The 279,934-nt window shown below is 42.2% G+C and overlaps 20 protein-coding genes and 1 long non-coding RNA gene across 46 annotated transcripts; 9 read left to right on the top strand and 12 right to left on the bottom strand.

Moving 5' to 3' along the window:
- Positions 1-21,993: 21,993 nt before the first annotated feature.
- On the bottom strand, positions 21,994-28,896 carry rps15a (ribosomal protein S15a). The gene is made up of 5 exons (XM_052085193.1): positions 28,850-28,896; positions 27,959-28,096; positions 27,768-27,847; positions 27,507-27,592; positions 21,994-22,120 (listed from the first exon to the last, which is right to left on the bottom strand). The coding sequence occupies exons 2-5, from the start codon at positions 28,089-28,091 to the stop codon at positions 22,027-22,029; spliced, it is 393 nt and encodes a 130-aa protein (XP_051941153.1). The 5' UTR covers positions 28,092-28,096; positions 28,850-28,896; the 3' UTR covers positions 21,994-22,026.
- Positions 28,897-29,466: 570 nt separating this feature from the next.
- LOC127613905 (uncharacterized) lies at positions 29,467-31,172 on the top strand. Its single transcript, XR_007966362.1, has 4 exons — positions 29,467-29,554; positions 30,399-30,454; positions 30,535-30,671; positions 31,060-31,172. It is a non-coding gene; the product is annotated as an uncharacterized LOC127613905 (long non-coding RNA).
- Positions 29,620-35,302, bottom strand: notum2 (notum pectinacetylesterase 2). Of its 2 annotated transcripts, none has more exons than XM_052085190.1 (12): positions 34,972-35,302; positions 34,591-34,900; positions 34,335-34,387; positions 33,837-33,932; positions 33,672-33,732; positions 33,471-33,583; positions 33,285-33,387; positions 32,617-32,805; positions 32,389-32,489; positions 30,953-31,100; positions 30,812-30,859; positions 29,620-30,652 (listed from the first exon to the last, which is right to left on the bottom strand). In XM_052085190.1, exons 2-12 carry the CDS (start codon positions 34,896-34,898, stop codon positions 30,349-30,351), a joined length of 1,524 nt encoding a protein of 507 aa, XP_051941150.1. In that variant the 5' UTR covers positions 34,899-34,900; positions 34,972-35,302; the 3' UTR covers positions 29,620-30,348. The 2 variants fall into 2 exon arrangements, with proteins under 2 accessions (XP_051941150.1, XP_051941149.1); XM_052085189.1 differs by having other exon boundaries at positions 29,621-30,652; positions 34,591-34,903.
- A 6,031-nt stretch (positions 35,303-41,333) lies between these two features.
- Positions 41,334-47,255, bottom strand: coq7 (coenzyme Q7 homolog, ubiquinone (yeast)). 2 transcript variants are annotated; one of them, XM_052085191.1, is made up of 6 exons: positions 47,042-47,255; positions 46,551-46,831; positions 46,019-46,133; positions 45,597-45,736; positions 42,761-42,829; positions 41,334-41,472 (listed from the first exon to the last, which is right to left on the bottom strand). In XM_052085191.1, the coding sequence occupies exons 1-6, from the start codon at positions 47,124-47,126 to the stop codon at positions 41,395-41,397; spliced, it is 768 nt and encodes a 255-aa protein (XP_051941151.1). In that variant the 5' UTR covers positions 47,127-47,255; the 3' UTR covers positions 41,334-41,394. The 2 variants fall into 2 exon arrangements, with proteins under 2 accessions (XP_051941151.1, XP_051941152.1); XM_052085192.1 differs by having other exon boundaries at positions 46,551-46,726.
- Positions 47,256-64,674: 17,419 nt separating this feature from the next.
- On the top strand, positions 64,675-92,314 carry abcc6a (ATP-binding cassette, sub-family C (CFTR/MRP), member 6a). The gene is made up of 31 exons (XM_052084836.1): positions 64,675-65,902; positions 69,167-69,343; positions 69,452-69,577; positions 73,275-73,412; positions 74,913-75,035; positions 76,046-76,107; positions 76,274-76,405; positions 77,816-78,022; positions 79,350-79,527; positions 79,869-80,030; positions 80,117-80,209; positions 80,667-80,870; positions 83,120-83,266; positions 84,094-84,181; positions 84,673-84,742; positions 84,839-84,965; positions 85,062-85,238; positions 85,302-85,469; positions 85,655-85,838; positions 86,203-86,287; positions 86,406-86,523; positions 86,601-86,808; positions 86,935-87,245; positions 87,428-87,627; positions 88,729-88,855; positions 89,117-89,218; positions 89,340-89,486; positions 89,573-89,731; positions 89,876-90,042; positions 90,121-90,315; positions 91,577-92,314. The coding sequence occupies exons 1-31, from the start codon at positions 65,861-65,863 to the stop codon at positions 91,683-91,685; spliced, it is 4,533 nt and encodes a 1,510-aa protein (XP_051940796.1). The 5' UTR covers positions 64,675-65,860; the 3' UTR covers positions 91,686-92,314.
- A 116-nt stretch (positions 92,315-92,430) lies between these two features.
- On the top strand, positions 92,431-94,826 carry cep20 (centrosomal protein 20). The gene is made up of 4 exons (XM_052085095.1): positions 92,431-92,553; positions 92,832-93,029; positions 94,126-94,210; positions 94,525-94,826. Exons 1-4 carry the CDS (start codon positions 92,526-92,528, stop codon positions 94,634-94,636), a joined length of 423 nt encoding a protein of 140 aa, XP_051941055.1. The 5' UTR covers positions 92,431-92,525; the 3' UTR covers positions 94,637-94,826.
- A 4,747-nt stretch (positions 94,827-99,573) lies between these two features.
- On the top strand, positions 99,574-130,880 carry LOC127613679 (myosin-11-like). 2 transcript variants are annotated; one of them, XM_052084817.1, is made up of 42 exons: positions 99,574-99,742; positions 102,778-103,146; positions 103,307-103,463; positions 105,499-105,526; positions 109,650-109,749; positions 109,877-109,903; positions 112,023-112,115; positions 112,269-112,332; positions 112,546-112,644; positions 112,839-112,982; positions 113,890-113,985; positions 114,211-114,329; positions 114,407-114,559; positions 114,653-114,826; positions 114,908-115,081; positions 115,212-115,326; positions 115,541-115,734; positions 116,782-116,903; positions 116,987-117,056; positions 117,137-117,297; positions 117,763-117,871; positions 117,974-118,105; positions 118,300-118,506; positions 118,605-118,742; positions 118,822-118,945; positions 119,034-119,205; positions 119,442-119,654; positions 119,806-119,950; positions 120,037-120,243; positions 120,328-120,432; positions 120,513-120,665; positions 120,762-121,010; positions 121,119-121,331; positions 121,487-121,699; positions 121,791-121,952; positions 122,648-122,776; positions 123,230-123,318; positions 123,390-123,513; positions 123,597-123,805; positions 125,010-125,118; positions 125,217-125,389; positions 129,318-130,880. In XM_052084817.1, the coding sequence occupies exons 2-42, from the start codon at positions 102,805-102,807 to the stop codon at positions 129,442-129,444; spliced, it is 5,934 nt and encodes a 1,977-aa protein (XP_051940777.1). In that variant the 5' UTR covers positions 99,574-99,742; positions 102,778-102,804; the 3' UTR covers positions 129,445-130,880. The 2 variants fall into 2 exon arrangements, with proteins under 2 accessions (XP_051940777.1, XP_051940778.1); XM_052084818.1 differs by lacking the exon at positions 109,877-109,903.
- LOC127613784 (nuclear distribution protein nudE homolog 1-like) lies at positions 130,878-135,544 on the bottom strand. Of its 3 annotated transcripts, none has more exons than XM_052085030.1 (9): positions 135,408-135,544; positions 134,894-135,017; positions 134,574-134,727; positions 133,688-133,836; positions 133,475-133,611; positions 132,669-132,845; positions 132,493-132,578; positions 132,249-132,403; positions 130,878-132,043 (listed from the first exon to the last, which is right to left on the bottom strand). In XM_052085030.1, the coding sequence occupies exons 2-9, from the start codon at positions 134,977-134,979 to the stop codon at positions 131,950-131,952; spliced, it is 1,038 nt and encodes a 345-aa protein (XP_051940990.1). In that variant the 5' UTR covers positions 134,980-135,017; positions 135,408-135,544; the 3' UTR covers positions 130,878-131,949. The 3 variants fall into 3 exon arrangements, with proteins under 3 accessions (XP_051940990.1, XP_051940992.1, XP_051940991.1); XM_052085032.1 differs by having other exon boundaries at positions 132,493-132,563; positions 135,408-135,543; XM_052085031.1 differs by lacking the exon at positions 135,408-135,544 and adding an exon at positions 135,301-135,317.
- Positions 135,545-136,544: 1,000 nt separating this feature from the next.
- On the bottom strand, positions 136,545-145,701 carry LOC127613771 (pannexin-1-like). 3 transcript variants are annotated; one of them, XM_052085012.1, is made up of 7 exons: positions 145,320-145,700; positions 139,807-139,928; positions 139,385-139,590; positions 138,043-138,346; positions 137,842-137,880; positions 137,626-137,776; positions 136,545-137,536 (listed from the first exon to the last, which is right to left on the bottom strand). In XM_052085012.1, the coding sequence occupies exons 1-6, from the start codon at positions 145,498-145,500 to the stop codon at positions 137,636-137,638; spliced, it is 993 nt and encodes a 330-aa protein (XP_051940972.1). In that variant the 5' UTR covers positions 145,501-145,700; the 3' UTR covers positions 136,545-137,536; positions 137,626-137,635. The 3 variants fall into 3 exon arrangements, with proteins under 3 accessions (XP_051940972.1, XP_051940971.1, XP_051940970.1); XM_052085011.1 differs by having other exon boundaries at positions 136,545-137,532; positions 137,842-138,346; positions 145,320-145,701; XM_052085010.1 differs by having other exon boundaries at positions 137,842-138,346.
- Positions 145,702-146,302: 601 nt separating this feature from the next.
- Positions 146,303-162,553, top strand: LOC127613685 (meiosis regulator and mRNA stability factor 1). 3 transcript variants are annotated; one of them, XM_052084830.1, is made up of 27 exons: positions 146,303-146,461; positions 146,904-147,076; positions 147,263-148,150; positions 148,271-148,421; positions 149,676-149,890; positions 149,967-150,084; positions 150,160-150,332; positions 150,593-151,114; positions 151,697-151,851; positions 152,023-152,181; positions 152,325-152,511; positions 153,086-153,264; positions 153,342-153,422; positions 153,535-153,774; positions 154,440-154,559; positions 154,684-154,862; positions 154,985-155,205; positions 155,723-155,865; positions 155,960-156,093; positions 156,464-156,666; positions 156,765-156,992; positions 157,143-157,379; positions 157,458-157,709; positions 157,822-157,882; positions 157,973-158,077; positions 158,425-158,553; positions 160,172-162,553. In XM_052084830.1, the coding sequence occupies exons 2-27, from the start codon at positions 146,957-146,959 to the stop codon at positions 160,327-160,329; spliced, it is 5,358 nt and encodes a 1,785-aa protein (XP_051940790.1). In that variant the 5' UTR covers positions 146,303-146,461; positions 146,904-146,956; the 3' UTR covers positions 160,330-162,553. The 3 variants fall into 3 exon arrangements, with proteins under 3 accessions (XP_051940790.1, XP_051940792.1, XP_051940791.1); XM_052084831.1 differs by having other exon boundaries at positions 146,459-146,608; XM_052084832.1 differs by lacking the exon at positions 150,593-151,114.
- Positions 162,554-164,042: 1,489 nt separating this feature from the next.
- bmerb1 (bMERB domain containing 1) lies at positions 164,043-174,573 on the bottom strand. Its single transcript, XM_052085081.1, has 6 exons — positions 174,313-174,573; positions 170,077-170,197; positions 166,471-166,544; positions 165,333-165,447; positions 165,166-165,248; positions 164,043-165,058 (listed from the first exon to the last, which is right to left on the bottom strand). Exons 1-6 carry the CDS (start codon positions 174,398-174,400, stop codon positions 164,931-164,933), a joined length of 609 nt encoding a protein of 202 aa, XP_051941041.1. The 5' UTR covers positions 174,401-174,573; the 3' UTR covers positions 164,043-164,930.
- Positions 174,574-175,137: 564 nt separating this feature from the next.
- LOC127613819 (mpv17-like protein) lies at positions 175,138-182,177 on the bottom strand. Of its 2 annotated transcripts, none has more exons than XM_052085079.1 (4): positions 181,304-182,177; positions 180,298-180,368; positions 179,236-179,265; positions 175,138-178,290 (listed from the first exon to the last, which is right to left on the bottom strand). In XM_052085079.1, exons 1-4 carry the CDS (start codon positions 181,608-181,610, stop codon positions 178,150-178,152), a joined length of 549 nt encoding a protein of 182 aa, XP_051941039.1. In that variant the 5' UTR covers positions 181,611-182,177; the 3' UTR covers positions 175,138-178,149. The 2 variants fall into 2 exon arrangements, with proteins under 2 accessions (XP_051941039.1, XP_051941038.1); XM_052085078.1 differs by having other exon boundaries at positions 175,138-178,386; positions 181,304-182,155.
- A 710-nt stretch (positions 182,178-182,887) lies between these two features.
- Positions 182,888-186,033, bottom strand: ntan1 (N-terminal asparagine amidase). 4 transcript variants are annotated; one of them, XM_052085055.1, is made up of 10 exons: positions 185,818-186,033; positions 185,331-185,433; positions 184,899-184,964; positions 184,710-184,818; positions 184,571-184,647; positions 184,437-184,487; positions 184,299-184,352; positions 184,118-184,215; positions 183,447-183,560; positions 182,888-183,349 (listed from the first exon to the last, which is right to left on the bottom strand). In XM_052085055.1, exons 1-10 carry the CDS (start codon positions 185,896-185,898, stop codon positions 183,170-183,172), a joined length of 933 nt encoding a protein of 310 aa, XP_051941015.1. In that variant the 5' UTR covers positions 185,899-186,033; the 3' UTR covers positions 182,888-183,169. The 4 variants fall into 4 exon arrangements, with proteins under 4 accessions (XP_051941015.1, XP_051941013.1, XP_051941016.1 ...); XM_052085053.1 differs by having other exon boundaries at positions 184,437-184,490; positions 185,818-186,032; XM_052085056.1 differs by having other exon boundaries at positions 184,571-184,644; positions 185,818-186,031.
- Positions 186,034-186,168: 135 nt separating this feature from the next.
- LOC127613723 (probable ATP-dependent RNA helicase DDX17) lies at positions 186,169-197,055 on the top strand. 6 transcript variants are annotated; one of them, XR_007966297.1, is made up of 15 exons: positions 186,169-186,469; positions 187,228-187,390; positions 187,637-187,733; positions 187,846-187,979; positions 188,178-188,243; positions 189,387-189,528; positions 189,862-190,022; positions 190,110-190,282; positions 190,766-190,876; positions 191,340-191,401; positions 191,490-191,549; positions 193,955-194,188; positions 195,116-195,204; positions 195,285-195,421; positions 196,888-197,055. XR_007966297.1 is itself a non-coding variant. In XM_052084933.1 (14 exons), the coding sequence occupies exons 1-14, from the start codon at positions 186,417-186,419 to the stop codon at positions 196,959-196,961; spliced, it is 1,836 nt and encodes a 611-aa protein (XP_051940893.1). In that variant the 5' UTR covers positions 186,169-186,416; the 3' UTR covers positions 196,962-197,055. The 6 variants fall into 6 exon arrangements, 5 of the variants coding, with proteins under 5 accessions (XP_051940893.1, XP_051940895.1, XP_051940892.1 ...); XM_052084933.1 differs by having other exon boundaries at positions 195,116-195,421; XM_052084935.1 differs by lacking the exon at positions 196,888-197,055 and having other exon boundaries at positions 195,285-195,513.
- A 652-nt stretch (positions 197,056-197,707) lies between these two features.
- micall1a (MICAL-like 1a) lies at positions 197,708-214,182 on the top strand. 2 transcript variants are annotated; one of them, XM_052084842.1, is made up of 17 exons: positions 197,708-198,126; positions 198,302-198,538; positions 202,821-202,869; positions 204,484-204,625; positions 205,403-205,503; positions 206,598-206,740; positions 207,752-208,347; positions 208,424-208,484; positions 208,664-209,091; positions 209,438-209,817; positions 209,889-210,023; positions 210,106-210,232; positions 210,934-211,024; positions 211,175-211,248; positions 211,706-211,820; positions 212,255-212,301; positions 213,690-214,182. In XM_052084842.1, exons 2-17 carry the CDS (start codon positions 198,393-198,395, stop codon positions 213,815-213,817), a joined length of 2,763 nt encoding a protein of 920 aa, XP_051940802.1. In that variant the 5' UTR covers positions 197,708-198,126; positions 198,302-198,392; the 3' UTR covers positions 213,818-214,182. The 2 variants fall into 2 exon arrangements, with proteins under 2 accessions (XP_051940802.1, XP_051940803.1); XM_052084843.1 differs by having other exon boundaries at positions 197,709-198,538; positions 209,474-209,817.
- Positions 214,016-219,831, bottom strand: c13h22orf23 (chromosome 13 C22orf23 homolog). 4 transcript variants are annotated; one of them, XM_052085075.1, is made up of 8 exons: positions 219,715-219,831; positions 218,120-218,299; positions 217,898-218,041; positions 217,719-217,781; positions 216,041-216,214; positions 214,825-214,959; positions 214,451-214,551; positions 214,016-214,350 (listed from the first exon to the last, which is right to left on the bottom strand). In XM_052085075.1, exons 3-8 carry the CDS (start codon positions 217,989-217,991, stop codon positions 214,267-214,269), a joined length of 651 nt encoding a protein of 216 aa, XP_051941035.1. In that variant the 5' UTR covers positions 217,992-218,041; positions 218,120-218,299; positions 219,715-219,831; the 3' UTR covers positions 214,016-214,266. The 4 variants fall into 4 exon arrangements, with proteins under 4 accessions (XP_051941035.1, XP_051941037.1, XP_051941034.1 ...); XM_052085077.1 differs by lacking the exon at positions 219,715-219,831 and adding an exon at positions 218,501-219,653; XM_052085074.1 differs by lacking the exon at positions 218,120-218,299 and having other exon boundaries at positions 219,715-219,830.
- A 1,348-nt stretch (positions 219,832-221,179) lies between these two features.
- Positions 221,180-223,847, top strand: klf1 (Kruppel-like factor 1 (erythroid)). The gene is made up of 3 exons (XM_052085034.1): positions 221,180-221,511; positions 222,610-223,399; positions 223,477-223,847. Exons 1-3 carry the CDS (start codon positions 221,449-221,451, stop codon positions 223,650-223,652), a joined length of 1,029 nt encoding a protein of 342 aa, XP_051940994.1. The 5' UTR covers positions 221,180-221,448; the 3' UTR covers positions 223,653-223,847.
- A 3,731-nt stretch (positions 223,848-227,578) lies between these two features.
- Positions 227,579-234,333, bottom strand: LOC127613742 (deleted in malignant brain tumors 1 protein-like). 2 transcript variants are annotated; one of them, XM_052084965.1, is made up of 11 exons: positions 234,107-234,333; positions 233,909-233,970; positions 233,050-233,142; positions 232,612-232,941; positions 232,023-232,337; positions 231,718-231,926; positions 230,364-230,515; positions 229,219-229,461; positions 228,976-229,135; positions 228,050-228,125; positions 227,579-227,951 (listed from the first exon to the last, which is right to left on the bottom strand). In XM_052084965.1, the coding sequence occupies exons 2-11, from the start codon at positions 233,967-233,969 to the stop codon at positions 227,932-227,934; spliced, it is 1,659 nt and encodes a 552-aa protein (XP_051940925.1). In that variant the 5' UTR covers position 233,970; positions 234,107-234,333; the 3' UTR covers positions 227,579-227,931. The 2 variants fall into 2 exon arrangements, with proteins under 2 accessions (XP_051940925.1, XP_051940926.1); XM_052084966.1 differs by lacking the exon at positions 232,023-232,337 and having other exon boundaries at positions 234,107-234,325.
- A 2,763-nt stretch (positions 234,334-237,096) lies between these two features.
- nfil3-5 (nuclear factor, interleukin 3 regulated, member 5) lies at positions 237,097-245,549 on the top strand. The gene is made up of 2 exons (XM_052084962.1): positions 237,097-237,510; positions 241,611-245,549. The coding sequence occupies exon 2, from the start codon at positions 242,110-242,112 to the stop codon at positions 243,835-243,837; it is 1,728 nt and encodes a 575-aa protein (XP_051940922.1). The 5' UTR covers positions 237,097-237,510; positions 241,611-242,109; the 3' UTR covers positions 243,838-245,549.
- A 5,269-nt stretch (positions 245,550-250,818) lies between these two features.
- On the bottom strand, positions 250,819-267,861 carry rgl3a (ral guanine nucleotide dissociation stimulator-like 3a). Of its 3 annotated transcripts, none has more exons than XM_052084879.1 (18): positions 267,437-267,861; positions 266,054-266,315; positions 262,705-263,000; positions 260,838-260,867; positions 260,509-260,678; positions 259,186-259,301; positions 258,782-259,093; positions 258,576-258,679; positions 256,955-257,039; positions 256,218-256,280; positions 255,089-255,175; positions 254,960-254,992; positions 254,717-254,841; positions 254,549-254,629; positions 253,287-253,422; positions 252,812-253,087; positions 252,331-252,448; positions 250,819-251,964 (listed from the first exon to the last, which is right to left on the bottom strand). In XM_052084879.1, the coding sequence occupies exons 2-18, from the start codon at positions 266,252-266,254 to the stop codon at positions 251,813-251,815; spliced, it is 2,385 nt and encodes a 794-aa protein (XP_051940839.1). In that variant the 5' UTR covers positions 266,255-266,315; positions 267,437-267,861; the 3' UTR covers positions 250,819-251,812. The 3 variants fall into 3 exon arrangements, with proteins under 3 accessions (XP_051940839.1, XP_051940840.1, XP_051940842.1); XM_052084880.1 differs by having other exon boundaries at positions 255,089-255,172; XM_052084882.1 differs by lacking the exons at positions 266,054-266,315; positions 267,437-267,861 and adding an exon at positions 263,822-264,548.
- A 1,007-nt stretch (positions 267,862-268,868) lies between these two features.
- On the bottom strand, positions 268,869-277,644 carry odad3 (outer dynein arm docking complex subunit 3). Its single transcript, XM_052084977.1, has 13 exons — positions 277,439-277,644; positions 277,216-277,337; positions 277,050-277,127; positions 274,913-275,086; positions 274,218-274,319; positions 273,994-274,119; positions 273,652-273,768; positions 273,360-273,509; positions 271,895-272,055; positions 271,122-271,278; positions 270,313-270,459; positions 269,852-269,939; positions 268,869-269,789 (listed from the first exon to the last, which is right to left on the bottom strand). Exons 1-13 carry the CDS (start codon positions 277,515-277,517, stop codon positions 269,671-269,673), a joined length of 1,620 nt encoding a protein of 539 aa, XP_051940937.1. The 5' UTR covers positions 277,518-277,644; the 3' UTR covers positions 268,869-269,670.
- Between the last annotated feature and the right edge of the window lie 2,290 nt (positions 277,645-279,934).

The following is a 279,934-nucleotide window of genomic DNA, read 5'->3' as shown; positions in this document are numbered from 1 at the left end:
GCGTTCAACACCATCATCCCGGAACTCCTCACCCCCAAACTACTCCACCTCGGTGTGTCCCCTGCGATCTGCCAGTGGATCCTCAGCTTCCTGACGGGACGGACACAACAGGTGAGACTGGGAGCAACAACATCATCAATACGCACCACCAGCACTGGAGCCCCACAGGGATGTGTCCTCTCGCCACTGCTCTTCTCTCTCTACACAAACGATTGCACCTCAACAGACCCAGCTGTCAAACTCATAAAGTTCGCAGACGACACCACGGTCATCGGTCTCATCAAAGACGGCGACGAGTCTGCGTACCGCCAACAAGTGGAGCAGCTGGAGCTCTGGTGCGGCCGACACAACCTCGGGCTGAACACGCTCAAGACTGTAGAGATGATCGTGGACTTCAGGAAACATTCTTCTCCTCAGTTGCCCCTCACACTATCCAACTGCCCTGTGTCAACCGTCGAGACCTTCAAGTTCCTGGGAATCACAGTCTCCCAGGACATGAAGTGGGAAGTCAACACCATCTCCATCCTGAAAAGGGCCCGGCAGCGGATGTACTTCCTGAGGCTGCTGAGGAAGCATGGCTTGCCACAGGAGGTGCTACGACAGTTTTACACGGCAGTCATCGAATCAATCCTGTGTTCTTCCATCACGGTTTGGTTTGGGGCCGCCACAAAAAAGGACAAAATCCGACTTCAACGGACAGTTAGGACGGCAGAAAAAATCGTTGGCACCGCCCTACCCACTCTTGAGGACTTGCACACTGCAAGAATCAAGACAAGGGCACGGAAAATCCTCCTGGATCCCCCGCACCCTGCCCACCACCTTTTTCAGCCACTCCCCTCAGGCAGACGCTACAGATCTATGCGTACCAAATCCAGTAGACACTTAAACAGCTTCTTCCCTCTAGCCATTAACTCCTTAAACAGTCACTGACATAGTCACTCTTCTTGCACCACAAAATGGTATTACAAAACTACTGGTATACTCTAAGATGGTTCAATGATTTGTTGTTTACGATGATACTAGTGCAGCGTGTTATACCGGAGACAAATTCCTTGTGTGTTCTACATACTTGGCCAATAAAGATGATTCTGATTCTGATTCTGATTCACAATCGTCTGTTAGTCATTGTTGGGTATTTTTAGCTTCATGTTCTAGGGCGGTTGTTTGCAAACTGTGGCTTCAGAGCTGTATGTGGCGCCTTATAATATCAAGATATCAAGGTTTTGTTTTGTTTTGTTTTATTTCTGGTCACTCAAAATATGCAACACAATAGCTTATGAGTGTAATTTGGCTTGACTTCTCCATTCAATCCCAGTAGCAAAACCACGGATAAATCCAAGAAAAGAAAGGTTTCAAAAGAAAATAGAATGTTTAATGTCATGTGCTACTTCATAGGTGTCAAACTCAGGTCCTGGAGGGCCGCTGCCCAGCAGGGAGACTTGGAAAAGATGCAGGGCAGCGGGCCCTCCAGGACCTGAGTTTGACACCTATGTGCTACTTGAACTATTGTAAAAAACACTCTCGGGTAACCTCACCCATGATGCTTACAGTCGTGTGCCAAGATGAAGGTGACGTTTAACAGCGCTGATGTGCTGATGCTGTGTGCTGAGGCTCAAGAGCAAAAACTACCAAGTAAAAGTGTTAATTGGCTCGAGTTTTTTTTTTTTACATGCAGAAATTAACATTTGTATTGTCTGTCATAGTTTATTAAATTAATAATTGCAACCACAATATAACTTCAATACATAAATGGAAAAAATATAGACACTTATCCACACTTTTCAATCCTTTTGTTTTGGGTTTTTTTTTTCTGTGGTAGACGGTCAGAATGACTCTTTGAGTGTTTAATGTTGCTGACCCCTGTCCTGCAGAGCTTTAATCTATTAGAATAAAGAAATCATGGCCTGCACTTGGGACTGGGCCTCTCTCCAGAATACCTTGATGCTCTTCTGATTTCGGGCCCTGTGCAGAAGCAAGAAACTGCGCCGGATGCAAATTTGCATCCTTACAAAAAAAGAGTCCTACATTTCACAGTGTGTACCGTGTTCGTATTTGTGTATACTTAATTTTTCTTCCACAAGTGAGATTTTAGCTTCCACAAGATTGATGCCCAATCATCAAACTTGATCATTATCATAATCTAAACCAGAGCGATAGATGATGGTAGCACTTTTTTTAAATAATTCTTGGCCATTAACTATTAAACTTGATATATGTTTTAATGTTTATTATGATCCTGCCATCCATTTTTTTATATTGCTTATCCCCATCAGTCTCACAGCTGAGCTGGAGCTTATCCCAGCTGACTTTGGTGTGAGACTGTGTACACCCTGTACTGGTGCGGTTCAATTGCAGGTCACACAAAAACACCATTCACACTCGCATAGAGTCTTCATTGTACTAACACGCATGTTTTGGGAGTGTGAAAGGAACCCTGAACTACTCAGAGAAAACAAACTTAAGCATGCAAACTCAACATACGAAAGTGGCAGCCAAGATTTGACCGTGAACTACAGAAATGTGAGGTAAACGTGCATACCATGACTCCACCATTGTGAGGGCTCTTGTTGTTCATCCTTTCCTTCATTCATTCATTTTCCGAACCGCTTGATCCTCACTAGGGTCGCGGGGGGTGCTGGAGCCTATCCTAGCCGTCTTCGGGCAGTAGGCGGGGGACACCCTGAATCAGTTGCCAGCCAGCCAGCAGGGCACACAGAGACAAACAACCATCCACGCTCACACTCACACCTAGGGACAATTTAGAGCGTCCAATCAGCCTGTCATGCATGTTTTTGGAATGTGGGAGGAAACCGGAGCGCCCGTAGAAAACCCACGCAGGCCCGGGGAGAACATGCAAACTCCACACAGGGAGGCTTGAGCTGGAATCGAACCCGGTACCTCTGCACTGTGAAGCCGACGTGCTAACCACCGGACTACCGGGCCGCCACTTTTATATTCACTCTTATATTCGTAATATCACTGGGTGGGAACTGATTGTCAGGTGAATATACCACCACACTGTCACTGACTTTGCCCACGTAATATTTTAGAATAAATATGTACTGTTTGATTTGAAATTTTAAAATATATATATATATTTTACAGTGCTCCTTTATTGTTAAAAAGCAATGTGCCTGTCTCCTTCTCCAAGATAGCCAGTCGTAACAACGCTGTGAAGATGCTATCAGTATAAGTTTGCCACCATGTTCCTGTTAAGTTTTGTACTGAATCAAGTTTCATCTTAATTTAAAAAAAAGGAGAAAAAAGGGTCCATCTGGCCACTGGCAACAGTTGTCATGCCAATACAGTACACAGATGGACACTTTGTCCTTGTCTGAAAAATAATTTACCATGGCGACAACCTCTCTGATTTCAGACACCATTAAAGCCAGCAGACACTCTACGTCTGAAGCTGCAATCATGTTCTCTCTATAAACAAAATAAAACATGAGGTTGAATTCAAGTGGACGGCAGATGAAAGTGAACAACTTCTAGCTTTATGTTTTCCTCGGCACACAGTAAATGAGAGAAGCATTTTGATTCCCCCAATATTCTCAGATGCAATTGCTGCATGCAAGACGGGTTCAGTATTTGAACTTCTAATGAGCTGGAGGTGTGCAGACATAAACACATATTTCACAACTGGAACCATCTGTTATTGCGGGATGACAAAGGGTAAAGTGAAAAGGCTCTACAAAGCGATGGACACAAATAGACACGAGTGCAAACAAAAGAGTCATTTTCTTGCAGGCATTTAAAAAAGAAGTTGCACAATTTGCAGCTTGATAATTGTACTTTGTGCAATGCAATAGAATTCCAGGCTGGATGGGGATAATTAATAATTCATTGTAAAAAGAAAAAACAATAACAGTGTGTAAAGCTTGCCCGCGTAAGTAAGATAATTTTTAAAAAGTGATTATGGTTGTGCATGGCTGAAAACAACAAATAATAGAACCGTCTGCTTCTAAGCAGAATGTGAATAAGCACTTTGGCTTATGCTGCATCATAAAAACATACATGCATCCATTTTCGAATCCTCACAAGAGTCGCGGACGTGCTGCAGCACATCCCAACTATGTTCAGGCGGCAGGCGGGGGACACCCTGAACTGCTTGCCAGCCAATCGCAGGGCACACATAGACGGATAACCATTCACGCTCACAATGACACCTCTGGACATTTTCATAAACCTCCCATATATGTGTTTTTGGAATGCGGGAGGAAACCGGAGTACCCGGAGAAAACCCACACAGACACTGGGAGAACATGAAAACATCACACAGGAAGGTCAGAGCCAGCATTAAACATCACCGAAACATAAAATATTCCGTGTGTAAAAAGCTGTTGATTCTTCAGTGTTCATCACATCAAAAAAAACATTATTAATTTCAATTATATGGAAAAAAAAAACTGTTCTATCACTGCAAGGTTTTTTTATTTGTGTCTTTTTTTATGTAATTGTTGTTGAAGTAATCGCTAATTAGTCACCCCTCCCTCATTTTTCTGCTACAGATTCCAGGAGCAAACTTGAAGGAATCGTTTGGGATAACATGTTGCTCGCACCTATGCCGAAGATTTTAGTGGTTGACTTGCAAAGCATGGTCTCTCTGGGGCACCGTCGAGCTTCAAAATCCACACGATCCGAGCTTTGGTCCTTGCATTCTCTTAGTTCACCACTGGATGGCACTAAATTCTACATACTGTACCTTTGAATAAGTAAACATTTAAACAAGCATAACGCTCCTCCCCGGCTGATAGACTGACCACGTTCTCAGGGATTTTTTTTTTAATGGTCGATTCACTGCAGCTCTTCTTCTCCAACCAAACAGTGAGGTCCAAGTTCTAGGTTTGCCCATATATTTTCACACACTTCATTTATTAGATCAGCTGAGTGGAATGCCATCCAGGAGAAGAACTTGATTTGCATTTTCCCTTTGCAAAGGTAACTACAATAGCACAATTTGGTGAGTGGCAGACACTGCAATCAGCAACATGCGCTCTGACAAGATTTGAACAATAGATGACAATTGTCATGACAATTTGTATGCAGCGATGGCTGTTTGAAAGTGCTCTACAAATACTGTTGACTTGGCTTGACAATGATTTCACTTTATTGTGAAGCCACAGTAGAACAATGATAGGTCTTGATGCAACATAAATCACTTCATTCAAACACAATATCAGTCAATTTAAAGAGGAAGCCTATCACAATAACACAAATCATCATGAGTGTTACATATGGCATGACCAAATGTTGGGACAATTTTATTCTGCCGTTGGGGTAATGCTTCCACTATAACTCAAACAGAAAAAAAAACAGAGTGCTGAAAGATATATTATTATTATTAGTAGTAGTAGTAGTAGTAGTAGTAGTAGTAGTAGTATTGTTAATTACATGTTAATTACAGGTAAATTGGCAAGATAGGAAGGAAGGTGCTAAGCCAGATAATATTTTTTGTGTTATGCAACAATTCAATTCAATTCAATTGTATTTATAGAGCACTTTCGAACAGCCATCGCTGCATACAAAGTGCTGTACATGGAGCAATTTAACATATACAATAAACAGAACCTTAAAACAACAAAACTTTAAAATCCCATCTCAAGTGGACTGGGAGAAAAATTCAACTTGATCAGTATAGGAATAATATGATCAAGTTTGTCCACATCAAGAATCTTGCTGCAGCATTTTGTCAACAGTGATATTTTGGACACAGGACATTTTGGGCAAACTGTGAAAATAAACTCTGATGTACTTTTATCGAATAATGTATTCTATTAACTTCCAACACAAAAAAAGACACATGTTAAACTGAGGGCTTGTTCACTGGGTGCTGGAAGGTTGAAAAAAAACGGAAGATGGGCTGCACTATAAATTTAAATCTTGGGTTGCAGCAAAATACTTTGGGAATTCAAAGGGAATAGGGGAGAAATGAATTCCTGTATTCTCACTAGATTCATACCATTCTTCCTCGGTATGTTCACCAAGTGACACAGAATTTGATTTTTGTCCACTATTGATGAGAAACAAATCAACAGAGATGTGTTCCTCGAGCCGGTCCTTGGCCTCGAGGACCGAGGTATAAATGTATATCATATGCTTTTTTTGTTTTTCTCAGTTTAAATAACACGTACCCTGACTGTTCTACTCTTTGATTAAAAACACTTCATTCAAGCGTTAGGGAATTATGATGGAGGGATGTTGCAAATCATGAAGACCTGCCAAGTGGTATGATAGCATTGTTTTATACATGTCCTCGGCCAAGCCTCAACTTGGAAAAATTCTCAAGTCCTTGGCCTTGGCCTTGCCTCTGAAAATTTTCCAAATCCTTGGCCTTGGCCTTGGCCTCGGAGTCAAGTCCTTGGCCTTGACCTCGGGTTGCCGGTCCTTGGACACAACACTGCAAATCAGCCAACTTACCAATAAACAGTGATACAAATAAAAATCCTCTTTAGTGGAGGTTGTTCGCAGTTATTTGAGGGGTAATAATCCGACACAGTTTATTATTGTGGTTGTTTGTAGTGTGTGGAGATGTCCACACAGCACCACACTGAGGACTGCAGCTAATATTTTGATTACCTTATTTGGCTCCATGAAAAAGACAAAATATTTCCAACACCTCTCTGTGATGGAGATTGTGTGTACCTAATGAAGTGTCCACTGAGTGCATTTCCAGCCAGGCAGAAAAAAAGGACACTCGTGTGAGCCTGAGTGGTTGCTAAATATTTCAATAACAACTGACAGACAGGGAGAAAAGTGCAATGGAAGGAAGGAAGCGGGCTCAATGCAATTCACTGAGGGAGCTGCAGCGAGAGGTGACAGGTTGGTTGGTGTGGGTGTGATACCAGAAAACGTCCAAAACTATCAGCGGTCGGACAGCTAACAGCAGCAGAACATTAAGAGCTGGAAATGAGCCATCGGCCAGAGAGGCTGTTGAATGTTTCTTTGAATATGGTGTGTCTCTATTTATTTCTTTTTTTGGGAGGGGGGCTTTTATATCATCATTTTGACTCATAACTGCACGTATGTACATACTGCTGTACTTATTCAAAAAAAAAAAGCTCAAGAAAATAATTCTTGATTGCATAAAAATCGAAGAAAAGTATTTTCTCTCAAACTAGATATGTTTGATTGAAAAAAAATTGTGTTTGGAATTTGCTCCGTTTTATTTTGTCAAGTGGATCTATAGTCTATTTAAAAATGCAACTTTAGCTGATAAAGTTAACTCATTGAGGATCTTTAACGATGTAGTGTGGGGTGTAATGTTAGATGTTTCGACTCTATTGTGGGAGATTAATGCCTTTGATTAATATTTGTGTCAATGATAACAAGACTCGAAATAATCAGTTTTGCATCGCCGTTTGCAATGTAAAATGTGTATTTTGCCCCCCAAACGTACCCTTTGAAATGCAAAACTGAAATTGGGCTGGCATTTATGTGGGAAAACGCAGAGCTGCCAAATGCTACAGAATCTCTTGAGTTAACACTAACTTGTTACACCCGTCACACATCGAGATATAGTAGTTCCACACAGTTAAAAAAAAAAAAAAAAACAATCATCAGAGTGGCAGCCACTGGCAATTGCTTGTTTTGCCTTTGGCTCTCTCCCTCCGTCTCCGTCTCATGTGTCGTTGCACCAAAATGAAGACTATAACCGTGGGCAAAAGCCGCTAAACAAACTCAAGTTATGTTTAGTTGGCTTGGCTGGATTGGTCCGGTCTGAGGATGCTCTATCTTCACATGCAAGCATGTTTTACATAATTTAAACACTACTTTCACACTGAACAAACTATGGCATAAACAAGAGCGGAAAGAATTAGGTCACGAGCGTCGAGAGAATTATCACTTTGTATAAGTCGTGAGCAAGGTCAATAATCTCACAGCAAGATATTGACATGCGTGTCCTTAAATAGTGATTAGGATTCATGACAGGTGTGCTGCTGGAGGGAACACCCTCCACTCCAGCAAAAGGTGAAAATTAACAGAAACCAATCAAAATCATGATATAAAGTGATTGATTCCAGCTTTCCAATGTGAAGTTTGCTTGTTCTCTCTGTGAGTGCATGCCTGAGCTGCTGCTGCTGCTGTTACTCTTGTGACATCCAAGGCCACCCCAATGTGCCACCCCAATGTCCTGGAAAATTCTAGTAAATATGCCTTGTCATCTTTAGACCTACTGAAAAAGCAAACGGTGACATAAAGAACCTATTGTAGATGAAATAACAGCTTTTACAGTGTATCTGAAGACAAACAGATATTTCTTTCAAGACCGCTGTGCTGAATTAACATATTTGGATGAAATAATTACATGCTAAGAAGGGGCAAGGCATCAATTCTCTTGCAGCAAGAAATTAAGTTTGGTTTATAAAATGTCAATCAGCAGTGTTTTAGTTAAGATGTACAACTGAACAGAAGGATATTCTGTTGTGTGTGTGTGGGGGGGGGGGGGTGTACGTGCCAGGGCACTAGGCGCTGAGAAAAAGACAGAGACAAGGAGACAGCTCCCAGCAGAAGTCCAACACAACAACACGTCTTGTTGACGGATGATACGTTGAGGCCGGCTGGTCAGCCATGCGATCAGTCCATTCTCTCCTGAAGGACCCTGCTACCTAAGATCCACATCCGCACAAGGCAAAGAAAGGAATAGAGCCACATTTTCTCAAAAGACTTCAGCGTTTAATTAAGCACAAACAAATGAAGTTACTTTTGAATATGAGATTGTAACATTGGCCCTATTTCTATTAGACGGAAGGCTATGTTGAGAAAATGTTTTCAATTAGTTAAAACTACTATTTTAATAAAACATGAGGTACCTCCATTCGATTTCGGATCCTAACGGTCTCAATTCAGAATGCAAATTAAAAAATTAAAAAAGATTTAAATGAGTGAGCTCATCAGTTGTTTTGCTTTTGTTGGGAGGGAATTTCTCTTTTTTTTTCATGAACTCTTTATTGTTTATGAACTTTGTTATGAATTTCTCAAAAAACTATTTTTAACCAGGACACTCATTTCAAGCCGTGGACAACTGTGATGTCATTTTCAGTCGACAGCAAGTGGGAAAATGGCCGCTCTCTGAGCGGGATAAAAACAAGTGCATTTTTCTGCTTAATCAGTATTCAACAAAAACAATATTCATTATGTTTAAACAAGCAGCCCTGCATTAAACAGATTGTCGAGAAATTTTGTGAATTGACTTCGCCTTGAAGATGTCGACCACCTGTGTGTTGCAGCCATAGCCACATAGGAGCTCCCAAGTTTGTACCAAGGTCCTGTTTTTCTCCACAGATGTTTATGTCGTGGTGAGAGAGCGATTAACAACAACACAAACTTTTGACTGCTTCTGCCTTGCCAAACATCAGCATCAACTACAACTATCCTCAAAGGAACATAAATGCTGCACGCTGGAATGATGGTGTCTCGGAAGTGTTGACCTATTTTGATGCATGCGATTTGTTGGTCAAGTTAACCGTAAATCTAAAAAAATGTCACCAGTTTATGTGCAGTATTAAAGGAAAATAAGATGAGAGTCACATGCCCATCATGTTGTTTGAGTGTGCTTGCTCTACAAGCACGTTTTTAGGTTTACGGTTTTATCCAGAAAAATACTTTTTTTCTTACCAATAAAGATACAGCTAGATCACAAGGCTGAAAAGGAAACGAAAGGAAAGCAAATATATTGTAATAGAGAATGACAAAAAGGGAGTTCATCAAAGAAGTGGATGGGGAGGTGTGTAAAGGGCAGTTAACTAGACCTTACCAATGATTCATTCAGAAATCAATTCACTGCTCTGAAGAAGAGAGAGATGTGAGGGAAATAAGGAGGAGGGGAATGATAGAATTGAAGGGTCTTTTGGTTTTAATTCGTTTTAATTAAGTGTCGCTTTTTAAACCTTCCTGTGCTTTATTACCCTTTGCTCCATGAAATTGCAACGTACAAAAAATGATTGTGGAGGTCAAAGCTGTTTAGTAGTGGTAGACATTGTGTCCAAAACTTTCCTTTATTTCTGTGGAAAATCTGATAGTATTGGTGATGCTGTCGTTTTTTGTTTTTTTTTTTAAGTAGCTCAAACGACTGAAATCTGAGTCAGTCAGTTGTGTGTGCCTCATCAGTTGTGTCTAGAGTGATGGAGCGATAGATGATATCAAAACTGATGGAAGCTGTGTTTAAAGGCGATGGCATGACTGCCTCAATAATCCCTCTTTTTCTATCAACCTCTTCTGCCTTTCTCACTGACATTTTTCCACATGTAGGAGGCACTCCGCAGTCAAAATGTCGTTTTAAGTTTTAGAGCCTTGAACACTGACCGGTGCAGCGGAGAAGGCGGCGCGTACATCCGGGTAGGAGGGGAGCGTGGACATTGGGTAGTTGCCCATCTTTATGATGGCATTTTACTTTCACTTTCCAATCAATACTTCCATTTAGAATCTGATATGAAAACTGAGCAGTGTTCGGCTATGTCATTCTTATTTAGCCAAACATTGCTCAGTTTTCATATCTGGGCATCGGTATTAATTTGGCAGTATGTTGTCTAGATTCAGATCCAGGTTCAGAAAGAGAAAAAAAAAGCTCCCAAATTTTGGTTTCAGCCACTTGTAATTTTGCTCTAACGAACTCGTTTGCCTGCTGCTACTTTCCAGACCTGGATTTGACCCCTGTTTTTTGTTGTTGTAGTTTTCAAATAGAAGCAGAGCTCACAACAAAACTAATTATACAACATGGTCAGAACACAAGAATAGAACGAAACATGATTTGCTCAAATGAATATAAAACCAACTACAATAGAACAGTGATTCATAACAGATGAGTTGTAACCCAAAAGTGGGTTGTGCAAGCCATTTTGGGTGGGTTGCCAACAGGTCGTGGAAAAAAATGAGAGTGCACTCGGTGCCGACATGCAAAATTTCAAGGTGACAGACAACGTCAGAACATAATGAAGGAAACTCTGTCTAATTGTTTTGTTTTGGTCAGTGAGGTTGTGACAATGGCATCCAATAATCTCTTTCAGTCGTCTTTCATTCATTGAGCAACTAAACGGGCAGACGGGGGGGATGGGAAAAAAAACCAACAACTTTTCTTCTATGTGAACTGGCTTCCAAACATTCCGGGTTCGCTAAACGAGTTTTAAGGAGAAGTTCACCATCTCTGACAGGTTAATATCATTGCCGCTGTAGCCCATAACTCTACGTGGTCATTTCCTGTGAGACAAGACGTGATAATTCAAGGGTGCAGTTTTTCCTCCGCCTATGGATTGCATGAAGACTGTCCTTTCGCTTCCACCTCACCGTGCTCTACCCTGCCCGTGACCCGCATCAAACAGTCAAAAGGAACAACAGCCATCGCCTAATGTGCTTACCGTTTGTACACTTATCGTACGTCACGTCACACGGAGTGTCATCATTGCACTGAGGCAACATCGACTTCCTCAGTCGGGGCGGCGCTGCTGTTTAATGGCAGGGATGCATCATTGCTCAGCCACTGCAGCACCTTCCAACATGCACAATCTCTCAATGTGAAAAAGCGAGCTGTCACACAGGCGTGGCGGCACCTTGAGCTGCGCTAAACATGCACAGTAAATTGTTTTCTTTATGCAGTGAACTATATTTCTCAGCCAAATTTATCACACATCACTCTTTGCATATTTGGCTTTAACAGAGCCCCGGTGAAGTGTGTTAAAAGCAGAAATCTGAACACAGCTAAATGATCAGAATCATCATCATCATCTGTGTGATTTTGAACATATAGTAAGCCTCACCCATCCCTGCAGCTGCATTCCTTCTGTGCATTCATACATGAATGCACAAATAAAGGTAATTCAGGAAGAGCAAGTCCCATCCGGTCATTTTCTGGAGCACTCGCCCTCATTGGGGTCACAGGCATGCCGCAGCCTATCCCAGCCTATCCCAGATGACTTTAGGCGAGAAGCGGTGAACACCCTGGTCAGATCGCCAGCCAATCTCAGGGCGAATAATGTTTAAATGGCGATCCTCCCCAGTCTTTTACACCTTAAAACAATTTAGTTTATGAATGATGTTTTTGCAAGACCAGCATTCAGCCCGGGTGGCATGGTGTCAACTGTTTGGCATGTCCCCACACATTGCACAGGTCAGGGTTTCCAGCTCACTATGCTATGAAAAAAAATACAATGAATGGATGGATCAACTGCAAAATTAATATGTATAAAAATAATTGAAACTCAAAACTGGCGGCCCGGTAGTCCAGTGGTTAGCACGTCGGCTTCACAGTGCAGAGGTACTGAGTTCGATTCCAGCTCCGGCCTCCCTGTGTGGAGTTTCCATGTTCTCCCCGGGCCTGCGTGGGTTTTCTCCGGGTACTCCGGTTTCCTCCAACATTCCAAAAAATATGCATGGCAGGCTGATTGAACACTCTAAATTGTCCCTAGGTGTGAGTGTGAGCGTGGATGGTTGTTCGTCTCTGTGTGCCCTGCGATTGGTTGGCAACCGATTCAGGGTGTCCCCCGCCTACTGCCCGGAGACAGCTGGGATAGGCTCCAGCACCCCCCGCGACCCTAGTGAGGATCAAGCGGTTAGGAAGATGAATGAATGAATGAATGAATGAATGAATGAATGAATGAATGAAACTCAAAACTACTTAAAGTGCTGCTCTGGGAAATACTGTATTTTTATGGTTTGTGTCACTCTGATTTCATGTGCCTGTTGGCTCTCCAAAGGGGATAAATGCTCCTTGCCTGCCATGGCCAGCTAAGCAGACTTTTTTCGGTGGGGTCTCTGTCTGTCCTTTTGTATAGTATTTGGTTTTCCCTTTCAGACTGACTAAAATGATGGGTGCTTGTAAATGAAGAGTACAGTGCAGTGTCATAAACAAACCTAATGTGGCTAGTTAAACAAGCACACTCTGGCTTGTCGCTGAATATGAGAATCACTGTCCTCAGGTATAAAGACAAAATATTGGGTGTTACGGGCTGATGGATTAGAGGTACCTTACTCATTGTGTGCCTCAACGTATTTTATAAATATACTCTATAAACATCCCATGGGTTGCCGGGTATTCTCATTCTAAAGTCCTTTATAAAATACTAGCTGGTTCGCCGCCCTCCGGGCGGCTCATCAGCTAGTTCCTGCGGAAGGCTGGTAAGGTGGGCCTTCGGCCCACAAAAGTGTTGTTGCTTGGTTCAACTTTTTGTTCATCTTCATTGCTTATCGCAAAAATAAAGAGATGTTTAGCTCTACTAAATAACTAACAATTTTATTGCAATGCTTGTGGGTAGACAACATTTTTTCGCTAAGATGCCCGCGCGATCGTAGTGAGCCACTGCCTGAGCGGCGCAGTGGCGGCGCGCAGCGGCGCGGTGAAGTAGGTACGTTTTGAAAAGGGACAGACGGAAGGACAGACTGCGTGCGGGACGACGCGCAATATATATATAGATTGATGCTCTTAACTATTTCAATGAAACCATTTCCAATTTTAATTGGGTCATGTTGAAAAGTTGAGGGACTTAACAATAAAAAAATTCTTTCTTTTTCAATTTCTTGAAAAACAACGACCAAAATGCATGATCACACGCTTGTCTCTTTCGCTCTCCCCCCACCCCTTCTACACTCCTGCCAGGCTCTCCGAGCCTTTCAGACCTGTCTGCTCTCTGGCTCACAGGCGTCACCAGTCATGATGAATGTGGAACAGGGCCCAGTCCAGGCTCCTGCCATTACCCCGTGACAATTTATTACGCTTTATCTGTCGGCACAATTAACCCAAGCCCAGGAAATAAGGACTTATCAGTCCTTCATTACTAAGACCTGTCCATGTCCCCATTCTTCTTTGTCACTTGATGTACATGCACACACACACACACAAACACATTACACGCTTTAACACATACATCCTTCTCATCGCTGCCTGCGTGGATTTTCAGATTCTTGAAGATTAAAAAGGCCGAGATTTCACATGATAAACAATAAGTGAATAAACTGAGATGAGATCATTATTTCAGTGTTTATATCGTAACAGCTTTTTGTCACATTTTGACATTTGTTGATCGGTTGTCTGACATGGAGTTGCATTCAACCTCTAGGGATGGGTACCAAAGTACTTTTATTGGTACAGACCGATTTGGGTCAGCACTACATCGCACCAATTCATTTGAAATAAAACGGTACCATGTAACGGATTCAAAGAGCATCTTTCTAAGTTGTGACTGTAAAGGAGTGGGAGAGCTTTCCATGGCGCAGCAGTACACGTACATAAGTAGACTGACTGAACACAGTCACACGGGCTCACAAACATAAAAAATGTATTTCTGAATTGAATATGCAGCTGCCAGTGCCAAGCCACACAAATACAATCCATGAAGTATCCTGCAACAAAGCGAAAGCCACACTTTTCACCATGCTTTATGCTTTGATTGAGCCAGTGACAAGTGGTGATTACCAGTATCGAGGCGCTACTGTATCGATGCTCATCGCTGACGTCATTTTACCCACAATGCTAATGTAGTGGGATGGCATATTGCCTCTTTAGTGTTCCTGATGGCCCTGCCCCTTAGCTCTTCCTTCCTAATTTAGTAGCTTTATTTAAGCCACCTGTTTCACACATCGTCTCCTTTTTGCTGCTGCTGATGAGCTTCTGATGAGCCGGTGAGCTTATGCTTGCTGTGTGCGAGCAATTTGACAATGTCCACTTCCCACTCCCCCATGCTTTTTCTCAAGTAACTATTCCGTTTCTAAACCGAAAGGCAATCTCTTTTAGTGCCAGTTCCAACGTAGCCTAGTAGCCGTCAAGGATGGTAAGTTGGTGCCTGAAAGGCTCACATTGATACATGAGTCTTTTTGACCCTTCATTCATTATTTTTTACGGGCTAACCTGCTGCTAGTTTTTTCCCTTCTTAGGTTTGGGGTTATTTTTGTTGTTGGCTTATTTTTTATGTATCACTTGGACTGGCTATTTGTCTTTATTTTTTTCCTCTTTTTATTATTACATTGTGATCAACTGCGTTTGGTTTAATCGTTTTTTGTTTTTGTTTGAGGGCACACACGCAAAAAGAAAACACTAAGGGAAGCCTCGTACATTGTACGCGTTATCGGTCTACTTATGTCTAGTTTCTCAAAGGGTCCCTATTCGGACACCTCAATGTTATTTCGACACTTTGGAACCACTCCTTCAATGTTGAAAAACTGGGAGGAAAAGGTTGGTTGGTTGGAAGGTAAGACGGAAGGAAAACGCTGACTCCTTGGGTAAACTTTCAAAATCAGGCACATCAAATGAAGCCAGTTTGTTCCCGGAAGTGAGCTATCACAGTACTGTGAATTAGTTGATGAAGAAGATTGCCGACACGTAGACTTCGATGCTGTCAAAAGCTTGGAGTCTTATAATGACTCGTCTGTGTCCCGATAAACAACGTGGGAGCCTTTCAAGCAACATTAGCTTGCTAGCTGCGAACAAGGAGACGTGCTTGAGGGACAACAAAAATCAGTCGACTTCATTGGGTTTTCAGTATCTCAAAATAGTCCCTTGGCTTGTAGGAGTTTGGGAAACAATACGCTTTAATAATTAGACCCTCTTTGAATGATGAGTACATATGTGCACATGTTATCCATGCAAATCAGGGGAAAGTATTTCTCATGCACACACAAGGACCAACTAGTTGTATTCCTACTATGGTAGGGTTGGGGTTGTGATAGCCAGTCTTGACACTGAAGACATATGGTAGGAATACAACTAGTAGTAGTATAGTCTGTTTTGCAGGCTAATTTAAAGAGAATTGCCTCAAGCCCTCCATCAACTTCCACTGGCACCAACAGTTGGCAGGTTGCTGACATTTTAGACTAGCTGCGCGCCGACCAGATGGACTGCATAAAAGCTATGGTTGATAAGGTCTGAGCTTTGCCAGCTCCCCTGCCAAAATCTGGTCCATCTCTGCAGTCACATTAATTACTATTTGTAAATATTATACAACGTGTAGAGTTAACTAATGAATGCAGGGCCTGCCTGTCTGGTTTAGCAAAAGCAGGGTGTTATTGGGGTTGTGATAGCCAGTCTTGACACTGAAGACATTTTTGAGAGCTGTTATGTCCTGTATTTTGGTAAATGTAGGCATGAGTTTGGCAGTATTGTTCATGTTCAACATTATATTCATCTCACATAAACCAGATATGGTGGGCTATGAATCGTATCCATCTGAAAAGTCTTCTTAGAGAAGACATTGTTTCGCTCTAAGTGATTGTATATGTCAACTAAGATTAGAGTCGCATACAGCAGCTAATCCGTTTTGACAATGACTGTCCTGTTTAGATGGTGGGGAGTTGATTGGAAAGATGGGCTTTATGTGTGAAATGCAGTGCTGCAAAAAAAAAAAGAAAGAAAAAGGACATGATTCTATGTGTGAAATGCAGTGCTGCAAAAAAAAAGAAAAAAAAAGGATCCTCACTTGGTGGACCATGTTGCAGGCGACTATTAAAAAAAAAATGTTCAAATTCTTTCTTTTTTCAGTTTTCCAATGCAGTACTGAGACCTTTCAAGTTCCCACACGGAAACAATGAGGGAAGCAATTGGAAGTGTAACTGCCCACTCTTGCCAATAGTTTACTCCATTTAAAATATTGGGTAGCTCAGCCTGGGGCTAGTGGACATCTGGGGGAAGATACTTTTGGTGTGATGTGAAATTTACTTGAAACATCATTTAAAAATAGAATATACGGGACATGTGTTTTCAGAGACTGTTAAACTATTAGACAAAAAAAATTCTCTTGTTTGTTCATAACTTGAAACTTTAAACTAGAAAAATGCGGGTCTCGGGGTGGCAACAGTTGAGGACTGCTCTCCATCTCCTTTTGCAATTGAAACACAAATGATGAAACTGAAACGTACTTTTTGCTGGCCTGTTCAGTGGAAATGGAACCAAATTGTCTTCATAACCAACCACCATTACCCTCTTTTTTGAAAAGAAAACAACAATAAAAGTGATTTCTTGACAGAGACAAAGAGAGGATGTCTAAGCTCATAAGTGCTGCTGCCAGAGGCGCACCTCTAAAGCTGCAACAGCCCATGTGTTAGTCAGTTGTTATGCCAGACGAGGAGAATGGCGTAAGCATCAAGGCTTGCTGGAGGCAATGTGCCCAAACAAACGGCCGCTGGAAGCTGGTATTTTTCTTTACAACGTACAAACCACATCTTTAAGCAAAGATTAGTACAAGGATTACAGGGCTGGATGCTTTTAGCTCCTGGAGAATGCTCTGTGTCTTGGCTCTGAGTTACCCCCCCCCACCCCGGCCCCCACACCCTCCCTCTTCTTTCATCTTTTAAAATCATTAAACAGCATGGAGATGTGTGATAGAGCAGGGAGACAAAGAAAAGGGGGAGAAGATGGGGGGGGGGGGCGGAGATTAGATTCTCCGACACCCTGCTAATTGAGCGATCGTCTTTGCACCCAACCAAACCTGCCAAGTTTTAATTATCAACTAATCAAATCAATATGGAGCCTGCCTAAGTGAAGAGTGAGGCACTGACATCATGGAATAGCTGTCTGCATCACAGCTCCTTTGACCTTTGCACCTGCAAGCTATAAAGGATGAGGCCAAGTGATGCTGATGGTGGACAGATGACCGAATGGAGCAAAGTAACGATTGCCTCTACAGGGAGAGGTGAGAATTTGAATTTAATCATAGTCATTCACTTGAATGCATCATCACTCTCAACAGCGTTTGAAAGCCGTGGTAACATTTAATGTTCTCTGTTTTGATACATTTGCGGGGGGGGGGGGGGGGGGGGAGTTCAATATGCATGGATGCCACATGAACACACACACACACACACACACACTACCAAACACCTCTATCCTCCAACAAACCCCGAGGAAGTGTTATTTACCGACAAATAAAAGTGTTGTGTTGTGAGGCACAGCATCTTTTGCTCTCTCATCTGCCTCGGGAAGCTGTCAACACATTCTGACCTCAGACATCTCCAAGAACCGGCACCACCCATACATCCCCTCAATGCTGCTAGCCACATTCCTTCAGCTGTGATCTCTCTACAAATACACTCACATGCTTGAATGAAACTTAAAAGCATCGACGTAAGCTCCAGAACACTTTGATTTATATTGTATTGGTATTGCATTTGCCCATATCTGATCACACTGCCCCTCTGAAACGTAAACGTTGTGGTATAGTTGCACTGTCAACTATGTTTCAACTTCAACTATACGGTAACAAGATGATGTCGTTGGAAAATACATGCATATCTGAGAAGTGACTGAAAAAGTAAAACACTATAGCATGAGACAACATCCTCTGTTGAAATTGTCAAGACAGTGTTAACCCGAATACTTGCAGAGTCATCCTGTTTGCAAGATATTTTCTTTTGGAATGTGGCGGGGGGGTGGGAGTGGGCAGGGGGGTCTATCCTCCTTCATTTGCTCGAAAAACTCGGCGTTTCAATAATTTTATGTTCAGGCCAAAGCCGTGTCTAATATGCTTTTGGTGCCATCGTGCTGCAAAGGAACTATGTTGAAGTCGGTGAAGGAGCTTCATGGGAGTGCTTTACAGCTGTGGCATCATGTGCCAGCAACCTACAAAACTACAGTGAGTTGAAGAGCTTCATGCAGTGCTGTTGGAGGAGTTTGGGAGCTTCATGCCATTCTTTGCAGCATTCCTGTGGTACCTTTGTACCAACCAGTTGTTGAAGTGAGCAAGGCCAGTGTTTGTGGGCAATGTGAGCGACGGCCCAGGGTGGAATCCAATGTTGAGGGTGCTAATATGTACCAAACAGCAGTGTTTTTCACGTGCGAGGGTAGGAGGGAGCACGAGATCGACAGGTGTATCAGTGTAGCATCTGTCGTGATGTGGACTGAATTGTTCTGTCATGGTAAAGAAGATGTTGAGCTCAAAGGCGTATGTCATAGAGATTGTTTCGTGTCTATATTCTTCTGTCTGTTCTGGTGTCATGTAATTTTGAAGGGGGTCCAAAGACTGCAATACCACTCAACATAATGTTCTAAAAGACAAAATATGTGTACCGTCCGTGTGTACTTGACAGCAAACACAGAAATGGAGTTTCTGTGTGTGTGCTGTCAAGACAGCAGCGGCTGCGTGTGTCCCTCGCTCACTCCACGCGTCCCCCTCTGCAAGATGACTGTCATCGGCTGTCGCTCAATGCCAAAATTGGAAGGAGGAATGTGGTTGGGTGAACCGATATTTTTATGCAACATAAGTGTGGCAAGATCACTTTGACTGATGGCGTCCTCATTTCGCTGTTAATATCTTGATTGTTCATTTCTTGATTTAATATGATAGTTATATTGCCCAGCCCTAATCCATATGCCATACTGGAAGTAATGCTTCCATGTTTAGGCCAGCAGAGAACGCCTCGCTGGCCCTGACGTCTGTATGAAGTATTTTTTTATTCAATGTCAATGTACGTTCATCAATTCGCACCTCTAACCCTGCGCTTGACACCTCAGCAGCCGACGTTCTCCATGGAGATGGCCAGACTGTACTCTATGCTCGGGGTGATCTATGGCCAACACATAAGAAGCCTGATAAATAAACTGAGCCAGTTGCTGTCACCCATTATATATTATGTGTACAGCCTGTGCTCAATGGCTGCTAATTAACCGTTGCTTAACATGCATTGATGACAGCTGCAGCATTGGATTGCTTCCAGAGCGGCAGCAGAGGGATCACCAGGTTAGTCACCCAAAATGGGACTCTGGAGGAGCGTGACGCCCTTGAGGACAGCTGCGGGATGCACACAACAATGGATGGTTGCATTCGCAGCTATAAATTCACTGTGTCCTAACTATCCCATTCATCATATCGCACCCCGCGTGCGTCTACAGCCGAACCTTCCGCCACCCTGGATCAAGCTGTTAAATTAGGCAGATGGACAGAGAGAGCACATGAAAAAGTGAAATATGTACACTGAGTTTAGCAGCGTAATATCGTACAACAATGAATAGCCCGCTATTTCACCTTGAAACATCACCGTTTAATCACCGTTTACTGATATCTGGCAGTCAAACCTATCCCTTTACTTTATGAATGGACCATAATACAACTACCGGACACCCTTGCATCAGTTGTAGCAGTGGCAGGCAAGGAGAATGCAGTCGAGGTATAGTAGTAGTATAGTGTAAAGTGAGTGGACAACATAAAGTGGTCATTGTTTGCCACAACGCAATTGTCAGAAAGTTATTAAAAAATTATGAAATGTACTCCCAAAAGCTTGAAGGCACACTGCAAGAAGTAGCTATTGTAAAATGCTGCCACAGTAAGATTAATTGTATGCATTCTTGCACAGCATGTTAAGTATACTTCAAACTGCCTAAAAAAACTGCCTAAAATCACAGGGACCACAGGGAGGTTAACTACCACGTTTCACTTTTTCCACGATTCCGATTTTAATTCAGTCATCTCTAAAAAAAAAAAATCTCTGACCGTTAAATCCTAATCATGGTAGAGCAGTCCGATGCTTCAGTTGTACAAGGGGTCACTACTGCCATTGTGTGGCCACTTTGAGAAATCCAGTCAAAAGCTTGAACCTGAGTGGAAACACTTGAGGTTTTATGCCAAGATTAGGAGAACAATTTGGTCCCCTCTGTCTTGCTGTCAAAACAGTCCAAACAAACATCGATTCCCCGTTAATGTATTTAACTTTGTAAACCTTTCGCCTTTGCCAGAATTTGGACCCTTTCGGGGACATCGCTCGAGACCCGCGGTTTCGAGGCTGCCAGGTCGCGCACCTTGATCCGCACATGAATGAACAGTGACGAAGTAGTCGGAGGTGGGGAGCGATAGTCGTCAATATGTTTTCAGTTGCTTCTCGTTTATCCGCCGACGTGATAAAAATAAATAAAGAGGTACTCCAGTCGATGTTAATTTAGCGAAACTAAGGGAATTTTTGTTTCATCTCTCAAAGGAAATCAATTAATTCAAGACCTTATTAGCGATACACTTTTCTTCGGGAGTCAACCATTTCAAGCTGATTGCTTTCTGGGATTGTCTTTCAGAGAAAATGTCATTTTTAAAAAAGTGATGGCATTTACACTAGTTGCTTCCAGGGGTCCTGCAAGGGCTATAATCTGGTCAGTCTCAAGACCACTTAAGTCAAACTTAAATGTGAAAGCTCACGGTACATTATGAGAGCAATAAATTGCACATAGAGCAAAAAGGCTAGCACCGAAGCAGCATCCACAGAAGCATTATTAGTGTGTCGTGATGGGAAAGCCACGAGGGAGGTCCTCTATGTGCGTTAAAAAGTCCACAAGGGGCGCTTTGCACAGCGATGTTCTATTAGTGGCTCGCTGGTTCGCCTCTACTAAGGTCAGATCACTACAAGGCAGTTGGAGACAAGACAAAATACACAGAGGACAACTGGAAATGATCACAGGAACGTGGGGGTACACATTTGTGGCACTGTAAAACATGCACAACTTTTGCAATAATTCACACTTGAGAGCAACCTAATTGTACAGGTTATGTACACGTTGAACCAGTGGATGACCAATTGTAGTTTAACGGAAAAAAATCAAACCAGAACAGATGCCGAGTAGCGCAGTTACTTTCACTCATCAAACTTTGCCCCCCCCCCCCCCAAAAAAAGAAAGGTAGGGGTTTTGGGGAAAAAAACTCATTTGAACGCATTTTTCTAATGCTGCAAATGTACACAAAATAGAGTTGTGATTTTAACGTAGTTCATGCACACAACTAAGTGTGGTATGCATTTTTTGCATGCCTGATTGGAAATACCCACATCAAATGACTGGAGCTACTGCAGTTAAAACCATTTTTTAGCAGATACCAGCCGATCGGATTGTAAAATAGGACTACAAAGAAGAACCAGTGGTTGAGGTTGATTTTCGAGGTGAATGCAATATTCACGAAATTAGTTGGTCAGCTAACATGGTAGAATTCTTCAATTAAATCTCCACTCTGTAATCTAATGTAATTCAACCCAGTTCTTTTTACATAGTCAGTTCAGAAGAATGCTGCTAAGTGAAATGAAATAATCAAGAGGACCAAGAACTTTTCTTGGTTGATTTTATTTTCTGTTTACATTTTAGAAAAAGAATCCGAGGATTTTGCCTCCTGTATGTTTCCGTCTGGCCTCTTCGTGGTCCATGATGCCAGCTGAGGTGGTAAGTACAATGTATCTAGAAAGAAAGGAAAACATGCAGGATTCGTCAGTATAATCCTCCACACAGCAAATATAAATACACAAGCATTATAGGCTGTCGAGAAAGATTTGGTACAGCCTCATTTACATGCTTTGCTAAATTGTATGAACAGACACCAGTGGACATTTTTTGGAATAAAAGGTCAGAGTTCAGTAAAGTCATTCACATTTAACGGAAGTGAACAAAATAGTAAATGTGTTGACCTTTGTTCTGAAGATTCCTCTAACAATACAATATGCACCAAGGCTAGAGATAACGTCACTTATCACAAAAGTTGAACTTCAACCTGGTACATTCCACATTTGTTAGCTCCCCAAACTGTTAAATTACAAGGTTACAGCAGTCTGCAATAGATGCACAAGAAAATGACATTTCAAGCAAACAATTCAAAAACAAACGTGGCAAAAGACCCAGCAGGCCTGAACAGCACTAACCAACAGAACGTCAACATTAGCTGATCAGATTGACAACTCAAAACCAAACACTAGTAGGGCCTCTGGTTATGTGGAGCTTGACCTATGATGTAACACGCATATTTTAGTACTTTTTCCAAGAAGTGGGCATGGATGGAAGGTCCATTCGCGATGGATGACTGTTTTGCTAATTTATGGAAAATGTAAAAAGTTCTCACTTCGGTGATACATCATGAAGGTGGGACATTTAAGTAGAAGGGTGCACTGGTACTTTCCTCATCTTTTAGCAGTTTATTGGCACAATAGTTAATTAGTGGTGGGTATACTACTATGTTGTATTCATTTTGCAAATGATGCTTGTGTGAATGGCCGTTTTCTGAAATGCCCAAGACACACAAAAAGCAGTGTTCCCCGAATAATCGATGGAATAATAGATCGGATGAACAAAGCTATTTTGTATTTAATGATCAGACAAATTAAACAATTTTCAGTGGCACCACGGATGATGTACAGTAGTTGTGAAGTTAGTGTGTACCAACAGGGTACAAAATCGGGTTACTTGGCATCAAAGCAATGGATCCTCAGTACTATGCAGTTGAGCTGGGATGCTACAGTGGGTCACTGCTAACTTGACAACTATCACACCAAACCTAAGTACAGCAGACTCTCAGCTCATAAACTTCATGTTCTGCAACCGTAAGATCAAACCAAATGTTACAAAAAGGAATGTGAACACAATTGTCTAGCTTTCATCTGTTGCAGCCCGAGAAACCACGGCCAGCGCAAAACGCATGGCAACAAGCAGACAGCGGGACCCCGCCCAATGCATTAGGGGCAAGGTGTTACATGCTGCAGAAGAGCGGTAATAGCTCTGCAGAAGCAACAATTTAAACAATGCATGGCGGCAGGGCTTCCTTCACATGAGCCATATTGAAGGTAGTTATGAACAAAAACGTGCATCTGTGTGAGACGCGTTAGGCTGTTTTCAAATAAAAGTAGTTTGTCAACAAAAGCAATATTTGTCTTAAAAACGGCATTTGTCATCCGAGTCCCCGCTTTTACTCCCTGCATGATAAATAAGATGGATACTTGGACACCCAAGTTTCCAGAGCAAGGATGGAAGACGAGGATGGTGACGCCAAAACTACCATACTCGGACATCTTGAATTTTGCTCTGAGAAGTGAAGACCTCAGACCCGAATCACTTTGATGTCATTCATACAAAAAGAACTTCATGAAGATAATGATAATGCACTCAATCAAATGCATCAGAAAGAAAAAGCCTTTACCACACCAGTGGAATTGCCACAATGATATGTCACACAGTTTGGGGGCAGATGGGGCTCGAGTACATCAGATTCAAAAGTGTGCGGCGGGCACAAAGACAAGCTTGATAATTAAATGATGTGAAAAACAATTGTAAATCGCAATGCGATTTATCCATTTTGTATTTAAATTGCACTTAATTGAACGGTATTTATGTTTGTTTTTTTCTTCTTTCTACCCACATTCTTGCTGCTGGAGCCTGTAAATTTCGACAGTGTGGGACAAATAAAGTATATCTTGACAGTTGATGCAACTATTGGCACCCCACTACAAATTCCATGTACCAGGGCAAGCTGAACAGGACCGAGTGGCTTCAGAAACATGAAAAATGTTGGACCACTTTGTGGTGTGACACCACAAAAAGATGGAATGCACGCTAAAGACTAGTAGTAGGGATGCATAACATTCATCGGACCAATAATTTTATCAGCCAGATATTGAAAAGTATGATGTCACTTTTATCGGTTTTCAAAATTGAAGTACAACCAAATTCAGTTTCGCTCCCGCTGCCTTTTAAAAAACATACGCTAGCGTGCATGCATGGTATCGTATTTTTTTTAAGCTAGCATATGTTTCACCATACCTGTATCCTTAATACAATGTGTCATGTATATGTTAAATATAGAAATAGCAACCGTAACTGACATTCCTTTTAATATGGTGTGCTGTAAGGTCGTCAAAATACAGCCATTCATTGCTTTAGTTTTGACATTAAATATATATAAAACAGTAGTTGGGGTGTTAAAACTTTATGAACAGGTAACATACCCATCAGAGCTTTTGAGTTTGCTGATTGCCTCATCATCTGAAGCGGCAAGAGTTCAGATTGTAGCATAACATTATATAACACCCTTGAACACCACAACATTACAAAGTGGGACTGAAAGGTTTTATTCTTTTAAAAATAATAATCGGCTATCGTATCGGCCATACAGAGCAGGAAAGTAGCCGTTATCTGTATCGACTAATTTCTCATAGCGTGCGTGTGTCACTTATAAGTAGAAGACATGGGTCCCAAACCCCAGTGCTAAACTGGCCCCTGGACTAAATTATTAAAGACCGGAATATCCATAAACTCTTCCATTAACCGTTCTGTTAAGAATCTTGGAGCAATAACAAAAACTTCTTTGTAATTTATATCAGCTATACGGATGTTATTTGTGCACCTTTTACCACTCCAATCTCGTTTATAATTTGCACTAAAAATAACCGTCGGTGAATCATTTTCACAGTCTGAGGCGATGGCGCCATCCCACCCCAGCGCTGTGCACGAGAGGCACGGCTGGCTGGCTCCCATGCCGACGTAGTGTTGTGCGATCAAATGATGATTCACAGTATTAAAAGAAAATGTATATCCTGCCATATAACGCTATCATTTTTTATACTGTTTAATGTATTATCTTCCAAGTCTTTGTTTTTATTAGCCCCATTTACAGCTCAACACATTGAGCTAGCATGACATCCATAGATCTACGTGTAGCCAGTAGCCAAACAACCTTACCTACATTTCTTCTTCATCTATATATTCCTTTTACATAGAGCCCGAGACCACAGTCAGATAAGCCATGGGCTTCAGAACAGGCACAACTCAGCCTATTCAGCTCATCTCCCACCGAGCAGTGAGGGTTTGCAAATGTAGTGAAAGTTCGAGTTGGTACAAGGTTGCAAACAGTTGCTAAGACATTCGCCAACATTTGTAACGGTTGCAAATAGTTTTTGTCGCAAGCAAATTTTAAAGATGTTTTCTTGTTGCAAAGATAGCATTTAGCAGCAACACAACCACTGGGCGACAAGAAAACCTGCCTGCGACCATTAATACTGTCTGTGAACATCTGGCGAATGTCTTTGAAACCATGAACCAAATCTAACAAAACATGTGCAACTTTCACAACTGCTCGCAAACCTTTGCCACTGCACTGATTAAATGAGGGTTTTCTTGAATGTTACTTCGTTTGAAACCTTCACAACTTTATTATTTGAAAGCTGGTTGCCATTTCGGACACTTTGAATGGTATTTATTTGGCCACTGGATTTATTTGTGTTATTTTATTAATCTTATTAGATTCAAGTTCCTGGGAATCACAGTCTCCCAGGACATGAAGTGGGAAGTCAACACCATCTCCATCCTGAAAAGGGCCCGGCAGCGAATGTACTTCCTGAGGCTGCTGAGGAAGCATGGCTTGCCACAGGAGGTGCTACGACAGTTCTACACGGCAGTCATCGAATCAATCCTGTGTTCTTCCATCACGGTTTGGTTTGGGGCCGCCACAAAAAAGGACAAAATCCGACTTCAACGGACAGTTAGGACGGCAGAAAAAATCGTTGGCATCGCCCTACCCACTCTTGAGGACTTGCACACTGCAAGAATCAAGACAAGGGCACGGAAAATCCTCCTGGATCCCCCGCACCCTGCCCACCACCTTTTTCAGCCACTCCCCTCAGGCAGACGCTACAGATCTATGCGTACCAAATCCAGTAGACACTTAAACAGCTTCTTCCCTCTAGCCATTAACTCCTTAAACAGTCACTGACATAGTCACTCTTCTTGTACCACAAAATGGTATTACAAAACTACTGGTATACTCTAAAATGGTTCAATGATTTTGTTGTTTACGATGATACTAGTGCAGCGTGTTATACCGGAGACAAATTCCTTGTGTGTTCTACATACTTGGCCAATAAAGATGATTCTGATTCTGATTCTGATTAGCGTTTTTTAAATTTTAATTGATTTTAATTACCCATCAAGAGAAAATTTGTTTTTACATTTTTGTTTTAGTGTGACGTACATGTCATACATCAAATTATTTCACAATTTGTCAAGGAATAAGAGGCAGTTTACCATTTAAGAGTTGCATTTCCACAACAGTTGAGGCATAGAAAAAAAAGTATGTTTCCGGTAACATGAAATTTCAACATAGGGTCGGTAGGTCGGACAAAGTTTTTTTTAAAATATTCCCCCCCCCCATCAAAAATGTAAACAAAATAACCATAAAACAAGAAGACATTGAACCCGCCGCCCCGCGGCCGCCGCCACCTATTTAGTTTTCTCCCCGTTCTGGACTGGGGTGGGGGGGCTCCGCCAACGTCCTCCTCCGCCCTGTGTTTACTCGGCCCGTGGTGTTCATCAAATAGTTCGCTGATTTTTTTCGATACATCAATGGATGCTACTTTCTTAACATTACGGTGCGAGCATGCAACTGTAACACAGAAAACACCGTTTAAACTGTCGTCGCAGATCACGGCCGCCGCCATGTTTCAACGTTGTTGACAGACGCCAGGGCAAACGACGTACGCGCTCAACTTAAATATCATGAGTTTGCACCGATGTAAACCCTCTAAACAAAAATGAAGAGGGTTGTTTGAAAAAAAATTGCCGACGTAAAGTTTTTTTTCGACGTAGAAACACACTATTTTTTCTACGCCTAACCAGAAACACACTACAAAACACATTTTTTGCTGACAAGCCAATGAAAGATAAATTGGAATTTAAAAAAATATATTCTCTTCAAACAAAAAAATACCAATTCATGGCTCAAAAAACAAGGTCCATACCAAACTGAATTGTATCATCCCAAACCTAAGCAGTAGTGGAATGAATAGGCCAAGTGTGCAATTCTCACCCAAACTGTCTTGAAGGCAAAAGATTGTTCTGCCACTTCTCCAGATCCTTGAGCTGAAGATCAAAACGTGGACTGATCACGCCACACTGCGTGAAACAAAGGCAAAAATATCAAATCCAATTTATTTCCGGACAGCTACTCCAGATAAATATCTTTTAACTGGACCGTGAATTGACACCAAGCAAGCAAGTGTACAAACAAGTCATTAACCTACTAACATCAGAGTAATAATCTGCTGAGTGGAATGGACCAAAACTTTACCTTGTTCAACCTTCCCGTGAGATTGACGACTATTTTCCCGGCTCTATGGTCATCAATGATCTCAAACTCACCAATGTAACCTGGGAAAAGGTTGACATGAAATATCGTGTTAAAGAACATCTGACTGACAAGACTTTTGGGTCAATGAGTCAAATCAGAAATGCAAAACCATGAAGACAATGAACGCGTACCGTGCTTCATCATGACAGTCAGGAAGCGCACAATGACCTTGGAACATGGCCTGATGAGGACTTGTCGTTTCCCACGCTTCTCAGCATTGTTGATGCACTTCAGAGCATCTGCGAGAACGTTCATGCGCACCATGATGCCTACAGAAAACAAAATGCGAGGTAAAGAGACCAATTTTACAAATCCCTTTCAAAAATCAAGAAAGGGGACAGCTTCACTCGTTTTATCTTTTAATAATGCTCACATGAAGATTCTACACTCAACTCTTCTAACACCAATCAATTGAGTATTAACAGAAATGCGTTTTTTTTGCTTAAGGGTCTAAACCGACACAATAATAAAAATAACTTCACACACAAGCAAGCATTCTTGACATTTGGCATCAATGACCAACACGGAACCACTCTGAGATAGCCAGTGGCTTCGACAAAAGCACGAAAGTGTAAACGCAAGCTTTCTACACATTTGGCTGAAAAGCCCAGCAGTGCACGACACACCAGAGCCGTTGTCTTAAAGAGCTTGGTAAACGAGCTGGGCTTCGCTTTACGCGCCGTCCTAACGCGAACATTCGGAAGACGCTCTCTATGGCGTACAATGCTTGTAAATATTCGCCACACATCTTACGAAGCACAGTCTGCGTATGCTCAGTAAAATAGTTTGTTCACGATTTCTAAGGCGCCTACGAGGTAGGTACTGCTCGGCCGCAGGAGAACGGATGGCATGTAGAAAAAGTCGCTCATATGATGCCGTGAAGCGATAGGAAGGGACGATGAACACTTCAAAATGTTACCACATAAATACAATTCAAGACTATTATCAACATTAAAGTATTCACAATAAGATGAAGTAGATTTATAATGGATTGTATGTGACAATATCAAAAGACATCTCACCGGCTCTGCAATATGGCGGAAAGAGGAAGTGGAATGCAGTTGCAATGCATTATGGGAAACGTGCAACCGTCCATCATGTATCACTAAATCACCGTTTCTAATGATCTTGACATTTACTATGGCTTCTTTTGATTATATATTGTATTTTGTTTATTTTTATGTTTGTATTCTAATTTTAAAGCATTGTTGTAATTCCCGATTTCCAAATAAAACAAATGTCAAATTTAATTTAGCGCCTACGTGTGGTGAGGATGAATAACTACACGTTACATTTTTTTCTTGCGAGAACAATTCCACTTAACTTGAAGAACACTATTAATTAATTTATTAACATTTTCACTTTTGATATGTTATAATTGTTTCATGCGCCTTGGCGGGTAGTGGTTTGCATATTTGCCTTACAGTTCTGAGGTTGGGGGTTGAAATCTGGGCTCTGGCCTTCCTGTGTGTCGTTTGCAATTGTTCTCAGTATTCGGAAGACACTCTCTCAGTTCTTGCATGGGTTTTCTGTGGGTACCACCCACATACTAAAAAATGCACAATAGGTTTATTGATTTTTTTGTATGTGAGCATAAATGGTTCTCTGTCTGTACATGCACTCCAATTTGCTGGCAACAAGTCCGGGTCTACCTCTCACCTGAAGTCAACTAGAAGAGAGTCCAGCTCATCAATGACCCTAATGAGGATAACACCGTAATTTGATGGGTATGTTTGTTTAAATTATTGACTAGTTATTTATTTGTTCATGCAAAAGAAAAAGGAATTCCTTTTTTTTTTCAAAATAATGGAATCTTTATTGGGAATAAATTTGATTGAATCATAATACCCTTGTGATACACATCAGAGAGAACACATGTAGGACAGAGATTACTTTAACATGCAGTAAAATATAGGTGTATAAATATGCTAGTGTCGCCTTGTGGGCTATAGATGAGTAAGTCACAAAAAAATCATTTGTCAGTGTGTCGGGGCTGCTTGTGTACAGTTTACAGTTAGAACAGGGAGCAATTTTATGCCCATACATTTAATGATACGTCTAATTCGTGCTCATCAACATTTGTTAAATAATGGTAGATTGGTGAAATCCACAACTAAATTGACAAATGACTGGGTAGAAATGATATGAATAAATATATGTTCCACGCAGCTAGTTGGGGTGGGAAAAAAAGGACAAAAGCTGCTAACTATAAAGAAACAAACTGTTGTTTGAGTGAAGTAGACAGTTGTGCAATCCTCAAGTCTTTTATAAATGTGACCCTCATTTCCACCATGATCAGTTCAAGATTTAAAGTGTATTGTTTGTCCTCCCATTGTTTGAAATGGAAACACTGGCCCTGCGCAAGACTAAAGGAAAGAAAAACAAAGAGAGAGAGACAAAAGCTTGACAATTGGATCTCAGGCTTGATACACGGAAGATATGGGATAACCCGTGTTTCTTTACTATTTTGATGCTTACATACATCAATGCTTGACTTGGCCTATCTTCTACACTTATAACGTTAGCCACTGTTGCCGCCTATGCTTGCAAGGAAATCTTTGTCTTTTTTAGGATTCAAGCCAAGCTTCTGAAGATCAAGACCCATGGCTACCAGCATCTGGAGCAAGGTGAGTTCCCTTTGCGTTGCCTGGTCCACCAGGGTGGGGCAGGTGGGGTTACACTGAGGCCAGTGGCAATTGTCCACCAGGTGAAATGGACAGCCTTTGGCTGGAGTTCTGTTGTTGCGAGTGGCTTCCAAGCTCCTGTCCCAGCAGTGCAGGGCCCGTGGTAGAGAAGTGCCTCGAACTTGGAAAGTCATCCAGTTGCTGAGAGAACAACAAGCAGGTGGGTGCAAGTAAGGACAAAAATGAGTAGTGACAACTTGTAATGTCTCAATAACTATCTCTGGTGTTTAAAAATTAATATTCTTTCAGTTCAAGCCTATGGAACTGGAGCACATGAAATCATCACATATCCAATCATACCTTTTAGTAATCACTGTATGGGAAAGGCAGGAAGGCGCAAATGCTGCTCTGAAGAATCACAGAAACAAAAAAGGGCACGTTATTTGTCAGGTTGCTAGTAAATTATATTATGCTTCAGCAAATTCTTCATTGTGAACATACGTAACATCTCTCAGGGAGTTCTTCAACTCTCTGCCTAGGTTCTGTATGTATTGCCACTGTTCGTTGCTCATGTGCTGTCTTCCAATATAGATGTTCTCCACTTTCAGCTGTTCTTCATCAAATAGCCACTGCACAACAAATAGAGGGGCTGCAGAGAAAACAAAATGTTACTGTAACCGCAACTGGCATTTAACTCAGAAAAAGTAATGCTGAAGAATGCAATCACAGAGCTGAAATGAATTGAGAAATCTCGAGCAATCTGGATGGACATCAGTGCTTCGACAACTATCAACCTCTTTTGCTTTGCTTTCTTGGAATTTACTGTTAATATGCATTTCTGTAGAACATATTCCAAAGTCTTTGGACGGAGGAACCTAACACCTCAAATGAATGCTGAAAAAGTTGGTCATGCTGTTCTGGGCATGAGTTTGAATTTGTGGTGATAACTAACAGAAAGAAAGGTATCAAATTCAACACGATTCAGCAGTTTTTACCTCTACAGTCTATTTGCTTGGTTACTGATTGTTTTGGCCCAGTCTTTACATTCTGTATTTTATGAAATTTCACATTCTGCCAAACATTCTACATCCTGCTTCTCTTATTGTCAACACCAAGACACGACTGAAGAAAGCAGCAGGTATTGCGCAACCAACAAATGCAATCCAACCGTAAAAGGAGGGTAAACCATAGAAAATGATACCATAGAAAATGACAATATCAACAAATATTTGATTTAATTTCAATTAACTATAATAACGGCGGCCCGGTAGTCCAGTGGTTAGCACGTCGGCTTCACAGTGCAGAGGTACCGGGTTCGATTCCAGCTCCGACCTCCCTGTGTGGAGTTTGCATGTTCTCCCCGGGCCTGCGTGGGTTTTCTCCGGGTGCTCCGGTTTCCTCCCACGTTCCAAAAACATGCATGGTAGGCTGATTGGACGCTCTAAATTGTCCCTAGGTGTGAATGTGAGCGTGGATGGTTGTTCGTCTCTGTGTGCCCTGCGATTGGCTGGCAACTGATCCAGGGTGTCCCCCGCCTACTGCCCGAAGACGGCTGGGATAGGCTCCAGCACCCCCCGCGACCCTAGTGAGGATTAAGCGGTTCAGAAAATGGATGGATGGATGGATGGACTATAATAACTATTAATTAACAATGAATGCCTGTTACCATTTAAGGTGTATTATGCAACTAACAAACAAAAAAGAATAAAACTGAATGCAACAACAAGCACTTCCGGTGGCTATTGGTCTCAGAATTTGTGATTTTGGTCATAAAAATAATGAATCCTTATATTTGTACAAAACAAAGTATCTTTAGTTTGTCACACAGGGGCACAATGCATTGACAACCTTGCAAAGGATAAAATAATAAAAAGGACATATCCGCTTTTGAAACTGAGCCATATGAAATGGTGAATCTGATTTTGAAGGTCACTTACAGGTCAAGGTAGAATACAGCTTGTGGCCAAAGAAGCACTGCCACTCCTCCCCTTTTTTATAGAGCCGACGACACCTACCGGGTACCGCACCATTCCACAACCTGACAAACCATTCAACACAGACCGGGCTTAATTATTGATAGAATAAATATCGACAGATCTGTCAAGTTTGAATGACAAGCATTACCATTTTGTAGAGAACCCTAAATCAATTTTGGATTGCTTTACCTTAGGCCGACCTTGATCGCATCTTCAGGTGAACAGGTAACCGTTTCAGGGCAGTTTGATGATCTCTGGTGTTTACTTTCGAGAAACCAGCCAGAGTCCACCAGACCTCGGACCTGTGCCTCTGCACCAAGCTGCTCCAGGTAATTGGCCACTCTCTCGATATTCAGCAACACTCCTGTTCCGCCAGCACTGGAGAAAGATTACGATTATCACTTAGTCGCTTTTACAGAAAAACTCTCGTCCGCAATATTTGGGTGGGCTCAAAGCAAATGGATGGACATATAAAACCCATCCATTTCTGTACCATTTGTTCGATTCGTTGTCAAGGGTTAGTGGCCGGAACCTATCCTCACAAACTTGTGAAAGGCAAACCACACATGGACTGATCAACAGTCAGCCACAATGCAGTTGCGAACGTGAAGTGGCAACTGCACGCATTTAGCAATGTGAACCGCTACACTACATGTAGTCCAACATCTCAACTCTCAAACTAACATCGGATTCCATTTTAAGTGGCAGGAGTATTGTTGAAGCAGCATTGTTTTATTACTGTTCGTAGTTGGCTGTCAAGACCGTGATGTGCAAAAGTGGTCGGGAAAGACCCAGAAATTGATTTGTCTGCAAAGGATGCAGTCAGACGCTCATCTTGAGCAGTGAAATGAGCTTACCTTGTGCCAGACAACAGAACAACCTTGGCCTGCTTGATTCCTTTGGGAATGAGGTCTTTGATGACCTCTCGGATGATGAGCGATCCCATGAAAGCATACTCGGCTGGTAAGGAATACAGACAGGGAATGCAGGAGCGGTATAGGCATGCTAGTAGTAAATCTCATTTTCTGTCTGCAGAGACACACTTGCATTTGTATTTCGGTTCCTTTCTTTCTCTCTTCCTTGTCGTTGGCTTGGAGGAGGGGCCGGGGCAGGCCCAGTGCCACTCCAAATATCGCTGGAGCAGTATGGGATGAATCTACAGAAAAGGACACATTGACCGATGAACCTACGAGCCGTAAACCACCCCACGGTTACCCCAAACATGTGATGATAGAGGTTCTTACACAATGTTCGTGTTGTGCCAATAAGGATTCTCTGCGACTTGGGATGACAATATGCCACGCCCTGTAAATCAAGCAATGGGAAATTAAACACGCATCCTTATCCATGATTTAATAATTGATTATAGGAGTGCATATGACCAAGTACCGTACAATCAGTTGACTTACCAGTCTTTGTCAGGGGCCAACCCGATGAGCTCATCAGTCGAGGGATATGTTGGTACCTGGAATCACAGGTCTCTTTGCTGTAGCAGCACCAGCCGCCTAAAAAGAGGGAAGACTAATATTAAACATCCAGGCGCACGCGGAATAAGAAACAAACGCGACTCCGGCAGAGAGGCCTGTGTCACGTATGAGTCGGAGGGCAATGCACCTGCAGCCTTGAATCTCTAGCATGCATCCTTTAATTTGAAAGAGCTAGGAATGCTGTCATGAAGTTGCATATTTTTATTAAAGTCATTCTTAATGTATTCCATGATTACTAACATAAAGTACACATCAGATAGACGACATGAGAGATCTCGTTGAAGCGGCATCTATGCGTTTCTCCAATCCGAAATACACTGAAGAAGATGACATCTGCATCTAAATTCCAAGGGGGCGTCAACTGCAAACAAGCTGACCTCTTGGGAACCAAATTAACCAGAGTGTTTTTAATATACTCACCTTCCAGAAATAACAGCCATCTGCGGCTTCCTCTGATCTCTCTTAGGTAAAACCTGCACAACCACGAATCATTTTTTTTCAAGTAAAGAAATGTATCACAAGTGGTCATGTTGATCGCCACCAAGCATCTCACAGTTTTTAGGTTTGCTTTAGTGGTTATAATCGTTCAAAGAGAATTGAAAAATGTCACTCTGCTGTATATTCAAAGAATACGAATGAGATGAAGGTGGCCGTCAATTTCAAATGAGCAACTCACCCAGCTGCTGTCCCATCATTACACGTCACGTGTGGATTCTTGAGAAAGTGCAACCTCATTTCATCTGTCTGCTGTTTAGCTACTCGAGCTCCTGCAGCTACGTCTCTTGACGATTCACCTCTGCTGATACCTCCAGGAGCTCTATTGTTTGAAATGTTCCCAGCAGAAAGAACAGCCTCAGGTGAAGGCTGTATGCCGTCGCCTGCTTGGGTCCCATGTGGAGATTTCTTGGAGGACTGAACTTTTGTATTCCTACTCCAACTCTCCCCCAGCAAAAGCAAGAAAGCAATCTGGCCAAGTATCTTCATGACTGCTGATGATACAGTGCAATTCACTATTATTCATTCATTACAGGATGAATCAGATGAGAAGTAGACATACCTATTTCAAAAATAAGCAAAAACAGTGTCTGAAGTTGCCAAGAAGTTGGCCTGATGATGAAGTGAGCGGTAGCAGGTGTAAAAAATTGATGATGTCAGTCTTGAGTAGGAATTAAGATTTGACCATGTTTTTGATGAAGCCTCCAAATCATCCCTGAGCTTTATAGTGCCATCATATGGATCAGAGTTCCTCCCATTTTTCTCTTGAAGCTCCAACTGACGACACACATCAAGGGGAGGTACTGGATGACCAGCGGTGAGCTGAAAAGATCTCCTTAACATATTTCTTTGCACGCATTCAGAAGCAAAGCACTTTGCCATCTGGGCGCAGCTCAAGAACATGCTTGGCCCCCCACGTGCTTTCTCCCCCCCATACTTCTCAGATTGCTTGAATATCCAGCCGCAATCGAGATGGGAGATAACTTATTAGCAGATTACAATGAAAACATGTTTTATGCAAATCACAAAACTAGAGTAAGACATGATACAAAAACAAGCATTGAAATCTGTTTTTTTTTTCATAGTTGAAAATTCATTCAAAAAGGAATATTGTTATGCTAGCGTTGTGGATGTTAGCACGCCATTAGTTATAGAAGTTAATTTTGTTATAATAACGGAAAAGTAGAAAGGAGGCAAACATTTTTTTTTCTGTAGACGAACACACGGCCAGCCGTAACATTAGGTACAGTTGCAAAATCTGAGAATTATTACAAGTTTATCAAGTTCAACACCTTCTGTCTTGATTCGTTTTTTAACAATGGGTTTATGATTGTGGTTGTAGTTTATAATGTTGCAGTATATCTCGCTACTGGTTGTTTCTTTACATTTTTAGTACAGCTGTCAAACGATTAAATTATTTAATCTAATTAAAAATGCAACTGTAATAATTAACTCAAATGAACAAAAAAATTAATCGTGATTACTCACACATTATTTATCATTTCTGAATTTCCCTTTACATTTTTTGTCCTATTTTTCCCCATTTTAATGCTGTCATCAACATGGAATCATGAATCAGTTTTCTATGTGCCAAATGCAAATATTTATTGAAATAACAATTTCGATTTTCAATTTTACATGGACACTTTTCACTTGGTGCAGTTATTCACACATAATATTACTGTCCATCAATAACGGTGAAAAAAAATATTTTGTCACACAACAGCTTTTTTAATGAAATCAAAACAGAACAATATAACATTATAAAATGTACATCTAAGGTACACTAGTACTCAGCCTATAGTGGATTTAAACCATGGTTGCATACTTCGTTTTTCTCAAGTTTACTTTCAACACAGCAGTCTGTTTCTGTATGTTTGTTGAAGAATAACGAGACACCGGGCACCGGTGTTCATTATGTGCCGCTGTATTCGAAACTGCCGGCCGTACAAACAAGCACACGCCCCCGTGCTGCAGGGGCAAACCATTCTGAAAGGGGAACGGGGTTCACTCCCCCTAACACAGTCAGGCTATGTTGATTGTGTTGGTCCTTCTTGCGCGGAAGTCTCTCTACGGTTTTATGTAGACCTCATTTCGAATGACTACACTTGGTTCGATGACAACACTGGAGACGTTTGATTTTCGCTAGGTCGCTACCACTGTAGCGCACTGTCACCGTCAGACGAACACAGAGAAGCTCCACCCGCTCTATTTATATGGACACGGAACGCTGTAACCTTCCACACAAAATAGTTCCAAACAAGTAACAATCGCGTCAGTGGCATACATGTATACCTGTATCATACACAGAGAGAGAAGAACAGGTAACTTTGGTCTTGTCAGTGGAGCAATTTGGCAACTTTTAAAGTAAACTTTCCATTCATAAACTCTAAGTATCCGTTTTCGGTGTCTCCGCGCTGCCATGGCTGGCAAAACGGACATGGGCGTGGACTTCTGCAGCGCGCTTGTCGATTTGTTTCTGGTGTATTTATAGAGCAACGTATCATCCGCTTGTGACGTGTGTCGCGTTAATCTCGCGAGAAAAAATTAATCCCGTTAAAATTCATTTAAATTAATGCCAATAAAAACGCGCTAAACTGACAGCTCTAATTTTTAGTCACTTTGACAAATGAGAAGGGCATAAAAAAAAGCAAACTGTATTTTTAAATAATGGTATCACTCTGATAGTAAACTTACGAAGTGGGCATTTTTATAGACATCATTCGGACACTCTCTTGATTGGACCCTGTTTAAATGTGGCACGTGTGTGGCTGGTCTGTCAGTTCTCCGCATTTGACTGTTTTAGCTCCATTTCGAATTTGAAATAGAGACTCAAACTTTATCTGAGACTTGTGCACCCTAAAAATTTGAGTTAAAGATTTCTTTCATTCCTTTTGATTGAGACATTTGAAGCATAGTGTCATACGGGTTTTTTTTTACCTGTGGCTGCGTTTGGATCCAGGTCAGTCTGGAGCCAGCAGACTCTTGGAGAGTGTGTTTGATGAAGACAGACAAACTGTTTGAAACTGATCCTCTGCCGTACTCATGGGATGACTCAATGGTGACATAGCGCAGATCACGAGCCTTGGGGTTCTGAAATTCTCATCAATGAAATGCACACCATCCTAACATGCCAATCACTGCAAATGATGGATGCTTGAAAGGCCAAGCATACAAAGGCAGTGGGGGTCTATGCGGGATCTTTGGAGAGTGAAAGAGTGAGGCACTCATAAATGTATAACAATTAAAAAAAACTCAGACTTAAGCTCCCCTTAAAAGTCTAGAATCCTTACGCATTCAAAGCTCAAGGCATTTTCTCATATGAGTCAGGCCTGCAAAAATAAGGAGTATTGCTCATTGTTACCATTATTATTCAAACAGTGGCCATTCCGTTTTGAGATAACGAAGACAATTGCAATTAACCCCAAAAAATACAGCACAAACAAGACAGAACAGTTGACCAAGTATTTTACTTTGGAAGACAAAAACAGAATTCTTGACTTAGTTTCAAGCATTCATGCTATTTTAAACTATGGCCAGAAAGAAAACAGAGCTTGTAAAATGTGCGTGTGAGATCATATCACCTAAATGCAGTAAAAAATGGACCCTAAAGACATCAGTATACTGAATTTGATCCCCCAAGCTGAATAATTCTTCATTCCTTCAGTTGTCTAGACCATCTTCTAATAAATCAGTGCAAAAATCTGTTTAACAGATACCCCAAAACGCGTTTAAAAAAAAAATGAAAGAAGCTCCTGGAACTGTATCAGCAGATCAACAGAATATCACAAACCAAGAGATGGCGATGCTGCTATTTAGATTTTCTTTATTTGGTTGGATAGAGTGCCATTTTTCTTTTTAACCAGCACAGATTAGGATTGATGTTGTTGCCAAGTGTGAAGACAACACATTTTGACTGCTGATATAGCATATGAACTGAACGCCTATTCACATACATATGATCAGCGTATCACACCTGCAGTGTTGATCGACATAGCCTAAGACAACCTCGGATTCTTTTTTGCTCTGTTCTGAAAAATGCATTTAGTGGAGTTTTTTAAATGACAATGGCACAGTACATCACCCCCCCCCCCCAAAAAAAATACGGAAAAACAGCATGTTGTTCAACTCATTCCACAAATTCCTCAATTCACATGGTGTCTGGAGGGCTGTAATCCCAGTTTGCTTTCTGATGTGGCTGGAGCGAGTCACTATTCTGACATGGGGACACAATGTGCTCCAGTGCACTATATGACATGTGTTTTGGCTCTACGGCATCAAGCCCCAAAGTGGTCCTGTAGTCACATTCGATGACCAACAGCCCTGCATTGATACATAAATATATTCTGTACAACCATAAATATAACCAACAAGACATTACACCATACTGAAGACACGAACACACTCATCAGGAGGACTTTCATCCTTTTTCAAAACTGTATTGCAGACCGGACAAGCAATAGGAGTTTCATTCTACTAAATTGAATATGCAATATGCTATGTGTTCAAAAATGTAACAATAGTATTCAATATTTGTCACAAACTGTGGTCCTATGTCTTCGAGGCCACTCACATGTGCAGTAATGCAGTTACATCACCTTTAGAATCCCTCAACTAATGCATCCGGTGAAATCATGCAGCAGGTACGTATGCTCCAGACATGCCAAAGCGGACAGTAGAATGTGGACTGTTTACTATTTATAAAGTTTTCCGACTGAGTGTGGGTGGTTTCTAAGCCCACGCTGCTGCTCAAAGTGAATACTTGACCAAATGTTTCAGAAGCTTGAAGGAGTCTGTTCAAGCGAATGGCTTCTTACTTCTGGGAACCTCCATGATTGAATGTGCAGATGAAATTTATGATGGCTTGATAGGATACATGTTTATTGCCCTCCAGAGTCAAGGAAGCTCACCAAATTTATTTGTGTCGGTATGCGCCACTATTTTCAATGAAAAGATTACTTGGAGTGGGCCTTTATTGCTATCTACAATGCTAAATGGCCACAACATTGGGAATTACTGCACTTTTTAATGACATCCAATACAAGAGCTTCATAAGTTCAAAGATACTATTTTATCAGATAAGTATTACAATGTGTTTGTCATTGTCATTTGCACTGCATCAGACCTTAAGGTTTTTTATAACGGCAGAAGTGTCAACGGCAGAATTGTTGACACACCGCTAATTGTGTGTATAACGTGTACTGATGTTGATATTGGAACTTAAAACATATATCTGCTTTTACTTTGTGAGGAATTTGTCCTAGTGTTCAATACACATAAAACAAAAAGTCTACTGTACAATAAAAAAAATCCATCATTTTTAAAGGGCCACTATGAGATGGAGCTTGTAAAAAAAAAAGGAAAAAAAGTGAATTCACAAAGAATGAAAGTTGTCAGACATGTAAAACAATGTATAACATATAAATCAGGGCTTCAGGCAAAACTGATGTGGAGTATTAGTTACGATAAGCAGACAAGCCACTGAACAGTCTGCAGAGCTTAAAGCCAAAGGCCATTACAACCTGTATCTGAAACATTTTACTACTGCCGCGGCAGAAAACTCACAATGCCAAGTATTCATTTTGGTTTTATAGCACTTTTTTAAGAGCCTTTTGCCAAAAATCTGAAAGTTCTTTTCACTGCAATGTATCCATTTCCATTTTCTGAACCGCTTAATCCTCACGAGGGTCGCGGGGGGTGCTGGAGCCTATCCCAGCCGTCTTTGGGCAGTAGGCAGGGGACACCCTGGATCAGTTGCCAGCCAATCGCAGGGCACACAGAGACGAACAACCATCCACGCTCACATTCACACCTAGGGACAATTTAGAGCATCCAATCAGCCTGCCATGCATGTTTTTGGAATGTAGGAGGAAACCGGAGCACCCGGAGAAAACCCACGCAGGGCCGGGGAGAACATGCAAACTACACACAGGGAGGCCGGAGCTGGAATCGAACCCGGTACCTCTGCACTGTGAAGCCGACGTGCTAACAGCTGGACGACCGGGCCGCCCTTCACTGCAATGTAAGAAATGAAATATTGACAACTCACACAATGCATTCAACGCAGATTTCTATCATTCACTCACTGCCCTTCCATTGTCTCCCTCCCAAAGTTACCACAACAAGCATACCATTGTGTTTGCTTGAAAAGATAGACAGTGAAGAAATGATTTCTAGCAAAGGTGGGGCGGGGGAGTGGTGGCAGAAGACCCGTTGACCCTTAGGTCATATCTGACGTGCAATCCACCTCAGCTTCTGACCTCATGCACAAAAAAAAAATAGATCAAAGGCTGCAAACTTGGGCTATAGCTCAGTGGACTAATTCTGGGGGTGAAAAAGTTCATGTTTGATTGATCATCAAAAATACAAAAGTACAGTAAACTAAGAGTGGCTTTGGCAGTCAAAATAGTATTGCTTGATTGTCAAAATAAACTCATAGGCCATGTGTGCACTCAAAATGGAATCCCATACAAGAAGCTTTTTTACACAGTACACATAAACAGTACATACGGTATAGGTATGAATACTGAAACGATGTTTACCTGTTAAATGATCGATTGGAGGGCTAGATAGCAGCACAACTGAATGTGTCATGTGTGCCGTAAACTCACATAACTGTTGCCAATCTCCATAAACGACACCAATAGAATGTTGATGTTTCAGATGCACAATTTACAGTTGAAAAAAAAAAGTACGACATCATTAGTTAGCTTGAGTTCTCCATAAACTGATCACAAAGTGTGATCTGATATTCATCAAAGTCACACGAGACAAACTACGTTGATCTGTTTTTGTGAATTATGTGAATATTAGATCACATTTTAGGACCAATTCCGAAACCTGAAATGACAGAAATCCAGGAAATCCCAACAGTTGTCTTAATTTGTCTTGCTGAAAAACTGTATAAAATAATTGCAAAATCAGTCAGAATATTAAAACAAGCACTTTATTTATAAATGTTTTTTGATATATACTGTATACAAAGTTATACACGTTGAGAAGCATAAATTGCCGCTTTGCACCCTAGCTGGATGACATTTTTAAGTAGCCAGAATCCAGGTACCTAAATCAAAAGAACAGTAATCACACACACACACACACACACACACGCACTAAATTCAGTCCAATAAAAACAAATATACAGTTAGACACCCCGTCCATCGCATACTCCTCGTTCGACATCTACGAATCTACCTATTCACCGATTTTTTTTCATTTTTTTTTTAAATCATGCATTTTTTGGGGAGAGGTGGGGCAACTTTCATTTTACATGGAAAACACTTATACCCACATATTCATATGTTTTTGTTTGTTTGTTTTGTTCCTCAGTGTATTTATGTGGATTTGTTTTTTAACGAATGGCACAGTTCATATACAATAATCCCTTGTTATTTTGCGGTTCGTTTATCGCGGCTTCAGTGTATCGCGGATTTTTTCAAACATATTCATAGAAAAAAAAAGTTTTTTTAAATGAATATATACATGGAAAAAAACCTTTATTAGTCTCGCAATGGAGAAATTTCCGATTCACATCAGCAAAGTTATGAAAGGAAGAAGTACAACAACAAAATATAGGAGCTGCTGGAAAGGCACGCGGCGCGATTTTGAAGTATATATTGCTCTATGTGACTCACTGTTGTTTTGCAGCTTCTTGCGGACCGTTTGTTTATTGGTCGCTACGTCACGGATTTTCGTTTATCGCGGGTGGTTTTGGTCCCCATCAACCACGATAAACGAGGGATTACTGTATGGCATAAATAGCGGGGGGGGGGGGTGCGGCTGGGGCTGGGTGCACTATACTGTATTTGAAAGTCAAATACAGCCATACCTCGGTTTTCGACCATAATCCGTTCCAGAAGGCTGTTCGAAAAACCAAAACCATGCTCTTATAAAAAAAATCTTGATTGAACACATCTGTTCACCATGGAACGCTAAACGAGGAAGCGTCACTTCCTCGTGTAAGGAAGGCGAGAGGAGTCAAGTGAGGCATTCAAGTGCGCTCAGTTTGTTCGAGAACCAAAATTCAGTCGTCATCCGAGGCATAAAAAGTAAGTAGGAAAATGTAATTGTTTGAAAAATGTTTAGTTTTTCTTTAACTTTAATGTGATCTCTAACGTATCAAATTAATGTGAAAAACAAACAGATCTTTTAAGGAAAAAACAGCAAATATACAATAACCTATGTCTAGTCTAGCATATTTAGGGCCATGTTGCAGCTCTCATGGTGTTTCGTGCACAAAATTGCCTCACCCCCGACTCATCCACATATAAATTTATGTTGTGTAGAATTGTTTTAAAAATCCACTGTACATATCGACCTACATTACTATTCCAACATATACCCATACTTACTGATTCAGCATCATGTTCCAATCCTATATCGTGATGCTCCATCTCATCATCTCGGAACTCTTTTATAACCTAAACAGACAACACACAGAACCCAAGCCAGCTTAGTCTTGGGGTGTGGGGGAGGTTCCAAGTCGGTTGCATAAAGCCCATTAGGAAACAGCAAGACCAGTATTCAAAAACAAACTCCACACAGGAAGACTGGAGCTGGGATCGAACTCTGCACATCTGCACTGTGAGGCGGACATGCTAACCAGTTCAGCACCGTGCCGCCACTAGCAAATTAGTGCATTAGATTTTTGTGCACAACGAGATGATTGAAGTACACAAAAGTAAAGCCACTTCAGAAAAAATGGCATTATCTAATAAATTAAGATCAGTAACTGACTCACATTTGTTCCTGCTTGATTGAGTGTGATGGGCATAGTTACGTATGTGTGTGAATTTTATTTCGTGAAATCTTGACTGCAGGTGGTATGAAAAAGAAAGACAGACGCGCGTACGGCCAGTAGTCACTGAGGTGTTGCGTCAGCCTGGCCATCCCGCTGAAAAATATCTGGCACCATTAAAACCTCCAACATTTACACTCCACAGTTACACCATTGAATACAAAGACCAGGGGGCATTAGATTTAATGTTCATAGTGCAACAAGTTGCTGTGCTGCGCAAAACATTTTGAAATCCTGCATTGGCTGTCAACATGTAAACGATGTTTAGAATATTTTTTGTACTCAGAAAGTCACTGCCAGGCATGCATGCCTTTTAGATTCTGTTAGTAAAATGGCCCAATGAGGGCAGCCGATGCCAGTATTAACCACCGTTGTCAGTATCTTCTTACAGGGGTGTCCAAACTTTTTTGACCAAATAACGACTTTTGAAGCGGTCTCACTCCCGCAATCGATCCGATCGCGAGTATGCAAGCAGACAAACACGCGGGTGCGCAACCATGCATATGCACGCATGCCACGATGAGCAACAACAGAGCGAATGGCCCCGAAAAGGAAACTAACCGAAACCTACAGACACACAAATCTTTTTTCACCCAATTTTCCCCTCCTACCCCTCTCGATCAACTTGGGACCAGTCTTTGGGCTACCGGTTGTTGCGATCTGGTACCATAGATAAGAAAATAGGTCGATGCAACGTGCCTCTTTGAGCTTTTCAGTTAGTGGGGGCAAAATGTCAGCACATTTCATGCATATGGACATCACAAAAAAAACAAGGATACTTGCACATTGTTCGGAATATTCTTGCACCCAACGCTTGTACAAATCATCCAACCATTATCTGAACCGTCAATCTTGAGCCGCTATAATATAAACCTTAAATAGAGTGGGCCGTCAAATAAATCTGATTAGCCCTAATTTCAGTTGTTCTTTGAAGTTGGGCCATTGTCAGGCAGGCATTCTTCCTTTTTAAAATGCTGAAACATTTTTTGTTACAATCCCTCAATGCAGAAACTTGCAGGGCTGGCAGGGAAGACAGTGCTGCCACCTGCTGTTCAACAAGGCTAAAAATTTGACTTGTCGAGACAGTAGTAGAATTATATAAAATTTAAAGTCCCTGTAAAATGACAAGAAATATGTCTTAAATGTTAAATTAAATATAAAAGACCGCAGAGAAGAGTGTTGTAAACAACACTGCCAATTTTTTGAAGGATTAAAAAAACTTGCCAAGCACATAAATAAGGTCTGGGAATTGTGAAAAATCATACCATTGTCTCTGCTCTCAAACATCATAGGCGTGTATGCACCACACCACACTCAGCTGTTAACTGTCAATAAAATACTACAACCTGGGAAAATGGATGCTACTTCATTAGGCATCTTTCTTTTGCCTAAACAAAACTACAATGAAAAAAAAACCCTGGATGAACTTGAAAAACACTCCATAACACCTATATTTGAGCTTTGATTCATTTCAATAATTCATTTAGTAAGTGGAACCTGAAATCTATAACACTGTCTATACTCAATTCTTTTAATTTCTTAATTGTTTCAAGTTTACAAAATTGAAAAAATTAAATTGGCTTTAATACTTAACGTAAAGTACTTAATGCAGTCTGTTCCGCTTCAGCTGGAAGTTCTTGGCAAGCACATGCCAACTCCACACAGCAAGGACAGATCTTTCATATACCAAGAGCAATGGTATAGTTGAGGGTGGACTGAAGACTTCATCTTAATGATTCTAACAATGATCATTGAACCACAAACAAGAATGCGTTTAATCAAGGAATGTGCTTGTGCCAAAATATATTTCAAGTATTTTCATTCAATTGAATTTTGAAGTTAAATTTGCTGCACGGTGACTGGTAGCACATCTGCCTCATAGTTCAGAGGTCGTGGGTTCACACCTAAGCTCCTGCTCCTCTAGTTTCCTCCGGTGTTTGAAAAATGAGCATTTTAGTTTCATTGAAGATACCAAATTGTGAGTGTAGTAGTTGTTTGGGGGATAAGCAGTGTGGAAAAAGCATGTACTGTATTACAAGAGCCTCTAATAATATTTGAAATAACTTAAAAAAGATAGCCTTTACATCAGGTTAAACTGAAGTGCATAAAGCTAACTTAATTACAGTACCGTATTTCAATTTCGGACTGCTTGAAATAATTGGTTGGCATCACCTTAAGAAATTAATTCATACGTAGTAAAAATTTCAGATTGCACCTTAACCAACATTTTAGAGAACAAATTTTTGGTGACATCACCAGCACTGTTAATATCACATAAAACGTGAAAGGAATTCAAATAAACCGCCGGCCTGTGTTCTATGCACAAATGAATATCAGGCTTTTTTTTCCTTTTTCTTTCATAATCAACAATATCAAGAGACAGCACTCACTTTTAGTAGTTCAGTATATCTGTCGGGATCCTCCTCCATCAGAGTTCTCATCTGGCTGTTGTAGTGCTCAGAGATACTCTCCTCCACTGCCACAGTGCAGGCCATGGCCGCCTCCTTGCCCAACATTGCAGTAGATGCCCCTATGAAAAAGTTCAGATTTAAGGAGATTGCAAATTTACTGAAAGCATAATCACATAAACAAATACAATATTCTTTAGGATGAGCATAATAGGACACCTTGAACAGTAAGGTTAATATATAGTGAAACACATAAACATGAAATTGTTACAGCATGTACAACTTCAGTCTTATGCTTTTACCTGTATTTAATTTCTAAGTGAATACATGTGAACACTGAAACATCCCACTTTTGCTCAATGTTGTTATTAAATTCCTATTTTAATTTTCCATTCTGTACCAACCTAATAAATAGCCAGCAACATTCCAAAGTGGTAGTAGTGCTGTCGGCCGGACTCTGCTCTCAGCAAGTATTTCATTAAATTTCTCTAGGTGTTTTTTTTCTTGATCCCACATTTCCTGTAAGAAAGAAACAACATATCACAAAATCTAAGTGAATGTTTGGTCCCAGATGGAAAAAATTGTTTGACTCAGTGTTGTTGTATTTGTTTACATTTATGTTTATTAGTTGACCAAAATCCAATTGAATTGTGAAACATTGACTATTGGTTAATATTTTTATTTGTATTAAAATGAAAATAATTAGTAACAAAGCCTCCAATAATGGGCTGTGTGTGTTTATTTTTTAGCATTCAAAATATAAGGTAAAATGTTTTCAGAGCACGTGTCAGTGATTTTTGTTTGCACGATGACACTGATAACCTTGACAATTTTGGTCATGGTAGTCGTGAAGTAAACTATGAATATTGTTACATCGGTCCTCTCAAGTAAGAATTCTGACTGCATTATGAGATCGAGGGCAGATTCTTCTCTGACCTGGATGAGAGCTCCAGAAGTAGACCTGCCCAATACTGCCATCTGGCCGGCGTAGATTCGATTGGCACCATATTCACCTGCATGGTCAACACGTAGAATACGGTGAAGCATCTCCTTCTCGGTGCTGTCACGCGGTGTCGGGATCACACTGTAATCACGGGAGCTCCATAGGAACGCTGCAATCAAATTTATGAAGGCACAGAGCTTCACGTTAACCATGAGCATCGTTGCGTCTTCGGAAGGCCCAAGGTGCGCCCATGAATCAGCGAGTTCTCGCCGTTCTTACAAGACACAATTTCATAACGGTGAAAGCTTATCAAACAACTGTTGTTTTTTTCCCCCCACATGACATATCTCATTTGCTAAACTAGTGCCAAATATAACAAGAGTTATTCGAATGTGACAAGCAAGCTACGGTACTTTAGGACGTTTGTTTTTAGCCTGTTTAGCATTTTAGCAGTGCGTTCTACAACCATGCACTGTTGGCTTACCTCTGCTTTTTGAGCTACGCCTTGCAATCAATGGGACCGCCGTGTTTGCCCAGTCATTTAACAACGTGTATATAGTTCTTTGCATGCTACCCTGTTTTATGGCCCTACGCCCCTAGTTATCAAACGGAGTAAAAAGAAAATACAGGCAAATTGTCATTGAAATGTCAGCCGCTCGGCTTGTCGTAGTTTGATGACGTCACATTATCCACGGCAAGTCTTTTTTTCTTCAAATATTTATTGAACAAGTCAGAATACAATTCTCAGCAAATAGAAAACAAAACGAACGTGCTACCAATACATACACATTACGAACGTTTAAACAAAAAAGAAGAAAAAAAGGAAGCCAGGGGATTTTTAGACAAAATTTCAAATAAGGAGCATATAGCCAGTCTTAACAGGTTTTTTGTTTTTGGAATCCGTAATAGAGCTCAGGTACTGCTTTGTTTCTGCTTCAAAAATTAAGAAAATAGGTTTTGAATTATTCCATCTGCATTTGTGGATATGGAACTTAGCGAGAATGATTGTTAAATTTATAATGAAGTTTTGTTGAGTGGGTTTTTTTCCTTATTTTTGTAGAATGCACTTCCTCCTTCTGCTCCTCTTCCTCGTGCCCCTCTTCTTCTTCTTGTACCATCTGACGGCGGTTTGCAAACTCAAGCAGTTCATTACTGCCACCCACTGATGATGGCGTATTAATCAGAATGCCGTGTTTGGATAAGGATGGGCGCATAGAATTTATTATTGTAAAAGATATCTTCAACCACGGTCAATTTCACACATAATGCCAAGGTGGATATTTGGAGAACACGTTGCAAATGCAATAAAACACATGGACTGAAGAGTTCCAATTTTTGGGACCAAATTGTTATCAAATCAATCAAGATGTGTCCAACAAATAAAGCAATTCTATTATATGTTGTAGAAATGGGAGGCACTTAGAGTTGCAATTATTTTGGGTCACCAAAAGATCTTAACTACAAACGGTAAGTATGACGTGATGGGACAAGATGAACTGCAGACGAGGGACAAATCTAGAAATGTAGTGAAAATCAATTTCATGGCAACTTTCTTTCGCTTCTGCTGCCTCAATCACCAGCTGATCGCCATTGACATCATGTGAGATGCAAGAACCTCGGCCCACCACCATTCACCAAGGAGACAGTGGTAACACAAACTAAATGCCAGAACAAGCATGCGGAGAAACAGGAACATGTCATTTATAATACAAATAAATCAAAACCGTATGCATTTTAGAGTTCACATTGTTGGCCTAGTTTTTGCATTGGTCCGTGGGAGGAAACCACGCATCTAGCTAAATACAGTAAATACTATGATTACTACTTGGCAGTGAATCGTCTTCTTTTCTAGGTCAAACAAATGTAGAGTCAAACCTTTGGCAACGATTGTTATGTAAGACAAATTCTGACAATATGGCACTGGAATTGAAGTTGACTTGCAGACGTTTGTGGATCAAACTGAATAATTGTCAAATGGTCTGCAGATGGCACTGTTGCACAAAAGACTGATGTTAAAGAGGATTTAATTCGGAATGACCCGTTGTCTAATTAAAATTTGACTTTTTAAAATATTTTACAGTGGAAGTTGCCTATTTCCTTTAAGTTTTGTCAGTAATTTTGTCTGTCAGTCATGTTTATTATGGTTATTATGGAATATTTTTGAGGGACAATAATGTGCTGCGCGGCCTGGTGGGCGACTGGTGAGCGGTCGGCCTCACAGTACAGAGGTGCAGAGTTCGATTCCGGCTCCGGCCTTTCTCTGGCAGGTTAATGGAACACTCTAAATCAGGCTGTCCTGCCTGTTTTCCAGCTCGCCAAGGAGCAAAGCACCTGATTCAAATCATCAGGATCGTTCTAATGCTGCTTAAGAGCTGGCTGATGAGCTTATCATCTGAGTCAGGTGTGTTGCATCCAGGAGAACTGGAAAACAGGCAGCAAAGAGGCCCTCCAGGCCCACAGCTGGACATGCCTGCTCTAAATTGACCCTAGGTATGAGTAAGAGCGCGAATGTTTGCACGTGCTCTGTAATTGGCTGGCAACCTGTTCATGGCGTCCGTCGCCTACTGCCCGAAAACAGCTGGGATAGGCTCCAGCATGCCCCAGACCCTCGCGAGGATAATGATTCAGATAATGAATGGAATACTCAGTTGAGTGCTACCTTTGACGAGCAGAAATTGCATTTAACAAAACACATGAAATAGTGCAATTACACAGGAATTTATGGAATGACGGCTCGACTGCTCTGGAGCGGTGATGGTCACGAGTAAACATCATCAGTAAATGGTGGGGTATGCTGTGTTTGTATGTGTGTGTTTGTGGTGAGACACCGGTTATGTGTTTCCCAAACTGTCTGTCTGACTGGGGGTGGTTAAGCATTTGTGGCTCTGCATAGGTAATGTGTGTTGCCTGATGTGTCCGCAGTGCAGCGGTGTGTGTGTTTGGGTGAACTGTGCTGGTAAACACAGACTCAGGTATACAAAAATCCTTGAAATCCAAAATGTCTCATGGTTTTTGGAAGTGCACGTAACTGTTACTGTCACCAGTGGTGAATAGATCATTACTTTTAAATAATTGCATATAATAATAACACTATCAAAGGCCATTTGAGAAACTTTATTTCAGAAGTGTGTTTCAAACTGGTAGCTCTTCACATTACTCTTGAACTGGTAGCCAAGAAGTAGCTCTGATCTCCAAAAGGTTGGTGACCCCGGCCAGCAGAGAAAGGCTTGAAAGCTCTGACTTCAAGACGTCTGCGTTTTCTTTGATTTAAAAAAAAAATAGTATACATAGATTTGTGAATCTACAGCCAGCGGAAGTGATGTCGTTAATATAGTTGACCAAGTGCAGTATGCAGATGATGTGGTATAGATTATTTTTCATTGCCCTGCATTTGACTTTCTCTCTGCCATGATCCTGAACAAAAACTAAACTCAGTTCATTGGTCCAAAAATTAACTACAGTGATCCCTCGCTACTTCGCGGTTCGTTTATCGCGGGTTCAGTGCATCGCGGATTTTTTCAAACATATAAAATATTATTATTATTATTTATTTTATTTTTTTACATATGCATGGAGTACAGTACTGTATATGTTGCTCTATGTGACTCGCTGTTGTTTTGCAGCTTCTCGGGGACTGTTTGCGGACTTGAAAAATATATATATACAGGTATATATATATATATATATTTAACCTGTTTATGTTAATTGGACGCTACTTCGCGGATTTTTGTTTATCGCGGGTGGTTTTGGTCCCCATTAAGCGTGATAAATGAGGGGTTACTGTAGTTCATTCATGCCAATTATGTTTTTGATGTTGTTTGGGTTGAAAATGACCAGGGTTTTTTTTTCTTTTTCTTTTTTTTAGTCACCTGCACATACCTAAGATATGGCCTCAGAATGAGCTCTTTCACTGAAGCATTCACGAAGCAAAAATACACTACATCCAGTTGACATTTGACAAATATATGAACTAGTTCATTGAAGTCGTTCAGATCCAACACTGACTATTAGCCTATTACCAGTATAATACATAATAACTACAAATAACCATCAAGACCGAACAAACAAGGTGATTGCTACTTGGCTGGGCTGATATCACCATGTGTGTTGCTGGTTTTTTGTTGTTGTTTTTTTTTTAACAACATCCTAGTGAAAAAGTAAATTTGAGTCTTCAAGTCAGGCCTTGTCACGGTTCCAAAGCCTCGCTCAGTGGCACAGTGACAGTCCCCTGAAAGTGACGAAACTTATCATCAGAAACCATTCTCGATTTCCAAATTATTCCTGTGAACTTGCAACACCGCAGCTCCTAAACCGCCATATGCATATCCTTTCAAAATTGGGGCAGAAAAATGGTTTTTAGTCACGTATTTGGAGGATGTGTGGAGAGAGGCTGAAAGTATCAACATTCTCCAAATACAATGAAAGAAGCAGGTTAGAATTTTAACCTTGCAATAAAAGCCTCAAAGTACATGTTTTCCTGCTTTTTTAGATTGTTTTGACTGATGAGTGAATAAAAAAGCAGCCCAGAGACCTGGAGAAAGAGTGTCTGTGCTTCACCACATGTCTCTTTGTGTAATGGTTGCATGCTTTCTGTGGACAAATGTAGTTCTGCGCAGCCTTGCTCCGAGGCTCTGGTCAGACAAGTGCATAACTGTGGTGGGACGCAAGCAAAGAGCCCCTAGACTACAGTGAGTCAACAATGTCTGCTTTCACTGCAAGGAGACGTGACAGGTCTTGTCTCATTTGGTCTCTGACTAGGACACCTAAGTGTGTGTTGCACGTCAGTGTCTGTTCTCTTGTATGCAATATTGTTTCTAACTGCTCATTTAGCAACGCTGGTCTCTCTTTTGGGCTTTAACCGGTTCCTGAAATAAAACATATTAACTTTTTATCGTTGTTGGTAAAGTAGGCATTTTGTGTTCATGAGGGCATATCACACATTTCACGCATATTTGAAAATGGGTTCGCTTTGAATTTTCATTTTTGCATGTCATTCATTCATTCATTTTCCAAAATGCTTTATCCTCACTAAGGTCGAGGTTTTTGCATATCCTTTCCTATACTACCAAGAGAGATGACCTGGAAGTACTTGGAGGAGAGTACTTCTACAAGTGATATAGGAAAGGTGCTTGATGAAACCTTTAAGCACCCTTTAGCACAGGATACTGCTGACCAACCTTTAAAAAAAGATACTACTCCCAATTCTTTTACGGCAACGTTTGGCGAATCAGCTAGTTGCCCACATGCCAAAATAAAGGCAATATTCTCTCTCTCTCTCTCTCTTTCACACACACAAACACACACACAGATGCTACATTATCCACACCTTGGGTTTTGATGATTACCTGAATGCATTTTGAATTGAGGAGGATTTGACACTGTTATTGGTATGTCTGACGTGATTGGCATGATGGCACTCGGTAGTGTCATTATTACTCCACTGTCAACACTACATTTTGTTGCTCTAACACACTAGTGAGTGTGAAACATTTAACAATTTTGTAAACGTTACTTTAACACTGGGTAGCACGGATGCATATAGACAAGATTAACACCCTATGGCATAGGTGTCAAACTCAGGTAATCAGATCATCAGCAAGCTCTGCGGAAGTCTGACATTGAACCTGTTCATTTGAATCAGGTGTGTTGCAACAGGGAGACTTGGAAAACATGCAGGACAGCGGCCCTCAATTACCTGAGTTTGACACCTATGCCCTATGGTGTTGAATTAACGGCAGCAGATTTGCTGTGCATTGTTGGCTGACCAGTGTGTGTCCCATTGTTGGCTTATTGTTGATGATGGTTTATTTAGACATGTTGTTTTGTGCAGCAGTTATAAATCATATTTCTTCCATTAAATCATATTAATTTATTCTCCCATTTCTTGTCTGCACTACATACTTTTCTTGTCCAAAAATGGTGATTCTGCATTACACCAGGTTGGTTTCCATCCATCCATCCATCCATCCATCCATCCATCCTTATCTTTAGAGTTGCTAATAACTGCAGCACATATAGCTAGACCGGCATTCGCTCTCACAGTTACACCTAAGGGCAATAGAACTGATATCAGAGGATGCAATGGATATCTCCCCCCCCCCCCCCCCCCCCCCATCTTGGTAAATAAATGATGTTCTCCATTCCCTTTTCACCCATTTTCACGATGCACTCACAGCCTTGACCAATACAGTTCTTACTACTGGTTGCTGCAAGCACGTTGCTCTCAATAAGAGCAGTAGATAATGCTTGAAATGTAAATGAACCATTTAATGGACTTCATTGAATTCAAATTCTGCTCTGTTGTGGAACGGAAACTTGAATCAACTGAATGTTTCAGTGAGATTGGTGCGGTGTGGAAAATAATTGTAAATGAGTTGATGTCAAGATTATCCTTTGAAAGAACCTCCACCCTAATCTTGATTCAGGTGAAATCGAGTTAAGGGATGACCTCAAATGACCTCAAAGGTTTACAGGGAGAGTGTGTACCAACGACCTGCACTCAACAATGAGCTCAAAATCCCCAAAGCATGTGGCAAAAGTGAAGCCAGCCTGCGTAAGCCTCACGAGGTTCGGTTTCTCCTACATTAAAAGAAAAAAAAATATTCCTCTGCACCATGGCGGCTTACACAGATGGATTACTAAACCACACATTTACAGTCACACGTTTCTTCTCTTTCTATTGAACAAACCAACCTGTTTGCATGCTAATTTATCCTGCTGTGTGTGTGTGCGAGCGCAGCTGACTTCTGTGTGTGTGTGTGTGTGTGTGTGTGTGCAATCAGAATTTATAATACCCAGAGAAAACCCACACAGGCAAAGGAAGAATATGCAAACTCCACACAGGAGGACCGGAGCCGGAATCGAACCTTGCATCTCTCCACTGTGAGGAGCACCTGCTAACCAGTCATTCACCCTGCCGCCATTATGATGAATTATTATGATTAAGATTATTATTATTATGAAAACCTGATGTGCTAGGGGAAAATGAGTGAAGATACAGAATCAGTGCAAAAAAAATCATGTAATGTTTACTTGTATCTCTTATTAAAAAGAATAGTAAGCATTTGTTGAACGGTCTAATCAGCATCTGGTGAGCATGATCATTTTTTTTCTTATTCATGATGTTGTCATTTTATTAGAATGATGTTGATTCTGGACAGCTGCAGCTGATGTTCTTGGCACAGTTGCCTGTCTGTTATATTGCATTTTATACGGTATTGATACTTCCTACAATTGCAATGTGATATGGTGGTATTAGGAAGTGGATAAAGTCTACAAAGTCCTTGATTGAAAGTACCCACTGAAAGACTCGCCAATGATTTCGAGCAGTACCGTAATGATCCAGCTGCATTTTGTGTTTACCTTCATCAGAATGTTTTCACTATCCAGTTCTGCAGTCAACATCCTTAGGTTCTTCTTTGCCATCACTCTTACCCTTTTGTAGTGGCATCACAAAAAAAGGTCCTCAAAGTCCAGAACTCATCAGTCCAAAAAAATTCAGTATTAATACGAGACAATGTTTCAGCAAAATTATCTAAATTATTTTAGCATAAAATGATGGCCTGTAATTGCTCAATTATTCTTGATTTCTATTTTGAGATCTGTTGGTATGAAAATGATTCAGGAGATCAAAACAAAGGATCAGCTAAAGGTTTTAATGCTCACTTTGCATTTTAGAAACGTTGTCTTAAGTCATTGTTTTGAATAACAGAGAGAGAATGGGGCGGATGGTAGTTGGCGGGTGGTCAGAGAGGGAGAGAGAGGCTGACATTCAGAAATATCATTGGAGCGAAGACAATGAAATGGCACGCGTTCCTGAAAACAGAACTCTTCTACAATCACCATCCAAAATTGTGACAAAACTGGGTCAGGAAGAAATTGCGTAACTTTGTTTTCAAAAGCCTAACAGCATGAGATCTCATGAAAGGCATACAAAAAGATTTTATTTTCAGATTTGTGTTTAGCTAAACGCCATCCAATATTTTTCACACAGTGTACTCAAATAGATCCGGAGGAAAGTGATTTTTCTTGCATTATTGGATTGTTTGCACTCCACAATTTTATGCAGTGAAGAGAATACCACACAGTCAAAACTGGTGCTTTCATGGACACAGGGCAGTGCACTTTATACAGTATAGCGACGTCTGGTCCAAGTTAAATGGCCCATGTCTGTCTGGCATAGTTGTTTCTGTGTTTTGCTATATATTTTTTCCATACCAAAGGTGCACATTGTAGTGGTCTTTATTGAGACCCCTGTAATGACTTTTTTTTTTAAGTGAAACTTTTTTTTTTAAGTGACGGATAGGAATTCTGTAGAAATTCATTAAAAATGTAATCGGAGCACAATCAACCAAACCAGGAACAGGTTGGTGTTAAACTTTTTGTCAAGTCCAGTAAGTCAATGGAAAAACCCCTCAAACTGTTAGAGCGCCCAGCATTGCAAAGTACCGTATGACTCAAAAAATATTGATTCCAGACTGAAGCTGCTAGGGACAGGCATGTTTTTCAGAGTCAAGACTAATTTAGACCCAAACATGCAAACCGCATATTTATACACGTATTCACATATGTTGTAGCTTGACAGAACATTGCTGACATGAGGTGTTGAGATGTATACTTAAAATTCATTGTCATTAAAATAATCTTCATTCAACTTGCACCCAAAATCTGCACAAATGTATGGTCAACTCAAGGCATAAAATATTGCTATGCTAGTGGTTTGTGATCGACAGCACTATGCTATACAACCTGGATTGACTTGTTTTTGAAAGTCACATTGTTATTTTGCTTTTCATTTTCTATAGCGGGCGGCCCGGTAGTCCAGTGGTTAGCACGTCGGCTTCACAGTGTAGAGGTACCGGGTTCGATTCCAGCTCCGGCCTCCCTTTGTGGAGTTTGCATGTTCTCCCCGGGCCTGCGTGGGTTTTCTCTGGGTGCTCCGGTTTCCTCCCACATTCCAAAAAACATGCATGGCAGGCTGATTGGACGCTTTAAATTGTCCATAGGTGTGAATGTGAGCGTGGATGGTTGTTCGTCTCTGTATGCCCTGCGATTGGCTGGCAACTGATTCAGGGTGTCCCCCGCCTACTGCCCGAAGACGGCTGGGATAGGCTCCAGCACCCCCCGTGACCCTAGTGAGGATTAAGCGGTTCGGAAAATGAATGGATTTTCTATAGCTGCTTGTCAGGTCGCAAATAAAGAACTTTCATCTATTGTACCTGCTTTCAAGCACTTCAATTCAAAACGGGCATCGACTACTATAGGACATTTCACCCAGTGCTTGCGCAAGCCCAGAAATGCTCAACAATCCATTTAAAGAGTGATGGCAATCTCATTTATGAACCATGCCATTTAAACAGGATTTCCTGTTAGCTCAAGGATGTGGCTCACATTTCTCTGATTTATAGAGTGCAAACTGTGGGTTAGCTGTGTACCAGTACATACTGTATTGTAGGTGAAATGGCCTTGAATTGCCAAGTGACATGTCCTACTATTTATATGCCATGCGGGAAGACGTATAATTTAGTGTATAGTGGTATTCAATCTTTCTCTCATAAGTTTGCATGCACACTGTGGCAGTGTTTGGTAAATGTTGACAAACTTTGGGAAATGACTAATGATGTAACAGGGAGATATTCTTGATTGCTATGTTTCGTTTTTGTAGTCCTCTCAAATACCTTATAGTTTGAATCCCATTAAAAAAAAGTGTTTTGCCTGCTCGCCCCAAAGGATCACAAAAACTTAAAATAAATACTGTAATTAAAAAAAAAAACTCGGTGAACTGTGGCTTGTTCATGTGAATTTTGACCATTAACATCTGCATTTTATCATTTTAGGATTTTATCATGTTGGACATATGCTATTTGTACCCCACCCCGAAGACGACAATGTATTACAACTCCGTGGGAGAGGATAATTTCTTTATGAATGCTTTAACCGCAGTCCTGGTCCTGTCAGTTTTACTTGCTGATATTATTATAAATGCTCTATCAGTAATCATTTCAGAATCAGAATCAGAATCATCTTTATTGGCCAAGTATGTAGAACACACAAGGAATTTGTCTCCGGTATAACACGCTGCACTAGTATCATCGTAAACAACAAAATCATTGAACCATTTAACAGAAAATGCAGTTTTTTTTTGTTGTTTTTTTTTAATGCCATTCTTACCACTCCAATGTGGGGACTCGAAATGATTCAATATCATCGTGCGTCACTGGAAACCAGATTGAGTGGGAGTCTGGCTCCAAGTTCTGTTAGGGAGACAGCGATCCACATTAATGAGAAACTAGTGACAGAGCACTGTTCCATGGATTTCCACTCACTTCTATTTTCGGGCAGGAGAACTTTTATGTTTTGAGTTGAAGGAGAAGCCACAGTATCCTGACGAACATCGTAAAATAAAATTGTAGTGTTTACTCTGAAGACTTGAATTTTTCATTTAATGTAAAGTGTCTGCAGATACGCTATGAAAGTGGTATGGATACATAAAGAAAAGTTATTACCATTAGATTGTTAATACTTACAGTGCATGCCATAAATTGTTTACACAGTCCTTCCTCTAAAATATATTCTCAAATCTATTCAAAAGCCAGTCTCCTTAGTTGTCATTTTTAAGTGAGAGGTACATTCCTGTCAGTTCCACTCGCTCACTCACTTACTCACGCACTCATTCACTTAAAAGAAAAGCTGACATTAAGTAGTGAAAAAACGGTCTCATCCACCGGAATTGGGGGAAGTATAAAATAAGAAAACAATTAGAAGTGACAAAAATACAGGGGACAAATGTATCCATGACGCAAGTTGAAAACGTGGACAAAACAAGACCAAGTCAAAAGAAATGATGCTATTTTGAGGAACCGCCCCCAGGTCCAGACACATTCAGCCACTTTACTGTTACCTAACTTAAGACCTTTCCTGAATGATTCATTGAGGAAGACAAAAAAAAAGTTGTTTTAAAGATTATGTAACCTAAATTAATCACAGAATAGATAATAGTCTCATAAAATTAAAACATAGCGATAACTGGCACTGAGGAAGTTATTTAGCTAGTTACGGTAGTTACTTTCGTCAGTTTACATCATTTCAAGAGAAGAAAGAAGTGTAAACTAAACTACAAATTGCGTCGGATAACCACTACCAAGTTTTATCAGGTGATATCATGTTATTGGAGGAATAAAAAGTATCAACACAGTGTGTGAGATGTTTCGATATTCAAATCAGATTAGAGACAACGAACTAAAAGAAAGAGTAAGAAGACTGAGAAAAAGACATTTAATTTGTTATCCAACAGATGTCTCTGTTGCCAATTTTCACGCTTCTTGTTCCTGACCCTTTATCTCACACCTCACAGTAAATGTTTGTTAAAATGAAGAAAAAAAAAACAGGAGGCAGATGAAGACAGAAGATCCCTTCACACAAGTTGCGTGGAATTCTGCTAAATTATCCCTCGCGTCTAAGCAGATGTTTCCAATTTATTCCTCTCTTGACATCCTCTACCCACTCACATCCATGCCAACACAATCCATAACTGTGTGAAGCTTTGCTGACTTCAGGTTAAGCAGAGAAAAGTGTTTCTTAAACTTTCTGTGTATATTCTCAGTCATCCAGGTTAGGTAAAGGAGCTCCTGGGTAGCTTCTTTTTCTGCTGGTTGTGCAAAATTAAACTGTGGGAAGGTTTTTATTTTCTGGAGCTGGATTTGACACCACTGCCTGGTACACAGCAAAGACTGCAATTGTAAAGACAAGAAAAAAATGGCACACCAATGCCGAGAATCGGAATAATCAGAATCACCTTTTTTGGCCAAGTACTGTTATGTTGGATAAACGCTCTGTGTAGAAGTGTAAGATGGATGTGGAAGGGGGCGTCCTTTTGATCTATGCATGTGAAAAAATACTGAAATCCAGTGGTTAGCACGTCGGCTTCGCAGTGCAGAGGTACCGGGTTCGATTCCAGCTCCGGCCTCCCTGTGTGGAGTTTGCATGTTCTCCCCGGGCCTGCGTGGGTTTTCTCCGGGTGCTCGGGTTTTCTCCCACATTCCAAAAACATGCGTGGCAGGCTGATTGAACACTCTAAATTGTCCCTAGGTGTGAGTGTGAGTGTGAGCGTGGATGGTTGTTCGTCTCTGTGTGCCCTGCGATTGGCTGGCAACCGATTCAGGGTGTCCCCCACCTACTGCCCGGAGACAGCAGGGATAGGCTCCAGCACCCCCCGCGACCCTAGTGAGGATCAAGCGGTTAGGAAGATGAATGAATGATTTATGCTGGTCTCACTCTTTTTTCTTTTTTTTTTACATCACAAAAACCCGACATTTTATGAGTTCTGTATTGAAATTTTACATCCACCGTGCACACATTATTGTCTAACAGCTGTGACCTTAAATGAGATAAGTCGAATTATACTTAGAGAGCTTACCTTATTTGTAGTGTCGCTCTATGTAGGGGCCCTTTTCACCTGTTGTTGTTATTATTAAGATACGTGAGTGATATTAGCTTACAGTAAACATGAGCATGTAAGGTTGTTTCAAATATATTTCTTGGCACAGTACCTGAGAATGTTTTTGACTTGTGAGTGAGCATCTTAGCAGGTACCAAGCCAGGAAAGGTGGTAAATAACTTTGGCCTGATATCACTGACAGAGTAATGTGAGGTGAGGCCGCAGTCCAGATACAGGAATTAAACGGGTCTGGTCCACCCAAATAGTAAACAAATACTGTTGTGTAGATGTGCCCAACACACTAGAGCTCCTGTGTCAAAATCCAGTTTCAGTTTCCAAATTAAGGAGGCATTAAATTCAGCAACGGTGACCTTGCTCTCCGAATTTAAGACCCTTTTTAACAATTGAGACAGAGCAGAAACAGAACAAATATTTTGTTCACTTTTTTCATTGCTTTTTGGCGCCTTCCTTGTCTTTGCTGTTGCTAAATTTGTCTTCCCTTGCTAGAATGTATACGAAGCCAAAATGACACCATTATTTTGACTAGACTGTTTTTCCTCCCAGGAACAGAGGCCAGAGGAAGTGTAGATGACCTAGACTGGTTAACCACACCACACCACCACAGGCTGGCTCAAGCTTTGCCACCCCCGCAGCCAACCTCTGCATCTAGCGTCTGCCAACACCACGTTACTACTACTACTTGCCATGACCACAAAAAGCCCAGCTTTTACCAGCCTCCCACTAGCTCTGCACTGGGCTGTCTTTCGCTCACTGCTGCTGTAAACAGTCTGTCGCTGAGCCATCCGCTGACACCAACCTTATTTTGGGTAATATTTACAGACCAAACGTGCACCGAGTTGTTTACATTGTCCCCTCTTTGGCCTGTACCTGCAGTTTGCAAACTTCTTAATCTTGGTTGTGCACAACTCTATACCATTTTTTTTGTTTTTTTTTAACTTAACCTGACGTTCTCTGGGAATGATCAGATTGGATCTGCTGTGAGGTTTGTTCTGGATGCCGCAGTTGTGATAAAGTTTAGCTTGCCTTCAATTGGAAAGTCAAAAAACAAACAAAAAATAAATAAATAACTCAGACATCACCTGTACACATTCTAAGTATTCAAAGTCTTTGTCAATACTTTGTTCATCCACCTTTGGCAGTAATTACAGCCTCAAGTGTTTTTGAATATGATTCCATAAGCTTGACACACCAACTATAGCTTTGGTCAATTTTGCCCATTCCACTTTGCAGGACCTCTCAAACTGCATCAGGTTGGATGTGATGCACCAGTGCACAGCCATTTTCAGATCTCTATAGAGATGTTTAATCGGATTCAAGTCTGGCCTTAGGTTGAGCCACTTAAGGACATTCATAGATTTGCCATAAAGCCAATCCGTTGTTGTCTTGGCTCTGTGTTTAGGGTCATTGTCCTGTTGGAAGTTAAACCTTCGCCCAATTCTGAGGTCATGAACACTCTGGAACAGGTTTTTATCCGGGATGTCTCTGGACATTGCTGCATTCATCTTTCCCTAAATCCTGGCTTGTCTATCAATTCCTACCATTGAAAAACATCCCCACCATACCTGACCATAGGGATAGTACTGTATTGGTCAAGTGTTATGCAGTGCCTCGTTTCTGTCACATTTTGCGAGGTGGTAGTTGGAGGACCCCAAAAAGGTTCTCCTCTCCTCTGCTATGCATACCATTTTTGATTCATTATGAAACATCACAACTTATTATGAGCTTTTGCTCAGGCATGGCAATTAGATCAACAGATTTGCTCGAATATTTTTCCTTCAGGGGAACACTTGTGATCAGCATGTCTGCCTCACAGTAGAAAGCCTCTGATACTGAGTTCAAATCTTGATTCAAGCTTCCCTCGCCTGTGCTGATATCATGTACTCCATTTCTAAGGGTACTCTAGCTTCCTTCCACTTACCCAAAATGTGCATTTTAAGTGAATTCAAAGCACGATATTGCCCATTGACATCTATATTTCTTTTTTGTCTAAATCTCGCCGTCAACTGACTGCGGTTGAATTCAGGAGTACATCGCCTCTCACCCCAAAATCAGCTTGAGTGGTCTCCAGGTGACCGGCGACCATTATTCGTACAATGGGTATAGAAATGAGATAAATCCACATTTTAACTGATCACATTAAATATTCGACTTGTTGTTTGTCGGGACACATGGAGCACAATTCGTGAGTTCCCCCAAAAATTCAGGTAAGACATTCCCATGAAGCTTTTTGACAGAGAGTCATCAAGAACTTGAATTCGGATGTAAATTACTCAACAGAGAATCTCTCAATGGAGTCACCTTTCTGTTTTACAAATAAAATACTTATGAGGAAAAAAATGCCACTTGTCCTCTACGCATGAAATCTATTTCATTGCTGTGCACAGGGAGTCCTTTTGAGAAAATGTTATCACATGACCCTTGAATGTGCTCTTTTGCCAAGCACTGGCGAGACACTTTGCAGTTTTGTTTAGAGAAAAAAAACTCCTTGTGCATAAACATTCAACAATATGTCAATTATTAAAAAAAAGAAAGAAAGAAAAGAAAGAGACCAAATCAAGACACTGTCATGTTGTGCCCGAAGCGACAGAGTAATCGCTTCGTGCGCAACAAACTGGAGATAAGTGGATCACCGAAATAGCAGACACAGGAAGGAACTTTGTCACAAAAATGATATTTATTACAACACAAAGTCCCCGTCTAAACGGACAACAGAAAATGCTGGTCAAAAAGAGAACCCGGAAATAATTGTAACGAGGCAACAGAAAACTTGCTTGCGGAAAAAAACGGCAAGGAGAAAATTTAGGCAAAATACTATGATCACTCACGAGATGATATCTAAGAACGCAACAATTGTCAATAGTCTTTAAGGCAATGTGTTAACCGAGAAGTAATAGGCAATAGCAATGGCATGGCGTGGAATACTCCGGCAGTGAGTTGACTGCTGGAGCGCCTAAATATAGCAGGTGCAATCGCCTACAAATGGGTGGCAGGTGTGCAGGCGGCAAGCAAGAACGCCTGCCCCCTGCTGTCAAAATATGGAACGTGACAGACACAGTCAGTGTTCCCCTGTGTCATTTGACAAAAGTTGTATTGTAAACACTGCAGCATGTTTTACAGGCACACACATGCATGCCTGAGGTGTTTCGGACCATTTGCTGGTCGCAACAACGGTCGACATCCTGTTTCACAACCTGACGGACTGAGACATAACACAACATTTGTGTGAAGCATGGACATTATTTTTGTTTAGGTCCGTTTGACAGCTACATTAACCTGGAAGACAAAATAAACTTTAGGGACAGCTGATGTGATTTTAATGTTGCCATATTCTAGCCATCTTAAATGAGCACTTGGGCTAAACATTGGCACCCATACGTTTGTAAAAATGATGTCTGCCTTAAAATTCACACCCCTGAGAGTCTGTCGTAATTTAAGTTTTTAGTTGGGAGGAGACTACAGGTACCTGACTGACACATCAGACCGAAATCGTCAACGATGTAAGTGGACGGCCACCTTTCAGACACATTAATTTTAATGCCGATTGATCGCTGTTTTGGGAAATTATTTGCAATGTATTTACAATGAACGGGCGGCCCGGTAGGCCAGTGGTTGGCACGTCGGCTTCACAGTGCAGAGGTACCGGGTTCGATTCCAGCTCCGGCCTCCCTGTGTGGAGTTTGCATGTTCTCCCCGGGCCTGCGTGGGTTTTCTCCGGGTGCTCCGGTTTCCTCCCACATTCCAAAAATATGCATGGCAGGCTGATTGAACACTCTAAATTGTCCCTAGGTGGGAGTGTGAGCGTGGATGGTTGTTCGTCTATGTGTGCCCTGCGATTGGCTGGCAACCGATTCAGGGTGTCCCCCGCCTACTGCCCGGAGACGGCTGGGATGGGCTCCAGCACCCCCCGCGACCCTAGTGAGGATCAAGCGGTATGGAAGATGAATGAATGAATTTACAATGATTTTGAATGGATACATTTTGTCCAGCTCCTTCCCTGACTCCCACCAAGACATGGGAAGAGTGAGGGGCGTGGTTTTATTGCTAGCTAGGAAGGGTGTTTTGAAAGTACCGGTGTTGTTTAGTTCAGTGTTTTTCAAACCATGTTCCGCGGCACACCGGCAGTGTCAGGTGTGCCGCGGGAAAATATCCAATTTGTATGCCTGTGCGGTCTATCGCCCAGAAAATAATCATGTAGTACCCTCCCATACCACTAGTGTGCAGAAACAGTTAGCCAATTGCCCTCTGTTTCGACGAGACACAAGCAAATTTGTGACGTATGAATGCAGGATAACGGTGAAATAATAAATATGAAAGATGATAAAATACTTTTTTCTTTGTGTTCATTTGATTCCAATTCAAGCTGTTGTAACATCATTCTTCAATGTTAAAAACTGTTATAGTAACCATATAACGTGCTAATCGTTCAAATAAGCCGGCTTTTTCTTTCACATTTTCAGCTAGTGGTCTGCTGCAAGATTTTAACAGTGAAAGAAGTGTGCCTTGCCTCAAAAAAGTTTGAAAAACACTGGTTTAGTTACTGATTCCTCCAAAACAAATTGATAACATTTACATTAACCTGCATTTTCACTTTCCTGATTTAAGAGAAAAGGGGGGGGGGGGGGAATCAGCTTGTTAGTAAAAAAATTAACAACCCAGCCGGAAGAGCCCTTTAACTGTCAAAATATTTGACCATTTGATTTCATTCATTCATTCATTCATCTTCCTAACCGCTTGATCCTCACCAGGGTCGCGGGGGGTGCTGGAGCCTATCCCAGCCGTCTCCGGGCAGTAGGCGGGGGACACCCTGAATCGGTTGCCAGCCAATCGCAGGGCACACAGAAACGAACAACCATTCGCACTTACACTCACACCTAGGGACAATTTAGAGTGTTCAATCAGCCTGCCATGCATGTTTTTGGAATGTGGGAGGAAACCGGAGCACCCGGAGAAAACCCACGCAGGGCCGGGGAGAACATGCAAACTCCACACAGGGAGGCCGGAGCTGGAATCGAACCCGGTACCTCTGCACTGTGAAGCCGACGTGCTAACCACTGGACTACCGGGCATACCATTTGATTTCAATCAACCATTTTTTTTTTGGAAGTCATCAACAACATACTGTATATACAACATACAGTTTGGAATCCATCATCAGGCCTAATGAATAAAAACTCCAGAGTCTGGTGGAGATCATAACACGATGACTAATTTTCAGAATAATTATCTCATATGTGCACGCCCAGACATAGGACCAGGTAGTGGTCAGTCCCCGTGCCAAACTTTCCATGTTTCTCTCTGCGGCTATGATGCTGCTTGCTTTAGTCCCAGCAAAGACCGTCATACTTTCCTGCACAGCTGTTGTGCTGTACTTTTCCCTTGTGTCTCAACCAGAGTGACCAAAATTGTGCAATGGGAGGACGCGTTTCAGTCGACCACGAGGAGGACAACAGGTTTTTGCCCTTTTTCAATGTACGTGGGGGCTATTAATATGTCCTGTGACTGCATTAGTTTTCAAGGTCCACAAAGGAGACATGGCATTTATATTTGTTGAAGTGTTGACGTTTTATGATCAGACAAAACTGAGTGCATTGTTGTTTACACATTACATGTAAGACATGTGTTTTTATTCACAAAGTAATCACACTTTCGCAGTCCCTCACTAATTCCTATCCCTGCAGTCCTTGGCCAGAGGGGCAGAGTGAAGAACAAATGTCCTTCTTTGACCTTGCTGTTCACTAAGGATGACATGCAACTGCGATAAAGCTATGTACACTCAAAGGGCTCGCTGGACTACAAGACTGAAAGTGCACATGCTTAAAGGAAGAATTCCTTCACTGGTTATGTTTGTGCGGTTGCCTTTTCCATTTTTAACATTTGCGACAATGTATCATGATGATTTCACAGTTTCATTTCCCAAACTGGCTTAGATGACTTATTAATGAACTTTGTCCTCTATTTGCCTTATGTCAGCAGTTTTTAAACTAATACTTGGAAATTCATGTGTCATTAGAAAACCCACAGAAAAACACACACTCACAAATTTCTTTGGATTGAAAAATGATCAATACCATTATGCTGCAACTGTGCACTCATAGAGTGGTTCCCGGACAAATGTCAAAGTTTGTTCAGCTTTATATGAAGACACGTCACCCAACGGCGACTGAAGTCATCATATACGGACTTTGACAGTTTGTGAATGATGCTTTAGCCACACTTTAAATTGTATAAGTTGCACAAACGGTGTGGTCAGTCGTGGTGATGTGTGAGATGTGGGCAAAAGAGCTGGCTGGGAGAAGGACTCGGAGAGGAGGCAGTGAGTGAAAGTGGGAGGAGTTTTTCGGGGTGGGGGACCATCATCCCATTGAGGGGAGTAGCTTTGGTGTTTTGATTGAAATCTAGCAGATGTGGGACAGAGGAGAGGGGTGTGTACGCATGAGAAAAAGAAATATTTCCACCCACCTAACAAGGAGACACACACTCATAAACAGGCAGGCAGACAGAATGAGAGTCAGAAAGACACAAGCTCTCGGGGCAGCAGCAGTTCAAACCGATGCAAACTTTCACTGAGAGCTGATGTTTTATTAAAGAGGAGGACAAGTCACACAGACGCACTCCCAACTCTTACTCGCTAAAAAACACTGAGCCATTCAGACACATTAGCAAAGACAGGCTTCGGGAGAAGTATTGGCATCCAAGAGAGAGTAGAGGTCCATCAAGGACGCACAGTGAATTCTTTATCCTGGCTCGGGGACACACACGTGCTGAAGGTGTGCTACCTAAGTGTGAGGAGCAGGACTGTTCCAGCCCAACAAGTGGCGCATCAGAGACGAAGCAGCAAGCGAGTGGATGGATGCCTTCTGCCGACTTAGTGGCCTGGACCCTCTGTGGGTGAGTCTCAACAGGCCTTTTGTGTTTTCTCTCTCTCCACCATGCGCTCTCTCTCTCTCTCTCTCGCTCCCCCTCGCCCTCTCTCTGCTATTGGTCGTGTAGATTAATGTCCGACTTTGTGACTCTCATCTTGAATGTTGGGTGTTACGAGGCCTTTCTGCCCTCACAGAATCAAATATGTTGTCAATTAGTCTCGCTTCTTGTAGTCCGTGACAGGATTTCACAGACTGTTTTGCACATTACGTGTGGCAGGAGAATAGCTCAACATGTTGCAGCCTGCCGGAATTTAAATGCAAGAGGCGGAGATGTGGATTTCTATACATTGTAGAGATCTGGATTTTATATCTCAACTAAAAACAATGTCTGCTATTAAGCAGGAATATGTTCTCGGTCAGAACTTGCCTCTTTTTACTTCTCTTTCATCACGCCCCCTCGATGTTTCTGGTTCTCATTACAGCACTTTCTGTTTTTTTGCTCCTGCAAGCATTTAAACAACCATCACTCGTGAAAATGAAAGTAAAGTATGACTGGTTTCACATTAAAGTGAAGATGGAATGATTTTAGCTCTGTAAGAGCAAAGTGTATGTTTTGCAATGCTCTTATGTTTGCCTTTCTTTTCTGTTTGCTGCAAAGTATCTTCACTTTTTAACTGTAGTCATAATGAACATTACACATACCTCTGAAACAACGTCATTGCTGGCATTTTGCTCACAGACTTGAGGTAGTGATGGGAATTTCTCTAAAGCATACAAAGCCGAGCTGTCTCTAAGAAACAAGATGGAAATTTGGAAACGTCCATATCCAATATACATACACATTAGCGTCAATGCCACCTTTTAATTGACACATTTCTTGCACTGTAGCATTCTGGACACAGTCTATTAAATCCATATGGTGTAAGGAGAGTTTAGTAGCCTTGCCTTCACGTTTGCGTGTTTGTCATATGAAACAGACACCTTGTGACATCCAAGTTGCTGGGTTGCTGAAACCACTTCAGTCAGGGGTGAAAAAGTGGATAAGACGTGAAATGTACAAGAAAATGTTTGAAGTGTGACTTTATGAAAGCATTCTGTTCATCCCTTTGCCATTGACCGCAGGAGTCAGAAGAGTCTGTGAAAGTTGTCGCCCACTCACTGGCTCTCAAGAGTAATACTGTTTAAATGAACCTACATGCACTTACAGAGTCCACAGATGCACAGTGAGTGCAACTCCTTTCATTACGTAACACTGAGCTTTGATTTTCTTTTTGGTCGTTTTTCTATTTTTGAACATTTTGCTGGGATACTTATATGACTCTGTGGTGAGACAGACAAATATACGGCTGTAATTCAAAGTGAAACAGGTAGCTGCTAGTCAGACCGTCATTCACACCCTTTTGGCTCCTGAGGCAATGAACAGTGGTAACTTATGGTAAACGGTGATTAATCACCATTCAGGCTGGAACATTCATCCTTTTGATATGTTCACACACTCTTTAAACAACAAAAATATTCAGACAATTTAGCAATTTAGCAAAATCAAGTCAAGGTGGACATATTTGTTCTCCCAGGAATTTCATTTTAAAGTAACCAATTTTGGGAACCGTTTGGTGTGTAAGAAAATGCACAGAAACCTGACCTGACAGACCCATCGAACAGCTTTGGGATGAAATAGATGAAAGATTGTGAGCCAGGCCAACATAAGTGAGCCTTGACCTTATAAATGTTATTGTGGATGAATGCACCAAAGAGTTCCACAGACTTCAACATCTTCCACAAGTCTTACCATAGGGCTCTAATGTTAAAGGTTGCAAAGGTGGGACAAACTCCATGGGCTCCATTTTCATAGACACACACGGAAAAAGTGGTGCAGCTGCGGGCCTGGAGGGCCACTGTTCTGTCCGTTTTCCATCTCTCCTGGCTGCAACACACCTGATTCAGATGATAAGCTTACCAGCCAGCTCTGAAGCCGTGTTAGAACCATCCTGATGATTTGAATCAGGTGCGTTGCTCCTGGGAGAGCTGGAAAACAGTCAGGACAGCGTCCCTTGAAGACCGAGTTTGGACACCCCTGATCTAAAGGGAATGAGAGGAGCTGCTTCGATTGACAAGGAATCAAATCAGCTGTGTTCACTCTCACAATGGCGCAAATGTCCCTTTTGATATAAGAAAACACCCAAAAATAGATAACTCCACCCAAGCACACAGTTAGGCTGGGCTCGGTGCTAGAGTGGCGCTGGGCCTGAAGATTAGGCCCCATATGAGCCCCATAGGCCCCAGTCCACATTTGTTGAAATGGTGCACCGTCAAGGGGTTAATGACAGAGCTGTGCATGGTTGGCTGTTATATAACAACATTATGGCTTCAAGCCACTGTCCCTTGTTTAGCATTGCCAGTCTCTGCTGCCATATGAGGAACTTTTAAACCACTTCCTTTGGCCTCTTGTTAGCAGAGCCAGACACCCTGAAGCCTATTGAGGTGATGAACAATAAAAAGCAAAACGACAACAGCAAGCCACTTACTCTGTTATTTTCTTGCAAAACTCTTTGGTTCTGCCAATGTTATCCATACATCCATTTCGCGGGCGTGCTGGATCCTATCCTAGCTGTCTTCGTGCAAAAGGCGGGGTACACTCTGAACTAGTTGTCCACCAATAGCAGGGGACACGGGGACCAACAATCTTTCGCACTCACAATCACACCTAAGGACAATTGATAGCGTTCCATTAACCTGTCATGCATGTTTTTGAAATGTGGGAGAAACTTGGAGAGTACCCATAGAAAACCCACGCAGGCACGGGCAGAACATGCAAACTCCACACAGGAAGGCTGGAGCCGGAATCGAACCTTGCACCTCTGCACTGTGGGGTGGACATGCTAACCAGTTGACCACCATGCCGTCCCCAATGTTATGTAAACCATCAATAAACATACCAAGAAATAATGGTTTGTTGGGTTTGTGTTCATAAACTTGGTGTTTGGTATCATCTTTGATCTCTTTGACCTGCTCTGTCCTACTTTTAAAAAAAAGACAGTGGCAAGGTCAAAGACTGACTAAGGCTAACTCAGCTTTTCAAAGAAAGAAAGAAGACCTCCTCACACAGTCCAAACTGGACTCACTCACAATTTTGAAAACTGTTTGTGGTTTCACTCTGAGCTGCTAGGAATGCTGAAACGTTCTCTGCATTCTCTGGATTTGGGCCTAGTCTTCTGACTTTCTCAGAAGATTGTTATCTTGGTGTGTTATACTTGTAGTTTGTTGATCATTTGTTTAATCTGTCCTGCAGGACTGGAACCGCACATGGTACACAGCCAATCCAGACTTGACCCAGTGCTTTCAGAACACAGTTTTAGTATGGGTCCCATGCGTCTATCTGTGGTTCCTAGCCCCTCTCTACTGCCTTCACCTTTACTGCCATGACCATGGACGCATTCAGGTGTCCTCCCTTTGCATCGTAAAGATGGTGAGTCTTGCATTGAATACGTGGGGATCCTCTGTTGTTTGTGGAGAGGATATATTTGATTTTTTTTCTTCAAATAAAGCCTCAACCTGATCTCACTGTGCTATTTAGGTGCTCGGGTTTCTGTTGGCGTCCTTTGGCTTTGTGGAGTTTTTCTACATCTTACTGGAGAGGAGCGAGGAGATTGAGCAGCACATGATCTTCCTTCTCAGCCCCATCATACGCAGCATGACTGTGGTAAAAACTATGGATTTCCTTTTTTTTTCATTATTTGTTAGAGAGGGGCAAATGTACATTAATGAAGATTAAAAACACGTAAATACACCTAATTATATCCAAAAGACTACTCCCCATTCCTCTCCTAGCAAATGTCCTAGACCCTTACTGTAACCAGAGGAGTTTCATTGCGTACATATGTGAAAGGCCTCTGGAGGTAATACAAAAGACAGTTTCAGAAATGACCCGGAGTACAAGTTAGTGCGTACGTGCCTCGTGTTTTTTTTTCCTCCCACAAAGTGACGTTGCCAAATTCTCACCTGGCATACATATTACAGCATTTTAACAAGTCCTTGTGAACGGGAATTGTTGTCGTCTTGATGTGAAACTTTTGTTCTTAAAGCACCAACTTTTTCTTGATAATTTTATCCAGACCATGAAGGCATTTGCATCAATGCAATCACAACAATCAGCAATACAACAGGATGATTCTGTAAGTCAAGGCGGGTCCCTAGTCGGCGTGAGTGAGTAAAAACTATTGATTCGACCTCAAACCCCATGTCGGACATTCCTCCTGTTCTGTGTTGCCAAGGGCAACAAGAAATTTCTGGGAATGTGGCTGACACGTTAACGTGCATACACATGAAAGAATATAGAACGTATCATTCATTGGCAAGACATTGAAGTGAAAAGAAAAAAAATAAGGAAATATTTATAGTGTTGCAGTCAATGTAAATATTGCATTCCCCTGTAAACGTGCTGATATTTGACCATCAATCATCAGCGTGCAGAGTAGACTTATCCTTACAGCAATTCCTGTTTTATGTGGGAATAGTGGACGTGAAGGCATCGTTCATTTCAAGTCTGGTAGTGAGGTGTTAAATTGTCAGACATGGACATCGCATTCATTCACAAGCACACTACAGGATATGACCGGGGTCTCACTCATGAAAAACGCACATAGCTTTAAAGCTGCACAATCAGCATGACCGTTGTGTACAGACAACTTTGACAAGACAAAGGTTGATGGATACATCACAATGCAGTGAACTGTCAGATGGCCACCAAGCCACTGCTCCTGGTGTGTCACTTTTCTTACAAAGCTCCCACTCTCTGCAGGCATTTTTGGTTTCTTGCCTTCCAACCCAGACTGCCTTGCCCACGTGTGGTCTTTGCAGACTGCTGAATAAACACAAGCACATCTTTGGATGAAAACGCATCGCTTGTATTGAGGGTTCATTACAGAAATGGTTATTTTACGGTAGGTGAGATATAATTTATCACATCAACATTCCAAAAACATGAATGGTGGGTTAATGGAACAGTCTAAAATTTAGACTGAATTTAGACTCTAAATTGTCCCGAGGTTTTGATTGTGAGTGCGAATGGTTGTTCGTCTACATGTGCCCTGTGATTGGCTGGCAACCAGTTCAGAGTGGTTGGCTCCAGCACACCCGCGGTCCTCGCAAGGCTGAGCGGATTAGAAAATAGATGGATGGATAGATGTGTTCATAAAATAATGATCAGTTTTTATTTGAACATGCATGAGCACATCCATCCATCCATTTTGACCCGCTTATCCTCACAAGAAGGATGCTGAGCATGTTTGAGCCACAGCCATTCATACTCACAATCACTCTTTGGGTCAATCTCGACTTTTCAAGCATTCAATCAACTTACCATGCATGTCTTTGGAGTGTGGGAGGAAACCAGAGTGCCCAGAGAAAAGATGTAAACTTCACACCGGAAGGCCCAAGACTAGAATCGAACCCACGACCTCTGCACTGTGAGGCAGGCACAGACTAATAGGCAAGCGTATATAAACAGTTCCACTTCACAAGGACCAATAGGCAAGCGTATATAACAGTTCCACTTAACAAGGCAGATTTATCAAACACTGTTAAGCCAGCAACAATTAGGCTTCTGATATGGCACTTCCTTTTAGCCCTCTTATTTGAAACCATTTTACTCCACTTTCAATGCACAATTTAGTGGACTGTGGACTGATGTTAACTTGACTTTTCTGTATTTTGTCGCATTCCAAGCAACTCTTGTGACTGCAGTATGCCTCTTGAATTTATTATGTTTTACAGACAGGGTGTAATATAGTGACACTGATAGTGGTGTTGTTTCTTGCTGTGTGCCAAAATTGGGAAATCGCCCAAGTGTCTAGATTACCCACTCTGGGTTTGTCACTACTTCTTGCAATTTCATTAATACCAATTCTGCTGAAATTGTTTTGGGATTTTTTTTCATTTGAAATATAATTTCACATAAAGTCAAAATATAAGACAAATACTGGCCATTTACTGCAAATGTGTTCAATTGTAAATTATAATCCATCTAACAAAAAGTAAAATAAATATGACCAAAAATGTCATGCAACTATTGACCTCCCATTTTCTTATCTTTTTAAAAATGCTTTCATATTACATACTGTACATCTTAATGGTATTAAAAGCAAGAGGACTTAACTCCTCTCTGTTAAGCTTTTGCCTCTAAGCCACATAGACCTAAGAATTTCATACCTGTCTGAATGAAGACCTCTGAAAGTTAATGCATGTTCACATATAGATTTTGCACAATCCATAGAGAAAAATATTAGATTGTGATCATAATCATTAAAGATAAAGGAACCAACACAACACAGAGGGTTAGGGTTAACGTGCCGACTGTACCTAGATACACTTTAGCATTTATCCAATCTTCTCGTAGGTTTATGCAGGAGCTTATACTTTTGATGCAAAAGAAGGGCAAAACATGTTGTCTTCCCAGCGGCCGCCAAGCAACACTCACTACCACACAAACAACAATTTTGCAATGGAAAAGAACAGCCAAAGAGCAAACCATCAATGTTACACCACCGCATGAGAAGCCTGCAATGTTGTTTACATCAGTGAGGGCACACAGAAATCTCCCCCTATCAAGTTGTTGATGGGAAAGTCCTATTACCACTAGTCTTTAATAGGCAGTACTGTGGTTCATCCCAGACTAACCAATGTGGTGCTCTTTTGGATACCTAAATTTACATTTTCCCCACTCGGTGAGCTGGCCCAATGGTGTGACGTCTTATTTGGCCAACCACTTGGATTGTATAGAGGCTCAACGCCCAACACATGACTCCATTGAGGACATCTGTGACCGAACACTGACTCTTATTTTGTCTGAAACAACATGCAGCATGTGTTAAGGTTTATCTGTGTGTATAGTAGGTCTAACAGCTCATATTTATTTTATTTATTTATCTTTTTTTAAAGCAGGGATGAGCCAGTACTGGTCACACCAACTTTTCAGCAAATTTGTTCGTAACTTTGTCAGATAGCACCTTGTTTTCTTCCACTGAATCAGTGAAGCATACTGCCTACTCTCTGGTCTCGTAAAGCCAGGGGTGTCAAATCCAGGTCCAAAAAAGTAAAAACCCATTTGGGGAGCTTGTTTACTTGCCAGTCAATTAAAAGCACCTGGCAACTGCGGCAGGTTTTTCTACTTTCTGGACCTGGATTTGGCATTTCTGATCAATACATGTCATATTATAAAATACTACAGTAGGCCTATGGTAAAATGAAATGGGGGTTTCTGTTTGTTTTAAGCAGTCGAAACTACAATAGAATTCCAAGAATTAGAATCGCTTTGGCATTATTTTTGCTAGCTATGGCAGGAAGCCATCCTATAAATGTGTAAATCATTTTCTTCTCTCTCGCTCTCTCTTTCCGTTCAGATCCTGGCTTTATGTATCATCCAGTTGGAAAGAATACGAGGTTGTCGGTCTTCTGTATTCCTCTTCCTCTTCTGGGTCTTGGCTGTTGTTTGCTCCCTCGTGCCACTCAGAGCAAAGATCCAGCTGGCCATAGATGAGGTTTGTTGTTTTTGTTGCGTCTTTATTCCAATAATTGTTAATCATGTATGTTTTATAGTCCGTTAAATGTACAAATGTTGGTCAGGCTTGTCCCCAGTAATATCAACTACCATGCAGTCATATCTAGACAAATGAGCTGCTGCCCATCGTCGAGACGCACAGCTTGAGCCATATGCTATGTCAGCAAAGTGTTATTTCATCTTCCATTTGAAACCAAAGAAAGTGAACATTAACTATGGAGAGGAGGAAGAGAGGATGACACTGCCAATTCTGGTCGACCTTGCATGCGTTTACATTTTCTTTTTGTCCTATGCCTAATGTGCGCCACTGCAATCATTGTAGAATGGGGCTAAGTTTACATTTAGGTGTGCAAAGCCATTGGGCTGTTTCTTTTGCATTTCTAAAAAAAGAGAAAAGACACAAACACACACGTATGCATAATTTTGTTTTCTCCCCCTCAGTGTCAGATTCCTCCACTGCTTAGGGGGTTGTAATGAGGGGGCTGAGATAAATCCTGGTGAGCCATGACAGTGCAAGTTCAGACCAGATCATCAGTGCTGGGGTTAAAGGCACTCCCAGATGTAAATACATACATCCACACTTAAAGTTTTCACTCAACAGACATGTCAAGCGTTCCAGAGCGCGTAGTTACCTCTCCCTGACTCATCCGACTTGTCTGACAATGTTGAAGGCTGAAGACAGGTTTCACGTCTGTTGACCCTTGGCCATTCTGACTTGACCTACATTTTTCTCACTCACATTCCCAACCAGCTTGACCTTGTTTTTCTTTAAGTGGAAAAATCCATTTGGTCACATTTTATCCCCTTTCTGGGCATAGCTCCATAGAGTTCAGATAAAAATGTTTTGTGTTATAATTCTGGATTGCTTGCATACATACTGTTGCACAACAAACTAGCCGTGGCTGTGGCGCTGACCCAAGTGTTATAATGTGCCAGAATAAACAGTTTCTGTATGATAAGGATAGCGTTGCAAAACGTTCAATATTTTAGACAATTATGAGTGACTAGTTTATATCACATCTGGTCCCTTAATTTACAGCTACATGGTGGATTTTAAAATCACATTTGCCCTATTTACACTTGTGTGTCAGGGTGGCCGAAAGGCAGAATGACTGTAGATTTTGCTGCATTTATATGTCTACCATCATCATGAAAGATTTTGTGTTTTAAATCCTGACTATATGCAGCTGTGTTGTGCGTGACTGTACAAACCATATCCTGTGCTATAAAGTGTGTACATATGGGGAAAGCAAAAAAAAAAAAAAGGGAAACAACATATTGATGAGACTGAAACCTGTTGGTTATGCAATCCTAGTTTTGCTGCGGCATTTACAGCCACAAAACCATTAATTATCTTTGTGGCTTTGAAGAAAAATGTCAGACTTGGAAAACGTGCCTGTAATAGATTAATGCAAATAAACTCACTGACTCATGTGTTGCCATCACGGTCTCTAAAAGTTGGTGTTTATTTACTCCACAGGGCATTGGCTCTGATACTGTGAGATACGTAGCGTTTTTCTCCTACGTCACCATTCAACTGGTCCAACTCTTCTTGTGCTGCTTTGCCGACCTGCCTCCAGAGGGGAAAAATGCATTTGAAAAGGTATGGGGCAGAGTGAATCCCACTTCTGTTAAAATATTGCCGTGTTCTCCCACCTGAGCATCTTGTGGTTCAAACCTTTTGGAGGCACGATGTGCTTCACCTCTTTCCCCTCTCACCTTATTGCTTTAGCTTCCTGTGAGGAGAGTGTGAACAACCATGTTTTCCTTGTCCTCCCGCATACCATTAACATGACACATGTACTCTTTTCCATTGTCCGAAGGACCATGAAAATCTGCTATCAATTACCATTGATTTATCGTCGAACACAGCTCCCATATCAAAAGCTTTTTTTTTTTTTGCATTTGAGCTCTTTTTTATTGTAGTTTACAGTAGTGTAGGACTGTGCAGTATCATACTGAGAGCTGTTCCTGCTATTTTGCCCACAAAGCCACCTCCTCCAGGACACTGAAAGTGAGACCCTCATCAATCAAACGGAGTTGTGACGTAATACAAAGTATTTCCCTGGTGATAAACCATAAAAACAGTTGGAAAAGTCCCGAGCAGATCTCCGACCGGTGATGTGGTGTAGAAGCCACAGACTGGTGTGGTGAACACACCCATTGGTCGTTCCTTGATGTGTCCTCGTCTTCTTCCTCCGCTTCCTCCTCCTCTGGTTAGACTTACTCACAGTCAGAGAGGAAATGAAGGATGAAACGCTGGAGTGTTGGTATAAAGAGAGCAAACAGACTAGTGAGGGGGTGGCAGGATGGAGAGAAACATATGGTTGAGCAGGCAAACTTTCTATGTGTGTGTGTGCATACGTATAGGACATTTGCGATGACACATTTCCACTCCGTCTGCTGTTTTTGACCTCAAACATAATTTTTACTGTCTGCTAACACTGAGCTCTATTTACAGGATGCTGACTCATGGGAGCTCATAGCCTTTACCCTGAAACACCATTTATTTGCGTTTCATAAATACACCCTTTGCTATCATACTCAGTAAGGATGTCACCTTAGCATTTGTCGTTCAAAGAAAAGTCATTCTGGTTCTTGATTGTGTTGCAGAATCCTTGCCCTGTGAAAGACGCTTCTTTTTTGTCCAAGATTCTCTTCTGGTGGTTTACTGGGTAAGGTCCTCAAAGTCTCCCTTTTTTTAGCTCGCAAATGACTCAGCCCAGCAACATTTGTACTCGTTTACACACGTTCGTGTGCCTGTGTGTGTGTGTGTGTGTGTGTGTGCCTTCTCTTGATTATTATATGTGCGAATGAACCATCTTCTCATTTGTTCCTCAGACTTGCTGTGAAGGGATATCGCACTCCTCTGGAAGCGGAGGACCTGTGGACGTTGAGAGAGGAAGACACGTCCCATAAAATTATCTCTGTGCTGAAAGAGGACTGGACAGTGGAATGTGCCAAGATTCAAAAGTGAGATAACTTGCACTTAAGATATCCCAAAAGATATCCCAAATTGTATTCATGAGCATGATTCAAAAACACATTCATATTGCATGAAGACACCTTAACTCACATGTACAGTCATTTCCCTGCTTTGAAACACTTAAAGTCCCATTATGTTGAAAGAGCCATGTAGGACAAAAAAACCCCCAAAACAAATATGTCTGGAGCCGCAAAAAAATAAAAGCCTTCTATAAAACTTACAATGAAGGAAACACATGCTGTATGTAGGTAGGAGGCTGGACTGTCTCCGAATTGTTTGTTATCCATTCCTTTGTTGTGTGTTCACAACAGGTGTCTATATCTATTTGAGCTATATTAGCCTACTATCAAAATCTTTTTCCATTTTCAAACATTTTTATAAAGCTCCAGGGAGCCACTAGATGTCGCTAAAGAGCTGCTCTGGAGCCACATGTTGCCGACCCCCGCATTATGCCAATGATTAGATAAATCCAGTTTGCAGGCAAAAGCAAAAGACAATGCTCATCAATGTGAAAGGGACAGTGTAGCTATTCTTGTTTTGTCAATTTTCAGTCATTTTGTAAAACGCACTTCTCATTGTTTCACTGGCATCGTTCTGCTACGTATACCCAAAAGAGAGTTCCTCAAAGCATTTTCAAAGCCGTTTTGCTTATTGCGTGCAGCCAAGTTTTCTGATATTTCTATTCGGTGAGCCTTTTGCGCCTCTCCCCTCTCCTCATCTCCAAAAGGGAAAGGCGCTTGTCGCAATACACCCGAAAGTCCAAATGCGTTATAAAACACTAATACGACTCAGCATGTGTTCTCTGTATGCTTGGTTTGGTGGACGTAATTAGCCCCTGGCATTAGTGTAAGCAGTAGTTCCTTGTAATATCACAATAAATTTTTAATAAGCAAGTGAGAAAATAAATCACCCGATCACAAATTTGCTGGGTCAATGACTACAACATGTGTAGCAAATCCAATGCACTTACTTTGTCACTTAAGAGAACACTTGAAGTCGTTTACCTTGACATTTTGCTTGCACCTCTGCTGAAGAAAATGGTAGTAGGCTTGCAAAGTGTGGTCCCTTTGAGGCACCCTGGCGCGTGTGCTTCAAAATGCATACACTTTGAACTTTCATTCTGGTAATTCATCACTTGATGGCAGGTGCATTTTACACACCATAACTCAAAGAGCAATTTCTCAAATAAAGGAATCTTTCTCATTTTTAAAAGAGACAACTGTTAACTTGACTTATTTGGAATTAGTGGTCTGGCAAAGTATGGCTGTGCTAAGATTACATTCATCCTGTCCAATAAATAAAGATGGAGCCAATTTGCTCTATAACAGATAATAAATAATACTGGGCCACAGCAACAGAGGTCATGTGTGTAACTATGTTTTTCATCTCTATGACAGGCAGGAAAAGGCTTTGACATCAGGTGTGGCACTGGGGAGCAGGTTGCCGGACCAAGCTCAGCTCCTCAGGAAGCTTCACAAAGAGCAGAGCTCTGGCTTCTTTCTGCTAAGAACTCTGGCACGCAAATTTGGTCCATACTTCCTTACTGGAACCATGTGTATCATATTGCATGATGCCTTCATGTTCGCTATTCCCCAGGTGTTGAGGTAAGACAAAGCACAGCAGTTTCTCTTGCATGAGAACTTTGGAATAGACTATATGCATCAAAGTACAAGATTTGGACACCTGGATGTACACATGCGGGAACACTGAATTTGCACATGGTTTTACAGTTTGTCTGTGGCATTTTTCTGTCTATCCATTCATCTCGTAACATTTACAAGAGGTGGCCTGTTTCACAATCTCTCCTATTTCAGAGGTGTTTGATGAGGATGAGGTTCGAACTTGAACATTCTTTCACGACAAACGCATCCAAGCATACCTTTATGGACCTTTCTTTGTACACCGGGATGATGTTCTCAACAAAACTAGCAACATAGAATTACAGATGGGGGGTGGGGGGCGGGGTCTGTCCTCGATTGATTATTTAATTAATTTGTATTCAGATGTGTGTCCAAATACTTTTGTCCATATGTCAGTGTATCTTAACAAAGTTAATGCTCTTTGACATTGGGGGCTCCAGGATTACAAAATAACAATAATAATAATAATCTGTTGTGGAGATGTTGTTAACTCACTGTCCAACATAGAGGAGCAAGTCTCAGTTAAAAAAACAAAAATAAGGTTTGCGGAATGATGCAATTATGTAAGTCATTATATTTAGCAATAGAAACTGTTGACTTAGTGCTGTTGAGACACATTTCTAGTGCCTGCGTCCCACAAACCCAGTGACACCGAGTTCAATGTGCTGCGTAAAGCAGCTGCCAAAATCTCCAAACCGCAAGTTGGATTGAACCTACCTGGATGGGATTCAATTGGATAGAAAGAGATGTCCTTGTTATGATGATTTATCAACATACAGCGAGCAAAAAATATCACGTTCAAATTTAAACTCGGATATAAATAATTGCCGTATTTTATCCCGGACACCAATGTCATCGTTGTGTTTTATAGCTATTTGTGTCAAAGACAACTAAACAAAACTCCGCAATCTGGCAACAATGAAAACAAGTCAAGGCCCCCTCTGACCGTACTGTTCCAGTGGTGGGGCTGGAATGTTGTTTTTGAGGCACAAAGACGGAATTATTTGAAGTGTTAATTAGGGTCATGGATTTGTAAGCAAGAAGTAGACGAAACCACAGGCCTTTTGCCTCAGTAACTTACCGTACACAGCATGGGTCTCGGAGTGGCACAGACACAGACAGACCACAGTAAGACAGTTGCTGGCATGGTGTGAGGGCAGGCTGGCTGCAGGCTGAGCAACGTTGCGCAAACAAAGCCGTTTTGTTTTAATTGAATTGAAGTGAATTTGTGTGACAATCACACAAATTCTGCTTTTGAGTCATCCAGTTCCACTCTTCTCTTTGTTTTCAGTCTTCTCCTGGGCTTTATGAGAGATGAAGAAGCACCGTTGTGGAAGGGTTACTTCTACGCCACTCTCATGTTCCTGCTCTCATGCCTCCAATCCCTCTTCAACCATCAGTACATGTACACTTGCTTCACAGTGGGAATGAGGGTCAAGACAGCTGTTATGGGTCTGGTTTACAGGAAGGTGAGCATTGTATATCCTTATCCACAACTTTAAACCAGATTAAGACTGATTTCTAGGTACTGTAACGAAAAGGTTACACTGCACACTGTACACTATCTGGACAAGAAATATTTGCACTGTGCGTCATGTTGTCCAAATGAAGACTTAGCATTCAGTGTGATATGCGGTCAAGATGTCTAGCCGAACCCCGTTCATTGATTCATTTACAAGAGATTTTAACCAAGACACTTGTCCATGTAGGGTACAATTCACATCCTTAAATCTGCATAAATCTTTATTTAAAAAAAGGTACCTGTATAACAGTGTATTCAACAATAATGTCTCTTTTGTTATCAATGCAGTCTTTGGTGATCAACAGCGCTGCCAGGAGGACCTGCACTGTAGGAGAAATTGTCAATCTGGTTTCAGCAGATACTCAGAAGCTTATGGATTTTGTCGTCTACTTCAACGCTGTCTGGCTAGCCCCTATTGAAATTGCCCTTTGTCTTTTCTTCCTGTGGCAAGTATGTGAATGTAGAATGTTATGTGTCTGGTTTGTCGGACTGAAACTTTTACGACTACTAACCATTGTTTACCTTCCTTTTGGCAGCACCTTGGACCATCAGCTTTGGCAGGAATTGCCACGGTCATCCTCATTTTCCCACTGAATGGACTGATAGCAAAGAAAAGAAGCAAGCTGCAGGTAAAATTATCATTTGAATATTAATAAAATAGGAATCTTTCTTTTCTTTCAGAGCAGCTCTAGTGTTGCATTTTGGATCCAGATTGTCACAGCTGGTTTTGATAGCAGCTGAGGAGCCATGTGGGTTTGGGGCCACTTTGTCTTGTCTTTTGTCAGTTCACCCTTGAGACCGTGACGACAACAGTGACTGGAAAATGCAGTCACACACAACTTTGAATTTCTCATAGACATGTGTTTTTAAGAGCTAGAAGTCGTAATTTCGGAAAACCAGCATCAGATTGTGACCACATTTCTGGCACTTGATTGGAGACTTGTCATGAATTATTACAATATTCATAAATTTAATTATATTCAGAAAAACATGTGACACCCAACTGTGACAATAGATCTATTCTCACATAGATTCTTTGGATTTCCCTGACCTCTTTTTTTATTTTTATTTTTTTGTGGTTAACAGGAGATTCAAATGAAGTTCATGGATGGCCGAATCAAACTAATGAACGAGATCCTGAATGGGATAAAGATTCTGAAGTTCTACGCCTGGGAGAAGGCCTTCCTGGAGCAGGTCTTGGGTTATAGAGAAAAAGAGCTAAAGGCCCTGAAGAAGTCCCAGATCCTTTATTCTATCTCCATTGCATCTTTCAATTCCTCTTCTTTCATGGTAAGAGCACTGGACTCAACAGATGGTATTTTTTTGTCAACAAAGCACCGCAAAAACACAAAAGCCATCATTAACCCTTAGGTCCTTCGAAACAAAAAAACCCTAAGTTACGCGTTTTACAATTTTGGAAATGATGTCAGTCAGTCAGTCATCTTCCGTACCGCTTGATCCTCACTAGGGTCGCGGGGGGTGCTGGAGCCCATTCCAGCCGTCTCCGGGCAGTAGGCGGGGGACACCCTGAATCGGTTGCCAGCCAATCGCAGGGCACACAGAAACGAACAACCAATCGCACTCACACTCACACCTAGGGACAATTTAGAGTGTTCAATCAGCCTGCCACGCATGTTTTTGGAATGTGGGAGGAAACCGGAGCACCCGGAGAAAACCCACGCAGGCCCGGGGAGAACATGCAAACTCCACACAGGGAGGCCGGAGCTGGAATCGAACCCGGTACCTCTGCACTGTGAAGCCCACGTGCTAACCACTGGACTACCGGGCCGCCTGGAAATGATGTATGTTGTGTTATACAAACATTCTTTTTTTTTTTTTTCAAACACTCAAAATGTTCAGAGGCATCTGTGCTATCCAAACATATATCGTTTTTATTAGTTCTTTTTATTCTTTATTTTTTGCAAAAGGAACAAAAAAATTGTGTCTGGAGGTCCCTACCAAGCCCTACTAACAATCCCGACCGGACGTGTTGATGTAAAATGCATTGGTTTGATGCCTCCTGCAAACAGGCAAAAACTCATTTGCGATCCTCTGGCGCCACCTAAAAGTTGCACAATTGGAATGACCTCAACCCAACAATGTGGCATGCATACGTCTGTCCAAGCGAAAACAAAGCGATTGACGTAAAAATCGCATGAAATGCATGTTTACACATTAGGTTTACGATGCATTCAAAAATATGAATTACAATGGGTCTCTATGGTGCAAAATATGTAAATTGTGAAGATTACGGAATCAAAACCTTTTTTATTATTGCTGCAATGCCTGAGAATTATCAGCCGGTGACGTCATGAAATTTCGGCCATTTTAGAACCCCCCCCCCCATACGTTTCAGCTCTCTCGTGTTTTTCCGAATGCCTTTGCCTTTGATTCAAATACATAATTTTGCATTTATCGCAAACGGTGGACTACGAGGGTTTTAAATATCCATCCATCCATCCATTTTCCGATCCGCTTATCCTCATAATGGTCGCGGAGAGTGCTGGAGCCTATCCCAGCCATCTTCGGACAGTAGGTGGGGGACACCCTGAACCGGTTGCCAGCCAATCGCAGGACACATACAGACAAACAATACATGCTCACACGCACGCCTCGAGACAATTTAGAGTATGCAATCAGTCTGCCATGCATGTTTTTTTTTGGAATGTGGGAGGAAACTGGATGACCCAGAGAAAACCCATGCAGGCCTGGGGAGAACATGCAAACTCCACAAAAAGAGGCCGGAGCTGGAATTGAACCCAGTACCTCTGCACTGTGAGGTTGACACGCTAACCATTGGACCACCAGACTGCCCTATCATTACATATACACACCCTATATCTTTCTATAAGTCACTCTGGAGTATAAGTTACATATTTCTGCAGGAAATTTATTTGACAAAAGCCAAGACCAAGAATAGCAGAGTTCGGACTCACACCCCAAATCCCCATCCCCAAATTGTGGGTGCTTTCGGAAATACGCACTGAGCGCGTTGTTCAAATGTGCTGTTCCGTTTTTAGTGTGCCTGAAAAAAGGAGTGCCCGATCCCAGGGCATTCATAGAGTACAGATGGAAACAAGCACAAGCACAATTAACAGGGGGGGGGGGGGGGGCGTTTTTAGTTTAGGTGCCGTACTTGGGACAGGCAGCCAAATACAAAAAAAAAAAGAAGCGTACGTAAAAAAGAAGCGTAAAAAAGAAGTGTATACTTTTCAGTCTCACAGACCGCCATGAAATGACAATTGTCTGTCGCTAACAAGGGCTCTCGTGGGTCCGCCTGAAATACTGACGGAATGCCCATCTGTGTAAATGAATGAACTATTCGCAGCATAGAATTTTGACCAAGCCTACTCACACCATCTTGTTCCTTTTTATTTTCCACACATGCCTACAAATGTTTATTATTTGCGTATTTATGTTATTGGTCATTACCTTTGTATCTTCGATGGACTGTTGTTTAGTGGTTTGATTTGCTGCTCATGATGAAACAAAAATACTGCAACTACATTTTTTAAATCGAATGTGTTGCCCTCCTCCAGATTGCGTTTGCGATGTTTGGAGTCTACGTAATGCTTGATGACAAAAACATCCTGGATGCTCAGAAAGTGTTTGTTTCAATGGCACTTATCAACATTCTGAAGACCCCACTAAGCCAGCTTCCATTTGCAATAAGCACAACCATGCAGGTAGGCATAATATTATTGTCAAGATCATTGTTTTTAGGTTCCCATAATGATTCCATAAATAAACTACTGAGTTATCAATTTAACACTCTGCTTTTTTGAATTGTGGATGTATCCTCTACAATATGCCTACATTAACTAAAAATGTGGCTACATCTAAATCATCAACTGACTTTTTTTTGCATCACAGCATGTTGAATGATTTTATCAACAGATACATTGCCAGACAACAGTCCGACTACAATTATCTAATCTCTTCTCGGTCACTGTGTCAATAATTTCAATTGGTCTGTAATACAAATTTTGGATGATATAACTTAATTCATATAAAATTGAGACAGCCTCTGGTAAGGCAAAGGTACCCGGGAAAGATGCAGAAAAGAGCTTGACTCAAATCTGAAGGCAAGTGGCGTAAAATAAAATTGCTGAATAATTATGCTCCTACCTCATCAATCGATCATTTTCAGTTTGTATTGGTGACCACAAATCTGATCATGTAATCTTTCCACATAGTGTTCCATTGTTGGCCCTCTCTTTGTTCCGTATGCAGCAGCCGAGCATATCATGCTGGAGCTTAGTTGACTTTGGGCGAAAGGTGAAGTCACCCCAAACTGGTCTCCAGCCCATGAGTTTTGTTGTTTGTATATTTGTTTGCTTGCTGCAAAAGCACCCCTGAACTTTTTAAACATCTCTGGCTAAATTAAAACATCTCCGGCAGAGCCATTAAAAACTTTGAAACAGCTCTATTAGATCTCATAGATTTTACACGAGATCATAATGTTGTGGCCGGCCCGTGTATGTCAAAGGATAAACTATTTTCTCCGTTCCAGGCTGTGGTTTCACTAAAACGTCTGGGAAAATATCTGTGCTCAGAGGAACTCAAAGAGGACAATGTCTTGAAGGCTTCATTGGGTTCTGGTAAGAACCCCACCTACGTTTGAATGATGAAACTGGATGAATGAACTGCTATTTTCCTTAGAAAACCTGTCAAAATAAATGTGGGCATGCCGCAAGATTTAGTCGTTTGTGTTATGTTGAGCACAACAGTTTGACATAAATGATGTGCACTGTCACCTCCTGGGCCTCCAGGATGACAGACAGACAAAGTAATGACAGGATTCTCCCTTTTAGTGGTCGAACATAAATCAGCACAAGATTTCAAACTTTTGATTTATGGTGAGACAAATTAGACAAACATGCTCCACTTTTTCTGTCTCACATCTGTCAACACTCGCTCACGCAGTCTGGAATTCGTACGCTGAAGTAAATCTATTTATAAGTACAGCCTGAGAGACAGCTGATGAATCTCTTTTAGGGACATTTCTGTAAACATTTTATTTGGTATTTGGAATTAAAGATCATGACAGGTATTCAGCGTTTGATTGCACATTTTATTTGCTTCTGCTTAGACGGGGAAGATGTGCTGATTGAAAATGGAACTTTTAGCTGGTCTGCGGAGGGCCCTCCATGTCTGAAAAAGTAAGAGCTATCAACATGGCTAATTTAAAAAAAAAAGACAAAATCCATAAGAGGCTCGGGAGTGACAAACAAGACATTTGTTGTTGCTATTTACAGAATCTCCATCCAAGTGCCGCGGGGTTCGCTTGTGGCTGTGGTTGGACATGTGGGCAGCGGAAAGTCATCTTTATTGTCTGCCATGCTTGGAGAAACAGAGAAGAGAAGCGGCCGTGTCGCTGTGAAGGTATGACACAGTAGTCTCCACAGTCAAGCCCTGATTGTGTTTGTATCTGTAAATATGTTAACGCCTTGAGCCTCTCTCTGATATATCTCTTTGAAGGGTTCGACAGCATATGTGCCCCAGCAAGCCTGGATACAAAATGCCACAGTCGAAGACAATATAATTTTTGGCCGTGAAAAGCTGAAGACATGGTACCACCGTGTGTTGGAGGCCTGCGCCTTGCTGCCTGACCTTAACATCCTACCTGCTGGAGATGCAACAGAAATTGGAGAGAAGGTAAAGATGATTTATTGGACTCTTAATTTTCGATGAGCGTTGCCTCACAGTCCTCCCTTACAGGGGCTAAACCTCTCAGGTGGACAGAAACAGAGAGTGAGCTTGGCCAGAGCTGTCTATCGGAAGGCAGATGTGTACATGCTGGATGACCCACTTTCTGCTGTTGACGCACACGTCGGTCAGCACATCTTTGACAAAGTAATCGGACCCAAAGGAGTGCTTAGAGACAAGGTAGAGTGCAACTGAGTTCCCGTAGAGAGATTGTGGTTTCACGACACCTCAACCACGAACAAGAATGTGACCTCCATTGTTGTTCTAAGAAAACAAAAACCGCCACTTTGGCAGCATTTAGTCTTCACACAGCCACGGTGTACTGTCGGACGCATCCAATTTCTCTCACTTGTGTGGCTCTCCAGACCCGTATCCTGGTGACCCATGGGACGAGCTTCTTGCCGCAAGCTGACCTTATCCTTGTCCTCGTAAACGGAGAAATCACAGAGAGCGGATCTTACCAAGAACTCCTCAGCCGCTGCGGCGCCTTTGCAGATTTCATCCACACGTTTGCTAGCACCAACCGTAAAGAAAGCGCCATACAAAGAGGTGACATGTCTAGCCATCTTCTAAATATTTGAAATGTGTCTTTCTGTACAGCCTAAAAAAGCAATTTATGTCCTGTTTGACTTGAACAACATGCAGTTTAGCTTCATGAGGGAGTTAAGATATCAGCTCTCAGTATGATGAAGTGCAGTTCGACAGCTGTAAACTAACACCCACAATAACAAACCGTTTTATATTAATACAGTGGTTTCAATCCAAACTGAGCATTATCATCTTTGCAAAGGTGTTTTTGAAATTTTTTTGAATCCCATTCGAATGTTCAAGCGGTCTTCACATTGTGGCTGATCAGCATGTAATAGCACAAATACTGTAACCTATAATAATGCAAAACATGACTTTCTCATAGCTGGCTCAAGGAGGTCCAATGCTCGCCTGAGTATGGTTGATTTCATGCCATTCTCCAGAGATTTGTCTCAGGAGCAGCTTATTGGGTAGGAAAAGCTGAGCACCCTAAAACTACAGGACTGCGATCTTGCTTTGACACAATCGAAGCAAGGCTCTTATTCAATTCAATGAAACTGACTTCTGCTCTCTCCTTTTTCGGCCCAGGGGTGACACGACAAATACAAACTTGCAGAATATGGAGCCTGTGTCTGAAACAGAGCAGGAACAGGTTCCTGAGGAGCTTGGCAAGCTCACGGAGGTTGATAAGGCCCACACTGGACGAGTAAGGCTGGTTAATAATTCAAAGATTCCTTTAAAAAAAACCGTTGACTGATGATTTTTCCCCTCCCCCCATTACAGGTGAGGCTGGAGATGTACCAAAAGTATTTTAAGACAATAGGCTTGGCCATCATCATTCCAATTGTCTTCCTGTACGCATTTCAGCAGGGAGCCTCGCTGGCCTACAACTATTGGCTAAGCATGTGGGCTGATGACCCAATAGTTAACGGGACCCAGATTGATGCCGACCTGAAACTGTCTGTCTTTGGAGCACTGGGCTTTGTTCAAGGTAATGTGCCATTATTTGACTGAAAACTTTAAAAATCCTGTTATTTCCGTTTTTATTTTATTGTTTTGTACTGTGGGAGCAATGTTCTGTAGTAAACATAACCACGCATCTTTTTTGTCTCCTCAGGCATTGCGGTCTTTGGTACCACTGTAGCTATCTCCATATGCGGCATCATAGCCTCCCGCCACTTGCACATGGACCTACTGCTCAATGTGTTGCATTCACCTATGTCTTTCTTTGAACGCACGCCCAGTGGCAACTTGCTCAACCGCTTTGCCAAAGAAATTGACGCCATTGACTGCATGGTGCCCGAGGGCCTGAAGATGATGCTGAGCTATGTCTTTAAACTCATGGAGGTGTGCATCATTGTGCTCATGGCAACACCCTTTGCCGCTGTGATCATCTTGCCTCTCGCATTTCTCTACGCCTTTGTGCAGGTAACGTCCCATCCCAAATTTCAACACCCAACTCAGGATTTTGAGTTTTCACATGACTCAGACGTTTTACCGTGTTATATAAAAGTTGATTGCACAAGTTCACTGTGAATTCTGGGGAACCCCCAATCGCCCGTTCTTGATGGTGTTATTAATATGTTTCATTTTCCCCCTGTGGGCTGCAGAGCTTCTACGTTGCCACATCCTGTCAGCTGAGGAGGCTAGAAGCTGTGAGCCGCTCCCCCATCTACACCCACTTCAATGAGACGGTCCAGGGCGCCAGCGTCATCCGGGCCTTTGGCGACCAGTCACGGTTCATTCTGCAGGCCAATGACAGGGTAGATTTCAACCAGACCTCCTACTTCCCCCGATTTGTCGCCACCCGGTCAGTATCCGTCCTCAATATAATGTGCTGTCTCTTTTAAAAATTGTTTAAACGTACAATGACTGCCACATGTTTCAGACTATAAGTTGCTCCACAGCATAAGTCGCACTAGTCAAAAAATGCATGAAGAAGAAAAAATACAATACATGCTGATTTATATAGCGTTTTCACAACAGCGGCAGCTGTAACAAAGCGCTTAACAAAACAGTTAACATAAAGTAAAATAATAAACACAACACATAATATAAGTCACTCCAGGGTATGAATTGCTTTTTGGGGAAAATGTATTTCACAAGAAACAAGACCAGGAACAGTAAGTAGAGCTTGGACTCACACCCAAAGTGCCCCTTTGCTGCTGTGCAGTAAATCCTTGTTGTCTTTTGAGTACCGTATTGGCCTGAATATAAGACGGTGTTTTTTGCATTGAAATAAGACTGAAAAAGTGGGGGGCGTCTTATATTCGAGGTCTAGACATTATACCCATTCACGATGCTAGATGGCGCCAGATACCATTGAAGCGAATGCTGAACTTGACTCCCCAGGCCAAAGCGAACCCCTGTCACAAGAATAAAAATAAAAATAGCGGTAGCACGAAGAAGAAAAAATAAAAAATAGAAGAGAAGAAAATAATAGAAGAGATAACAGAAAATGGAGAAATATAGCGAGAATCTGGAGAAAAATGGGTCGAAGATCGGCCAGTTTAACCGGCAGCTGAAGAGAAGTTATGATATAATTTACATTTAAAAAATCAGAAGCCATTCATTTACTAATGTGATTGCACTTTAGTTTACATATTTAAATGTTCAGATCTTAAGATCTGAATGAAGCAAAATAACATGCTTTTTCTCTCAAATATATTGTTAGAATCATTTGTTTCAGATGTACTGTAATTATTTTCTGTATAAAAATTAATTTGGTGTTCAAAAACTCTTTTTTCAAACTTGAGTCTTGAAAAAGAGGGGCCCGTCTTATAATCAGGGCCAGGGCCGTCTTATATTCGGGCCAATACGGTCATACTTGGGGCTAGAACTATTTCAAGCATACCTTGGTTAGTTTCATAGTTAGTCAATGAGGACAATTCAATTTGTGTTTTATCCACAGATGGCTGGCAGTCAATTTGGAGTTTGTTGGTAATGGAGTGGTGTTAGCAGCTGCCATTCTGTCCGTAATGGGGAGGGACACCCTGAGTCCCGGCATTGTGGGATTGGCTGTGTCCCATTCCCTCCAGGTAAGAGGCTTTGCTCCTGCTGTACTGTCTTAATAATATGTTCATAAACCACAGAGGTCGAGCAGCAAGTGGCAATTACGGATGAAATACGCTCACTGTTAAATTAAAAGCCTGAGGACAGCCACCCGGAATTTTTGTTTTAGCAAAAAACGTAATGACCACATACCTGTAAGGCTAATACTGTATGTTCATTTTCAGAATCAGTGAATGTTTCTTAGTTGAAATGATAATAAACTGATTTGATTGTGCTGTGTTTTGCAGGTGACTGCAATCCTGAGTTGGATTGTTAGATCGTGGACCGATGTGGAAAACAACATTGTTTCTGTGGAAAGAGTAAATGAGTATGCTGACACTGCGAAAGAGGTCAGCGTTTCCACCAAACATGCACTTTCTTCAAAATGGCTTTTGTTTACGTCTTTTTTTTTCAAAAATGAAATTATGCACCACACAGAGTGACTTATTTCATTCTCTTCACATCATACAGGCCAGCTGGAGTATAGAAGACAGTTCGTTGCCTCTGTCTTGGCCCCAGACAGGCACGATAGAGTTCCAGGACTACGGGTTACAGTACCGCAAAGGCCTGGAGTTGGCTTTGAAAGGCATTACCTTGCAGATTCATGAAAGAGAGAAGGTGAGTCATTTAAAATCATGTGATCTTTACCTAAAGAAGCGTGTATGGAACTTTGTGAGACATTAAACCGCTCTAATGTGTTCCAGGTGGGCATTGTGGGAAGGACGGGAGCTGGGAAGTCATCACTTGCCCTGGGAATATTTAGAATCTTAGAAGCAGCAAAGGGAAAGATCTTTATTGATGGAGTTGACATAGCCAAAATTGGACTCCATGATCTTCGGTCACGCATAACTATCATTCCCCAGGTAAGTTATTAACAATTGAAACTGAGCACTGGCTTCCCGCACATAAACTGTTGACATTACATCAAATACGGTGACACTATATGAAAGGAATAATCACAAATTGATTTGATCTGTGACCAAAATTATCTGTGGGGCTTTTTTTAGGACCCTGTGCTGTTCTCGGGCTCCCTCAGGATGAACCTTGATCCGTTTGACACTTATACCGATGAAGAAGTCTGGAGTTCATTAGAGCTTGCTCACCTCAAGAACTTTGTGTCCAACCTTCCTGATAAACTCAACCATGAATGCTCAGAAGGAGGAGAAAACCTCAGGTACACGTGAATGTTACATGTTGCATAACCCAGTTAATATGGGTTCTTACCTTCTCCAAATCGTTGTCATCTGTGTAGCTTGGGTCAGCGCCAACTGGTCTGCCTTGCAAGAGCCTTGCTGAGGAAAACCAAAATCTTGGTTTTGGATGAGGCCACAGCTGCTGTGGACCTGGAAACTGACACTCTGATCCAATCCACAATTCGCACCCAGTTTGAAGACTGCACTGTCCTTACCATCGCTCATCGCCTTAACACTATCATGGATTACACAAGGTATGGTATCAAGTTCATGGAGAATAAAAATAGAATACACATTTTGTTCACATCTTTTCCATCGGGAATGAACAAATTACTATTCACCAATCATTTTTTTAGAGGCCTGCGACATTTACTAATTTTCACAAAATTAACCCCAGGGACCTGAAGCAAAGGTTTTATTCAACAATAAAAATACGACCCTACTGCCTAACGAGGGATGTTGAATATCAGGCTGCAGCTATCGAATATTTTAGCATTTGAATATCCTACTGAAAATTCTATTCAATAATTGTGTATTCAGCAAAACAAAATGTTTCCTTTTTTTTAAATGAAATCAACAGTTTGATTTCTGAAATTAACATTGTGCATTGCACCAAACTGTATTTTATTGCATAGAAATGTTTTCAGCGGCACAACTTTAAACAAATACATATTTAAACTTAAACCTAAATTTATTGTATCAAAAACAGGTGTTAATTTTGTTAATGCTTTTAAATATCCTTTTTCCAGTCTCACTTAAGTAGTTAGCATTTTAGCATTAGCATCCAACATAATGAAACAAAAGGTTCATGGCTGTGCGTTTGAGTTTCGACCAGCTAACTCGGAATACGAATAAGACAAATATTCCTTAAATATAGTTTTAGAAGTGTTCAAACGACAATAAAGATATGTCAAGAGGAAACAGGTGAGATGGTAAACTATATTAAATTTTGATTGATGTTCTCAGTGTTTGGATGATTCACTTGTTAGATAATAATCCTCAAAAAAAGTTTAAGGGCACTCTAAATTGATACCCAGAAAATCCTCTAATTCATACAGTTTAGTTGGTGAGCAACATATTTTTTAAAAATTGTGATAAATCTGAGTTAGTGAACTTAAGCTGTCAGGTAACTGTAACTGATCTCAAAAGCAGGACAAAGTGGTCTTGATTATACAATTTACCTTTTGTAAAAATGTAATGAAAGTACGGCGCAGGGGGGCGGGGCAACTTTTTAGAGGGTGAGGGGGGCATTTCTATTAATTCCATACAAATAATTCAGTTACAGCAGTAAATAGCATCAATTGTCATTGTTTGTTCCACTTTGTGCTCTCGAACAAGTCAATCTTCATGTACATTGCTCTTTTTTTTCTTGGTTCTGAATGTGGAGTCCTGATTCTGCTGCTGTTCACTAAATAAAATCATAAAATTAATAAAGGTTTATTACAATATATCATTTGGGCAGTAAATGTAAATGGTGACACTTAAAGCGCTTCCCCTTCTTGTTGTGTTGTACAGAGTGATTGTTATGGACCGAGGCCACATCTCTGAGATGGATTCTCCAACCAACCTGATTGCACAGCAGGGACAGTTCTTCCGCATGTGCCGGGAAGCTGGGCTAGTCTAGGACCATGGTGCTTGTGTGCAAACTCAGCACCTTTTTTTTCCCAAGGCTTTTCAACAAAAGTTGAATTGGCCCTGCCAAGCTTTGTGGCAGCTCAACTGAGGGCATTGTCAACGAGGGTCCAGAGATGCTACCAATATAGTCCCAGGTTTCTCACAACATATGAACATGCTGTCCTGAATCAGGGAAAAAAAACAACTCAGATGATCGACCTCTAAATGAAGCTACAGTGGATTGCTGGGAGCGTGCAAGGGATAAATAATGGATCCAAAGAGTTCCTTCTATTTAAGGCTTAAGGCAAAGCCTGGACTGAGAGAGAACCACAATTTATATGGATTGTTATTCCTGTTGTTAATGGGAGCAGTATGATTGACGTGTCATTAAGCACATGACACATATTTAATGTTTTCTCAGGCTTTGATGTTGATGTTTACTAAGCCTTGAATGCCAAAAAGAGGTTATGTGCATTTATGTACTGCTTTGTTTTTCAAGAACGAGGACAGAAATGACTCTGACATACTGACCAACTGGAAGGTTCAACCTTGTGAATGTGAGGCATTTGAGGTTTTCAGAGCCTTCAGAAATGAGTTTGAAGTTTACTCTGCTCTTTTTTTACTCTGTTGTGCAGATGTCTGCCATGTTTTATTGGTACTTAAAGAATTAAAGCAGTCCTGCTTGTGTGAGAACCCTTTTACACAGTTTCTGTTCTACTTGATGACAGAAAACGTTTTTTTCTCTTTTAGTAGCACTAGACTATAACAGTCGATAGATGGCGAAAGACGTCGAGTTAGTCTCATTGCAGACACACGAAGAAAAGTTGGCGGTTTGTTTACTTCTGTTGTAATGGCTACCATCACCGAACTTAAATGTGGTATGTGAGCGTTGTTATGATTTGGTTGCTTTTAATTTAAACCCGCAAATAATACTATTAGTCTTTGCCCCGTCCTCGGAGCAACTGCTAACAACGCAGCTAGCTGTTATCGTACTTCGGTGTTTACACGTTGTTCATACGACTATGCCAAGCCGCTCGCTATGATGCATCAGAAAGTTAGCAACTTTTCAACATGCCTGTGCCACCATCATGAAAACGAGTTTCAAGGTGCAATATTTATATGATGTTGATCTTGCGTTGAATTGCACACATTCCAGCCGTGAGAGAAACTTTGGAGCGTCGCGGCGTGCTGGGACAACTGAAGGCACGCATCCGGGCTGAAGTCTTCGGTGCTCTCGATGACCAACGTGAACAGCGGCCGCCGCTGTCCCACGAAAACTTGCTCATCAATGAGCTCATCCGGGAGTACTTGGAGTTCAACAAATACCGACACACAGCGTCGGTTCTGATAGCAGGTAAGCCGCAGTTCTTCTACACTTTTATACACTTATATAGAATACGGTATAATACTCACACTCTGTACAGATACTGAAGAGTAGACGTACTGATTCCCGTCCTAAGGCTACAAGATTTAAGTAAAGAGTGTCCAAAAAATACAAATGTCAACGTTTATTTATACACTTAATTATACACAAATACTTGTTTTTGATAACTTAACAGAATGGACATATTAGAACCTTCTCTAATCTGCACACAAAATAGTTTCCCTCTTTATGCTTGTACTTTGTCTCTATGCTTTGGTGGCGTGAATAAATTACAAAGCAAAATTAATATAGCAAATAATAAACAACTTTAAATAAAACATCCTATTTGTATTTGTCTTTAAGATTTGACAAGGGAATTGTTTGCATCTCTGAAGCTGCTGTGGTTGTCAGGCTGATACAAGACATAGTAGCCACAAAGCATTCTAGAAGTAGACAACATCAAATAGTATTCATGTATGTGCATTGATGGTGAATATCTTGCCTCTCCAAATCTGTTGTGTTATGATCGCTAATGCATGTTGGTTCAGGTTGCTGCAGCCCGTGTGTTTTTAAATTTTATTTTATTTTATTTTGCTTTTACCTAAGATCGCAACTAATCAATCAACCAACAGCTCATCTGCTGTTGACTTAGCCTTTCTGTATTGTCTTTTTAGCTGCCTATCCTTCCATCCATCTACAGATTTTTTGCTATTTGTGGAGCGGCCCATTCGCTATCCCTTGCAACTAGCAGGGGTACACTGAATGTTTTTTGTCTTTTTTTGTGTGTGTGGGTGAGGGGGAGGGGGTGTTTATTTTTATTTTGTCTTTATTTGCATATTTGGTAAGATGAAACTCTGTGTCACAAATGACTTGTTTTGCTCAGGAAGATTGTTATGAAACCTACTGGATGCTTTGCACTGTGGGCAACATGCAAAGCCACGTAGGAAACATAGTGGAACAAAACTTGTCAGGGCTTTAACTTCAAATTACAGCTGCACTTTTTTGAAACATGACCAATCTCTATTGTTGAGAAGAGTTTTTTTAGGGGGGGGAGTATTTCTAAACTCTGCTCTGTTTGTTATCTCAGAGTCAGGCCAACCCCAAGTTCCCCTGGACAGACAGTTTTTGGCGAGTGAGCTGAGAGTCGCTGAGGATATGAGCTCCAAATCGGTGTAAGTGAATTTGCCAGGACACAAAAACTCACAGTATGCATCTTTTTCAGCTCATTTGTTGGAGAGATCTGTGAATCGTCACCATTGTTATATTTTCACAGATACAGATTACATTACCACAACTTTGTTTTAGCTTCCAACCTTAGCTAAGGGATTGTGTCATTGCCACATTTAATTTTTTTTCTTCCACAGTTTGATTTTGTACTTCACTGATCATTAGTTTAGTCACCAAACCGCAGCAATTTTTTTTCTCTGAAGAATAAAAAACACAGCAATATACAGCATGAATATATTTGTTTTTCTTGACTTTCCAGGCCTCTTCTGTATGGTTTGGTGTCGCACTTCCTGAATAGTGGTGATGATGGAAGCAAGGTGTTTCTCAAGGGCACCTGTACGAGCAATACAGGACACAGAACTGACAGCTGACACTGAGACTCGCACCATTCGATCATCATCATCATGTTTTTTTTACGAATCTCATCAGCAGAGAGCTCACAAGTCATGCTGATGTGCAGTTTTGTACTTTCAAATTGACACTTTATTCATTTACATGTGCTCTTCTGCTCCCTTCATGTTTTTCCATTTTGTTATTTAAAATAAAGTCGTTTTTTTTAAAGCCATTCAAAGCCCTTTCTGTTGTTGTTGAGTCCAACCACATGATGGCACTATTACCCAAGATAAGACAAAAGCAGGTTTTCCAAACTTTTCAAACGATAGTATTGCTGTAACATTCACGTACCCGATGCTCAGGAAATCATCAGACTTCCATTCCATCCATTCTCTGTACCACTTGGCCTCACTAAGATCACGAGTGTGCAGAAGCCTATCCCAGCAGATTTTGGGCAAGGGCAGGGTACATCCTGAACTCCTGGCCCGCCAATCACAGGTCATGTACTGTATAATCAATCAACCATTCACACTTACGGACAGTTGTGGGTTTCAATGAACCTACCATCCTTTTTTTAGAATAGAATATTAGGCATGGCAAGAACATGTAAACTACGCACAGGAAGGCCATAGCCTGGATTTGAACTCAAGGCTGTGCTAACCATTCCCTCACCGTGTCACCTTTGTCAGACTTCCTTCATTTATGATAAAAACAAATCAATTTATGAAGAAAATAAGTCATCTTGAGTTTTCGCTCTAGGTGACAGAAGTGAACTCGTCTTTTGACCTCTGACATTCACTGCACGTGAGATTATAGTTTGAACACCTGAGCAACACATTTGCTTTATCTTAGTTGAATCTAAAAATGTGAAATTATTTTGTGTACGCCTGGAAACAATCCTTGGACAGGTTGCAAATTTCATTGTCTCTTTAATATTCCGTTCTGTTTGCTGTGATCTTACAGTTTGTGCCCCCTGTTCAAACACGGAAGTCAGTCAATAAGCAAGCTCTTCTATTTCAAGCTTGCGAATGCCTTCTGGGAATCCACCCAGCCATTTTCTATAATGCTTCTCCTGCTCAGGATTGCGGGGAGCTGAAGTCTCTCCCAGCTAACATCGGCCAAATGGCAAACTACACCCCGGACAGCTCACTAGTCAGTCACTGGGGCATGTGTAGAGACAGCTAACCGTTCGTACATTCGTTCTGTCATTCGGTGGGAACAGCACCCATCTGCCTGCAACTAAGTTAGGCCACTGGACCATTACAACTGTGCCTCCCTTTCAAAATCCCTTTTGCAAAATTCTCACATTGATCAGCTTGACCTTCCTGTGATGCAAACGTGAGATTTGGACTAGTTGCTCGCCTTCAATCCAAATGAGATCTGCAAAAAGTTCATTAGAAAAACAGCCACGGTGAATGGCAAAGAGTGACGCTGCATATTACAAACACTGAGAGCAACAAGCTTGCAGTTTTTGCATTTCCTCCTCCCTCGCCATTTAAGGGAACCTCACATTCTTATCGCGCACAACTTGTGGTACTGCTTATTTACAGAGAGGACCGTTTATTTCAGGGCCTGATCATCAGCTGTAAACGGAGACACTAGACTCCTGCCCTCACGAACATCATTCAACTGTGAACAGTTTTGAAGCAATCCTATTAAGCATGCCTTTACTGCATTTTCCTCATATGCGATGTCTGAGCTCGTATGGATATAGAGGAGCTCATTGGAATAGAAATCAATAGCTCTGACCTCAACAGCATCATACACCTCTGAGATGAACAACATTTAACATTGGGGGCCTCATAATGTCCAAAACTATTTTCTCCCCTAAGGCCAAATCGACATTGAGTTGTTGCAAGCTTCTCATGTGGGCTCATCTTTCGAGCAAACCTTATTTGAAGTGGCAGAGTCGCCTAATTTATTGGCGGTTGAGATGAGGGCTCTCTTGTTAATGGCTATATATGTGGAGGAAGAGTAACAGCGGTTGGTCAGTTGGCAGTAAGCCGTATGATTGATGGGACTGTTCCTCCACACTATAACACAGTTGTGTGAAACAGACACTTGTATAAATAATAAATGTAGTGTTCTTTGACTATAAAACAGTATGTTCATGTTTGCCCTTGGCCTAGAATGAATTCCATGGGGGTCAGACATATTCACAAATATGTTTAGTAGATGGCCATTTATGGTTGTGATGGTGAGGGGAAAAAAAGGAGACATCCATTTATCACCAATCTCTTCGCTTTCTATAGGCTTTGTCCAAGAAATGAGATTTAGTCCTACAGTCTTCAGTTAACTCAAAATGTATTTTTTTGCAACGTGGGAAGACGCCAGACTCCCTTGGGAAAAGCCTATACAAGCATGACAACAAAATCCTTATCCTATTCTGAAGACTTTGAGTACCTATAGATTGTCGGACAGACATGACCATTAAACCATCATGTTGCCATTTATTTAGCTGTTTATGTCAACTGCAAGATGCTGACAAATTCTTAGCTAATGCCCAAGAAGACGTAATACTAGCCATCCATGTCCAATTGGTAGATGATGGAAGTCAAACTGGAACTGGAACTAGAGGTCAAAATCGAGTTAAAGGTGCACCATATTTGCACCTTGATGTTTTTTTGTTCATAGGAGCTGTTTGTGCAGCTCCAAATTGACAGATTTCAGAGTATTTGGCAGTGTCAAGGCTTTGATTGAGTCCATTTCCGTTTCTTGTGCTCTTCAAAGTCGGTCTCTCAACGACTGTCAACCAGTCCCAAAGTTTGCTGGGATGGACTCCAACAACTGCCATCATCCTAGCACTTGAGCATGTCTAGGAATTGCATGGACTGCATGGAGTTGTCAGTTTGGTAGGTCCCAATGTGAATGATACATTTTCCTCTCGTCTAGATTGGACTGCTGCTGTGCATAGTTCAGATGATGAAGCAATCTTTATAGAGCAACATATTCATTGAGTAAATTACTAGAAAGCCGACATTAATAGTGATGAAATTTTGTTTAGAGGAAATGAGTCACAAAGGCAGTGTTTCCCAACATTCACTGAGCCAAGGCACATGAATAAAATCTCATGGCGCTTGACCAAACAAAATGTCACGCGTTAATTATGTCAGAATTTTTTGCGGTGTAGAGGAACAACGATGCATTGCATGTAGCAACTAGCCAATATATAATTTTGAGACAAATTAAAGGAAATGTGATCATTTCCACACAGCAGCACACCCGATGATCTCTCACCGCACACTGAGTGGGAATCACTGCATAAAAATGACGCCCTCTTGACTTATTAAGTGAATGCAAATCTGGACACGCAGAGAAAAAGACATCACAGCTGATGTGAGACAGAATACACCCTTTGTCTGCCACACCTCCAGTAACTCCAAGTCAAAAGAATTCACCCCATTGATGTAAGATAATTTCCAGTACTATTGCAACACAAATGCCACTGGACCATATTTAGTCACGAGGGCTCTTCGTGTTTGTCTGTGCTCCACTTTGACAGTAACACAGAAAGCTGCCGAGATTCCAAACAGAACCTCTCTCCTTATATGGCACACACTGCAACTCCTGTTCAGTGTATCTCCTGCTTTATTTGCCTCCACCTCCGCCGCCCTGCCCCATCGTCTCGTAGCTCGACCCGCCTTCCCAATTGAAGAGCATCACCGCTGCCTCCTTGATGTTGGCCAGAGGGTGCGCTGAGGTCCTCCATGTAGGTCCACACACAAATACACACACACCGGCACTTCCACTCTCTGGCCCAGAACAGGCTCGAGCTATCAACTCGCACCTTGATTTATTGGAGCAAACAGTGTGGTGTCCTTATATAGAAAGTTCCACTGGAAAGACGATGGAAAGAGGGCGGGGAGGTAATGTGGGTTGTAGGAGGTGGGGTCCCACTCTTTGTGGTGGTGGAATTTGAAAGATCTGTACACACACACGCACACACACACACATACACGCACGCACGCACACACACAGAGTGGACTCACCATCTAAATTATGAGTTTGTTTATTGAGGTCTTTCTGGACTTCCAGTCAAGGGGGATTCCTGTGCAGGGGACAACTGACTTGCCTTATGAGGAGTGGAAGTTGATTACATCACCTATAGACCGTGTATACATACTGTCGCGGCAATTGAGCGCTCTCTAATGAGAAAGTTCAACGTTGTAGATTGAAGCTTGTATGCTGCCATGAAAAATGCCCTCGCTAGATAACCAGTGTTCTGGTCATGTCAACATGTTCTCTGAAGTTCTTAATCTGTATTTTTCTAGGAGTGTCAGTCAAATCTCAGAATGATGAAAAAAGGAAGTCCTTTTTTCACTGATAATGCAGTGGTTCATTTGCCTGAGTTTTCTACATGTACTGTAGATTCAATTCCCACTCAGTGATGAGTAGTCTGCCATTTCAAACTCACCTGGGATAGGCTCCAGCTCCCCTCAACCCTGAATTGAATGCAGAAAATGAGTGGATGGATCGGTGTTTTTATGTAACTGTAGCTCTTAAAAAATTTTGAGTCTCACAAATATGATATATTTCACAACTAAACGGACTCTGGGTTGCAGGCTGGTCACCATCCAATCACACGGCACAATAGACAAACATTCACAGTCACATTCAAGCGGACAATTTAAAGACTCCTATCATGACGGGGATTGTGTAATCCACAGTAAAACATTTTTTTAACTCGTATTTATTTCAAGTCGACCTTCTTACTTTTACTTAAGTGTACGAGTTTTTGAATGTGTAGTTTTGCTTTTATTGTTTGTTTATTTGTTTATTTTATTTGTTCGCTCGGGGTTTTTTTACACGCTCCCCTGTTCTACTTTTGCCACCTTTGCACATTTTAGCTCAAATCTTGTCTCCATTCCTCCTGGCTCATGCCATCACTTTCCATCTTGCCTGAGTGACCAGTGCGCATGCCCACTGCCTCTTGGGTATGAGACTTCCTGGTGGAGGAAAGAAAACCCAAGTAGGATGGCCAGTCCACGCGCGCAGCTCCTCCCACGCGCGCATCTCGCGAGTTTAAATGGTAGGGCTCGTAATTTGACAGGGGTCTTTCGGACTGTTCGTGAGGGGAGTACCTTGTCAGTTTGACCGCTTTCTGCATCCGACTCTGCCCTCGGCAAACCTCTTCTTCCCTTTCAGTGAGTATACTGTACTCCATGTTTAGAGCGTCGACGCTCAGCTGCTCATGCACTTGTCAAGCGAATTTATTGTGAGACGTTTGAGGAACACAAAATTTGTCGTAATATTGATCACTGATTTCCTCTGGTCCTCAAAATGAGAAGCTCTCGTTGTTGTTGAAGGAAAAAACACGAGACTGTTTTGGTGTCAGACGCGATACCAATGGATATAGTCAGTGAAAGTAAAACGTTATTATTTCTACTCTTTCTTCTGTGACAAACCTTGCATTGGTCTAAGTGAATGTATACAGAAATGTATGTTCGAATGTGGTTGCATTTGTGCTAATAGTTACTTCCCAATTGCAATGTGACCTCACCAATCATAAGTGAAGTGTCTTTATAAACCTTTTAACCATAACAAAATATTTATTATCATTGTCATCATTATTGGCATTATTTCCGGCTTTTTCCAACAACTGTGGCAATGAATGTGCAGTCATGAAATTCAATTTCCTGGAGACCGGTTACATAAATGAGCTAATTAAACACTGACACCCCCAAGGATTAAAAAAAATACTTTGCACAAATATACTATGACACGAACATATTGCAACCCTAAGGACATTTTAATACTGTAATCCCTCAGGAGTTCAAGGTCAGCTGCTCATTAATTAATATTGTTTCCCCAAACTGAAATTTGTCATCTTATGCACAGAGCTATTTAGATCTGGTTGTTTTCAGGTTTATTAAAAAGATGTAGGAGGAATGTTGTTCAGAAAACAGGAAATGAGTGAAATCCTTCACATGTCCCAAAGACCACACAAATGTCCCACCTTATGCCCTGGTTTGACATCGCTCTGTTTGTTTTTGACAGAAATAAGAATTTTGTTGAACAACAATCAGTTGTATTCTCATTTATATTTTAATTGAGACCAACTGGATAGAAGAAAAAAATTTTAATTTTATTCTCTGATTATTTATAATCATTAGAAACACTCAAGCAATAAAACGCAATCAGTAGAAATTCTGCAGGTCATACACAAAAACATACAGGTACCCATGTCATGCATTCACCTTTTTTTTTTACACATGAAGTTATATCGCTTCACGAATTTACTGGATTGATTGTCATAGAAATGGGAAGAGAGCATCCCAACCACAAAAAAACGTTTTATAGCAGAATTGTTTGCACTGAGCTTTCAACATCTTGTCATTTTGAAAAGTAATGAGGAATTTCAACTTGAGTACACCCAAAAAAAATAAAACATTGTGCGGGTAATTGCCAATCCTCATGATTGAAGGCAGCTGTACCTGTTCCGTTCTTTGATGATCTAACATAGGCATTGGTTTTATATAGGTTTTATATTTTATTTTTGTTGTTGTTTTCTTGTCTTGCTGATGCATCACTTATTGAGGCATTTGAGTCAGTGTTGAAAAACACTTAATCTGCCCATGCGTCATATCGAGTTATATTCCTGTCAGCTCTATTTCAGACATCTGTCCTCAGCATACACTGGTTATGTTGACACAATAGAGCAAGGGATGACTTTATCGCAAGTCACCGCGGTGAGGACAGTTCAAGAGTGTGAGGAGCGGGCCGCTCATACAGGAAAAGTCTGTTTGGTCTTATCAGCTCAAAGCATCATCATTGCTTTCCTGACGAGCATGTTCATTCATTGCTTGTCTCCGTCTCTAGTTAATATTTATACATCTTTTTGGTTGGTTTGTTTTGCCATGTCCCTGAGGTCTAGTTTTGTTTTCTCAGAAGGCTTTAGGGGCTTTTTGTGCATAGTTCCCACTCTATTAAAGAGTGTCAGTCATATATAGAGAGATGAAGGGGAAGGAAGGAGGTCAAAGCAACAGCCCGTGGACAGCTGACTCTACATACATAATCCTAGAATCACTCAATTGTCTTCAAGAGTCGAAAGGCCAATCTCATTTGACACTTCAGTAAAGCTCGTGCTCAGATGCTCACTGGACCAAAGGTGTATGATCAGAGGGGAGTGTTACATATGTCGAGCTTTTTACATTCTCCAGTAATGCTCTCATGATCCTTCTAATTCAAACTCTGACTGATGCATATAAAAATGGGTTCGTCCATCGGCTCTCATGAAGCTTGACTGTCAAAAGGCCCTTGCAAGCTTCTAGCTTTCTGCCTTACTATCATTTTGGAGTAAAGGACAAGGGCAGCTGGAGGCATATTATTCCCTATATGGGCTTTGTTTGGGAGTTCGCTTGCCTTGCTGTTTAGGAAGAAGGCAGAAAAGAACCTTGCTCCGGAGAAGGAGCCCTTATATGGTCATCACAACATGAGACCAAAGCCCCCTCCAAGCAGACACACGGAGAGGCGGAGAGGGGGAGAGAGTGGGGGTAAAAATGGATATTGTCAATTAAATGATAACTTAGAGTTAATAAATGTCATGGAGCTTGATTGTTTTGGGAGTTTTTGCGGAAAAATCAGTTTTTTAAAAAAGGACAAAGTCACTACTGCAACATTCACGGGAAATTGACTGCGTTTGTCTGAAAATGGAGTCCGAGTGAATGGGATATGTTGAAACTGCCTGGACAGAGACGATCAGAGAATGCTATCAGTCTTTTGGCCAAATTATTGTGGTTAATTTTTATATAAAGTACAGTGCAAATATCTTTGATATCAATGTGTTTGCTTAAGTTTAGCAACGCTTTAATGACACTAAGATTTTGTCTCAAATGTTTTTATTCGAATACATACAACACACAGTTGCAGGGAGCTGCCTCCAAAACCTCCATGGAATATAACCTAGACCGAATGACATTGCCAAAGCTAGTATCCATCCTACACTTTTCTTGTAGCACAATGACAGACTTTTTCCACAATTCTGTACTCTATGCTGTGGTGATGGACTGTTACCGACAACAGATAAACACTCCAGTCATCACTTACCTACGTATTGTTTCAATATTGTGTTAAAACCTCTCCCACAACCAAATGTTTACTTAACAAGATCAGTTCCCATTTTCTGCTCCACTTCTGTTTAATTTCTGTTTCAATGCTGTTTATTTCTTTGCTTTACCAGTTGCCCCCTCCCCCACCTGGTCCAAAAATGTCCAAGAAGGGCCCAAACGAGGATGAGAAGTTCCTCTTTGTTGACAAGGACTTCCTGAACAGCCCCATGGCTCAGGCCGACTGGGCCGCCAAGAAACTGGTGTGGATTCCTTCGGAGAGACATGGCTTTGAGGCTGCGAGCATCAAGGAGGAGCACGGCGACGAGGTCCTGGTGGAATTGGCTGACAATGGCAAGAAGGTGACAGTCAACAAGGATGACATCCAAAAGATGAACCCACCCAAGTTCAGCAAGGTGGAAGACATGGCTGAGCTCACCTGCCTCAACGAGGCCTCGGTGCTGCATAATATCCGCGAGAGGTACTTCTCAGGCCTTATTTATGTAAGTATACACCAAAACGCATTCTTTCAAAATAACTTTATTGACTTCCCTCATCCTAATCTGATCGGCGATTCGGATCACGTTACAAAACAAAATCAAATATGGATGGTTATCAAAGATGCGCAAACATCTCATCCTTCCTCGTGGCCTTTGCTCTCAGACATACTCGGGCCTGTTCTGTGTGGTGGTCAACCCCTACAAGATGCTTCCCATTTACTCTGAAAAGATCGTTGAAATGTACAAAGGGAAGAAGAGGCATGAAGTTCCCCCACACATCTATTCCATCACAGACAACGCCTACAGAAACATGATGCAAGGTAGGGTCTTTATTCCAGTGTCTTACCAGGATTAAATGGTTAAAAGACAATACGAGCATGGGACTGGTGAGAATCTGACCCTAAATTATCTTGGCAGGAGCACTGTCAATGTACCGCTCTATTGGAGAGTCAGTGTTTCGTAGAATTGGCAGGAGTGTCGGTGGCAGAGCTGTGATTACAGTAAATGAATCTATCCTAGCTCGGCCCCGGTGCGACTTCATATGGGCTGCTTTCCCATGGAATCCATTTTGTGTGGGCCTGGAGAGAACAGTGAGGGGCTAGGGGTCGTGCCCACTGAATCGCTTGCTGACATGAGGGAGTTTTCTCTGAGGAGCTGACATCTATGTTGAGGGATGGGTGGGGGGTGGGGGGGGGGGGGGGGGGTCTGTGAAGAATTTCCTGTCCCAACAGTCTGTCTGTCCTTCATTGAATCCTGGCTATTTGGCAGACAAAAATCAATAGTGTAAGAATGTGGAATGACATTGTTGCCCATTTGGCAAACGTATGTTTTTGTAAGGTTTATTTTAAAGGGAAAAAACGTTTTTAAAAAACAAAAAAAAACGTGTTTTTTTTCCAGCAAAATAGCTATGTGAAAGTAACGTGGAAATGAATTGGAGTACTGTATATGTTTAACTTTTCAGCCAAATGTCTGAAGTGCATTTAATGGTACAATGAATAGAGCCCAGAAAAGGGAGAAGAAAATTCAACTTGATGTCAAATTACAATCCTACATACAAAATAGTTGCTTTCACACTGGCCATCTCTCTCTCTTCCAACATATGAGGTTTTCTCCTCTGTGCTTGTATTTAAAAACAATGTCTGGAAGTTTGGACATCCCTGCCAAATCTGCTAAGCGACTCGACCTCAGATAAGCGGAAGAGAATCGATAGATAGACGGATGACTTTTTTCTTGAAACAGAATTTCATAACAATTCTATTCACCTATTCAATTCATGATAAGCTGTCCACTGTGGTAAACGCTGTCCCTGAAAGGGTTAATTCAGTCTCATTGTATATATTTTTTATTCCAGTCTCACACAAATTCTCCATTACCAGAGAGATCAAGCTCCTTTCTGTCACAAGTGGAGAACTGAAAATTTTCATCGGGTCATTGTACTGTATTTACTGCTACAGCTGTGCAACATAAACATCACAATGGTTGGATTTATGTTTGCCTGGGTGTTTGGTTACTGGACAAAAAGACCCCATGTGATTCTTTTCTCCGGCACATCCCTTAAATACACATCTAAGTCTTCAGACGTTACAACCCAGTAAACTTGTTCACGATTAAAAGTGGACCTGTCAGCACCATCAGATAGACTTTCACAGTCTCATAAAACATGAGTTGGTATGTATGCGATTGGATGGCGACCTGTTTAGGGTGTGCTCCGCCTATCGCTCAAATTGAGGGTAGGAGAAAATATTTTCATTTTGAACCAAAACCAGGCTGTTGTTTTGTCCTGATGTAAAATGTCACCCTCTTGTGGGGCGGGGTGGGGGCCAGTGTCGTTCCCTACTTCTGCCATCAGTCCACAATTCTGCCATCGCTAATAAATCAGCCATCTCTTTAAGTAGCCCTCATTTAAGGCACAGCTGTCTCAATGTTGTTCTTTTCAATGAACCAGTGAAATTTATCATGATGTGACCAACGTTTTCCACCCAGTGCCAAACTTTTCACAATTTATACAAGAGAGTAGTTAGAGTGGTGCATAGCTCAAATGAAGCTATGGAAAAACTTCAATCGTGACTGTGATCCAATTTGCTGCATTTTTGCATCAGCCTTTCATGCTCGGGGAATCAATGTGAAGTTTGCTCATGGAGTTGGCCTTTTTACATGTATTGAGTATTTTATATTCATTCTCTGAAATGGATCATTGTCATTAAGACACTCTCAAATTTTATAGCGTGTATTGTTGTGTGCAAGGAAAAAGCAATGTACACATACAACTATCAAGCATAAGGGATGGGGAAAAAGGAAATCCTTTTCACCTTTTTGTTTCAAACTTTTAAATTCATGATATTTCTGTGTCTGCAGATCGGGAGGACCAATCCATTCTATGCACGTAAGTGAAAATCTGGCACCTTTCAACTCACTGCTGTCACTTTTTTTTTCCGTGACAGGATTCTTATAAAATGCTTGCGTGTATTCAAATCTAATCAAATGAAACTCCTCTTTGCCTAATACTGTGTAACTGTGAGCTTGAAATAATAGCGCGGTCAGAAATTTTGTCAACAAATATTACATTTTGCGATGCCATTTGAATCCATAGAGTCCCTTTGGAAATGCTTTATAGCAACTGCTGTGGTCCCCGATGAATGTGGGCTGGCTTTCCGCTCAGACCTTTGGTCCAGATGTTTGGCCTTTATAATGATTGGAAAACCAGATTAACCTCCCTAAAGTTTGACTTCCATGTTACTTGTTTATTTGCTTCAAGATAAACTGCATAAAGTTCTCAGTCAAATTTGAGCAAATCTCTTTATGTATTTTGTGTCAATGCTTAACACCTGTCTATGATTTGGCTTATGGTTTCCTGTGTAACATTTGCTTTTAAACATGGATAATATGTGCAATTATGACCAGAGGTATGGATAGGACAGTAGCAGCGTTTTGATTATTTTTGCATTTGTGTACAATAATCAGCATTGGCAAAGCTGGAACTTTAAATTTTAGGAGTAGATTTGACAAAAATTGCCGGATTTGTCTTCGAGATATTACAGACATGTTATGCACATTATCTAAATTTTACGGGGCTCCATTTATTTGAACAAAATGTTGTAGTTCTAAATATATCCATAATTCATATGCTTTCGAGTCAAATGTAACACTCTTCAATGGCCAAGTCAGTCACGCGATCTCAACCTAATACAGGAAACCTTTTCTCTTGATAAACACAAGTGAGCACAAACAAGCAGAAGGTGAAGTTGGTGACAGTGAAGGTCTGTAAAAGCATATACATGCCTAAGAACTATAGACTTGGTCTATGAAATGATTACATTTACAATTGTACATTTACAAAGTATTTTACAGCAACTCAGAAATGCACGCGACAAAAAGGATCAAATTCCAAAATGTTAAATGTCATATTTTGGTGAAGCCTCTTGAATTATGGCTAAAAAGTGACACTTCAAACAAATCTTGATTGTTTTATTTCCAATCCATTGTGGTGGCACAATAAGGCAAAATCCCTGTAGAACTCTAGTCATTATCCAAATACCTAACTGCACACAAGGAGCCAAAGCAAATACTCTCATCTGGGCATTCCAAGTGCTCTTCTCCCCATGCCGTGATGCCCTCTAGGCATCCTCTAATCCAAAATTGTTGCACTGTTGCCAGGATGTTGTATAAACTTTGATAAAAATCAGACCACTTCCTCATCGAGCACACCCTTTCCAGGATTTGTTGCGTTTGGTTGTTACCTCTCACGATGGGCCTTATTTTCATATCGAGCGCAAGTGTGGCGCAAAGCGCAGTCTAGATGTGTGCATGGGTGGAGTTTTCACTGTTTTGATATTTTGCGAAACTTTGCACAGGTAAAATTGGGCATAATGGGGCATTTGCGCCTGTGTGAGCCGTCATGGAAAAGTCATTTTCTGGCCAATCCTACCACTATTCCCCATTTGCATCAAGGTCAGGGTGTTCTGAACACAGGTATGCACAGGCCCAGGTACACGAAAAACGAAATTCACTGGGATCAGTTGGCAGGTAAATTGCACGCTCTCCCCTTGCGGTTGATGTAGCATGTGACATAGGCAACTGGAGACCGCATTGCACCCTTGATCTTGCGTCTCTATGTCAAATCACATATCCCACAAACCCCTAGCAACAGTGACGGGGATGCTATTAAAATATGTTTAAGATCAGAATGACGATAATGAGTGAATTGATTTCTAAAGTGATTCAGAGGGATCATATTTATCAATGAAATCCGATGCCTTCCACCACACTTGTTGGCGGAGTTTCAAATTTGTCTGCCCGCACCTCGATCAAATACACCAAAATTGCGTTACACCGCCTGCAACTTGAGTTAAACCCGCTTGTTGCGGGTCCAAAATGTCGTCTACTTTTTGCAACCACATTTGGAGAGGCACCAGTTGGTGTGATAAGGAACGCTCCATGAGGTGTAGTGCGTTTACCAAAAAAAAAAAACCCTGAAAATGATGATGCACCTGTTTTTACCTCAAACGCAGACTACATTTTCATACCAAAACGGGACGACTCCGTGCGCCGTAATGCCATGAAAGGTGCAACACAGCCTTAAATATGCTAGACTAGACTTGTGCCGGCATGAAAATGAAGCTATGCCCTTTTTTTACACCGAGCGCACATGCTCCAATCTACCACAATAAGGCCCCATATGCGCGAGTCAGATTAGAAAACTGCTTTTTCACAAGTGTAAACAGTTTGGGATACACAGGGTTAAATTAGTGGAAGAAAATCCAATCCGTGTGACGTCTGATTTGATAATATTTTAAACTGATAACATGGAATGACACAAGAGAGCTGAATGCTTGCCCAGTAATGTCTCAGTAGTCAACATTACCATTTCAGTTAAAACTACAACTGCGCTGAAGCTCAGCAGGCAGTCCCTGCCTTATATGGTAGAAATGTTTCTGGTGAAGTACATGGAAATTCATGTATGATGTGTGCATGTGTGTGGGGGGGGGGGGCGTGCTGCATGTACACTGTCAGCATTATTTTTACAGTAGCAATGCCAAAGATGGCTTCGTATGGTTTGTTGTCACTTGGGAAGCCTTTGCATCTAATTTGGATGTAATTCCCATTGAAACATAGCTCTATGTGAACTCAATGTTTTAGCGGTCAGACCAAAGCAGGTACTAGAAGTAGACAGAAACAGATGTATGTGACAATGAAGTCATGCAACCAGAAGCGAAAGGTTAAAGATAACCATCTGCTTTTGGGTTGTACCTGAATTTATGTAATTGAGACATTTTGATTTGCTCCCTCATGCGGGGTTACAGTTAGATCATTTTAAAAAGATTGCAAATTGAACATCAATGATTAGTGCCCATTATTTCATGAAACTTTGGGAATTATCTTAATAAATGTTACACGTGTGTACTGTAAGACAGTTGTATGTTTTCTCGCATTTGGGCCCTGAGTTGCTCAGAAAGGCCGTGAATCTGTAAAGTTCAACATAAGTGGAACAGGTCAAAGTGGATTTTGAGCAAAAATATTGCACTTTGTGTTCCAAGCATGGTCACGTTTTCAAAAATTCAATGTGGCAGGCGGTCTTTTTACAAGATGGCCGCTAATTGGGTTTCTGTTGTAGTTTTTCTCAGATATCGTTAAACAAATTCAAATTGATGAGATAGGTTGACTAATATCAGCACTAATAGCCACACGCACATGTACAGAAAACTATGGTTGGAGCTACTCAGTGGAAGCCTCTTTTGAGCAAAAGGAACACATTGCCAGTGACTGCAGTGAAGTACTGTAGATCTCTGGCATTTGGGGGTGTTTCATAGGTGTGAGTTCCCTTATCGAGTACTGTAAATATAAAGAGCAAAAAAGTTTTCAATGAGATGGCTTCATCCATAAGGGAGCATTGTGTTTATTTGGCGCAGGTTGTGATCCAGCTCTTCAATCAGAGTTGTTCCAGTGCACCTAATGCTGTGACCAGCTTAGCTGTCTCCTACTTTATGAACAATGTTCTGATACTGAGCATTACATGGATTTTGTTTGATGGACCATGTGGAGGTATAAGTCCCATTGCAATCTATCTGGCACTCAGAACTGCCTCCAGTTGGGGTCTGGATGTTGTGGCTCCATGCCAGATGAGAACAGGAAAAAATAGATTGAATACTCTCCGAGCTTTCAAGCCCGAATACGGAGCCTCCCATGCCTTTTATGGACTTTTGGATGGTGACATCTCATTTTATCGGGAAAACTCAACAAATCGTCATGGACTTAGGTGGCTGATGGCGCTGCCATTGTTCAACTCAGACTTTCTCTTAAGGATCTAAGATCACAGGCCGCAATTTATGGAGGGAAAAAGGGATGAGCGTGTGCCTCTGTTTAATAGCATCACAATTATACATTGAATTACTGTGAGACTAATCCTGAACTGCTTATCTGAGCCAGGATGATACTGCTCCTTTCTAGTGAGGTAGCTCTCCTTTTTCATCCTCTCGACTGTCTCACCGTGACATCTTTTTACTCCTCAGTGGGGAGTCTGGCGCTGGCAAGACAGAGAACACCAAGAAAGTCATCCAGTATTTGGCTGTAGTGGCCTCGTCACACAAAGGCAAGAAAGACAGCAGTGCTGTAAGTATGCATGCAAAGTGACCATGCTGTCATGAAAAGTAAGGGTCTGTCAGCCAGTTCCCTCACTCTTAATGTATTTAGGATGTTGCACACTTTAATTCTGTATATCGCCATTTCCTCCAAATAGCAACAATCAGGATCACAGTTTGCCTACGTGAGTAAAGGGGAATGCCTGAAGTGTGGTTTTGTGTTTGCTGTTTCTTCCTGAGATTTAAACGTGCATGAAGATAGTGTCACTCAGTTCCCAAAGAACCATTTTTTGACATCCATTTTCAACACTAAGGTTCAGATCCTTACGGTCGAGAGTGTTTCCCCTAACATTTGTCGTTGCTGTATTACCCAGTGAAAGTGGATTTGCATGATCGTAGTACTCCGTAGTCACATTTGAAACCTCCAGAATGCCCCGCGAGGGACGACTAGCGTTGCTGGTTTACTATGTTGAGTTTGGTATTAATCTTCAGTGAACACCCTTTACTGCCGGTGGTGATGAGATTAAGCCTCCCCAGCAGTTAAAGGGTCTCTCACTGATCAACGTGCACAGTGTGAGCATGCCCATCTACTCTTCTCAAGTCTCCAACACGTCCTCTTCATCCAACCTCGCCCTCTTTGCCCTGACGCTGCAGGAGAATTGTTTGTTCTGCCCCGATGCATTTAGTTGAGTCTTGTGGTTTGCAATGATCACTCATTGTTGGACATCTTTTAAAAAAAAAAATCTCTTTCTGAGCCGCCCTGCGATATTATATACATTTAGCGGTCACAACATGATTTCACTGGTGCTCATAAGGTGCACAATGGAATAAGAGAGTGTTAAATAAGAATAAGAATAAGAAAACCCTCATTCGTCTCACACTGGAGAAATTCCCAATATACAGCAGCAAAGTTATGAAAGGAAGAAAGTAGAAGAACAAAAAGTGCAGGAGCTGCTGTAAAGGCGGCCACTCTCGCTGCGCCATCTTGAAGTCAAAATAACATAATAACAAAACAACACAACATAACACATAAGACTCTGCACAGTGAATTCAATTAATAAATTCATTTTATGTTTGAAGATAATTGCTGGAAGCGTGTGCAAAGACTTAAACAATTTTTCACCATATCCTCCTGATACCCCTTGAAAAAAGTGATTTCAATTGAATTTGGGGGGTGATTCTTTTTGGTTTGTCAACAGTGGGCTCCCATTGACCTCGCCTGAACCAAACGATTGTTTCGTCTCTCTTCTCCAGCTTAACTCCCTGAATTTAATATGCAGTAAACCTACAAAAAAAAGCTTTGCTGTGAGCTAGCTACCTCATTCCCTTTCTTGCTGCTCTGCTGTGCTCTATTTCTCATTTTCTCTTCTCCAGTGACCTATCCCAGGAGCTTAAAAGAGCAAGACAATCCTTTCTGCTTTGATAACTCTGATCTTCAGTACATCAGCTGGTCTGTATCTTGTCAGTCTTTTCAGCTTTACAGGATCTAGCACCATGTTGCACGTGTTCCATCGTTATCATGTCACTACTCTCATTCAGGCTGCAGTCATTGCCACCCGTCTCCTCACCTGATAGATAGTCTTAGCCAATTTAGGCAGATAGAAACTGTGATTTCAGGTGTAGGTGGAGATGATCTGATCTTGCCTCAAAGGTGACAGAGAGATTTTTGATGCGGTGAATTAGCTCAATGCACATTAAGGAGGGGTCTGCCTCATTTTTCATTGACCCGGTTCCACACACGAGCCTGCAAACCAGTGGCATCGTGAAGGAGATGATGATGATGATTGAGTCAGTGGAAAAATCATATTTTCACATTAACGCATTGGATTTCAAGTTTTTCCGTAATGGCACCCCTGCCACAAATGCTCAGAGTTGCTATATTGAGAGAAAACATTCTTTATTTTTGGATCATGATCCATGTTTCCCTACGCATGCATCATGTACATACAAATGTATTCGCTTGAAGGATTCCTCAGAAGTATGTGCTGGTAATATTATTTTCAGCTGAACCAACCTGACCTCCTTATCTGTTTATATATCAGCTTCCCCTCATTTACCTCTAAACTTCAGGTCAGATGTTGGTTACATAACTTATTGGAATTCTGAGCTGTTGACTTTATGCAGGTAGTTTAAAGTGCATTAGGAAGGATAGTTTCTTCTCTTTATTTATGCATTCTGAGTCTTTTTTTTTTTTGGTCCTTAATCTCAATACTCATGAATTATATTCTGGGAACCTTACCCATCAACCCCGCCTGCATTCCACATCGGTGGCCATCAATTGTGTCAACGTGTTGTTGTCACCAGGGAGAGCTAGAGAAGCAGCTTCTACAGGCCAATCCCATCCTGGAGGCTTTTGGGAATGCCAAGACCATCAAAAATGACAATTCCTCCCGCTTTGTGAGTTTTCCTGCTAAGATTAGATGTCATGATTAAAATAGCTCTTAAAAATTGTATCTACAGATACATGAATTTTTAACTGTGCCTTTTCGATAAGACTGATTCTTTTATTCATTAACTCCTCGTTTTCTTATTTCTTTTTTGTTAACACAGGGCAAATTCATCCGAATCAACTTTGATGTGACAGGCTACATTGTTGGTGCCAATATTGAGACCTGTATCCTACCTTGTTTGAGATCTGCACCTTTAAAATCAAGTTATATTTAGTTTAGGACTTGCTGATATGGCCATCAAAGTGCTTATCTAGCTAATTAGCACAGTAAGATTTACAAGGTAGGGAACACACAAAGGTTGAAGACATTGTCACAGTTGGAGTTAGTTAGAATGAACTTGAGAAATAGTTTGTGTTCTTTAATGAATGAGTTCTCAGACCTCCTGGAGAAGTCTCGTTGTATCAGACAGGCAAAAATAGAAAGAGCCTTCCATATCTTCTACTACATGATTGCTGGTGCCAAGGACAAAGTTCGAGGTAACGTACTTCAAATGTGCTGTGGGGGATTTGATTTTTGATCGGGTACACATATGACTCAAAATAATGACTTTTTGTGGCATATCAATACTTCTCCGTACCAGTAATTCATTTGTGAAGTCGTAACATTGAGATTTGGTGATCAAAATCTGAAAAAGGTCAATGGAATTTATTGTTTATTGTTGTCCTTTCAGAGGAGCTTCTTCTGGAGCCTTTCAGTAACTACCGCTTCCTAGTTGCGGGCCATGTCCAGATCCCGGGCCAGCAGGATGATGAGATGTACGAGGAGACCATGGAGGCCATGACAATCATGGGCTTTACGGATGAGGAGCGAATTGGTATCACAAATCTGATGCATTGCTTTATAAAAGGATGCAGAAGGACGATAATGCCCACTCGTTCACATACACATAGTTGGCTCGAAGTGGGGCTCAACTGCCTCTTTTAGTCTGGTAATCTAATCAAGCAAATCGAGTGTGATTAAAGCCTCAACCAAGTAACCTGCTCACCTGCTAACAGGTGACTACTGTTTCAGCAACTTGGAACATAAATTAATGATAACAAATTGCAGAACTGGCGGCCCGGTAGTCCAGTGGTTAGCACGTCGGCTTCACAGTGCAGAGGTACCGGGTTCGATTCCAGCTCCGGCCTCCCTGTGTGGAGTTTGCATGTTCTCCCCGGGCCTGCGTGGGTTTTCTCCGGGTGCTCCAGTTTCCTCCCACATTCCAAAAACTATGCATGGCAGGCTGATTGAACACTCTAAATTGTCCCTAGGTGTGAGTGTGAGCGTGGATGGTTGTTCGTCCATGTGTGCCCTGCGATTGGCTGGCAACCGATTCAGGGTGTCCCCCGCCTACTGCCCGGAGACGGCTGGGATGGGCTCCAGCGCCCCCCGCGACCCTAGTGAGGATTAAGCGGTACGGAAGATGAATGAATGAATGAAATTGCAGAACTGATTTCATATTTCTAACAGTTTTATTTGTCTATACGTGGTCTAAATTCAGCTCATGCCTCCCCTGCATGGAGTTTGCAAGTTCTCCCCTCGCATAGGTTTTCCTCCCACATTCTCCAAACATGCTTCTTAGATTCGTGGAGGACTCTAATTTGCGCGTGACTGTTTCCATGAATGATAGTTTGTCAGCTGGGATAGGCCTCAGCTCACAAATGAGGACGGCCACTGTAGGAGATGGATGGATGATGGATGGATGGATGGATCACACCAAGACTGTCACTGTGTTACTGTAGATATCCTGAAGGTGTGTTCAACGGTCATGCAGCTGGGAAACATTGAGTTTAAGAAAGAAAGGAACCAAGAGCAGGCCACCATGCCTGACAACACAGGTTAGATACAGTATTTTGTCTTTTCTACCTTTTTGTAGTGTGAAACGGAGTTATGGAGATATGTGTGGCTATACATTAGAGGCCACTTAATTAAATAGTGGCAAACAAACATGGGATGTAAAAATTAATGCTGTTAAAAATGTAACAAAAGAAAAGCAGCAAAAGCAGAGCACTCTGGTATGATGGTATTATTGTCTAATATTTATATATTCCTCCTCCCTGTAGCGGCTCAGAAGGTGTGTCACCTGCAGGGCATAAATGTGACAGACTTCACTCGTGCCATCCTCACGCCTCGAATCAAAGTTGGCAGAGAGGTGGTGCAAAAAGCACAGACCAAAGAGCAGGTAGTACACAGCGTGCAATGCTCGGAATAAAATAAATGACATTTCATGTGTTTGATGCATGTGTGTGCGCTTCACAGGCTGACTTTGCTATTGAAGCCCTGGCAAAGGCTGTGTTTGAGCGCCTGTTCCGCTGGATCCTAGGCCGAGTCAACAAAGCCCTGGACAAGACCAAACGTCAAGGGGCCTCCTTCCTGGGTATTCTCGATATCGCTGGCTTTGAGATATTTGAGGTATGGACACAAGAGCCTTTAATGTGCGATGTGACGAGATCAAACCTTTTGTGGACGATGGGCATTCTCAGCTCTGTCTCGTGGCTGTTGCAGGACAACTCCTTTGAGCAGCTGTGCATCAATTACACCAATGAGAAGCTGCAGCAGTTATTCAACCACACCATGTTCATCTTGGAGCAGGAGGAGTACCAGAGAGAAGGCATCGAGTGGAACTTTATAGATTTTGGTTTGGATCTACAGCCCTGCATAGAGCTCATCGAGAGGCCGGTAAGTGGCCTTGAGAGAGTGACTACGAGCTTTTCTTCCTCATGGCGTGGTTTCATGTAAATCTGTACATCTCGTTTGCAGAACAACCCTCCAGGCATTCTGGCCTTGCTGGATGAAGAGTGCTGGTTCCCCAAAGCCACAGATGTCTCCTTTGTGGAAAAACTCATGAGCACCCAAGGAAACCATGTTAAATTTGCAAAACCAAAACAACTAAAAGACAAGACAGAGTTTTCTATTCTTCACTATGCTGGAAAGGTGAGCATAAGAGGAAAAGCGCTCCGTGAACATTACGTTTGAGATAGGATTAGGGTTATGCATCTTGCTGTGGCTGAAATAAGTGTTGCGGGGCCGCTGGCTAAAATGAAACCGATATTGTTTGCTTTAGGTGGACTATAACGCCACAGCCTGGCTGACAAAGAACATGGACCCTCTGAATGACAATGTCACAGCACTGCTCAACAACTCCTCCAGCTCATTTGTGCAAGACCTCTGGAAAGATTGTGAGATCACTGACATACATGCTTTGGGCAAATTCCTACCTCAGCAGATGTCTATACAGTGGTGTTACACAATATTACTCACTAATGTGTTATTGTAGAGGTGTTCAGCTTTGATTTGTGTACATGTCGTAGATAATATCAAGTCCTGAATAATGATCAAATACACGGCGATCTGTTGCATATGATTCAGTGACTGATGTGTTGTGCGCTTCAGCTGACAGAGTGGTGGGTCTTGACACCATTGCCAAGATGTCCGACAGTTCGATGGCCAGTGGATCCAAGACCAAGAAGGGAATGTTCCGCACGGTGGGACAACTCTACAAGGAGTCCCTCGCCAAACTCATGACCACACTGCACAACACCCAGCCCAACTTTGTCAGATGCATCATTCCAAACCACGAGAAGAGGGTAAAAAAAATATTTACACGAAGTGTTTTTTTTTCTTTCAAATTAAAACATGATTTACTTCATATTCCCGTTATCATGAATAGAAACGTATTTGTTGAACCAACTCGTCGTTGTGGACGATTGCCTTGGAGCACACCGCTCATTTCGACCAAGTCATCATTACCGATTTTGAGCTGACAGATGCGACACAAGCAAATGTAGTGTCTCATGGCCCATTTTGAGTTGTCTTGATGCATCGTGGCCCAGGTTGTGTGACATACTCAACGAAGGTCTGACACATCACAATTGTTGTTCATTTTGCCACATACGGTAATGTGACATGAAAAGTCGTGTCGTTTGAGAAGCCCATAATGCTCCTTAGTCACACTCCCCTTCATCCCCGGTCTTAATTCTTCTTCATGACATCTGTGGTTCCAACTTTCTGGGAACATTTTGTAGTTCAGTGACCTCAGTAACCTCTGACCTCTCAAATGACTTCATGAAGATACATTTCCATGGTTACATGCATGACTAAATTTGACTAAATGTCTCCCCGAAGGAGAGGAAGATGTTTCGAGTGTGCCCCTGAATGTTGTCAATATATTGTTTTCATTTGTTTTGACAATGTGCACGTGTCCCTCTACAGCAGGGGTCACCAACCTTTTTGAAATCGAGAGGTACTTTTTGGCTACTGATAACAAAAAGGGTTTGATCCGCACTCAAGTTTGCTCGACTTACTGTATTTTGAATAATGTTATCGATGTATGCTATTCTACACATTTATATGAAGACACTCATCATGTAAACAATTTCTCACAATAATTAGGAAACAGGTGATATCGAACACTGCACATATTTTTTTAAATTTCTAAATCTCTGCCAGTGTTTGTATTTTCATATGATCACTTCTACAACGTTCCTCAAAAATCACCTTGTCCCATCACTGGTGAACTTGACTTAAGAAGGCTTGTGGGCTACCTGGGTGGTCCTTTGGTGACCCGTGTTCTACAGTACAGTACATCAAGTCTTTAAATATGTCAGTGCTCTTACAAGTTATGTTCTCCTCAGGCGGGGAAGTTGGATGCCAACCTGGTTCTGGAGCAGCTCAGGTGTAACGGCGTGCTGGAGGGGATTCGAATCTGCCGACAAGGATTCCCAAATCGAATTGTTTTCCAGGAGTTTCGCCAGCGGTGAGTGAGATCAGATGTGCCTTGTACCTAAACAGTATTGTGCCACTGCATGCATTTTGTATTCAAATATCGTTTCCTTATAGCTATGAGATTCTGGCAGCAAGTGCTATTCCCAAAGGTTTTATGGATGGAAAACAAGCTTGCTGCCTCATGGTAAAGTGGTATTATTCAGTCAATAATTGCAGCTTTGAATTTAAGGTCACAATGAGAGCTATCAATGTCCTTCAATATAGATCAAACATCTGGACCTGGATCCAAATCTGTACAGAATCGGGCAGAGCAAGATATTTTTCCGCACAGGAGTTTTGGCTCAGCTGGAGGAGGAGAGAGACTTGAAGATAACTGTGATCATCATTGCCTTCCAGGCCCGAGCTCGAGGCTTCCTGGCGAGAAAGTATGTACATGCAAGCTCTCACAAATGTTTCACAGCCAACGACTTGTAGCATGATGCCAATGTGTAGTCAAGATTGTGTTTGGTTGTAATGAATTACTACCAATGAAATTTTCATCAGGTCTTAACTGATTTGAACAAAAAGTAGCTATGTGTATGTATGTATGTAAGGTAAGAAGCTTGTAACATCAGCAGACCTAATCCAGCCTGGCCATTTGGCAGCAATTTAAATTGAATGGAAAATCCCATGAAACATTTTCAGACGCTTTCCTCTGCGGTATCTCATTAAATCTGTTCTGTTGGATTGGGGGAATAGTTAATAGGTTCAATTTGGGGATTTGTACTGATTTGACAAATATTTACCGTACGTGTTGGATGAGGTCCTGGTATAAGTGATGATATTTAGTATTGTACCATAAATGATATTATGACGGTAATGATGGCATTTGTTTTGTTGACCATTTAAAGGGCATTTGCAAAGAGGCAGCAGCAACTTACAGCCATGAAAGTTATTCAAAGGAATTGTGCCGCCTACCTCAAACTTAGAAACTGGCAATGGTGGAGACTCTTCACAAAGGTCAGCATGTCCTTCTAGGCCCACGTGACTTGGGTTCTTCTCCTCTATCGTTAAAGTTTTTGATATTTTATATGTATACCACTTTCCTCCACTCCGCAAAAGGTTAAGCCTCTTTTGCAAGTGACACGTCAGGAGGAGGAGATGAGCCTAAAGGAGGAAGAGCTGCAGAAATCAAAAGAAAATGCTGCAAAGTATGAATCAGAGCTGCACGAGATCACCTTGAAGCACACTACGGTAAACTATAAATGACACAAACAAAGAGTTTTCAATTCCATGACAATTGACATCCCATTCTCGTTCGATGTACTGTCTATTCATCCATTTTTTTAACATTTTGCCAACCGAGCCCAAGACAGATTGCCACTCAGTTGCAGGGTTACTCCATTTCAAGTGCTCAAACCCACTCTGATTTTGACTGTTTGTTTCAGATTTTGGAGGAGAGAAATGCGCTGCAGGAGCAACTTCAGGCTGAGACAGAGTTGTATGCGGAAGCTGAGGAGATGAGGGTGCGTTTGGCAGCTAAGAAGCAGGAATTGGAGGAAATCCTCCATGAGATGGAGGCAAGACTGGACGAAGAGGAAGAACGTTCTCAGACATTCCTGGTGGAAAAGAAAAAAATGCAACAGCAGATGCAGGTAGTGAATGTGGACGTCAGTTATCGGTTATCGAGCTTTCCAAATTCAAGGAAAAGCAAGCATGCACCCCGCATCTTGTTATTGCCTTGTTGGTGTAGGAATTGGAAGAACATTTAGAAGAGGAGGAGGATGCGCGACAAAAGCTGCAGCTGGAGAAGGTCACTTGTGAAGGAAAGATCAAAAAGCTTGAAGATGACATCCTGGTGATGGAAGATCATAACAACAAACTGCTGAAGGTAAATGAGAACACAAACAATGAAGTCGAAGTGCCAGTTTCGGCTCAGCGATTGAGACACGTGCATTTTCATTTTGTAGGAGAGAAAGCTGATGGAGGAGAGGGTAGCAGACTACAGTGCTAATCTGGCTGAAGAAGAGGAGAAGTCAAAGAACCTCACCAAACTGAAAAATAAACACGAGTCCATGATATCAGAACTGGAGGGTAATCACTGTTTAGGAACATCACAATTTACAGCCCTATGCTATAACCGATAGCCTGTTGGGTAATTTGCCTTTTGCTCTCTTTCCAGTCCGACTGAAGAAGGAAGAAAAGACTCGGCAGGAACTGGATAAGGTGAAGCGTAAATTAGAGGCCGAGTCAAATGATCTTCAGGAGCAGGTAGCGGACCTGCAGGCCCAGATTGCTGACCTCAAAGCCCAGCTGGCAAAAAAAGAGGAGGAGCTACAGAATTGCTTGGCCAGGTCAAGTCTCATTATGAGTTGTTTATCAAATTTTAACATGGGCAGAATCAAAACAAAGCAACATCGCCTTTTGAAATGAACAGTCTTCTGAAATTGTCTGGGACAGCTCACAATTTACAGGGCAAAGAATGATGCATGCTGTCCAATGAGCATCACTTTTATGAACCACGCCACTTGACAATAACTCTAATTAAATTACCAGTGTGTGTGTTTAACAAGGTTCCTCCTTTGTATAGATTAGAAGATGAGACGGCTCAAAAGAACAACGCTCTAAAGAAAATCCGTGAGCTGGAGGGCCACATCTCTGACCTGCAGGAAGACCTCGACTCTGAGAGAGCAGCCAGGAATAAAGCAGAAAAGATCAAACGTGACTTGGCAGAAGAGTTGGAGGCTCTGAAATCGGAGCTAGAAGATACCCTGGACAGCACTGCAACCCAGCAGGAACTCAGGTCACACAGACTTTCACAAAGACCTACATGGAGTGAAAGCAAAATTAAAAAAAAAAAAACATGTTTAGACACAAATGAGGAGAAGCCAAGTGTCACTTTCTTCTCTCTAGTACAAAGTAGAGTCGATATAATCTCGTCGTCTGTTCTGCAGAGCCAAACGTGAGCAGGAGGTGACCTTACTGAAGAGAGCCATAGAGGAGGAGAACCGGACTCATGAAGCCCAAGTACATGAAATGAGACAGAAACACACCCAGGCTGTGGAGGAGCTCACAGAGCAACTGGAACAGTCAAAACGAGTAATGATTTGTAATCGATTTATTTGATGTGTGTAATGTACGGCTGCCTTGTTTAAAATAAAGCAAAAACATGCCTGCGCCACCAGGTCAAGTCAAACTTGGAGAAGGCCAAACAAGCATTGGAGAAGGAGACATCTGAATTAACCATGGAAGTGCGCTCGCTCAATCAAGCCAAACAAGACGGGGAGCACAAGAGGAAGAAGTTGGAAGGTCAAGTGACAGATTTACAATCCCGCTTCAGTGACAGTGAGAAGCAGAAAGCTGAACTGGGAGAACGCTGCTCTAAGATCACTGTAAGTGGCTTTACGAAGTCTATCCTAATCATGTAAAACTGTAGAAATCCATAAAAACACACGCCCCCCCCCCTCCCAAAACAGGTTGAACTGGAGAGTGTGACAAATCTACTGAATGAAGCTGAGGGCAAGAACATCAAACTGAACAAAGACGTTTCCAGTTTTAGCTCCCAACTCCAGGATACACAGGTCACTGCGGTTGAACTTCAATATTCTGATAGCAAGCAGCAGGGTTTAGTTCTGACCTTTGACCTGCTTGGCACCCACAGGAGTTGCTCGCTGAGGAGACGCGACAGAAGCTGCAGTTCTCTACGAAGCTTCGACAGGCAGAGGACGACAAGAACAGTTTACAGGAGCAGCTCGAGGAGGAGATGGAGGCCAAAAGGAATGTTGAGAGACACGTTTCCACCCTCAACATCCAGGTCGGAGATGAGTTTACACCTCGACTGATGTTTGAGGTGGTATCAAAATGTCGTCAAGCAATCCGAACAGTGCATTTCCTTCTTCTTCTTTGACAGCTGTCAGATGCAAAGAAGAAGCTGGAGGAAATGTGCGGAAACGCTGAGCTACTGGAAGAAAGCAAGAAACGCCTGCAGAGAGATTTGGAGGCAGCCAACACCCAATTTGAGGAGAAAGCTTCGGCCTATGACAAATTGGAGAAGACTAAAAACCGCCTGCAACAAGAGCTGGAGGACACACTGATGGATCTCGACAACCAGAGGCAGAATGTTTCAAACCTCGAGAAGAAACAAAAGAAGTTTGACCAGGTTTGTCCACCTCATTCTTGTTGCCATTGTACCGCCACATAGTACCTGACGAGCTTTGTTAAAGCTTTGACATATCGCATCATTTACTTGCGGCTATTTGGCCTCCAGATGCTGGCAGAGGAGAAATCTATCTCGAGTAAATACGCAGACGAGAGAGACCGAGCCGAGGCTGAGGCCAGAGAGAAGGAGACAAAGGCTCTGTCCCTGGCCAGGGCTCTGGATGAGGCCCAGGATGCCAGAGAGGAGTTGGAGAGAGCCAACAAAGCCCTCAGGGTGGAAATGGAGGATCTGATCAGCTCAAAGGATGATGTGGGGAAAAATGTACGGGCGAGGATTCAGAATGTCGTTGAATGCATCATCACCGCCTTGCTGTCGACAGCGCTTCTCTCGCCCACACTCAGCTAGGATGAGCTTCGGCTTACCCATGAGCCTAAATAGAATCAATGGCTGTGAATTTGATGCTACGTTGTTGTCAGGTCCATGAGCTGGAGAAGTCCAAGCGAGGCTTGGAGGCCCAGGTGGAGGAGATGAAAACTCAGCTGGAGGAGCTGGAGGATGAGCTCCAGGCGGCCGAGGATGCCAAACTGCGCCTCGAGGTCAACATGCAGGCCCTGAAGGCCCAATTTGAGAGGGATCTGCAAGGGCGTGATGAGATGGGAGAGGAAAAGAAGAGACAGCTGGTCAAGCAGGTGAACAAACACATGTGTCTCCCTTGCGGCGTCCATCCCCGAAAGTTACTCCGGTGACATCAGAAATGGAGATACTTTGCGCACCTTGCAGGTCCGTGAGTTAGAGACCGAGCTGGAGGATGAACGTAAGCAGAGGGCCTCAGCCGCAGCAGCCAAGAAGAAGTTGGAGACGGACATGAAAGATCTGGAGGGACAGATCGATACAGCCAATAAGGGACGAGATGAAGCCATAAAGCAGCTCCGAAAGATTCAGGTGAGAGCTCAATAATGGCCGGAATATTCATCTTCCGAGCCGCTTGATCCTCACTAGGGTCGCAGGGGGTGCTGGAGCCTATCCCAGCCGTCTTCGGGCAGTAGGCAGGGGACACCCTGAATCAGTTGCCAGCCAATCGCAGGGCACACAGAGACGAACAACCATCCACATCCACACTCACACCTAGGGACAATTTAGAGCGTCCAATCAGCCTGCCATGCATGTTTTTGGAATGTGGGAGGAAACCGGAGCACCCGGAGAAAACCCACGCAGGCCCGGGGAGAACATGCAAACTCCACACAGGGAGGTCGGAGCTGGAATCGAACCCGGTACCTCTGCACTGTGAAGCTGACGTGCTAACCACTGGACTACCAGGCCGCTTGGCCGGAATATTTGAACTCCATTTGGTGAAGCTTCTGGGTACAAACAGGTGTTGGCCTTTGCTGTGTGAAAATTGACATCCTCTACCCTGCTCATGGCCTTACCTCTTTGCACTCGGGCTTCTGTTTTCTTTGCCCGACAGAAGTAGAAGACTTATTTAATGTTAGTGTTCAAAAAGCAAGAGCCTTCCCCAAATCGATTTTGAGAGTTGTCTACATTTTCCAATCGAAGGATTTAAGAGCGTCATGGGTACATGTGTGTAAATCAAACATGCTATACTGATGCTGACGTTTGCGATTCTCCTTTTCCGCCAGGCCCAAATGAAAGACTTCCAGAGGGAGCTGGAGGATGCCCGTGCTGCCCGTGAGGAAGTGCTGACGACGGCGAAGGAGAGTGAGAGGAAAGCCAAGAGCCTGGAGGCCGAGCTGATGCAGCTGCAAGAGGTAAGATGATGGAATGCTTTTTTGAGCACTTATTCAGTGTCCTACCGGTGCTCTCGGTTATCCTAATACATTTCGGCACACGAGTTGAGCAACTGTCTTATGATGTCATTTTCCGTTACTGTATGACATTTTAGCACACTCGTTGGACACTGTTGTAGAAAAACTACAGTCCACAAATAGAACAGCGAGGGCACACTCGTACAGCAACTGTCTTCCAAGAGACATTTTTTTCCAATGCCGGCTTCCTCTACTACATGATGTCTGCAGAAATGTCATACAAGTGAGGACAAAGAGCATACTAGTACGTGGACAACTCAGTGGACCGCCAGGATAGCAAATCATTTCTGAAAGCCCTTCCCGTAATAAGACATCATCCTGTTTGTAAGGGAGGGGGGGGGGGGGGTGCAAAAAAATAATGGCTCGCAACCCATGTTTCATGTCATGCTTCTTTAGGAACTGGCCTCTGCTGAGAGGGCGCGGAAGCAAGCGGAGGCTGAAAGGGACGAGATGGCGGATGAGCTGGCGAGCAACTCCTCCGGAAAGTCAGTCATGTTTTGCCCTCAGTCGGAATCACACGATCCGACCTGACCATACTTGCGCTTCCCGTGTGTAGGTCAGCCTTGTCCGACGAGAAGCGCCGCCTGGAAGCTAAGATCTCCCAGCTGGAAGAGGAACTCGAGGAGGAGCAGAGCAACATGGAGATCCTCAACGACAGGCTGAGGAAGAGCACGCAACAGGTTGGCGCAGAAGCAAGATCACATCAACAGCAGCCACACCAAACGCCCTGCGCACCTGCTACAAGCTTGCATTTTCCCCACAGGTGGATCAGATCAACAACGAGCTGCAAACAGAGCGCTCGGCCTCCCAGAAGAACGAGAGCGCCCGGCAGCAGATGGAGCGCCAGAACAAGGAGATGAAGGCCAAGCTCAGCGAGATGGAGAACCAGGTCAAGTCCAAGTTCAAATCCTCCATCGCCGCTTTGGAGGCGAAGGTGGCCCAACTGGAGGAGCAGCTGGAGCAGGAGAGCAGGTGAGAGACGGGGAAGCTCCCAAATAAGTAAAAAAATATATACACACACATATATATATATATATATATATAGGGCGGCCTGGTAGTCCAGTGGTTAGCACGTTGGCTTCACAGTGCAGAGGTACCGGGTTCAATTCCGGCTCCGGCCTCCCTGTGTGGAGTTTGCATGTTCTCCCCGGGCCTGTGTGGGTTTTCTCCGGGTGCTCCGGTTTCCTCCCACATTCCAAAAACATGCGTGGCAGGCTGATTGAACACTCCAAATTGTCCCTAGGTGTGAGTGTGAGTGTGAGTGGTTGTTCGTTTCTGTGTGCCCTGCGATTGGCTGGCAACCGATTCAGGCTGTCCCCCGCCTACTGCCCGGAGACAGCTGGGATAGGCTCCAGCACCCCCCGCAACCCTAGTGAGGATCAAGCGGCTCGGAAGATGAATGAATGAATATATACATACATATATATATATATATTTATAGAGAGAGAGAGATTAATTATTCGTCCATCATCATACGGCATCCAGAAAGTATTGTGGCCGCAATTACTTGTTGACATTATACGGCCTTTTGCAAAAATGGCCAAGCAAAATTGTAATTTGGGGAGGCTACTTCTAAATGTATTCCATTATTTTTAATTAAAGATCATTTGGACACAAGTCTTTTGCTTAAACCTTTGCTGAACTAAAAAGGGGCAAAAACAAAGCCATGATGACCAAACGACGAAGAGAGCTCCGAGACAATATTGTGGTATCCTTGCAGATCTGGGCAAGGCTCCAAAAGAATACGCTGCACTTACTGTTTCCAGAAGCACAGTGATTACTCATAGCATAACATTTTATAACTTCAACTTTAGTCAAAATGGACACTGCACATCAAACTCTAAACTTTAAAAAGTACTCTGTGATTTATTTCTGGCAGAAAGAAAGCAATCAGAAAGGAAAACCAAGGACAGGACATGTTACTATTATTTTATTGATTTTAAATGATTTTTTAAAATATGACAGCGTGACTGTACGACATTTTTTTTTGGCCTGCTTTTGTAATATTTTTGCAGCGGCACAGAAAGCAAATTTTCTCGCGTAAGCATGTTGAGTCCGTATTTTGATCAGCAGCTGGTCTTTAACCTGCAACTCCCGCAGTCCAATGTCAATTCCATGCAAGACCCTGCTGTCCAGTTTGACGTGAATCACATCAAGCTTTTGTCTTTCTTTCCAGGGAAAAGCAGGCTACTGCCAAGAGTGTGCGCCAGAAGGACAAGAAGCTCAAGGATGTGATGATGCAGGTGGAGGATGAAAGGAAACAGGCAGAACAGTACAAAGACCAGGTAGGATCACTCGTTTTCCAAGAATTTCGAGACTCCTTGCGGCAGCGGATGTGACGCGCCCTTGACGTGAATGCTTCCTCAATCAATTCCCCCACCAGGCCGAGAAGGCCAACACACGCATGAAGCAGCTGAAGCGGCAGCTGGAGGAGTCGGAGGAGGAGTCTCAGCGAGCCACGGCCGCCCGTAGGAAACTGCAGCGGGAGCTGGATGAAGCCACCGAGGCCAACGATGCCATGAGTCGCGAGGTCAACTCTCTCAAGAGCAAACTCAGGTGCGAATAGTTTGGTGTCATGAACAAATGATTCCTAGTTGCTGCTCTTTGCACTGCCGCCGGAGCAGTGGGTCAAGGTTGCGTCGTAATCGATGTCATGAGGAGAGTCAAATATCCACCTTTGAAATGCACTGCTGAGCTGACAACACATCAGAATCAGAATCAGAATCAGAATCATCTTTATTGGCCAAGTATGTAGAACACACAAGGAATTTGTCTCCGGTATAACACGCTGCACTAGTATCATCGTAAACAACAAAATCATTGAACCATTTTAGAGTAACCACTAGTTTTGAAGTACCATTTTGTGGTGCAAGAAGAGTGACTACGTCAGTGACTGTTTAAGGAGTTAATGGCTAGAGGGAAGAAGCTGTTTAAGTGTCTACTGGATTTGGTGCGCATGGATCTGTAGCGTCTGCCTGAGGGGAGTGGCTGAAAAAGGTGGTGGGCAGGGTGCGGGGGATCCAGGAGGATTTTCCGTGCCCTTGTCTTGATTCTTGCAGTGTGCAAGTCCTCAAGAGTGGGTAGGGCGGTGCCAACGATTTTTTCTGCCGTCCTAACTGTCCGTTGAAGTCGGATTTTGTCCTTTTTTGTGGCGGCCCCAAACCAAACCGTGATGGAAGAACACAGGATTGATTCGATGACTGCAGTGTATAACTGTCGTAGCACCTCCTGTGGCAGGCCATGCTTCCTCAGCAGCCTCAGGAAGTACATCCGCTGCCGGGCCCTTTTCAGGATGGAGATGGTGTTGACTTCCCACTTCATGTCCTGGGAGACTGTGATTCCCAGGAACTTGAAGGTCTCGACGGTTGACACAGGGCAGTTGGATAGTGTGAGGGGCAACTGAGGAGAAGAATGTTTCCTGAAGTCCACGATCATCTCTACAGTTTTGAGCGTGTTCAGCCCGAGGTTGTGTCGGCCGCACCAAAGCTCCAGCTGCTCCACTTGTTGGCGGTACGCAGACTCGTCGCCGTCTTTGATGAGACCGATGACCGTGGTGTCGTCTGCGAACTTTATGAGTTTGACAGCTGGATCTGTTGAGGTGCAATCGTTTGTGTAGAGAGAGAAGAGCAGAGGCGAGAGGACACATCCCTGTGGGGCACCAGTGCTGGTAGTGCGTATTGATGATGTTGTTGCTCCCAGTCCCACCTGTTGTGTCCGTCCCGTCAGGAAGCTGAGGATCCACTGGCAGATCGTAGGGGACACACCGAGGTGGAGTAGTTTGGGGGTGAGGAGTTCCGGGATGATGGTGTTGAACGCAGAGCTGAAATCCACAAACAGAATCCTTGCGTAGGTCCCTGTGCTGTCGAGGTGCTCGAGGATGTAGTGCAGACCTATGTTGACTGCGTCTTCCACAGACCTGTTTGCCCGGTAGGCAAACTGGAGAGGGTCCAGCTGGGGTCCAGTGACGTTCTTTAGGTGATTCAGCACAAGGCGTTCAAAGGACTTCATGACCACAGACGTCAGGGCGACAGGCCTGTAGTCGTTCAGTTCCGATGTTGCCGATTTCTTGGGAACTGGGATGATGGTAGACTGTTTGAAGCAGGATGGGACCTCACACAGCTCCAGGGATCTGTTGAAGATTTGTGTGAAGACCGGAGCCAGCTGGTCAGCGCAGACTTTCAGGCAGGAGGGGGACACTTTGTCGGGCCCCGGAGCTTTCTTGATCTTTTGCTGCTTGAAGAGCCGTCTCACGTCCTGTTCGTGGATCTGTAGTGGAGAAAAAGAGGGTGGGGGGCTAGGTAGAGTGGTTTCTGGTAGAGGTGGGTGTGTGTGGGAAATGGGGGTGTCCTTTTCAAATCGGCAGAAAAACATGTTTAGTTCATTAGCAAGACCCTTATTGTTCACTGTTTGGGGGGATGGCATTCTATAGTTAGTGATTGCTTTCAGGCCATTCCATACAGATGCAGAGTCGTTAGCAGAGAACTGGTTTTTCAGCCTCTCTGCATAGCTTCTCTTTGCGATGTTAATTTCCTTTGTCAATTGGTTTCGGGCATGTTTGTACAGTGCCCGATCTCCACTTCTAAATGCGGCCTCTTTCCCTTTCCTGAGTTGCCTGAGTTTGGGAGTAAACCATGGCTTGTTATTGTTAAACGAGCGGAAGGACTTCGTTGGTACACACATGTCCTCACAGAAACTGATGTATGATGTTACAGTGTCTGTGTATTCATCCAGTGTGCCCGTTGAAGTTTCAAAGACGCCCCAATCAGTGCAGTCTAAGCATTCTTGTAGAGCTAGCTTTGCTTCATCTGTCCATTTTTTCACAGTCTTAACAACCGGTTTAACACATTTGAGTTTCTGTCTGTATGTAGGTATTAAGTGGATTAAATTGTGGTCAGAAAGACCCAATGCTGCGCGGGCGACCGATCGGTATGCATTTTTGATTGTTGTATAGCAGTGATCTAGAATGTTGCCTTCTCTGGTGAAACAGTCTATGTGCTGCTTATATCTGGGAAGTTCACGGTTAAGATGTGCTCTATTAAAATCGCCCAAAATGATCAGGGGTGACTCTGGGTATTTTAGTTCGAGTTTGTTTACTTGTTCGGCTAGCGTTTGTATCGCCGTGTTAGCGTTAGCTTGTGGCGCAATGTAAACACCGACTAGTAAAAAGGAGGTGAACTCACGTGGCGAGTAGAATGGCTTGCAGTTTAAAGACAGCGACTCCAGGTCCGGGCTGCAGTGTGCGTCGAGCTTCGTGACATCAGTGCACCATTCTTCGTTGATATAGAAGCAAATCCCACCACCCTTCGATTTCCCCGATAGCTCCGTGTCGCGGTCGGCTCGGAGAAGGCGGAAGCCGGGTAGATGTAGCGCGGGATCTGGATGGCGGTCACTGAGCCAGGTTTCAGTGAAGCAGAGCGCAGCAGAACGTGCAAATGTTTTGTTGGTCTTTGTGAGGAGAATAAATTCGTCCATCTTGTTTGGCAGAGATCGTAGATTAGCAAGATGGATCGATGGGAGCGGGGTTCGAAATCCGCGCTGCCTGAGCTTGACGAGCACGCCGGCTCGCTTCCCCCTCCTCCGGCGGCGTCTCCATGCTCCGTACAGCGCAGCCGCTCCGCTCGCGATTAGCTCCGAAAAACCTTGTGGATTTTCGTGTGCTGGTGAAAAAAGACCGAGCGTAGACTCCCCAATGCGCAGCAACTTTTCCCTCGTGTAAGTAAGCCGCTCAGGGTCGCCAAAAACAAACGAAAATAACAAAAACAGGGATAATACTAGGGAGCGTGTGACCGAGGCTGCCATACCTGTCGGCGCCTGATGACACATAACACGAGAAAAAAAACAATTCCGTCATCCTGCCTGCTATACTCTTCATTAGATACAACTGCACAATCTGCGAAGACACAAGTGTAGCGGTAATATTGTTCAACGTCGATAGACAGCAATGTATTTCTTTTGTTTGTAGTTTGCAGTGGTGAAATGATAGAACTGCACCGCATCCTGCCGAGAACTATTTCGAACGCGGTCACCTTATTTTGCCTCCTGCAAAGAAGTTTTACAATTGTTTTTCATACAGCTCCTTGAGTGGATGAAAACATTTTCTGGTAACATACACAGTAGTACCTCAAATCACCTCTCCAGGCAATACAAACGTGTTTATTTTTGTATTCCAGAGGCTACCTCTAACTGAAGAAGTAACACAGCAGGTACCGCTACATCTAAAAGTTACTCTCTCCTCATTATCTCGAAGAAATCCCCAACTTCTATTCATTTCCAATGCACACTTTTCCTTCCAGCTTATTGAGCCCGAGAGAATTTGTCAACAGCTTTCAAATTGAAAACATCCCTTCTTCAGCTTTTCTGAAATGCCATAAACGGTCAAATATGCACGTTACCTGCGTACCGCCTTTTTTTTTCCTTCACCATGTGACACACCCGAAGGAAAACAGCTCAGCAAACTTCTTTCATGTCCCCGCTGACTTTTCAGGCGTGGGAACGAGCCCTCCTTTGGCAGCACACCTCGGCGTATAGGTGGAGGCCGCAGGGCAGTTGAGGATGCGTCTGAGGAGGAGGCGGACTCCCAAAGTGACTTCAACGGAAAGTCAGCAGACTGAGAGATGAGACGTCAACGAAGCGGATATTTGAATCTCCCGACAATACTGCCTCTTGAAAATGGAGGTTAACTTTTTACACCCTCCCCCCAATCACCCTAGTTCACCCTGACTTCAAAATACACAGTACCCGGCCAAAGAAAAGTTACACATTGTTTTGTTTGGCTGCCATTAGCCTTGAATTCACATTCACTTGTTCACATTTAAGTAAGTTCATGCAATGTCACAACATTTTCTGCCACGCAGAAATGTATTTTCAGACAAGCTCCTGCATTGACTATGGGAGAGCTGTCAAAGGTCCTCAATGGGTGAAGGTATAAATCATGTGTGAAAAGGTTTTAGTATTTGTGCCAAATGGTACCGGCCTTGTGACCCGTCGTTTTGGAATGTTCCCATGGAAGAAAAGAAAAGAAAAAACAATCCATCAATGTTAAAACATATAGCCATTCAGCAAATTCATGTGGTCAGCTGATCTCATATTTGGACATGAAATCTGAATATCTTAATCCACAATCTCTTGTATCTAGAATCGAGAAGCTGTTAATTGCATCAGTTAGGGTTAAACATCAAATATTTCTCCTGTAATTATCCGATGCACTGCTTTAATCTCAATGCTCAGTGCAATCCAATGTGTTTCTTTTCAAGGGGCCGGGTAGCGTATATTTTTCTGCCATTTTCAGTAGTAAACTGATCTGTCCTCTCATTTCAGAGCACTTTTTCCTGACACAAATCGCATAGATTTAACAAAATATCAACCAAGGGGGTTATTTGGTGGCATCACGGCTGTGTGGTTTACCGGTTTTATTTACACCATTTTGTGTTGCACTGAATGACTAATAATGCAACATTCTGTACGCAACATGTGCCGCTAATTACTGTGCTAACCTGCCAGCAGAGCCAACACTGTTGATCACCTTTGGATAGTCTGTCACCTTGTGGAAATGTAGAACTATAAAGCTACGGTTGTCTTCTTGCCTGTGACTGCTGTTGACCTATTAGATTGAAAATGTAGATTGGGGGTCTACACCCAGTTTGCTTTTTGTACCCAAACTAGCCTATCACATTTCTGTATGATAATTACTTCATTCTTTAACATGTAAAAGGTTATGAATGGTTTAGGATCATATCCTTGTCAAATTTGCTGCATTTTTTGAACCATTGTCAGCAACTCAATCTGCTTTCTAAAGGACATTTAATTCAAATGATCAGGATCAGGGTTTTTCAGAGCTCGCTGATGAGGTGATTGTTTGAATCCGTTTTTTCGGCGTAAGGAGACATATAGAACATGCAGCAAAGCGGCCCTCGAAGACCGGAGTTGGACATGCCTGCGCCTGTCCCATACAGTTATGTAACCGACTGTGTTTACATTGCACAATTTCTTTCTACTAATTGTTGAACCACCTGCACACAAAAAATAAAACTCTATACCCCCAAAAAAACCCAACCATTTTGTTCTTTTAATGTTTAAGTGGAGGTCAGTAACTTTACAAGTCAAATTGAAGCAGTTTCACAGGATAAACAATCCAAACTAAAAGCGTTCATGGTTTGGTGCAGTGCATCAGATGGATACAAGGCACCAGGGAACCGAACGCAACAGTACATTGAGTACTTTCAGTGGTCACAGCACAGATCATTACTAAGCGGTCATACCGAAGACTCCAGTATAACCAGAAACTGCTTAAAAGTGGGGGAAACCGCTACATTAAAGCTTTATTCATTCCAATTCCGTTTCACAATCTCTCCCCAAAAAGTAGGTAAAGTGTTTTCCACTACACACAACTTAGCCTACAAACAGTGCATCTCAATAACCTGATTTATTATTGCTTTTTCTTCTCCCTCCCCACAGGATGAGTCCAGAGTTATTAGGAGAGCCATTATATTACATTCAGTAGAGTGAGTGTGCTAATCAAAATTCCAATTAAGAAAACGTGGAGGAAGGCAGCATTGGCTTAAAACCGAACCCCGGCAGCATCATTTTTCTAAATTACCCCCAAAATCAAGCTCCGCGGCATCACACAGATGCAAATTAAATGATGCCACTGTTGATTAGTCCTAAAGTTTATATTTCAAAGATTAAAAGCAAAACTAAAAATATTGAGAAAAATATACATTTCCCTTATCACAGCTTTGGTTTGTACTTAAACAGCAACTTGGTATTGTTGTTAGGTCATTTAATGGTCCTGATATTCGGGTCCCTTACGTGTTTGTGACGTTTGTTAAATGGTAGTGATCCCTCACATTCAGGGCGCAAGTCAATACAGCGTTGTTTTGAAGCTCCTCGTCACATGGACATGAGTGAGCGTGGATGTTAACGCTTATGAAACGGTGCTTTGCGTCCCATGATGTGGTGTGATATGATACGAATGTGTCTTAGGCAGCAGAATTCCACATATCATCTGGAGCGAGGAGCAAAGAAACCGGGCTTCAGGTTCAACGAGCTCAATGTTCATAGTTCAGTTGTGACGGGGAGGGAGTTGGTGCGAGGTGAAGGAAGGAGGTGCGGTTTCCTCACAGCAGCATCTTGACTCCTCCTTGTGGAGACTGCGCACCTTGAGAGACACCCCGCGGAGGCGCTGGTCCAAACTCTAACCGCTTCACTAAACTAAGTACAAGACAAGCACAAATACTTGTAAGACATCCTCATCTTCGATTCGTCGCTGTCATTGCATCATTCATTTCCTCATCGTTAAATGACAATTGTAACATTGAAGAGAAAAAGAAAATCACAACTGGATTCGTTTTAAAGTCGTTCAGCCGTAGTCTAAACTGCATAAAAGCAAGGTTCAATGGTTCTGAATCCCTCTCACCTGTCATACTGTGGCGGAGGGCTCATGCTGTTGGCTTGGATGTCAGCCCCCCCATCTCGACCACATGGACTAGCATGCGCGGGTGGCAGCACCAGTCGGGTGCTCGATGTGTCGTATGCAAAGTCTCGACATGAGGCCAGCTTGGACTCCAGATTCTGACACACCACAAATGCAAGAATCACAAACTTCAGAATGATACGAACATGGCGCAGTACAGCAGTAATGAGACAAATGCATCTCCTACCCCAACTTTTCTCAGCAGCTCCCCAACGATGTTCAGTGCAGATATTCTTGCAGACGTTGTGAGAGGAGTACCTGTTAAAGCATCACCTGACACATGAAAAACAATCGGTGGAATAAAAAAAAAAAACACGGAGCATATCATTAATTCTTTGGTAAAACATAAATATCCCTATTCACCTCGCCAGATGCTGGATGCAGGGGGTGTGGCAAACGAGCTGGATGGCTTAGACGGGGTAACTGGGGTGGTGGGGTTGCTAGCGGAGGGGCACGGAAGGTCTGCTCGATCGGGGTCTTTGCCCATGCTGCTGGATGGCCGCCTTTCCTTCTGACGCACAGCCAGTTCCTGCCGAAGATCTGCGTCAAACAGCACAACCAAAAGGAAAGTTGGACAGCCTTAAATGTGCAAACTCGAGAGTGTCAAGTCAAATGCCTTTGACATTGGTACAATTCGGAATTTGTCAAAACCTTTGACAACTTTGGAGAGGAGGAGACTTCAGCTCAGTGAGCATCTGAAAGAAGAAATACTTGTTTTGCGTTTTCTTTGTCATGCCAACACCGACGGCAAAGTGTGTGAGCGAGTGTGAATGTGACCAAAAAACCTGTTTGCATTGCAGATGTGCAACAAATGAGACCATCCACTTTGAGAAGTAAGCCTTTTGTCCACTTCTCAGTGACCTTTAAGGAATTTGGTTGCCTTTCTGTGGTACCTTAAACAAGTTTAATTAATTTTGTGACTAAGCTCAAAACTCAATTGATGAATATTCAAATTTACGCAATTAATATCAGTCAGTGAAATACCATTCATCTTTTCCAGCCTCCTCTGAATAAAAAAAAAAAAAGCAAGCTTTTCCAACAAATCTGTTGAAATGTAGCTCGCCGTATACTCAATATTCACTGCAACTACTTCATCAGCCAGGACACGACAACAGATCTCGTCTCATAAGGCTGAAATTGAAGCCCACTAAGACAGTTCATGTGTTTACCTCTGGCTTCATCTTTGAGCCTCTGAACAGACTCGAGCAGGTTCTCCTTCTCATCCAGCTCACTCTCGAGAAAAGCGTTCCTCTCGATGACATGGTTCATCTTCTGCTCAAAGTCCTCCAGAGACATGATGGTAGCCCTGGAGAGCAACTGAGATGATTACCGTGGCCCTGTGTATGTATGTAAACCTATAGCATTGAGTTTTAAGTACTGACCTTTTGGTTCGCTCAAGGTCATCATTGGACTGTTCTAGTTCTCTGATATATTTCTGCAGGTGATCTTTAACTGCTGTTGTCTCTGCCAGAGTTTCCTCCAGGTTGGAGATATGCTTGAAATTTTCAGTGTACTGACTCTCAAATTTCTCCTGCAAAAAAATATTTTTGAGATGTTCTGTGATCTATCATCTGGCAAAAATAGGTTGTGATTTTATAAGTTGTTGTTTTGGGTTTTTTTTTTACACTCAACATATCTGTTGCAATGATAAGAAAAAAATGCCTATCAAACTACTATACAAGTGTAACCAGTCTTGGCAACATTTTTGCCAATTTTCTGACGGATTTTATGGAACAAAACAGTAATTGAATCATAATCAATGTTTATCCATTTGCTGTACTTTCAATTTGACATATATCTTGTTCTCCAATAAATGGATGGAAAATCTGATTTGTGAATCAATTGAGCAAATTAGTCAGTCTTTAAATCAGGAACGATGCTAAGATTCGTCATCTGTGGGCTTGTGAATTCATAGTGCGCTTAAATGAACAAATGCAAGGAAATGCAGATCTGAAAGGTTCAAGTTTGTAAAAAAAACTATGATGATGCATCGTGTTGCATCGCTTTGGATTTGAAATCAGCACGGCTTTTGCGTAGAAGATAAAGACTATGGAGAGAATCCTGGCCAAAACAAAACCAAAAACTAACAAATGCATGTAAGACATTTCACGTCACCATATGACAGCTTGTTAGTACAGATAATTGTAAATTGGGTCACTCTCAGGTCACCACTGACTGCATTCAGATACGGTCTGCTATTAGTTTGATCATCAATGCAGCATTTCGACAACTGTTATCATCGAATCCAGTTTCACGTATCAATCAAACCTTAATGTTTTCCAGTTCCAGGCGGAGTCTGCTGTTGTCTTGTAGCAGCTCCTTGTTCCGAGCTTCACAGTGCTTTAGCTCAGTTTCCAGCTCTGCTTCATAGTCTCGACTCATCTGCTGAAACTCCTGCAGCTCTTCCTGAACTTCATCTGCCCTAAAGACATCGCGTTTCCAAAACAAGATCAACCTCCAAGCATCACTTATGACTGTTACATTCAAGATGAAGACAAGAGGGTTTGAGTGAGTGAGTATCAGAAAACCATTCCATAATAATCTATGAAAGCCGGTGTTTGTACGGGATTAGCGATGAACTATATTACCTCTGCTGGTGTCTATTCGCTTGCTCCTTCCAGAAGCGCAACTCCTCTTGCTGGGTGGCAAAGTTGCGTGTTGCTGGATCGCCCATGCCTCAGGGTGCTCGGGTGTATGGGTCCGTGCTAAAACCTGCATCCCACAACACGCTTAACAATGTTTTTATCTCACAACACCGTCACTGCTGTTTGCTGATGCTAACAAGCTAATAGAAGTAGAGATATCCACATAACATTTGCCACAATGGGTCACGTTTAACACATAAAGTAAATGTAAAAAAGGGAAATGTTGACAAGTGTTTTGAAGAAATAATGATTGTTCAAATTACAAGTAAACATGCTTAGCCAATACATTAATCAAGCTAAACTGTCAGGCTATCCAAAGCTAAGGAAACTGATGTTTTAAATAGAGTTACCTGCATGCAAGGGAAATGTTAAAATGTATTAAAATTTATATTTATAGTCCTGGTTAGGAGTTCTCATGCACTTTTTCTTGTAATGTGTGTAGCTCGAACAAACTTACTTTAGCTCACTCGCCGCCAGCTCAAAACGACACTGCCGTTTCATTCAGCGACCAATAAATTACAAACTAAGCTTGAAATCGGAGACGCGATTGGTCGAGGCGAAGAGCAAAACAAGAGACTAACCAATCATTTTTATAGCTGTAGTGGAGGAGTCGTTCTGACGTAACGGCTCCAATGGGGGGAGGGAGGCTTCCAAAGACATAAGTAGAGGCCCTTTGGCTGGTTGAGGACATGCAGACCTTGCCGCCATCTTGAACCGGGCTCTCATAACGTCACTTTAGTGAAGGACTTCTGAGGTTGAAAGACGCCGTAGTATTGCGGTGCTGAGTTGTACGGCTTAATTGTCTCGCTTGTTTTGGCGCATTGTCCATGCCAGTGTGTTTCTGTCGGGAAGCAAAAAATAATAAGAATAAGAAAACCTTTATTCGTCTCACAGTGGAGAAATTCCCAATGTATTTGTACAGTATTGAATAGTATATAAATAATCTAGATAATACTATACATCTACAATCAAACACATTAATATATATATATATATATATATATATATATATATATATATATATATATATATATATATATATATATATATATATATATATATATATATATGCATATTTTATGCATATTTTATGCACATTTTATAATCGTGGATACATGCGGGTCTCGCATCTAACTAGTGTCTGTTGGACTACTATTTCATTAAGGTAAACCTTTTTGAATGAAGAAACATTTTCAAAGCACACCTATTGTTTTGTATTCCATCCACTTGTCTGACGATTTAAACAAAATAAAACGCATGAAAATCGCTTAAAAATTCAGTGATTTGTGATGAAATTGAGGCGAGGCACCACAGCTGGACTACCGATTCAACGTGACGACCACGCTGCAGGTAGCGCCTATTCGCTCTCCTTGTCCAAGCTCTATCTAGTGTTGGATAAAGGGGATATCAATGGGATATTTTATTAGATCAACATCGCTATTATTTGCATGGTTCTAAAAAAACAGTGATCGGTGTATCTAGCAATAACGAACAGTTTGGAGTCATCTTTCAAGGGTTGTGGAGTGAAATAAATGTGTAGGAGACATCATATATTTCCTTGTATACTGTACTGGATTTGGTAATGAAAATGCCATTACAGTGAATAACAGTTTTATTGAGCGTCCAGTATAAGTTTAACGCATGTAATTTCCATAATTCCAATACTGTACCAGGATATTTTTTTCACATGCACATACTGTTAGTGGAGTTTTACATGTCTGAAAAATTCATTCATTTTTAACATCCCATCAAGGCTGTAGTTGTTACAGTGCAAGTAACAAATGTTCCGTTTTCGTCTCCTAAGATTTAATATAGTGCTGTCCAAATATAAAATAAAGAAATCAACATCATTAATCAAGTAATGCCATGGGCTCTTAGCTACAAAGTACAGTGGAAATACACAACATATAAGTTACAGGAAAGTTAGTTACAGAAGTATTGCTCACATTCACAAATGCTAAAAAGCCATTTTACAATATGCTTGAGAAAAGCAATGTGTCATTAAATACCAAAGACAATGTATTTAGAAAAAATATCTATAAACCTTGACTTCAACATTGTCTAGATTAGAACAAACGAAAAAGACTGAACACATAAAGGACACTTTAAGGCCGATTTTGTGTTATACAACAGTTGTGTTATTACAGTAAACAACATTTAAGTGCAATGACTGAAAAGAAAAAAGAGAAACTTGTGAAAACCAACCAAATTTATGTACGTGCAGCATGTTCAGATGATGATAAGTACTTCAAAGCTCTTTTGTGACAGGGAGGCCACAACCAATCTTTAAGCCCCAGATCTCTGAAATGTTAGGCCGTCATGTAAAAACCCTGCAGGCGGAGGCATATGATGTAATAATCCTGTTGCAAATGTAATTGGTGCCTTTTTCTCATTATGAATTGGGTGTAAATAATGGAAAAGAATGTCATGAGAATGCAGAAGAGTCATTTCAAGTAATTCTAGGAGATAAAAATACATTGTATGAGTTACTGTATTTTAAATCCATCACATTTCAAACCACCAGTGGAGATCAGGTCAGTTGTTGTTCACAGCAGGACTTGGTTAATGAGGTAGACAGAGCTCTACCTTGGAGTACAAAGTGATACGTTAATATATTGCACCTTGAGGATGTGGACTCATACTGTACTCTTACTTGTTACTATATTCTTGCGTACCTCAACGAGATTATGATGTCACTTCTTTATCTTTGTTTCGAGGACATGCCTTCTTACAATCCAACACATCTGTCTTCACCTGGCCCAGAGTTCGCAGTACGCACATGGTATCAAAGCCCTCCTCAGCAGCTTCTTGCAATAACTCCAGCACCTATTAATTTGGCGGGTGAAATGAGTTCAACTTTAAATTGTTATTATTGTTCCAAACTGACTCACCTGCAGGCACTTGAAGGATTTCAGTTCACTTAGGTTTTCCTGTAGAAAGAGCAGATATATGCTGAGGTCATTGTAGAAGGGAGTGATGACCCCCAAAGTTCCAAAGCCTGGCAGCATCTCATAAGGTCGGAGGAAGTTGGAACTCTGACGTGCAGGTCCAACAGCGGCGTACACCACCATTGGGGCGAGTAGCAAATATACCCCGAGGTTGATGTAGCTGAGTAGCCGGAAGACTCCCACTGCCACGAGCTTACACTGGACTGCTGAGGGTACCCTGCTGTCATTGGTCAGCACCCCTGTGCGCAGGTCACAAGGAAATTCATCTGTAAGAGAGGCCAGGCGGATGTAGTATCCCAGGTAGAGGCAGGCGAGCAGCAGGATGAGTAGAGTCAAGCCCCGGCATGCCAAGTACATGATGACGAGGCGGTGAGAGAACCGCTTGGTCTTTAGGTACTGCTCAACTAAAGGGTATTTAAAACACCCCTCAGCCAGCTCCAGAGCATTGCTACAAGGAACACACAAAAAATTGTTTTAAACCATACACTCCCAGTGTAAACAAGTGAATTAAATACATGTGGGTTCTAGCGCATATCAAGATGCAAAGTGATTTTTTTTTTTGATAAAGTACTTATCTCTGAGTGTTTTAATTATGGTTCTCAGTGGTGAATGCTTGCAATACAGTATATTCTAATACCAAAATCTGTCAACCAGTCATCTATTTTCTATACTGCTGATACAGCTTATCATTTACAGGTCAACTGGAGCGTATATTCTGTCTGTCTTCAAGTGAAAGGTGGAGTACATGTTGGACTGGTCACAATCGCAGGGCCCATGAGATTCATGCTTCCTGTACCCAAGTCGGACCAGGTCTACGACTATACCACTAGTGATTCATCAACCAACCAATCAATCAATATTTATATATGTACATACCGGTAGCACCTTTCACACTTAAAAATGTAAGATAAAGTGCTTCACAGAACAAGTACTGTATAGAAAAAGACATCAAATTCCTTCCAATATTTGGATACCACATCCCATCTCCTTAACTCTGACGTGTCTACGTGGGGATTGCACATGAGTGAAAGCGCTGTACGCCGTACATTTGAGCAGCCCGCTTTGAAGTATTTGCATAGCTGTCAGCCAACTAACAGCTATCTGAGCGCCGTCCAAGTAACAAAAGAAAGGGAGTTCGCAAACTCAAGTCAGACCTGAGAGATGAACTACATTAGCGCAAAGGTAGGATGAGGCTAGTACAACACAAAAAGGATGGATTTAAAATAGTACCAAAGAGAAAAAACATGCTGATTGCCATTGGTCAGGGCATGGCATACCTTGCATGCAAATATTTTCTTGTCTAATATTTCAAGTTCAAGTTTCGTTTTATTTGCATTGCAGAAAAACACAATCAAATTGCACATGCCCCCGTCCGCATAAAAAACACAACATTCAACCATCAGCAACCATATGGAAATACACAGAATACTGTATAACATAACATGTTTCAAATTCAGTGTGAAGATGGAAATATTGGGTTGTTTACCTCTGTGTGTCCTGTGAAACATCCTTATCCTTAGCATCCAAGGATGCCAAATTCTTTGCCAGTTTGATGGCACGATTATAAAAGCGGTCAAGCTCCTCCATTATGAAGTTGAGATCCGAGGACAGATGTGGGGCTGCAGTGAAGCGCCAGAAAAGCGCAGGGATGTATACAAGTATGGCCACCGAGAGCAGGATATATGGAAAGAACTACACAAATAAAGAGAGAGAGAGCATATATACTTAACTTTTCAGAGTCATGATGGAACAATTCTGGATTTTGCATGTCCTCAAGCAGAGGTAATCATGAGCATTTTTGTACCATCACAAAAGATTGACATCCTCTAATAGCTGTGGCATTAACGGGTGCAGCAATGATGAGTCCCCTTCCTGTTGTGAATGTTGTGTAGAAGGCAGGTACTGTACCTTGTGAAGCCATAATGGTGAACCGTCATCTTGTTGTTGTACGGCTGCCCAGCAAAAGGAATCCACATACGCTGCTTGTCTCCAAGAGAAGTTCGTGGGAGCAAAGCAGCTGATTTGTGTACCTGTAAAAGCACAGAATAAGAAAGTTGAATACATACATTAAAACATTCCCTTTACACATCCAGCTGATACTAGGTGGTTGATTTATAAATATATTTATTATTGTGCTGTGCAATGGTGTTGAACTGGATTGTTGCATACTGAAAGCGACAATGTTTTCCCCCGTATAAGGTAATCAAAATAAGAGAAACAGCTCGCAGTATAATGCAGTGCAGTTCCATACTACTAAAACCTTTCCGATCATTAGACATGTTGTTATATTGTTTTCTCTTTCATACTATCAAGCGCTGCTATCCTTCCATAGGCAAAACTAGTGACAAAGCTAATGTACTTGTTCGCATTAGAGGTTCATGTATTTTATTCAGTTTTGCAATTCAAACACCAACTCTAGTATGGAAGGAGAACAAAATATTTTTTTTGGAAGATGACCCAGAAAGCAACTACTGTATACCAGCAGCCTGATATTTTGGTTGCAAATGAGCCATCGCAGACTAATGAAAGGTACTATCTTCCTATAAGAGTATGAAAAAAATCATGCATGTTATTCATTTCAATGCTTTCAATAGTCAGTTGGTGTGAATGTGAGAGTGTCACTATGTAGTGTCAGCCGTGTGAGTCCAGGGCAGACCCTGGCTCAAATCAGCTGGTATGGATTCCAGCTTTTCTGTGGCCCTGAACAGGAAAGCAATATACAAGACAGATGGATGATATCAATCAATGTAGCTACAGTATCTGCTCTGACCTTGGTTCATGCAACACAAAATAAAACTGCACTCCTACAAGGAAAAATGTGAGAACATCAACCCTGGTACATACAAAACTATGCTGACTTGGTCACTGAAAGACACAAGCTATGGTAATTGCTGTTCCTAGCCACATTGCCATGACGTCTGGGCACACACACAAATAAAATATAAAACACTTATTGCCTCACCTTACTATTAAAATTATGGAGTTGGTCTCCACTTTGGATCTTCCAATCTTCTAAGAAGTCAAGTCAAGTCAAGTCAACAGTATTTATAGAGCACTTTCAAACAGCCATCGCTGCATACAAAGTGCTGTACATGGAGCGATTTAACATATACAATAAACAGTAAGACGAATCAGTAATAAGTAATAAGTAATAAGGCGGTAGAAAGCACCAAGCAGTAAAAACAATAGCAAATCTAAGTCATGCTGAGTCAAACGCCAAAGAATACAAGTGAGTTTTGAGGAGGGATTTAAAGATGGGCAGCGAGGAGGCTTGCCGAATGTTCAGTGGGAGGTCATTCCAGAGAGATGGACCAGCAACAGAAAAGGCTCGATCCCCTCTGAGCCTCAGTTTAGTTCTTGGTACGTCTAGCAAAGACTGGTCCACAGACCTGAGGCGCCGGGCAGGGGTGTAGGGGCGTATGAGCTCAGAGAGGTAAGGTGGCGCGAGATTATTCAGAGATTTGAAAACAAAGAGGAGGATCTTAAAAATAATTCTAAAATGAATGGGGAGCCAGTGAAGGGATGCCAAAGTAGGAGTTATATGCTCCCTCTTACGAGTACCAGTCAAGAGGCGAGCAGCGGCATTCTGTACCAGCTGAAGGCGCTTCATGGAGGACTGGCTGACTCCAAAGTACAGGGCGTTGCAGTAATCGAGCCGGGATGTGACAAAGGCATGAATTACTGTCTCAAAGTGTTCATGTGAGAGGAAAGGTTTTATTTTGGCCAGCTGTCTAAGGTGAAAGAAGCTGGATTTAACAACGGCACCAATTTGCCGATCGAGTTTGAAATCACTGTCCAGTTTAAGTCCCAAGTTTGAGACCGTTGATTTCAGATAAGGAGATAGGGGGCCCAAGTCTACAGGATGGAATGTACAAGGTCCACTGGGGCCAAACAATATCACCTCTGTCTTCTTTTCGTTGAACTTCAAGAAATTTTGTGCCATCCAGGTTTTGATTTCTTCCAGACAGGATAGGAGTGGCCTTAATGAGAAGGTGTCTTTCTTGCTCAGTGGGACATAGATCTGGCAGTCATCTGCATAGCAGTGGAAAGGAATACCATGTTTCCTTAAGATGGAACCCAATGGGAGCAGATACAGCGAGAACAGCAGAGGCCCCAGAATTGAGCCCTGTGGAACACCACATGACAGGGGAGCAGTGCGTGATTCAGAGCAGCCAAGGCTGACACAAAAGGTCCTGTCAGCTAGATAGGACCTAAACCAATCAAGAACACTCCCGCCAATGCCCACCAAGTGCTGCAAACGAGTCAGCAGAATACTGTGATCCACTGTATCAAATGCTGCAGTTAAGTCCAATAAAACCAGACACACGTGGTCTCCAGAGTCATTTGCCAGGAGGATGTCATTAGAAACGCGTAACAGGGCTGACTCCGTGCTATGCATCGTCTTGAAACATATATAACATATATAAACATATATATATAAACATATATATAAGAAGACATTATAAAAGACGATGGCATGTCTCTGTGGGAAATTGTGTCCATTCAGTGAGAAAAACTGACCAAGTATGGTGAGACTGAGGTCAGGGTTCTCAATTTTTCCTATACCAAATTCATTATCGGCCAGCTTTGATGAAGCGTGACAACAAAAATAGGTCTTGCCCCACAAAGCGGGAATACAATAACCATACATTTATCAAAATGTCTTGGTAAAATGAAGAAATAGGATTGACAAGTAATTAATTATACAGGCCAGCCAGACCCATAATGACGAATTCATGAGAAAATGTGGAATGAAGCAGCAAGGCGATGCTGCTTAGATTACGTTTTAATCTGCTCAATTTGGCAATGCACGTTTGTGGGCATTACAAAAAAAGTGCGGCTGAACAGTTCACGGAGGTGTGGAAAAGCATGGCTTATTTTTACGATCGACGTGATATACTTCTCCATACTCGACTTCTAGACTGGGACTGGGACAAGCTGCAGCTGAAACGCGTCCCGCAACTGTCTGGGCGTGATTTAAGGAAAAGGGTGGAGCATTACGTCACACTAGAATTTCATTCAAGCCTATATAAAGACACGCAAATGTTGTATTTTGTATTGCTATACGCAATGCAATATGTTTCGATGATATATTTTTTTGTTTAATTTAATTTGAAAGAAACCCCATTTCCATATCTGTGAAGGAGCGACTCCCCAAGCAGCGGGGTGCGGCCCCTCTTATACTATTTTTTCTTCTTGGGAGGGGTTAAAGTGTAAAACAAATGTAAACATGTTGCCAATATGGTAATGCGATACAGTACTTAATTGTCATGCGTCATACATATTCGACTTTTGAGAAACATGAGTACCAGATGGGAGGGTGCCCCCCCATTTTGACATCTGTTTGCAGCTCATTCTGTTTTGCAGCGACGTGTCTAGAGCACAGGAAAACCAAGAGCTTGCATAGCAACCCTTACAGATAGCAGGATATGTGATACAGCAGACGTCACCAACGCGGTGCCCGCGGGCACCAGGTCGCCCGTAAGGACTAGATGAGTCGCCCGCAGGCCTGTTCTAAAAATAGATCAAATAGCAGCACTTACCAGTGAGCTGCCTCTATTTTTTATTATTATTATTTTTTTTTGCTATTGTTGTTTAAATCAGACTTGCATGTAACTTACAAATGACAACATATATATAAAAACACTTAAAATTTAAAATGTTTTTTGTGTTTAATATAAATGAACTCTGACCTGGTATAGTTCATAGCGTTTGTTGCGCTCATACAAACAAGCTAGCAGACGCAACGAAACTGAGGAGAAGAGTTACCCCAAAAAATGGCAGAAAAAAGAAAGAAAACATATCATTTTCACGACGAATGGGAGGGAGAGTTTTTTTTACCACTGTGAAAGGATCCTGCGTGTGTCTCATTTGCGGGGCAACTGTGGCGGTAGCAAAGCGGCACAATGTGGAGAGACATTTCACTACGTGTCACACAAGTTACCACGCTAACTACCCACCGGGCAGCGCACTGCGAGCAGAGAAAGCCCGTGAGTTAAAGGCTGCTTTGTGCAAACGGCAGTCTTTTTTCACTAGACCGGTTAAAAACTCCCAAAAAGCAACCGAAGCCTCGTTTAGAGCTACGCAATTCTTGATTAAGAAAAAGAAGGCATTTACAGACGGGGATGTTGTCAAAGAAGTAATGATGATGACCTTGCATTTTTAACGGACATTACTGGGAAACTGAACAGTTTGAACTGTGAGCTGCAAGGCAAAGGTAAGACTGTTGCCGATGTGATAAGTGCTTTAAATGCATTTAAAGCTAAGATGAGCCTTTTCTCTGTGCATTTACAGAGAAAAAAAGTGCTGCACTTTCCCTCTGTGCAGATGGTGCTGAAAGACAATGCTTCTGCATCTGAGGCTTTTGACAAAGTTGCAGAAAAGTACTCTCAGGTCATAAACAGAGTTGGTCAAGAGTTTGAGAACAGGTTTTGTGACCTGGATCAGCTTGAGCCATGTGTGTCGTTCATTTCTAACCCTTTCATGAACGTGGACATATCATGTATTGCTGAGCAGTTAATTGCAACATTCAGCCTGGATGCTGAACAGGTGGAGATTGAAATTGTAACACTGCAAAATGACCTCCACCTCAAAGCCCATCAGGCTGCACCAAACTTTTGGTGCCTTCTTGACACAGAAAAGTACAGTGGTGTATGCGCAGCAGCTATGAAGGTTGCAAGCCTGTTTGGTTCAACTTATCTTTGTGAATCAGCCTTTTCTGACATGAACTTCATCAAAAACAAACACAGAACACGCCTCACTGATGCACATCTGCAAGACTCACTCAGAGTTGCAGTGTCAAGTTACACACCAGAGTACAACACACTGGTTAACAGCATGCAATGCCAGGCTTCCCACTAATTGACATAGAAACAGATAACAGATTTGGTGTCCAGTTCAAAGTGTGACATGATTTATTTAAAAATTTGAGAGTTGATTTTTGTATTTTACATGAGTTATTATTTGTACAAACATGGTGCAAAGTAATTCATGATTTGTTAAAAAATGTTAGTGGCTAGCTAGTTAAAATGGGATATTGTGATTTCATAATACTGTTGTAGAAGTGATCATTTTCAAATGTTTGAAATATATAAAAAAGTGTTGCATATTGATATTTATCTGTTTCTATATATTTGTTGTGAGAAATCATTAACATGATCAGTGTTTTCACAAAGATAAATATTATTAATTATTAATAATAACATAGAGTTAAAGGTAAATTGAGCAAATTGGCTATTTCTGGCAAATTATTTAAGTGTGTATCAAACTGGTAGCCCTTCACATTAATCAGTGCCCAAGAAGTAGCTCTTGGTTTCAAAAAGGTTGGTGACCCCTGTGATACAGGTTAACACCGTTATTTATCCAATTTCCAAGACAAAGTTGTACTCCAAAGACAGACACGCGTTTTCAGAGGAGCTTACCCACGGAAACCTCTTGAGCAAACGCGAGCGAGATAAGAAACAAAGGTAGTCCCACAGCCAGGAACGTCACTATTTTGTCCGCGGCCAGCTCCAGGCGCATTCCTTTGTATTTTGCATCCGTGGGGTCCTTCAACAAAAAGTCCGAAAAAACGTATTCTGTTGCTACGTGGGCAATCGCCATGGCGCACAAAGACAGTAATAATTGAATGAAAAAAAGTAGCTATCGTTAAATAATGTGTCTGAGTTAAGACGAAATAAACCAATAAGGCATCGAACTGTGAGCCGCTATTGTTCACGCATCTCCATTCACCGGTGGGATGACGGTTGAACCTGCTGTCCCGCTATTGTCGCCCCCACACCACAAACACCAAGAGCGCTAGTAATCACTAGCTGCCGTCTAGATTTTAATACTATTTAGAGCAGGGCTCACCAACCTTTTTGAAGCTGAAAGCCACTTAGTTGCTGATTAGCGAGAAACGGCTACCTATTTGAATTAATTCTGAAACAACAAATGTGCTCAAATTATCTTGAATATTATTTATTTATTCATTCATTCATTTTCCGAACCACATTATCCTCCAAACTATATCAAGTAAAAAACAAACAAACAAACAAAAATTGCAGTCTGCCAAAGATGAAGTGAAGGAAGAGGAGCATATCCATTTTAATAAAGGTTGGCCATAAAGTGTGCAGTGTAGCTGTGGTAAGTGATGGTTTGAGACACTTTTGCCTATTATTTTAATCATATACCCCCCCCCCCCCCCAAAAAAAAACCTGACCAATGAAATCAATCGAAATTGTTTAATTGATTTGAAAGAATTAAAAGAAAATATAACAACATCCATCTATCTATCTATCTATCTATCTATCTATCTATCTATCTATCTATCTATCTATCTATCTATCTATCTATCTATCTATCTATCTATCTATGTGCCCGCCTGTTTGCCTGCCTGTCTGTCTGTCTGTCTGTCTGTCTGTCGTTAACGTTTGTATCTAAAAGTGTTTGTGAATGAATTTGCGACGGTTGTGAGTGCTTTCTGGCAGTGGTCGGTTACAAAAAGGTGCGGGGTTTCGATTTGGAAGCTGGCAGGAATGGTGTAATCCACCTGAGAAAGATGTGACAAACGAAACCTTATCAGGTATTCAGATGGACACCGCTGTTGCCGAATGGTCGTTACGGTCGTGCCATTATGAATACAACATGAAACGGGAAGCCCTCCAAGCTGTGTGATAGCCGATAACGAAGCTAGCCATCGTTAGCTCAAACGAAACCGTTGCTTCGCCAGGTAAACGATAAAACTGTACGTGACGTGTAGCTGGGCTTCGTCGTTTACGTTAGCTAATTGTAAAATGTCTAGTAAATGCACAAGGACAAGCGCAATTTACTTTGCTAACTTAGGCGCAAACAACGTATTTACTAAGTTGATAAACACGATTGGCGCCAGCCACCGTCCACGTGATCTTCTAAAATTGCGACATGCACGATACTGCAGATTATCCAGCGTTAAAGTGTCGTCGCAATTGTGTAATCAGTGGACTTGTACAACAATTCGCCTACTTTCGATTCTTTTATTACGAAAGCATGAGAGAGGAGGGAGATCTAGGTATGGTGAGAGACCTCTCGAGGTTGGACGATGGAAGGACTGGGAAAGGAGAGATCCGTATGCAGCCCAAAAACCTCCCCGTGGATCGGACATCCTAAAGACTGCTTTACGACCAATGATACACTTGTCCCTCCTGAAACGAATAAAAAGGTATACAGCATGTAGTTACCTACTTGTGCACAATTCAGAAGTCCAGAAAGTAGCACCATTTTTTAAAGAATGTATTCTTATTTTATTATTTCGGATAGTAATACAATGTTACTCAAGTCAGAAACCCTCAGCTTTGCCAAAGTACTGCATAAATGTATGTAAATGTACTGTTCTCCTCCCTGCTAGTGCAATGACATGGACAGCAAGAAAACAGTGCTGGAATTGAAGGATGTTCCTCCTCCCCCTATGCACTATGCTTCATCCTCCAAACCATCCCCGCTCTTCCCTTTACCACCTCTCCCTTTGGCTCCTTCTCATTTGCTTTCTCGCCAGCTTACACAAGACTGCCATCAACAACAGCCTCCACTGCAGCAGCAGCAAGAGGGGCCTAGCCCCAAAGTAAGCGCATGCGCCTACTGTGATTACTGCATCACAGAGGGCTATGGATTATTAGATGGTGGAGGTGTTGCTGGTTGTACCATAGCTAGTGTTGTCCCACACTACGCAGCTTCTGACTCATTGACAACACCCGTCTACAGCAGCAGTGACACTGGCAGATCTGGGCCTTGCTCTGTAGCCTCACCTTTTATTCAGTACAAACGCGGGAAGAGCTGTGGACCTAAAGATGATGCTTGTGGTCCGCTGCTCAGTTGTGGCTGCACACCTCAGAGGCTCTCTTCAGTCACCACCTCCCAGCCCATCTCAGCACAGCCCCACATTCATTGTTGCACAGGGCTTCTTAACACCCACCCAGCTGAAGCTCTTCCAATCAACCCAGTCTCCTTCCCACCTCACCCCCTTTTGGCTTCTTCATCACTCCCACCCATTTCTGCTAGTCACACGTCTTTGCATGACTCTTGCCTAGCCTCTTCTGACCATTATATCTGTGGTATGGACTGCAGTCCCATGGTCAGAAGAACCCAGACAAGTGCAGCACTCCGTGATCACCCTGCTAGTACCCCTATCAACACCACATCCATGTCAGCACTTCTCTACTCTAATCCTATGCACCTAAATGTTGAGCAAACGGTTTCTATGAAGGGGGTGCACTACTGCCAGGATTGCTTGTTTAAGGTTGGTGATGTTCCACATTGGTTATTTCTTGAACATTACTTAAGGTAACCTAGATGTGTTTTTTATTGGGGAGTCTCGTTGTATTTCCTGATGTGTGTGTGTGTTTACATCTATTTGCAGCCCATGAATGGTTTTGTGTCCAAGTCAGAAAAGGTGTGGCCCAGTATTCCAGTTTCCCAAACAGCTCCAGTCTCTATTCCCGTTTGTAACGGCTGTGGCACCTCATCTGATAATGCGGCGCTCAGTCAGGGAAAAACTGGCCAGAAGTATGGTTAGTGCACTTTTGAATTCATTCATCATAACTGAAAACTGAATGTATTTTTTAATTCACTTGTCCTTTGTCTGTAATCTTCGCAGTTACATGTTTTTAAGAATGCAAAAGTGTAGTCAGCAGTTCATAATTCAAGACAAACATTGGCGTTTGGAGCAAATTGTTCGGACCGCACTTGTTTTCCCTTGCATGGAAAACTCATTAGTGACACAAACTGACAAACATAGCTAACAGTCATCAACTGTAAAATGGAATCTCAGTTAACAATGTTGAAAAGATTGATGTGATGGATGGGAATCTTGCCTTTTTCCCCCCTGAATCCACTTCTTCCTCCAGCATGTACTAATTAAAACTAGGGTAAGATAAGATATCCTTTATTCGTCCCACACTGGGGAAATTTACAGCCTCCAGCAGCAAGAATGTATGTAGAAAGAAGAAAGAGAAAAAAAACAACAAACATCTTTCAATTAAATGCAATATGAACACAAAATGGATAAAACTGCTCCATTAAAACCGCTCAGTTTTCTACAAATTGCTCTTGCTTTAGTTCTGAATGTAGAGAGGATGCGGCTGCTGTTCAGTGCGCCGGTGGCTCTATTCTAATGGGATGCGCAGGGCTGCCTGGCTGCCCCAAAATCTTAAATCTTTAGCGTTGTCAACTTTAATAGAAAAGTTTGATGTAGTAGTTTTTCAAAGCAACAAGAACCGTATAAGCAATATACAATTGTTTTTAGCATTTTTTATAAATTAAAGTCAAATAATATTAGTGGGGGAGGGGGGTTGTTTTTTTCTTTTTTTCTCAGGAAAAAGTTTGATCACCCCCTGATTTAAAAATCTTTAATTCCTCAACACTTGACAAACTTGTAGAAAAAAAAACATCACAGCTGTAAGTGATCTATACATCCATGTATGTACATAAATTGGTGGATTGCAGTGCACTGCAATTCACAGGCGACTGAAGCGTCACTTAAGACCGATTATAAAACTTTGATATTTTTCAAACGGGTGATATGTGACATTATTATTAAAAAAAAATCCCCACTGCACGGTCATCCTGCGTTGCTTGTTTTCACAGAGGATGTTTTAAGAGCGGATAAAACGTGCATAGCAAAATGAACAGTGAATGGTGTTAACTTCACAATATTGAAACGCTTGACTTTGTAAATTTCTCTCCAGGTTTTGCCTGAAGAGCAATGCATGGCATTCCTGTAAGAGATATTTTTTTGTTTGAGGAACGTCTTATCTCTTGGGCAGGTTCACCAGAAAATGGTGGTACAGAGAACAATCCCCCAGTTGGAGTGTTTTGGGACATAGAGAACTGCAGCGTGCCTAGTGGAAAATCTGCTGGAGAGGTGGTGCAGCGTATACGCAGCCGTTTTTTCCAGGGCCACCGTGAGGCAGAGTTCATGTGTGTGTGTGATATCAGTAAGGAGAATAAAGCAGTTATCCAAGAGCTCAACAACTGCCAGGTAAAATGTCATAAATCACCATGGAAAACACTGCTTGATTAGAAGGAGACCATGAGAATGCACTTTTCTTCGTCAGGTTACTGTGGCACACATCAATGCCACAGCTAAGAATGCTGCTGATGACAAGCTCCGCCAGAGCTTACGGCGCTTTGCTGAGACTCACACTGCACCGGCAACTGTTGTCCTTGTATCATGTGCGTGCTGGTCACATTCTCAGTAAACATTCATACGGCTTGATTTCACCAACACTTATCTCTTCATTTCAACAGCTGATGTCAACTTTGCAAGTGAGTTGAGCGACCTGCGCCATCGCCATGGTTTCCAGGTAATCCTGGTCCATGGAAACCATACCTCCCAGGCGCTGCTGCAGCACGCCCACGTTCATGTGTCTTTTCAAGAGATCACAGCTGACCTGCCTCCGCGCATGCCTCTCGAAACGCAGGTAGGCATTAAAAATGTGCCGTTTTGAACGGCAGGTATTTGGTATTGAATAAGGTAAGCGATGGCCTCAGTCAAAGGAGACTCATGGTGTAGACTCGAAAGAGGACATTTCTTTTCTAAAACTGATCCTCGATTTACACCTTGTCCCATTACGAACCGCTCAACAGTCGCCCGTTTCGTTCTACTCACGAGGACATCAACATTCAAGTGTAAACCTTACAAATCCAGGCGGGTCCGCTGTCTTTTCCTCCCCTCCTTCAGCCCAGTTACAACCTGCTCTATGTGCACAACCTTCCTGTCAACTGTGACAAGAGCCTGTGGAACGCTGTGAAGCTCAGGCTCCGCCGCCTCTCAGACAACTGTGGTGGCAAGGTGCTGGGATTGTCCCATGGCACAGCCGTCCTCCGTTTTGGCAGCCCCGAGGCAGCATCACGTGCCCGCAAGCGAATGGAAAATGAGGACGTGTTTGGCCATCGAATCAGCCTCTCCGTCTCCCCGTGGCCCAAAGACGATGCATGTTTTGAGCGTGACCCTCAGTCTCAGTCCCGTCATTTTCCCTTGCCTGAGACACTGCCCCTCTCGAATCAAAGCCAGGACACAATGTCCATCACTCCTGTAGCCACATCCTCCTCCTTTTTGCCACTGGAGAAGCCCAGGTCGCCTAGGAGATCACGGCGAGCTACTCGCCCATGCTACACCCCCAGGCCTCTGCCTGAAAGGCCCTACAGCCCCAAGAGGGGATGTTCGGGGCCGCCGGGTGGTGCTCCTGCAAAGCCCCATCAGGTCAGCAGACTCGTCAGTGCCTGCTCTCCATTTACCTCCGTTGCCCTCTCTCCTTGTAGTTGCTGCTGTGCACGACAGGTTTTTCCACCCGCCCCTGTCTTCCTAAGTGCTGGCTTGACTAACGGCTTGTAGCGCCTTCCTTAACATCATTCATCTCTTGTGGCATGTATTGGCATGTATTCGTAGCCATGGCTTTGTGTGTCATCTTATGTCCTGCATGTTTTTTTTAACATTTGGAATTGTTGTACTGATGTGTGAATTAAACTAAAAAATGAACAGTTTCAACGATGCGTAAGCTTGTACTGTATATTGGTCCTTTTTGTGTGTATGTGTGTGAGGCCTGCTTTGTGTTTTGGCCAAAGTCTGCTTCATGTACATTTAGCTTTCTGGCTGCTGAACCTCATGCTTGCAGTTCTTCTCAATGAAAAAAACCTGTTCATTGATGACGACTGATGTTCCCGGAAACAACCGTTCCATACTCTTTCGTTGTTTTGTTTGTTTTGATTTCAAGCCGATGCCAACAGTGCATGCATACCTTTGTTCTGTATCTGTTAACACCAAACTCCACTCTGTTTGATGCAGGATTTGAGTAGTGCAGACAGCAAACCTAAACCGGGGTTCCTCCACCTAGATAAGGGACGGCCAGCCTCCTCCACCCCTCATAGTAATGGTAACATGGAATCGCTGGAACAGCTTTCCAAACCTGGCTTCCCTGACGAGACCTTACACAAGAAAAGGTACACATTGAAAGAGAAAAGAAACGCATGCTGTGTCAGGTTTTGTTTGGTGACTGTAAAGGATATCTTAAACTTAATCTTAAAACACATTTAAAATGAGCTCTTCTGCCTGACAAGTGGATCCTAGACTTCAGTTGTTGAAGACTCAATGTTTTGGTCTCGTCCATGTAGAAGGGATGGTTCCAATCCTCGCAGTGACTCCGAGTCTCCTGTTGGAAGGGAGAGACGATCAGTGGAGTTTCAGATCAGCACTCCTTCTGCTTTCAGCAAGCTGAACCTGCACAGAAGCTTCAGCCCTCTTGTCTTGTCCCAGGGTTCTTGGTCTTCCAGGTGATCTTATTGAATATGCACGCTCCGATTATGAACAAACCCTACCCATGTGCGAGTAATGTTTGTAAATTGCACATACACTGTATCTCGGACTCTACAGTACATCATACAAATATAATGTTGATTATTTTCCCCTCCAAAAGGGCTGCATCACCCTGCCTTTCTAGCCGCTCTTCTCCCGTGCTTGCTGCTCCTCGAAGCCCTTGTCCAGAGTACCCAACAGAGCCATTTTCAGATGGAGCTGAAATCCAGGTGGCTAACCTTGACTACAGAATGTCCCGCAAGGAGCTACAACAGACTCTACGTGACACCTTCTTCCGATATGGGCGGGTATGTCCGTCATAATTGGCAGTATTGCTGTGCTAAACATGTTGATGAGTACTGATCCCCAGTAATAAACTGGCCCCGTGGCTCCCTGCTTATGGTTTTGGATACATTTCTCCGTCGTTAACTCTGCTGGCCAAGTCCCATGTACTCGGGCTTCGAAGCTTTGAGAGCATGGGCGAAGTCGACAGCTTTTCAGGCTCTGAGGAATGAGGTTTTAAGAAACTACACTCACAGAGTGCAAGCTGTTGTCGTCTAAATATTTTAGTATTGAGTATTTCACTGTAGGCATGACTATTCAATCATGACAAGTACCGGTACATTTATTTAAAACAAAAAAAAAGATTTGGGTGTTTTTCGAAAGGGTATCGATTAGAATACTTACACCGGATCGATAAAATAAGGCAAGTTTATTTGTTTAGCACATATCATGATTCAATTCAATGCTCTCGTTAAGAACAGTTGTATCGATAAAATACTAGCGATGGTCAACCACGTGTGTTAACACTTTGTAAGTTGGTTTGAGTCCAAAAGCTTTTAGAGAGTTGTTTATTTTTAGTGTTGTTCTGCTTTTTTTTAGGTGAAAGGGGTCGAGCTTAGTCCCCACACAGACTATCAGCTTAAGGCTACAATCCAGATGCTGTCCTTACAGCAGGCTATCAGTGCTGTCAGTGGACTTCACCGTTACAAAATTGGAGGCAAGCGCATCCAAGTGTCTTTGATCACAGGTGGCCATAACAAGTCCTTTGTCATGCTCAGGTACAAATGTTAGGACACTCTGCTTTATTGCTGAGGACCTGTGTGGAGGTTAATTTGATAATGTCATTGTTTTCAAGCTCCGAGATCAGCAGCATTCTTCAGGAAGCACCTGCAAATTGCCTTCCTCTCTTCAAGTTCACTGAGATCTATGAGAAGAAGTAAGCATCTTAATCTCCCAGCACGTAAACATAATCAACCATGCCAACTAACAAAAGCTTTTGGGTTTTGTCGCATTTACATGGACTGCTTTTCCATACCTCCTACCTCCAGGTACCACCGTAAGATTTTGATGAGCGATCTGCAAAGGCTGCCGGATGTAGTGGCTATTCGGGAACAGGGCGGCACGAGGCTGGTGTGCCTTCTTCCGAGCAGCCAAATCCGTCAGAGTCCACTTGGATCTTCTCAGTCACAGGGGAGCTCCTCCACAGCAAGCGGCAGCCCTGTGGTGTTTGAGGAGCTGGAGTACCATGATCCAATCTGCAGACAACACTACACCCAGCACAACTTCAGGCAAGAATCTGGTTTACAGGACACACTGCACGTGCACGCATGCAAATGTTTGTTTTTGCTATTTCTTTAGCCGGATTTACATTGAGCTCTGTTTTTCAATTAGAGCAAATTCAAGTGACTAAACAGAGTGAAAATGCTTCAATTAAGCACCCGTCTGAATAAAAAGAGCGAGTTCGGAGGGAATTTCACTCTGATTAAATCTCTGCGTTTACTCACATCGCAACTTCTGGCCCTGCTTATGTCTCAAGAGAAAACATGTCGACAAGGGTGGATGAATTGCGCCAGCATTACCAGATGGTCCACCCCGGGGTGGTATATTCCTTTTGCCATGCTGAATGAGTATCATGTTAACAATTCAATCAGAATAGCCAAACGTCGCCGTGCGCACTTTAATTTGACAATTTTATCCAGCAGCACTACTGGATGCATTTTTTATTTGATGCAAGTCTGTTTAATGTTACTTCAAACTAAAGTGAGAAAAGATAAGCAGTCATAGTGTGTGGTCTAATTTTTTATTTTATTATTATTTTGAGAATAACTGAAAATATGTCATGGCATATTGTTATTGTGATATAAAATTGCCTTTATCGTGATTGATTTTTCCGTGCCGCCCAGAAGCAATGGCCGATGAGTGATTTCTGGTGTTTTTCCTTTGTATTCCGTAGCGAGGCAGACTTTGACCCAGACTCGTACACAATTCCCTTTGTGGTAATGTCTCTCAGAACTTTGGCCTCTGAGGTTCATGAACTGCTTCAATCACACGAAGGAACTCTTCCCCTCCTCAGGTGACAACATATGCTTTTATTTATTCTACCTCATTTAAGATATTTGAGGTTAGTTGCAACGTGTTTCTCTCGCAATTAATTATTTCTCTCTAAAATAAATCAATGTGTTGTTTTTCTCTTCTAGCTTTCCAGACTGCTATGAAGCAAAGTTCAGTCGGCTGGAGCTGGGCAATGAAACTCTGGAGTGTGGTGTTCCTTTGGAGCACCTAATCGCATGTGTTCCCAGTATAACCATAGTCACAGCTCAGAACGGTTACAAAGTCATCAAGTGGATTCACAACAAACCACCAGCACCAAACTCCGGTGAGAACTTTTGCTCAATCAAACTTTTGACAGCTTTTCCTCTATGCACTGAACACTTTGGAGAGAGAGGGATAAGGGACTCTCTACCATCTCATATGATTAATATCTTCGTTTGCCTCCAGAGCCCTGGCTCCACCGAAGCAAGAGTCCCGTTGGCAACCCTCAACTCATTCAGTTCAGCAGAGAGATTATTGACCTCTTAAAGAGTCAACCATCTTGCATCATGCCTATCAGCAAATTTATACCTTCTTACCATCATCATTTTGCCAAGCAGTGCCGCGTCTCTGACTATGGCTACTCAAAGCTGTTTGAGCTGCTGGAAGCAGTGCCGCATGTCCTGCAGGTACTGTACAGGGGTGCACATTGTTTTTGACAAATTTACTCGTGTCCGATATGCTATATAATTACGCACTTTAAATTTCTTGTTTTTGTCTAAATACAAATAAAGTCAAGTCAACAGTATTTATAGAGCACTTTCAAACAGCCATTGCTGCATACAAAGTGCTGTACATGGAGCGATTTAACATACACAATAAACAGAAGAATCGGTAATAAAGGCGGTAGAAAGCACCAAGCAGTAAAATCAAGAACAAATCTAAGTCATGCTGAGTGGAACGCCAAAGAATACAAGTGAGTTTTGAGGAGGGCTTTAAAGCTCAAGTTCGGACGGTTTTCGAACATGTCCGAGGTTGCTTTACAGTGATATTTATGTACCTTACCAGCATAACACTATCGTTGTGTAGGGCTGAGTGTCTGACAGGTTGAAAATGAGCCAAAATAGTCATTTAGACTGCAGATCAGGGCTTTTTCCCCTTGTCGTTGATCTTGCATAATTGACCCAGTACATGTTTACTTTTCAGATCTTGGGCATGGGTACCAAACGTCTGCTGACCCTTACTCATCGAGCCCAAGTGAAACGTTTCACTCAAGACTTATTAAAACTTCTCAAATTTCAAGCCAGCAAGCAAGTGGCTGTCAAGGACTTCATGCAAGCATACCACTGGTGCGTCAACGTATCATACGAGTTGTAATTCTAAATTGGGTTTGGGGATGCAGAGTGGTACGGGTTTGAATGTATTCAATGCCATGTTCATCAGGTGCTTTTCCAGAGACTGGAATATAGCAGACTATGGCGCGTGTGACCTCATTGACCTGCTCTCCGAGATTCCCGATACCACCATTACCACCACGCATCATGACAATGACACAGTCATCTCTGTTCCCAAGAGAGGTACTGCTAGCTTCACAACCTGCAGTTATTTTAATACACTCAGCAGTTTCTTTTCACACCGGTAAGATCGCACTCTTAATTTTTCAGAAATACGTCACAGTGACAAATTGTTAGAAGAGTGGTGTGAGTTGATTCTTTGTTCAATGTATGGTCGGCTTCATACATCTTTTTACAAAAAGAAAAAAAAACTCAGTTTACCTCTCCTTCAGCCGCCCGATAGAAACGATTGTGTACCCTGAGCAGCTCGAAAGTGGGGGGGAAAAAATTTGTGGAACCCGCTTTGATGCTCAGTCGGTGATATGCGGATGATACTCTGTCTAAAATGGATGAAAACCTTAAGGATACTCGCAACTAAACTGCTTCACCACAGAGCGTACTGGGGATGAAATGGAGCGCACTAAGCAGTTTGGAAAGGAAGTCGTCGACCTCCTCCGTCACCAACCTCACTGCAGAATGCCCTTCAGCAAGTTCATCCCCACCTACCACCACCACTTTGGACGTCAGTGTAAGCTGAGCTACTACGGCTTCAACAAGCTCATGGAGCTCTTTGAGGCCATCCCTGAGGTGCTAATGGTATGCTAGGCTTCTGATTGGCACGAGTAGTTGTGTGATTGTGTGCGCTTCATGTCAACTTTTCTGAATATTAACATCCCTCCCACTTTCCTTGCCAGGTGTTGGAGTGTGGCGAGGAGAAGGTGCTTTCTCTCACAGAGGTGGAGCGCATTAAAGCTCTGGCAGCTCAACTGGTCAAGCTGCTTCGAGCTCAGAAGAACTGCAGCCTTCCCATGAGCCAGTTGCTCACAGAGTACAGCAAGACCTTTGGTTACGGTGTACGCCTGCAGAACTACGACACCAGCTCCCTACCGGCGTTACTCAGCAAACTCTGCCATGTTGTGAAGGTAAAGAGTTCTTTAACTGCATAGGTTCTCCTGTCAAGCACGTGTCATTTTTGTTTGGTGATGCGCTGAGATTTTACGATGTATAATAGGTGGCTTTTGCTCAATAAAGGTTTGCAAACATTTATTAAACCATTTTCTTTGCTATTCAAGGTGGTGGATGGCACAGACGGACGGGAAGTTCAGCTTATCAACAGGAAATCTCTGCGTTTACTGACATCGCAACTTCTGGCACTGCTTATGTCTCAAGAGAAACATGTCGAGAAGGGTCTCAGGGTGGATGAATTGCGCCAGCATTACCAGATGGTCTACAAAGCCCCACTCAACCCTTGTGAATATGGCTTCCTCTCCCTCAGCGAGCTACTCAAGAGTCTGCCCTACCTTGTGGAAGTGAGAGAAGCAGTTTATTTAATGACATCACATCCTTTCCCGCGGACCGGGCCGTGTTTTAATTGTCCTCCTTCATAGCTTTACTGTGAAGGGCTTGACGGAGGCATTCAAGCGGGCAGCACTACAAGCGGTCCCGGTGAGGAGTGGGTGAGGCTGACCAGGCTTTACCAGTTTGCCCGTAACGTACGTGCACTGCTCCACACCTACCATTACAACCAGATCTTCCTGTCCGAGTTCCAAGGAGCTTATAGAAAGTTTACTGGCTGTGGCCTGGAGTCTCGCTCCTATGGATACATCAGCACCGATGAGCTGCTCAATGCCATTCCACAGGTGCCAATTCAGTTACGATCCCATTATTGCACTGCTGTTGGATTTGATATGTTTAGTGTATTATAAATGGATCTTTTTTTTTTCCTCACCTTTTATTTTGTGGCATCATCAGGTGGTCTGGATCAAAGGGCACGGTCACAAGAGGATTATCGTTTTGAAGAACGATATGAAAGGCAAAAGCTTCAGTGCATATCCATTCATTGCGCTAATGCGATCTTTGTGTGCGGTCAATGATAACAGGCTTGTGTGTTGGTCTCATGCAGAGAGGGTGAGCGCTTCAGTCACCAGCAGCCCTCAGTCCGGAGGTAACGTGGAGAGCCCCAGAGACAGCCCAACTATCACCACCCGTTCTGAAGAAAACAGTCCAAGTAAAAATTTGCCCTTCATACCTGGGATCAACAAGAACCAAAAGTCTGCCGTGCCTTGTTTTTCAAAGTTTCATCTGTTTCTATTAAATTGAGATTTCACCTTCTGTAAAAGCAGATATCAGAAACGGTATCTGGTCGGCTTGTGTTCCAAGCGTACGAGTTCGATACCTACCATATTCATCACTTCACACTACTTGCCTCATATTAGTCAAGCGTATTTAATATGTTAAGATGCAGGGCCGCAAAAGACGGTAACAGAAGCATGTTGTATTTTGGCATATGCAGTTGCTGTGTCTGTAACATTTGCATTCCACCTGAATCTGAGCTGCTGTGTCTGACGTCCCCAGTCGACCTTCTCTGCGGCCCGGTACCGTCTTGCCTGCCGTCACCTCAGCTCCACCCTGACCCTGTCCTAATGCAGCAGACCAATCTGATTCATTTTGAGGAGAAAGCTCCGCCATTGTGCCACCCATCAGGTCAGCATTAGTGTGGAAAAAAGTGCTGTGAGAGATCATCAATATTTCATTCCATTGGTGCGAATATCATTTATTACAAATGCATCTTTGTTGATCTATCTACGCCAGGGGCATCGGCATAACATTGAAGTGCTTTTCCCCCAAATGACAGAAGGTACAATTAACCCGTGCCTTTTGCCATTCATAGAACATAATAGTAGCTATGTGTGGATCTAAACGGGCCCAAATTCACACTAGAATGAGAGTAAATGAGATGATGTTGAGACAAGATAATTTTTCCAGGAGATGTAACTTTTGTGACCTTTGTTAGGCAGTGAGATTTTTCCGAATGCCATGCAGGTGCCCCGGCTTAGTCAAATAAAATTAACACACGCATTATCCAAAGAAAATCCGTAGTACAACTGGGTTTGAAACTTCTCACCAAGAATTCAAGCCACAAATCCAGTTTAGAATTTGACATCCTAGCTTTAGTGTGCATGCATCTATCATTAGAAGCAGTATTTTGCACTGCATTTACTGTAATTCAAAGTCTGTCGACTGTTAATCTGTACTCTGTATTGTACAAACATTTTTCATATATTAGTTTTGTTGAACTGTTACACAAGTTACCATTGTTTTTTTTAAAACAAAAACTAATACAAAAAGTGTTCGGAAAAAAAATGAAACTAGTAAAAAACTAACAAAGCGAAATTTCAAACTCAAAACAAAATAAAAATGAACTGTCGGTAAAATTCCCAGACTATAATAATCCTGGTGCCTTGACTCAATAATAGGGGTATTCACGCGACACACATTTGCTCCGGCACTGCACCGATGTATTTTGTTGCGATATATTTTGCACCGCAGAAAATTGTGTGGAGCGTTCACACGTACAAAGCCGCTGAGGGTGTCTGCACCGGCACAGCGTCGGTGCAGTGCCCCACTTGCGTTCACACGGCAGTTTCTGCAGCTGAGCAAAACGACAGAAAACATATGAGCTATCGTGTTGGTTCTTTTTAAAACTTATACACAACTCGAGCGACTACTGGACAGGCACGTCCTTCTCCTTCTCAGTTTCCGTGCCTTCTGCTCGAGAGTGACCGCCCCCGAAAATGCAAATCAACGATGACTTCAATGACACTCAGAAAAGCAAAAATGTAATGCGCCAAACAGAAAATCAAGAGAGGAAATCACAAAATAAATTCTATGGGGGGCGGGGGGTTGTGTGAACACACAACTACACAAACAACTCCGAGACAGTCCTGTCTCCTACAAAAGGAAAGATGTTACCAGCCAAGTCTTGTGTCGTTATTAAACAAACACATGACGGAAGTCCGACAGAGCGCGAAAGCAACGCATTCTCGCCATACGTACTCTTCACAAGCATTTGCTCTGGAGCAAATTTAACCCAGTTGCGTTCACACGTGCAAATTTACACCGGTGCTGCTTCGCAAACTTTTAAACCACCTCCCTGAGGTGGATCAAATTTGGTCCGGCGAAAGCCTTTTTCTAGGGCTATGCCAGAGCTAATTTGCACGTGTGAACGCTATACTGGGGCAGCCCCGGCTAAAAACACATTTGGATGAGCATATCACACTTCTTTTTTTCACCTTTCATCGGGTTCCTTCTCAATCTTCAGAGAGCAAAGAGTTCCACATGGGATCTGCTGCCCAAGACGGCGAGCCTGCAGCACCCACGGAGACGGAGCCCCCTTTGTCCATGGACAGTCCCGCCAGAAGAGGCCCCCGCAATAGAATCAAGCTAGCTGCCAACTTTTCATTCAATTCAGGTTGCTAAACCAAGAGCGCAACTCTGAGAAGGAGAGTTGAGTAAGTAGCGTTACTAATCACGCTGCAGAATGACCACTCTCGAAGGGCATTTGGCGTTGCTGCTTTCTGCCGTTGCATTATAATGTTCAGCTTTTCTCTGTTGCAACCCTTTGGACTTGTTCTTTCGCAATCGTTTCATTTCATTCAGTAGTTCTCACAAAGCTTGGATCTTTTTTACCTCTTGCAGATTTTCTGCAATTTACAAACGAAAACCCCACTTATGGTTATTAGAAATTCATTCTATCCTGAAGGAAGTTAAATTTTATCCCCAAGAACGTGCACATGGGAAATCCAGACGAGTTAGATGCCACTGCATGCAGCGCACCGACCTTTTGGAGAGATGCGCAAGATGAATAGCACACTCGTGTTTTAGGACGTTAAAACAATTTTCTCAGGTCATCAGCTTGACCAGATGCCATTTTTGAAGGTGTTGTTCAACGATATAATAATTCTAGTTCAAGTCTTAAATAGCCGACGCCTTTGAATTTCAGTCGACATTCTTCTTAGAACTTTGTAGGTGGTTCCAGAGATGTTGATATCCTCTTTGTTTGCTCTTTTTGCTTCAAAGACGTCCATACCCCCATTTGTGGGTGTCATGACAGGTTGCCTCTTAGAGATTATCACCAAGTGAACGGTTGTTGCGTTTTGATTAAGTCGGTGCTAGTTTGGTCAACGGTTATGCACCCCCTCCCCTAAGGCAGGACGTGCGTATTTGGACAAGCTTTTAAGCCAGCAGCCAGTGTCTGTGTTCTTTTAGCTGTTAGTGTGTGGTTCTCCACTGGAGGCAGTCTGACATATGCACGGTGTGCATACATGAGTTGACGCATGATGCAATAAGCCCAGCAGCAGCGGACGGGAAACGTATACAAGAAGAAAAACAAAGATTCTTTGTGATCAGTCTTTCGTTTTCCACCTCGTTTTTGACTTCTTGGAGGCGGGGCCACCTTTGTGGCCGCTACTGACGTACTCGAGGCTTTTAGTTTTTATTTCCCTCTCAGCCTTGTTGCCAGTAGCATCTGTCGTGGTCTCCTGTCTGAGCACTCTGGGAGTTTTTTTTGGTCTTTTTTTTTTTTTTTAATGACAAAGGTGCACCGTGGGTGTTAGTTTTCGGGATATAGACATAGGTGGGAGGAGGTGGTCTTGTTAGTGGAGTGGCACAGGGGCTGTGTGAAGCCTGTATGTGTGTCTCACATCCACGTAGAGAATCCTCTGTGGCTCTCTGGATTTTGCCTGGCTTTTACAATGGCTTGTATTTGCCACGTTGACAAAGGAATGGCCATAGTACCTCCCCAGCCATTATGTTTTGATGTCCCCGTATGTTGGTTTCCTCCCTTTTTGCCATCACCTGTGTTCTGGTTCTGCTGGCTGCTTGGTTTGCTTCCAGTCTACTGTCAGTTTGTTATGCGCCGTGGATGTGACGAGTGACGGTTCATGTTCAGAGAAAAACATTCAGAGAATGGGTAAGAGCCCATTACTTCAGTGGGCAACCGTTACCTGTTGACTCGTTCGGCTGGCGTCGTGACATGACTTTTTTTTTGGTCCCCCCCCCCCCCCCCCTCACCTGTTGACCACTCATCCAAATTATTTTAACTCCAGTTGCTGCAGCGTCGGCTCCTCTGCCCTTTCCAGACCCAGTTGAACACTCTTTGATTAAGGAATGTGCAGCTCACCGAATTACTGATTTCGATTTGACACCAATAGCTTTAATGCTTCCGATAAACATCTATTTCAAACTTTTTAATGTAAATCTGAGCTTTTTCTGTGCAGTGGCATCTATCTTATAATGGACACAGTAGCACATTTAGCGTTTCCTTTGTGCAGGTCTCCTCTGTAAAGTGCTCTTGAAATATGCTTATCTGCATAGTTTTGGTTTCTGAAATGTGCAATTATTTGGAGTCCGAGAATATGTTTGAAGAAAGAAATTAATGAATTCTTAGCCAGCTTGTACTAACACAATTTGTATTGCTTACGTTTTTCCATTTGTATTCAAGAACTGAAAAGAAAAATGTAGTTTTAATTCAAAGCCGACATTTAAAACTGCTGCATTGTAATCTTTTTGTTTTTTTTTTTGTTTTTTACTATCACACAAGCTCCCAATCTATTACAGTTCGAAAGCCTCACCACAACTTGTTGCTATCAAACATCGTTTAAGGGACCAATCCAGTTCTGTTAATAAACTTAACTAAGCATTACGTCTCGGCTTAAGTTTCTTGGTTGGTTCAGGTTGACAGCAAGATGCAATCTACTGGGAAGTTCCTGAAAGATGACATTTATTTCAACATGTATGTACAGGAAGTTTCAGCTTACTTTTGGCATTTGTGTTGCATTTTCAACATGAGGAGCTTCATGAATTCACTAGCACGATAGATGCTTATAAAGATGAGACAAACTGCTTGGCAGATGTTCTACAACCTATATAACACACAAACATACATGGAAATGTTGGTAGTTACAAGAAGATTGCATTATATAGGTAATGTGCATCATTAAAACAAATCTGATTATCAAGTTACTTCTTGTCAGATGAAAGCAGGCAAACTGTGATTATCACAATCAGTAATTCTCCGGATTATAATGTCAGTGTGACTAGTTAGGTGTGCACAAAGCAATAATTGTCCGTGCTTCCTACCCGCAATATTTTGTTTTTGCGCATACAATAAATATTCAAAATATTACTGAAGCATACATAAGCCTGACGACCAGTCTGCAGTAAAATGCTATAACTGAGAGTCATGGGTGAGCTAGTGTTGTTCAGGAAGCTTTTTTTTTTCTTAAACCTGAAGGTTTCTTTTGCCAAGGACAACTGTTATAAACCTCTAGGTGGCCGACAGTCATTCATTGTAAGCTGCAAGTACAGTGCATCCAGAAAGTATTCCCGTTTCACTTTTTCCACATTTTGAGATGCTACCTCTTACAAAAATGGATCAAATTCATTTTTTTCCCTTAAAATTCTACACACAACACCCTACAATGATATTGTGAAAAAATGTTTTTTTGAGGGGTGGGGGGTAGCAATTATAGCCTCATGTCTTTTTCAATATGAAGCTTTGCCCATTGCTCTTTGCAGGTTGTATGGGCCGCATCAGTGTACAGTGAAGTGCTGGGAATACTTTCCGGGCACATTTTAGAATTGACGCATTTAGAGAATAGGGTTTCGGAAAATACACACGCATCTGCACTAACTGTTAGAAATAATTGTATTTGTAAAATTTTGTGAGTGGGGAAGCTAGTTTAGTATTTTCATCACCTGAGGAAAAGGAACGAGCACAATAATAATAATAAATAATCAAATCTTTCGTCGTTTTCGTCACTCTAGCATCAAAACAGCTTGGCTTAATGTGACCCTACTTTCACGCAAATCTCGAAAGGGATACTTTACTAATTTTGCCATTTTCGGCAGTAAAATGTGAATATGTTGTCTATAATGAATTTGATAACTTATTCTTCCATCTACAATTAACACCTTCACAAACACGATTTTTTGCCACTGAAAATGACCTCACATACTCAGGGGTCGGGTCCAGACTATTCACGGGTCAGTTTGTGAATGTCAAATGAAAAGTAATGAAGTTAATCAAATTCATTATCGATAAAATATTCAATTGTTTGTGTTGAATATGGCAAAATTTGTAAAGCATCCCTTTACGTTGCATAATGATGGCTAATGCCAATACCAAGCATCCACATGGCATCATTTGTATCGATGTGCAGCTGACTTTTTTTGTTTGTTTGTTCTTTTCACCACATACTCGGCTAGAAAGCCCCGTACAGTATTTAATAAAATTCCCTACATGGCCATTGTGCTTGTAGTCCCGTCTTTTGATTCTAGATTTTATTGCCACTGTACAGCAAAATGAACAATGGAGATGACCTTTTTTCATGTTTGACTTTACAATTGTAAGCCTACTACAGTAATCCGCCACTTTTGGAAAAGGATAAAAAATTTTGCCTTTCCGCAGACTGTTTAGAATGTCCCACTTTAACCATTAAAATGAAAGTACAAACTATGATCCAAAAAGATGTTCTATTTTCAAAGTCATTAACTAACACTACCCTCATCAATAAATGAATTACAAATGATTTGATATTGGTGAAGATTCTACTCTCCACTTACAACCCAAGCTAAACTTGGCTCCGCCCTGACATACAAAGCTGGTCTCTATGTCGATGGATTTCTTCAACATGCTTCCACCTAAAACTTCCCAGCTTTTCTTATTTGGATGGGAATTTGTCTTGAGGTATTGTAGACTTGCCACAAATCTGTGTTTGTTTTTAAACAAATGGCTACGGATTGATTCCGCATTGGGGGGGGGGGGGATCAAGTGGTGGTTTTGTGAATATTGAACTGCGAATATGCAGGAGATTACTGGATGGTATCCTGTACCCGATGAACTACGGAAGCATCAACACTGGCCTCCCTGACATTGTGTACTTGCATTGCAAACACGACTCGACTTATAGACACCTTCGAGTGGACCATAAAGCTGGGCAGGTTCTCTTATTCACAGGAAGTGATGTTTGCTGAATTTGTTGGTGGGCGAGGTGGGGGGTATTGAAGGTCTCCGGTAATTACATGATGGAACACTGGGTGGCGCCACAGCAGTCCTTAATGATGGCCACACCTGATTTCGTGACGAAGGGTTTGTTGGATGGTGGCTCTGGAACTTGTCTTTTGGGCTTTGGAGGATCTTGGTGTACTAATTATGGAATGGAACAGAAACATTTACAGTTTAGAAGTGTGTATTTGTTTGTTTGGGTTTTTGTGTGCGCGCGCTTTGTATATAAATAAAATATGTCCACTCACTTTCTTTGACTTTGAGTTTGTTTTCCAGTGGCATCAATTTCAGCCTGAGGAAGTCTGCCATCTCCTTGTCCTCCTCCTGCTCCCTGAGTTATATCGCAGTGATATTAACATTGAATTTCAAGTGCACATGCATGCTTGCCCCCCCCCCCCCCCCCTCTTAGATCTACCTTAATCTCTCCACCTCGGCATCATCCACCAAGAAATCCCTCTTCTGCACCAGTTTATGGATCTTTAGGATCAGTTCCTCTTCCTGTTGTTTGTCTTTCTTACTTTTGTCTTTCTCTGCAGGAACAGGAGACGGTAACAACGTCACCGCAATATGTCGCCATGACAAATAAACATTGTGCTGCCAAAGATGAATTGACCTCTCAATGACCTTAGAAGAGCTTGCGGTAATGCTAATATGAAAGCTCTGTGGGTTCTGTCATTCCGTGCGTATGAAAATGAATTGGGAATACATTAGCCTTGCTCAGCAGCCACTGTTTGAGTGTCTGCTTCTGACTAACTTAGCTTGAAAAATGAGTGCAACCATCTGTCAGCAGAGCAACGAATGCACAATGCTTGAGTACATTGCATACGTGGCTTATGCAACAATCAAGTCAATAAATCAATTTATTTTGCTGGAGCAAAAATAATACATCGATGCTTGATGAATCAGATTTTTTTTTTAATGGTCCTTTACCAAAACTATTCTAACACTTAGACATTAAATTTGAATGATTACACTGAAAGGTGTCTCTATATTCATTGTTGTATTCATATCAATATTTTATATGCATATAATAAAATATATACTGTACAATTTAAACTTTGCTCTCGCAATTTTACTAATGAATTTAGGAGCAATGTTACACTGCATCATCGGGAGACAAGTTTCAGCTCTTGGTTTGATGCGGTAGAGTTGCATTAAATGAGGCTTGCGAAGGCAAGGTATATGAATACAAGTCTGAAGATGATCATTTTGAAAAGTTTGAGTATGCGGTACAGCTCTTTTGTCAGATCACACGAGATCATACAGGTGTGCCTAAAGGTGCCGATGAATGTGACATCTAATTTGTGTTGCGTTCACCGGCGGCAGCGCAATCAACACCAAGCAGCTCAAATTGTGCTCTGGTGTGGAAAAAGGCTCGCTCGTGCGCGTCACTCGCATCCATCCCGTGGATGTCCTATTTATATATCACTGTGACGCATGCATGCAGGCTTTCTGACAAACGCTGTCATTCTTTTGCACTCTTGTTGTACCGTGTCATACAAAGAAGCTGACAAGAGAGGGTATGCATTCATCAGTTTGGACTGAAGATCTACCTGGTACCGCAACAATCTGTCTCAATTCCTGCTTTAAACTCATGATGTCTTTGCACAGCTGGATGTCGTCCATCCTACAAGAAAAGGAGACATTTACTGGTTTCATCACACTTAAGAGGAAATATAGACAGTTGAGTGTCCGGAAACCCGCCCTATAAATTCATTCATCTTCCTAACCGCTTGATCCTCACTAGGGTCGCGGGGGGTGATGGAGCTTATCCCAGCTGTCTCCGGGCAGTAGGCGGGGGACACCCTGAATCGGTTGCCAGCCAATCGCAGGGCACACAGAGACGAACAACCATTCGCACTCACACCTAGGGACAATTTAGAGCAGGCATGTCCAAAGTCCGGCCCGGGGGCCAAATCCGGCCCGCGGTCGAATTTCATCCGGCCCTCGGCCCCTGTCATAAAATCAGTGCCGTCTGGCCCGCAGGTTGGGCGCAATGGACCACGTGTTGCATTGACTTTGGTCTCGCAGACTGGTGAGTGATGTTTCATAGAGTACTGCTTCCCTCTAGTGGCTAAATGAGTAATAGCATTCACTAAATGAGTAATAGCATTTAGACACTAGAGGCCATCACTCACGAGTTAACAAGACATCACTCCGTGGTTATATTGAATGATATGTCATATTTCAAAGGATCCTTGTAGTTGTGGATATGTGTATTGCTTGTTCATTTCCCTGTTGTTCGAGTCAAAGGTTTTGTGACTATTGAAAAGTCATGGTGATACATTTTATGTTTCAAATCAATCAATTTGCACTCAGGAGACTTCTGTTTAAGAAAAAGTCAAGTGAATAAGCAGTTGCATGTGATATACCTGTTTCAAATGAACCAAAAGAAATTCTTAAGATTGTTGAAATTAAAATAAAAATGGAAATGTGAAACAGACTGGCTTACTAAAATTTGTTGAACACTATTGTTGTTCAATGTAAAGAATGTCAGCCAAGGTCGGCCCCCCAACATTTTACCACATAAAATCTGGCCCCCTTGGCAAAAAGTTTGGACACCCCTGATTTAGAGTGTTCAATCAGCCTGCCATGCATATTTTTTTTGGAATGTGGGAGCAAACTGGAGCACCCGGAGAAAACCCACACAGGCCCGGGGAGAACATGCAAACTCCACACAGAGAGGCCGGAGCTGGAATCGAACCCGGTACCTCTGCACTGTGAAGCCGACGTGCTAACCACTGGATACCGGGCCGCCCTGCCCTATAAATGTGATTTATTATTAGTATGATATTTGTGATAAATGCAACCCAAATTGAATATCTTTCATTTGGGTTTTAAATGTCTTTTCAATTGTTTTGTTTTTTTCCAGTGAGGAGAAACCGGATCTTTTATGTTTCCATTACAAGAGACGTATTGTCATTGTACGGTATGCAGAACACCGTCCTATAATATGATGAAATGTTTGACTCTATATCTTTGTAGCGATGGCAATTTATTAGTGGAATAGCGACAACATAACAGATAGGGATACCTCTCTTATATTGTGTTTCTTACGGGTTATATTCTTAATGAGGAGGAGCAAAATGTGCCCACTAGAAACAGCTCTTACTGTGATTTATAGCGGTTCTACACTACTGCAAACTGCAGCGCCAACAGTAAACGATTGGCCCTAATTGGCTGTCCATGAGTCCACTTCTACTTGCTTTCGACATAGCGGATGTCCGATTCTTTAGCGTGTCTAAACAGAGGTGACACTTGTCTGATTGACATGACTTGTGAGCTCGAATGCCCGTTGAGCTTGTCATGAAGACGTCATGACATCAACCCGCGTGGCAGATGGAGACCATGCGACCACCGATCACTTCACGCGGTACTGACGTCTCAGGGTCTCGGCATCAACACCCGTTCATCCCCCAACCCCCCCCCCCCCCCCTCTCTTCTCTGTGAGGGATGCCACACGTTGAATTCCGCCAGTGATACATCGGCCTGATGACTCATGCACAGTGTGCCCCTCCCTTCTGTGCTGCTCTATTCGCAACCTCCCTCCCTCTCGCAGCCTGGGTGTTGAAGTCTCTCAGTGCTATCAGTGGATTCCAGAAGCGTCCGCTCTCCGAATGCCAGTTTTACACACGTGTCCGTGTGTTTGTGTAGCAGCTGGAGTCCAACACGGAGAGAGGGAAACTGCACGGCGGCAGCGGCGTAGTGAAGCCTTTCTGTCGTCTTGAACCCTCCACAAAATCACTCAGTGTCACGTGAGGGTACACTACAAGCAATGATTCACACTCATTCATTCATTCATTCATCTTCCGAGCCGCTTGATCCTCACTAGGGTCGCGGGGGGTGCTGGAGCCTATACCAGCTGTCTCCGGGCAGTAGGCGGGGGACACCCTGAATCGGTTGCCAGCCAATCGCAGGGCACACAGAGACGAACAACCATTCACACTCACACTCACACCTAGGGACAATTTAGAGTGTTCAATCAGCCTGCCACGCATGTTTTTGGAATGTGGGAGGAAACCGGAGCACCCGGAGAAAACCCACGCAGGCCCGGGTAGAACATGCAAACTCCACACAGGGAGGCCGGAGCTGGAATCGAACCCGGTACCTCTGCACTGTGCGATTCACACTCCATTAACTTAAATTTGACAACAAAAATGGTCTTTCATACATTCGCAACCTACAACGCATGTCTGATACAATCCAAAGTGATAAATATCAGTCCAATCTCTTAGCGGCGAGAATTTATGGTTTGCAGTTTTGTGCTTCCGGGCTCAGATCGCGGTTCCCGCCATCCAATGTGGAGTCTGACTGTTGTCCCTGCGCTAGCGCGACGTTTCTCTGCGTGTTCCAGCTTCTTCACAGATTGCAAGAAACTTTGCATGTTAGGTCATGTGAAGATTCCATTCAGGACAAATGAAGAAAAATGTATTTAATGAAAAGATCATGTATATTGACCATGCAATGTTCATGGCAAAATGTAATCTTTTTATGTACTGTACATCCATCATATCATACGATGTTTGTGTTGTTGTTTTGGTGTATCTAACATGGCCGGGGAGTGAATTGAAACAATATAACATATCAAATTGCATGTATTTTAAACACCGACGTTTCTAATCTTCCTGTAAATCCGACATTGATTCATGTCTGGGTCATATATTTCAGGTAAAGGGCCTTCTGTGTGCCGGCATGATCTGTTTTTAAAATTGAGCAAAAGAAATGGAGAGTGGGTGGAACAAGGAAACGATGCAGCTGCTTCAATAAACTGTAAATCTGTGAAGCCAAAGAGTCAAGTGGGACGATTGAGGGTGGTAAATCGACTGCAATCCTTGAAGCTAATGTTAATGAGGATGCAGTAAATTCTTCATACAACTGCATGTATACTCAACTCGGGTGGGCAATACGTTTGTTACTGGTTAGAGAAGCACGATGAAATGAAGAGAATAGAAATGGGTTGGAAATGTAGGTCAGTCCTTGCTACGCATGACTCCTCACCAATGATAATCAATGTAAAAATGAGTGTGGCATGTCAGGGCAGGATGCCGCCTCATCCAGCAGCCAAGGACAGAGGTTGGCATTTTGATGACCTTTGTGTGATTAGATCTTTGCACTGCCCCACCTCTATCCGATCTTCCGAAAAACATTTTGCGACTCACATGAAGCGTAGCTCGGACTCCCGACGCACCAGGACCTCCCTGAGGCGCTGGATCCGAGCCATCTCCACCTCAATCTCTTCCGGACACATGGTGCTCTCAGCCATGGAAACGTCACAGTGACCTGGGAAACACAAACGGGAAACAATAAAAATGTCGCGCCTTTCACTGAATTTTATTAAGACAGTGACAGCTTCATCACACACTCAAGAATCACTTTCGACAAAAATATTGGACCAATAGGAAGTCAAAAATAACATTGGTTTCTACTCCAAAATATGCCACCTGCTAATGGGAGTGTCGTATTTGGAAGGGGAGGAGGTAAATGATTCTCCAAAATATGCAGATGAATAAAGGGAGACCATTCTTATGGACTCGTGCAGGCACTAACTTGTACGCCTGTTCAATAAGATTGCTTAAGTGTTGATGCACTGAAGAGAGGCTTGCTGATGTTGCGGACCGACGAGAACAGCTGCGTCGTCACACCGATTGTCTTGTTTCGGCTTCACAAAGCGCCTCAGCTATGAAACACTTCAACCAAGCAAGCGTTCATGATACTCGAATGCCGCAGAACCACCACATGCAACAGTGACAGCAATGCTGATCTTCCCTTCAACCATCACATGACCCCCTTTTTTTTTTAAACATGTACTATGATCCGTATGATCCTGTGATGGGTGATGCAGTGAAAGTGAGTTACCTCAAATCAAAGTAACGGGATACAAGCGGCTGAAATGAGTTTTTCTCCGCAGGGTTTCCGGGCTCTCCCTTAGAGATAAGGTGAGAAGCTCAGTCATCCGGGAGGGGCTCAGAGTCGAGCCGCTTCTCCTCCACATCGAGAGGAGCCAGATGAGGTGGCTTGGGCATCTGATTCGGATGCCTCCTGAGCGCCTCCCTGGTGAGGTGTTCCGGTCATGTCCCACCGGGAGGAGACCCCGAGGAAGACCCAGAACACGCTGGAGAGACTATGTCACCCAGCTGGCTTGGGAACGTCTCGGGATCCCCCGGGGAGAGCTGGAAGAAGTAGCTAGGGAGAGGGAAGTCTGGGCTTCCCTGCTAAAGCTGTTGCCCCCGCGACCCGGCCCCGGATAAGCGGTAGATAATGGATGGATGGATGGAAGTAACGGGAACACTTGGCAAAATTTCATGTCAGAGTGGGGCACAGACTTCGGTCAAGAATGGACCTGCACCAAATTGGCCATTTTCATAGACAGGCCCCATCATGGATATGCCGGAAATAAGTACAAAAGTTGGTGAAAAATACAAATAGCAGTGATAAGAAAAGTAACCTAGCAAGTAGAGGGAATATTATTTCGATGGTTTAATTTATACAGCACTTTTCACAGACATGGCTCACAAAATACACGAAGGAGCCATCATTACATACTATATTTATTTTGTGTACTTGTTAAAAAAAATAAGATGTCACATGGCCAAACACAACATTTACCTTGAACAAAAATTCATTTAAAAAATCTAAAATACAAATCAAAACAATCCAGGAATAAGAGGCATATTTTTGGAATGTGGAGGCAGCTCGAGTATTTGGAGCAGACCCATGCAAATCCAAAATCCGCAAATCTGCAAAGGAGGGACCCGAGCTGAGCTTTAAATCTGGAACCTTTAGAATGTGAGACTCCAATACCTTGCCTTAGTTCAATGACAGTAATAATGAAACCGTAACATGATAAAGAGAAAAAGGAAAGTCGATGCACACATTGGCACTGACACCAGTTGTCAATATTATAAAATGTCAAATTTACCAAATGCTGATCTGCGATGTTTCCCGGTGGGTCACATCAGTGTGGTGAGACAGCTGGGGCTCCTGCAGGGTGCCTAACTGCAGTCAGTGAGTATGAAGCTGACTCACCACAGGCAAGCAGACAAGCCTCAAACAGAAAAGGAGGGCTTGTTTGTTCCGTCGCCAGCATTGAAAAGCAGATCAAAATTTTGACGGTAGCCAGCAGCGGCACGAAGCAAACCAAGCCCGGGTGCTTTTTAAACTCACATTTTTTCCACATCTTTTTGCCCGCTGAGCTGAATTGACTTTTTAAAGTTGCCCATCAGCCTGCTCAACACTCCACACGAAGAGCCGAGACAACAAGGAATGACCACTGTCACCACTTCCGAGATTTACAATAAAACAAATTTGACGCCAGCATGAGAAGCTGCAGACACAATGTCGGTCGGTCTGCGCTTGCTAATTAATACATCCCACGCTGCATTCATTAAGCAAACCGCTTTATCAGTGTAGCCCAGGATTAGGATTTAATGAGGTCGTCAGCAGGCGGGGGGGCTCCACAACAGGTGAATGTCAGCATCTGCATGACATCAAGCTGATGACACATCCTGCAGTCACACACACACTGGACCGCACTCCCACCTCTTTGAGGGAGAACTGCCCAGGGAAGGGGGCTGCGCTTCTGTTTGTTTATATACACAGAGGAAAGGTAGCCTTCGATCGACAGATTGATTTCAAACTCGATCGGCAAATTGGTGCCGTTGTTAAATGCAGCTTCTTCCACCTTAGACAGCTGGCCAAAATAAAACCTCTCCTCTCACATGAACACTTTGAGACAGTAATTCATGCCTTTGTCACATCCCGACTCGATTACTGCAATGCCCTTTACTTTGGAGTCAGCCAGTCCTCCATTAAGCGCTTTCAGCTGGTCCAGAATGCCGCTGCTCGCCTCTTGACTGGCATCCCTTCGCTGGCTCCCCATTCATTTCATAGTTATTTTCAAGATCCTCCTCTTTGTTTTCAAATCTCTGAATAATCTTGCGCCACCTTACCTCTCTGAGCTCATCCGCCCCTACACACCTGCCCGGCGCCTCAGGTCTGTGGACCAGTCTTTGTTAGAGGTACCAAGAGCTAAACTGAGGCTCAGAGGGGATCGAGCCTTTTCTGTTGCTGGAATGACCTCCCACTGAACATTCGGCAAGCCTCCTCGCTGCCCATCTTCAAAGCCCTCCACAGAACTCACTTGTATTCTTTGGCATTCGACTCAGCATGACTTGGATTTGTTCTTGGTTTTACTGTTTGGTGCTTTCTACCGCCTTTATTACAGATTTGTCTTACTGTTTATTGTGGATGTTAAATCGCTCCATGTACAGCACTTTGTATGCAGCCATTGCTGTTTGAAAGTGCTCGATAAATACTGTTGACTTGACTTGATTTGACAGTCTGTGGAAAATGTAGCTGCGTCTTTTTCTGTTGAAAGTTCACACCAGGCTCCCTTGTGATGACTTGTCCTCAGTGGGGATTATCGCATTGGGTGTCATTACTTGCATCATTCGGGTTGAGTAATAATAATAATTTTAAAAAATTAAAACATGGTATGCAGTGGAAATAATAACACCTATAAGAGTTATAACTACAATAAAAAGTGGTTTTCATTTTGAACCTATAATGTTTGAAATTATTGTCCTTATTGATTTACTGTCAATATTCATACAAGTGTAGTTTCATGGCTTCTTTTAAGGTGAGAATTGTCTGCATTGTGTGTGGAATATAACATATGTGTGTTGTTTCTACTCAGTTGGATGAAAGAAATGGACTCTTTCATCATAATGAGGCATAATGAGCCTGTGGGACATTATTATTTTATTTTATTTTATTTTTTTAATTTTCTTGCTCTCCATAGTTCTTCGCTTGCTGACTGGACATAACCACTAACATATGGCAAAAAAAAAGATTCTTAATCATATATGTAACTATTGCATGCATGTGTGTGTGTGTGTGTGTGTGTGTGTGTCTGCATTTTTAGCCATGTAGCTATTAAAGCACATGCATATAGAAATAAATTAAATAAAAAAAATCCCCATAACATGAATACATTTGCGTCCACTGGTAGCACACTAATATATGCTCCTTTTGCCGGTAAAACTATTGAATAGGTTGAAGTTGAAGAATATGAATTGAACCCCAAAATGCTACTGCGTTGGACAAATTGGTTTGACAATACTGTATAACCTGTAGTTTTATGTTTTTATTAATCCGCAATATATTTTTTTCAACAATGTATGACTTCAATCTTGAACACCAGTGTTCTTTCAATATGTAATTTCTAGACCTTCCGATACAGCAAACACACTCGAATGTGTCAAATCGCGCATTTCGGCGTGCAGGCGAACTCATGGGCCTAAATCAAGCATGCACGTTGCAACCTTGAACAACAACAACGCGCCGCAATCTACAAACGACAGATCGGACTTTACCTTACATGCCCAATTGCTCACCTTTGTCCGTCGTCCACGCCGTTTGCGACACCGCGCCGTAGCTCCTGAGTGCCCGCTCTGTGGCCGAAAAAGACTTCTTCATTTCCATGTTCGCCCAGAGAACTGCCTGACCCTAAATGTACACGTCTTACGCAAGTCTAATGCCTTCTGAAGCCGAGTTTTCAGCCGGCTGAGCCTGAGACGCCGAGCATAGTTATCCGAGCTCCTCGGTCCCTCGACGTGCGGATGGAGGGGGATGCAGGGAGCATGCGCGTTGCTGACGAGGAAACGAAAAGCGGAGAAACGCCCACTGGCTTCGAGGGGACTCTCACAAGGTTGTTTTTTTCATGTATAACCCACTTTAAATAAAGCAGCTGGAACAAAGTGTTATAGAAATATAAAATCAGTCGTAGTTGAAGTTGAGAATCCAAAGCAATTTATTCACTATTCATTCTCGATAACAACTGTGTGTTTGCTGGCAACTGCTTTTAAATGTAATTGTCTTCATTTTCATCACTCAAAGCGTCCGCTCAGTTGATTTAAGCTTCCACTTGCTTGGTTCTAAATCTTTTCAAGTTGTAGTCACCATATGCGTTTCCCACTAGCCTGCTCAATACTGCAGCTCACCAGTGAGGGGGCATTGTGATATCCATCCATTTTCCGAAACGCTTGATCCTCACAAGGGTCGCGGGGGGGGGGGGGGGGGGGGGGGGTGTTGCTGGAGCCTATCCCAGCAGCTAGGCGGGGGACACCCTGAATCAGTTGCCAGCCAATCACAGTGCACACTGAGACTGACTTTCTAAAGTACTCCAATATACTGTAAAAACTCACACCAATGCACAGTACTGTAGTACGTTCATCTGTATTTATTCATTAATATAAATGATTTTTTTTCATCACAGTCACAATCACTTAACTAGTTTCGAATATGATCACCAACCACATCACTGATCCAAAAATGTCTCTGTGGTATCAAAATCAACGCAGCATTTATTTCACCAGCCGATATAATAAATATAATAAAACAAACAATTCAGTCATTTGACTTGTGTAGTAGACATTAGCACACAACAAATCTAACCTTCTGCAATATAATTATAAATACAACAAAAAATGTAAATTCCAGCACAGTTTAAAGGCATCTGATAAAAAGTGTTAAGGATTATTCTTATTTTTTTTTCAATGAAATTCACATCAATATTGAACACAATCAATCGACAGGTTTTCCTTCCTGTCAGTGAGACAAATCAAATACAACTAATCCCATTAGTATACTTTGTAGTAAAAGGACTCTTGTCACCAACTCTTCCTGTGATATGATAGCTAACACGCGAGTGCGGCGATTCATGCCCCTCCCCCCCAAAAAAAGCTTTTTGGCAGAGGTCTTAACTTACTATTTACGCACAAACAGGTTCTTGTTTACATATTAGTCAGTGATGTTTGTACGAATGATGATTGGTCACAAAATAACATCATACATGAAAAAAACATTGTGGAATGCAAAGAAAAAAAATGGATGAAGTGAGGGAATGATGCAAAGATGATATTTTTACATTCATGCAGCACAGAGAGGAGCATCGTTTTTGCAAACCTAAGTGTATGTCTTTATTATATATAGTATGCGTGTTCATTCATTTACACACATACAGTATATATGCAGGTAGGTATTTACATATAAATACGTGTGTATGTATATACCTACCATATGTTGTGCACGCACTGGATATCAGGGGATCACCAATATCTACATGAGTAGGACATTGTGATTTTCTAAGAATGTGATCATTTGAAAATGGAAACACTGGCAGAGGTTTATTAGAAATGAGGTGTCACAGACTACTGATTGATATTCAGTCGTTTCCTTATTATTTTGAGAATTCATTAACATGATCAGCGTCTTCACAAAAAAAAAAAGAATGTGATTCCTTAATCATACCATACCAGATCATGGTAAAATTCTTGAAGGTAATTGAGGATATTTGCTACTTCAGAAGTGTGTGTTGGACTGGTAGCCCTTCGCATTAATTAGACGTAGTTTTCTGTTTCAAAAAGGGGTACACAGTGGAAAGTATATGATACTTCCTACATTATCGTGCCTACTAATAGGTTTTTGTGACCTGGTTGAGATGAATGGCAACATGTGCCAAAGCACAAACTTTGCATACAAAAAGTCTACACACCCCTGCTGAAATGCCAGTTCTTTGTCATGCAAAAACAATTTTAAAAATGTGAATAAATACAAATAGAAAATAAAATTAGATCAAAACCTTTCCTCTTTTAACCTCTTGGTGCCGGGCACTTGGCAGCTGTTTGAATCGCTTTCCATCAGCTCTGGAAATATGTGCAGTTCTTTGAACTGTCATATTGGGAATCGTCGTTCACTTATGAAGTGTCGCCTCAAAGCGACATCATCGGCAAATACAAATGTCGTGTTTTGAGATTGCTTCTCTTTTGTCACTCAACTCAGCCCGTAATGCTACGCAGGGCGAAAAAACACATTTTTTTAAAAGTACTTACTGATTACGGAAACTGAATTTAAAAAACAAAAGTCCAAAGTAAATTAAAAAAAGGCGGGGGGGGGGGGAAACAATAATAACCTTGTTCTGACTCCCATTTAACACGGATGCCCACATTATCTCAATTGTTCACATTAGTGGTTGAAAAATGTTTTGAAATGATACATCTAGATCCATTTTTTTTTCCAGAATCACAAAAACGTGGCATTTGAACAAGGGTCTGTAAATGTTTTTGTATCCAATATATGCTGTGGTGGCAGCCCCAGGTAACGGCGATGCGTTTATATTGTTGGGGATAATCAGCCACGCTCCTATTATGTGACAGTAGCGGATCGAATGCAAAGAAATATTAGCACCAACCATTTCAAGCTAGTTTCACATTTCCAATTTTTCATTTTTAGTGGCTCAACAATCATGATCATCGTCATGAGAGCCTAAGCTGCTCGGACAAAAAAAAAATTTAATAAAGTAAAAATAAAAAAGAGGGTCACATCAACAGCTTGTTTTGTGGGCTTCCCCTACAGTTGAGAAGTGTATCTACCACGAGCTGCATATTCATTACCTGAACTTCAAAGATCAGAAGTAAAAATAGTTTCTAAATGTATGTGGTAAACGTTAATGCTTGCAATAAATAATGTCTGGTTGTTTTGATGTGGTGCAACTTTGCACGAGTCCTGCACAACAAGTAGGTGATCAGGGGTCACCATGGCGATAGGGGAGATGGTATTTTTCTTTTTAACAAGCCAGTGTACCGTTTAAAGAACTTTGTGGCATTTATTTGATGGTCCCATGACTACATATTTTTGCTATTAGTTGTTTCATTCTTGAATATGATGATATGCTCTGGTCACAATAGAGCAAGCAGATTGTGGACAGTTATTAGCCACCAAGATGACCTATGACCTGTGATTCGAGCCTTTTTGGAGAGCAAATGTGAGTGAGAGTGAGAAGCCTCGCAGACATGATGACAGTTAAAACATGATGCTTGTTCACCCTGTTTCTGGAAGACTATCTCCTATCGTATTGCGGAGCACTTTCTGACCACAGCATTAGGTACACCGCCACAATGAGATACAATACAGAAGCTGTAACAAGACTGATGACGCTTTTAAAGATTATTGTAGGATAAGTTGTGTTGAAAATCGATGGATGAATTTTGTATTGATACTGGCATATGTTTAATTATTTCTAGATGTCCACGTGTCGTTTATGTTGCGGCCGAGAGTGTGGCTTCGAAATCTGAACGACCGTGGCAACTTAAGGCCAACGTAGACCCCCTGAGTAATTCATGAGCTGCTTTCTACCATGACTCCCACTGTATTTTCCATCATTTTCTTTTTTTTCACTTCTGTTTGGATGAAGGATTTAGGGCTGCCTCTTTCGAAGCAATTGCCTTACTTTTCACTTTGTCTGTCTGTTCTGTTCTGTCCCCTTTGGAGGGGAACATCCACTCGAGGGCAGCACCGGCGGTGCCGTCGCCACTCTGACGCGAAAAACACAAGAAAGTGGCCCAAATGAAGGCACAGCAGCCACTGAAGGTTGTTCGCACGTACGGAGGCACCAAGGCGAAATTCAGAAACTGGGGGAGACAAACAAAGATTTAGATTTTCTTACTGTTGCATTATTATACGTAAACACAAGTTGACACTTCAGTTTAACCCTGGAGAAGCCACGGGTTCAAATTTGGCCCCTATAAATTCTGCTACTTAAATGGTACCCTTAAATCCCAAAGGGTCAAATCTGGCCCTCATCATAAATTAGGATTAAAGCATTGAATATCTCAAAATACATATATTTTAGTGTTCACTGAACATATAGCGGCGGCCCGGTAGTCCAGTGGTTAGCACGTCGGCTTCACAGTGCAGAGGTACCGGGTTCGATTCCAGCTCCGGCCTCCCTGTGTGGAGTTTGCATGTTCTCCCCGGGCCTGTGTGGGTTTTCTCCGGGTGCTCCGGTTTCCTCCCACATTCCAAAAATATGCATGGCAGGCTGATTGAACACTCTAAATTGTCCCTAGGTGTGAGTGTGAGTGCGAATGGTTGTTCGTCTCTGTGTGCCCTGCGATTGGCTGGCAACCGATTCAGGCTGTCCCCCGCCTACTGCCCGGAGACAGCTGGGATAGGCTCCAGCACCCCCCGCGACCCTAGTGAGGATCAAGCGGTTAGGAAAATGAATGAATGAATGAATGAATGAATGAACATATAGCAGTCATTTAATGTATCATTTATCATTTTCCAAAGAAGAAAAGGGTTCTTGGGTTCTACAGGGTTAAAAAAAATTAATAATAATAATTGTTGATCATTATTCTTGAACTTGAGGCAGAGAGATGTAACTTGGAGCTATAAAGCATTCACAGCTCATGGTCATATATTACCAGTAACGGCCAAGAGTTAAATTCTATCCCTGGAATAGGAGATGTAGTATTTACCTGCATGAAGGGCCAGAACATTAACCCAGTCTGGAAAGAGAAATAGCACAAGTTGAACCATCCATGCTTGTGGAAAGGCAAAGAGAAGGATTCGTTTTCAAGTTTTAAAAAAACTACAAGAAAAACTTGAGAGATACTGTCTGGGATTGTCATTCCGAACAATTTGCGAGATCTGTGTGTAGTTACTAAGCAGTCTTAGACTCATGCAATTTCTCAACAAATTGAAATGAAAGCAGAGAATAAAATGTTATCACTGAGCGGGCTCATTCAAGAGAAGAATTACAGTGAGACCTATTTTATGAGTTTGAAGCGCAGGGATTAGCACAAATGTGTTTTTACTTTTGATGAGCTCTGTGTTTGTTTGTGTGTGTGTGCGTGTGCGTGAAAGGTGCAACTGAATCAGAAAATTGGAAACATGATAGCGAGCACTGAACGGGAAATCAAACTAAAGATATCAACGTCGCAGTCTTGGCTGCTCAATATAATACGGTGTGGCTAAAGCAACAATTACTTGACTCTGTTTCACGCTAATGTGTCATCCGTAAGCAGTGCATACACAAGTTGCTTTTATATTTACACTTGTATGACAGTCAAGAATAATTAAAGTGTGACGCATGAAGTCAACATGGATTCTGCAACTGTCTCTCTCTCTCTACTTCCATGAGCAGCACATGTGCTTCCTTCATGCGTCATGAGAAGCGGAGTGATTTTGTTTTACTTTTATTATATCACGGCCAATCTTTTTTATTTTCACGTGAATGACGGTTAACAGGGGTAAAAATATTGCTTTCAAATGTGTCTGTACAGAAAAAAATAATAGTCCTCTAAACAGACAATTGAACTAGTGAGTACAATTAAGTCCGAAGGTTTTGACCTGGTCACTAAAATGATTCTGTTTGACTTCGGAGATTCCCGTTCCTGATGTTTCTCAGTCTTAGAGTGTTATCAGATCTGAATTACCAGACATTTTCTTCATGAGAATCAAAGGCGAAAAAGAAAAGCAGCAATGTCATCACAAATTGGGTGATTACAATGTGCCCACTTAAGTTTTTTTCTACTCACCTTGTAAGTGTTCAGGAATTTGTCCCTCCAGTCTTCCATGACATCCTCCTTGCCCTCTAAGAAACTGACACCTGTTGAACACAAACAAACAAAAAAAAAACTCACTATCAGACTGACAAATTTAAAACACACAAATATATTAATACACCTATTCAGAATAATCTATTTTACAGGGTATTTATCGCTTGTATCATGACTGATAACATTCTGTGGCCATTTTTGGATCCCGTAAAAAAAAACAGGTCTGCGATGTGAAAAGAAACCATTTCTCAACACACCCCGCAGTATCAATTTTAACCAACATCCGTGTCAGCGTTTTCCAAAGAATTGTTAGAATGTAGTACACATTTGAAACACACGTTTTGGGTGGCAGTATCTCATGTACAAGAAAAGGGATTTGGAAACTGAGGGTCCCAGTTCAAGTCATGTTCTAGATGAAACAATTTGAGAGATTCTACATAGTCTGTCTAGCTCAGAAAGTGCATCACTTTTTGGCGTACCCCTTCACTCTGACATCTCCCGTTGCATAGCAGTGGTCAACTGTAAACGGTTAGGGAAGGTTACCTCCAATACATAAACTACTGAAACAAATGAATTCCTTTTTCACTAGTTGTCAAAATTTCGAGCTGCTCCTACGGAGAGCGCATCATGGACTCAGGTGTGCGAATGAGGTGACACACAGAGCTGCTGTTTGGATGTACAGTACACAATGAGGATGGTCATGACGGCAGAGTTGATCTTCATGCATCCATCCTTTTCGGGCAATAGGCGGACTATGCCCTGGACTGGTTGTCAGAGCAAGAGCTGATCTAATGTTCAACAAACACGTCTTGGCAGTTGAGTTAAACTATTACATGTTTCAACTTTGAGCATTTGTCCATCCAAAGTCTTGGAAGACACCCACCAATTCCTTTGACTTCATGCAGGGACAGAAGAACGAGGCATATTGGTATCGCGTTGTAAGAAGCCAAAGAGCGATCCATTTGCAAGTTAGCCATTAACTGACCTGTGTAGAATGCACTGGTGGCCAAGGGCGCAGCCGTGGTCTGATCCAAGAAAAGCTTCTTCATCACCATCCCGGCGGAATAGCCCGGGAATTTGCGCTCCAGAAAGCGCATCCAGAAGAAATTAAAGTTGCCATGGAAACTGAACGCGACTACGGCGACATTGCGTGTATGGCTCCAATCCAATTTGTCCCGTTGCGAAAACCACTGGTGAACAAAGTCCCCTCCAGCAAACAGGCAACCGTACAATGTCACATTGGTGACCCAGGGGAACCGACGGACATGTTTAATAAACGCCTTTATCATCATAGGAGCCTTAAATTGAACGCACACGGTGCTACGTGAAAACGGTAAGGACAGCTACACGATTAACTTGCATCGTGGAGGGAGATGATGACTTACATGAACTCCAAAATGCAAATAGTGTACGCCGGCATAGCATTCACACAATGCTATTCGGTCATGACAAGACAAATGGCGTGCGTCGTATTTACCCAAGGAGCTTCCCGGCATCCAAACAACAGAATTATTTCCGATGGAAAACGCTCACAATATGAACAAACGATATGTTGTGTTACACATCTGGCTAGGTAAATGTTAAGCCTTTCATGTGATACAGCAGTCACTCGTTGAAACGTCCACAGATGTAGTGGCTGGACTGGACCCTTGCTGCTTCTGCACTCACCGTTTCGGCACGGAGGTGGGTACTCGAGGGGTGTGTCAGGATGCGCGGCCTGGAACATATTACATTTTGATTGGCTGGATCTTCTTTTGGGCGGGGCTAAATCAATTCACGGGGTGCTGAGTGGCGGAGATGTGTGCATTTAAAAACGCGTCACGTGTTTGACAGATGAAATTCTCACAATAACACTGTCTTGTTATTTGTAGTATCACATCTATTTACAGTATTTATATTGACATATTCTACATGACGAAAATGTTTATATAAATTGGCGAATTTAATTAAATCGGTAACTTAAATGAATGTATACTCCATCACGAAAGTGTCACGTTACTTTCAATGTCACGTTTCAGGACTGTAGTTTATACTGTACTCATTTCTTTTAAATCGTAAATACGATATAGACATGAAAGAACTTCATCTTCATCTAGCCCATTCATTAAATTATTACATAGAAGCAACAGATATATTAGATCACCACACAAGTTAAAGTTCATACCACAGTTGCACTTCATGAACATAGTACGTACACTAATAAGTAGAAGCGTTTTAACAATTCACTGCCACTGATAGCCAAAGATCCAAATATGCATTGTAATTGGGAAGGGTCCTCAGCTGAAGGTGAGGTGGTGTTTTTTTAATTCACAAATTAAAAATATTCTAAAGTCCAGTTAAAAAGTCAAAAACCCAGAACCTGCACCTTTGAGGGGGGATAGTCGACACGTTTCTGGATAGAAAGGGATGAAAGGGGTGAAATGGAATCGCTTGTTGTGAAAACAGTCAGTTTTGTGTGGTAACAGATACGATTTGCCTTCATCTCTTCATCTTATCATTTACTACATCTCGACAGTGTGTGTAATTTTGCTATTATGTCATGAGGTTTTGTTAAATCAATCTGCACTCATCCGTAAAATAATTTTATTGATTGCAATAAAGACAATAAGGTTTCACAAATAATGTAATTACAATAATGAGGCATAGTGAGACATTGATCTGACACAGAAGGAGATGGAAGGTGCAGGTTTTCCATCAACTCGCATGAGTGGAAACATACAATTACAAAATGCAGTTTGTTTCTACTTCTCTACTGGGCCAGCCAGATGAGTTATTATAGCCGTTCAACAGACTTAAGGTCGAGTTTAGGACACAATGAGATAGCAGATGGTGAATGGATGGTCATTGAGAATCAAGAATCAAGTTGAGAGGCAAATCTCTCCCAGTCTCCGTTTTCAGACCTGTGGTAGAGCTGCGGCTGACCCCCAGGGAAGAGACGATCAGAGTTTGGGTGCTTTAGAAGGAACTGGATGGTGGATTTGATGTGGTGGACAAAGTGCGGTGGCTCAGCCTTTGGTGATGTGGACATGTACTAATTGGGACACACAAATTCAGAATTTAATATGCACTGCGAAGCAACCCGCACACCTTGAATTGCTAATCCTAAGAGCCGTTTTGAGATCATTTACCTGTAAAATGACGGCATCGTCTTGTGACAACCAAAAGGCAATTTCCATATTAGGTGACCACTTCCAAGGGCCGACTTCTACAAGTCCTCGACTAGAGTCATAAATGTCAACCATCTGTACAAGAATAAAAACCTGATTCAGTTGATCGTGGGAGAAAAATAGTGGTTTCATTTTCTCAAACAAACATGGAACATGTGGACCCCTACCCAATTTTCTTCATTGTAAATTACAACTATTCACCAATCTCGACAACTATAAATCATTTTAGCATATTCATTATAGCTCAATTGTGTTATAGTGACTCACTGCACAATTTTGTTAAGTTTTATAGGGTTGTTCATTGTCATTAGTGACATAGCTTTGCAGCAGACGAACCACAAATAAAACAGATGCTGCTCTGCTTTTTGATCTACCTTCTGGAATTGCTCGATAAAATGTGCTTCATATCTAAAGAAGCAATTGAATTCGTAACAATGTTTTTTCATCAATTGAATTTCATTTTGAATATCTCTGGACATCGCATTTGATGCTTTTTAATGCAATTTAAGGCCTTCATTTTTGCAAAATACATTTAATGACTTCATGCTTTTCAATGGCACGTGGGAACCCTGCAAAAGGTTTCTTGATTTGGTTTATTAGTTTACACATCATAATTGGTGTGTTGGAGGTACCTGTCCCCCTGTGAAGGTGCGTGCTGACCGCAGGTCCTCTGCTGGGCCTTTATAAGGAAAAGTAGCAGGGAACACTTTGCCTGTCTTAACGTTTACACCTTAAAAACATATAAATATAAAGGAAAATTAAGTAGCAGCGTGCACTTAGAACAGCATAATTTCTTGGGCAGCATTCACATACCAACACCATAAACTGCAGGTTTATGAACAGCATTGACGACTACATCGTTCATTTCTGGGGAGAAGTGGAGCAGAGAAGAATGGATTTGACAGGAATTATGACGTTTGTAAACAAGATGTAGTGTTCACATTAGGTCACCTGTGATGCAACATGTTTGCAGATGGATATCATCTTTCAGTTGCTGGAAAGCTGCTGGAAAATTAAAAGTTACATTCAGCATATTTATTTTCTTATTTAGCAGGGCAACTTAAGGTCAGGGAATTAGACAATACCCAGTATCTTAAGGCTGAGTTCATGGGATGTCATTGTGTCATCCTTAAATCCACCAACAAGATGCAGTTCAAGTCTACTTGGAGGGATGAGGAGGTTCAGTAAACGCATTGTGAATTGTACTGCCCGTTTGCTTCATACCTGCCCTCATTACAGCAGGCACTCAGCGATGTGACTGACTTGATAAGAAGGGGGACTTCAGCAAAAGTGTTGGAACCATCACAGTGTGCAAGGCAAACAGCTCCACTTCCTGACAATGAGAAACATGATTTAAACTTGGATGCAGGCTGAAAAGGGACACAAGTGAGAAAACCAGGAAACAAGTTTCACCTGTATGCCGTAACACAACCAAATGGCAGGTGGTGGCATCGTCAGACCCAATCACTGAAACATTATCTGGCAAGGTATAGAAGACACAGGTGTTAAGGTAGAGTCTAGCATTTCAGCTGCTGTCATGGTGTCAGGCTCACAGAACACGTCCAATTAACCACATTGACAAAAGGGTTTGTCCCCTTGTTAATGGGGGGGAAAATGAAACTCAACCAATGATTCCAATAGAATTATTATTATTTTAAATCATGAAACAGCTCTACACAAAAAGTATGTTGTTTTTTTTACTGTAGTCGTGTTTTACGTCCATTTACGGTACTTTCAGTACGATCAATGTGTTTTCATGGCTTGCTTTTATCAGTCTCTGGAAGAAACATTTATGAATAATGTTGTTTTCTAAAACCATTTTAAGAGTAACAGTTTTCCCCTTACTATCTGCCGGTGTCGTTGCAGCAAACTCTCTCTGTTGGACGTACAGGAGACACTTGGGGTCAACATTACTGATCGGCTGAGAACGAAAGGCTTTCGCATTTTCCTGTTACAAGAACAAATATTTAGAGGTAAGGTAGTCAGAATTTTTGAACTTTAGCCCTAGTTATGATGCAAGGTACAGTACAAATAATACAGGCCAAAAAGACAAATTACCCAAGTAATATAAATCAGTAAATATCCTTGATTTTTTTCCCATGATTTTATCATCCTATATCATCTCAACCACATTTAAAAAAGAGTTAGTTAATGCGCAAATACTGTATGTCACTGATCATCGGTCTTATTACGATGAATGCAAATGTTTTAAAATCTTGCTGGCATAAGAGTCATCAAATTATATATCAGTACAGGTAATCGTCTACCAAAAAAGCCAAGGTTATTATTGCTTGGTGATGACAGCTATTTTAGCCAAACTGTAGAGACCAACCTGTAAATTTGGATATTTGTCGAAGAGTTCTCCGGTCGAAGTTATACGCTCGACTCGTATGTTTTGAATTAGCAAAGGCATGTCGCTAAAACCGATGGATTGACATACTGGTACTTTAATAACGAGCGACCACCTCGCTTGATGTCTAAAATAGCTGTTGGGCCCGATAACTTCCTTCCCCCCCAGAAAGACTCTTCTTCTACGCGGAAATTAATGTCTGAGAGTTAACCCCTACAGTGACACCTCCCCCTTGTGAAACGAAACAACAAATTATATTCATCATTATTACTACGTACATTTTTTCACGCAGCAATTCACTAAAATCTTGAGATACGCTGCATGACCAGTTGACATTACGCCTCAGAAGAGGGCGGGGATAAATTGCGTGTAGATAAGTTGCGTTTAGCCTGTGTTACGTGACGCGTCAAAACTTAGACAAATTTTAATCGTAATTTTGGTCACAAAGTGTATTATTTGTGTGCCAAATTAGTCTCACGTGTTTACTGGTCGACAAGCGTGCTTCTGTGCTAAATTACGGCGCAAAGATTTGTCGAAAAGACTAAGGAGCCAAAGTTCCACGCACTGTTGTTTTTGGAACGATGAGGCGGGGTTCTTCTTATGACTACAGAGACAGGGATCGTGGACGAGACAGGTATTTTAATATCTTAAAATATGGTATTGATATCATGTATGAAATGTTTTATTACGCCAATTGCATTGCTGGAACTTGGAACAGATCCCGTAATTGTGTCGAAGTTTCAAGTTTACTTCAATAAATTCAGTTGCAAGGCTCGCAGTCTTCGGTGTTGTTGATCTTTTTCTAGGGTGGGGGTGTCTCGGTCGTAGATCGTTTAAAGTTCAAACAAGCTGAATATTGTATATTATCGAGAAACAGACACTCACACACAATATTACTTTTTTTAGATGAAATGCCGTTTAACTTAATGCAAAACGCATTAATTCAGTGGGGAAAACTATTTTGGGGGATAGAAAAACGCGCAGTAATAATCGTCAATTTGTTTAATGACATTTTTTCAAGTCATTATCCCCGAGCCTCTGCTAAATGCACTCAGGCCTGGAAAGTGGAAACTTGTGTTCTTTTCGCAAATATTTGTAGTCTAATGTTGAGACCTTTAAATACTGCCACCTGATGGCGCGAAACGCAACTGCAATGTTGAATAGATTAAAAATAACTTTGAGTGATTTAAGATTATGATTTAAGACATTACTCGTGCAATTATCGGTTTTCCTTATGGTAATAATATAATTTTGTACAGTCAAATCCAGAAAATTCAACTTTTGAAAATTGTTTAAAGTAAAAACTGTTTGCAAAATCACCCAAAATGATGTGACGTCGCTGCATGCTGTATGACTGATTCTGCTGTCCTACTCATATGTTATAACCTATAGGCCTCGTTCTGGACCAATTGGGAGTCGCAGTTTTGGCCCCCCGCCCATGAAGATTGGGAATTTAGGCGACCGTCTCCGCAAGAAGAAGTGGAATCTGGATGAGCTGCCGAAATTTGAGAAGAACTTCTACACTGAGCACCCAGATGTCCAACGTTTGACTGAGGTACATACCTTTTCGTTGGATTGAAGTCAGCATCATCTTTCTGCCCTTATTTGCTTTGTTGAAATGACATGTGATAGTTGGCTAAAAACTCAGTCTTGTACCATACCATTTAAAACAACAAAGTTGAAGCACAGTGCTGTTTAAGTTTAAGGACAGAGTAAACAAATAACCTAAAAACATAAATCAAACTTGGTGCACATGAACAGTCACTATTGTGTAATTCTCGTCCTGTTTTTACACCTGTAGTATGAAATTGAAGAGTTTCGCAGCAAGAAAGAGATCACCATCAAAGGCTCTCACTGTCCAAAACCTGTAATCACTTTTCAACAGGCACAGTTTCCACGTGAGTACACCAGCTGTAAACTGCATGCTACATCAGCAAAACATGTCAGCTTTATTGCTTATAAACCAAAGGAGTTGGTCCAGTAACATATTTTTCCCTCTCCCTGCCTTAGAATATGTGATGGACGTGCTCAAGCAGCAGAACTTCACGGAGCCCACACCGATTCAGGCTCAGGGCTTCCCTCTGGCTCTGAGTGGCAAGGACATGGTGGGGATAGCGCAGACTGGCTCTGGAAAGACTCTCGCTGTAAGAATGTCTGCAACCATTGTTTTTGTTTACTAATTAATACACGATGATAATCATAAATATAAATAATTCAATATTATTGTTGTCAACTCAACTGCATTTCTCAAACATTTTCGGACAACTGCTGAATTTCAACGTGTGCTTGATTTCATGTAGTTCCTGACACTGCACTTGCCTCTCTTTTTCTCTTGTCTCTAGTATCTTCTTCCATCAATTGTACACATTAATCATCAGCCCTATCTTGAGAGAGGAGATGGTCCTATTGTAAGTTCATGTGCTTCGTGTGTTGCTTTTGTTTTTGCGAAATGAATACAGTGGACCTCACAGATAAGATAAGATAAGAAAACCTTTATTAGTCTCGCAATGGAGAAATTCCCAATTGACAGCAGCAAAGTTATGAAAGGAAGAAGTAGAACAACAAAATATAGGAGCTGCTGGAAAGGCAGATCAAACATAATCCACCATAACAGGCTTTTTCTCTATATGAATGTCATTTTCCCCATATGAAATAATGAAAATACTGAAGAATTCATCTAATTTCTACTGCTAATCCTCTTCAGGATTGCGGGTGAGCTGGAACCTTTCCCCGCTGACTTTTTGGCAAGGGTATTCACTGTAAATTGGTGACAAAGTCAAGGGCATTCATAACATAACCAAATTATAATGAAATAAAAATATGATCATATAGGAAAGTGCTAAAATGGTTATAGCTCTTCATATTGTTGGCAAAATGTATCTTTGAGGAATACTGCTTTCTCGATCCATTTTTACTTAGAATGCATATGAATGAAAATTGTCAACCTTTTTACAGTCCCGCTAATATTTTACAATCTGTGATGCAAAATGAAGGCTCAGTACTTGACCCTCTCCGTTGAAAGCATTGCTTCTGTCTGACAACTATTTTCACTGTCACACTTGAAGTTGGCTCTGATGTCATCCCCCATCTAATTATCTGATTACAAGACAAGATGCCGCATTACTGTATAGAAGTAGCAGTGTGCACAGTTGCCACGATAGCTCGCTTCCCTGGCTCGTGTAAAAGGCCAAGGCAGCTTATTACCGGTGCTTCTGCTACGACTGTCCTGTGGCTAATTTGCAGACTCTTTCGTAAGACACCCAGGTTGTAATTCTGTTGTGGTCTTTAACATGCATTTTCCTCTTTGGTTTAGCACCACCGTTACCTTTGAAAGGGTGAACACACACAAGGCCAAAACATATTTCAAAAAGCACATAAAGACAATACCGTTACTATGAAGCATAATTTTTGCTCGGGCTTTGTTTTTTTGTTCAACATTGGCAGCACATTTTAAACTTTGTCCACTTCAACACCGTTTGACTTTTGAGGGATCCACTGTGCTTCTTTTTTGTTGTCAGGCAGTTTCTAACCAAGTCTCTCCCCTAAAATAGTGTTTGGTCCTTGCCCCGACCAGAGAGCTGGCCCAGCAGGTTCAGCAAGTGGCTTCTGAGTATGGCAAGTCTTCCAGAATCAAAAGTACCTGCGTCTATGGTGGAGCACCCAAAGGGCCGCAGATTCGAGAGCTAGAGAGGGGTGGGTATGCTGTGAGAGGACAATGGCTGCGTCATGCAAGAAGTTTGTAATGAACCTTTCAGTTAATGATGTTTGGTGACTTTGAAAAACAATGCATCTTTATTTCTGTCGTGCTTTCACAACAGCTGCAACCGTAACAAAGCGCTCTGCAAAAGATTTAACGTGATATAACAGTACAACTGAACACATCACATAAAACATCGAAAATAATACAGTCCTAACAACAGAACGATATCAAAATCAAATGATTATGATTTGTATGTTTAACTCCATGCCTTTTTTCATCCCACGTGGAGTGTGTGTTTTTAGTTTTTGTTTGTGTTCTTCTTTAAGGTGTTGAGATCTGCATTGCCACGCCTGGTCGCCTGATTGACTTCTTAGAGTCAGGGAAGACTAACCTGTCCCGCTGCACCTACCTTGTGCTTGACGAAGCTGATCGTATGCTGGACATGGGATTTGAACCACAGATCCGCAAGATAGTCGAACAAATCAGGGTAGGAGAATTGCTATAATGGGCGCATTTGATATGATTAAGTTACAAGTCTCACTCATCTTTCATCCTTCTCTCTTCTGCATCCAAGCCTGACAGACAAACACTTATGTGGAGTGCAACTTGGCCCAAAGATGTCCGTCAACTAGCTGAAGACTTTTTGAGGGACTACATCCAGATTAACGTTGGAGCCCTTGAGCTCAGTGCCAACCATAACATCCTGCAAATAGTTGATGTCTGCATGGACAGCGAAAAGGACCACAAGTAAGGAAGTGGGGAAAATTTATGGCTATGCCATTGCATTGACCTTTTCACCCTCCTTTTAAGGCCAGCCTTGATTCTATCGGTTAACTCAAAGTTTTGAAATTGGGACGGGGGGTTTTTTCAGCGTCTTCCGTAGTCCAAAGATGCTGCACTTTTGCAAAAGATCCACAGTGTCAACAGTAAATTGTTAATGGAACAGGTTTGCATTGTTGGACAATGAGCAAAAAAAGTCAGTTTAAAAATGTTCAACTGCTGGGGAGAAGCAGTGCTGTTTCCGCAGCTCGTAACATTTTTTTTCCCAAATGAGGAAGCCCTTTTAAAAATGTTTCACATTTTGTCTGCTAGCAGAAGAAATTATGCAAATACCCTAAGCCCGGGCCTCTCACTCATTAGTCTGCTGCCCTTGTGACTCGATGCCTGATCAGTGGAGGAAAATAGATGGATGGATAATATAGCTTCTTTCCCTACCTGTGTGTACTGTAGACTTATGCAGCTTATGGAGGAGATTATGGCAGAAAAGGAGAACAAAACCATCATCTTTGTGGAGACCAAGAAACGCTGTGATGAGCTGACGAGAAGGATGCGACGGGATGGGTGAGCAATATTACTGCTCGTTTGACAATTTACCGTGATGATGTCAAACGCAGAATTCCCAGGGCCTGGAACGGTCTCTAAAGCACTGAATGTATGAATTTGGAAATAATACCGGCGGCATAGTAGACTGGTTAGCACGTCCGCCTCACAGTGCAAAGGTCAGTGGGTTCGATTCCGGCTCCGGCCTTCAAGTGTGGGGCTTGCATGTTCTCCCCGTCCTTGCACGTGTGGGTTTTCTCCAGGTTGTAAATTATGGTGTTTCACTGTGACTGTCCAAGTCCATGCGTTTTATTTTTATTTGCCAAATGACTGAAATAAGTATTTCTTTTTAAAGGCTTAGCGATGTAAGCCATTACAAAAGATTTTATGAGAAAGCTTTACATTAAACTTGAGGAAACCTGTAGGAACCCTGCAAGCCTATCATCCTGCTAGGCGACTGTACTGATTCTGTTTTCTATACTAGGTGGCCAGCCATGTGTATCCATGGAGACAAGAGCCAGCCAGAAAGAGACTGGGTGCTCACAGGTTGAACAAACACATCGTCAGTTATTATTAGACCTCATCTGGCGGTTGATGTTGAGTTGGCTCACGAATGGTTTCTCAATTTCGACAGAATTCCGAAGTGGGAAAGCTCCCATCCTGATTGCCACAGATGTTGCCTCTCGCGGTCTGGGTATGTCTTCTCACATTTACAAATCATTTCTCACCTCTATTGTTCTCTTAGAATTGACTTGAATTCACCTGCACACGAGGCTGTTAGACAAATGAATGATCTAAGGTCCCTCCCCAGCCACCCACTTCCCTCACCCCACTCCACCCCCGTGAGTGTGATCACTAGGTAAATAAGCAGTGGAATAGAGTGGCAGATCGAACAAGAGTTACAGTATTGTATTGCTGTTGATCAGTGCCTCAACTCTCCTATTAAAAGTCTAGAGTTGTTTTCTTTTTTTGTCGATGGATTCCTCTTTATTGAAGAATGTGAATTTCAATAATTGATAGGCATCACAAGGAGGTTCGCCACGTGTTAGAGCCTGCTAGAGCCTCTTCCGGGCTCTCCAGTGTCCATTCTGGAGATTGCTGGCTTTCTGGTCCACTGGTCTGTTTCTTGTTGCTATAGCTACAAAGCATCCTTTAAGCGGGGCTCTTTGGCACGCGGCCTGAACGCAATGGAGTGTCTGTGTTGGGCAGACACGCCAGAGCGCTAAACATGACTCACTCATACATAGTGTATGTGTGTGGTGTCGAGGACAGGTACTGCATGTACAAATGTGAAATGACAAACGGGAAGAAAATGATGTGGTGATCTTTGTTGACATAACAATATGTGTGAGAAGGGGGGAATAAGTAAAGGGTTTCTGACTTGCCCAAATTCCCGTTATTATATTTTTCTTCCTTTTTGTCTCCTCTTAGGATTTGGCAGCGTGCAGCAGCTATAACAGTGTGCGCCGCTGCTGTCGCTGCACGCTCAGTCCCGTTAAACGTAAATGTTTGTCTAGTTTTGTGGGGTTAAAGCCCCTGTTATTCCCATGGGTAACATAGAGCCCCTTCCCCAGCCCGATTCTGTCTGTGTGTGAATCCAACGAGCCTGTCATTGGAGCCGCCGGAGGTGCCTGTTTGTCTGCTGTGCGACCCGTCCCCCCCCAAAAAAGCAGACAGACAGTGAGCGTTTAGATGGGCTCGTCTGGATCCAGTCCTGGGGCCGCGAGGAGGGTCCTGCAATGTGGCGAGAGAGCAACAGAACCTGCGTTAGTGTTGCTTGAGGTTTCGCGGTTCTGCTCCCGTCTGACGTTGCTGGTGTGTGCAGAAGGTGAGGGAAGAATCCGGTCTCCCTCACCCTCAGCCCCTCCCTCTGAACCAGGACTGATCACCACACAAAGGGGGTAAGTACTGCATCGCCCCTTTCTCTTAACCCCACCGTGAGCTACATACAGCTACCTCCATCCACCTTCTGTAGCCTTTGAATCAATACTTGAACTAAGTTTAGCTATTGTTAGTTTGATAAAATGGTCTCTCGGTTACACTGGAGGGGAGACTTCTCGATCAGACTCAGCAGTGCGGTCAGAGCCCTACGTACTCTGTAATGAGAAACAGACAATTTGTGTTCACACAGATTGGCCAGTGAAGATCGTTCTGCCAAAACGTGCTGGGAAGTTAGTGTCTTATAGGTGAAAATCAAAGTTGAATTTATTGCTCGTGTTTCACATCAAGTCAACAATAGGCAATAATAGTTGTTTTATTGCACTCGTGGCTCCCCCGACTGTTGTGTATTCAGTATATTTATGGTGTTACAGCTCCTGTGGTTGACCCAGAAATGAACTGTGAAATGTATTTATTTGTGAAGTTACAAAGCTAAAGAAACATAATCTACATGTGTTGTCTTTCAGTAACATTTAAATCTGTTTGATATGCCCAAAAAATCTTCACATGCTACACAGTAACAAGTGTTATCATTTCTAAAATTAGGCACACAACAGTAACATTATTCCTAGCTGGTGTAGTAGACAGTGATAGTTATCCTATTGTCATTTTTACAACCATACTCAGTGATTTGACAGTTCTGTTTTAATTTAAATATAATATATAAACATATTTAAATTATTATTGTATCCCAGTGGGGGTAGGTGCAGCATTACAAGCACTGCCTCTCCTTCACAAGTAAAGATAAAGCCACTTGCTTGAAGATTATGGTCAAAAAACAGATAACCGCAACAAAGAACAACATACACATTTGCCATTGGGTGTTGATTGTGGGCAAAGAAGCAAGAACACTACCGTATATTCAATCTCAAAAGTATTTGGGAAATTGTCAGCGAGATATCATCTGGATACAGTGTGCTACGTCCATGAATGATTTCTACATTTTAAATCACTGTACACTCATTGAGGGGAAACTCTATTAAAGGAGACATGAGTGAAAGTAACTTCTGTCTTGTTTTGCAAGAGGTGAGTTCATCAACAACAATCATCTAAATCGGATGCAAAATATCCACAAATGTGTCATCATCATCATCTTTTGGATGCAGCAAAAATATTCTGATATCTGCCAATTTCTAAAACATTTTTTTTTTAATTCAAAAGATGTTGAAGATATCAAGTTCGTCATCAACTTTGACTATCCAAACTCCTCTGAAGATTACGTCCACCGTATTGGACGGACAGCCCGCAGTACCAACAAGGGCACTGCCTACACCTTCTTCACTCCTGGTAATGCACGGCAGGCCCGTGACCTTGTCCGAGTTCTGCAGGAGGCAAATCAGGCTATCAACCCTAAACTGCTTCAGATGGTCGATTCGGGCCATGGAAGAGGAAGTGGTAAATATAAACCTTTTGGTTTGGAGAAACATTTGTAGTGCAGCATTTCACAAAGTGCACATATTACATGAGAAAAATCTGACAACCACCCACCAAAAAAAATATCAATTAAGTGCACACATACAGTATTTGCCCTCTTCCTGATTTGTGTTCTGTGTTCTTTGCATACTTACTGCAGACAAAGATTTCAGTTCATCACACCAATTTTAATATGACACGGTGACTACCCAAGGAAATACAAAATGTTGTTTCTAAGAGCCAATTTCATTTATTTGGGCACACAAAAAAAACTCAAACCTAACTCTCCCGATATAAAGAAGTAATTGCCCCTGAAACTAATAATGGGTTGTGCCATCATTGGCAGCAATAACTGAAATCAAGCATTTGCCATAATTGGTGATGAGTCTGTCACATCGCTGTGCAGGATTTTTTTTGTTTGTTTTTTTTGTGCCTTAACACAGAAATCAAGATGTGGGCAAAAACGATTTCAGAGGACTGTAGGTTACTTTTTTTATACCCTTTGCCTGGTGGAAGAATATATATTTGTTCTGCCTTTCACTATATGTCACTGGTCTGAACACGTATATGTTATTTGTAGTTAATGATTTTCAGACCAATAAAGGGAAATTTAAGACGTATCCTTGGCACATTGGTGGGGAACCATTGTTTGAGTGAGTAGTAACGAGAGGGGCAGGGGGAAACAACATAATAATTATGTTAGATGTGAAAATTCGGTTGAGTTTGTGCAATGGATATTTGTTGTGAAGCAAAATGAAAACTGGCTGTGACCTACTGCTGATTTAATCTTGACTAATTTGCTGTCGGTGGCACATAAACAGATTTTTCTCCCAATTCTGAGGTTGGAGGTTTGAATCTGTGCTCCTGTCATCCACTGTGGTTTTTGCATGTTCCTGTTTTTGCTCACAGGTGGCAGAATGCGTTACCGTGGCAGCAGCTCCAACAATCCCAATACGATGTACCAGGATGAGTGTCAACGCCGCATGCGTCCTGCGGAGGCAAGCAGCAGCAGCAGAGATAGCCGCTCTGGCTACGGCCGCACCGACCGCAATGATGACACCCCCTCATCGTCCTACAGCGACCGGAACAGAGATCGGAGCAGGAATGGCCACAGTTCGGATCAGTACCAGGGCTACAGTGGCAGCCGCACCTCCAACACTAGTGGAGGCCCGTCTGCAACCGGTGGAGGGATGGATCACTCGAGTCATCTTCAGGGTCAGTTTGCCCAGCCTCTTCCTCCATCTGTGCCGCCAGCTGGGCCACAGCCTCTCATGTCTCAGCAGTATGTGCCACCACAGCCCCCTTTAATGGGCTTCGTGGGGCAACAGCCTTATCAGTTTCATCCCCCTCCTTCTGACCCTTCTCCCAATTAATAGTAATATCCATCCATTTTCGAGAATGCTTGTTCAGGGTCACAGGTGAGAAATGGGGTGTACCCTGGACTGGTTTCGAGCCAATCGTAGTAGTAGTAAAATGATTGGGACTATTTGTTTGACGTTTGTATTAAGCTACTTCGAGACCTCAGTGAAATCTAAAAAAACATATCTACACCACTCTATGCAGGTTGTACCAATTTTATTCAGTAAACATAAACTGCAATAACGTGTCTATTAGAATCGTTGCAGGAATTTACGTCATCCCGTGTATTTTCCTGGTCTGGTTCAACATGGTTCTGTTGTCAATGAACTAGCTGGTACATTGATATCAAAGTTTCGGGGCAAATAGTCCTTCATGTTTTTTTTTTTCTGAAGTACCGGTAGTTTTGATTCCTTTCGGTATTCTGTACCATTTTAACTTTTGGTCAGATTCTGTGGCTACCCAATTTTCTTAGTCTCGACTAAAACGTCAAGGACAAAAAGAAATGTTTCCACAACGGTGAGCGAGGTTTGTATATCCAGCACCATGCCAGATTTGAATGGTCTTAAAAGCACATAGGGATAGGGCGCTGGGATGGTGACCATTCCATATATGCCATGAATTAAAACCTTTATGCACATGCACGTGGGTGGAGGTCTATTAAGCTTTATTTAGCCATGGTGGAGGTTTGCCTTTTGCTGGGAGTACAGTTCTAGTTCAAATGAATTTGGCTCAGAGTACACTTAAAAAGGAAAAACATCTTAAAATCTCAGGTATGATTTTTGCTCTAGTTATATTTTCTATTGAAAAAGATGCCATATTGGCAAGCACTTCCTGTTGTATGGAGTTTCTCGCCCATCCCCCCAGAAATATTTTGGTCTGTGTAGATGTTGAACAGTCATCCCCAACCACAGGGCTGCAGCCTAGAGAGATCTTACGAACATTCCATTAATGTCTCTCACGTCTTACCAAAGTTGATACACTACTTATTCGCAGGATTTACAACATTTTATTTTTATATCTACTTTTGTGTGTGGGTTTATGTGCAACAGAGTACATTTTAATGTTTGGTTTTTGTTTTTAACTCGTCGATCAAATATGACATTCAAACCTGGCTGTGTTGTGTACATAGTTATTATAGACTCTGTCATCCCTATCTTAAGTCACGCCTGTACTTATTATGTCTTTGATCAGTGTATTTCACTTTAATCATCTATTTTTGTATGTATTTCACTTTAATCATCTATTTTTGTAGCCTTCATCATTTATATATCATGATGATTTGATACAAGCTCTGCACACACTGTTGTGTTTTCACTCTTTAGGGATAACTGGAATTCTGCTCTTGTTGGGCCTCACAATAGTAGGACTGTTTGGGTTTGGGACAATGTCCAGGTGAGGTCAGTATTATCTGCCTGTGAAATGTTTGGATGTAAAATTTGGTATAAAATTGTAAAAAATTTTCTTGTGCCCGTGCAATATTTGAATGACAATTTTTTTGAATTTTCTTGTGAAATGTTACAAAAGATGATCTAAAACCTAATAATGGGATGATCGCAGTCACATATTAGGACTCAACAAATACAGAAATTCAGACCTTTAATGTGACAGTTTTAAGTTTTGCACAATGGTTTGCAATTAAGTAACAATTTAAGTGGAAATTGTTGGACGGATGCAAATAGTAAAATTGCTTACTCTTCAGGTTCACTTTCACCTAACTCACAAAAACCTCTCATGTTGTGTGCGTTTGTAAAGGAAGCAGATTCATTTCAGACTGTTCTAAGGCAAACACCTTACTATAGATGACAGTGAATTATAGTGTCGTATCTTAAAGGATTTAAGTTTAATTGTAACTTTGTACGAGTCTAATTCTTTTATTTTTGATTTATTGTAGAATGCATCTGCTCACACTTGCTTTCTAGGTTAGTCATCAATCATTTCCGATAAAGCAACAAATTAGGACTTACTAAACATCAGTACTACATCATTTTGATATGTTTATAGATGTGCATGTTATTTACTTTCTGATATACGACTGAAGGATTTCCTCTTCCGGAGGGGGGCCTGCCATCTTTCGGGAACCGTTCCCAAGCAGGAGGTTTTGATCTCGCGTGGTTTTGTAATATCGCGTGAATGACCAATGGGCGTCTTGTTTCTCCGTAATGCCGGGAGGTGGGGTGGGGTGCGCAGCGGAATCAAACAGCGTGACATTGTGGAGGTTAAGGGTTGCCAACGCTGCAGTCCAAGCAAGCGAGGATGGACTGGCATCGGCAGCAAGCTTCTGTGGCGATTTTTAACAACGTTTCTTGGCAATAACCATGGACTTTTCTTTTCAGTCAACGCGATAATCGCCGCTGCGGGAGACGGTGGAAAAACAGAAAAAAAACGTGTTGCGGTCCGCAGCTCGAACAGTGTGAGCAAACTTGTGAGCCCTGGTTGGATTGGAATTGAGTGATCTTTCCCCTGTTCTAACGCTGAATTGTGATTTTAAGGACGCACAGTGAACTGTCTGGGACGCTGCTAGCCTGCTAGCAAAGTTGGCTGCTCTAAGAACTTTACTGCCGGTAAGCTTGGAGCTAGCAATTTGGGATATCAGCGGTGTTCTTCCATCAGTTTGTTCGGATGTAAGGTTCAGTGACGATATCATTGTCACCATGACCTCGGAGTTCAGATGATTTGGGAAGTACAATGCAATTTCTATTGACAAAAAGTTGGCTATTATTTGGCTCGTTCACGCAGCGTCGCATCGTTGGTTAAAAGTGACGTATCTCCACCTCCGTCCGCCTTTGGCGAAACCTCTGATGACTGACCCCAAGAACTCTTCGGCACGATGATGGGATCTCTGAAGGCTCTCCAGGAGTGGTGTCGGATACAGTGTGAAAATTATCACAATGTGGAAATCAAGGACATGTCGACGTCCTTTCGGGACGGCTTGGCATTTTGTGCCATCATACATCGCTACAGGCCAGAGTTGATGTAAGTACACATTCCTGTGGTTGTGCAAATAAAATAGGAATTGTAATGATTCTGGAATCCCATTCCCGAGAAATGTGGATTTCGTGTCTGACTGCAAGCATGGGACTGGTGTGAAAACATGCAAAATACAAACAGTTTAAGCGAGTACAAATTGTGAAAGTTGATCAGTGTGAAGACATTTTGCACAAGTCTGCAATGAGATGACTTTTTCTTTGAAAACGATGGACAAAAAAAATTAATCAAGTTAATCACGAAAGTACTCGTCCCATTTGGTGTCATTGGTGCTTTTGGTTGTGTAATGACATTTTCTCATGTACGAATGCACTTTTTTGAACAGTTATAAATCACCGTGATTTCTTTTGACAGCCTTACAGGGCGGCTTAGTGTTTGGTGCCACCCTTCACTACAGGACAGTGTAAATGTAAAGTACTATACACACTCTTACCATTGTACAAGTTGGATAGAGTTGTGTGCATCTATTGAACCACACATTTAGGGTAAGTTTGGAATTGCTGTGAGGATCATTAGGGATATTCAATACCACTTTTTTCAAAAGAAACACCAGTGTGAGTATACATAGTTTGAGTATTCACCAATACTATACTTATACCTGTAGTACATTTGATATGTAAGATTTCATTTAACACAATGACAAAAAATTGTGAACAAAGACCTTTCTTTCCAACGCAGACATAGATTCGCTGATGAGTCAAACCGCCGGAGTGTCACGGCAACTACTGCCAAGGAGGACATACTCAATGTCAGATTTTTTTGGGCTGAAGTATTAGTGGCAGATAATACTGATCTCACCTAGTATCAGCAGCCCCCACGAAACTCGAAAAACTATCAGTATCAGTATCGGCACGTATTGGGCCGATACTGATACCTAGTAATGGTACTTGCCCGACCCAAATGATTATATATTAGTTGTAATTCTGAAATAGGATATGGCACAGATTTGTTTTTGGAACTCTGAATATGTGTGTAACCGATCACCTGACACGCCAACATGAACTGTAATACACATTGGTTGGAAGCTCAATGTGCTGTAATTAACCCAGCTTGACAAGCTTTGTGTTGCCCGGAACAACTCACCGCTTTCTGCCTTCATACACATACACAGACCCACATTAGATGGAATACAAAAACACGGTCAGTGTTGAGAGCTTTGTGATGGCTGGCCCTTTCCGCATCAGACGTGTGTGAGTTGTTGGAACAGAAGACGTGATATTTTGAGTCATAGTGTTAAAGAGGACTCCATTCCATTAATAATCCCAGCCAGCCTAGTCAGCAGTCATGTGCTGTGAACTGGCTCGTCTAAATGGAACGCAACAACCAATTAATCACTTGTGTTAGTCACACATTCAATTATTGAATTGAATTCGATTATATGATTGCAAGTCGATCTGCTGTTACAGTATGTCCTCAGTATTCATTATTCAGCTGCAGTGAATACTAGACGTCAATTAGGGGTAAAATGTTGATGGCGGGCCGCAATGTGTAAAAATGCAGTGTTATCATAATATGAAATAATTGTTTTATGTAGATATGTATCTTGGCAGTGCAGTCCTGGAGGACAATGCGATGATGTCCCAGAAGTTGTCTCTATTTCTGTAAGCGGCGTTGTTGTGACTGTGCAAGATGATTCTTGAGTGACAGTCACTGCTGCATTTGGTGTGTGCGTGTGTGTGTGCGAAAAAGCTTTTGGGGTCAGCTGCCGGTATTTATCCAAGTTTTCTCTAGTGGTGTTGCTTACGAACGCAGGATCGCCATCCTATAGCCCACACGTCCACTCACACTGTGTGCGACCAAGATCTGATCAAAACCACTCCTGCTATTTAGTGGCGATTTATGACACTGAAATCATTCTTCGATACTGACTGAGGAGGTGCGCTAAGGCCTTTATTGATTTTTCAATAAAAAACACCCAAAATGTCTGTATACATTTTGGCACTTTAACGATTGGGTTTGTACAAGCATAATTTTTACGTTTTGGCATTAAATGTGTTAAAAATACTGAGTTAGGGGAAAAAATATGGTCTTTTTCACCTAATACCATTTTGCTGAAAATTATTTAATCTGCTCCGATTTCTGATTACGTGATCAGATTGGGACAACTATAACGGTAATGACTCCACGTGTGCATTATCTGGTTACTTTCTTAACGTGGCAGAATTATTTAAGGTGAAAGATGTTGCATGTTGATGTTGGTGTGTTGTATGAAATGAGTACACAATAGTTCCTCACTGGTCTTCTATAGGGAAATATGTGGCGACGGAAGTTTCTTCTGTGGTCCACAAAACGAGAAAACCGAGCAAACATTCCCCCGGGTGACTAAGTCAATGAAATGGAAACTATCTGAACTCTGCAAGTAATGCAGTTTAGAAGAATTAAGTAGTCAGCTTTTGAGCTCGGTCTCTTCCATTTGTGTCCCAGCATGGCTCCCTGTTTGCCCCCCCCCCCCCAACGTGTGTAATAGCTGCAGTCACCCAAACCGGCTCGCTCTGATCCAGACAGACAGCCTGTCAGGGTAATCACCAGCCGAGGCCTCTCCCTGTCAAACTGGATTTACTTCTCTAATATGCGCGGTGGCCATTATAGTGAGATTCTGAAGCCACTGTGTTCTCATGGAGTTACGAAGTTAAGAAGTTTACACAAGTCATAGACATGAGGGTGATATTCTCTATTAGTTTGGGAGTTTTAAGGGTTTATTTTCCTAGGTGGAATGATCATAATCACACATTTGCAAATATTAAAGTTAACAAGAATAAAGTGTACGAGTTGGAGTTTATTTTGGGATTTTCAGGCATCCAAACAGAATCAAAATCTGCTTAAAAATCTATACAAATATCCCCATTAATATCTGACAGGTATCCTGGGCAGTGCAAATAACAGCAAAAAATTTCATGACTATATATATACAATATAGGATTCTTTTGGGGCTGGAGCCCATGATCATTTTAATAATTGATTGATCTGTTCTTATTTTGTCAATGAATGGGATTCAAAAATGTTTCATTTCCATCCCTCTGTTAAAAACCTGGAGATTATTTCAAATTGATAGTGCAGAAAATGCACAAACATTAATTCTGATTCATCTTCATGGCTTGGGCGATAAGCTATTAGAAAATAGGCAAATATGTCGATTACAGTGAAACTCCTCTACAACGAAACCTACATGGGCGAAAATGTCCCTTAGTGTGAAAAAATCTATTGTTTTACAAAGTAAAAACCGATGTTTGCAAAAGTTACTAATATTAAGATCTGAAGCTGTGGTGGGCCAAAAGGAAATGTGCAATTAAGTCAACAGTGAAATTCCATTTTCGTGCAGATCCGGATATAGTGGACCATTGTGATAACTCCAGTCTGTGAATGTCTCAGCAAGCGGCATCGCTGATCAATTTAAAGTCAGTCATATCATTTCCTCTGCACGTATTAAAAAGGTGCATCGTATGACACACGTATATAAACTATCACACCGACAGTTGCCACTTCGCCTAAAATAAATTGGAATGAAGCGCTGTCATGGTGGATTGGTTTCATTATCCATCATCTGTGTGTTCAAAGACACTCTTTTTTTGGCCAAGTATGTAGAACACACAAGGTGTTCTACATACTTGGCCAATAAAGATTCTGATTCTGATTCTCTTCCATTAGCGTGAACAGATTTGACATTGTAACAGAATGTGAAAAAGGCCCATCAAGACTAGCCTTTAAATTGATCAGCGATGCCGCTTGCTGTGTTTTTGTGCTTGTGAACAGTTTTGACTCGTGAACACAGGTCACTTGTGTGAGCTTGTCCTGGGGCGTTGGCCTTCCTGGGATTTCCACCTCGGTAGTCTCTGAAAGTCCTCTCACTGTTTTTTGTTCCAGCTTAAGTATTATTTAAACTTCTACACTCAACTTGATCCAGGAACACTTCAGATATTTTCCACTTGAAAGCAGGATGTTTACTGGTGAGAGCCTGGCTTCCTAGCTCCTGGCCCTTTGTAATCATCATGGCACCACCGGCACTTTTTACCTTTTGTCCTTTTTCTCAGCCTGGATCATTGCTGTGTAGTTTTGTTTTGCAGTATCACACGGTCACAGTTCCAAAGCTTAACTGCTTAGTAGGTCTGTCCATCATGCAGTTCAGACACCTTTTTAGGAGGTTCTCAACAGAATGAGGTCACGAAATAGCCGCTGTAGTAATTTTTCTCTTGGTAAATTGCCCCAGTAATTTTGTCCAACAAACTGATGTTTTTTTGTGTGTGTGTGTGTGTGTGTGTGTTGCTCGTTGCAGAGACTTTGACTCATTGTCTAAAGATGACGTCTATGAGAACAACCGACTGGTAAGTTAATTCCTTGTGTGGGGATGTTTGCTGTTAAGCCACACACTCTCCACATCCAAGCAGAAAAAAAATCCTCAATTGCCTTGAGGAAAGGAGAGTATGGTGGTAGTAACTAGTGCATTCCATGAACATATATCAAATGTCACAAGAAATGTGAAATTACTTGCTGTCTTGTCATCTGTTACCAGTAATGGTGGGAGTCGGTCGCCAAACAAACAAAATAGAGATGGGAGTCGCACTGCAAAGATGCCTGTATTTATGGCACTTGTTATCGATGCTCGTTCAACGCAACTCAAGATTCTTCTTTTCGCGTGCACGCTCCTCCCGGAATGGCTTCTGAATATTTAGTATGAGGGCGGACTTGGATTTCGGTAATTTCATTGGTCTGATGTGATGAGGAAATGGGTAAATCTAATGGCTCCTCTCTCTCCTGTGGTTGAGAGGAAAGACATTTCATCCGTGCTGTATGTTGCACATAGAGCACATTTGACAATAAAGTTGACTTGATTTGACTTGACTATTGATGTCTTGAAGTAAAAATTCATAAATAAACCACATCACATGGAAAGCTGCAGGGTTCAGTTTGGGGAAAGACGTACTGTAGTGGCTTAAAGTCCGAAAAATAAAGCGGTTAAACTTTGTACATCACTGCCGACAATGAAACCAGCACAAACTTTCAACATATTTTTTCTTGTGAAGATGTTTCTGTCGGTCAGTCAACCAAGAATACATTTTGTAGTGAAATTGGAGTCTCCTCATTGTGTGAGCTAAATCTTGGCAGGGCTTTGCTGCCACCAACCTCTTTTTTTAAGCCCTCAAAAAGTGAAGCTGTTCACTAAAGAACCAGAAACAAAATCTGATGACTAAGTGAGAGCGAGTCATTCATTTTATCCCAGAGGCTTAAGCATGAGTAAGTCATTTATGACCGCAAACGAGGAGCACATGCAACTATTTAAGTATTTTCCTTTCCTGTACTAGCTTTCATGAACTCCTGCCTTCTTGGTTATCATTCCCAACAAATCGTGTCGACAAACAGTAGGCCCATAGTCAACATTTTCATAAGATTGCTGTCACATGTCTTGTCATCATGCGACCACCATTTAGAATGGTTTGGTGTGCTCACATACAATTTGTTAGGTTAGGTGGGTACTCTCCAGAAATGATTGAATTTATCCCATCCGTTGCTGAGAGATGCATCCTTTTTGTAAAATATTTATAATGCATTTTATTACAATCCCGTTCTGTACTTCTGCCTTATCCTGCCTTTTGGTATGTGCAGTAGTTTCCTGGCTTGTGCATTGCTTTCTGTATGTATACGCCTGCCCAGGATCACACGGTATCTGTGATGTTATGTAACAGGAGCAGGCCTCTAATTTCTACTGTAGAGCACCTTGTAGCCTAAGAACAAAGCACACTTTTATGACCAGTTAACAGTTGTGTAACACACTGATGGTTCGCAAAGTAGTTTTGAAGTCCAAAGTATTTACTGCTTGTTGGCCAAGAATGAGCTTGTGTGATTGTTTCCATTTATAGGCCTGATTCCAAGATGATTACAAATCGTTGCCTAAGACAAATGAGAGACTTGTGTTGGCCATTTTGTTGTTGGTACCATAGGCCTTTGAAGTAGCTGAGGCAGAGCTCGGGATACCTGCGCTGTTGGATCCAGAAGACATGGTATCCATGAAGGTTCCTGACCGGCTCAGTGTCATCACCTATGTTTCGCAGTACTACAACTTCTTCAATAACAAGTCGCAAGGTTAGTACAACATTGTTTTTCAACTTCTGTACATAAGCACAACTGCATGACATCACATATGACAAGAGCTACAGTACATCAGGAAAAAAAATCCTTTAAAGAGACGATCATGCTTGGTTTTGAACGACATGTTCAGGGAGGTGACAGCACGGTGGGTAGTGATTAGGACGTCTGCCTCAGAATCGAGAGAGTCTGGGTTTAAATTTTAGATACGGCCTTCCTGAGCGGAGTTCTCCACACACTCACATGGATATTGTCCCACGCAATAATCCAGCTTCCTCCTATATGCCTACATTCCGACATTCCAATCACACACACACACACACACACACACACACACACACACACTTGGTTAATTGAAGACTTGAGGAACTGTCCATTGGCGTGAACCTCAGTGTAAATGAGCTCATTTGCCGATATATTGATTACAATACATCTTTATTTCTATAGCACTTTCACAACAGCTGCAGCTGTAAGAAAGCGCTTTGACAGAACAGTTAACATAACAAAATAATATAACGCAACACATATCTTAAGACACAGTCATCCAATCGGAACAAGCCATGCTCAAAATGTACTCACAGCTGCTACAAGCTAAGTTTGAAAGGAAACGCAAAGCTGTAGCGCACATCGACAAAAAAAAAAGATTGATTTGGTTCACTTCTCCCGCCCCATGTGCTGTACTTTGGAATGATACAACTCATAGCCATCCGTGACAAATTACTCGATGACCATACAGTTTACAGTAAATGATGAGCTCATCATCTACTCCTACAGCCAACCCTCCCTGCACAAAGAGGCTTGGTTCTGTTCATCAAAATGAGCCTTCCCCGAAAAGGCCTCCGACTCCACTAGAGGACAAAGAAGTTGAGTCTGAGGTAAGGGCGACACCTGAGGAAAATGTGACAGCATGTTGAGACAGACAAATAGGACTTCTCCTCATGCATGTGCTGGTTGTGATTTCTGTGGCCAATCTGGTTCTCTTCTAAAACTGCACGCTTTACTTTTCAGGTCAGTTGTGTTGTTGAGTAGATGAATAAACTCACTGAATCTTTGTCCAATAATGTTTTGTGGGTGGTATCATTAACTCTGATATACAAAATCCCATTCTCCCTTTTTCTGAACATAAATGTGTATTTCATATTTCCCTGTTCTCTATGAGCTCAAGAAGAGTAGTAGTCCATAAAGATAGTTTCTGTATCTCTCTCTTCCCTGTGGCATGCCATCATCTTCTTTCCTGCATCCCACACTCCCATGTACCGGCGCCATCATTTCTTCAGGTGGAAAGCCATTCCACACCCTCTTCATGTACTTCCCCCTCCCCAAACATGACCCTCCTTCCACATTCTGTTCCTGAGCCTGGGGAGTAAGATGTGTGGTGAACGTGGTGGTGGGAGGGGGGTGCTAAGAGATGAAAGTAAAACAGATAGGTTAGTCTTTTGAACCTGCTCTTGTAGATAAAATATAGTAGTGTTGTATTCCACTAACACTGTGTGGCATGCGTTGGAAGTGGCTGCTGCTAGTCACTAATCTTCTCCACCCCGATCTAAAAAAACCTCAAATAATACTGTATATTTGACCTTCATAATACAAATGTATTTATTTATTGTCTTATTTAAAACTACCATTACTAACTCAAGCTGTGTGATGTTCTTTTTAACTCGTTTTCAGATCATTAAAATACAGTCGGTGTATTTCATATCATTTAAGAGATGTTTTAAAAACCAAGTGTTGGTATTTATTTATTTTTCTACATTTGGAATGATAATGCTGTTGGATGAAGCAGTAGATGATGCAGGAAGTAGTTGTAGTGAAGTTAATACAATGAAGAATCCACATCCTCAAATCCTGACTCCATGTTTGTTCTTCCCGTCCTTCATTACTCTGCACCCCCCCCAACCCCCTCCCACCACCCCATGACATCTCCTCCCTGTCCTCTGCCTGCGAAATACGTTCCGGCTGCTTGCACTAGCCGGGCCAGACAAAGGTGGTGGCGGGGCTGGAAGAGTCAAAGCGGGCAACACTCAGCAGCACCTGCACTGCCTGTCAGCAGCACGTTCATTTGGTGCAGCGGTTTTTGGTGAACGGCAAGCTATACCATCGAAACTGCTTCAGGTAAGCACTGACCTGCCATGAGTCAAATTAATTCTGGGGAAATATCACACAATTACAAATGTGGATTACAGCAATAATGAATTTATGATGATTAATTTCAATTTATACGAAAGTTTTATTTATATTCATCTTGGCTTGGCGCATGTCTGTTTTCTTCTGAATAACATGTAGTTCTTCCAATTTAATTAGAACCTGAAAATTACGGCTAGTGAAAATTGAAACGGGTGATCCAGTGGTTCGCGCGTCAACCTCACAGTGTAGAGGTCGTGGGTTCGATCCCCGGCTCCGGCCTCCCTGTGTGGAGTTTGCATGTTCTCCCCGAGCCTGTGTGGGTTTTCTCCGGGTACTCCGGTTTCTTCCCACATTCCAAAAACATGCGCGGGAGGTTATTGGAATACTCTAAATTGTCCCTTGGTGACAGTGTGAGCGCAGATGGTCGTTTATCTCCCTGTGCCCTGTGATTGGCTGGCAACCATTTCAGGTTGCACCCCGCCTACTGTCCGAAAACAGCTGGGATAGGCTCCAGCACCCCCCGCGACCCTTGTGAGGATGAGCGGATCGGACAATGGATGGATAGAAAATTGAAACATGCATGAAGTTACCGTCCACTCTTGGATTAGTAGTGTCTGTATAATATTGGGAGGTCAGAGGTCACAAACATTGGCTCGCAATGTCTATTCAAGATCATACCAAAGGTATGATGCAATCGAGGCCAGGGCTCACGAGTTCTTCCACACAGAACTCGTTCAAACATGTCTTGGTGTATCCTGCTTTCCCGGTTTAGTGTAAAAAAATGTGGCAGTTTTCCTGTGTAGCAAGCTTACAACCAGTAAAAGGTTTGTGACAAAAATCAGTTGCTCACTAATAAATCAGTTGGCCAGGAGACATTTCCCAAGACTCGCACATATGCAGTGTTTACATGTGACACATATGCTAGAGTTGAGTTGAGTTCATTCAATTATTTCATATCTTAATGTGAATATTAGCCTTTTCCTGTGTCTGTTCTTCCAGATGCGCTGAGTGTCACAGCACTTTGCTACCTGGATCTTACAAAGTAGGAAGTGATTCTGGGGCCTTGGTTTGCACCCACCACCTTACAAGGCAAGCTTCAACAAACCAGAATGGCCGGCCAGACCTTAGCAAGAGCCCCATTGCAGTCCAATCAATGAGGATGGGTCGCAGCAAGACCCCCCACATCTCAGCCTCTGAGACGGACCAGCTTAATACTCCATCCCCCGTGGGGGAAGTGAATGACAATAACATCCCAGCTAATGTGACTGTTATAGTCACCCCTGTACCAACGAACGAGGTCTCCTTGGAAGACGCAGATTTGCTCAATGACAGCGGACAAGCAGAAGAGAAAGACCGCCCCTCTTCTCCTCCTAACCCTTTTGACGAGAGTGATGAGGAAGATCATGAACAAGCAATGGTGGAAGACACGCAAACCATTAACAAGGCTAATGGGGACCTCCCAAATAAACCTGTCAATCAAAATGAAACCGTCACCAGACCGGTGCCAGCGCCTCGCCGGGTTTCGGAGCCCAGCCCTCCACCCCGCCCATCCCCACGGGTGAAGCTACCCCGGAGAGCAGACACCCAAGCAGCCGGTGCGTGATCAAGATTGCTGCAAAAACGATTAAGAGGTGCAAATGTGTGATGCTTACATTTGTTCTGGAATGTCAGGTGAACATCAGAAGCCACCCACCCCTCCAAAACCCAGAGAGAGATCCCAATCTCCAAGAAGGTATGTGAGTTTCTCTGAAACCCACTTCTTTTTTTTTTTTTTTTTTTTGTGACCACATCATGATTCGTTTTCCCTGTCTGAATCGCATCATATTAAACGTTGACCATTTCATGCCTTCATTTTTGACGTGTGGTCTCTTCCTGTTTGTGATGCCTCCATGTGTCTGTCTCACTGCCTAGTTTGTCCAGTGGCACGCATAAACCCAAAGACCCACCCTGGCTTTCCTTGGTCCAATCAGAAACCAAGAAGAAGAAACCTCCTCCCCCTCCCCCTCCCCCCACAGGCCTGCCAACACCCCCCAACACAGGCTCTGTTTGTTCTCTTAAAGAGGAGGGCCCCAGGTCCTCTTCACCCTCCAACCCCTTTGATGATGATGATGATGATGAGGATGAAAAGAACGGGGCTCAGGACGAGGAGGAAGGCAGCGCGATTCCAACAGCCCTGGCGACAAGTCACCCGTGGTACAGCATCACGCAGGTGGCTGACGCCTCTGGTGCGGACACGCCCCCTAGCACAGGAAGCTCCTCCCGCTCGGCTAGCCCGGGAAGTGCCAAAAGCAAGAAACGACCAGCCCCTCGTGCGCCACAGCCACCTGCTGCTAACCAAGGTTAGAATCTTATAATGCAGCATGCACACGATATTACTTTGCATTATTTCACTCATTGTCATTGCCCCGCTGATGACGCTTGGCGATCTTTGTATTCTTTTCCCGTGAATTTATTCTGTGTAATGGTGTTTTTGTTTTTTCAAAAGCCTGCTAGGATCACTTGTAGAGCCGTCCTGGGGCGTTTTCTGTCGAATTCCTTCAATTGATTGAAATTTCTTCAGTGTTTTGTGTTTCTGCCCTCTCAAATCTTTCCGTTCTATATATATTCCATTCATATACATTCAAACCTGTCTTACTTCTGCTCCCTTGGTTTCCTCTTCCTCGTCCTCCCCTGTTTACCTCTCAGTTCACCCACATTCTCTGCAATCTTCTTGCTCTCCAGCTCTCAGTGTGGAGAGTCTGTCTTCTGGTTCCGAACACAGCTCCTCCCAACCCCCTTCGGCCTCCGGTGGAGGCAGTGACCAGGAACCCAGTTTCACCAAAAGCGTTTCTGAACCTTCCATCTGTTCGCCATCGACCGCCTTGCCTTCCTCCTCTTCCACTGAGCGCCTGCCTCATTCTTGCTTGGGCCCCAATGCATCTCCCGCGGCATCAAATGCAAGCTCCGCGCCTGCCACCCCGCAGGTCAGTCGCAGCCACGAGACCAAAGCGACTGGACCCTCTCCCCCACGGCCAGCAACCACTCCCAGCCCATTAGCCTCAGGGGCCACCTCTTCGCACAACAAGGTAACATAACCATTTACAAATACAGACCATTCATGAAGACTCCTGATTTTTTATTTTATTTTATTTTATAGCCCATTTGTAAGGAAAATCCATTCAACAGGAAAGTTTCTCCTTCCTGTGGTATATCCAAAAGCAAACCCCCAAAAGGTCCTCGTCCTTCCAGACCCCCAGCTCCAGGTCATGGCTTCCCGCTCATTAAACGCAAGGTACAAAAACATTGACACTTTTTTAAAGAGAGTATTTCAAACGTGGCACTGAAATGGTCGTCGCCATGCAAATACTGACCAGGTACAATCAGATCAGTACATCCCAGTGGAAGACATCCACGGGGAGATGAGTCAGCTGGAGATACGGCTGGATGAGCTGGAACTAAGAGGCGTGGAACTAGAGAAGAAGCTCAGAGACAACCCCAATGGTATGAAACCAGTGGCTCTCAGCGATTTGATTGATCTGAAACAATTTGTTCTGAGGCTGTGCAAAAGGAACATTCCACAAAGATTCTCTTTGTCACAAAAATAGATCAGAACACAACACATGACACGACTCACAAAAAGTTAGGGCTATCTGGCTCTGACATTTCAAAAGGAACCCAAACTGCACCATAAACTTGGCAGTTAAAAATAATTGCACCCTCTGTAGTCTTTGAATGCACATGTCAAATGGTTCAATGCTTGGCCATTTTTTGCTCAACTTGCTGTTCTCCAACAAAGAGCTTGAACGGGTGCCTGGGAAATGTGAATAGGGTGATATATTTCCTCTTCATCATGCTGTTCACATTTTGCGATCATGAGACTAAGACAAAGCCTAACGGTTCATCAACTGTACCTTGCCATTGCAAGACTTCCAACAGGATGTTCTCAGAGGGAAGTGGCCACTGAGCTTAAGAGTGTCATCAGCAGGTTGCAACAGAGATACAAAAAGACTGGAAGAGTCAGAGAAAGGCAAAACGTGGACACCCTGGGAAACAAAGTTGCGCAAAAAAAAAAAAACACTGAAATGTGGAACTATTGGAAATACGGATTGAAACATTTCCAGAAGGTCAAATTCAATTCAACCGTGTCTATGATTTTGTTGATGATTCTGAAGAAGTTCAGGGGTGATTGTCTGTGCTTTCAGATGAGGATGAGGAGCACCTCTTGGTTGACTGGTTCACACTCATTCACGAGAAACATCAGTTAGTCCGCCGTGAAGCTGAGCTGGTCTACACGTAAGCTTCAGAATTGCAGCAAGATGCAATTGTTAGGATGTTGTGACCTCCGTATGAAACCACCATCCACATTTTGAACTGCTTCCTGTCAGAAAAGGCAGTGTTTCCTTTTTAGCCTTTGCGACTCAACGTGTTGAATGCTCCTGACAGGGCGAAGCAGCAGAACCTGGAGGAGAGACAGGCGGACGTGGAATACGAGCTGAGGTGTCTTCTCAACAAACCAGGTTGGTCCGAAGGCTCAAGAGAAGCCTTCCTTTGTTATCCATCTGCTTGGGTTTCAAAGCTGCGCAAAGCTCATCTGCTCCATCTGAGAGTGACTGCAGCCTTCCTTCCTGTGTGGCAGCACAGGATGTACCTATTGTGTTTATTAATATCGTATCAGCTTGATGTAAATATGAAATAAGCTACATTAATGTTATCCAGATGCACCATGCCAAGCATTCACTTGGCTTCTGCTGCTGTGCAGAGAAGTAAACTGCTCATTTGACACACCAAAAACAAAAAAAAATCTCTTAAATATGATACATTATACCATCTTTCATTAAAAAATAAAATAATAAATCAGGTGAGAAACAGATGTTTTTTTTTTAAATTAAAGTGTTTTCCATTTTCAGTGACCAAGTTATGTTCATTCAACCGTACAAAAAAGTTACAATGAGTCCATGTTGCCCCTCCCCTCAGAGAAAGATTGGACTGAGGAGGACAAGAGCCGAGAGCAGCAGCTGATGGCTGAGCTGGTCACCATCATTGAACAACGCAACCAGATAGTCAACAGCATGGATCAGGACAGGCAAAGGTAATCCTAGAGTGTTTTTCAGCATTTATTTAGCCATGGCGCTCGTGATGAGTCGACAATACTTCAAGGAGTGTATTGACACAAACTGTATTGATACTGTGTTGGTCAGTCAATAGTGACCTCTGCTGTACATCCAGGTTCATTGCAGGTTAGCAAAATGTAAATAAAAAAGGTAAAACATGCTTACTTACTCAGTGTGAACGCTCAGACTGTTTAATTGAACAAAAACTTATACACAAATTCTAAGGAAGCTTGGACTTTTTCCGTGGTCTGACTAGCAATAGGCACAAACAAGTTGATTGGAGGAGCATGTAATTGTTCTCTTTGTCACTGCATGTCGCTGACATGGATGAACTGAGCAGGCACCCTGTTTGTCAATTGCTGGTTTATGACATGCCACTATACTGTCAAATCTAACAGCACATTTCTCACAGGGAAGAAGAGGAAGATAAGTTCATGGAAGCCGTGCTGAAGAAAAAAGGTAGGATTGCACACCTGCTTGATGCGTTGAGTTGCCATCGATACGGAAATATAGTCATGGCCAAATGTTTTGACATTGACTGCAGTTTTTGTTGTCGTTTTAAAGATGGATTTACAGCCAATATTTGGCTTGTAAACCCTTCCTTATGACTTGTACAATTGGCTCAGGCATACCAACGTTTTGGGGAATTAAGCACAGGATGGCATTCTGTGCTTATGTGGATATGCTGTGCATCAAAAAATATTTACCGGTAATCAATGAATTTGTTTTACTCGCATGATGCTGCATCATCGTAAATGTGCAGGTCCTATATAATAACCAAAATCAATTCTCCTGTAAAATTGAACATTTTAGATTTAAAAAATAAAAACAACAGGTTTGCAAGTAAAAATGTACAGTCATAACTAATACTGTCCAAGTAGCTGTTCAGAAATTTAAGAGCCACTCCTATCACATCATGTCTCTCCCAAGTTTTTCAATAAAATGGAATGATTAACTCTTTCATTCCACAAGACGTACTTGTATGTCATTTTAAAATTAGGCCCCGCCTACCAAGGACTATGTGTGCTCTTAAGCCTTTTTTTTTTGTCATAGAGAGGAGATTGATTCAATCTGTGAATGAGAATCAGCCGTTTGCATTGTAAATCATGTAAAAAAAACGACCAGTAGGTGGCAATGGTGCCTCATGTGATTGAAATGCATGTTTTTGCAAAAAAGCTATTTTTCTCCGTTTTTTTGCCCAGGAATTGCCATTTCCATGAAACTTAGCCATTTTGCAATGCCAATTGCTGAATAATGGAAAACGATAGAAACACGTGTTTTTTTTCTGCTGAAAGAAGACAGTCCAAACTTTATTTTGGTAGGCTCCATGTTTATATTATAGCATTAGAACCAAATTCTGTGGACCTTGCAAGATCAGTCCAAATCCAGTAAAGCGCTCGGATTGAAGAGGTTTCTCCAGTGGAAATGGCTGGGATTTAAATAGTTTAAAGTGCAAAATGCATTTTATAAGTCTATCAAATTAAAGAAAAAGTGCCACTTTTTCTTGTCTAAACCAGTGGTTGTTTTCATTAATTGCATCAAAGCGAGGAGGTGACTGGCTGATTTGAAGCCATATTGGCTGACACAAGATGCTGCGTTTGGAACGTATTATGGAATTTGTCTCATTTTTTGAAAATTGCAAGAGCAGCGAAACCGGTCTGGAGTTTGTGCATGGCTCTTTCTCCTCTAATCTAAATACAGTATTGGGATAACTTTGGCTATGTTCATTGTATCTGGGAATAAAACCGTTTTTGTTTGACCATAAATATTTCTTTAATGAAACATTTTTTCTCAATAAGATGACGTAAATCTAACCTCCATTAACTTTCAACTCCCCCGTTCTTCAGACTTCCACAAGGAATCGGATGGAGACCACCAGAAAAAAAGAGGGGCAAAGTTCAAACCCATGAAGGTTCTGAAGAGGCTGAGTCAGAAAGGAGAACCTGGAAAAAGTCCTCGCAAGGACAACAGTTGATCCACACAAAACAGTGTTGAAAAGTTCTCAGAAACTCTCATAAATGTGTTGAAATGTCGCACATGCAGATCTGATTTTTAGATCTGCATGTGGAAAAACAACACTTTATCTTTTTTTAAAGCCCTGTGTTAATTTATATTTTAATGCGTGTCGTGTGTGTTTCGGCATAAGGTGGGAAAGATAAGGTGCATAACTGCCATGTATTTAACTGTTTATACTGGATACATCATTTCCCTCAGTGAATCAAGACGCTTCTGCCGTGTCACGTATGTCCTTTTATTTTTTCAACCGCAATTTCAGCAGCAAGAAAATACAAATAATGGTGAGACTGGAAGGTGGACAAATAAAGCAAGTTGATACAAGTACATTACTACTGTTTATTTCTTGTAAATGTCATCTCACACTTCAGACACAGCGGATTGGCCGCTGTGAACTTGTTTTTGCTAATGTCACAATCTCTGCTCCACATTCAGCTCAGACACCGCTTCCTGATTTGGATGTTTGCCATTCAGCAGCTCCAGTTCCCTGATTTTCTAGAATACAGTTCAGAAGCATTTCTTATGAATAACTACTTTGAACCCATTCATAAATGTCATTGTTTAAATGAATGCATCTTGACATTGAATTGTTTACCTGTGATATCTCGGTGTTCATGATGTGGATATACTGCCTCTCCTGTCCTAATGAGGCCATATCAGCCAGGAATTGTCTTATTTCCTGAATCTCATCCAGAACTACAAGAGAACACATTTTTACCATCACCCGCACGTCTGCCTACTGGAACCTCCTACTCCATTTGTCTTCAGCGATGATATGCAGCCGAACAGAATGCAGCAGCATGACCGCACACGTCACATTCCCAGCTCGCCACGAATTGCCACCCTCTCATATTTCTGAACTCGTGACACTTGAGCACCAGAATGATGCAGCTCTTGCGATCACGGTCCAAGTTTTAACTTGATAGTGTACGTACTCCATGAAGCTATGCTTTGTGCATAGATCTTTACCTTCCTGATAGCGGTCTGTCTCCTCTGTCACTTCAGGCTTCCGATTCCCGGCAACACTTTGGGAAGCTGTATATTCCTCTTCTTGTCCTGTTGCCAAGATGTTTTGAAGCCTTGTCTTCTCTTTTTCTAAATCTCCTAGATCATGTCGGAGGAGTAACAGAAAATTAATTGGTGCAAAATATTCCCCACAACCCATTAATTTGGGGGGGGGGTTGCATTTTTATGAAATGATAAAATGGTTTGTTCTCAATCTCCAGTCAGTAACACTTATTAGAGTGAATAAAATCTATACACTGTTCAAATGCCAGGTTTTTGTGATATACTGTAAAAAATAGATAAATCATTTCAGAACCTTTCCCATCATTGATGTAACCTATAATCTGTACAGCTAAATTGAGAGGAGAAGTCTCCAAAATTGATAAGAGGACTAAAAGACGAGTCAGGGATGCTGCCTGCAAAAACACAAACAGCAACACTGAAGGAGCTATAGCAAAGTCTGACAAATGCGTCCGTGACAGCTCTATGGGTTTGAGTGGTGAGATGGGCGTTTTATCCTACAACGAAAAACAGACACAACACTGCCATACCTGCGATAAAGCATGTTGATGCAGCATTGTACTTTGGGGCTGTTTTGGAGAGGGAATTATGAACAGTTCCAAAATACCAGTGTTCGCAGAAAACCTTCAGACTTCGTCAAAAGAGGACAACAATGTCAAGAAAAGGAAGTTTACTCGTGGTGAATCAGTCACATTAAATGGTGAAAGATATGTGCTGGTTCCCATTTACATGAGTTTGAAAATGATTAGTTAGTTCTGAACACGGCCACAACTCAAGCTATAAGAGTGTGGACACCGCATTATCTCCATTGTTTATTTCTACTTCCTCACTCTAAAATCCACCCCCTGATTTGTTATAGGTTAACAGCATTTAGAATTCAGGTCAAGCCCGCCTATTGACCGAAGTCGGCTGGGATAGACTCCAGCACGTCCGCGACCCTCATGAGGAGAAAGCGGTTCAGATTAAAGATGAATTGATGGATTATCGTGGTCTCATTTGTTACATCCCAAAAATCTGGTATTTGAACAGGGGTGGAGACTTTTCATATTTTCACTATTTTCCCCCCAAAATTCCCCTTTGAACATGCATTTTTATGTTTGTTATTATAGCTTCCTGTGTAGATTTTTTTTGGGGGGGGGGGGCGGCTTCGGTAACGTACTGGTGGGAGCAGGACAGAACTTTTCTCGGACATAGTTGTTTCCAGAGCGACAAGAAAGGGCACTCCGTCTCAGAGGCCGAACGGGGAGAAGTTTCTGGCAGCTTTGACTGGCTTTCGGCTGAAGTGAGGACGGTGATGATAAAGACTCAGTGATCGGTGGCAAGGCTGAGCCATCTGTGGGTAAAAGATTAAGATTTTATTGCAACAATATTACAGGGTTCCTAAATCCAGCCACAAATGTAAGGAGTGCTGTAACTGTCAATGTTTTTTATCAGTAGGAAAGATCAAATATAAAATATAAAAAATGAAAGGGTTAAACAAGTAAATTTAGTAGCAACTAGCGAATATTATTCATTGAAGGCTTCACCCTTTGCAATTAATGCTACTTACTCTGTTACTTTGTGACGTCTTAACCAAAGAATTATATTCTGAATCTGAACTTAAGGTTTTTAGAGGATTTGACACAAAGGACTTGAAACCCAACTCATAGTGTCATTTAGATTGTGTGATATTAGAATGTGCGCATTTTAGCATTTGAGTCAATTTTCCTATAAGTGGCTAAATGTTTAAAAGTAGCTACATTTGTCAAACGCTTTTGGGAAGTGCTAGGCTAGGCTGAAATTTTGCCAAATCTAGCATCAAAAGTGCAAAGTTGGCATCATCACAGTGCAGTTTCACACTTCTGTAAACGACTTGTACCACCTCCGTAAGAAGTACTTTTCTGATAGTGTCTCATTCAGGCCATTGAGTGTATATTTTGTTTCGAGCGCACTTTACAGCAGGGGTCAACAAAGTGGTGCTTGTGGCCCTCGATTATTATTATTATTTATTTGTTTATTTTTATTTTTTTTAAGAAAAAATATTTACAACCGGGTGGCCGGAGTTCCAGTGGTTAACGCGTCGACTTCACAGTGCAGAGGCACCGGGTTCAATTCCAGGTCCGGCCTTCCTGCGTGGAGTTTGCATGTTCTCCCCGGGCCTGCGTGGGTTTTCTCCGGGTACTCCGGTTTCCTCCCACATTCCAAAAACATGCATGGCAGTCTGATTGAACACTCTAAATTGTCCCTAGGTGTGAGTGTGAGCGTGGATGTTTGTTCGTCTGTGTGTGCCCTGCGATTGTCTGCCAACCGGTTCAGGGTGTCCCCCCCGCCTACTGCCCGAAGACGGCTGGGACAGGCTCCGGCACCCCCAGCCCCTGCGAGGACCCCACGCTTGTGAGGATAAGAGGATCGAAAAAAATGAATGAATGAATATTTACGACTGCGATTGGCTAGCAACCAGCTCAGGCTATACGTACAACTGCCAGAAGACAGCTGAGATAACACCCATCAAAATCGTGAGGATAAGCGGATTTGGATAACAAATGGATGAAAAATGTTTACAATAGACGAGCAATCTTAAGTTGCAATAACAGTGTTCACCACTAGATGGCAGACATCACTTGCCAGCGCCTCCAATCCAACACTGTAGTTGTACATGAGACTCCTGGCTTCTCATCAAGACACAATGGTGAATTTCAGGTAAAATAAGATTCTGACTTGATGTTCACAAAACATCGGCCTCATGAGGCAGACGACTTGGAAAAACAGCTGTTGTGATGGATGGTGGACTCACCATGCCCATTCATGAACTATACCGGTACAATTTCACTGCTGTTGGCTTCTTTCAAAAGACTTACCCTTCAGACAGTCACTGATCTGTTTTCTTTGGAGGTTGCTGAGAGTGAACTCCTGCATCATTGCTGTGCACAGAATGGAATGAATACAAATGGTGTACATGCAGTGAGGCCACAAATATAACTGCATAGATATGAAATGTATTGATTTCAAAACAGTGCATGTCTTTTGTGCATTTTACATGTCAGTAGGTCTCGGGTCTCCTTGCTGTACTGTATGGCTCTAGGGTGCTTCCGCAGCCCTCCACTGACTCTGCTGTGTGACGACATCTCCATCTGTGCGTTACACTTCTCAACTCACTGTCTTTTCCCCCTCCAAATCACATCTGCAATATAAGAATATGTGCTTTAAGCCAATGAATTTGTGAGTTTATGATTACAGATGTACTCAATACATTAATTACTTTATTGTCATTGTAGAACTGGGGTAGGAAACTCCAGTTCCTTCAGAGCCATATCCTGCATGTTTTGAGCTCTCCCTAATCCAAAACAATTGATTCAATTGATCGTGATCATTTCAGGCTTCCCCAGAGCTTGGTAATGCACTGATCGTTTGAATCAGGTGCGTTGGTGTAGAGAGGGATCTAAAACAGGCAGGACAATATAGATGTTAGATTGGGGAAATAACAGTTTGAGCATACAGCATTCATAAATCGGTCTGCTATATTTCGCTACACATGCTAAATGGGTTCACGTGGTGAGAAAAGACCATTTTTGAACACGCTCACACAAGTTATGAAAAAGCTACATCCATCAATCTATTTTCTGAACCAGTTGTAATTTACCTATTTTCAGGCGTCCATGGCGTGAATGTGCTGGTGTTCGGGATCCATAGCAACCAAGAAACAATACGCAACATCCCGTGAGGCCTATGTTTAGACTAAACCCTGATATTTTTTTGAAAGACAATTTCACCTGGGACATGTACGTTTAGTACACAATGGACCACACACAACACGTACTATTTGTTGAAAAAAAATAACACGTCAAAAATTTTATGGCAAGCATTACGGACTAATAACACAGATGAAGCCAGAGGGCAGCCATTTTACGTTGCCATTGGCACTGACAACTTTTGTTCGGTTTTTGCTGAAAACGTTGTGGGTGCGTGTTTTACGAGAGGATCCCCATAAGAATAATGAGAGCCCGTGAAAGAACGTACTTCACTGTTTCTATCGACTATTCCGAGTATATTTTCTCACCATTGTAAATTGTGACTAACAGGTTAGGTTCACATTTCGCAGTGATATTTTTAGTTGGTGGAGGTGTCAGAACATTAACTCAGTATAGCGAAAATTTCTCTACGATGGCAACACTGTAGACACAAGTCGAAACTCTTGCTCGCTACTTTTCTTGTGTTTCAGAAATAAATATTAATGTATATTGAGAAATATCAGGTTTAACAATAACGAAAAATCAAAGTTCATTCATATTTTTAAGTTAATGCGTTAAAATGTCTTTACATTTGGGTTTGCAGAATTAAATGTACACATACACTCATATTAATATTCTCCGTGTTGTGCAAGCAGCTGAGTTGATGTTTTGAATCTGCTATTCTCATTCACTTGCATCTGCCTACATTTTGCAACTTCATTGGTTCATTAGTTAATTTTAATCCGATGAAAGTGTGCGTCAGAATGTATGGTGTTGGAGCTGCCGTGTGAAAAGTGAAAGCGAACTTCATCAACCACCAACGAATCCCCACGTTCCACTTACGAGTGTCCACACGTGGGCACATAAAACAAAAAAGTACTTTTCACAGGTCTCACCACTCTTTATAAATGCACGAAAGTTTACACACGAATACTTTCTGAGTTACTTTTTGACGGCTTTTGCAAATGACGGCTTTTATTCCTCCATTGAAAAGTCATTTTTTGGGTAGATAAGAAAATAAACAACATATGATCTCAGGGTTTTTTGAAAACTGTCCTTTGATCTTAAGACCCTTAAAGAATGTTCTCTTTTTCTTGGAATCAATGTTTTGAGTGAGGCTACCAACCGCAATTTTGGACCTTGAAGATGATGTCTGTGCAGTCGTGGCCTGGGGGGGAGAGAAAGGGAGTCTTTATCAGTGATGGGCTGGTCATTCATTATCTGTACAGAGCCAGCTGCCTGCCAGCAGACAGATACTACGAAAATATAATCACCTTTCATACACACGACTTCTCAGAAATTAAAGTTACATGACCTTCGTGTGTGTACAAGTTATTATTTAAGGAAAAAAAAATATATATATACACACAATATTCATATTTGCACATTGTCCCGATTATATATTTCCTTTGTTTAAAATTATTCAATGAGATAATGCGCTATTATCTGTCTTTATTGGAAGTATATGTGTGATTAGCGATAGCGTAAGCTGATTGGGACCGAGCTGGACGTTGGGCAGAGGAAGCAGCTCATGATAGAAGCGACTTTTCTTTTTTTTGTTTTTCTTTTTTTTTTAACCATACGAACATGCGATCATTTCGACCATAGAACTTGATGTGTTTTGTACAACTGCTTTGTTTTAACGAACTAGTAAACCCCAAGTTGTGTGTAAGAGTCGCTGTTCCTGTGGCATCAAGTGTTTTGTTTTGTGGAATAACATCAACACCAAGTATTATTATTATTATTCATTCATTCATTCATCTTCCGAGCCGCTTGATCCTCACTAGGGTCGCGGGGGGTGCTGGAGCCTATCCCAGCTGTCTTCGGGCAGTAGGCGGGGGACACCCTGAATCGGTTGCCAGCCAATCGCAGGGCACACAGAGACAAACAACCAACCACGCTCACACTCACATTATTATTATTATTATTTTTATTATTATTGGTGATGCTATGATAATGTCTCATGAACTGTCTGCCTATTTACCTTTTATATCTTCAAGATGACATTCGAATTCATGACCAACAGATCAACTTTTGTGTGACGTGCACAAGTTTCACAGTGCACTACTTTATGCCAAATCACACCGTTTATTGCCAGTCATCTGTTATTTCCCAATGATTGCATGAATGAGTAACAACAACATCCATATTAAATGGCAAATCTACTATATGACATTATCCACCCCTTGAAAATGAGACTTCACACAATTTGGAGGAAATGCAATCCTTACGTCATCCAACAGGATCCTGAAATAGAATACTCTCGCAAAAAGCATTCGAATTAACTATAAATTTCAAGTCGTGGTTATACATTTATTCATAAAGCGTATTATTTACGAATATCATGTAACATAACTTCCAACAGTATTTAGTACGAAATTTAGAGCTAGGTACAAAATAAAATTGTCAAAACGTGCATAATTTGGTTGACGGGAATCGCTTTTAATTGGTGATTGGGCCGCATCCAAGCATCTCGACTGCAGAGAACAGGTAGATGCAAAATTAAAATACATTTTGGGGGTGGGGGGGTGCAATTCCAAATCTTGATGCCTTGCTCCACCTCCTAACGGTCTGAAGCAACATGAAAAAGAGAGATTTGAAGTGTGAGTTCCAGCTGACAGAGATAGACAAGAGCGAGGAGGGAGAGATAGCAGAGACGAATGGTGCAAAGGGGGCAACTTTAACAAATTGCTTCTCAGGTCACTGCGTGAACTGTAACTGCCATGAGCAGCTTGGGGAGTGTGCGAGTGAATGTCGTTTAGCTGAGGGCCAAGAGGATATTAAAGCATAGAAAAAGTCACCCAAAAAAAGAGAGAAAACTAAAACTGCTTCTGCTGACTACTGTCTATCCAAGTGCTTCATGGCTGCCACCCAGGCTGTGCTCCCTTCCTTCAGCTCCTTTTCAAACCTCCCTGACATGAAAGTAAGTATCGCTTGGACCTCATTTGTTATACACATAACGCCAGTACACATAATGACAGGAAAGCCTCGGGACTCTGAAAAGACATCGAATCGAGAGAATTGGAATTCAGAGAGGATTGTTTAATGTTGAACATGTGTTTGCTCTGGAAATACTGCTCAACTAGTGACCATGCAGCTAAGCACGCCATTAAAAATAAGGCCTTAAGGCCTTTTCAAGAGTTAAAATGTGCACCCGGGAGCACATTAACCTCACCTAGTGGTGTGACATGTTGCGCACAGAAACGTTATATTCCGATTTGTCTTTCGGTTAAAATGTTATAAAATTCCCCAGAGAACAATAGCTATTTTTGCATTATTGTTCAGGTCAGCATCACATTTGAACTCACTATACGGCATAATTCAAAATAACATAATCTAACGCAGGGGTGCCCAAACCTTTTGGATCGAAGATCTACTTTTTGATCAACTAACCTCACGGGATCTACCCTTACCGGCGCGCACACACACACACAAATTTAAGATTTACCTGCTTTATTTTATTTTTCAAATATTTTTTTGGGGTGAAAATGAGACTGATTAGTGTGCAGTATATATTAACACAAAAAATATATTACTAACATGTACAAAGACACACAAATGGTTGTTTGTTTTTTTTCTTCTCGACACTCCTCGGATCTACTTGGGACCTGTCTTAGATCTACCGGTAGATCAGGATCTACCTAATGGGCACCCCTGATCTAACGTCATGTCATGTCCGACATTTGCATGGTCATTTGCTGCTTAGCTGCATTACTATATGATGTGATATAATGTAGCATCATTTGGCCACATGGTGTTGGTGGCCCCGGGGCAATGTGCTCACAACCCCAAATGCATTCCGAGCTGAGGGCCCCGAGACACGACTGATATTGGTCCATATCATAGACACGATGTTGCCACTGCAGTTACATGTGATGATGAATCTCCCCAATTCCTACCAGTTTTGTTTTGACAAAAAAGTGAGCAAACTTATCATGCAGGTGTCATGAAATGTTCTTAAATTCTTGCACTCCATTGCTTTATTTTAACGTTTTCTTCTCAATGTGCAAAAACATCAAAGGTGTGGAAGTGTGAAGACGGATCGGCACCTCTAGGCCCCGAGCAGCTGCATCTCTCGCAGCAAATGAGCGAGGAGCTTCTCGACGATGACAGCCAGGCTTCCTGGGACATAGAGATGCTGCTGTCTGAGTGGAGCAGCCCCTCGCCGGACCTCAGCCCTTCCCTGGACCGCAGTGATGAGAACTGCCAACAACACCTGAACCAAGAAAGAGTGTACCAGGTGGCAGGCATGCCTAAGGACCAAATGAGTCAGGAGCAGATGGACTGTAGTTTCATGGCCGAGTTCATGTCCCCGACTACATCATACCAGCCACAAGTGTACCACCAAGCTTACAATAACGACACAGCAGGTCGAAGGTCATCTACCAGTCATGTCGAGCCGTTTGGCTTCTCCCAGGAAAGACACAACGCAGGGAGCCTTAATGAAGTCGCGTCATGGGAATTCAATTCCTATTACCATCCGCAGCATCCTTCTTTAGTGGCTTTCCCTGACGGCAGATTCATCCCGCTCCAAGCGGCGACCTCCGACCCCCGACACTACATTTACTCCTCTCACTTCACCCACGGTGCTAGCCTTTTCTGTGACTACACCAACAGCCAGGCCACTGGCCGTTTGGCCGTACAGCAACAGATGGTCGGACCGCAGCTGCCCCCTGAAGGAGCGGAAGGGAAGCGCGGGAGAAAGTCGACCGGGAAAAAGAAACCCGCCATCCACAGCTGTGAATATCCTGGCTGCAGCAAGACCTACACCAAGAGCTCGCACCTCAAGGCTCACCTCCGCACCCACACAGGTAAGTTCAGTGGCTCAGTGACAGAGCTCCTTATCGTCACTTTCTTGACTAGTATCATATATTTGGTACTTCTCCAGGGGAGAAGCCATACCATTGTTCATGGGGAGGCTGCAGCTGGAAGTTCGCCCGCTCTGATGAGTTGACACGTCACTACCGCAAGCACACGGGCCAAAAACCCTACGAATGTGTACTCTGTCAGAGGGCCTTCTCCCGTTCAGACCACCTGGCTCTGCATATGAAGAGACACGCCTGATGCTCAGTAGGGCATCCAGATACATAGTCGCCATTTTCTTGGGTACACTTCTTGAATGAAATCCTATACAGGAGTTAAATCAACGCTTTTTCCTCTACGAAGATAATAATGGCAAATTCCAATCAACACTGCCAGAGAGGTATTCCCTCAAGGTTTAAAGTATTAATAAAAGCAATTATAAAAGTTTTTTTCCCCCAAGAAAGGTCAATTACTTGTGTAAAAAAAAAAACCATGGGTGATGAACACATCCAAAGAAAGGTTTAGAACCACCGTTATTCATTGTTAATACTGTTAATATACAGGACCACAAACTATAATCCCAAAGCAGTTTAATAACCTTTCAAATTCACCTTACTGCAGCACCCTTCAAAAATGTTTTGATTGTGGAAAAAACTGCCTCCAAGTACAAGCGTACATGCCTATTTCTTCTCCTTACACCTCCTAGGCTGAACGAACTGCTCCCCTCAGTTAAATACATGGCCCCAGGAGGGTGCCAAAGCACTACTTTTTCATTCAACATGGATTGGCTCTAACTTTTAGCATCTCAGGGTGTTCCTGGAATAGCACAGAAACAGCGAGTAGGTGAGTTTTCAGCAAATAACTGAGGTTCCCCCTTAAAACAACTTTGCGAATAGGTGAAATCACATGTAGCGAATTGTGAGAGGAACATTACTGTTGATGTAGTTTCCACAGATGTACAACTACATCATCGTGAGAGGCACTTCTACAAGAGCATTACCTTATTTAACTGCGTAAAATGGGGAAGATACATCTCTGCGAATGATGCAGTTCAGTTCAACACCACTGTAATATAACAATAATTATAATTATGATTAAAATAAACATATTTTCTAAATTAACACCTCTCTGGCAGTGTCAATCTAAACGGAGTGTTGTAATCATCTAGGCAAAGACATACTTCATTGAGATATGCACAGGTTCAGCTAATCAGCTAGCCAGTATGGGTCCTATTTTAGTAGACAGACAGCCATTCGCTTGGCGTAAAATCAGGCGCAACTTCATTTTCATGCTGGGGCAAGTCTAGTTTAGCATGTTTGGGACTGCCTTGCACCTCACAGGGAGTCCCGGTGCACGGGGCTACTTTGCCCCCGACACACCTGACAGTGTAGCCACAGAAAGTAGACTCCTCTTGCCCGGCAACTTCATTTTTGTTATGGGGCACATCGAGCATTCGTGTGAATTTGCTAGACAGTACTGATTGTTATTTGGTGTTCTGGCACATCTTCCAATTTGGTTAGGAAAAAGTATAGCCAATTTTAGACTAAAACCAAAGTCTAACTTGTGGCGCAGGTGGTGGAACGTGATTTTGGCGTACTTGATCTGTGTCCATCTGTGTATTTCATTCATAAATATGACAACAGAGTGGGACAATGCCTGAGGATTATTATAGAAATCAATTTAATGACCGAATTATAATCATGGTCATCTTAAGAATATAGCAAACACCCTAATGACGCAGCACAACTTTTGGGAGTGGGCGTGAGTTTCACACACGGGTGTAGGTCGTGGGTGTAAGGCAGTCTCCAGTTGTCGATGTCGTGGCCGACAACATGATTTGCAAGGGGAGATCTTGCAGTTTACCTGTATAAACGCACTTTGCACGCGCCATTGTCATGCAATGTCAACCACCGTGTGCACTGAGGAGAGCCACTTCGTTTGGCTGGGAATCATCTACGTTCCATCCCACCACAGCGCAAAATGACCTGTTATGGCCTGTTCTACCTGTGCCAAGTCAAGAAAAAAAAAAGAAAACTCCACCCCTGCACACAGTTAGAGAAGTTACAAATATAAACATTTTCAAAAATCGGGCCCTATGTGTGTTCGGTTTATTTCTTTAAAATTTCCATAATGTTGATCAATGTCACAACGTCATTGTCTCCGATTTCCTGGTTGACAAGACAATGAAAATTGTAATGCAATGTATTGCAAAATGGCTTTCGATTGTGTAGTTGCTAGAATACACTTTGATGTTGTTTTCACATCTTTGCATCCTGTACATTTCCTGTGATAAATAGTATGCGTAATTTATTCAACAATTGTATTTTTTAAATTCCCATATTTTTCAGGCCCAAAAGCAGAGCCATTTATCGTAGCTGCAGTCGATTTGATGAATGACCCAACATGAGCAAACACTGTACACACATATGGTGCATGTAGACAGTAAACTTGAACACTAACACAAGACCTATTGAGAGGTGAGTAGGTTTTAAGATTAGGCACTCACACAAAGTCTTGACCACAGTTGAGATGATATCCGAATGTTCCATCTCTCTCAATTCCTTCCGTTTTCCCTTCCACCGCAGCTGTTTAGATTTGAATTATTTGATTACATATTTAACTCAGGTTGTGTAATATTACGTTTGTCTGGAAGGATCTTGACTGAATGGAGAAAAATGCACACCGAATGTGTATCTTTTGTCAAGTGACTAACGTATTTATTAACAAGTTTTACATGCTAGATATTAAATGACTATTATCTTGCTTTTTTTCATATTTACATTTGCTTGAAATTGTTGTTTGCTTTCATTGTTTATATTCCAATAAAGACTGATACCACCTTTAACTGAAGTACCACTACCCAGTTTCGTGTGGTGTTTAATGTATAATTTACTCAGTTGTTGGCTTTGTGAGCTGATAGAGAGAGTGTGAGGGAGAGCGAGTGAGAGAGCGAGAGAGAGAGACAGAGAGAGAGGGGGAGGGGTGCCGGGGGGTGACAATTATTCACAATTACAAATGTGGAAAATTTAGTGTGCTCAATCAACCTACCATGCTTATTATTGGGAATGAAGGCAGAAACCGCAGTACCTGGTGAAAACCCACATAGGCATAAGTGGGGGGGGGGGGGGGGGGGGGGGGATGCAAACTCCACTCAGGAAGGCCAGAGCCGGACAGCTGGACAGTATGTATGAAGAAATCTTCATAACAGTGCCTCCGAGTGGTCGATCCAGCTCATGTCCAGTTCAGTCCGTGTAAGTCAGGTCCACCTCGCTCGGATCAGAATCCGTCCAGCAACATCCAATTGGGTCATCGTCGTCTAGCCCCCTCTCCAGATCAGAGAGATCTGGAGAGGAGGCTCTCCAGATTGCATTGGCATCAATTTATTATTGCTAAGATTCAATTTGTTTTATTCATTTCCGAACCTCTTGAGCCTCACTAGGGTCTCGGGGGGTGCTGGAGCCTATCCCAGCTGTCTTCGGGCAGTAGGCGGGGGACACCGTGAATGGGTTGCCAGCCAATCGCAGGGCACACAGAGACGAACAACCATCCACGCTCACATTCACAACGAGGGACAATTTAGAGTGTTCAATCAGCCTGCCATACATGTTTTTGGAATATGGGAGGAAACCGGAGCACCCGGAGAAAACCCACGCAGGCCCGGGGAGAACATGCAAACTCCACACAGGGTTTATCTCCGGCCTTCCTGTGTGGAGTTTGCGTGTTCTGCCCATGCCTGGGTGGGTTTTCTCCGGGTACTCCAGTTTCCTTCCACATTCCAAAAACATGCATGGCAGGTTAATGGAATACTCTAAATATGTGTGTGTGTGTGTGAGCGCGGATGGTTGTTTGTCTGTGTGTGCCCTGTAATTGGCTGGCAACCGGTTCAGGGTGTCCGCCGGCTACTGCCCGAAAACCCTTGTGAGGATAAGCTGATTGGAAAATAGATGGACGGATGGATATGTGTTGATGTGTTATCTGTTATATTTATTTATTGGTTAGCTTTATGATCTGTTTTAACCCCTGCTTTAATTTATCTGGCAAAAGGTGAATAAGGGGAGTACTGACATTTATCATTTTCCACTTTTGGCAACGGCAATATTATCACATCCAAGAAATCATTTAGCATTTCTTTTGTAAAGTAACACACTTCACACACCCTTTTTCATTTTAATGAAGACCACAAGACATTCTTTTCAAAATGATTGTATCCTTTATTTTGAAGATGATTTGTTGATTATTATGAGTTGCTTTCAAAGATCTTTCTGCTCAACCCTTCTGCCTCACACTCAGGACGTCCGAATCCAATCGATGTTGGAACATCTCTGTGTGGAGTTTCCACTTTCTCCTCATGCTTAAGTGGATCTTCTCCGGATTCTCCAGTCCCACCTGCCCCCACCGTCACATCTCGAAAACTTTCTTCGGTTAATGAAATACTCATAGGTTTGAATCAAAGTGTGAATGATTTGTTGCCTGTGTTTGACTGCTGAATGGTCGAGGGTGTACCCCACCTCCGAACCAGGTCATTCTTTTTTAATGGATGTCACTCAAATGATTTATTCCCTGAAGATAAAAAAAGGAAAGAGGGAGAAAAGGCCTTTGCAATTATTTCTATTTTGTCAACACACCGTATAGTCTGATATCCGAATGAGTATGCTTACAAGTGATTGGGCCAATGGTGACTGGCTTCATTCGGGTAGAGTCTGAGACAGAGCGGTGTGCCCTCCTTGCGCAAGTCTACGTGGTGGGAGCACATGAAAGTCAAGTCAAGTCAACAGTATTTATCGAGCACTTTCAAACAGCCATCGCTGCATACAAAGTGCTGTACATGGAGCGATTTAACATGCACAATAAACAGTAAGACAAATCGGTAATAAAGGCGGTCGAAAGCACCAAACAGTAAAATCAAGAATAAATCCAAGTCATGCTGAGTCGAATGCCAAAGAATACAAGTGAGTTTTGAGGAAGGATTTGAAGATGGGCAACGAGGAGGCTTGCCGAATGTTCAGTGGGAGGTCATTCCAGCAACAGAAAAGGCTCCATCCCCTCTGAGCCTAGTTTAGTTCTTGGTACTTCTAACAAAGACTGGTCCACAGACCTGAGGTGCCGGGCAGGTGTGTAGGGGCGGATGAGCTCAGAGAGGTAAGGTGGCGCGAGATTATTCAGAGATTTGAAAACAAAGAGGAGGATCTTGAAAATAACTCTGAAATGAATGGGGAGCCAGTGAAGGGATGCCAAAGTAGGAGTTATGTGCTCCCTCTTACGAGTACCAGTCAAGAGGCGAGCAGCGGCATTCTGGACCAGCTGAAGGCGCTTAATGGAGGACTGGCTGACTCCAAAGTAAAGGGCATTGCAGTAATCGAGTCGGGATGTGATAAAGGCATGAATTACTGTCTCAAATTGTTCATGTGAGAGGAGAGGTTTTATTTTGGCCAGCTGTCTAAGGTGGAAGAAGCTGCATTTAACAACGGCACCAATTTGCCGATTGATGAAAAGCAAAAGGAAAACGCTATAACCAAGTGGGTAATAAACAATGGACAAGTAGTTGCCTTGCTGTGAATCAAACGGAATCGAGTATATTACTGACCGGAATGCAAGAGTGCCTCCTGCGGTCACACAGGCTGAGGCTGCAGTGGAGGTAAACATCTCGGTATTCTCCCTGAAGCAGGAAGAAGAGGGCAGCGAAACGGGCCCGAAGCGATGAGCCACTCTCGACCACCGACACTTGTTGGCGATCAGCGGGACATCTAAAACAGCCCAAGGGACATCATTGGTTATCATCCTGTTTTAGTCATGAATCTATAGTCATTCCAACTGAGGAGACGCATACTTGTTGCGGATGAGAGAGTATCGCTCAGCGGTCGCAGGGTTTGGGGATTGAGAAGCAAAGCAATCCTCCAAAACAAGTGCCAAGCTTTGATCTCTTTTGTCCACGGAGACCCCCACATACAATGATGAGCCCACTGGAAGGAAAACTACACCCGCTGCATAAGGGTCAGTGTAATTGGAGTTGCGGAACAAGACCATGGAGGCTCTGGCTTGGTCACCCGAGCCAACAAGAGCATCTTCCCAACTGTCAAGAAAGAGTACATATCATCAATCAAGATAGTGTCTCTCTTCGCGATTATTCGACACCCCTTAACATCGTTTATGAGACTTACATACATATTTATAACACAAAAAAAATTACAATATCAATACGCTGCTGTCAGGGAATTCACCCGAACAGATTGTCTTTTGCTGATCAGCAAGGGGGCGGAGTTCCTCGAAGCAGCACAAGCTGTGTTTGCCTCTCAGATCGAAGCCCCAACTTCGCACCTCCAATGCACACTTTTTATTCACATCTTTTGCAAATTACATGTAACATATCAGAAACCCCCCCCCACCCCCGACTCCATTTGCATGCTGTGGTTCTCACCCTCCGATACGCCTCTCAGTCCGCACCTGGAGGCCAAGACACCTCCCGGTACAAACAATGGATACTTTGTTATTTCAATAGTTACTCTTTCCATGAATTGAGACAATTGTAACTTCACTCAAGAAAATCTTATCAGGCTGGAGCACATCCTGTCCACCCCAAGCACCGTGGCTCCATTCACCTCAAAAGTGGCCCTGATTCTGTGTGCTCCATTGTGTACAAGCTGTGAGAACACACGCGTTTGAGGTCAATCAAGCATATAACAAAATGAAACTTTGAAACATGAGAACATCGAGTTTGTCTTTTACCGTAGTACAATTACCTTTTTACAGCAAGAAATATTGATCATATCTACAACATAGAAATGCTTTTGCTTTAACTTAAAAAGCAGTCAAATAGAAATACACTTCCATCAATATATTTCCCATTTTAAAAGCTGACTAGACATGCAATAACTATACACCTGCAACATTGTTTCTTATTAAATCACAGTTTCTTAAATGAGAGCTGAATTAATTAATTCACAGCAAAGATCGCCCTAGTTATGATATACTCACTCCATGTACGGCCTGATGGCTACATTCAGCCGGCTGTCTGTATCCAGGGGATAGGCACACGAGAAAGGAAGTTTTAGAGGAAGAGAGAAGGATGTGTTGTTCAATGGGTAGATGAATAGACTGTTGGAGTAGATGGCGTGTGTCTGGTTGGTCTGCAAGACAAATATTTATAAGATAGAAGATGAACATTTCATTCAATCACAGCCTTGTTTTTGGTGATAGAGTTCAAGAAAAACAAGGACTGCAGTCTGACTAAGTATGTGTTGCGGTGTGTTGCGGTACTTCTTGAAAATTAGCATTTGTATGGCACTAACAAGAGACGATTGTCATCAGTGCTGTATCATCATACACAGGAAAAGGGAATTAATTATTCGGGGGATGTGTCAAAGTGAACAGATTCATCCCCTGAAGCTGAGTGCAGACAACCCCCGCTCTTCGCTGATGATAAACATCGGGCGAGCCCATGAATCTGTCACGTTGTGCCCGAAGCGATAGAATGATCGCTACGTGCACAACAAAATAAGGAAGAGGATCCCCGAAATAGCAGACACAGAAAGATGTTTGTCAAAGAACAAAAGGCGTCTTTAATATGAACACAAAATAACCCGACAGGGAGAATAACAAAAAGCGCTGGTCAAAATAGGGACCAGGGATTAAATAAAAGGACAACAGAAAACGCTTGTGGAAAAAGATAGCAAGGAGGGTCAGATTAGACAATGAAGATACATTTCATTCGCAAGAGGAACAACGACGCGTAATAACAGCCACAAGGCTAAGAGGCAACGAATCAAATGTAAGTAGAAATAGGGTGAGAGAAATTTTGGCACGGCGTGGAATTCTCCGGCAGTAAGTCAACTGCCAGAGCGCACAAATAAAGCCAGTGTAATTAGTCCCTAATGGGTGACAGGTGTGTAGGATGACAACAGGGCCTGCCCCCTGCTGGCAAACACGGGACGTGGCAGAATCGTAAAATCCACATATAATTGACAGTCATTATGCATGTATGAAAAAATAAATATCCCCCAAAATTGTTGAATAAGCAGGGATAAACTACACTCCCCCCCCACCCCTCCCCCCAAAACAAGAATTGCTACCCTCTAAAAATATACATATTTTAAAAGATTGACAAAAATAATATCTGCGAAAAGGTGAATCCACGTGCGCCGACCCGTGAGTATGCGGACAATGACCTTGAGGTACTTCTGTTCATGTACTCATATCATTTCATTCACTGAACATTTTGCATTCCAAACAAAATCCTCAAAGTCCTTAGCATCACAAAAGACAACACAACAAGAGACCCAACAGATAGATGTGTTAAGGTGTAGTGTTTTTTGTTTTGTTTTGTTCTTACTGTCAGCGTGTTTCCGCAGGCATCTGCCTTCGTGTCGGCCTCATACCACACGATGCCACTCAGCATTCCGACCGAGGAACAGTTGTGGACTGCCAGGTTGCCAGAAAGTGGGTTGTAACCAGCGCTTGTTGTGCTAACCGAATTCAGGCCCACTTGGATTTTGTCAGGCCCACAAATAAGTTGTGATGGTCTCAGTGAAGGTTGGTCAGCTAAAAAAAAAAAAAAAAAGAAAAAATGTAGGGGTTCATAAATGTCATGGTTTCAGAGTAATTATGCCAAAACTGAATCCAACGTTAATAAGTTACCTTGACAAACCACTCCAGCATCCTCATTGTGAACGCAGTTGTGTCTCCCAAATCCAAGATGTCGGCAGCTTGTTATTGAGGTTTCATTTCCAAAACAATGAACATCATCCAACCAGATGGGTCCTCTCCCTTGTCCAAAATCTGCATTGGGCGGTGCTGAATGAGCCCTGCCGCAGTCCAACTGTCTACACACCACGTTGGCGTCGGTGAGGTCCCAAAGGTCGTCACACACAGTCCCCCACTGTCCATTATGGTGGACCTCAACTCTTCCAGAGCAGCGGTTGTCAGAGTTGACCAGCCTAACGGGTGAAGCAGCTAACACAACAGACAGACAGAAGACTCACTCGGCGATGAAAAAACGTTTTGGGGTGTTTTTTACAAGCAGAAATTTGGGTCAGTGTCCAAATGTTTACTGTATGGTTCATGAAAACTAACACAAATGAAAACAATGTTTTGTTTTGTTTTTTTCCATATCATGTTGTTGAACCATAAGTGGAGCCAAATGAAACGACCTCAAAGATTTTCCTCTGGCGTCTGTGTTCTTTTAAAACCTCAGTGCTGTATCATAATTTCTGGCTGTAATTAGTACCTTCACAAACCACTCCAGCATCCTCTTGGTGACCACAGTTGTGCGACCCCATCCCTTGGTGATTGCACTCTCCCAGCTTTGCTTCACTTCCGGTGCATCTGACGTTGTCCAGCCAAATGGGCCCTCTGCCCTCTCCAAAGTGAGCCCTGTGGAGGGCCGCCAGGCCCCTGCCGCAGCCCAACTGCCTGCACACCACTTGTGCATGCTTCAGGTCCCAGATGTCGTCACACACCGTTCCCCACTGCCCGCGTTGGAAGATTTCCACTCTGCCGGAGCAGGAGCCGTTTGCACCATTCGCCAGACGGACCTCCCCCTCATCAACTGGTTGTGCTGGTGGTGTTGGTAAAGGATATGTTGTGTTAGTTATTGTTGGTCTTCTTCTTCTTAGTGAATTACCGATACTGTGACCCTCTGTCGTTGTACCCATGACACCATGACCCATGACACCGGTCGTTGTTTCAGAGGCGATTATTATTGGCTCCATTCCAAAACCATCAGGTTCAGGTCGGGTAAAATAACTTCCATTCACCGCTGAGAACAAAAGAGTTCTGTTAGACTGAATGGCTCCACAAAACTTTTACGCCAGCAGACCATTAAAAATTGATTATCTTTGTCCGTACAACTACACCATCAGCGACTTAGGCAAAGTACAATGCATTGAATTTTGCATTGTTTTCAATTTTACTACTGACACCAGTTATTTGCTCATACATCCATCCATTCATTTACCGAACCGCTTGATCCTCAATAGGGTCGCGGGGGGTGCTGGAGCCTATCCCAGCCGTCTTTGGGCAGTAGACGGAGGACACCCTGAATCAGTTGCCAGCCAATTGCAGGGCACACGGAGACGAACAACCATCCACGCTCACAATCGAACCTAGGGACAATTTAGAGCGTCCAATCAGCCTGCCATGCATGTTTTTGGAATCTGGGAGGAAACCGGAGCACCCGGAGAAAACCCACGCAGGCCCGGGGAGAACATGCAAACTCCACACAGGGGGCCGGAGCTGGAATCGAACCCGGTACCTCTGCACTGTGAAGCCAACGCGCTAACCACTGGACTACTGGGCCGCCCTATTTTGCTCATACAGTACATTAAAAAACAAAAACAAAACACCTATGGTCACATTTTAAAGTGGGTGTGACAGTGATAGGCCCCATGTTTCCTGGAAGAATGCATTTATTGTTGTTTGTATACTGTAGTTGGTGAATTTGCTTTGAATTGCTTCTATTCTTCTGTCACTGAGTGTGAGAAGACATCAAACCAAATAACATAAAAATAATATTAACATTATACCTGATCCTCTTGTTATGAGCTGCCAAGTCAGAAACAGTAATACTCCTCTTGGCATCCCCATACTAGCCATGTTTCGACCCGAAAGAGAAAGAAAAACCATGAAATTCATACATTTTTTTTAAATGGTTGACTAGATTTGAATAACAGGCAATCGTGAAGTTTTGCTATTATGCATGAAAAGCAAATTGCTTTTCTTACCTTGTTACTGTTGGAGGAAGGTGGCCTTTTTCTTCCTCTGCGTGTTCGTTTCAGAAGTGAGAATGTTGATTATCGGAATACAGGCTGGAGATATTGAACAGTTTCTTCAAAGGTTTTATTTGGAGAATATTCGTGATGTGAGCTACAGTCAGTAGATCACAAGTGCAAAGACACGACTCACACCATATTTATATGATCGATGGGCGTTATCCAAACTGTTGTGCGACATCGGGACTTTCGTTTTTGTCTACACTGATTCTAGTTTGTATCTACTCGTGCATTCCTATTCCCTATGCGTCACCAAAAAGTCCAGTAAACAGTGGAACAAAGTTAATGATACATCTGGCTAAAAAACTGTTTCCCTGAGAAAGTTATACAGACATGACTAAATATTGGTAGAGGACACACTTCACTATCTATCTATCTACCTATCTATCTATCTATCTATCTATCTATCTATCTATCTATCTATCTATCTATCTATCTATCTATCTATCTATCTATCTATCTATCTATCTATCTATCTATCTATCTATCTATCTATCTATCTATCTATCTATCTATCTATCTATCTATCTATCTATCTATCTATCTATCTATCTATCTATCTGTCTGTCTGTCTGTCCGTCCGTCCGTCCGTCCGTCCGTCCGTCCGTCCGTCCGTCCGTCCGTCCGTCCGTCCGTCCATCCATCCATCCATCCATCCATCCATCCATCCATCCATCCATCCATCTATCTATCTATCTATCTATCTATCTATCTATGTACTGATTGAACTGAGGTTTTTTTATTGTACCCTATGCAATTGCATGCTGCTACAGTGCAGTGTTTTGACATCGATTATTACAAATAGCCTATAACCACGTGACGAAAAAGATCTACTATAAGAAAGTGTGTTCACAAGTCATTTTTATCCATCTCAATGACTCATTCAAAACACACGATGAATTCAACACAAGCAGGCACTCATTAAAATGCTTCCTCCGTCCTCTGATCTGTTTTTACTGCGTCAAAGATGTACCTAAATTAAACATTTCAATACAAAGCTGGTGGCCTGGTGGTCCAGTGTTTCGCGCGTCGACCTCACAATCCAGAGGTCATGAGTTTGATAATGGCTCCGGCCTTCCTGTGTGGAGTTTGCATGTTCTCCCCAGGTCTGCGTGGGTTTCTCTGGGTATTCCGGTTTCCTCCCACATTCCAAAAATATGCATGGCAGGCTGATTCAACACTCTAAAATTGTCCTTAGGTGTGAGTGTGAGCATAGATGGTCGTTCGTCTGTGTGTGCCCTGCAATTGGCTGGCAACTGGTCCTACTGGCCGAAGATGGCTGCGATAGACTCAATGAGGAATTTAAGATAAGATAAGATAAGATAAGATAAGATAAGATAAGATAACGTAAGGTAAGGTAACCTTTATTTGTCCCAAAATGGGGAAATTTGCAGTCTTCAGTAGCAAGATTGACTCATTGAAATATTTTGTCATTCATTCATTCAAACAAAAGAGGTGTGACAAAATTGCTTATTTTTCAGATGATCTGTCAGTGGAAACATTTTCCTCATAATGTTCCACAGTACAATATTAATTTTCGAATAACCTTGCTACTGATATTGAAGTAGATGGGAGTGATGGTGAAAAGACATGCGGAGAGGAACAAGACGCTGCATGAGTCATAACATCACGTCAGACACAGAAAAGCAATTTTTAACTTTGAAACCACTTGGGTGGACACTGATTGGTCAGTATGAGGAGGAAAGGATGAAGGTTCAGAATATATTAATGTGAGATAGTACTGTGCATTGAAAAAAGGCAATACCTCAAATAATCAATCATTTATTTCTTAACAACACAATTTCTTGTTAGGAAATAAGGATTCTGATTAAAAAAATACTTGTTACGGAATGTGTGCCAGCACTCCAGTTTATTATGTAAAGTCATTGATTTCGGTCGCCATTAAATAAAACAAACTGCCCCACCTACAAACGCCCTAAATTTTAAGTATACAGTATAATCTGATCTAAAATGTTGAAAATGGCTTATTCTCTTTGAGGATGCAATATTAATAATTGAACAAACATGTCAATTTGGGGGGTTTCTGAAAAGTGACTATTATGGAGGTACACCAACGCCAGCAATATGAAAGGTTACTTACATATGCCAGTTTGCACTTGATTGTTCTCTGATCCTTTTGCATAGCTTGCGTTATTTATACAAATAAATCAATATCTTAAAAGAATTTCATCATAGATTTCACCGAATAACTTCATGCATGGAGATAACAGAATATCTTCACGCACACAATCAGAAAAAATCTGAGCAATCCAAAAAATGAGTTAGGTTAGGTCGTGTTAAATAACTAACGTATTGTAATCATAAATAAACATGTTTAAATATCTGATTATAATCTTATAAATTGTTTTGCATGAACTGTGTGTCCATGGGGGTCGCCATTGTCGAGTGACGTCAGATTGAAGCAACAAAGTGGGACTAGATATTTTTTCTCAGACTTCATTTTTCCGGAAGCATTTTGGTGTTGTATAGAACAAATATCAGTCGCTACAATTTACATGTAGTACATTGGAATGCATAAAATTGACCCAACTCGCTCCATCTTCTGACGTCACATACTCGATGTCGCCCTTGAAAGGCACACATCAACTCAAATGTGTTTATGTGTGTCTGAGACTTCCGTCTTAATGACACTTTATAAAACTAGTTCTTTGTTGTCTTTGTATCGTGTTTTTAAAATCATCATTCATATGTTACAATAGAGTGCTCTTTGTATTTATTTAAAACGTTATAAAAATGTTTGGCTTTTGTGTGTGGGAGGGTCGACATCTGTCTATCAATATATACTGACACAATGACGCTCTATTTGTTGTGACTATTATTTTATGTCGAATAATTACATAAGGATTGTATACAACACAGTGCACCCCCCGACCACACGTCGTGGCTCACATGGCGCGTGTGCTCGCGTTACTGTCCGTGTTGTAAAGAGATTCCACGCTGGAAAATGGATGTGCTCCACGGCTGAAGGAGAGAGAGAAACACGCGGCGGGTGGTGGCGGGTGCCGTGTATGTAACACGCATACTCTCGCGTGGAAACACAGAGGACACAAACGTGACGAGGCAGCCGAGGGGCTGTTACGCAACCATTGACCTACTAACACATATTTCTAGAAAGGCTGCCGCAACAAAGTGGAGCAAAGTGTCCGCCGGCGCACGACACGGGGCGACTCGACCAAGGAGAGAGATACAGGGGACCCGAACGCGCACAGACACCAAAGAGGGAACAACTTTTTTTCTGGATAGGGTTTCTCTAAAGAAAAGGAGGAAACGGGAGCGAGACAGCTTTTGTGTCGGGGAAGCCTGAAGGTTGTTTTCCCCTCCTCCACCATTCAAAGGTATGTTTTGACGGCTCGACCCTCTCTCTTGTTTTATTTCTTCTGTTCTTGCCTTCTATGTCTAACAATTCGTCCAATAATTACCAATTCTAAATGTTAGTGCTTTCATGCTTTATTCACTGGTTTTAGCGAGAAGGACACGCTGGTTATTGTTCACATGGCGACTGAGCCGGCAACCCGCCCGTCACTTCGAGACGTTCCATTGGGCAAACAACACGTTGTGTTCTTTTGTCGCGCTAGTTTACATCTCTCTGTTCCCTTTCCTGCGTTATTAGCTGGACCAAATATAGACTGGAAACGCGTGTCCCACATTGTGTATGTTCAAAGTCGAATGGTGTATGTTCAAAGTCAAGGTGAGGTAATTTCCTCCCGGTGGTGTTTTCCAGCGAGTCGACCTCGGCAGCAGCTCGGTTGCCGTTTTGCGGCTAATAATGCTAATAATACGCACTTGATCCCCGCACATGGTGCTTAGCTAGCGTAATGGAGATCATTTAAGTAGCTCCACGTTACAGCTTTGGTCATAAATTTGCACGAGGATGTTTAGCGAAGCGAAATGGTGTTCTCAGAAAGAAAATACAAGTCGTTTAATTTTCTGCCCATTCACCAGAAAGCTCCCCCAAAATGACATAATTCGTTTCAAAATGCCTGTTAAGTAAGGCAAAGTGTTACTGAGGAGTCGGAAGGGATGACATAACCGGCACGCAGCAGGGAGCTACAAATTTCTCTCCTGGGACACAAGGTCCTATAATTGATTCCCGTTTACACCCTGTCTATTATTCGTGATGTGATAATGAGAGGAGACGTTTAAAGCAAGTCAGCACACCTGTGCTAATGCGGAATAATAATGCGAGGCATTTTAGTTGAGTGAAAATGTGAGTTAAAACAATACCCGGCTACCCAAAGACTCCCAACATGGCATTGTCGTGGCTTGACTGAAATAAGAAAGGAACAAGTGAACATTCAGGATGTGATGCAATGCATGGAAAAAGGCCTGTCTGGCAGGCAGGGTTCTGGTGAGCCCTTTCAGCTTGCCTGCTGCCAGCCGGTCTGTTTTTAGAGCGTCTGCGTTGCCATTTCCCAGTCTGGTTTTGAATGTAGGTCAGACCTGTATTTGGGTGATGGCACGCACGGCATACAAGGCTACTCAGACGTCGGCTTTGACCTCTCAGTCTGTTGCTCTACTGAATTAAAAAAAAACATTTTCTGGAGGGCTCGTGCATCTGTACAAAGTGATGTGCGATTAACAACTGTAGGTGATTCTTATTAAACATTTTTCTGTGCGGCCCAAGCTTGTAAAAGATGTGGTGCTAAAATCTTCCCATCATGTCCAATCTAGTTTTTATTAAGTCCTCCTGAGCCATATTATGAGCATTTCTAGATTTACAACTGTTTCTCTGAGGATGTATTCGAATGCTGCACATCTGCCATCAGTTGCAAAGAAAATGTTAATATAAAGAGGACCCAATGTTATTTTTTTGTTTGACGTGTTATCTGGTACAATTATTTAAACAATTTTTAGTAATTTACAGGCTGCCACAAATCAGCACATGTAGGGGTACTTTCGCTCTCCAGTAGTGGTGACAGTCTCTCGATCCAATCTCCTCCTTTGAATTCATAGGCACAAAGCCGTGGGGCAAAATGGACGCTCCACGTGTGAGGTAGGATCTCTTAACAAGTTGGAGGAGGGGAGCAGGGATACCTCACTGTTGACTCACATTCATCCCAATGGGGGTCAGAGGTGACGCATTCCTCTCGAAGTAGAAAGTTCCTGGAAACAGTTTTAGGGTTTAATGAGGCCGGAAGCAAACATACAGAACATGTCCTGTTTGTGCTAGGGCTGACATTACAGCAGTTAAGCGCGACCGCTGAACAGTTCGATTTTAAACTTGCGCTCAGAGGGAAGTAGCGGGGAATTTAAAGTCAGTCAACTGTAACTGCCGTGATGTCCACATTACACAAGAGCGATTCAGAGCACATACCCAAGAAGGGATAAAAGCAGCCCCTCCCCATGCAATCCGGAGAGAGGCTGTTATGTGTGAGTTTGGCTGCGGAGATGGGTGTGTGCTCTGACGTCAATGCCATCTCCAGCTATAATTTTTCATCTGCCTCTGATGCTCATTGTTCCGTGCTGCTTTACCGGCTCTTTGTAGCGTGCCCAGGGATTGATGTTGCGTTCAAATTGATCCATAATCGGGATGTTATGCTATTTACAGATTTCAGTTTGTCTCTTAATATCGTTCTCCTGAATTCCTTCCCGTCACCCCCCCCCCCTCTTTCTTTTGGACTATTTATAGAGTGCACTCTAATACTCCTTCCTTCACGCGCCCTCCCTCTCTTGCAGTCCTACTGACCTATTTTATGGCGCACTGTCAAAGACGGGAGGAGTGTTTACTGCTAAGCATTGTTTCTAGGTCAGTGGGACAGCGCAGACGTATGCAAGCTTCCTTCCCACCCGCCTTTGTTCCCTCCCCTCCCTCTGCGGTCTTTATGAAAATGATTCGTAGTGGGGAGGAGGGGTTGACCCCTAAAATTTTCCACATCTGTTGTGACCAAATCGCTCTCTCTTCTGTTTTGCAATACTCAAGTTCATCTACGAAAAAAAAATCCGGGGGTGGGGGAGAAGAGCCACTGATAAAAGGCAGTCATACTGGTTTGGTAGCAAACCTTGTCTTTCGCCCCTAGTTATGAAGAAAACAGGTGTGAGTAAACAAGTGCTGCGGTATTGGGATTACACAAGCTTCAAGGTTGCACAGTTTTGTTTTGGTCCCTCCGCCCTCCCTCGCTGTTAGATGATGTAACAAATTCATTGTGTTCCGTCTTAAGTAGAATGATGCAGTAACTTGATGCTCACATGTAATGGGTATATGGCACAAGTACCAAAGTGATATGTTTTGTAAGCAGTCATTCGGCATGAGTGTTATAATTGTTTTTTTTAAACTTTGGTTGAGTGTGTGGAATTCTAATGATCGTGTCTTGAAGAATTTGAGGCAGCATTGTTAGTCTCAACCTGTTTGCTGCCGAAAGAAACTCCATGAGAAGTTGTTCAACATCTTCACTGACATTTTTTACGATTTAAAATTTGCTTGTCATTCATTTTTCCCCGTAGTTGATCAAAGAAATGCAGTCAAAGGCCTTAGACATTAAGAGCGATGGCAAGTAACCTATGAGATGCTTTGCGTTTCGGTGATGCAAACATGGAAAAAAATGTACTCGTGCTTTCATGCCTCATATCTCATCTTCATGGCATAGACTTGATCTTTTGATCTATGATTCAACAAAGAAAACATAATGCAAACAATAGTTCCGGTAAACTCCCTCAGCATGATTGAGTACACGCCAACAGATTTGCCAGGAAAGTGATTTTCTTCCTATTGATTTAAAGTGCGGTGTTTATTCATCAAGATGGACAACGCACCCTGTGATTGATTTGGCCTCAAACTCAATTACAGCAGTGACCGCTATTTGAATTGTAAGTACGGTAGATGAAGTCAACTGGTTATTGCAGACCACTGTGCACTTTGCAGATCAGAGCAAATAATTGCAGTTGGCTAGTAAGCGGCATTCAATGTAGAGCTAGACGATATGGTTGGAAGGCTAGAATGATATGAAGTATTTCGTGTGTGTTTTCTTTTTTACATATACATATTTGTTAAATTATTATCCAGCCCATCATCAATTTTACCTTTTTGGTGTAAGATATGTTGGGTGGTTTGAGTAACCGTGTTGAGCCAGTACAAGGAAATCTAGTAGCTTATGGTCTCGTGTCTGTCGTAAATAAAACAATTTTTTTGCTCTGGTGGCGGTATGAATAGTAGGTGATAAAATGAGACATATTTGACACTTAATTATATATTATAGGCAGTATTGTGTTCAACCCCCCCAAAAAAAGTCGCATCAAGTTTGGGAAGTGTGCTCTTCCTCTCTCTGCTGTGTGGCCAGCTCTATTGTAAACACCATACGCCAACAAAACTTGAAAATTAGTTTTGATAGACTACAGTGATACACTGACTATTCTGACCACTCAGACGATTACTGCAAGTCTAACTCTTTTTGTACTCCACCCCCCACCCCCCTTCCCTCTTTCTCTCTCTACATAACAGCAACGGCATTCAAGTCGGATCCTCGGGGACACTCGAAGCAGACAGCCTGACCTACATCTTCTGTACGACACTGTGATGAGAAGCGCTGTGGCCTGACATGCTCCGCAGCTGTGCAGAACATTTGGGAAGACATCAGTAAACTCCAGTTCACCTGCCGAGAGACTCCACCGACTTGCGGTGTGCCAAGAAAACCAAACAACTTGAAACACAAGCTTGATCTTCTTTTTTTTTTTTTGACAGATTGTTGAGAAAATAAGTTCAATGTCTAAGGTGTTCATGGAGTTCCACCTGTTTTTAATCTTCTTGGCTAATTTGGACACTTGAATATTCTGATCGAGTAAACAATTGGTAAGAGAAATCAATGAGGCTCTCTCTTAGATGTGAAGTCTTTGCTGATCCCGCAACATAGTGGCAAAAGTTGCATCACAAAGTCTTGTTATATCTGTGCATCTTTCCCGACACACTTGCTCAATTTCCACTCTGGCCTTTCCTTGGAAAAATGGAAAACCTGAATCTACACATCTCAACCACCAGCAACAAAAATGCCATGGAGGTGGACAGTTTTACTTCCTACAGCGATCTCCCATCCCCTCTTCCCGAGAGCGGGGCACGGGCCAGCCGCCAGGCGAAAGGTTCCAAGCCGACTGTGGCGTCCCGTCGCAAGCGGGAGTTCATCTCTGATGAGAAAAAGGATGATTCATATTGGGAAAAACGGAGGAAGAACAACGAAGCAGCAAAGCGCTCGAGGGAAAAACGTCGCCTGAATGACATGGTTCTAGAGAACCGGGTCATGGCCCTGAATGAGGAGAATGTTCGTCTAAAAACGGAACTACTTCAGCTCAAGTTGCGCTTTGGACTCATCACCACAGCGTCCTACATGGAGAAAAGCCAGCAGATCGCTAGTAGCAATGGGAGTAGCGCCAGTGGCACCCCCAATAACGCCTACCTCTCAAGTAGCGGCTACTCCAGCGCATCCCAGGTGATGCTGAACTCGGACTCTTCGGAAACCGAACAGCCCAGCCGCGGTGAGCGCCACTCGGCGCTCCCCAAGTATTCTCCCAGAGGATCTGTGTCGGACTTGTCTGATGGCTCCTCAAGGGACAGCCCCGAGCCTTTGGGCTACAGCATAAAGAAGGAGCCTGCCAACATGGACATGGCAAGATTGGAAGGCACTGGACTCTCTGGCGGTATAGCCAATGGCTTGCCAAGCCGTGCTTACCATGGCATTCATCCTGCTTTGATGTCTCCTCACCAGCAGAGTACACAGTTGGCTGAAGCTGTCATAGACTACCAGCAGCAGCAGCAGCCGAGCCACATGGAGGCCTCTACTTCCACTGCCCAGGCCACTTCTTCACAAAGGAGTGTCATTCTGTATCGCTCTAGCAGCGGCTGTTACCCCATGGAGAGCCAGAGGCCAGATGAGCAACAGAGCAGGACGCATTACGGCCAGCACTCCTCAAACTCCAAGTTCTCCGAATGTTCAGTGACAATCGCCGAGGTCGCCGAGAAGCTGGAGAGGACAAAGACGATGGACTGTGAGCAGTATGAATATTCGGAGGAACTGCGGGCACAATACAACGGCCAACAGCATGAGACCCACTACAGCTTTCGGACTCAGGAGAACAGCCTTGAGCAAGCCGAGAGCCGGAACCCCTTTGCTCCCAATCTGATCCACAGCACCGAGGAGGGCATGGCGGTGTTCTCGCAGCACAATGGCTACCTCAACACGATGGACGAAGAGCCTCCAGTTCTCACCTATGAGGGAGGCCCTCGAAGCGATGGCTTCGACCAAGAAAATTCCTCTGCTAAAGATACGTCATCTAGTGACGGGGACCCCCGGAGCTCCGACAAGGAGGCTTTGACCGATGACGAATCCCCCTCTTCGTCGTCCTCAGACATTAGCAGCTACCACCAGAAAGCTTCGGCAACCACCGGGCCCCACGGAGAGTGCCAAGCTGAGGTCAAAGCGACTGCCCTGCCCCACAAGCTGCGCCTCAAGAACCGAGCAATGTCCACCGGGGCGACAAAAGCACAGATGGAGGTCTGCGTGGGCGTCTCCATGTCCCCATCCCCCACCCTGCCTCAGCACCCTTACCTGGCACTGCCAAGCAACTCTAACAGCAGCCAGGTCAGCAGAGAGGCAGAGAATGATTTGGAGTACACCGAGGAGGTCAGACCTCAGCCGGATGAGAGGTTGGACTCACAAAAGGCAGCCGGCAGTGGTTAGAGGCGTGTTTTAAGTACAGTTTGGAGGTGCTCTAGTTTCTGCAACTACAGCCCCATTCATCTTGTCGGCAAAAATGAGGCCTCGCTTGGAAATGACTTCCATCCACTTTCACTGTCACCTGTTTCCCTTTATTCTCTCCTACCTCCCACATGTCCCTCCAGTTCAAATCACATCACTCACTGAGGGAGGAAACGGAATGAAATAGTTTCAGTCTGAGCTACTTCTGGCCAGCGGACACATTTTGTTGTGGCATTATAAGAACATTTCTTTGACCAAAGAATATTCGTATTTTTTTCACGTCACCTTTTGTTGGTACAGTAACGGTGTATATTGGTCTTCTTGGAATAACAAGTCAGTCCTTTTCACTTCAAGCACTTAGATTGTAAAATGTTGTGACATTCATTTGCATAGATGAGGTATCTCATTTGAAAAGAAAATGTGGCAAAAATAATTGTAAAAAATCTGTCGGATGCATACGTCTTGAACTTTAATGTGGTAAATTGTTCGGACAATTACAAAGCAAATTCCTCCAAGATCTAAAGTAGGGGTGCCCAAATCTGGCGCTCGAGAGCCGCCATTTCAAAATCGGAATTGGGCGTGTTGGAGGAGGGAGACATCTCAAACAGGCTGGATAGGGGGCTCTTGAGGGCCAAACTTGGACACCCTGATTTAAGTCAAGTCAACAGTATTTATAGAGCACAGCCATCGCTGCATACAAAGTGCTGTACATGGAGCAATCTAACATGCACAATAAACAGTAAGACAAATCGGTAATAAAGGCGATAGAAGCACCAAACAGTAAAACCAAGAACAACTCGTGAGTCATGCTGAAAGTCATTTAAAACGAAACACATTTAGTTATATGGATGACTTTGGGTTTGACTCTGTTTTGGGTGATTTGATCACTACAATTGCCTCTGCAATCAAAACACTCAAATTGCCCCACGGGGAAAAATAAAGTTTTCTGAATCTGAATACAACACCAAAAATGGCTCAAACATTTGAGTCCCCTAACGGTCAAGGGTATGCAGTCGTACGATGTTGACAAGCACAAGGCGAGCCTTCCTGGCTGCAACAACAGAATGGATACAATTTGTCGAATAAAAAGATGACTCACCCATCCCAAACTAGGAAAACGACGCAGTTTTTCCTCATAAGGTGCCTCTTTTATTGTGCCGTCACAATGGCCGACGATTGAGCAAAGCCCGCTGTGCACTGAGCTTAAGCCGCCCCACTAAATCTGAATCGTACAACTTTTTTTTTCCCAACAGTTTCCCTTCCAGGTGCCTGCCTCTGGCCATGATGTATAAATGTAAAGTTGTCTTTATCACTTGTATACTGCGGTCACTATTTTTATTAATATTTTATATTTGGTTAATATTTTGTCTATTATATGTAATTTTATTGTCCTCCTATGTGTCATTTTGCTCTCTGCTCTTCCCGGTTGTGCTGTGTATTTGCTCATGCTACCCTACCCCATGCAACGATTTGTACTCTGTGTTACTGTATAACCAGTAATGTTGGCCTAAACCTTGTGCGGAAATGAGACCCCCCCCCCCCCCCGCCCCCCCTAAAAGCCAAGCTTGTCCATAAGTGAAAATGTTTGGCTATACTTCACATGGACATGTGAAATGGTTGAACAGAAAAAAATGTGCTTTATTTTGATTGTAAAGGTTGAAAATGGGGAAGAATAAAAGGTTGTTGAAACGTCAGCTGTCATGTCAGAACTTTTTGAGTTGACTGTGATTGTAGTTGGGGTCGGGGGTAGAGAGGGGGGGTAAATCTCATACATGAAACAACGATACTGCTCCTGCAGCAAAGGAGAATATTCCTTCTATCGACATTATACTGTATTAATACTAGCCATACAATTCAGTGCATCATCGTACACGGCAATCTGCATGACTTGACATTAAATATATAAGATTGGAAATTTTATCTTGGCTTCCATTTTTCTTAAGAAAAACTTGGCATTTTAACAGAGGTGTACAGGATTTTTTTTTCTGTAATTTAACTCCCTGAAGTAAAATTAATTTGTCCCAACTTGATACTGAAAAGTGCCATATATTACCCCGCTGACAAGTAACTCCTGAGAGTCAAAAACAGTAATTGTCAATCAGCCAAAGTCTTCTGTAGATCACCGAGTGGCAACGAACTGAAGCAAGCTGACTGCATTGAAAGTCGGGCGAGTGAACCGTCAGTGACAGCGACCCGATGGTAATTTTATTAGATATTATACTGTGCATATTACATACATTGGTATACACTGACCATAACACATAAGTTGCTTTTAAGGATTTCTGGGAGCAAACAAACTTGGCGTTTTACAAAACAGCCAATTCTTCGGATATTAACATTCATTTCCGAAAAAGAAAAACATGAATGAACCCTAAGCATGTATCTCCACATTACTGTATGCTACATTACTTTTTGCACGACATGTTACTTAATTCTAACGCAAACCAGCATATTGTTGCTTCGAGAAATGTGGTAGAAGGATTTTGCACAAATGAATATGATATGGTCGTGCTTCGGTACTAATTTGCTAAGAGAAGAACAAATCCAAAAATTCCAGTTCTCAGGCCATCAGCATGTTTTTATTGTCTGTGTGTCAATATTTGCCTTAACAGTTTTTGGCATGCTCATAAACCTTTTCTTCCCAGCATAAAAGTCACACCCTTACAATCTTGAAACATTATCGCTATAGGAATGGTTTTCATATCTTTACAGGATTATCTAGCCCCCCCCCCCCCCCAAAAAAAAGTGATTAGTTGGTTCGCCATTGAGCAAATGAGAATGTTTGATACAATCTAACTGAAAGTGCCATTTACATTTCAACTCATATTTGAAGGTAAAGATCCATTTGAAATAAAATAGGTTTAGTTGGAAAAAAAAGACACACACAACACACAAATGTCCCTATTATTAGGACTTAACGGAACCTGGTGAGTGAGAAGACTTGAAAGAAATTGAAACTTTTATTACTAGTCTTGAGTTCCCCGGTCTTGCTCAACACTATGAACATATTGTCCCATTGCCCGCTGTAGCTGAGCAACAAGTAGAGTTACACAAGCGTTGTGAAGATCACGCAACGCTTATGTGACTTGAACGGATCAGTAGCTGTTGCCATGGCCGAGGTGTCACTGACACAGCTCGCATACGAGCCAGTGCAGGAATGTGAGGCGAAGACTGACAGAGGTGTTGTTAACAACACTGAGCAAACATCCTTGTCCCGGGTTTCAAATTCAATTTTTTTTTTAAAGTGCAAACCCACATTACAATCTCTTTCCTTTCTCACGCTTTCTCACGGATTGTCATAGAAGAACAGTGCCAGGTCAACTTTATTAAAACAATATGACTTTGGCCAGAAAATAGCAGTGAATTTTCTCACACACATCATCTCACGCATGTTTGCACTCGACTCACTTCACTCCTTTTTCTTTTTCCAGCCCACCATGGTGCTGTGCATGGTGCAGAGGCTGTTGGGGGGGGGCGCCACGAGAGTAAAAGTAGGTCAGTGAGAAGGGATAGGGGGAGGATGGAGGGGAGAGAGGGGGCTTACATCATTTGCCTCTACAGTGTACATTCGGGCAAACTAATCAAAAGTGAGTCCTGTTGTTTCTGCTTGACAGAGCAGGCTATAGCGGAACAAAGCCTCGGACATGCTCGATTTTTGTGGCATACTTTTTGGGAACGGAACGTGGCCTAAATGTTCCATACGGGTATTTGAACTAAAACTGACCCGTGATATACTTCAACGTGCTGAACATTTTCCAATCATTAATTCCACACTCGCGTTTAACCCCTGTTGAGCAATGAACTGACCGAGAATAGTTAAAAAGAAAGCGGAAGCGATTGGAGGCCATATCATCGACAGTTTGTATGACAAGGGGGGGGGGGCAGTGGTGTTGGTGGTGGTGGGGGTTGTCATTTAGGAGCTTGAGCGTGTTTGCGCTGCATCGCCTGCAGTGATCAACAGCACAGGCTGGTTATGTAACCAGGATGCTGCAGTATGTAGGTCAGCAGAACAAGGAGAGGCAGGGTTAGGGTAAAGCTGTAAGTGAGGAACGTGTGTGTGTGTGTGTGTGTGTGTGTGTGTATGTGTGTGTGTGCATGCTTGAGTGTTATTTAAGCTTGATGTCCTTATGTCGAGCAGATTTGCAATGCCATCACACTGCTGGGAACGTTTCATTCCCTAATGAGGGTACGAGCAGTGACATCGCACGTAACAGTCTTAAATAGGAACAGCGCAACTAGTCTATGCTTGTTTTGTGCAACTACATCATGCTGGCAGCTGTTTTTCTTTCTTTTTCTGGAACTTTATTTGGCTCCCCCGGCCCCCCCAGTACATTCCATCGATTTTCGAAACAGGCTATTCCCTGTATGATTAAGGCCTGTGTACTCTAGAATTGTAAACTATAACCACAATGTTAAAAACCATGTTAATCGAATACCTCACTGTCAGTGTCAATCAAAATTGACCATCATTCGCTCTGGAAAGGCTTGATATAACAATTGCATCGGATCCTCTCAGGTTGGACATCGAACGTGTTCTGGCCAGTGAGTGGATCACGACATCTCCTGTAATAAGAACTAAGTAGATGATGTCAAATAAAAGTGATTATTCTTCTAAATCTAGCAAAGCCCGCTGTAAATCGTTATTTTACATTGGAACCAAGAGCAATTCAGATGGCTGTGTAATAATTTCTGTGTGGTCGCTTGGCTCTTTCAGAAGACAGTTATGTTGCCTGTCCTGACCCATCCAGTCACACTGCCTTTGTTCTGCTCGGAGTGGTAAAATTAGGTCAGTGTGTCGGTGTGTGCGCACATCGCTCTGGATCTGTGTAGAAAAATGATTAGAGGACGCGTGATCTCAGTGACGTGCAGGCAAACACACTCACACAAATGGACAGACGCTGACCTGTATCAATTCATGACAGAAATAGGCTATAGAGTTGTGCACCTCTAACTTGAATGTAGGCCACTACATTCAGAGAGAGAGAGAGAGAGAGAGAGACAGCGATGAATCACCGTCATGTTACGCAATATGAAACCATCCCACAGGCCTAATTACCATATCTTGTGGCCTTGTGCTACAGGAAGTGACCTGCTCATCTATGTGAGTTTGTACAAGTGGGAAGCGTGGATAACAACATTTTGGCACGCAATCCATCATCTGGTAGCAAAATTTGCACAGTGCTAAAGCATTTCCAAACACACGTTAACGGATGGCGCGTGTGTGCATGTGCACTGACAAAAACATTGGATTAAAGGAAAGCACAAAGCATCTTTTAATTATTTTTTTATCTGGAAGGAAACTTTTCAAGACACAATGAGGAGACGTCAGGGTTTGGTTATTTCTTTTCTCCAGCGACTTTTCAAGAACAAGCTTCTTAGGTTAACTGAAGACACTAAAATTTCCAGAGCCAGATGAGGTGGCTTGGGCATCTGATTTGGATGCCTCCTGAGCGCCTCCCTGGTGAGGTGTTCCGGTCATGTCCCACCGGGAGGAGACCCAGATGAAGACCCAGGACACGCTGGAGAGACTATGTCACCCAGCTGGCCTGGGAATGTCTCGGGATCCCCCGGGGAGAGCTGGAAGAAGTAGCTAGGGAGAGGGAAGTCTGGGCTTCCTTGCTGAAGCTGTTGCCCCCGCAACCCGGCCCCGGGTAAGCAGTAGATGATGGATGGATGGATGGACTAAAATTTCCCAATGTCGGATGGTGGACCAGAATTTCCCCGAAAGCTGCATTCAGCTTGCCCGACTGGTATCCATCATCTGCCTCCGGAGTACCACAGGCTCAAAAGAACCAAGGACTCCTTCAGCTTGAGGTGGATCCCATTCTGCTTTGTCACCATGCCCTCGCCTGTGAGCCCGCACTGTTTGAAGACTCTTAAACGACCTGAAGGGGTGCATGTATATGCTTTCCCTGTGACTGTGTATTTGTATTCTTATCTGTGTCACAATGAGAGGAGTAAATTTGAAGTTGGAGGTCTTCAGGGCAGATGCCACAACAAGGTCCTGTCTTGTTCACTGTCTCGATCCTCCTCAAGACGTAACAGACAAACAACACACAGAAGATGAGTAAGGAAACCCGCAGCCATTGAGTGGATTAACCCATTTGGATTAGTGTCCGAGATATGCCTCGAACACGTTGAACAAACAGACTGAGGAAGAGATTGTCTTTGCTGCCGGCAGGGAGCTCAGTTATCGATGAAGCCACTCACTGTTCGCTTCTCCAACTGAAACTCGACTTCCTGTGCTCCATGCCGAACTTTTATTGGGAACATTTGCAAATGATAAGTAACACATCGGAAAAACATTCTCCCTCATTTGCATGCCGCGCTTTTCGGCCGGCCCTCAGATAAGCCCCTCGGTAGACATTTTTAGACCAAGACACCTCCCTGTACAAACAATGGATACCTTCTGATTCATCATCATCATGCTTGATTTTAGGATTCTTGTTTACCTTGTATTTCAGGTGCCTAAGTCTTTCGCAGTCAGCGAAAGACTTGTTGTCACCTTTTTTAATAACTTGGTGCTCTGGAGCAGTCGTAGCCAATCAGTAATCCAACCCCACTGGGCCACTCAAGGACATTCACAGATTTGCCCTGAAGCCACTCCTTTGTTCTCTTGGCTGTGTGCTTCTGGTCACTGTCCTGTTGGTTTGTTCACCTTCAGGTGCTGCACCATCTGCCCATCAGAACATTATCGATGGAACCTGATGATAAATCAGTGACTTTGTTTTCACCGAAGTTGTAACGGCTATGTGCCCAAAGACTTTTTAGGTTATGTGACTTGAAACCATTTTATTCTCAGTTGTCATTCTCACTAATTCTATATAGTAATGAATTCCATTTTCAGTTGCCGTAATAGGCAGATGTCCCTTAATTCTTGCCTAAATAGTGTGACTCATGATCATGTCATCAGTCTACAAGCCCATTCTTTTTAGATCAAAGGCGTCAATACAATGTAATCTGTGCAATAAATAATAAAATATCTTTATTAGACAGTATTTCAAATTACTAAGAGCTTGGGAAAAGGTAAAAAGGAAGTTGAAAATAGTCGTGCGCAAACAGAGCAAAACTACTGGGGAGGGGGGGGGGGCATTCTGACTTCTGGCATTGATGCAAAATCCTCCACAAAACTCTGCGTGGGACTCGCCACCGTTTCAAAACTCATTGCAAACAAAAGGTTAGCAATCACAGCGAACAGTTTTAAAAGCAGCAAGGATTGAATATCACTGGCATGTCCTTTCACTTACTGGGCCGCTTCATCCTTCACGTACGGAAACCATCCTTCACGCCAACCACGTTGACAGCGTCACCGATGGCAGTTTGGGATGCCATCTTGTATTGGTGACATCACCCCCATTCAACCATCAGTCTCCCATACATTACCGCCCCAACCCCGTTAAGAGCAACATTGCAAAATCACATCATCACCTTCCCTCGGAAACGCCATGCGCTAGCTTTCATCCTTCATTTTTGTACTACATTTCGGCTCCTGTTTCAAAATGAACTGAAAGGGGGCTCACAAACACATTTAAATAAAACAATTCGCTACAAAGCAGAATACTGATATCATTTCAACTCTTACGTCGATTTGAAGTTCTATGAAAACCTTTAAAAAAAGACAAATACTCAAAGCAGATGTCGATGGTCAGGATGGTTTGTCTAATACAATGTGCACGACTTCCAATCGCAGCGCAGGTTGCAGCGAGCGTCCATTTGCTGCGTCCCATTCACACATCTTCTACTTGTGCAAAAGCTCCAAACATGCCTTCTGAGAGGCTGGAGCATGCCGGGGAGGAGCAGGTGTGATGTCCAAATGTTTCAAATGCAGCCGAGGCGCTGACAGAAGACATCTGGGCAAAGCTTGCAGGCATCAGGGTGGCTCGCGCGTGAAGCCAAACAAAGTGACTGTGAGTTTTGGGCTCTCCTTGGCAGATTTAGTTTGAATGACAGCCGTTAGCTACTTCGCGTGGCGGACACGAGGCGCTCCGGGACTGGAGGAGGAGCCCGCATGTCTCCCGTGGCTCCTCCAGCGTTGGTGCAGGACAAAGTCATAGTTGGAGGAGGTGCACATGGCGTAATACACGTTGGCGTTGTCGGGGATGTGCAGCTCTGAAACGCAATGGAGGTTATAGTGACCTTTACCTTACATGGCTCCAGATTTGATATATCAATGGTTATTTTTAATTCAATATTTTTTGTTGAGTTTTTACTACACAATACTTACTGTGATGAATTAAAATGAAAGACTTAAAAAAAATACAACTAATATAAACAAACCTGCTCCGAAAACTGATTAAAGCTAAAAAAAATGTAAACAACAAAACTCAAAATGAAATGAAAAAGAATGAATTATAATGACGAATTCCAAACTATTATAAGACTTTCTGAAGCTTATGCGAATTTGTGAAAGGTAACTCAAAGTCAAGGCACCCGTTCTGAAATGATGATCAATTCTCATATTGTTTTGAAGCGTACCATTTCCATTGTTGAGCATCTGGCAGAGGCTAAAGTCCTGACAGCTGAACGTTTCCTCCAGGTTGTGTTTGTCCAGAGCCCTCTGAATGACCTGAGGTGTGTGATCCTGACTGGTCAGCTGAGGGACAAAGTTAGTTGTCAAAAAACAAACAAAAAAAAAGACACATTGTATTACATTTTAGTGTCTGCAACAAGCACTTCATTGTATGATTCTGATTACATTCCTGATGTTGCCGCTTTTAATTTTACTTCTCAAGCTACTACGTCGTAGGTTTTATTTGTGCTTTTCTAAACGACATCCAGTGAATCCCCACTATTGGAACACTGCAAAGGTTTGTTGCGCAATCCTGCTAACACCTTGTGTTTCTACTTCACTGTTTGACGATGTCTAAACAGATTTTAAAAAAAGGTCTTTAAAACAAACAAAAAGAGCTCTTGGTGGCTCAATACTGTGTAGGAGGAGCTGTGTGCTCTCCCTCACCAGAATGCTTTTGTAGATATTGCCGGTGTTGACACACTCCATGCTGACTCTTATGATACACGAGTCGGCGAGCTGTTTGTTGTAGACAGGCAGCACGGACTGCGTAGAGATGCTGGAGGAGGATGAGGATGATGAGGAGTCTGGCCTCAGCCCCAAAGAGCTGCTGCTCAGATCGGGATTGGAAGAGCTACAGGAGGAGCTGGAGAGGATGGGCGAGGAGGAGGACGACACGCAGGCGTAGTCCTCAGTGATGTTGTGCATTGAGCTGGAGAGGGACTGCGAAAGGAGGAAATTGAACACAAACATTTTTTAACAAAAGGTACGTGCTCCAAAATGCAAAACAGAAAAAAATAAAGAAATAAACGGCCTGTAACTTTTTCAGGTTGAAGTTCATTTGACCTTGTGTAAACCTTTGAATGTCAAAGGTTTCGATCCTTATTGTATGACACACAGTTACATTATTAAGTGCTCCTACCTTGAGTTTGAGTCTGAGTGGCGACGAATGAGGGACACAGAGGTCGTCCACGTCCGAGCCGCTGGAGCTCGAAGACGACACACTCATCTGGTCAACGTGAGTCTTCCCCAGGGAACCGTCACTGGTTGCTCGTGACCTGTACATAAAAATATTTGCTTTTCTCTTCAAAGAATGATGAAGATATGATGAGGACAACTGACCAGCCGCAGCGTTGTGACGACATTTTAGGCAATCTAATCCAAAATTTGAGCAATGCCGTCATATAAGTGCTACGTTTAGAGAGACGCTTAAGCTCAGTTTTGATTGACACTGAGCTATCAAGTTAGCATTTATGCTGCTTGGCTCAGGTGGCCAAACTAAAGACATTTTGTCTATGCCCGGAATTTTCAAAGTGTGAAACAGTCTCCCTCTGGTGGCTCAAAAAAAAAGAGGCGAGGTAAACCCGGAACTGATCGCCAGCCAATCGCAGGGAACAAAACATCTTTTCAAATCGGTACAATCGATTTGTTAATTACAGTTGATTAGTTTTTCATGCGAAAGTCAAATACATTTGCACTTAATCGTTCATAACGTTTTGTTTTCAAGCAATTATTTTGGTTCCATTTTGAATTAACCTTTACTCTGCTCTACATTTTGAATCATCATTTGACAACAGTTCATTATTTTCCGGTATTTTCTTGTATTGATATTGCAGTTGCAGTGTTAATGTTCAAACATTATATAATGTTTAGCAATAAAACTTCTGCCTCATTTTTAATGAACACTTGGAAAGCTGAGTATTTGTTGCCCAAAGTATTTGTTGTTGGCCGTCCATTTTTTTAAGAGCCTGCAGCTGAGACTAAAATGAACATATGACATGGTTCATGCACCGGTAGTTTGCCTGCATTGTCCTACAGTATTTACTTTCTACACTAGGCGGCAAGGCAGGAGAAGAGAAGACGTTTGTTCTTATCAATCTTTTCCTGGTTTTCAACCAATCAGACTTCCAGTCCAGTGCAGGGACAGTCTCCGATTAACAACTAGAAAATCTGTCATTCTCAGTTTTGCTATACAATGTGATTTAATGACGAGCAAAGTGCTCATTTGGACTTGCAAAAGGCAATACAAAAAACTTTATTTCAATCCCTGTACAGTACGAACTCCAATATCTCTTATTGAGGGAAATTGATCATACGTGAAACATGTGGGTGGACATTTGGTCTGGACTATGGACAGATGTGAAGGCTGCAGCACAACATTTGAAGATAAAGCACCATACTTACGAAGGGAGCTTCTTTGTCATAAATTGGGAGAAGTGGGGACACGGATCAACGGGTGGTTCCAGCTCCCGAGACAGTTCATAACTTCAGGCCAGAAGAAAAAGATGATCCATCAGCATGACGGCGTCCCTTGATTGTCTGTGCGTAGTAATGACAGCAAAGTGTTCTAACCTCTCCTGATCAGTGAGGAGCAGCGTGCGCGCCTGCAGCCAGTTGGTTATGCGAGGGTTCACCGGGAGCTGGTAGTGAGAACAGGAAGCCTGCAGTAGACGAATCTCAGAAAGAATCTCAAACTCCTGAAGCAGATATTAGAGAGAAAGGCAACCGGATCAATTTGAGAACTTAGCAGCCACTTGGCAAAAAAAAAAAGAAACAAAAATAAAACAGTAGAGTAAGCCATCACACAAAACGTACCCGCCTGCGCTTCTCAAAGTTGATCAGTCCACCCTTTGGACAGGAAACAACAGAAAGTGTTCAATTGCTGCAGTTGCATGAAAAGGACACGTCCAAACAGGTTGTCTTGCGGCCGTGATTTCTACTCACCTCCACAGAGTCAGGGAGAGCCGTGTCCAACATCGTGAGGGCAGTCAGGTAGGAGCCCAGGTAAGGTACAATTCCATCTTTATACTTCTAAAGACAACAAGGCAATGTTTCGTTGCTCAGAAGAGACACAAATCATTGCAGTGGATATGTTACGAACATTGACACAAAGTCCTACGAAATGACAACTAGTACAGGTCTTATGTACGGTACTTCCAGCACATGGGATGCATCAGAAAAGCTTGAGGACTGGTATCGCAAAAAAAAAAAAGTAAACTACAAGTAATCCCCCCGGGATCTGACGCACTTTGATGATTACTTTGGTTTGTCTGAAAAGTACGGTTATTGGTTTTGGAGATGCAAGGTTTCTGGACGACAGCAGTGTTAGCCGTAAGATATTACAATACAAATGATTAGAAATATAAGCATAAAATATTTACTCTGTGTGCAGCAAATATCTTTAAAATATGAAAGACACATTTTGAATCAAAATATTGGAATGAATTAAGCTGTCCATGATATTCAGATCTACACAAATGCACCTGTACTACTTTGAGCAAAGAATCGCCCTTTGATTATATTGATGCTTTGATTTCTTACGTTTGATGAAAATTCAGTTTAAGAAATACAAATGACTGGTGTGTTTGTGTGGCAAAGACTGTGACCAAAGCAATTTGTTTTTACCAACGATTCGACGATTCGGTTTGCCCGAGTCAATTCAAGGAGGATATGCATTCTTTTTTTTTTTTCGTAATTTAATTTCCACAATTTTTCGACCGGTTCAATCCGTTCTAACAGTAAACTATTCATCTTACCCCAAAGCATTTTAAAAAAATTATTTCAAAATAAAAGCAAAAAAAAAAACCCAAAAAATGAGGTGGCCAAATGGGCCAGAATATTAGGGCCAGAAAACATTGCAATTGTAAACTATTCACCAAATGCGGCTTTGACCTCCCCATTCAAAATGTCCGTGTGTATTTTCAAATGAAAATGCACACATTTGGTAAACTGGTTATTTTTCATCTGGAAGGCCAACTGGTTGCATGAGCATGGATCCATGTAGTTGGATTGTCAGAATATACTGTAAATCAATACATCAATGTAGTGGATGAAACATTAGGCCCTTACTTACCCTCTGTTTGGAACAGAGCAGGGGCAGCTGAGAACTGGCGTTGACCTGTTGCTGACTCGCACCCTGGAACAAAACACAAGTCCGCTTTGATTGAATACCCTAACGACACTCAGCTCACCGAACAACACGGCAGACATATTGCATAAGTGTTCTTTCCCGGGTTGGGCACCTGATGACAGGGTTGTTGCTGGGTGCGAAAAGGTGAGCCATGAAAGGGACTCACATTCAGCGTTTGTGGGTTATGATATTTCTATGGGCTCCTGAGAAAGGCATCGTCACGAGATACTCGAGCCTAAGTTGTTACTCACATGCCCCGACAGAGAGAGAGAGAGAATAATAGAGCCTGAGAAGCGGTTGAAACCGGAGCCTGGACATTGACCAAACAATGTAAAATAAAGGTCAAACGTAAAAGGTGTTGTGTGGACAAGAGAATCAGCTGGCAAGTGGCAATGTGCACACAGTTGCGGTCCACACACCGATTAGGCACATAATGCACGGATAAGTTTAAAAGAACCGCTCACCGCTAACCACAAGGGAAAGGTTCAATTTCAAGTCTCCTTTTTGGTATTCTACTCATATAATAATAAATGTTATAAAATTGGTCATGTATAAAAAGTCTGTTTTCCTAACCAATGACATTGATGGAAATTGTTCACACATGACACTTGTTGAACAAACAAATAAATGAACACAATTTCCATTCTGGTAGTAATATTCACGTGCACAATGTTACTTGCCTCTGTTAGGATCTCTTGGTTGGCCAGCATACAATTCTCATCGGGAAATGTCTCACACAGATGCTTAAAGTTAGCCATGCATTCCCTGAAAACAGAACATAAAGATTTGTTGAGTGCTTTCCTGCAGTGTAAAAAAATTCTAATGGGGACGCCAGTAATTGACTGTTATTTTATCATGCACCTACTTTAACGGAACAGTAAAATAGCTCACAGTGGATATTCAAGTATTTGCACATTCACACTCTGGTGTGGCGGAACATTGTAGGTTGCCGCGGCGACACGTGACTTCGACCGAGCGTGATTCGAAAAGCTGACCCTTCGGTCACCTGACAACACGCTCTCGATCTCTTGACCCACACAGCCGCTGCGTAGATTGACATTTCTTGTTTTTGACTTGAATTGTGTACCTTCCTGTGCTTCTAATGTGAACTAATCACAAACGCATCCAGCATCAAGCATGGAATGTTGGCTTAAATAAATGGGCTCCTGAAATGGCGTGCAAGCGTGCTTTCAGCAAATTGTTGAACAGAGTGCTACATTGAGGAATCAAAAATACAAGTGGTTCATTAAGCAAATTTGAAGCTTCATCTTCCCATTTTATATTGATATATTACAGTTTAAACAAGCATGAACGGTACTTGCTAATTTACATGTGGGGATGACTACTTAATGGCATTTTACAATTAAAATAAATACAGTTGGATACTCGGGCGGCCCGGTAGTCCAGTGGTTAGCACATCGGCTTCACAGTGCAGAGGTACCGGGTTCGATTCCAGCTCCGGCCTCCCTGTGTGGAGTTTGCATGTTCTCCCCGGGCCTGCGTGGGTTTTCTCCGGGTGCTCCGGTTTCCTCCCACATTCCAAAAACATGCATGGCAGGCTGATTGAACACTCTAAATTGTCCCTAGCGTGTGAGTGTGAGTGCGTATGGTTGTTCGTTTCTGTGTGCCCTGCGATTGGCTGGCAACCGATTCAGGGTGTCCCCCGCCTACTGCCCGGAGACGGCTGGGATAGGCTCCAGCACCCCCCGCGACCCTAGTGAGGATCAAGCGGCTTGGAAGATGAATGAATGAATGAATGAATGACAGTTGGATACTGTTCTAACATCAGAAATTTACAGCAACCTATAGTTTTATGTTGATAAATTACCATTGTCTAACATTCTTCTTAGGTGAATAATTGAACTGTTATATGCCAAGGATGAATATTTAACAGTATTTTACAATTATAAAAAATGAAAAACAAAACAACAAGTTAGCATTATAAATTCACCGTAAATTTACAGAATTGTGTTACTTGACTGAAACTGTAAAATGAAAGCTTAGAATGCTGTATTATCATATTGACCTCCATATATGACCTTGGACATGATTAGGGGCTTTCTTCAGTGAGGGTATTATTTTTTTTTCTTTGCGTGGTTATTACTACATCTGTATTTGTTTAACATAATCAGATTCTTACAATGACATGTTTTTTGGACAGATTATCAATGGAAATAAAGTTTCGAGAAAATCAGCGGTTGTAATGAAACTAGAAAATCCCATTTAACATGTTCAACCGCTAAAAATGTATTGATTAGTATTTTCTTATGGAGCAGTTGAAGCATTTTGACAGTTGCTCACTTGCTGACAGCCACCCAAGTCTTCTTGAGGCGATACAAAGCATTGGACTGTAAGGCGGACAGGATGGCCCGTAAGGAAGAAAAATTCTTCAGCTGCCTGCACGCCTGCAAGAAGTCAGGATGAGAAAATGACTGGAGCACGACTGTGTTTCTTTGACAAGGTCATTTACAGTATGTCATCCAAGCACGCTTCTTTCCCCCACTGACCTGTGCCACATTGATCCACCACTCAAGGATGCGCGCTCTGCAGGAAGGACTGGTGTGAGACGAATGAGGTAGCCCTGAGGCAACCAAAGGGTAGAGGAAGCTCAAGGAGGAGCTGGGTGATGAAATGGGAGATGAAGTGGAGGGGCTCGGAGAAGAAGGGCAAAGCAGCGAAGTGATAACAAGGTTGGTGACTGCGTTGAACTGGGAAATGGTGGCGCGGACGCTGGGGGCCAGATTGCGGTTTTCCTTCTTGTCGCGTTGTGACCACACGCAGCCCAGGCAGTGGAACGGTAACACTTGGACAAAGAGTTCCTGGAAAAAAAATAAACCATGAATAACAACCCCGGGAATTGTCATATACTTTATCTGTCACTACATTGCAATAAGCAGTGAGGCAAACCCACCCTGTCCAATCTGGTGAGCTGTTCCGCTACGTCAGTGACATGGAAGTTCAAAAAGATGTCTCTGCCTTTCTCTTTGCAGAGCAGCGCTTCATCCACTGGCACAAACTGGCTGTGATCTGTTCAAAACACACGGAAGCACGAATGGCAAAAAAAAAAACAAAAAAAAAAACATTAACCAGGCGACATGCAATTAGGCTGTACCAAGAGGAAACGGAGCACAGTAATTACTTCATCGACACGACAAAAAGACATTGCATACTCTCATCAGAAATTAGGCACTCCTACACAGCCTAATGTGATCCAAGATCTGTACCAGACATAAAAGCTCTTAAGGTAAAAGTTATTAAAATAAAAGGAAATAATGTGCATGTGTGATTCTGGAGAAACTGCTCTTGAAAATGTTTCACCAGCAAAGTTAAACTGCATTTTCCGCCCTATTAGGCACGCCTAAAAGCATTCAATTTTGACCGCTTAACAGCCAACTTTGATTTAATTCAATGCGCCTTAAGTATGGATCAATGTTCTGACTTCTTGGACGTAGTATTTTAAATGTTCTGTAAAGCGCTTTGTTACAGCTGCAGCGGTTGTGAAAGCTCTATATAAATAAAGCTACCGTATTTTCACGACTATTCGACGCACCGTACGGTTGGGCGCAGTCTCATTAATGGGCGACATTTCTGTATTTTACACATAGACAGACCTCACTGTACCAATGGGCGCAGTTTTACAGTGGTAAAACATACGCCAGCTTAAACATACGGCACACATGCGCGCACGCTAACACGTTAGCTTGAAGCATACGGTAGCATGCCTTCACCATTGGCGGACTGCTCCCCAGCTTGCCTGTCCTCTCTCTCTCTCTCTCTCTCTCTCTCTCTCTCTCTCTCTCTCTCTCCCTCTCCATATATGTATATATACACGCCCACCCTTCCCTGATTGGCCGACTTCTTTCCCACATGCCTGGCCACAGTCACTTCCGCCTTTTCTCTATATAAACAGCGTGTCGGCTGTCAGTCAGATTTTGGAACTCAGCGCATACAAAGGACGCTCTGCACCATAAGACGTCCTGTCCATTTTGGAGAAAATTTAAGACTTTTAATGGCGCCTTATAGTCGTGAAAATACGGTATATTGTATTGTATTGTATTGTATTGTATTCACTGAAGGTGCCACCGCCTTATACTCTGAAGTGCCTTATAGTGCGGAAAATACGGTACTCTTACATACCCCACAAAGGCAGACTGTGATTGTATTCTGCGTGTTGGTTGCTGTGGTTGAGAGTGAATAAGCAGTAGCCAGTGACAGAACTTGAAGTTTCCTCTACCTTGTTCCTTGAGCGATTTGAGCAGACTCTCTGCGGTCTGAGCCAAGCGTCGAAAGCAGAGGCGCCGGCGCAAGTTGGCACATAAGAGTCGGAGAGACTGGTATTGAGAGGGCTCACGGAAATCTGCGCCGTATTCTCCCAACCACAGCTTGATTACCGGATGCAAAGCACTGAGGAGGAATTGAGGGAAATGAATCCATCAGATTTGGGTTTGTTTGCGTTTTTTTGGGTGGGGGGGGGGGGGCAGGGTTTGAATCCAGAGACACAATGAAGCCTCGAAGTGCCGGATTCGCATGGAATAATGGAAAATCCAAAGTTAATGAACTCACCTATGCGAGCATGTGGCATTTGTGTCATCTCTGGGAATAAAAAAAAAGGAAACAGTCTTCGTTATTTGGGTAAAAACACATTTTTGTCATTTTGTCTTCATCTCACATACAGAATCCACTTACCTGAGAGGTTTAACTTGCATTTTTTTTCATGTTTCTTCTGCTCTAACAGTTTCCCTGGCTTTTAACAGTTAGTTATACGACATTAACATTCAAAATAGAAGTAATTAAAAGGGGAAGGTCAGCAGGTCAGTCACAACTCCCAAGCGAGCCCTTCACCTTGAGGCTGTTAACGGACGGCTTCCGTCCTCAATAAAGGTATCATAAGTCTATAGGATTGCTCCATGTTCTTGTCTTGTCACTTAAGACCATCGGAAAATGAAACAATAAACGCCTTAGCAAGGAAATCACTTCCAAAATCTTTTTTTTTTCATTCAAAAAATTATTCACGCGAAACTTGGGCGTCATTCGGTTTGTCCTGTGAGTCAAAGGAGGGAGTTAATGTTCCAAAAGTGTCCTCAGAGTGACGGCAAGCCTGTTGCCACCAGCAGCACAGGTATGAGGGTGACTGTTTGACAAATAACATTACAACTACACTTATGGCATGTGAAAAACAAATAGCGACATAGATTAAAAAAAAAAAAAGCAAACTTGTCTTGATTTTTTTTATATATATACAGTACTTCAAACTGGCTGGAAATGATCATGAAAAGAGTTGAAGCCAGGCAGTTTATTTTTGTCTCCTGAGCTTCTATGAGGAAGCTCTATGGGGAATGTGACATGAGGACAAAGATTGTAAAAATTTGCCTCAACAATAAACGTCACTGATCCATTCAACATTACAAAAGAGGTTTCGTTGCACATAGCTCGAGTGACGTCGCGAGAGTGTCCAATAGCCTCTTTCAACCTTGATTTACTGTATGATTCACCTGCCAGGCAGTCCAACCAGGTGAGGCATAGCCAGATTACTAGCCTCAAGTCAGGTCATATGTATTACATTCGTGATTAACTTCTTTTTACACTTTTGTGATAGTCAATGTTAAAAAAAAAAGAATTGTGTTTGAATGCATTAATATGCAAGTTATTAACATATTTTACACATTTAAAGACTGGTTAAGCAAGTCTGCATAGTTAATGAATTTTATGGTTAAACATTTAGACCCTGGAAGTCAAAATTCACAATGGGGGGAAAAAACTTTTGAAATCCGAACACATGTTAAGTAATCCATTGTTTCAGATCAGATTGAACTCAACCTCCAGGTTCCAGTGCCCTACTTTAAATGGGGGAAGTAACATTTACCTAATGCTAATCAGAAGTCACACTGTATAGGAGACATGTACAAAAACTGTTTGAAGTGAACTATTGATGTATGTTTCATTGTGTATTTCACAAAGGGTGAAACTACAGTATTGCCACATCCGCACAAACAAGAGGTACAGGACTAAAAAAATAACAAAGCTCAGAGTTGGATTCATGTAACTGTTCATCAGGGCAGCTATAAATTGTAGTGTTGTGTTAATAGACTGCTTAATACTAAGGTTGCTACTGTTTAGTATTTTGGTTATTGTTTTGAAAGATGACACAACCGTAATGCATCTAATTAAGATTGTACAGGTGCATCCCTATGAAATGCCCGGTGAGTGTGTGTTAAAATTTAAAATCGGCTAGGAGCTTTGTTATTATTCATCACAGCAATTGAAATGGACACTCTCGTCTTAGCTGCACATTTGCACAAGACAAGGATCTCCGTGTAAAATGGTAACAATGAGTGAATACGTTGACACGTAGACAGATATTAAACCCACGTTTTGGTTTGCGTTTGCCAAAGTTCAGAAGCCTGAGAGTGAAAAAAAGAAAGAGCCTCACCTATGAAAAAGCAGCTCAATGAGAATATCGGTAGAGGTGAAGGCTCTGTAAGTGGAGAGGAAAACATGGACGTAGTCAGGCTCCTGACTTTCGGGATCCAGAAGGTGGGTGACCAAGTGCTCCAGGGTGCCTGCTTTGAGTCTGCGCAGCTTCACGGTGTGGTACTGGACATAATTGCAGGCCATATGGTCAGCCAGCATGGCCATGTTTGGGCTTGCCATGACGGGCTCTCGTCGCAGCGTGATGCCAAACACAGCCCCGTTCTCCTCTTCGTCCTCCCATTCCTGTACTTGGTCCTGTCGGGGTAAATTCAAGCAGTCATGTTAGTGTATAAGACATAATACACATGTGAGGTCGGCGACATTGATTTTTCTCAGATTTTTTTTTTTGCTCAAACACTTTGAAACATAGCGGAAAATGTAATTCCCCCTTTAAAAAAAACTAGCAATAAACTCAAAATGATAAAAGTAACAATTACATGCTTTCCACGCACCATTTCAGTGAGCGACAATTTAACATAGTGACAAACCTACTCGTGTGCAGCGCAAAACTCATGACAAACTGACTCAGTCATGACAACGCCTGAATTGCGTGTCATCTCAACCAATTATTGCGATTTAGCTTGTGACCTGGTCCGATGAATGCACCATTTGTGCAGGAACAAGCGGTCACCACAGTGACCGACTGTCAAAACAGACGATCTTTCCAACTGGCAATAACAATGTCGCACCTCAAATTATACTTGATTAAGTTACTAATTCCAAGGTTATCAAATTAACACATACTAATTTAAATAACACTGCAACTCCAAATGAGGTACAAATAAAATGATCGAGAAAGCCTCGGAATAAGCACGACTACAGGGAAGTGTAAAAACGGGGCTGTTTTCGAAAAATAATGCTATACCCTACCCAGCCCCTCAACGCAGCCAAATTTAATTCTTCTCAATTTCTGTTTTAAGTGATGAAACGACGGTTCGTTAGACACCTGCATTAACACATGTGAATCGAGCAGACAGGCAAGAAAAAAAGATTCTTCACGATCATGGCAAGTCAAACATAGAGAACGTGAATAATGACGGTACAGTACCGGTATTTGTATGTTTTGCTCAACTCACCATAGTCAACTGCCATTTTCCCGGGGTTCCCATTTTTGCATGGGCGCGCGCACCTTTAGCCAAAAAGGGGATGCGCATTGCTCCGAGAAGTGACAAACTCTAAAATACATCGAACGTACATCTTGACTGCAAACTACAGCAGGTAGCAAATGAGAAAGAGACTAAACTAGTAAAAGAGACCAGAGTGAGAGAGGCCGGTACGGGGAAGTGCCAGGTGTGGGCGGGGCTATCACAGCGGACCAATAACTGACCACGGAGTAGGAAAAAGGAAACATGAGACTATAAATACAAAACAACCTAGAATTAAGGCTGTACTACAAACTATTTGGGAACTGCCTGATGCATCAGGTCTTAAACTTAATTATTATTAAAAATATCTCTGTCAGACTGCTAAACAGTATTTGATGGTGCCATAATTCAAATTGTTAAATATTTAAATTACAAACAATTCCAAATAATCTCTAGATGAAACTGCTAAGCAGTTAATATGTGATATTTCTGTAAGGCGGCCCGGAGGGAGACTAGTTAACACGTTGGCCTCACAGTGCAGAGGTCCATGGTTCGATACTGGCTCCGGCCTCCCTGTGTGGAGTTTACATGTTCACCTCGTGCCTGCGTGGGTTTTCTCCGCGTACTCCGGTTTCCTCCCACATTCAAAAAACATGCATGACAGGTTAATGGAGCACTCTAAATTGTCCCTAGTTGTGAGTGTGAGTGTTGGCGTGGATGGTTGTTCGTCTGTGAATTGGCTGGCAACCATTTCGGGTTGTACCCCACCTACTGCCCGGAGAGTTGGGATAGGCTCCAGCACACCCCGCAACCTTTGTGAGGATAAGCAGATTGGAAAATGGATGGATGAATGGACTCAGACTGTTCAATTTTCAGATATTTACCTTTTTGTTGGAAATCAGTTAAGACCAACAGATCTGAGCTCACACAGTAAATTTGTTGGTATCAAACACAAAACCAAAGCACTATATCTTCTTTTAATTGAGAAAAAAACGGCACTAGTTCTCAAACAAGACAAAACAGTGTCATCTTATTTGTGTATCACTTGCTGTGCCCTTTTTACCACTGCAATCAGGGAATCTCCCTCACGTGATGAGATTAGGGCGATTCCCCCACAATTATTTTTGGCATTCAACAATTAAGACAACAACCAAATGAAAATGAAAACAGAACGGTGACCAAATATGTGAAGCCTGAAATTAACTGACACACACCTATTCTCAAATACTTCTCGGTTTAAGACTGAAGATGCACTGTACATCAAAGTATGTGGATCTCGTGATCATTGGCCATGCCGGTAGCAGGCCAACGTCAACTTGCTAAGTTAAGTGCACTGCTGCCTGTCAAGAATCCAGTTTGGATACTTTTCTGCCAGGTAGTAGCTTGCGTTCCTACCTGTGGTGTCAGGGGAGTGGCGGGGAAACACCCACAGTATGAAACTGGTCTGTTGCCATCTGCAAAAGGAACTTTAGCCCCATCACTTGAAAGAATCAAACTATATAGCATATGGAGAAAATTCTATAAGGAGTCACGTTGTAGTCAACGCAGGTAATGCATTTGAGCTTCGAACAATCTCTCCAACAATTACTTGCTACTGCTTCTATTCAAAGGGGATTTTCGAATGAGCAACATCAAAATATCTTCAAACACATTCACCTTTTTGCTAGCTCATTGCTGCGTAAATATGCCTTGAATATGTCCATTTAAAATGAAAGCAATTCTACACAGCCACACATATGACGACGCTGACAAGGAGACAAGATGAAATGTTAATCAGGCAGGCCAATGGTAAGTCCAAGAATGAGCCCTTTGTTGCCCTAACGAGATTCCGGCCATGAATTAACAAATGAATCGAGCATCATTCTTTCATGCTTGACCATGCGCTCTTTGCAAACAAAAGGGCAGACCGAGCCAGAAAAGACTGCAATTATTGCCGATTAGTCACTTGAATGGTGACAAGCAAACCCCAAATTTCCCAAAGTTAGTGGTGCTTCCTCAAACATTCCGCCTGCTTACCAGACTTGCCTGAGCCGAAAATAAACCTTACACAAAAAAAAATCGGACAAACTTTATTTACAAATTAAGACTAGCGTTAGCTACGCGAGATATACTCTACACTACTATACTGTATGTCTGTAATGAAAGTACTGACAGCAACATGAGAGAAAGTCAACAAGTTAATACCTCTCCAGAATAGTCTGTTTCTGTTCAGGTGGAGCTCACCTCACATTGTTCTTCAGAACCCAACAGCTGGAAACTCCTCAGGCACACTCCAGGCACTGTGTCACCGTGTGCGTCCGCCGAGTGACTCTGCTTCAGCCCCAGTAGCTTCTTCATCCTGCCCACCTTTATGCGGCGGCTGCAGGACTCCCCTCCATCACTGCCTACACTCACCGGAAGAACGGTCCTCATCTCCCACACCATGTCAAACACGCCACGCAGACCCAATCGCCTCGGTAGATCTCACCCACACCTGATGCCTCATCTGGAGGGGAAAAAAAGATAAGAACATAGTGTGGCGCCATTTTGCACATTATTCTTTGCTCGAGTGTAACATTCATGTTAAATTCAGCCAATTTGCTTGTTTACATGGTTCGAAGCCCTCTCTTAAATCGCGTGAGCCTTATTTCAAATTTAGTTCTCATCTTTTGAATAATGAATTTTGTGAATAAGCATGAACTATTACATAAAAAGAAATGTTACATCTAATCAGATGTATAATCAGATGCATTGACACGAGACCATATGTGACACGCAGCAATAGATTTCACAAAAGTATTTTTTCACAAAAATGACGCGAATGAGATTTTTTAATCACAGCACATAATGTAAAAGCAAAACCAAAACTAGGTAAGAAATAATTGAACCAAGACACTTAAATACCAAGACAGTAAAACCATATTGTATTACGTAGTTTCAGATACATGAGACTCTAAACAATATCAAATTTGAGAGATCATATAAATACATGAAAAAAAATGCTTTTTTGTATTTAACCTCTGACTACCAGGAAAAAAAATTTTGTCCAATCACATTTATTTTGACATTCCCCAATCTGTGTGAAGTAATTGGACTACTCCCAAAAGAAATTTTTGAAATCCCACTACATTTCTTTAAACAGGCTCAAATACACTTAAAACAACTCAAAACACGTTAACGTCGAGTCTTATAATTAAAATGCCAACAGCATTTCAAGACAAAAGGTTTTTGATAAAAAGTATTACTTTTCCTCTTCCAATAAAAAGTGCTTGCACTGAGGGAAGCCATTTTATTACTTTTCCTAACCCCTACAAATTGGTATCATTGGAAAGCACTGAATGTCCTCTTTAGAGTAACAAAAGGAGTTAATGCGATTGGAGGCACTGGATGGGAGATATTTAGGTTCACAAATGTCCTCTATAGAGGACAAATTTGAACTACTGATCGTCAGGAGGATATAGTAGGCTACGAGTAACATGACAGATACTTCTTTAAAACGTATAAAGAACTCATTGAAATAGCCTACACATTAGAGTCGAACAAATCAAAATAACATAGCCTACACGTTAGAGTAAACACGAATGAGATCATTTTACATTAATAAAAATAAGAGTGCATTATATTCACCTTCCTTTGGGAAAACCGCTGCGTGCTCTTCAATCCTTTGCAGATGAAAACTGCCGATGCAGAGCCGAGTGGGGCTGTGCACTGGCTTTGCGCGTGACTGTGGGTGGATGCTGCTGTGTGCTGGAAAGGTCTCCTCCTTATTTTGGCTGAACACTCCTATTCATAATCGTTACGTTCCTGTTCATATCGCATTTTGTCGGCGAAGGGCGTCCCCGATTAGAATGAACAAAACGCTCCCCGTCATTCTCAACAAATCATATGCATACTGTTAACTTTTTCAAACTCTACATAAAAGATTGCTTGCTGGCGCTGCTTTTCCACACAAATCTTCCGTGCACGCAGTCGTGTCAAGCATCTCACGACTCCGAATGAAACAGTCGGTGGAATCATGTTTTAAAGTGACAGGGATGACATCATATCACGCTATTGAAACTATTCAAACTGTGAAGCAGGAATTGAAGAGGTGCGGGTGGAAACGCCTCCTCTCATTGATTGGTCGCCGGATTCGATCGTTTTGGAGAGCCGTCAAATTAAAAACAAAAACAAAAAAAAGTTTTTTTACTTAGTATAACTGTAATTCGTAAATTTTGTCAGGGAGGGTTCATATCCATAAGTGTAAATTTCGAAAATCAAACCCGTTCTTTACATTTTTTATTTGAAATTGATACTCATTTCAAATCACTTGATAAAATAAAATAAAAATCACATAAATGCCGATTGATAATCTAAATGCATTCAGAATATTTGAAAGGGTAAGTCTCATAGGTATCCGTGTTTGCAATATGAATTATTTTGTTTTGTTTTGTGTTTTATCTTTAGGTGACTGCGCAAGTTCACCTCACAGTGCCGGAGGTGCATGGTTGCTGTGTGGAGTTGGCATGCTCTTCCCGTGTCTGCGTGGGTTTTATCACGCCCCCCCCCCCCAACCACCACTTTCTACATTCCGAAAACATGCACTGTAGATTAATTGAATGCTTTAAAATGTCCCTAGGTGTGATTGTGAGTGTGAATAGTTGTTCATTTATGTGTGCCCTGCGATTGACTGGCAACGGTTTTAGGGTCTACCCTGCCTACTGCTCAAAGATAGCTGGGATAGGCTCCAGCACCCCCACGAAAAAAAACAATGATTCTTTTACATTCACACCTCAGGGTAATTTACACTCCTAACCCGATTGTGGAATGTGGGAGGTCGCTGTGCTCAGAAAAGCCCAAGCACAGGAGACAACCTGTACATTCCACATAGGAAGGGCAAGACCTGAGATTCAAACCCTCAACCTCTGAACAGTCAGGTGGGTGTGTTCACCACTAGGCCCCAGACATCCCAAGAATGTTTCAACTGAAAAGTTATGTCAAGACAATGAAAAAAAAAGTCCAAAATGATCTTACGACTGTGCAGGTATCAACTGCAATATAATCCAAAGGGTTCAAAAGCTAGAATTTTTCTTTCTTTTATTAGCAACAATGATTTGAGGACACGCACTAACATAAAAATGTAAAAAAGAAATCAGGCTACTGTACAAAGTGACTCAGTCAAGGGGGTCAAAGTGGTTTCGTTTACTGTCAAAACTGGTCTGTCTGGTTGACTCCAAGACAGCTGTTTTGATACATGCACTACATTACAACAGAGAACATCACTGTGGTTGTCCTCAGCCATTCATTAAACCATTGTTCAAAATGTAGTGGAAGAACAGTCACTCCACCTAGCAACCTTCAAACAAACTTCTAACAAGTTCCGTATAATCACCGCCATCATAAGCACTTGATGTTCTCTTGTCTTGTGCATGTCCAGGTCAACTCTTACCATACCAACATGGTCACCTTTGACCTCCTGATAACTATGGGATCGCAAAGAAAAATGATGGGGCATCACATGCCATGTATAACCCAAAGGACTCTTTGAAAATGAAAACTAAATACTTTCCTATAACTGCAAATATAGTAGACCAAAATGACATCAGGCTTCAAATGATAGTCCTGGAGGTCATCACTCTCAAGTTCAATGTCCTTTTTTAAATTTCAGTCCATTCATTCTTCTTACTCATCCGCAAGAATTATGAGTGATCAGCCGCTGTGGTGCTCTTCCAGGATCCAGTGAACTGCGGTTATATGCATCTTTCATTTTATTTTTTTCCAGCTATAGTATAAAGTAGTTTTTTTTTTGTATTGACCTAATGACCCGTCTACCTACCTAACCCTAAATCAAACATCTCCCTGCCTGCCTTAGAGCATCTCATTTACTTGCCCTTCTTGACCTTCCAGGATTTCTTGTTGGACATTGAATCAATCATAGCTTGAGAGCGGCGCTTTAGTGCCTCTCGTGAGAGGATGCCTTCTTCCTCTTCATTTTCCTCTTCTGAAACCCACATTGCAAGTTAGTGCCTGTGTGTGTGTGTGTGTGCCTGTGTGTAATCTCACCGTTGGTTAGGAGGCCCATCTCTTGGTCCTCAGACACGGTGACTCGCTTGTTGTAAGCAGGCAGTTGCTTCTCAATCATAAAATAGAACTGTACAGGAAAATACATGAAACCATATTATTTGTTTGTGCAATTTATCCATTCATCTGCCCACCCATCAGCCAACTGCATTTTCACCACTAAAAACTACATTCTCCAAAACATGTTTTTAAATTTTTTTTTGATGATGTTGTATTTTTCCTTTTGTTGACAAATCCATGTTCATGAACTTGTATGGAGGTAAGCTTTTATTTTAAAATTCAGTTTTTCCTTCTCGTCACTACGAGCTAATGAATGCCTTTAAGATTTGATGCATCTGAAACGCATACAAGGCACTTTAGCTTAGGCCATAAGCACAAACATGCAACAAAAGAAAAATCCTCATTCCCCAAGCAAAATCTGAACTTCTCTCCCTGCGTCTCACCTCCTCTTCCTCCATGTCCTTGGCAATCTCATCGAGATCCATTCCGTGAAGCTTGCTCTGCAGTAACTGCACTTTCCGCTCACACTGGGCCAGCAGCTGCACCACAAACTCTTCTGAGTTTGGAGAAATATCTGGCGGTGGTTCATTCTTCAACAAGGACAGAGGAGGGAACACAAGAGGGTCATTCTAGAAATGGAGGACATCTTATGGCCCACGCATCAAAATTTAACTTATACCCGTACAAAATACAAAAACATGCAGTTCCTTAGTAAATTTACTTGTCCGAAGATCAAATAAAAATTAAAAAAAAGTCTGCAATATGTCCCACCCCACCATGACCGAACTGAATCTCAAACACTTACAATGAAATTTACATTTCTTTAAAAAAAATGTTTTTTTGTTTCATTGCGGTCTCTTCTAAATGAGGGTGCATGTGTTTTAATAAACATCCATCCATCCTTTTTTCCTCACTAGGGTCGCGGGGTTGCTGGAGCCTATCCCAGCTGTCTTTGGCCAGTTGGCGGGGGACACCCTGAATCGGTTGCCAGCCAATCGCAGGGCACACAGAGACAAACAACCATCCAGACTCACACTCACACCTAGGGACAAATTTGAGTGTTCAATCAGTCTGTCATGCATGTTTTTGGAATGTGGGAGGAAACCGGAGCACCCGGAGAAAACCCTCGCAGGCACGGGTAGAACATGCAAACTCCACACAGTAAGGTCGGGGCGTGGAATCAAACCCTGCAACGATGCCGGCCGCCTATTAATTTTCACCTTAATTTTTTTTTGTTTTTTGTTTTTTTTACCAGAGAGATGTGATCAAGTTGGTCTGCGAGGTGCTCCACTCCAGCTTGGATACTGCTGAGGGTTTTGACAAGAGAAGACAGACGTTCCTTAGCTGTTTCACAACTCTGCTGCTTATCCAGCAGCTCTTGCTCACACTCGTCCAGCAACCTCTGCTCACTACGGATGGAGAAAAGGAATAGGCTTTTAATCCCCATTATGTACAAAGTCACTGCTCCTTGTCAATGAGTGTCGGGAGAGGTTGTTGATCTAGAAGAAATGTGATTACTGTAATTAGAAAAATATACACCCACCAGGCACAATGTGTTCTAGCGTGATGCATTACAAGAGCCGTATGATGATCGTTTTGCAAGTGCCAAAACAGCTTTTCCTTCCATGTTTATTCTTGTGGGTGTAGTTGGCGGTGATGTGCAACTGCACAGAGTCATACTAATAACCATACTAATGATCCCACATAGTTAAATTACAAAACCAATAAAAAGAGTAGAGTAGGCGTCTTACACTATTGCAAACTATCGCACCAACAGTAAACATGTTACATTTAAAGATTTGTGACAGTGACAATCAAAAGTGACTAGTACAACATTGCAAAGGCAGAACTCATTAGGTTGTGCAAGTACTAATACTGTGCTTTCGACAGAACCATTGTTGCTCATTTGAAAATGATAATTGAACATTTAAAAAGCTTTAAATGTGAAAACCAACCAAGTGACACACGCATACACATTCTCAGAAATGCCTCTAAGATTGTCGTACTGCACTCTGATATTCTCACCTAGACAGCTGTGTTTCTCCCGAATACTTCATGGCCTCAAACTGCTTTTTCAGGTGCACCTTTTGCTCCTTTAGCTGCTGGAGAACATACTCGTTCTCTGCTTTCACCGCTTGCATATGTTGATGAGTCTCCCTCTGGGCAATGTAACGATCCACGACCTCCTGTATACAGCACACACAAATATATATACTCATTCACAATCATTTCACATCTGTATTCAGTCATCAAGGAATAAACAGTACAAGCACACCACATTAAGAGCGCGCAGTAGTGGTGTTGTTTCCAGAATTCTAGCACTGTGGAGACTTATTTGGGTGTATTCTAGATCCCCTCAGCCTGTGTCCTTGTAGCAGCACAACATTAAAAATACTGGATCTAGTCTATGGGTAAAAGGACATTCTTCCAAATAACAAAGAATTGTCTGTCTTCCTTGCATAAGGACACTTTTGTTGCAAATTACAGGCGATACTGTAGGGGAGTACAAGATATTTAAAGGCCCCATTTATGACAAGCAGTGAATCAACCCAAGGAGGTTGCAGGCCATATTTGTAGACACGGACAGTAACTTGCCGAAATCTAAGTAGAGGGAGGGTATAAATCACAGGTGTCAAAGTCAAGGTCCGGGGGCCAGATCTGGCCCACCACATCATTTTATGTGGCCCGCCAAAGCAATTCACGTGTCAGCTTACATGATCCTTGCTAAAGTCTGTACCGAAATGTCAAATTGTGATTGTGTGATCCAGTAATCCCTCATTTATTGCGGTTAATTGGGACCAAAGCCACCCACGATAAACGAAAATCCGCGAAGTAGGGATATATATATATATATATCGCGGTCCGCGAGAAGCTGCAAAAGTCAGCAAAACAATAGCGAGTCAATTAGAGCAACAGAGCAACAGTAAGCAACAGTACTGTACTCCATGTATGATTTTTAATTTTTTTTTTTATGAATATGTTTGAAAAAATCTGTGATCCACTGAAGCCATGATAAACGAACCGCGAAATAGCGTGGGATCACTGTAAATAACATTGGAATTTTGCAATCATTTTGTTACCCTGTTTACACTCACTTGAACAATAATTGAACAAACAACAAACAAATGGGAGTTTTTTTGAAAGATACGTCACAAGGAAGCAGTTACAAGTTCGACGAAGCTTAAAGAAACAGCCGAAGCTGTCAGCTCTGTAAGAGTTTTTCTCTTCACCAAAAGAGACCACTGTCTGGGAAAAAAAAAAAACTTTCAACCTAATAGAACAAACAGATAGTTGACTTGAGTCATTGCAAAATTAGTAATCCATCAATTTGTTTGTGTACAAGTAGTAATACGATGAGAAGATTGCGGAAACATTTACTCGGTTTCACAGTCGTAACGGCCCTCCGAGGGAAGACGTAACTCCAAAGTGGCCTGTGACAAAAATGAGTTTGTCACCCTTGGTATAAATGATCCCTTTTCCGCATTGATACCTGCGTATCTGTGTAACCAGTGGCATCCTTCATACTTTGGAGAGTCTCATCAAACATGCTAATGCTCTGTTCCATTTCAGCAGCCATCCTGGCAGCGCCGGACTCTGCTTCACTGTTCAGCTCATCCTGTTGTACGTTTTTCCTCTGAGCCTGTAGGTCATAACAGTGTCTTGTTCAACACATTTGATTAGCTTTGATTTAATGTGTTAGTTTTGATTCATGAGGTAGCATCAACGATTTTCTCATACAAGTGAAAAATACTGAGTACAGCATTTTTTTTTTTGTGACTCACATCTAATTTTTCAGCCCTGGCCTTGATCTCCTGAACCCTTTTCCGGTAGATGGCTAAAAGATAATCTTTTTCTTGGTGCTCCTTGTAGAACAGCTCCTCCTGCTGCTGTAACTCGGCCTAGAAGGATGCAAAAGAGTGTGTGAGCAATTCCAAAAAAGCAGTCAAGAGGAGATTGTGTAACTTGTAAATTACAGCAGTTTATGGAAGATGATGCATAAGTATGGTTAGGGGAATCCTCAAAGCAAGATATGTTAAGATTCGAATTTACGGACCACATTTACATTAAATCATTTGTGCCAGTGTGAATTTCATGAAATTGTGTAGGACACATCTGTAAATTACAATTGCTGTTTCTTTTGAGAGCTGGGCTTTGTTGTTCATATCCTGTACTTCCTGCAATTCCCTCCTGTACTTCATGATTTCTGCTTCTAGACCGTCTATCTGACCCTGGAAAGTCAGGCTCTCCTCCTGCCATTGAAAAAAAAAAAAAAGAGGAAGATGGTTGCATCATTGTCTCCCATTTGAAGAGGGTCTTTCAAGTCATGGTGAGTTTTACCACAACTAACCTGCAAGTGACGTTTGAGTTTTAGGTAGTTAGTCATGATGTTTGCGGCTTCCTTGCACTTGAGCTGGTTCTTCTCCAGACAGTTCTGCAGTGACCTCAATTTCTGCAGGTTCAGAGAGCAAAACATTTTGTGTTTGATTGCGTTTAATCGACTAAAAGACAGCAGCACAATCAAAAAACATTGGCACTTGCAAATGACAAAATCACAAAATAGCAACAATGTACAGGTATATGGAACAAAATGTAAATGGAGATGCCTTTCCCTCCAAGTGATTTATATTTAAAAAGGGGGGCTTAACCAGATTAACAAAGGTATTTGAAATAACTGTAATTTTCTATAATATCTAAGAAATAAAAGGCTTGAGTAAATTCATGGTAACAGTGTCCTTGGAATTTTTGCTTTTCTGCATCAGATTCCTGTTATTCCAAGTGGTAAGTGGTGGATTTTATGAACCCCCTTAAAGGCGAAAAGTCAACACCGGACTGCAATTTTCTCACTTTGAAAGGATGTCAGATTCTAGTTTGAAGATAAATAAATAATTAGAGTGTCAATGTATGTCTTTTGTATTAGTTTCAAAGTCATTGAAGAGTGGATAACTAACTCTCATTTTGTTTTGGGGTTTTTTCTGATCAGGTATTGATTCAGTTATAGTGCCAGGAAAATGTCAAGTTTTTGCAGATGAAAACAAGTACTACCATTGTAATATCCTCCTTTTCTGAGAGTGCTTGGTTGAAGCCCACCGCTTCCAATCTGAGGCACTCCCTCTTGAGGTCATCGAGGCGACGCTGGTGAGTTAGAGTCGTGTGCCTCAGGGCGTTGAGACGCTTCATTTTGGATGCCACCCGGTGTTCAAGTTTGGATAGGGCTGCCTGAGAACACAAGAACGATTAGATACATTTATTGTCGGGTTACATGTTGAAAACCAAAATACTACTCTGCATTAAAAAAAAAAAAAAAGTTTTCATTGAAAACAATTGTGACAGGCCTGTTAGTATTTGTCCAAAGCAAACACATGTCGATAATCTGGCTGTATTTGAACATTTTTATCGGATCCGTCGCAAGATTGTCCTCAATTGGTGTCCTGTGTTGTGGTTTGTGTTGTTATTTTATTTCCTCCCTGATTCAAAAAATTAAACTCTTGAAGAACACAAATAGAGGAGCACCTGCTGGTCTTGAGTGTTATTATTCACCTCCATAAACATCCATCCATCTATTTTCTAATCCTTTTATCGTCACGGGCATGCTGAAGCCCATCCCTGCTGTCTTCAGGCAGTAGGCGGGGGTACACCCTGAACCGGTTGCCAGCCAATCGCAGGGCACAGAGACAAACAACCGCGCTCCGCGCTCACACTCACACCTAGGGACAATTTAGAGAGATCCATTAACCTACCAAGCATGTTTTTGGAATGTGGGAGGAAATGGGGAGTACCGGGAGAAAAGCCATGCAGGCAAACTCCACACAGGAAGATGGCAGCCCCGAATAGAAAGCCTCCACCTATGCACTGTGAGGCGGGCGTGCCAAGTAGTCGACCAACATAAATATGAAAAGGTAAATAGTTTGAAACTGTGACGTAGTCACCACCATACCATTCTTTTAAATCAGGGGTGTCAAACATACGGCCCGTGGGCCGGAACAGGCCACCAAGGAGGTTCGGATCAGGCTCGCAGGATAATTTAAAAGTAAAAAAATGCATAGACACGGAATTAATATTTTTAATAAGGTGCAATTCATGGAGTATCCGCTGACATGGGGACACACTGTTTTGATCAGAGTAGAAGACAACATTGTTTTGATCAGTCTGTCAGTGAGACAGACCCAACACAGTAGATCCTTTCAAGGACAGGTGAATACTTTATTCTTTACACATAATGTAGCACTCTCCTTAGTTGGTAAGGTGTAGGCAGGGATTACATTTATATTTTATATGCACATGTTAAATGGTTTAAAAATTCCTGGCTTTATACATCTCGTTTAATCTTAAAATGCATTACTATATTTGTCACTACCAATTACTTGTTAAAGTTTTGTGCCTTTGTACAATCAGTGGGATCAGCTGCAATGCACATGTGTGAATAAGAAAAAGTAGATTGCACATTTGTCTAAGGAAATCTAAGGTGCCTCATATAATGTTTTGTAAAAGATATGTTCATAAAATTTCAAAATTTTTCCTCATGCTCTTGTGCTTCTTTAGACCAAAACAAAGGAAAGCCATGTTATTTTGGTGATTTATAGCAGAGTATGGTTTAATTTTAATGGTCCGGCCCACTTGACAGTTACCGAGGCCGTATGTGGCCCACAATGTGAAATGAGTTTGACACCCCTTTTTAAATAGACAAATATCTTGTGCAGTACACAAATGTGTGTGTGTGTGTGTTTTTTTTATCAAACCTCACTGTTGTTTTTATGGGAACTTCACTCAACTTAATGGATTTAACAACGGCACCAATTTGCCGGTCCGATTTAAAATCACTGTCTACTTTAAAACCCAAGTTCAAGACTGTTGGATTACTAAAGCAGCCAGGGGGCCCAAGACTTCCAAGACGTGGTGATGTTCATCCAGTAACGATTTTAACTGCACGTGCACTACTTTTTCCAGGATGTTAGAAATGTTTTTTTTGTTTTTTTTTTACATCTTGACTCAGTAATGACACATACAGATGACCCAAAAATATGTTCACCTCATAACACAGCCTAATACAGTATTTTCTCCACTTTGGTATTTTAACCCAGTGGGCCCATGACATCAAATTGATGTTGAATTTTGATTTTGATGTCATATTGATATTGGCGTGGCGACATAATCAAGTACATTCAAAGTTCGTGTATACAACCTTCCCAGACATTGGTGGTCCGGTGTCCTTTTCCACGCCTCGGCCGTGTAAGGCCGACTGAACAAATTGTTGTTCATCCTGAAGAGGAAAAGACAGTCGATTGTGGTTAATATGATCTCAGTGATGATGTCGAGGTATCACATTGAGTGTCTCGTGTTGTCCTCACGGCTTCGGCTTCCGACACCCTCTTCTTCAGGTCCCTGTTCTCCTCTCGTAGCTGCAAGATGTTCTGACGATTCTTCTCCAAGGCCGACTGAGAGCTTTCATAGTAGGCGCTCCTGTCGCTCTCTGCCCGGTGACACGTAGCGTCAGTTCATAAAAATCATTGCAGTCGGTTTCATGGATGAAGTACAAGTGATCAGATCCTCGACGAGTTGAAACGAACTTACCTAAAAGTTGAAGTTTGCGCTGCAAATCCGCTATTTGGTCATAGATGGAAGTTTTGGTGTTTTCCGATTCAAACAGCATGTTTTCGGTATAATCTTCTCATTGAGTAAAAGGGAAGGCAAAGAATAGGCTGAGCACTAATACGTGCGCACAGTGCCGAGCGGTGTTGCCTAGCAACGGGTAAACTCGACTGTTTAGTGGATCAGAATTTCCTCTGATTACGTACAAGTAAGTGTGGACTTTGTGATGTCATTTGTTTAACTTTGACAACGTACAACGCGATCGTTATGAAGCCATCACGTACAATGTAGTGATAAATGGCCAAAATCTACAGAGAACAAAGATGCAGTGGTGGGAAGTAACCTGCAGATACTTTATAACTCTACTTAAGACGTCTTTATTTTTCTTTGACTTGCTACGTGTAATACTTTGTCACAAACGCTTGTTAGTTTTTGGAAACTTGAAGGATAGCAACGCAGTGTCAAAAAGACATAAGGGTAACGTCAATCGCGGTTGATAAAGATTGATTGATTAGTTGAGCGCTTGGGAGTTTTATAAAGGGGGAAAAAAACAAGGATATTGGTCACCCAAAAGAAATGTGAACCAGGGAGCGTTAAATCCAATGGCAATAGATGTGAAGATGCAAGATATTCTCCGTAGCTTCATTTAGAACAACTGTTGATAAGAATGATTCATGGACAGAGGCGGATTGGGATTCCCCCCCGGAGTTTCATGTCTCAGACCAGCCCACTTTAGTTCACAACGACTTAAAAGATAATGCATAGTTTTACCCTTAATGTGTCAATTTAAGACAAGATAAGATCAGATCAGATAACATAAGATAAGATAACTTTTATTTGTCCCACACTGGGGAAATTTGCAGTCTACAGCAGCAAAATTAGTGGGGGGGGGGGGTAGAAGTGTTGCATGCACAAAATAAATGTTTCAGAAAAAGAACTGTACACATTATAGCATGCAATATAAATATAAGTTGCACATATGCATCGTATGCATACATCCACTACCCACTCCTTAGTTTTCCCAGGGTTGATCTGGATGTGATTCTCCTGGCACCACTCCACGAAGTCGTTCGTCAGTCCCTTGTACTCCCAATCGTCTCCCTCTGTAATGTGGCCTACAATCGCAGAACTTCTGAAGGTGGCAGGTTGGAATGATCTATCTGAAGTCTGAGGTGTAGAGGGTGAACAGGAATGGATCCAGGACAGTGCCCTGTGGCACCCCAGTGCTGCAGAGAAGCCTGTCCGACTCACAGCTTTGTGCTCTCACATACACATTAAACAGCTTAGCATTCCCTCCAGCATCAATATTAGCATCGTATTTGATCAAAAATCAAAATAACTGAATGCACTCATGAGATCACAGCCAGTGTTTATTTCAACAAGTTCGAGAACATAAATTGTTAAAATGTACATGTAGTGCTAAACAGTTTTATGAGACGACCGTACCTGTCACATTTGTCACAGAAACCACATATTTGTCACAGAAAAGCAGACCCTTTCGTTTTCAGGCAGGTCTTTGTTATACCATTTTGAACAGCAGTGAAGGATTTTGTGGTCCAAAAGGTTATCGGTTGACAAAAACAAAAAACACCTTTGGCTAATGAAATCAATGCTTCAAAAAACAAAATTGTATGTTTATACAACTAACTAAAGCTCAAGCTGTCCTTCGTTTTCTTCTATTATAATTGACATGCATGTGTGCACTGAGGATTCAGAGGAAAAAAAATCATCTGTACTGTATGTTGTACATAGAGCATAGTTGACAATAAAGATGACCTTGACCTATTAGAAACATCGGGCATCATCTCACTTGCTCGTGAGCTCGGGCTGCAAGTTTTGCTTTCGGGCTCCGAGGAGAGAGGTTTTAAAAATGTACAGTGCAAACTGCCACTTACATTGGTTTAGCTCTGTTGCAACGAAAGGAATCGCTTTACACCCAATGCAACCGTTATTCTTGGTCTGAAACTGGAGGGGCGGAGGGATGATGTCGTTGCTCAAGGCAATCATTAAAATGGAAGGGGGGACAGAACAGTAAATGTGCATCTCACCTGACAGAAGTGCATTTTGCAGCCCAAATGCATGTTTGCAGCCTCCTTTCAACACAATTTACTTTACATTGTACATTATAATGTAATAGTGATTTGTTCTTTAAAAAATATTCAAATTTCACATTCACGTCATTGTAGGTGCAAGTACAGTCACTCCAAAAAGCAGCGAGAGTTCGAATCATTTTGGGAGGTTTCTAATATTGAAGAACAATACTGTTAAGGCACCAGATTGGTGATCAAGGTGATCTTTTCAAATTGTTTTTTTTTTGCAAAGTTAGATTGTGAGCATTTAAAAGATCGGATAGAACCTCAAGTGTGAATTGGGTTTCATGACCCGCAGTGTGAACATGTCTCCATGTCGACATCATGCAGCACATTAAGAAGAGGATAAGGCCAGAGAAAGGCAGGCGAGGGGAGGTTAGCAGTCCAA

The sequence above is a fragment of the Hippocampus zosterae genome, chromosome 13 (assembly GCF_025434085.1).
Source record: "Hippocampus zosterae strain Florida chromosome 13, ASM2543408v3, whole genome shotgun sequence".
NCBI lineage: Eukaryota > Metazoa > Chordata > Actinopteri > Syngnathiformes > Syngnathidae > Hippocampus > Hippocampus zosterae.
This window is presented reverse-complemented; position numbering and strand designations above follow the sequence as displayed.

What these genes read in the sequence shown, in the direction of transcription:
- abcc6a (XM_052084836.1), top strand. Translation starts at nt 65,861, where the DNA reads ATGGATGCCTTCTGCCGACTTAGTGGCCTGGACCCTCTGTGG. An exon ending in GCGGCCGTGTCGCTGTGAAG is followed by an intron (nt 84,966 to 85,061) that starts GTATGACACAGT and finishes ATCTCTTTGAAG; the next exon opens with GGTTCGACAGCATATGTGCC. An exon ending in GAAGGAGGAGAAAACCTCAG is followed by an intron (nt 90,043 to 90,120) that starts GTACACGTGAAT and finishes TCATCTGTGTAG; the next exon opens with CTTGGGTCAGCGCCAACTGG.
- LOC127613685 (XM_052084830.1), top strand. Translation starts at nt 146,957, where the DNA reads ATGGAAGGACTGGGAAAGGAGAGATCCGTATGCAGCCCAAAAACCTCC. An exon ending in TTCATGCAAGCATACCACTG is followed by an intron (nt 155,866 to 155,959) that starts GTGCGTCAACGT and finishes CATGTTCATCAG; the next exon opens with GTGCTTTTCCAGAGACTGGA. An exon ending in TGCTCAATGCCATTCCACAG is followed by an intron (nt 157,710 to 157,821) that starts GTGCCAATTCAG and finishes TGGCATCATCAG; the next exon opens with GTGGTCTGGATCAAAGGGCA.
- ntan1 (XM_052085053.1), bottom strand. Translation starts at nt 185,898, where the DNA reads ATGCCTTTGCTAATTCAAAACATACGAGTCGAGCGTATAACTTCGACC. An exon ending in ACTCAGCCTTAAGATACTGG is followed by an intron (nt 184,491 to 184,570) that starts GTATTGTCTAAT and finishes TTAATTTTCCAG; the next exon opens with CAGCTTTCCAGCAACTGAAA. An exon ending in GCACCTTCACAGGGGGACAG is followed by an intron (nt 183,561 to 184,117) that starts GTACCTCCAACA and finishes ATTCTTGTACAG; the next exon opens with ATGGTTGACATTTATGACTC.
- coq7 (XM_052085191.1), bottom strand. Translation starts at nt 47,126, where the DNA reads ATGCAAAGAACTATATACACGTTGTTAAATGACTGGGCAAACACGGCG. An exon ending in CTTCTGGAGCTCTCATCCAG is followed by an intron (nt 46,134 to 46,550) that starts GTCAGAGAAGAA and finishes TCTTTCTTACAG; the next exon opens with GAAATGTGGGATCAAGAAAA. An exon ending in GATATACTGAACTACTAAAA is followed by an intron (nt 42,830 to 45,596) that starts GTGAGTGCTGTC and finishes TTGTCTGTTTAG; the next exon opens with GTTATAAAAGAGTTCCGAGA.
- rgl3a (XM_052084879.1), bottom strand. Translation starts at nt 266,254, where the DNA reads ATGGTGTGGGAGATGAGGACCGTTCTTCCGGTGAGTGTAGGCAGTGAT. An exon ending in CTCTCCCTGACTCTGTGGAG is followed by an intron (nt 254,993 to 255,088) that starts GTGAGTAGAAAT and finishes TCCTGTCCAAAG; the next exon opens with GGTGGACTGATCAACTTTGA. An exon ending in CACTCAGACTCAAACTCAAG is followed by an intron (nt 253,088 to 253,286) that starts GTAGGAGCACTT and finishes CTCCTTTCGCAG; the next exon opens with TCCCTCTCCAGCTCAATGCA.
- LOC127613679 (XM_052084817.1), top strand. Translation starts at nt 102,805, where the DNA reads ATGTCCAAGAAGGGCCCAAACGAGGATGAGAAGTTCCTCTTTGTTGAC. An exon ending in CGAGGCTTCCTGGCGAGAAA is followed by an intron (nt 117,298 to 117,762) that starts GTATGTACATGC and finishes GACCATTTAAAG; the next exon opens with GGCATTTGCAAAGAGGCAGC. An exon ending in AGCAGCTCCGAAAGATTCAG is followed by an intron (nt 121,953 to 122,647) that starts GTGAGAGCTCAA and finishes CTTTTCCGCCAG; the next exon opens with GCCCAAATGAAAGACTTCCA.
- LOC127613784 (XM_052085030.1), bottom strand. Translation starts at nt 134,979, where the DNA reads ATGGGCGATCCAGCAACACGCAACTTTGCCACCCAGCAAGAGGAGTTG. An exon ending in GCGAATAGACACCAGCAGAG is followed by an intron (nt 134,728 to 134,893) that starts GTAATATAGTTC and finishes CGATGTCTTTAG; the next exon opens with GGCAGATGAAGTTCAGGAAG. An exon ending in GACCTTGAGCGAACCAAAAG is followed by an intron (nt 133,612 to 133,687) that starts GTCAGTACTTAA and finishes GTTGCTCTCCAG; the next exon opens with GGCTACCATCATGTCTCTGG.
- odad3 (XM_052084977.1), bottom strand. Translation starts at nt 277,517, where the DNA reads ATGCTGTTTGAATCGGAAAACACCAAAACTTCCATCTATGACCAAATA. An exon ending in AACTCAAACGTCACTTGCAG is followed by an intron (nt 274,120 to 274,217) that starts GTTAGTTGTGGT and finishes TTTCAATGGCAG; the next exon opens with GAGGAGAGCCTGACTTTCCA. An exon ending in CTGGTTACACAGATACGCAG is followed by an intron (nt 272,056 to 273,359) that starts GTATCAATGCGG and finishes TGCTGTATACAG; the next exon opens with GAGGTCGTGGATCGTTACAT.
- notum2 (XM_052085190.1), bottom strand. Translation starts at nt 34,898, where the DNA reads ATGAAGATACTTGGCCAGATTGCTTTCTTGCTTTTGCTGGGGGAGAGT. An exon ending in AATGATGGGACAGCAGCTGG is followed by an intron (nt 34,388 to 34,590) that starts GTGAGTTGCTCA and finishes GTGGTTGTGCAG; the next exon opens with GTTTTACCTAAGAGAGATCA. An exon ending in ATGGCTGTTATTTCTGGAAG is followed by an intron (nt 33,933 to 34,334) that starts GTGAGTATATTA and finishes CCCTCTTTTTAG; the next exon opens with GCGGCTGGTGCTGCTACAGC.
- LOC127613771 (XM_052085011.1), bottom strand. Translation starts at nt 145,500, where the DNA reads ATGGCGATTGCCCACGTAGCAACAGAATACGTTTTTTCGGACTTTTTG. An exon ending in TGCTCAAGAGGTTTCCGTGG is followed by an intron (nt 139,929 to 145,319) that starts GTAAGCTCCTCT and finishes GTGCTTTTACAG; the next exon opens with GTACACAAATCAGCTGCTTT. An exon ending in CACCATTATGGCTTCACAAG is followed by an intron (nt 139,591 to 139,806) that starts GTACAGTACCTG and finishes TTATTTGTGTAG; the next exon opens with TTCTTTCCATATATCCTGCT.
- rps15a (XM_052085193.1), bottom strand. Translation starts at nt 28,091, where the DNA reads ATGGTGCGCATGAACGTTCTCGCAGATGCTCTGAAGTGCATCAACAAT. An exon ending in GACTGTCATGATGAAGCACG is followed by an intron (nt 27,848 to 27,958) that starts GTACGCGTTCAT and finishes ACCTTTTCCCAG; the next exon opens with GTTACATTGGTGAGTTTGAG. An exon ending in TTGCCTTCAAGACAGTTTGG is followed by an intron (nt 22,121 to 27,506) that starts GTGAGAATTGCA and finishes CTTTCTTTCTAG; the next exon opens with ATACATTGTACTTACCACCT.
- LOC127613819 (XM_052085078.1), bottom strand. Translation starts at nt 181,610, where the DNA reads ATGATGATAAAGGCGTTTATTAAACATGTCCGTCGGTTCCCCTGGGTC. An exon ending in AATTCCTGAACACTTACAAG is followed by an intron (nt 179,266 to 180,297) that starts GTGAGTAGAAAA and finishes TTCTCTTTCCAG; the next exon opens with ACTGGGTTAATGTTCTGGCC. An exon ending in TGTTCTGGCCCTTCATGCAG is followed by an intron (nt 178,387 to 179,235) that starts GTAAATACTACA and finishes TGTCTCCCCCAG; the next exon opens with TTTCTGAATTTCGCCTTGGT.
- LOC127613742 (XM_052084965.1), bottom strand. Translation starts at nt 233,969, where the DNA reads ATGGGGATGCCAAGAGGAGTATTACTGTTTCTGACTTGGCAGCTCATA. An exon ending in GGAGGCACTCTTGCATTCCG is followed by an intron (nt 228,126 to 228,975) that starts GTCAGTAATATA and finishes CCCACCACGTAG; the next exon opens with ACTTGCGCAAGGAGGGCACA. An exon ending in CACCATTGGCCCAATCACTT is followed by an intron (nt 227,952 to 228,049) that starts GTAAGCATACTC and finishes TTTTATCTTCAG; the next exon opens with GGAATAAATCATTTGAGTGA.
- bmerb1 (XM_052085081.1), bottom strand. Translation starts at nt 174,400, where the DNA reads ATGGAAATGAAGAAGTCTTTTTCGGCCACAGAGCGGGCACTCAGGAGC. An exon ending in GGCGTGGACGACGGACAAAG is followed by an intron (nt 170,198 to 174,312) that starts GTGAGCAATTGG and finishes TGTGTTTCCCAG; the next exon opens with GTCACTGTGACGTTTCCATG. An exon ending in GAGTCCGAGCTACGCTTCAT is followed by an intron (nt 166,545 to 170,076) that starts GTGAGTCGCAAA and finishes CTTTTCTTGTAG; the next exon opens with GATGGACGACATCCAGCTGT.
- LOC127613723 (XM_052084932.1), top strand. Translation starts at nt 186,417, where the DNA reads ATGAGGCGGGGTTCTTCTTATGACTACAGAGACAGGGATCGTGGACGA. An exon ending in GATTCGAGAGCTAGAGAGGG is followed by an intron (nt 189,529 to 189,861) that starts GTGGGTATGCTG and finishes TTCTTCTTTAAG; the next exon opens with GTGTTGAGATCTGCATTGCC. An exon ending in AGATAGTCGAACAAATCAGG is followed by an intron (nt 190,023 to 190,109) that starts GTAGGAGAATTG and finishes TCTGCATCCAAG; the next exon opens with CCTGACAGACAAACACTTAT.
- cep20 (XM_052085095.1), top strand. Translation starts at nt 92,526, where the DNA reads ATGGCTACCATCACCGAACTTAAATGTG. An exon ending in CATCACCGAACTTAAATGTG is followed by an intron (nt 92,554 to 92,831) that starts GTATGTGAGCGT and finishes CACACATTCCAG; the next exon opens with CCGTGAGAGAAACTTTGGAG. An exon ending in GATATGAGCTCCAAATCGGT is followed by an intron (nt 94,211 to 94,524) that starts GTAAGTGAATTT and finishes TTGACTTTCCAG; the next exon opens with GCCTCTTCTGTATGGTTTGG.
- c13h22orf23 (XM_052085075.1), bottom strand. Translation starts at nt 217,991, where the DNA reads ATGGAGATGTCGTCACACAGCAGAGTCAGTGGAGGGCTGCGGAAGCAC. An exon ending in GACCCGAGACCTACTGACAT is followed by an intron (nt 217,782 to 217,897) that starts GTAAAATGCACA and finishes TTCTGTGCACAG; the next exon opens with CAATGATGCAGGAGTTCACT. An exon ending in GACAGACCGCTATCAGGAAG is followed by an intron (nt 214,552 to 214,824) that starts GTAAAGATCTAT and finishes GTTCTCTTGTAG; the next exon opens with TTCTGGATGAGATTCAGGAA.
- klf1 (XM_052085034.1), top strand. Translation starts at nt 221,449, where the DNA reads ATGGCTGCCACCCAGGCTGTGCTCCCTTCCTTCAGCTCCTTTTCAAAC. An exon ending in CAAACCTCCCTGACATGAAA is followed by an intron (nt 221,512 to 222,609) that starts GTAAGTATCGCT and finishes AAAACATCAAAG; the next exon opens with GTGTGGAAGTGTGAAGACGG. An exon ending in TCACCTCCGCACCCACACAG is followed by an intron (nt 223,400 to 223,476) that starts GTAAGTTCAGTG and finishes GTACTTCTCCAG; the next exon opens with GGGAGAAGCCATACCATTGT.
- nfil3-5 (XM_052084962.1), top strand. Translation starts at nt 242,110, where the DNA reads ATGGAAAACCTGAATCTACACATCTCAACCACCAGCAACAAAAATGCC.
- micall1a (XM_052084842.1), top strand. Translation starts at nt 198,393, where the DNA reads ATGATGGGATCTCTGAAGGCTCTCCAGGAGTGGTGTCGGATACAGTGT. An exon ending in GCCACCTGCTGCTAACCAAG is followed by an intron (nt 209,092 to 209,437) that starts GTTAGAATCTTA and finishes TTTACCTCTCAG; the next exon opens with TTCACCCACATTCTCTGCAA. An exon ending in CCACCTCTTCGCACAACAAG is followed by an intron (nt 209,818 to 209,888) that starts GTAACATAACCA and finishes TTTATTTTATAG; the next exon opens with CCCATTTGTAAGGAAAATCC.